The 208,361-nt window shown below is 38.3% G+C and overlaps 8 protein-coding genes and 1 long non-coding RNA gene across 14 annotated transcripts; 3 read left to right on the forward strand and 6 right to left on the reverse strand.

The window, feature by feature from the left end:
- Positions 1 to 9,247: 9,247 nt before the first annotated feature.
- nedd4l (NEDD4 like E3 ubiquitin protein ligase) lies at positions 9,248 to 57,375 on the forward strand. Of its 3 annotated transcripts, none has more exons than XM_053339374.1 (32): positions 9,248 to 9,559; positions 11,862 to 11,935; positions 17,362 to 17,443; positions 19,159 to 19,197; positions 19,643 to 19,696; positions 30,378 to 30,413; positions 31,113 to 31,163; positions 32,581 to 32,642; positions 33,018 to 33,120; positions 33,851 to 34,005; positions 34,370 to 34,505; positions 34,636 to 34,824; positions 35,036 to 35,116; positions 37,922 to 37,981; positions 38,931 to 39,068; positions 40,124 to 40,321; positions 43,218 to 43,415; positions 44,790 to 44,867; positions 46,657 to 46,711; positions 47,488 to 47,546; positions 47,971 to 48,036; positions 48,937 to 49,166; positions 51,478 to 51,599; positions 51,682 to 51,752; positions 51,888 to 51,983; positions 52,103 to 52,176; positions 52,355 to 52,415; positions 52,658 to 52,717; positions 53,324 to 53,431; positions 54,236 to 54,332; positions 55,229 to 55,301; positions 55,421 to 57,375. In XM_053339374.1, the coding sequence occupies exons 1-32, from the start codon at positions 9,515 to 9,517 to the stop codon at positions 55,521 to 55,523; spliced, it is 3,054 nt and encodes a 1,017-aa protein (XP_053195349.1). In that variant the 5' UTR covers positions 9,248 to 9,514; the 3' UTR covers positions 55,524 to 57,375. The 3 variants fall into 3 exon arrangements, with proteins under 3 accessions (XP_053195349.1, XP_053195351.1, XP_053195352.1); XM_053339376.1 differs by having other exon boundaries at positions 37,925 to 37,981; XM_053339377.1 differs by lacking the exons at positions 37,922 to 37,981; positions 38,931 to 39,068.
- A 3,025-nt stretch (positions 57,376 to 60,400) lies between these two features.
- LOC128380275 (uncharacterized) lies at positions 60,401 to 64,164 on the forward strand. The gene is made up of 3 exons (XR_008323480.1): positions 60,401 to 60,633; positions 61,248 to 63,848; positions 63,985 to 64,164. It is a non-coding gene; the product is annotated as an uncharacterized LOC128380275 (long non-coding RNA).
- Positions 64,165 to 78,362: 14,198 nt separating this feature from the next.
- On the reverse strand, positions 78,363 to 83,870 carry oacyl (O-acyltransferase like). Its single transcript, XM_053339487.1, has 15 exons — positions 83,792 to 83,870; positions 82,612 to 82,745; positions 82,432 to 82,510; positions 82,210 to 82,345; positions 81,862 to 82,062; positions 81,358 to 81,566; positions 81,157 to 81,259; positions 80,943 to 81,044; positions 80,676 to 80,841; positions 80,512 to 80,591; positions 80,240 to 80,350; positions 79,443 to 79,566; positions 79,145 to 79,331; positions 78,576 to 78,718; positions 78,363 to 78,467 (listed from the first exon to the last, which is right to left on the reverse strand). Exons 1-15 carry the CDS (start codon positions 83,856 to 83,858, stop codon positions 78,363 to 78,365), a joined length of 1,947 nt encoding a protein of 648 aa, XP_053195462.1. The 5' UTR covers positions 83,859 to 83,870.
- Positions 83,871 to 86,158: 2,288 nt separating this feature from the next.
- On the reverse strand, positions 86,159 to 93,053 carry znf532 (zinc finger protein 532). Of its 4 annotated transcripts, XM_053340117.1 has the most exons (8): positions 90,705 to 93,053; positions 90,125 to 90,306; positions 89,065 to 89,241; positions 88,182 to 88,344; positions 87,765 to 88,061; positions 87,521 to 87,633; positions 86,771 to 86,909; positions 86,159 to 86,662 (listed from the first exon to the last, which is right to left on the reverse strand). In XM_053340117.1, the coding sequence occupies exons 1-8, from the start codon at positions 93,051 to 93,053 to the stop codon at positions 86,159 to 86,161; spliced, it is 3,924 nt and encodes a 1,307-aa protein (XP_053196092.1). The 4 variants fall into 4 exon arrangements, with proteins under 4 accessions (XP_053196092.1, XP_053196093.1, XP_053196094.1 ...); XM_053340118.1 differs by lacking the exon at positions 89,065 to 89,241; XM_053340119.1 differs by lacking the exons at positions 88,182 to 88,344; positions 89,065 to 89,241; positions 90,125 to 90,306.
- A 10,742-nt stretch (positions 93,054 to 103,795) lies between these two features.
- Positions 103,796 to 105,231, forward strand: grp (gastrin-releasing peptide). Its single transcript, XM_053340499.1, has 3 exons — positions 103,796 to 103,943; positions 104,834 to 105,075; positions 105,178 to 105,231. Exons 1-3 carry the CDS (start codon positions 103,796 to 103,798, stop codon positions 105,229 to 105,231), a joined length of 444 nt encoding a protein of 147 aa, XP_053196474.1.
- Positions 105,232 to 109,976: 4,745 nt separating this feature from the next.
- Positions 109,977 to 112,487, reverse strand: rx3 (retinal homeobox gene 3). The gene is made up of 4 exons (XM_053340259.1): positions 112,229 to 112,487; positions 112,087 to 112,089; positions 111,384 to 111,619; positions 109,977 to 110,420 (listed from the first exon to the last, which is right to left on the reverse strand). Exons 1-4 carry the CDS (start codon positions 112,485 to 112,487, stop codon positions 109,977 to 109,979), a joined length of 942 nt encoding a protein of 313 aa, XP_053196234.1.
- A 4,372-nt stretch (positions 112,488 to 116,859) lies between these two features.
- cplx4a (complexin 4a) lies at positions 116,860 to 122,127 on the reverse strand. Its single transcript, XM_053340313.1, has 3 exons — positions 121,964 to 122,127; positions 119,481 to 119,568; positions 116,860 to 117,087 (listed from the first exon to the last, which is right to left on the reverse strand). The coding sequence occupies exons 1-3, from the start codon at positions 122,125 to 122,127 to the stop codon at positions 116,860 to 116,862; spliced, it is 480 nt and encodes a 159-aa protein (XP_053196288.1).
- A 2,576-nt stretch (positions 122,128 to 124,703) lies between these two features.
- On the reverse strand, positions 124,704 to 138,134 carry lman1 (lectin, mannose-binding, 1). Its single transcript, XM_053339968.1, has 13 exons — positions 137,890 to 138,134; positions 136,668 to 136,822; positions 134,600 to 134,707; positions 133,904 to 133,965; positions 133,432 to 133,531; positions 133,143 to 133,266; positions 132,681 to 132,739; positions 132,382 to 132,514; positions 131,909 to 132,096; positions 131,554 to 131,630; positions 126,631 to 126,793; positions 125,885 to 126,009; positions 124,704 to 125,242 (listed from the first exon to the last, which is right to left on the reverse strand). Exons 1-13 carry the CDS (start codon positions 138,107 to 138,109, stop codon positions 125,206 to 125,208), a joined length of 1,551 nt encoding a protein of 516 aa, XP_053195943.1. The 5' UTR covers positions 138,110 to 138,134; the 3' UTR covers positions 124,704 to 125,205.
- Positions 138,135 to 147,603: 9,469 nt separating this feature from the next.
- ccbe1 (collagen and calcium binding EGF domains 1) lies at positions 147,604 to 181,729 on the reverse strand. Its single transcript, XM_053339489.1, has 11 exons — positions 181,626 to 181,729; positions 181,436 to 181,516; positions 156,846 to 156,898; positions 156,396 to 156,530; positions 155,622 to 155,759; positions 154,137 to 154,246; positions 152,575 to 152,683; positions 152,339 to 152,478; positions 150,583 to 150,618; positions 148,252 to 148,287; positions 147,604 to 147,879 (listed from the first exon to the last, which is right to left on the reverse strand). Exons 1-11 carry the CDS (start codon positions 181,727 to 181,729, stop codon positions 147,604 to 147,606), a joined length of 1,218 nt encoding a protein of 405 aa, XP_053195464.1.
- Positions 181,730 to 208,361: the final 26,632 nt, after the last annotated feature.

Below are 208,361 nucleotides of genomic sequence, written 5' to 3' on the forward strand. Positions count from 1 at the left end.
CTGAAATCTTCTACAAAGAATGCTGCTCCACTAAGGATTAAAAAACATCCTCTCTCTTACTGTCTACCTCTACCAGCTGGCACATGCAGTATAATGATTGCATAACCTGAGCTCAGGCTGTCACTGCAACAACAGACACACACAGCGGGAAGCCGGTTAGCCTCACTGCCGGCCAGCAACTCCTGTTGGCATGACATGGAAATCTGCATTTCACTGGCCATGTGCAGATGTTTGAGTTGCTGTATTAATCAGTGTGACCCCCTCATGCCTGACCCCATGGGAAAGATGGGAGGGAGGGAGAATATGAAGTGGGGATATGATATGGAAGTCATATAGAGAGGAGAGTTGATGTTGCATCAGTAAAAACTGAAAGCTGGCAGAAAGCTCTTTGCCTCACATGCTCTCTAGTATGCTCTCTTCTGTTGTTGTGATTACGGATGTTAAATTGCTACTGTCAATTGAGGATTCAACATACTGAATAGAGACATCTTGTACTACTCTAGTCAGTGGAGGCTTTAGAAAAAGAAAAGAAATGTCTTTGGAGATGCTCCACAGTTTGCTTCTTAGTTGCATGTCACAAAACAGAACAATGCTGTGGTGCAAAAAATGTGTGAAGAGGCTCCTTGCCAGGTTTACTTTTTCATGCAGTGAGCTTGGGTGGAAACATGGGGGCACTATAATGATTGTATGTAGTATTTCCAAGAATGTCAACACAACACCTTGTATGAAATATCATAATATAATATATGCTAAGTTTCAATATGCAAAAACTACTCATGCACTTTCTAATTCCTTAAGTTTCTATTTGACTTTACTCTATATTCATTCCAGATTATGTAAACCTGCAAGCAAATTCTACTTTATTACCATGTGCTGTAATACAGGACAGTGGTGAGGCTACCTAAGCATGTGTTACAACATCACGTCTATTGCTATGCTAACATACATTTACCTGATGTATTAGTCATGGTAGCTACATGATGACTGCAATACAAAAGATTTCCTGCTTCTGCGTCACCTTAGCGTCAAGTTTGTCTTCAGGCTGTTACACATTCTTAATATTGTAAAGACTTTCGACAAGTGACTGTTATCAGCTCTTGTTTACGGTGCTTTCATTTCAATAACGTCACCATGATCTGATAATTGGCATTAAGGTCAAGGCACTGGATTAGCTTCCTGCTGCATATAGCCGTCTTACATAACCAGCATCCCAAACTGAATAAGCTGCTAAGCTGGGAAAGTGCTGGCCAACAGTGCGAAGCTCTCCCTCACAGATAATAATGGTTTGGATGTTAAATTTTTAACTACGTTATATGGATTTTCAGCATGCATAGCCTACATTTTCAATAACCCTACCTTTTATTTATTTATTTATTTATCTATTTACTTATTTAAAGTAGTTAATAAAGCACTTTGAATTACCTTGTTATTGAAATGTGATATACCAATAAATTTGCCTTGCCTTACCTTATTTTTTTTTATCTCAGAAAAACACAGTTGTTAATTATTCTCTTCATTGCTCTACATTTACAGTAGGATAACCATAGAAAACCAAGGTGCTTGCAGCTGCTTGCTCACTGATCACTGAAACCTCTGCAGTTGCACGTGGGGTCAACATGGTAACCTTATGTCCCGCACAGTCAAAATTAGACAAATACAGTTTAGGTAATTATATTGCACACAAGCAACCAACAATTCAGGAAGTTGTGTAAGAAAAATGTCTTTACACTGAGCAGAAGCTTTACTGCAGTTAAAGAATACCCAGAACTGCATGATCTATAAATAAGTAACTACATTTAATGTCAAACATTCAAGGCTCTGAAAAATATAGAGCAGCTGTGCTGCTTTGATGTGAAAAAACAACAATAAAAAAACCAGAGAGATATTAATAATAGAGTGTGTTAGCCTTGGCATTAATTCCAAGTGCAATGTAAAGAGAGTGGAAAACCAAAAAACCAGTCAGTTGGGCAATCATGAGGCAATCTTGAGTTCAGATGAGTGAATATGAATCATTTATGATTTGTCAGTGTCCTCTCAATTTCAAACGGTGAGAAGAGGATGTCAAATGACATGTTAAGGTAAAATGTGAACTGTGAAGCAAGATGATCCTCTCTGGCACAGTTGTACAGCCCACTATTGCAAAGGTGATAAATAAAGAATGTTTCTTTTTCCTGCTGGGTGACAGCATTGTCAAGAGCACTGACTGACACAAAAACCGGTTTGATTATCAGCACCTGAGTCTTTCCAGGAACTTTTTTTCTTTCTTATGAGGGTAGTCAAGGGCAGAGAGGAACAGAAAACAATACGAAGAACTTAAAGTTGTTCAGCAAACTTCATGGCCCAATGCCCTTTGTTCAAGTGTCAACCTCCTTTATATTATGGGGAGTCGTAACAACAGACTCTTAGATTGACAAAATCTAGTGCATGCAAGTATTCTACAGTATAAACTGTATAATAACAATATGAGAACATGAAGAGTTTAATACTAATTTATACATTCAGGTACAGTTCTCTGCATGAGTCATTCTCCATCTTTTGTTCCATAAAATACAATTCATCCTCATAGAAAATGTTGAATGTCCTCTACAGCAGGGTCCAAAATACACAGGCACTGACCTGAAAATCCAGAAGTGCAACACAAGTCCTGTACACGCATACAAATACATGCACATGCACTTCACAGAGGGTGCAAGCATAGTTGTGCTCAATTACCCAAAAACAGAAAAAGTCCACGTGCATGTTTCCATATGCATGAATAAACAGCACATTTATCATAAGAATAAAGTTGTCATCCCACCTTTCACTTGACAGCATTAAACAATTTACAGCTCTCACTCTTAAATACATACAGTATAAAAATCAACCATTCTTATGACCCATAAATCATGCATTTACTTCTTTGTTGCCTGTGAATGTGTTGCCTGAGAAATTGTACTTCCTCTACTGTATCAGCCAGCCTATATCCTGTGCTTTTTTTGTGTTTTCAAAGCACTCAATCCGTAGGGGGAAAAAAGGTTTCAAGAATGACAGGCAACACACACAGCAATCATGATCCTACTGATCTTCAGAGTAGAGAAGTTCTGAAATAGGTAAGTATGATAAAGGAAACAACTTGAATACCTATATCTGTTGAAGGCCACTACAGTATAATGGATGACAAATTTAGAGAGTGGCTCCCAGTGGTTTAAGGGACACATCAGCCTGGTAAAGCGGTAACTGCATGTTTTATAAATATGAAATAATTGAGCATCTGATTTTCCTCAACACTGCTGTGGTGTAAGGGATAGATTTGATTTATGTAGTTCTGCCAGGATTTAATTGTTGCTGCAGGCATGTACTTTTGTGACGGGGGTCATAACAACAAGCCAATTGACCTCCATCTGGTTTGTCCTTATCAAATGGAAACACTGAGTTAAACAGCTGAGCCATGTGTGTACATGAAGAAAAGTAAGTGAGGGGAAAGAATGATTACTTCTTTTGTTAGAAATTGAGAAGAGTAAACAGCAGCTGTCATACACTTTAAAGGTCATTTATTTTCATTAGTCACCACGTATTGTGGTGAAAATTACTATTGTATGATAGCAACAGTTGCCATAAAAGCATCACTATATTATTAATGTTAATATAATGTCAAAAAAGCTTGCAGGTTCTATCTGTCACATGCCATGAGTTTACTTTCTGTTATATCAAATGTTCTTTGTGGTTTCAGCAGGTACAACAAAGACCAAAGTCAGCGCTGCCTTTCTGATCTGGAGAACTGATCAGAGTTGTACTCTTTAAATATACTATCACTGACAAACTCAGCATCACCGATTATCACTGATTAAAATTCAGGCCCAAGCCATGCACTGCTTTCAAAGCTATCATGGACAACTTTCAGTTATGCTTCGATCAGACTGATAATTACAGCTTTAGCATGCAATACACACCACCAACTATATAAAGCCATGGCAAAGCGGAAAGAATCAGTAAGCTGCAGGCACCTAACATTTTAATCCAGTATTGAGTTGATCAGCTTGATGATATAATGGCCAGTGGCCTTTTTCACCTCTTCCTAAACTGAGTAAAGCTCAGTGGGTATGCAGAGGTGGAGCAGATCACGACCATGGAAATCTCATTATACCTCTGACACACCAGTATCATTACCTTCCTAAGCAAGAAGGGTAAAAAAGAACATGGTCACACTCACATGTTCTTTGTTGTAACACCAAATTTCTTTTTGCTATTCTTCCCTGTCACATTACAAATTGGGGTAAGTTGCTGTAATTTAAACTAAATTAATTTGTATGTCTTTTCAGAGGGACAAATGAGCAACTTTGACAAAGAATTAATTTGGCATTGACCAAAAGAAATCACTTGAGTGACATGACTTCTATTGCTCTCAAGATGTGCATACAATAACTTACAGTCCTGTTTCATCTGTAACTCACACTATGAAATGAATAATTTCACTTCATTACTAATTTCATCTTATTGTGTCATGGGAACAAGCTATAATTTATCCTTTTACCACACACACACACACACACACACACACACACACAAATAATAATGGTAAAACAGCAATCGTCACCGGATGTGCAAAGCGAGGCGGTCCTGTGATATGTAATATACTGTTGGATTATGGTTTGTACACACATGGAAGTTGTTAGGCAAACAGGCATCAAGAGATCCATCATCTGGAACTGGTCACAAAAGTCCACATCTGAGTACAGTACACACAACATTGTCCCTGCCACATCTGATTTCATTCACACCGGTCAAAATCTATAGAGAAGTGCATTTTAACTTACCAGCAGCTGACAGGAGTTTTTAGTCTCTTCCTTGGTGGCTTAGCCGTGGTTGGTGCCTGTTCCCAGGAAAGCGGACTTTCCGTCTTTTATAACGGGTTTATCGGGCTGAGAGGACACAAGTGCACATGCATTACAACCCGACCTGAAGCTCAGCTGTCCAGATAACGAAGAAGTCGCAACATCCACTTTCCTCCTGCTCCTCTATGATCCTGGTGTGGGAGGGGTCGGGTGGGGCGGAGCGAGGAGCCCTGCCTGCACACATGCCCTGCAAAAGCCCCATCCACTCACTGCTAGTGTTACCACAGACCACCTGTGTATCCTGAAGAGAAAGACCTACAGGAGGAGTTTGACTTCCAGCAAAAAAAGATCCTTAAAGGAAAACTAATTACAAAATAATAGAAGATTGGTAGCTCAAAAGTTGTTTAGTGTACAAGATTGATGTTTTGCTTCTGCTTACATAATACTCAATGTGTGTATGTGTGTGTGTGTCATAGTAGGGGATGAATTGGTGGTGGCAGAGGTAGACTTAGTGATGTGGATGTGGGCTCTCTTTATTTATTTTCAATCTTTCTCTAAGTGGGAGTGTTGTCAAAACATTTTTCTTAAGCACAACTATTGGTGCCACAAATAAAGTCCAGTCCATCTGTTCATGGTGGCTCCTTTAATATAATGCTGGATAGTTTCATCATTATCAATGTATTGTATTTTATTTGCTATGTGTTGTGAATTAAATCTGAATCTGCAACATAACCCATAACATTTATCTGAAGTGGAAGTACACAGTTGCATATTTTTTATGTTCTTTGGGGACCTTTTGTAAATAATCTTGGATTATAATGAGTTATTATAGTAGCATGATTCAATATTTTTCATATAAACATCATAATACATCTGTAGCTGTTTTATCCTATATCTATATCCTATATTACATTCATTAGATTTCTACATATATGCTAAAACAATAAAAGGCTCCTCTCCTCAGGACAACACATGGCGCTTCATTGTTGCTACCTTAGTGATTTTGGCTCACTCCGCATATGAACAAACATTGTAAAACAAGTTGTAACAATCAAAGTACTCAGAGCTCCTGCTAAACACTATGTATGTTCTCACTGGGAGCTGTAAGGTCTCCCAGTGTTTGACATTAACCTTTCTCCTTCTTACATGACCTGTTCCTGACTCACTTTCTCTTATTCATGTGTTTAATCGGTGAGTGTGTGCAAGTTTATCTGTTGTGTAGGAATTAATTCACAATAAGAGGTAAATTACGACATACATAGGCCAATGAGAAAGATAAAAAAAAACAGAATGTAACTCTGAACACGATGTCCCCACTGAAAAGACTCATATCTCTGTCTGAATGATAATAATACAGACTATAATGCCGTTTCCCTGCAATGGCACAATGAGCTCAAGAAATGTTGCCTTGAAATATGGATACACAAGCAGTGGGCTTTAAAACATCACAGATCTCAACGATGAATGACATGGCGAAGTGCAACAGCTGGAAGGATACAGAAGGAAACACAGACAGATTTCTTTAGGGATCTTTCTCTGTATCCGAATATTGTCTTTTGAACTGAACTTCCTCTTTGCTCATTGTGTTTATTCTCTGGGAAGCCACACCTGCAGAGATCTCACACACACAAACGCACACATGTCAAAGATTGGAGGTGAGAATGTGTAAATTCCTGGAAAGTGGTAATGTAAAGCGTTGTATTGGTCTCTGTAAACGTAATCAGGTTTTTCACATTTGCAACATTTTCAGTATGCACTGTAAAAAGCTTTAATATATTTTATCATATTTTTTTATTATTGCTTGATTGATAAGTCTTGATGCCTATTTTGTTTGTGTTAATATCTGTGATAATTGAATTTTAAGCATTGTGGAATTCCTTGTTGAAACAGGCATTTGTGTGGAGTGAATGACGACTTTGTATCATGGGTGGCTTGGGAAATCTCTGCCCCCCCCCCCCCCCCCACCCACCCTCCCTTTCAGCTCTACTTAGAAGCGATAATGTTACATAATATAGCCATCTGCTCTTCATGTTGATTTAAAAGACCCATTATGCGACATAGCCATGCTGAACATCTGAACATGGACTGGACTGATTGATGCCCTCAATAGACACGTGCGATAGGGCGCAGATGTATTGCCCCATTTCATTTTCTGTTACCGGTTAATGTTTTTCGTGTTAGGGGTGTAATGTGTGAGTGATTTTTTGGTATGTCAGCTTGCATGCCCGTGCTTGCTCTTTGACTGATACATTGTTGCAAAAAGGAGAGGACTGAAGCGCTGCCTGGGATCCTCCTCTTTCTCAGTGCAAGAGTTTACAGCGCGTTCACTTTGTGTGACACGCTCCTCATGAAATCACTGGACATCTGGAATCAACTCAAGGACAAACCGGGACAAATCATGAAGAGATTATGACCAAATAGTGGCATCTAGTGACGCTGGTGGGAAATGGTTTAACAAAGTAAATTGGAAAACAACAACCCTAAAACAGCTGGGATGAAGGAAATTGGACTCTTCCTTTTTTGAGAAGGGATATGAGTGGAGCTGCAGGTTCATTAATCAATTAGTATTAAATTAAATTAATCACACTATTTTAATAATCGGCTAATCGTTTTGAGCCACTTATAATTTTAAAACAACAAAAAATGTTTGACTTTTTCAGTCCTCTGCCACAGTAAACTCGGTATCTTTGGGTTGTGGACAATTGGTCCAGACAATACATTTGAGGACGTCATCTTCCTAATTGAATAATTGAAAGATTACTTGATAATCGTTAGTTATATCCCTAGATATGGGTTTCATAGGCTTACATGTTGAAATCGCAGTCAATTATCTGCATGCAGTGGTAGATTCTTATTAAATGATGTCTAATATACTGTGGAGCAGTGGTTCCCAACCTGTTTTGCTTGTGACACCAGTATCTCTGTGGGTGGGTTGCATGTCAACAGGTCGAGGTTTGATTTTCCCCTCCCTGGTTGTTTTATTTGAATGATTGATTTTAAAAGATCTGAACAGGTAATATCATAGGGTAGTTCACAAAAAAGAAGCAAAGATTAGAGAAAAATTAAAACAAAATAATACTAAAAAAAATGTCTTTCTTATTTCTAAGGCAATCATCTCATGGAAACCACTGCTGTAGGCTATATTCCAGTGCTTGTAAACAAAGAAAGGAATACAAAGACAAACAGAAATAAAAAATAAATAAAAAATAAAGATAAATAACCTCATGTCTACATAACCGTAGGCTATATATTATTTGAATGCGTTTTGCAGTCTGGGTATGATTTCATTAATGTAGTGTGCGTCTAGGCGGCAGTATAGGACCAGCGTTGCTCAGGAGAGTGATCGAAGAAACAGTCCTGTATTACACTCGTCTCTCCTGTTATCGACCTATGAATGAATGAATGAATGAATGAATGACAAAATAAATAAATAAATAAATAAATAAATAGTACTAGGCTACTACATTTACTGTGTTACATGAATGTTTCTGTATGATTTACTTTTGACCAAATTCATCCCTGTGCTACATGTGCTATTATTTCCTACACAGCTATAACTAGGCTATACATAGTGTAGGCCTGTTTTAGTCCATTATCATTTTCATCGTCAATCATCCATGCATTTCTAAGCAACTCCATTAATAATAATAATAATAATAATAATAATAATAATAATAATAATAATAATAATAATAATAATAATAATAATAGCCTAATGATGAATAGGCTATATGCAGAAAGACAGACACTGTCAATACATTTGGAAAGAAGTTAATCTCTGTCTGATGGTCCTAGTTGTTCAGTTTGAATTCCGTTTCCAGCTGTTTTTTGTTGTTGTTTTTTAAAATTGCTTTATTTATTTCCCACCTACTTTGAGTGGCCCTGTGTGTTATGATTTATGAGCGAGCGAATTGGCTGCTGTAAACACAGCAATTTCCCCATTGGAACTGATAAAGATGGTAAAAAGCCATCATCAATTAATATTTTGTAATAAAATACAAATATATTGAATTTCCCACGGTGAATATGCCATTGTTGAACGCATGCCATATTGAACCGACCTATGCGGATCAGTGTTTTCTGTGGATGCGGAGGGTTACCACCTTAACGAGACTAGTTAACTGGAAATAGTGACATCATCTGTGACATAGATAGCTACAAAAAATCATGACAATGTTAAAATTTTAGTTGTTTTGCGAGACACAACCCCACACACCCTGAAATAAAGCTTAAAAACACACACATATAGAAGAAGATGCATTCCTTGTCCACGCCCTCTGTCATTTCATTGGCCGGCGAGAAGCTTTGGGAAGTTCACGATGCATCTGATTGGTTGATTCTGTCAGCAATCACGCCTTTCTGGCACATGATTGGCTGATCTGTTAGGAGGAAGTCAAGTGTCACAACCAACATTTCGAGGCAGGGGGGATGTAAGCTCGGAGTTGACAAAAGCGATCTGTCTCAGTCGAAACATTTTGGACACAGTTATCTTTTTTTACATTTCAAAGTTGAGCCCTGGACGCTGGCGAGGATTACGTTGATTTATTCCGCTGTGAATCGAGCACCTGTGCCGTGCCGACGACTCGGTGTCACCGTGGATTTTAGCACCGCAGAGAGGAAAGTGGGACTTTATTGTTAAAGGCTAGCCAGCTAGTTTTGCCAGGCGGCTTGTTTTTGCGTGCATAGCGTGGACCACAGACTATATGGCTACGAATTACGAGCCAATATATGGACTTTCAGAAGATGAGGTAAGCTTTAATCCCAACAAAGCAAGCAGCAGACACGGATAAATGTCTCTCATTGGATGGGGGTTTGCTGGTAGACTTAGCTAATGTTAGCTGGTAGTCAAGCTAACAAGCCCTCACCCACATTCCGTAGTAATGTTCAGGCAGCTGTCAATTTCCAGCCATTAGTTTATCCACCTTTAGTTTCAGTAAGTACTGCATGAATCAAACCCTTTGTTGCAACAATCGTGATAATAAGCTGTTTAAATCCACCGAGCAAGTCTCTGTTGGGTGTATGAACGACTTGAAGTTCCCCTTTTTAAAAAAACTGCTGTTTTGAAGCCCCAGATGTGCAGTGGAGACATTGATCCGCTTATTGGGTGGAGGGCTTGCATGGCATCACAAGCAAACCACCTCTTGTCAGTAATCAAATCTGTTTGATGGTGAGGTGACCACTAAACCAGCTTGAGCGCATGCATGTTTTGCATGCATGTTTTTTTTTCACTGGCCAATGAGATCAATATCCACTTGTGTGGTGAACTCTTGTGTTGGGTTTGGACATCCAGAGATGCGTCAATAATAAAGTAGTGAAGTGATGGTGTAATGTAACTTAAACGTTGTTTTACCTGACAGCATGTAAGTCACGAGTCAAACATGAGAGCATCGACCGACTAACAAAACAAATTGGCAAACCGAGCAGCTGTCATATCAACCAGCTACATTACTAATACAGTCAGGAATAGTAAGGCTGGGTATTATTTTTGGTTGATCTGGTAGGATGACTTAAGAGATTTTCTTGGTTCGCAAGGGAAAACAAGGGGTGTGACTGATTGTTGAGGTTATCCTCTGCTTTCATCAGAAGACTGAACTCTCACTGCAGAGAGAGATTTGCATGTGGCAACTGACGATGTGCAAAGGTGATTTGCACTTTGTTATATTACCTGGAAGCCAGTTTAATGCATGCACAGTATTTCTCATTGGCAGGTGCATGTTACATTGAAATGAAATGGCTAGTATCTAGATACATACTCCAAATTTCTGACTGAAAAATGTTATGCCTGAGATTAGAACATTTAATGGACTTTAAGTAGGGCTGGGCAATAAATCCATATTATATCTATATTATGATATTTTATAGAGATTTTAATATCGTAATATCATGATGTGGAATAAGTGTTGTTCTTTTCCTGCTTTTAAAGGCTGCATTACAGTAAGAATGTAATTGATCTGAGCTCTATCTGCCTGTATCCATTTTGTTATTATATCCACAATTACTGGTGATTACTGGTCAAAAATCTTATTGCTTGAATATTTTGTGAAAGCACAGATCCCTGCAATATTGTCAATATATCAATATCAATATACAAGTATTTGGTCAAACATATTGTGATATTTGATTCTGCCCATATTGCCCAGCTCTAACAGCAAGTAATCTAACCCAGATAGTGTTTGTTTTGCTGTCTAGGTCACGTTTTTCTGCTTTCATAGGTTTTGTGCTGCCCTGTCTCCTCTGTCACTCATTATTAGAGGGGGGAGGCATGCCTAAAACAGCATTCCACACAACAACAGCAGGGCACCGGTTTTCACTTGGCATTCACCGTGTTCATTAGTCTCCCCAAGTCAAGGTTTTAAGACAATTGTGGGCCCACATTCCACGAGACAATGTATTTCCTGTGACCATGAAGTAAACACTCAGTAATGTTACGCCCTCAGATCCAGGCCATGGCCCAAGGCAACAGCTGGGTTGGCCTGGGTTCCTTACCCCAGTTATCTCCTTCACTCAGCTCAGCACATGTCATAAGTAAAACCGAAAGAATCCGTTATTAGCTTTTATGTACGTATGTTATATTGAACCAGTTGACCCAGATGTGTGCAAATGATGGAAATGCTCATCACAATTTCCTAAAGCCCGAATTGGTGTCGTCACTTTGCTCCTTTTTATCCGACCAACACCACAAAAACCCAAAGATAGGAAGTTTGCTAATCATGAAAGACAAATAACAAAGACTCATAATTTAGAAGGTTTAGCGATTTAATTGATGATCAAAATAGTTGCTGATTTTTAAAAAGAATCTGTCAGTCATTTAATTTAGTTATCGTTTTAGCACTTAAGTGTTTAAATTTAGCTTATGTTAGGTCATCTGAAAAGGCTGGAAGCTTTTTCTGATACAACTCACATATCAAATCTAGGTCAGGGTTATTGACTGGAAGACGGGAGGTTGATGCAACCAGCATCTTGAAATGTTTTGAAGAGGCTTGAATGTTTTCTCCATGTGTTTGATTAAATCTCTCTCTCTCTCTCATTCTCTCTTTCTCTCTCTTGCAGAATGAAACCAGAGTGTTGCGAGTTAAGGTCATTGCAGGAATTGATTTGGCGAAGAAAGACATCATAGGAGCCAGGTGAGCATCACAGCAGGTTGTTTTTTGGAAAGACAAACCAGAAGATGCTGTTGTCATCAGAGGTCCCAGCATTGTTACACTGTTTTACCACTTTGATGATGTCATGACTGTGAGAATGTGCGGGCCTAGTCAGTGCACCTGCTGGTTATACAATCAACATATTTTAATATTTTGGGCACTACAAAGCTCAATACTATATGTCTTGTCATTCAGTTTTGTTACATACTGTATTTAAGCTACATATGACAGAACCTGTCTTATGTACACTTATGATTTATCAGAGACATTTATATGACAAAATCCAAACATACAGCTAAAAAGTCGACTCTAAGACCAAGCTCAGACCCTGAAGCTATGGCACTGTGTACAAAATAATGCTCTTTGATTTCGAGTGTCTCCTTCAATCTGCCCTTTAAGCCTTGAACAGCACAGTTTTACCAACTTTCACTACATTCCTTCTACTTACAAAGACCTTGAACTCCCCAAATGTTAATGAATGATTACCTATCTGCTTCTCCTATCCTACTCATAACCTACCTCCCATTACACTTTTTCTAGATAAAAGCATTTGACTAATAATTATACACACACTCACATACTTTCCCACACAAATGAACTACTTAAACTTAAACTTTTGAGGCTCTTTGAAGTGTTTTGTTCATCGGGGGGCCTTTTTGCCTCATGCCGTCTGACGTCCTGTTGTCACGTACTGTCCTGTCATGAAGTGTAACTCACTCTTATCACAACTTTTATATGACATTGCGTAATATCCCTATGTGGAGTTGTGCGTGACGTTTGTGTCGGGTTTCTCTTTTTTTTGCACGGCTAAGCAGCGTGACTTCTGCCCTCCTCATTTTAATTACCTACATCTCTGTACGTGCAGTGCGAGAACAGCGTGATCAATTACTAATACACAAAGTAACCATCAAACTCTGCTAATCTGTTATTGTTTTGTTGTTGCTGCTAAATGCAAAAAAAATCTTATGAACTTGGTCCTTTTTAGTCCAGGCCAAAGTCTAACTTCAGGGTTAGCAAACAAATTAAAAAACAAAATAAGAAAAATAAAAAAAAAATAAAAAAAGGTGGATAATTATAAGAGTGGTAAGGAGTTAAGTACAGTAAATTATAATAAAATCAAGGGCGGGTTATAGTACATAGGCAGTAGCAGACAAGACAGTCTAGAGTACCGGTACATTCTTTTCATTAAATACATCATGTTGGTAAAAGTTATCTGATACCAGGTGTTGTTACAAGGCTGCAGTTCTTGACACAATTGCGGCACTGGTACGTTTTAAATATCAAGTGTACAGGAAGAGAGTATTACTAATGCTAGCTTGTTCAAAATTAAGATTGTATATATGGATACAAATGTCCTTTAGTGTCTGCAGTTATGTTGCTTTTTTACTCCCACAACACACTCCCTTGATAGCAGATTATTAGAAGGGGAATTGCCTGAATCAATGGCCCATAAAGGTAGAAAGTAAATAGATAGATCTGCATATGAAAATATAATAATATAATAAAAATGTACGAAGCAGTTTTGCAGTAAAGCTTAGAACGTGCTGCCTCACTGGAGATAGCTCTTCACCATGATTTAACTGCTTAAACAAACAAACACGAGAAGGCCAACAAATAGTCTGAGGCAACGCCCGTTTGGAACAAAGCACACCATCAGAATTAAATTATTTGATCCGATCTTCAGTTAAGGAACAAACAGCAGTATTTAAAGGCTGTCGGTATTTGCTGGAATCGTTGTGTGACGAGTGTGAGCGTCATCTAAATAAGAACACTGTTTCTACTGTTATTAATAGTGATGCATTGTATCTGAGCTATGAAAAAGATGACATTGTCAGAGGAAGAGTTTGGCATGTTTAGCACTGTGTGTGTGTGAGTGCTGCTCAAATGCCAGAGAGTGCATGTGTTAGAATCCTGATGCCCCGCTGGCAGGGACGGCTCGGCCCCGGCTCAGGAGAAAACCCAACTGTAATGAAGAAACACTGAATGAGGGCTCGATGTGTGGCGAGCTACCACAGGAGACAGTGCTGACTTGGCAGTCTGTCATCTCGTAAGATGCTCAAACAGTGCCGGCTTGTTCTTTTTTTTTTTTTTTGCTCCAAACCTGTTCCTGTTTCTGCTCTATTCTGTAATTCGGCTACGTTTGTTCTATTGTGCTCCTCTTTTTTGTAATTGAAGACTAAATGAAACAGCCTGCCGTTTTGTTTTCATTTTTCTTTTAAGGTGTTGATAGAAAATCGAGGAATTCGCATGCAATCAAACAACAAGTGGACCGAGCTAGTCATTTCTTTTTTGAGCCGTGTTAGTTTAGTTTAGCTTTCATCTGCCAGTGTTGACCTGAAGTTGCCTGTCTGTCTCCCTCAGCAGGATTTTTGGTTGATAAAGGGAAGGAGACAAGGAGGACTCTCAGTGCAGCCGAGATACAGTAGGCCCATTGTTTTTGTTTAGTCACAGCACATCACAGAACCAGAAAAACACACAATTAGAGACTGTGGGGTTCCTGGAGACGTTAATTAGCGACCAAGCAAGTTTTTCTTTAGGTCTGTTTGTAGCTTATTTTTAAAAAATAAATCTCCCATCTCTTCAGCCCACTCACTTTCAGCTTGTTTCTCTTGCTGCTCTCAGACCAGGCAGACCAAATGTTATTTTGGCTATATCTGTATTCAGATTATTTTTTGTTATATCGAGTCTGGATGGCGTGATATCCCACGGAAACTGATTACGGCAAATGAGATTTAAAACGCATTTGTTGATGGTTTGAAATACGATTCGAATAGATTTTCTAACTTTGCGTGTTAAATCTCTCCCACTGCAATCAAAATGCCATTTACTCAACAGGAAATGTAAAACACAGCAGTAATGTCTGGAGGGAAAAAAAGAAAGGATTTTAATGATGTAGCGTTGGTGTGAAGATGATGTGTCTTTATAGTTTTATGTAGCTGCAGCTCGCTATTTTACTTCCACACTGCAGAAAAAGTTAGATTACGTACGTATACATTGACAGAAGTTACTTAAGGACACATAGTAGAGGTGCACGAAATTGCACCATAAACATTGTGACAGTGAATTTTGATCTGTGCAATGGGTATGTGATATACAACGCCCTCACATCTCGTCTTACATTTAAATCTTCTTACAATACTACACCATCCAGAAACTATTTAACCATAGACGTCTCATGTGTATGCACTAATCTCAACAGAACTGGTTTCGGGTATGCACCGTCCTCTTTAAGTGGAATGAGCTGCAAACAGGCAGTTTTAAAGCTTCTTCTAAATATTTATTGATTGTGACCATCTGACTGTAGCTGTGTTGTTTCTATTTGCCGATTGTGTGCTTGTCTCTGGAAAAAGAGTTCTCGATTGTGATATTATATATATATATATATATAATATAGGCCAGCAACAAACGATTATTTTCATTATCGATTTAAACTGGTGATTATTTTCTTTTATTAATTAGTTGTCAAATAATGGAGCATAACATCTATCAACACAAACAAACCCAAGGTATTTAGTTTACAATCAAAAAGAAACCAGGAAATATGAGAAGTCAGAAAGTCCGAAAATGTTCCTCTTTAAAAATGAGTCAAAATTATTAATTGATTATTAGAATAGTTGGTAATTAATTTAACAGTTGGCAACTAATCCAAGAATCGACTAATCATAAATATTATTATAATACATATTAGAACCTGACCGATACTGAACTTTTGGGGCTGATACGGATATTAGGGTCAGATGTCAATATATCCACTGATAATCTTGTATGTACAGAATACATAAATGCACATTTTTTGAAATGTGGGTATCAAACACGTGCAGCGTATTTAACAGTTTAACTATAAACATTTTTGTGTAAAACGACATTAGTGCACTAAAACATCACTGGGAATTTCATTATTATAAATTCCAATAAACAATACAACACTTACAAAAACAAAACAAAAATATGTACGTATTTATTCAACTTGAATTAAGAAAAATGATATAATATACATTAAATGCTGCCTATACAACTATAAAATATCAGTGCACGTCTGTGATAGGCCAATAATATCAGCTGACTGACATATAGGTCTGGCCCTAGTATGATCTGATGAGACCATATCTATGAGACAGGGATCAGACTTGGACATGCAGGTCTTGTGCTCTGCATCATAATGTGTTTAGATCTCAGCAGGAGTCAGCCAGGTTAAACACCGTCACTCATCCTGGAGATTCACATCCACTTAGCTTCACTGAAGTACTTGAGCACAATCTGCTCTCAGCTGTGATCTCCCGTCTCTCATTCATACAGCGGCAGTCACTTAAGTGATTGTGTGTGTGGCGTTCTATAAAAGGGGCATAATAAAGACGAGTGCTATACAGAATCATGGGTAAAGACAGCACAGTGGTCATGTTTGTTTTTATTGACACAGTGACGCCTGTTTGACATTCTGCCTGCTTTTTGTAGCATCCACTTAAAATAACATTGGAAATAGTAAATCATTTGTAACACATTTAGTTGTCTAGGTTCGTTCGTCATGTAAAAACTAAAGACTTAATTAAAGTTTTTCTCTTTATCTCGTGTTGCCTGTTAGGACAGATCAGCAGAGTAATTGGCCTTTCCACTGAATAGTAGAGCTTTGCCTCTCTATCCAGACCTCGCTGGACATTTCTACACCGTCAGCACCTTCAAATAAACCATTTGGCGGTTCTTAAATAGCACAGTCACACACACTTCACTTACTATTTGTGCTACTCGCCTCAAAATGTTTCGCAGTTTTCTATTTTTAGCACTCTGCGTTGTCAATAAAAACATTATAGCCTAATCTCACAGTACCCAGATGTAAGCAGTTTTTATGTGTGTGTGGTTGTTGATGATAGACTCAGGTTTCAGGTATTAACGCAAGCAGTAGCCCAGCAATACAGGCCCTGTGACACCTGTGGTCAGGGATAATGTGTTGTTAGATTGGACCAACTTAAGTAAAGCACAGGTGTGGCTTATTGGAGCCAGTGTAGGAATAGCAGACTCTGCTGCTACCATTTAAAAACTACTGTAAGTACCAAATGTAAATACACTGGATTGCAGAAAAAATGCCAGCCATGAATAATATGGAAAAATGGGATTCATTTAAGGGTTATAAATTTAAAGTTTATACTTGCTTGGTTAGATTATTGTCGAGTTGAATTGTTCTTAAGTTAGATATTGCCTGATTCAAATATTAATTTTCAACTGGAAGAATATTATTTTGGTATGGGGAATTGGGATCTGAAAAAAATGGAATAACATCTTGATATATTATTGGGTTCATACTCATAATACTGCAGGAAGTTAATTTGCACCTGTGAATTTTGATGCGCTCAAGATCTTTTTTTTTTTTGCCACTGATGTCTTTTGATTCCTCTTTTTTTTGTCTGTTTCTCCAGCGACCCTTACGTCAAGCTTTCCCTTTATGTTGCGGATGAAAACAGAGAGCTCGCCTTAGTCCAAACAAAGACTATTAAAAAGGTAAGTCTTAACGTATAAAGTGGCTTTCAGCCTTCTGCCGCTACTTCATCTGTCCTTCATGGACCTTTGGCTTGTCGTGGCAGATCTCATGAACTCTAAATGTGTTTGCACCTTATCAGATTGGCCACTCCTGCTCCAGTAATCTCCTCCCCCACCTGCACCAAGTCATTTACTGTACAGCCACTTAAATTAGGCTCCCCTTTTCAATAGCAGATTTGAGATCATGACATCCTCCTGATTCCACACCCCCCCCCCCCCCCCCACCACCACTTTCTCAAATTATAGCAATCATATCATCCTGAGAGGGAGAGAGAGATTGAAAGAGAGGAAAACCACAAGAAGGCACCAGAAGGCAGCGTTTCTCTTTTCTGTTCAGGAGCGACTATTTGAGTCTAGAGGGAGACATTGGCCAAACTCTTTCCCCCCGGTGACCTGTTTTGGGGAGGACATTTATTCACAGCAGGGGGAGCTATTAGTGTAAACTTGATTCAGATGAAGTCTTGATATTAAAGTGGGTTGTGATGTTGAAACAAAATGCCCATACATTGAAGGCATGCTCTGGGGCATATGGTTTAAAGATCTCTGCACTACATGCCTTTCACTGCCTCAGGCTAGGATTTGTGGAAATGCATAATACGCAGGGATGAAGCTATTTGTTTCAATCACTGTCATGTAGCCTGCTCATGTCTACCTTGCCAAGCAGCCTTTAATTTCTTTGTCTCTTTCTCCTGGTAGGTAAGGTTCGCTTGCTGCCAGCCAACCCTCTGCTGGAGTCAGGCAGCTCAGGCCTCCATGCAGGCAGACATACTGTATGCTGCCAGTGGCCAAGCTTGCGTTATAGGCTATAAATAGCTGACAATGCACTGCTATGTGGAGCAGAAAAAGAAGCATCACTGCTCTGCTCTTCTATGCGCTTTATTTGTCTTTAAGTGGGACTCCCATGATGGTGTCTTTGTTATTGAAGCTAAGAGTTTGGCTTGTGGCAAGAAGGCATAAAACAATAACTGATAACAAAAACCCATAAAATCAGCTACTAGAAGCTGCCCTGATCTCATTTTGTAATGTCATATACTAAATGTTAATATTAACTTGTTGAGTGTTTTCATTATTTGATCAAGGAGTTTGACAGGCTTTAGTGTTATATTTTCTTTTTTTTCTTTTTTTTTTTTTTTTAAATCAAAGGGCAGCAGGTCCATTAGTAATTGATGACTCAGCAGTTGTTTTAGCTGAGATGATAGTTTATCGCCGCCGTAAAATGTTGTAAAGTGTTTATTAATCAGGGAGACTTGTGACGTCAGCGCTTCATTGACATTCTAGTGTTTAAGTCGTTTCAATCACCGTAGGAATTTTAATGAGAAGTGTCACATAGCTCTCAGACCAATAATATATCAAATGTGTGACGTCGACAGAGAGAGAGAGAGTGACATACTCGGCTGATCCATCCAGAAAGTGGATGAAGATCCTCACGGCTGTTAATCTAGAGACTAATGCCAATCAGTGGAATGTGTTGTCAGCTGTAAACTTCCTCTAACAACATAAAAGGATCACTGACGCACAAGATTGAGCCTTATTCCTCACCTAAACTCTCTACTCTCACTCTGGGGTTTGATAGATTTCATACATCTGGTCTGTTTTCTTTGTAAACTAATGATGGTGTTCACTCTGCTTCAATACATTATTTATTTGTCTAATCACATGTACGCTTTATGTTTCAGACCCTCAATCCAAAATGGAACGAGGAATTCTACTTCAGAGTGAGTTCAGATTTTTTTTTTTTTTAAACTATTTGTTTGCTTTATTAAGTTATTAAGATTCCTGTTCTCCCCAGTGTCACACTCCATGACGGTCTGTTACTGCCCTTGTTTACTCTAGAGTGGTAGTGTTAGAGTTGTTAATCTTTAGTTGCATTTCAATTGAGAAGTGAGCCCCACGTTTCACCACTGCAATCAAACAGACCATATTAGACTTTACCAGATTGGTCACATGCGTATAATAACTGCTGGTTATTTATAAAAACATTATACTTCAGTCCTATTTTGTAATGCTAAGAAGATTGACCACCATCTAGTCACAGGTAGTTACCGAGAAAGCATTTGTAAGCATGTACATCTGCATTAACTTATGCCACATAATGTAACCCAATAAACTGGGTGACTTGCTTTAACATCTACCCCCTCTGTCATTTTGTTGCCAACGCAGGTCTGTCCGCAGAATCACAGGCTACTCTTTGAGGTGTTTGATGAAAACAGATTGGTAAGATTCACACTTCATATAACCTCTTACCTATCTCTTTCGCTCGTATCACACATTAGTAATTCCAGTCTGTCATTTTTCGACAGATTTTATCAGCAACAAATGTATTTAGTTCTGCCTGCCAAGATCCTTATGCCTCTTTTAATTCATGTAATTTGTTTCTCCTTTTTAAACCATAAATTGGATCGCCTTGATAATATCTCATCTGATTTCCTCTTGTAATAATGGGGTTTCCAGTACTGCTTTCTTATATGTTTTTTGTCTCAATTACGCCGTTTAAACATGTGTCACCGAATGTAATGTGATGATTATGATTGATATCTCTGCATACCTTTATTGCATTGTAACTCAGTTCCCTGGAACCACTTTCATTTCACTTCACGCATCATACAGTAAGTAACTTGGAATTGTTTGTTTATCGTCACTTCTACCTGTGTCATCACATTCTTCTTTTGAAGTCTTTGACACATTGCCACATTTGAAACCTCAGGATTTCAGCTGGGCATGCGACGCTGCACATGAGGAGAAGTGAGCAGAGGCGTTGCTGCTAGCTCCATCACCCTGCTGCACAACTGTAGTACATGAACAACTCCTACATTCGTCTTACGTCAAGTTTCTCGGATCTACTCTACAGACACTAGTTTCCTTTACATGTGAAATTAAACCCGTTGTAGGCCTTCAGTTGCCATGACAACAAGATGTCTGCACAATGTCAAGTGTTGTAGTAATTAAAAACAGCACAAGTGGCTTTTTATAATTAATTCACTAATTCACACTCATGTTTAAAGGTTCCTTCACCTTCACAAACCATTGTCGCAGGAGTCAGTAGTGGGAAGTGGTTGTTGACATAAGAGAGATATGATTCTGTGGAAGAAGGGGGATGCTTCTCTGAAAGAGGTTTAGCTCTGCAGTGATATTTGTTTCTCAGTAACTCTGGAGCTTTAACTTGATGTTTGATAAAACAAACAATGGTTGCAGCCCAACACTGTATTTTATGTTCTTGGCTGCATAAGGCACACATTCTGTCTGGGTCTCGCAGGTTCAGGGATACTGCTTTTGTACGTGGAGGACCGACATGGGAAGTAGAAAGATTTGTGCTTGGGTCGTTGGGTTTGTGGTTTTTGTAACAAGATTATCAGCACATTCTGTAATTATCTGCAGATGATTTGCATTCATGCAATTACTTTTATGTTCATGTTTTATGCAATACACTGATTTAACCAATATATTGCACTGATTTAACCAGTGTGTATAGAAGGGTATAACTCAAGACAGCCTTAAGCCCAGTCCTCTCCTTATAAGTCTGAAGGGGTGCTCTTCTGTCTATCTCTAGATGCATGCCAAGTCACTTCATCCACCACTGGCCAATATTTTTTTGAAGGGGCTACTTGTTCTGTTGTGTCCATGAATTAATGGTTTATTTGTCAGAATGGATGAAAAGTTTTGCTTGCTTTTCTGCTATAGCCCCTGCAATAGATATGGTTTGATTATGTGTACTTATAGAAATACTAATCCACTTGATACACTGAATGTTGACTAATGTGCCTACAAATTATAAGATATCTATGTAGGAAGAGTGACAGGTTAAAATAGAGTATAAAGAAAGGGGCTTAATAGACCTACAGTACAGTGTAGTACTTTGTTTGAAGCAAGCATCATTTGGCTAGCTGGGCTCACTGCCATTGGACCACACATTGGCATTGTGTTTCTTTTATACAGAACAGTCTCCATAACATTTCACACACACACACATTTATTGACTGTGCCTAACACTGTAGGCAGTGTGTCATCCCTTAGTGTTACCAGTTGCCAAGCCACGATTTCTCTCTTGCACTACAGTCTTTTCCTTTTTGACTGCATCTCTGGTCTCTCCAGTCTATATCGCCCGTCTCCCTGATGCCCTGTCGTCCACAACACAGAAGAAGGAATTCTTTTGTTTGTGTCATCTTCCTTTTTTCCTTTCACCATCAGTGATGTGCTTTATGAGGCCGATAAGGTGACGAACTGTGGGCTAAACCATATGCCGAAGCAGTCATGCTCAAAACAAGGAGGCCACTTTTGGATGCTATACTGTTCTCTCTCTGAAAGGCCAAAATTATCATAAGGGCTTTGTCATTTCTGTGCATGAAGGCGGACAATCTCCCCACTAACTCTGGCCTCAGGGCAAAGTACACTAAACCCCCATTTTCACGCTGATACGCTGGTGAATCACTTTTCTCTGTAGCAGTGTGAAGCATTCTCTCATGAAGTGTTAAAGAATCATGATTTGTTTGCTGTATTTCAGCATCGTAGCCTAGCATCACAGCTGAGCTGTTTTTTGGATGCAAATAGAGTTGCCTATAAAAGCAGCAGACATTTAAGTGTTTGGCTGTATATCGGAGGCACCGAATGTCTATTCTGTTTGAAGAAGACTTGGATATCTTTTCCCCAGAGAGGACTGTGCTGTTTGCACTATCAAAGCTGCTATCTGTCAGATATTCTGCTCCCCTCTCTCTACCACTGCTTTTTTTTCTCGTCCATTTTTAGCAACAGCTTCCTTGTGCTTCTTCTTTTTGTGTTTCCAAGCCACAAGAAGTAGTAACATGGGTTCAATTCATCCTCCTGGTTTCTTGGTGAATTTAGCATTTTTTTAATGGGACCATTGAGTCCAAGTGGTATTAGTGGTTCATTAAGAAAAGACATCTTTATTTAATGTTGTGTGTATACAGTACCTCTTTATAGATGGCGTGGATGGTGAATTATGTGTTTGTATACAACAGATTATTGGTTCTGTTCCCATCATCCTCTCGTGGGGGCAATGGCATGATACTTGGGCAGATCAGAGGAAGGAGGGTCATATTTTGATGTTTTTAGAGAAGTAACTTATCTTACATGATGGAGACAGAAGTGAAACTTGGCTACACAAACTCAGGTATCAGCTTTAAGTCAGCGAATGAAGTGGTAGTTAATGACAAAATTAAAAGAACTCTGTGAAATAAGGACATTAATGTTAAGTGTGGAGGCAGCATTGAGTCGTTTGTGTTTGGGGGGCCAGTTGGCACTTGAGGGCAGCATTGGGTGGTAACAGGAGGTGATGCACCCATTTGTGGTCACATGACTGACAGGCAGCCCACCGTCACCTCGGAAACCAGGAGCGCCGGCCGCTCTTATCCAATCATGTCAGGAATGCTGGCCATCACTCGGCTCAGGCTATTTCTGATGTCTGTCGCTAGTGCTTAGTAGTGCTAAGAGTCTGGCAGGGATTCTTTTCTTTATTTTGTTTCTCCCCCTCCCCCTTTCTCTCTTTAGCCTTCACTCTTCCACTCCTTCCAGTGAGTAGTGTAAAGTTGTCAGCTCAATTGCAGTGACTGTTTGGTTTTTTGTGGTGTGACTTTTTTTTCCTCCGTGCAGTTTACTGTGGGAAGGAAAGTTGTGGAAGAGACTCAGAGAGGGGTGGTGGGGGTGGGGGTGAGAGGCGAGAGAGAGCAGAAGAAAAAAAAAGGGGGCTCAGTCATCCAGTCAGCCAAAGGAGAGAAGTGGGCGACACTAGGAGACTGAGACGAGAGCCAGAGGAGAGAACCAAAGCAGTCAGAGAGAGAGTGAGAGGAAACGGGAGCTGTGGGACGTGAGGTGAAAATGGCACAACGTCTGCGTTTGTACTTTGGCTCTGGCCGCAGTAACACAGCCCCGGATATACTGGAAGGAGACTCCGAGGAGCAGCAGGGAGACAATGATGTGGTCACAGCGTTCCGCATGCAGCCACCTCCGATATCAAGACCTACTCAGGGGCCAGCCGATCAACACATCCCACCTTTTGGTGCGCGCTTGGAGCCTTCTCTTAAACGCAGCTCCTCCATGTTCATACCTCAGCTCGCCGCCTACGCTGAACCACGGCCCACCAAGAGTTCCTCCATGCACATTTCCCTGCAGCGCTCCAATGGATCAAGTAATGGAGATTCCAGTGGCCACACTGATGATGTCCCGCCACCCTGTTATACTCCTCCAGGACCTGCGCCTGCCTATACTGAACCACAGATCCAAGCGGGCGTTCCGCTTCATCCACCTCCTCCATACTACAGCCCAGATTCTTTAAACTCTCAAACAGAGCTGAACCTGCCCAAGCGCAGGGTGTTTAGTATCGGTTCCAATGGCCATACAATGTATAGCAGAGGCCAACCTGGTATCAGTGTTGGGGGTATTTGTATCCAGAGGAACTCTCCTGATGGATCTGACATCCAGCATTTCAGAATCCTCCCTTATGGTGGTACTGGCTGGTCTGTCCAGCAGCAAAGCCACGACCAGAGCTCTGGTGCTAATGCAGGAACACAGAGAGTAGTGTTTCAGCTCCAGCAAAATCAGAACCAGGATCAAAACCATGGCAGGCAACAGGCTGCTGCACCCCAGGAAGAATGCACCAATGTTGGATTTGTTAGCTCAAGCGGTAGCTGTATGGTGCGTTACCCCAGAATTCGACTGGACAGAAGCTTGTCTCATCAGAGGCTTTTGCTGAACAATCAAGATAGCCAACCCATAGAAGAGAACCACACTGATGTGGAGACACAGAGAATGGAGGCAAGAAACAGATCTAATGGCTGCACTTTTAAAATCAGTGGGGATACCCCCAGAAGGCAGCCTCATTTCAAGATTTATTTTACTCCTGGTGGAGGTGGAGATCAGGATATGAGCCTTGGCAATGATTCGACGAGGAATAATCCCAAGGTAAAAATTATTGGAAAAAGTTAGTTGGACTGTGAACTTTTTTGTCAATTTTTTAAATGGAAAAATATTATGGTTTGAGGATTTAGTGTTTTCCAAGCATTGTGGAAATTTGAAAGATTATAAAGACACATGCACAATGTGTAGTCTTAATGATGAGTAAATAAGTCTTCTCACTCATATGACATTTATTTGACATAATAGCATGTGTACTGTAGCCAGAGGATGGGGAATTATTTAGTAGGAGTATGGACATTACAAATGAGAATCAGAGTGACATGTATACTCTGTATTACGTGTATTATGCAATGTGTTTAGTATTTCATACCTAGTGTGTGAAGTTGTTCGAATATCAGTCATTTCACTCACTGAATTTCGCCCAGATGAGGAGCGATCTGTATGGTGCAGGAAGAGGGTGGTGACATTCTGGGAAGTGAAAGCACAGACAGGGTTGTTGAGCTAAATCACACACACTGGCTTTCTTTCACTTCATGACCACAGGCATTTGAAATTTTACACACATTAGCCAATTCAGTCACGAAAGGAAAACAGGAACAGGCTTTTGGATGAATGGATAATTTCTCCCTGTGCACTTGTTGCTTTCTGTTTCACAGAAATGTGACACTAAAGTTTGATTATACCCATAACTGCAGCCAGTGCTCTTTGAGAGCTGGCTGTTTCTATCTTTAGTCTGTTTCGAGCGTGGTTGTTGATTTTGAGAGCGGGCAGGCGGCATGTCTTCTTTGGCTCTAGGCTGGTATGGATCTGTATCCTAGCAGCTGCTCCGCGAGTGATTAAGCACTAAGATGTCGTTACAGCCCAAATGATGATCAAGAAGTTGAACAAGCTGTCCGTATCAGTAGGTTCCTAAAAGGCTGAATACATCTGATGTTGCCGTTTGTTCTACTTTCATGTGAAGCTCAAACTATGAAAGCAGAACAGATCTAAAGGCTTCACTTTAATAAACAGTGCGTCACATTACCAAATTCATTGCTCCCAAACTTTCAGCAGTATGCTCTTAAGTCATTTTTTTCCTTTTCTCAATGTAAGATTTTGGTAATGAACTCAAACTTAAGTAGATGCTGAAAATAACAGCAATATAGAGTAGATATTTAAAATCTTTGACTATATAAGGATTATTCTCTCTCGTTTCTTATGAAGCATGTGCTGTCATGAGTCTGGATGGATTATAAACAGAAATGTCTGCTTGTCTAAATCTTTTTATTTATACAACCTGGACGTTTAAACTGCTATACCAGCAGTTCCCAGTGGTTGTGAACTTGTAACCCCTGAAAATGGAGCAATATGTGAGCTCCTGTCACAGGTTATGAGTATCTGTGTTGTGACCAATTAGTCAAAAAGTAATGTTTCCTTCCTCAGATTGATTTTGAAGGTTAAAAAATATTGCAAAATATATTTGTTCTGCTTTTGTATCCTGTTCATCATCTCTTGAGCACATTTGCTTGTGCTTGCGACACTTTAGGGGTGGAGGCGGGTATAATGTATCATACTTAATACAAAATTATGTGACACTATGGTGTAAGTATGCCTCAATAAGGAGATGTATTTTGTTGTTGTAGTGTGCATCTCTGACTCTGAAAGTCCAGGGTGTCATGAAGATAATGCTATGCCAGATTTTAATCACGTGAATAACATTTTAATACTCCACAAATGTATCCACACCAGACTAAGCACTGCTAACATTTAACCCACATGTGATAAATTAAATATAAACTATGGTAAAATATCTCTTTGGTTTGCTAATATTTCCAGTTCCCCACTAATGCATACGCAATCCTAATTTATTTTTAGTTAGGATTGTTTTTGACAGCTCTTAGGACACACTTGAATTTATTTTACACACCATCTCATTTCCCCTTTTTTAAATACATCTGGTGTTGTGTTACCCCAGGGCATCCCGTTTCTCATGCAACAAGGAAATCCTCATATAGACCATAATGACAGGTCTTCCCCAACTGGTAGTCTGGAGTTGGAGTGCCCTGCATGGGACACTACGCACGTGTGCTTTTGTGTGTGTGTGTGTGTGTGTGTGTGTGTGTATGTGTGTGTGTGTGCCAGCTAGACAAGCTGCAGACAGCTATGCCACTGTGCTGTGCCCTTGTTACAGCCCTGCCTAGACCCCCCTCCCTCTCAGTTGCCATTCACAAAGAGCTTTTGCAGGCCACTGGGCTTGCTATATTTACCTGAGAGGGGATTGTGGACGGATGTAGGGCGGGGGGTGGTGGGATGCTCTCTTTATTTTGGTCCAGTAGCATGTGAGAGGGATTCAGATTAGTATTGTTGTGAAGGGGTTTTCTCCGTCAGCTCTGACCTGCATGGCATTGTAATTCAGTTGTGTCAACACAGAGACTGTTGAGTAGGTGAGATAACCTTTTCACACGTCCGTACCAGCCTGGACATATTCCAGGTTGTCCTATATCATAAACTCCTCATCTGTTCACACTTCTTCATGTGGCTACAGTAGCATTGCCAATTCTAACCCAAATCTCAGTTACCTCTTATGGTATATAGCCCTTTTCTCTTTGGTTCACTTTTTAAGATATCTGGGATTTCCACCTTCACTTAAGTTCTATGAAGTTGAGTGAAATTTTGTTTATTGTACTCATAGCAATGAAAAATAACATTTCTCCCATAAATGATGTCCTGGTTTCTGTGGAAAACCCACAGAACATAGTTTTCATTAGGATGTCTAATGAAATAGTCTTTATGAGAGGCAGGAATGTTGTTTCTGGAAAGAGATGTTGCTGTGTAGGGTTTTTTTAATGCAGTATTCACCACAAATTAAATTGCACCCACCTCCTTTTGAAAGGGGGTTTCAACTGAAATCTCATGGGTACAGTGTTTTCTATGGGGGGCGATGTGAACTGGGAGGGTGGGAGGTGACTTGGTGACTCGTGGACTGGCGAGTCACCTAGGTGCTGGATTATGCCTTCCATATGCTATGACTGTGAAAATACTTTTTAAAGACTTTTTAAGTCTGACTCCCTCTCACATCTGAAGACGATCTGTCAAATGAGTCACTGAGTTTAGTCACAAGTTTTGCAAAGACGGGGGATCTTACAGGGTCACTATTTGCAAGACTCCATTTAGATTCATTTTGAGATTATATTTCCCATCATCCTTCTGCTGGTGGAAATTTACAAGAAGAAAAACTGTCGACCAATGGAGCAGAAACAGAAGCTGCTTTTGGCCAAAGCTGCCCTTGTGTGTGTGTGTGTGTGTGTGTGTGTGTGTGGTGGTTTGTTCTGAAAAACCAGCTGAAAGAAAATGTAAATTATTTATTTAATTCAGTTATAACTGGAAAACAAGAAGAAAAACAGGCACTACACACTGATTGCTCCTCTTTATAACTAGTTCTCTACTTTTTTTTTTTTTTAAACAATTTTTTTTAGGATCAACATTTCTTAGATCATATCAGCTAAGACGATCACATTTCAGAAGGTGCTTTCTTGCACTTGGAAAAAAAACCTTACAATTCCAGGTTTTCCAGGATTTGTGGGAAACAAGGTATTTTTACAACATAAAAACAGCTGCCCACAGAAACCGTTAATTATCTTGACACAGCACTTTCAACTGCTGGATGTTGGAGTATTTCTGTTTTCAAACCTTGCAAACTGCATGAAATCCAGTTAAAAACAGAAGCATCAGCCTGGATATAACAATGCAAAGGCAGGTTAAACTCCTTCAACTGGTCTGAACTTGTCTGAAAAACCAGTAAATACACTGCAGATACACACACGCAGAAAGAGGAGGTGATATTATACAGAGAAATATTAGCTTCTTCTGGGTGAATAAATGTTAATGTGGAAAACAAGGGGTAACTAAGGGCGACAAGAATGCTGAGCTTTCAAGTTTCATTGGGACCATCGAGCACATCAAGTTTAATTAGGAAAGTAGTTTAAAAAACAGACACACAAAGGGCAACCATTTACTGCAACTGCTGTTAGAAACTAAATACAGTTAGCTGATAATTAGCCTGATCAGCCATCATCAGTAATCAATACAAACACACATTATTAAACCATTAATCCAACCAATAATTAACAGTAGTGGTGACAAGATGTTAAAAAAATAAACATAATAGCAGTTTTAATTAAATTGAAGCCCCTTACACTCTCCAAGGAAAATGTTAACGTTATGCCAAACTCCCTTTAAAAAAATATGACATTAACAATTACATGTTCACTCACAGTTTTCTTGTCAATTCGGCATCATAATCCATAAAATACGCTATAAGCTGTGCTGTGGGAATTAAGATTTCTCACTAAAATGCATACTGGTTAGTGGATGCGGAATTAAACACAGACTCATAACACATTAATTCACTGTCTATTGTGTGTGTGTGTCTGTGTGTGTGTGTGACAGTATTTGAGGAAGTTTTAATGTCCGTTACCTAAGTAAATAAATACCTAGTTTGCTGCTTCCTGTTTGGTGCTGGAAGGAGCTATAAACTTTGGCAAAATGTTACAGAACAGAAACGCTGAGATGGATATTTAAAACCAAAACTATCTCCACAACTGAATGCTGTTGAAGTGTTTTTTTTTGGGGGGGTGGGGGGGGTGAACTGACCCTTTTATAAGTGTTTTTATTTCGTAACTCTTCTCTAGCTCTACATTACTTCATCTGCCTCAGGCCTCGTTCACCTTTCGTCCCTCCTCCCTCCTTCTCTTGGTGGTTTTTGCGACACCCTCCCTCTCTGAGTGTAACCTGGCCCTGGGAGGCAGCTGCAGGCTCAACTGTGACCCTTAGATGACTCTGCAATTATATCCCACGGCATACACATACCCGCAGCTTAAAATGCTTGTTACGGTTAAGGATAGAAAAAAAAAAAAAACAGCCTTGTCTGCCAAGAGCACATGTGTCACACAGGATACTGCCATTACTACTGGCTATTTCATAGGCTATAGGCTACAGGTCCAAGCCATTATTGTTTATATGTGGAAGCATAGCAGCAAATGAGGTTCAGATCGAATGTTCATAGTGATCAGTACTGAAAGTCTTGGCTGGTTGGTGAAATCTTTGCAACATTAATTGTAATTATACGATTTATTTTTAGAGCGCTTTTCAAAACAGAGTATTTCACAACTTCAGGTTGTAAGTTACAGATCATCAGGTTGCTTTTGTTGCTCTTTCCAAGTTCAGGTAAAGTTTATAATTCACTGTTTTGAATTAGTGAAGCAGTCAGTAAATTAATTGTCCGGTTGGTTTAGGAAATGAAAGCAGATACTGCGGTAAATTATAAAGTAGAGGCTCCAGAATTTCCGAGAAGAAATACTTTACTCTGTGTGTGTGTGTGTGTGTGTGTGTGTGTGTGTGTGTGTGTGTGTGTGTGTGTGTGTGTGTGTGTGTGTGTGTGTGTGTGTGTGTGTGTGTGTACTTGGATTCACAAGGCTCTGTTTACGTGTCTGTGCATTACTAACTCAGAGTTTTTATGTGACTCATTTGTAACCTTTCACCATTGAATTCCAGGTCTGTTAAATGTGGTGGGAGCCTGGTGCACTCGCTCCCTCCACTGTTTATTCTTTTTTCATCTGATAATCAAAATAAACAAGTGTGGTAGTTGTACACTTTAACCAAATATTGGTACTAAGCCAGTGGTTTTAACTTTTGTTTTTACACCCACTTCAACACATAAAAAAAACCAAACTTTGCTAATGTTTCATTTTATATTAAAACATGAGGAATACATTTACATCCTCCTATGTGGTAGATTACAGGGTCACTCTTCAATTTGGGAGAGTAATTAGATGGTTCCTATTACTCTGTTTATATTATTGACCCATTTGCAAACACATTAAGTCTCCTCCAACCTACAGGTGACTCACATGTCAGGCTGAGTAACACCAGACTTATAGACGTATCACTCAATCCCTCAGCCCAGCTTTACTTGTCAGCCCAGTGTCTACAAACGGACATTATTGTTAGTTAATGCCTGTTGTCTAAATGAGTTGTATCCCACACACAGGCTTCTACCAAGAATGGGCTTTTCCATCTCGGACAGGTAATCATCGCCCCCGCTGGGGGCTGCTGCTGTGCAGCTCAGTCATATCCCTCTTTTCCTCTCAGTCTGCATTAATTACGGCACAAGGATGGACAAATCTACGGGCCTCTTTAATTTGACACACAAACCTTCCCTTGTTCTTTCCTGTTGTCACTTTAATCCTCCTTTTCCTTTGTCTGGCTGATGTGGCTTTTTATCTGGTGGCAGTGGCTGTTATTTTTCCTTGCTGGGTTCACGGTTTTTCTCACCAAACACCCGTCCATAAACCCAGAGCCTTTTTCTTGGACACCTGTGGAGATATGTGCCGACTCACAGAGAATATAAAAGTACTCTTGTTGTCTCTTTAGCCATATCAAACTAGCAAATATTATATGGTCATTTTAGTTAAAAGTAGCAGAAATTGCTCAAATCTGATTTACTGTTTTGCAACCATCTGGGATTTTCAGTTCACCACAGGTGTTCATTAAAAAAAGGCTAGAGGTTATTTGTGGACGGGGCTGTCCACGAAATGAAAATCGGTCTCTTTTTCTCTGTCAACACAAATTGCTGGTGGGTCCTCTGGTGAACGAAATAATTGACCTCAACATTGTGGTTTCCCTTCTTTTCCCCTGCTGGAAATTTCTCCCCAGACACATTCAAACAATCTGTTATTACTCAAATTAAGCTGTTTAATGTGACCTTTTTATTTTTCTTCTCTAGACCAGAGATGATTTCCTGGGACAAGTTGATGTTCCTCTCAGTCATTTGCCGGTGAGTTATGTACATCTGTGTCCTCGTGTGTGTGTGTGTGTGTGTGTGGGTGTGGGTGTGTGTGTGTGTGTGTGGCCAGCCTGACTGTTTTAACTGGTTTTGAATACTCAGCTGTTTTTTATCTTCCATTGTGCTCTGACTGATTAACCTCTGTGAAGGTCAGACAAAAAGTGTGTTTTCCTGTGTTCGTCTTGAGTGTGAGAAAGTGCTAGCCACACAAGTAACTTCTTGTGATCAAATAGCTGAGCCCTCCGAAGGCTGTCTATAATATAAACAGAGGTGACTGTCCTGAGGGCGTCCACCCTCACCCACACCCTCACAACTAATGGAAAAAGCCACACTAGTCAAATGCACACACTCACTTGGAAACTGTTGACTTCTGTGAGATAACAACTTTAGAAAACAACAACATACAGAACCAGTGTGTGCAGATTGTGAATGTTTTCAGCATAGGTTTAACGTAAACCAACAGGACCAGTAACTCAAACTAACAGACCTGCAGCTCTTTCATTCAGTCGAGAAGTGTACAGTCAGGCTGGTTGTGGCTCTCTGAACTTCTGTCTCAGTTGTGAACCTTTTAAAAGCTTATCAGTAAAAGGTGGTAGGGTTAATTATTAATGTCCTATTTGGCTCCCATAGGTCCAGAGAATTCGTAGTAGATAAAAAGCTGCAGCTGATTCATGTTGAGAGGTGAAGTCGGTGGACAGGGAAGGGGATGTTGAATCCTGATGTAGCTAATGCTGAAAATCTTACTTTAGTCATAAAACAAACTGACAGAGCACTATATCTGCTGATATAGATGCTGTGATTTGTGTTTTGTGCATGACTCCAGTCTTATTCACAGTTACTGGACATCATTTTAGTCATCAGCTTTTTCTGCGTTTCTCGTAGGTACTTTACTTTTACTTTTAATGAATCAGGTCAGCAATTCTGACTCATCTCAAGCAATATAGCAGCCAAACACATTTTCATTAACAAAATAGAATGATTACAAGGTCACAAGTTACAAAGCTTAATAGTTTTTCTTAATATCTTAGATCGTAAGGACAGTTTGGCCCCAACAGCTTCATTGTGTCTCAATGTTTGTTGTTTTTTTTGTTTTTTTTTAAACAAAACCTACATTTGGGATCGCTCTTGTGACATGGAGACTGAAGCTTTATGTGGTGAGCAACCAGCGTGGACTGGTTTGGCCCAGCTGGAGAGCAGTGGGAGATTGCTGTGAATTACAAAAGATCTTTTCTGCTGTTCAATATGTAACAGGAGAAGCTCAGTATTGCATAATGATCCCTGGGATGGCTGTGCAGAGTGCTACTGCCGTGCTGTAACTCATGACTGATATTTTGATACTTTCTGACATGTGTATTTGCTTTTGTGTTCAATTGATTGCTGTTAACAAATGTCTCCTATTAATTTGCAGACAGAGGACCCTGCCATGGAGCGTCCTTACACATTTAAGGACTTCCTCTTACGGCCCAGAAGGTCAGTTTCTGTGTAAGGAGTAACACAGGATGTAAACAGTTAAAGTAGATGCAAGTAAAGTGACTTCTTGGGTTAGATTGTGTCTAATTAGCACCTATTAGCAAGATTAATAGACACTGACAGATGATGATGATGATGATGAACTAATATTATAACTCACAGTGACTTAATCATGGTTTTCAACATTATGTAGACTGGTGTCATTTGGGGTCAGTTGTACGCTGAAGGTGAAAAGCCATCTGCTGCTAAGAGGCAGTGTGGAAACTCCCTTCCATTTAAAAGCATGAGCCTGCTAAGGGCTCTGAAGACACAGGCCACCTGGTTTTAATATGCTATTTTTATGTGGGTCCTTTTCTGCTGATGTTATCCCTCCAGTCACAAATCCAGGGTGAAGGGTTACCTGCGTCTGAAGATGGCCTATCTTCCCAAACAAGGAGGACACGAGGAGGAAGCTGGAGAGATGAGAGAAGAGGCTGAGGTAAGGTCTTGGCCACTGTTGTTGTTAAGTTAGTTTTAACTGCTGACTTAGCATTACCTAAGGCATTGACTGTCTTGTTCATAATGACCTGAAGCCAAACCGCATTCTAATTTTATTCTTTCCTTCCACATTAAGCAAAACACAGTTCTAAGCCTTAAAGATGAAAGAGAGCGTCCCACTTAGGAACCAGTAGAAATGTGAGAGTCGTTTTTGCTAAGAGAAAGAGGAGAGAGGATCACTCTTCTTTTTATTCTATTTTCTAAGAATTCCGACAGCATCTTGCTGCCAGGATCTGGTGAAAGTCTTTTCCAGGTCAGGATCTGGAAAAACCATTTACTGTACAAAACTGCCCCTTATTTTGAGAAATAGGAGCTTCTCATCTTTTCTTTCTGTGTGTTCTCACATGTGTTTGTGTTGCAGAGTGCATTTCCAGCAGATTGCACAAGATTGCTTGTGTATGTATAAGTAATAGAGTGCTAGAGAGCGTGATAGATGCTCTACAGACAGTGAAAGGATTCACAGATAAGGTGCCATTTGCAGAATAAACACATAAATCACTCAATATTCTCACTATCCCTCATTCTCTCTCTCTCTGTCTTTTTATTTTTACTGCTGTGCACCGACAAGGAAACGTATTACAGTAGCTTTATTAATGGACCTAATGTCAGCATCATTATCTTAAAATAACTCAAACTACCTCATCTTGATACATCTGAACTTTATCTTTCAGGGATGGGATGAGAATGCAGACTCAGGGTCTCAGCGACCCCAGCAGCTGCTGCCACCATTGCCCCCAGGTTGGGAAGAGAAGGTGGACAACCTGGGACGCACCTACTTTGTCAACCACAACAACCGCTCTACACAATGGAAGCGGCCCTCCAACATGTACGCCTGATCTCCCTTCTTATGTGTTTAGGTTTAAAGTATAGTTTAACATTAAATTAACAAGAAAAGTAGTTGTGCAATAGCCCCAAACAATACATTTTAAAGTGTGTTAGTCAGGTTCTCAGCAGACATACACAATAATTTTAGTTTTACTCCAGAAAAGAGGGAAGGTAAGACACTGTGGTGGGTTGGATAACTACAACTGGAGATTTGGAGATGAATTGAAGACTGAATTGAAGTCAGAAATGCTATATATTCTTATTATTATTATTTTGAGATTGGGACTTCTTCCAAATTTTCAGGCAGTAATATTGTGACTTAATAACATTTGTATTTTTTTGAAATCGCCTCCTTTCTCTCTCAGGGATGTGATTTCAGAGACAGAGAGTGACAATCAACAGCGGCAGATCAATCAGGAAGCACATCGTGTTTTCCGTTCGAGACGCCACATCAGTGAAGATCTAGAGAACGAGCACCTGGAGCCCAGGGACATTGACAACGTGAGAGAGATGATTACACACATACGTATACTAACACACACTGAGTCACAGAGCCACAGCCTGTATCAAGTGACAAGGTAAAAAAGAAGTGTTATCGTATCATGGTTGGATCTTTTCGTTTTCTCTGTAGTCCTGGGAGCTCATCACAGAAGAGGATCCTAACGACAGCTTGGCCCAGTCACTGCCTGGCCCTTCCTCTGTCATGACGCCACAACACCCAAGCACACCCGTCACCCAGGAGTTCTCCGAAGATTTGAATCTGAGGCTGTCACTTACACCTGACACTAATGGCGAAGTGCCAGGGCCCAGCTCTGCTCTGGTGAGACCTGAACGCTGTAATTCACAGTCTATGCTGTGGTCACAATCTAAATCTAACTCCATATTTAAATCATTTTATTGTGTAAATGAAAGATACTCATCAATTTTCAAGGTCTTAAATGGGAATTTTGTTGATATTTTAGTGATAGGTAGTGCTGCTAGTAATAAAGTTTTTTCTTCTTTCCCTCTCTCTCTCTCTTTTATTTTGACAGGGCCAAATGTCAAACAGACTCCGTTCCTCCAGTATGACAGATGGCGTCAGTGATCAGACCCCGGCTCCTCCTCCTCTTACGGTACATATTTTTGAATCTCCCACATTTTCTTCCTGTCCTGTTCTCCTTCTTTAACTTCCACCCTTTCCTTATTACATTACTTCTAGCGTAGTGAACATCCTCTTCTTTGTTCTCTGAATGCCTTAAGCAGGCAGGTATTGTTGTTTTATTTACCTCCTGTATGTTGGCATGCCTCAGTGCTGTGGGTGTATCACACATCTAAAATCACCTTTTCTGCACCTCCTTGCTTTTTTTTTTCACTTGTCCATACTTAGCAGGTGCTGCTCCCCCCTCACTTTTCCTTCCTGATCTCTATACTTTGATTTTAGTGTTTATTCCTTTTGTCTTGCCTGTGTAAGATTACCACACCTCTTCCTCCCACTATTACTCTCCGCTCTTTGTGATTCACTCGCAGCCAAGTTTGACATATGAGAGAAGCGTTGGCTCCACAGCTGTGTGCCAGCAGAATGACCCTAGCAGTAGAAACTATTGGCAGGGAAGTACGATTAACAGAGACCTATTATGCTTTTTCTTATTTTCAGTCATATATGGACAATGTTACAATGTCGTATGTTCATATTAGATGTTGCCAAAGTGTCAAATAATGCAGTAAACGTATATAGAAGTAATCCCTGTGAGCAAAAAGGGACCATCTTCAGGCTGCTCTGAATGCTTGGTTTCCAAAAATTTTTTTCCTACCTTCAGCCCGAGCCGACATCAGCTCGTAATAGATTTATATGGTCATCTGCTCCACACACAGCATGTGCGTTCATTGCTCTGCTCTGCTAACATTATGACATTTTCTATTGTTTTTGGGGTACTCATTCTGAGCAATTTCTCAAGTTGACACACACAGCAGGGCAATGTATTAAGTTGTTTACCTGTTGAAGGTGTGCTGATTGTCTACAGCTCTTAGTCAAACATCATTACTGTGGCTGTTTCTGCATGTACTATTTCTTCCCTGCATTATATCTAACTGAAACGTTGAACAAAGCGCTCCAAATATCTCCATATCCTGTTGTGCTGACTACTTTTTTAATATCGCTAATGAAGCTCTGATGATTCTTCTCAATAACACTGTCCCATTGTTCAGTCATTTAGAAGCAATAAGCAGGAAATGTTGGGTTTGCATCGGCTGTAACTTAACACAGCTCTGATAGGACTGCCCCTCAGCAGGCTTCTGGAAAGCTGGTCAATCAAAACAGATTGGGCTTGTTGGGAGGGGGGGCTTAAAGAGATACAAGCTAAGACTGCCTATTAAGAGACAGAGGCTGAACTGAGGGGCTGCATAAAAGGCCAGTATAAGATGAAAAAGGAGTTTTTTGAAATGTGAATCATGCAAAACAACTCTAGTGGAGTCCCAGAATAAAATATATAGCTGGAAATTACCCTAATAGGCCCCCTTTAACGACAGTGCCACATCAGTTCAAACATTCCCCAGAGAGTCCTGAGTCATAGCATCAATAGACATTCAGCTCCACTCACTGGCAAAAGATCTGAATCAGATGTTTGTCCCACAGCTGAGTCACAGCATTGAGCTTGGCATTTGTCAAGCTGAGGAAAAATACAGGTGCTGATGCCAGCCTTTCCCTTGAATGACAAATCTCTGGAGACTGGACAACAGTAGGCTCATTAAAAAGTCTTCAATGGGGAAATTTCAACTGCATGTGTTGGCTGCCTATCCTGGATTTATTTCCTCTGGGTATAGTGAGAAGTTGTGTGTGAAGGGGTACTTTGTATTGTTATATTAGAGTTTGAAGTTGCTTTTCTTTAGGAGAGAGCAGTTTCACATCACAATAACTTGGGGAAGTAGTTGTTCCTTTTAAACAGTTCCTTCCTCCTTTGGCATATATATTGACCAATGCATGTGCAATTAGCTGCAGGTTTTTGCTTTCTTGTGTGGTAGGGCCAGTCTTTAATGTAGTTACAGAGCTGTTTACTTTTTATAGAGTTGGTAGTGATGCAACTGCTCAGTCTTTGGTAAAGGTGATGTATTGGCTCATTCTAAAGCGCTGCCTGCTGTACTGCGCTGATATTACGGCATGTCTTATGGGCTGCTTGGATGAAACATCAACCTCTCTTCTTATTTTTTCTGCATTTGATCATTTTTATTACAGTTCACGTCCGAGATTCAGACCTCCTCTTCTGAACTCTCAGCGAACTTCAGCACAATAATTCACTTTCACTGCTCTTAACATTTTTAGGACACAAAAGAACTGTTTTCTTTAACTGGCGCTACTGTAGCTTGAACATCATTTTCCACTTCGGTTGAGATTAAAGATGCTGCGTTGGCGAGGGATTAAATTTACAGTTCAGGGAAAGAATCTGTGTCTTCCATCCAACAGGGAATGCAAGCCTGATAAATGTTGCGGCTCAGTCTGTCTTGAGTTTTTTTTTTTGTTTTTTTTTTCCTTCTTTCTGTCTCAATATTAAAGTTGATTTATTTTACTCAAAAGTTACTGACAATACTGCTGAAACTTTTTCTCAAACTAAATCAAGTCAATGAATCAATTGTTCTCCTTCCTGCTACACGCCAACTTCACAGCTCGTACGCTTCAGTGGATGTCCTCTGTTTTGGGTTTTTTTTCTTATATTCACAGCCGCTACACTTTGCCACCACGGATCATAATCACAGGAATCTCCTCCCTCTCTGTCACTCCTCACCTCCTTCAGGAATAAATTACCCCCTTTGTCTGTTCAGTTTTTTTTCACACAACCTTCACTATTGCCCAAATGCTCTCCCTATTCCCTATTACTTCCACTCTGGGAATGAAACCATAACATACTGTGAACTAAAGACCATCTTCCCCTGTTGTCTACCACCAGCAGAGTTCCCAGACCAGAAGAACGAGAGCTCAAACAGTCTCAGGTGGTGAGGAGTCTATGGTAATATCTCAGTTCATATACAGTATAAACCCTATCGGTCGTACACCTCGTATTTACCAGACACCACATAGGATGGACCATTTTGTCCCTTGACTAGTTTTGTAAATCTCTTTCATGAGAACACCCACTTTAGTTGAAAACCAAACAAAGGCTTTCAGTCATTTAGGGAGTTATCCTTTGTTTATTTGTGGTAGTTTTTGTCAGATCCCTATCAAATGTGCTGAAGTGCTTATTTAGATCCACTGTGCTCCCACAGTTGCTGTGTATGTGGGTATACAGTGGGTATGTGTGTGTACTGTATGCACGTGTCTTTTGATCAAGGACTTTCAGCCTGTGAGTCAGTATTGAGTAATGCCCTTGATCAACTGCTCATAACAAGCTTTAAAGCAGCACTATAAAATGTATCTAATATCCAGGGGTTCTATCTTTGCTCATATTTAAAATATCACAACAGTACTTGGGGAGGATATCATGTTAATGTTGTGATCCTGTGGTTGACTATTTCAGTAACCTTTATGCTGAAAATGGTTAATAGCTAACTCAAAAAAGAAGTAATCATCCATTACCTTTTACCATGCAGTGTTTATTTTAGTAGTACTCTGTGTTTTGTGTGTCAAGGTTCACTCTTTACACTTTCACCCACTTTTCCATTAGAGTTAAAAAAGCTTATTATGTCATATCATATTCCTAAACTGTGGTGCTATGCTGTGCAGATGAAATGGGGGTAAAAGATTGTAAAGCTTTTGTGTTGTTGGTAGAGGAAATATGTGATATGTTGGACAACTTGACTTTTCACTTGCACAGGTGGTAATATGTGTCCCTTTTTTTCTCTTTTTGTGCCACTAACAGACATTTTAAAATATTAAAAGATTCCCTCCACATGTCCCTAAGCGTATCAGCCTGTACTGATTAGTTGTTTTTGCTTTGCTCTCTCTCTACACTTGGCCAGTCTCCCTCAGCGACTGCTTACGCCTTGACCACCCCTGGCCTGCCCCCTGGATGGGAAGAGAGGAAGGACGGCAAGGGAAGAACTTATTACGTCAACCATAACAACCGCACCACTACCTGGACTAGGCCAATTGTTCAGGTACAGCAGGTCTCAAGGCTGGACTCAGTGCATGGGACTGGACCTTACCTTGGCCCCTCTGCCATGGCCTTGGCTTATGTGTTGGACCTCCTCATCTATTCTCCCTGTGTTTCTCCTCTGTGTAGCCATAAAGATTGATGGAAAGAGACAGAGCTTTGCAAACTCTTTTTTTCTATAGTGTCCTATTCTGTCCAAATTTGTATTGTCTGTCTTCCTTCTCTTGTCTAGCGTTTTGTTTGATACTCTGGATTGAAGCGCAACGTTGTACAATTCACACCTTTCTAAACCCTGGCATGGAACTGCAACCACCACTTTTCCTTCCCTTTTCTCATTTCTACCCTGTTTTTTCCACTTGTCTTCCCATGTCTTTCTGTCTGCGAGTGAGGCAGCTCCACATAGCTTGAGCTGGGAGCAAGACTGCTACAGTACATGGGACTGGGTGTATGTTTAAATGCCTGTGTTTCTCTTTGAAATCCACCTTTTCCGTTTTTTGCTATTTTTCTGAACACCGCCGGTTATATTATATCTGTTTGTATGTTCTCTGTCATCACATAGTCTGCTCATTCTTTGATTCTCATCTGTTTCTATTATTATTCAGAAGGAGAGGACCCTGCCAAATGATTTTCATAACAGCTGAATTTTAAAAAATACCAAAAAACAAAAGCGAGCATGGCATTGCTTTATCTTTTGGTGCATAGTTTTAGCCCACTGTAAATGTGGGTTTTACCCATTGTGCCTGCCACTTGGGTTTGGGTTGGAAGTAACATTAACTTTCATTTTTCCACTACTTTATGACTTTTACCCCAAGTCTTTGTCCCTTCTTTTCTAGTCAGATGCATAATCATTAATAATTATATTTTATGTGGTATAAATGTTGGCTTGGGCTTGTATGATCCACGCTTTTGACATTTTAGGAACTGAGAGAAAAGCTTGCATCCAGAGCTTTCCGGTGCAGACAGCATGGCTTATGATGGGGACAAGTTTTTGCTTTCACAAACCAGCATTGCTTGCCTTATTCCAACCCCGAACCTCAAAAGTGCTATTTTCACTGACAGCTGACTGAAGATGGAGCCAGCACCTCAGCAGCAGCAGCAGCAACAGCAGCAGCAGCACCAGGAGGAGCCTCGGCCCTGCCATCCGCATCCACCCCCTCCTCCTCTTCCAATGCTTCCAGCAACCACCTCCATGAGCCCCAAGTCCGACGACCTCGTAGCCTCAGCTCCCCTACTGTCACCCTTTCCACCCCCTTGGAGGTGAGAACTAGCCACCCGTACCATCCTTCTCCCCTATACCCATATAGTTTCCTTTTTTCACTACCCAAACACTTCTTGTTTCTGTCTCCTTTTTTTCTCTCCAAAGTTTACCCTTCCACTTTCTTTTCACACAATCCTTCATTGTACCACCATTTCCTTCCAAAGATGACCAAATCATGATCCTCAGCTGGATTCTATTTATTCACCCTTGCACATCAGTCAATCCTCAATTTTCTTGTTTAATGCTGCACCTTTCTTCTGTTACCTCTCCTTCTTTTAGGTTAAGTCTGTCTTGAGGCTGATTTTTGATCTCCTTCCACCTTTGCCAAACCTATGGAAATGTCAAATTCGTCATTTAACCTGGTGTTTTCTCCTCATTTCTTATTTTCATCTCTCCATTGAGGATGCCTTTCTTTCTTCATACTGCACAGTGTTATACAACGACTGGTCACATGAAATGGTTCAAGCTTTATTCCATTTGCTGTTCATGATGATGACTTTGTAGTGAACACTCTGCACTCCTGGCGCTGTCAGCATTTTGTTCTGCAGCACAGTGTTTTAAAGCAATTAGAGTAACAGGATAAAGCTAGTGCGGCAAATCCAAGATGGTAGATTTAGTTACCGCGGCATGAATGAAACTAAACTCAATGAATTATTAAAAGTCATCACAGGTCCCAAATGATTGTTGTCATTTTCTAAAGCAAATCTTGGGACAGCCAAATCAATGATATTGATCTTAGAAAATTAAGTCTCATTCAATCCTAAGATCATTTTAGTAAAACAGAGGCAACCACTAAATATTTTATTGCTCCTGGTTAGCATTTGAAAATGAATTTGTAAGACATAGACCATAAATATAATATAATATAAATATCATAAATACCCTTTTAAAGGAACAAGTTATAAATCTACAGCTGTTAAATATGTATTGCTGATGTAAGACATTTATCATTCTTGTCTTCCTAATCATATAAGAGCTGCATGATGTATTTTTTAATCATTTGATAGTTCATGATGAAGCCAGTAGTAGCTGGAAAGCAGCCACTACTAATGAGAAAAAGAAGTGAGATCCTACTACTACTGTTAGTTTACGTAGCCTCTGGAGCCAACAGTCTGCTTGCCAAGGGGCAGCTTCCAGGAGCTAACCAATCAGAATAGAGTGGACTCATTGAGGTCTTATTCAGACAGAGGCTGGACTGATGATCTGCATAAAGGCCCAGTAAAAGATATATAAAGATTTTTAAAAAAAACCTGTAAATCATGCAGAGATATTTTAGTAGAGCCTGAGAATATAGATATAAAGCTGGAAATGTACATGGTACTGTTCCCTTCAATGAAAGTAAGCTACAGAGCAAGCAGGCATCAGTGGAGGACTTTAACTGTCACATAGCTACACATACCCAGCCCAGCCCTTTTTGGGGACAGCTGAAAATGTTCTGCTGCATCATTTGAAAAAATGTATATGCGTGTTTGAATGTATCATGTCCTAACTGTGTATTCACAACATGCTATTCATGAGGCCAGCCTTTTAGTCATTGGTCAGGGGCTTTACTAATAAAACAGGGCATGTAGTTAATGTAAACCATGCAACACTACAGGTATTACATTCAAATATCTGCTTTTTGCTTTGACTTGAACAGACAAACTTTTATTTGGCCATAACCGTTATTCAAATGTCTATCAGGGATAAAATAACTTAAAACAGAATATGTTTTCATCACAACTGTGTATGTTTGTTGGGAATGTTTATCTGAATCGGTATCTTTGTGTGTGCAGCTTGAAGCCTTTGCTAACGCAGCTTGAAGCCGTTGAGTGTCTGACATTTTAGAAAACTTTTTATTTAGTCGTTTATAAGTGTTTAAGCAGTGTAACTATACATATACCACACAAACCTGGCTAATTAAGAGCAACAGATTGTGTGTAAAAATTGATGGTCTCTTTTTGACCTGCTACTGCATTTAATGGCTTCACTCTGTGGAGAAGAGTCTATGCTACTACCAAGGGAGAAGACCTGAAGGAGGTTTAATTAAGGTGTGAGTGTATATGAGTGTGTGTGTGTGTGTGTGTGTGTGTGTATGCATGCGTCTGTGTGATAACATGACATCGTGGAAGTAAAATACTCACTGCAGAAGGTAATTATAACATCTAGAGGAGGTTGGAGAGGTCTGTGGATTAATTAATGCAGTCCTTCGTCTTGTTAAAAATCAGATCAGTCCATGATAATTACTGTAAAAAGAATAATGTGATGCAGGAACACTTATTAGCCCCTGGAACTTTAGTCTGGCTAATGTTGCTTTAGAAGCTTTAAAGATGCCAGAAATGGTAGATGTTCTTTAGATATGTGGTTTCTGGAGTAATATCAAGTGAAGGTCCATTTTTCCCTGTAGCCTTGACTGAGGTTCACATCTTTCTTGAATTACCAGAAATAGACTAATAAAGACTTCTGGTCTTCTGGCTATTTTAAGTTTTTCTTGGACTTTTACATTATCGAAGAACTCATGAAGGAGGGAAATTCTACAGAGAAGCCTCAGAGCATGCTCTTTTCTGTTGACACTTTGATTGACAGCTTGACATGTCTATGGAGTACACAGCATGGTTATTTATTCGCTCCCTCTCTTTACATAGGAATCTAAATTATTTGCCTTTGGATTTCTCAGATATTATATCAACTGCAAGATAGTGACGTACTCGCTTTGTTAACATTTAAAGACAACTCTTACTGTCTGTATTTGTTATTTTCCACTGTGGTTTAGGAGACCAGTGATGATTTGTTTCATGTAGTCAGTCATTCATATCCAGTTACTACTTTAATTTTTAATCTTTTTAGTCTCCTCATCCTCTCCATTTAGTCTAATGGGAGTGATAATATTACACTTCTTTTCCACTTTGGTTTCAGGGAGCCAACAACATCCAGGTGCGGAGGGCTGTGAAAGACACGTTCTCCAACCCGCAGTCTCCCCAACCTTCCCCCTACAGTTCTCCCAAGTCACAGCACAAGGCACAGCAGAGCTTCCTGCCTCCAGGCTGGGAGATGAGGATAGCCCCCAACGGACGGCCTTTCTTCATCGACCACAACAGCAGAAACACCACCTGGGTGAGTTAGCACGCTGTGGTAACAGTCTGGACGATATGGTGTTATTAAGACATGAAGATAATTTTTGAAATATAAATGAAGGGTAGCGACTTATTGTACAAGTATGTCATTTACGATAAGATACAAAATACTTTATTAATCCCCCAGGAGGGAAACTAAGTGCCACCATACATGAAGGACAGACAACTGGTAGGATGATAGTAAAAAGGAATACACATCTCAAGGCAGTACAAAACAAGGGGAGAGTACAACGCCATAATAAATAAATAAACATCAGTGTGACTGTACTGTTTATGTTGGTGGTTATATGACAGCAACATTACCACAATCCCCAGTACAACTACCATCCTACACATCAACATCAGATCATCATCAACAGTGAGAGTCAATGATAATGTCTCTGAAAGCACCTGGGCGTAATCGCTAAAAGAGCTCTTCAGCTCGTTAAAAGCACATTACTTTGGGTCATCCTCATTTTGACACTCTTGAGCTTCCTTTTCCATTCTTTGCTACATGATCACTTCCAGCGAGTCAGGGGTCAAGCCAATAATGGATCCTTGCTTCCTGATCTGTATATTGATCTTGGTCCTCTAAGCTTAAGCCACTATCCCAACAGAAAACCATGAAGTAGGGCACTAATATCCTTGTATGTTTGCTGGAAAGAGATGATATTTCTTATTAATTATAGACGTGTACTACTAATACTAATAGAGGGACATTTAAATGAATTGTTTGCATGAACTAGAGAGTCAGTGCAGTGCAGCACAAGGTCTGCCAACAAGCACACCGTCCTGTGTGTGTGTGAATATGAAGTTTCCAATAATAAATTAATAATGAATGAGCATTTAAATGGGTTTAAATTTCAAGGAACTTCCTCTGGAATATACGGAAACTCAACACAACTACTAAACTGAGATAACCTTTGTCTCTGTTCTCTTCATATTTAGTGTAAATTTACATATTTCCTTCCAGGAAACTTCTTGGAGAATGTAGACTTGTTAAATAAATTGTTAGTGAATTAAGCTGCAAAATTGATAAGTGGTTTCTGCATTTGATTAGAATCATCATTTGACAGTTTGAGTTATCAAAACATAAAAAATCAAGGATAGTGGTTAGCGTTGATCTCATGGGATCTTATAGTGACATCTGGTGGTATGAAAGTCAATGTAACATTTACATCAGCCCTTATTGAGATTCAGCTCTCCAGACTAAGTGAACTTTTGGGAGGCGAATTAAAGAACTGCTGTTTCTATCTTTTAAATCAGAGCAACTCTAAAATGTTATTTTCTACCATGTTTAGAAAAAAAAAACTTTTTTATCGTAATAATTCTCACATTGTCTTTTGCTTCCATCCTTCTCTGTTTTGACAATTAGGAGGATCCTAGGTTGAAATATCCAGTCCATATGAGGAATAAGAACTCAATGGAGCCTGGTGAACTTGGTCCTCTTCCTGTAAGTACAGTCACAACTACATAGTTAACCCTTGACACACAAAAAACATTATGAACAACAATTGAAACAAACAGTAGAGAGCAGCAGAAGTTTTTTTTTCTCCAAATCACCAAGATGTACTGATTACAGTTTGTGTTCAAACAGAAATCAGTCTATTTAGATTACCCTAACTGTGAAATCAATTTCTTAAGCTAAACTTTGGTTTGATTAAGATATTTATTCAGCTTGTTGTCCCATTGGTGACTTTTCATGTCTTGTTCTTAATTCAACGGACCATTTCAATTTAAATTTGAAGCGTGTGTATAAAGCGTCTTTTGCAGTAAAAGATGAGACGTCATCATGTGATCAGACAGTATTAGACATTTCCTTTTTAGTCCTGCTGTTAGAAAAGAGGTGGTCATGGGGAAAGGGCTGTGAAAGCCGAGTCTAGGGGCTGTAATAATCCCTAATTAGGAGGTGGAGACTGTCTGTCACCTCCACTATTATTAATTTTACATACACAAACTCCCAACAATTGGCCCAAACATTATTATAACTAGATGTTGAATAATCAAATCTTCGTGGGTTTATACATCTCACAGGCTTGTGTGGTGTGTGTGCATGTGTGTGTGTTCTCTCTTTCTCCCTATTTCTCTTTCTCTTTTTTTCTCTCCATTCTGGTGGATCTCAATGTATGCTTCTTCTTCTACACCTGGCCATTTCTGTTTGGCAGAACCTACCAGAGGAGGTTGGTTGGTGCCTCCCTCCCTCTGCCTGCCTTAACCTACGTGTCTGGTCCAGTCTGGTCTGGTCAAATGCCTGCAGACAGCCTTGCGCTTTTTTTTTCTTTTTTTTTTTTTACTTTCCTCTCCTGTCTCTCTCTCTTTTCTCTTTCTCTCTCATGACCGGCATGGATGGACTGTACCTCTCCCTTCCTTCTCATCAGTATTTTACCCCACTTCTTCTCTCTGTACGACCTCCCTGTACCACCACCACCCCTCCTTCTGTTAACATTTGGACTCTCTGAGGACCCCTCAGACTGCTCCATGTCTACATAACTGTTAGCAGTTGTCTGAGGCACAGATAGACAAGTTGGGGAAGTGGAACGAGGCGAGATGCACTGCCACAGAGAGAGTGAGAGAAAGAGAGAGAAGAAGAATGAAGGGTGAAAAAGCAGCAGAAGGAGAGTGAAAAAGGGAGGGAGAGATGGAGGTTTCTAGAGAAACAAAAGCAACTGTATGTTGGGAAGGAACTGGCTGTATGCTGCATGTGTTATTAGCTTTTTAATCTGATGTCCACTCATGCAGTTGGAGTATACTTTGAAGCACACATACTGTCGGTACACCCCGTTTGACAGATTGTCATACTCTGTCTATTTCCCCACCCCTTTACTCTTAATCAACTTATTTTAATTGCCTGATTGCTGGTGCTATATGAGTGTGTGTGGCCTGTGACACTGTACTGAGTGGTCACCTGTCAGTGGTGGTGTACTGGTTTGAACTAGTGTTGGTGATTTAACCTTTATGTTGTGGTCGTACCCCTGCCTTGCTGACGTGTCTCAGACCTGACTCAAATAGGAGAGAAAATCCTTTCAGTTCCTTTGTGCTGTTTGATTGAGCTTGCCTTCACTGCAGTGCTGTACTGTCAGTGTTTGGACCATTTAATGGTCAGTCAAGACTCAAGTTCAATCAAGCACAAATTAAAAAAGGAAAAACAAAGTGGATGGATTTAAATGACTATTTGAGCCTAACCTTTTTATTGGAGACTGTGTGCTTTTATTCACTCTTCCTCTCTTGTGCTCCTTTTTTAGCCTGGCTGGGAAGAAAGAGTTCACTCAGACGGACGCACCTTTTACATCGACCACAGTAAGCCCACTCCCTCTTACCCCTTTCCTCTGGCTCTTCCATGCTTGTATTTGGTCATGAGTGTCTTAACTGCCCTCCTCTTTGTATCGTCTAGGTTACTTTTTATAGTGTGTAGAGGTTTCAGTGCAGCCACAGATTTTTCAGTGTCAATGAAAGCAAAGTACCTCATCCATTACAGCACTGACTGAGCACAGAGACTCACTGTTCAGGTCACGCTGTTAAAAATTTGCTGTATGAAGGCCTCATGTAGGCCAACAGTGTCAGTTGAATGATGTATGGTCATGTAAATGAAAGAATCCTGATTTTAATGAACGCATACAAATGTAACCACTTCCCTTCAGTATGTCTGAATGGAGGCATGTTTAATATCATTTTAGTTGTAGGCAAAGTCAGATTAATCTATGAATGATTATTTTCTTTATTATTGATATCGATTCATCTTTTGATTAATTTATTAATTATAAAACAATACGTTTCATAATGATAACATTCTAGAAACAATGTTAGTAATGTACAAAATTCTTGTTTTGTCTAAGAGTCCAAAACTCAAGTGAATTAAATCAACAGTGATTTAAAACACAGAAAAACAACACATCTTTACATTTGAGAGAAGTTACCAAGTGTTTGCTTGAGAAGTCCCTTTGAACAATTATTTGATTATTGAAAGTATTGTTGACAACAAACTAACTCAATATTTCTGCATTAGATTTCAGTAAAGTCTCTGAGTTCTGTTATTGCCTAAAGAGTTTGTGTTGTTCTTGTGTGTTTTCATCCAGATACAAAGAACACACAGTGGGAAGACCCTCGTCTACAGAGTCCAGCTATCACAGGACCTGTGAGTAGTTTCCTCTTACTGCTCCACTTGTCAAGGGAGTCTCTGCCACATCAGTGTAGCTACATGGAAACAAGTTCTTCCTCTAACACTGTGGTTCAATCTGTCACACACTATCATCAGTGCCAGTGTGTCTTTGCACAACAAAGATTTATCGCTTTGTCACCGCGGCTGTCTCTTAACATGCCAACACCTTTGTGTTATTCTGTGTACCACTTCAGATATTGGTCTCCCTCCTTGCCAACTCTCTTCCTCAAAGTTACACTCTGTGTAGTTTTTTATGTTTTAATAAGGAATGGAAGCATATTCCGTTTTTCTGTTAAAATAATTACATTTTCACGCTGTTCATTGATAAGAACATTGGTATTACACAAGTATTACAGCATCAGTCTTTGATTCCTGTGTGTTTTGGTTTTTGTCTGTGCAGGCGGTTCCTTACTCTAGAGAGTTCAAGCAGAAATATGACTACTTCAGGAAGAAATTGAAGAAACCGGTAAGAAGTGATTTTAAAACACAGATCTGTCCTCAGTTTATAGGTTCTTGTTTGGGAAATTCTGTACAATGATGTCAGGGCAAAGCTAAATTTGTTCAAAAGCTCACAGCTTCTCCTTGCAAAAGGAGGTGTTTTAATTTCTCTTTTGATTACGCTTGATTGCATACTAAATCAACTTTCTTCACTTTGTAAGAAATAATGCTTCATTAATGCACTGTCTTGACACTGCATGACTGAGTTGGATATGTTCATAATTGTGTAAAATATTCATTGCAATCATTTCACATTTCTTCGTGATTAACACTTGGTAGGTGTTCTGCAGATTTGCACGCTACAGCCCTGTTTTTTTTTCCTGAATGCTGGAATTTAATCTTGGGTGAACAGTAACAATAACAGTCGATCTGACAGAAACTTTCCAAATGCTCACAAAGTTCAGTGTCATGCTAGATCATGTTAAAGGTCAGCTACTTGATTGTTATACTGAGTGTAATATCGTCACTGAGTTGATTTCAGAGAGGAAACAGATGTGTTTTATTTGTGTGATAAAATAATGTGATGAATGGCATCAGTAGGCCAACAAGAAGTGTTCACCCTCTGGACCTTTTCCTGCATTTTCTGCTGTTACAACCTGAATCCTGGAGTCTGCATTTTACAACAATCTTCATTCAAAAATTGACATTAAATAATAAATGACAATATTATTTTCAAACCCTTGAGTCATAGTTTGTAGCAATTACACTTCTGGGTTACATTTGATACGTCTAATTCAGTCTTTCTACTAAGGTCAAATACTTCCACTTATGATATTATATTAAAATCTTATCTTAATTTTCCTGTTTACCTGGTTTTATATTTGGATCAAACACAGTGTTGCCAACTTTTCTTTGTGAATTATTTCAGGCTGACATCCCCAACCGATTCGAGATGAAACTACACAGGAACAACATCTTCGAGGAATCTTATCGTCGAATCATGTCCTTGAAAAGGCCGGATGTTCTGAAGGCGCGGCTGTGGATCGAGTTTGAGTCAGAGAAAGGACTGGACTACGGTGGCGTGGCGAGGGAATGGTTCTTCCTCTTATCAAAGGAAATGTTCAATCCTTACTACGGCCTGTTTGAATACTCAGCCACGTAAGTCTTTGCATGTGTGTGTCACGTTTTTGGCTGCCTTTTTAACTGAAGAGAGAGGATTAACCCCTTGAGACACTGAACAGGATGTGACAAGCGGATGTAGTGTTTACACAAGCTGGCGTGATAAAAGTATCGTGATGTATATTTGGAGCGATGGAAAAATCCCTCACTATTCATGTTTGGTTGGCTTTTTCCACAATGTTGAGTAAGGGCAGAGCTGCTGTATTGTTTCCCTATGAGACCTGTTAAAGTGTTCTTTCACTTTGATTAACTTTTCCTCTCATTCAAAAAGCCATCCTGAAACAAAGGTTTCCCACATACAGCACATGTTAAGATAATGGAAGTATCATGTGTTTTGTTCTGAATTTGATGCTGTTCTTGGCACCATCATCAATACATGATGACTCCGTTTATTCTCTTGAAGTTTTGCCAAGTAGGGCAAAGGTAACAGTAAATAAATTAAAACCCATTAAGCTTATGCAAAGGCCAGACAATTAAACATTACTTTAATTAAAGTCTGCTAGATTACCAGTAATGAAAAAAAAACGAGAGCATGATTAAAATATTCAACCTTTAAATGAACCTTGACGTTTTCTGTCTCCACTAGTATTTTGCTTGTTGCATTAAAAAAACACACAAAAATATGTGCTCCAAAATATTGGCAGTGTCTGTATGAATCATGCAGGCTTTCGTTGTCATGGTAAAAGTGGGGAGAATTATGACATGCTATATCTAATCTGCTATAATAAGCCTTAAGATTTCCCCTCAGCTGCAGGGCAAGCTGCCTACCTTTGTGGCTTGATTGATAGAAATAAACATAACCCTAGGTTTCTGTTTAGTACTACCAACCGGCTTGGATATCCCTCTCTTACTGCCATTCACACCTAATCTTCTAATGACTGTGAAACGTTTTATCTTTTTTCGTTGGCAAGATTGATGGTCTGAGATCCAGTTTCCCCCTGACTGTTTTACCTCCCGTCCCTCTCAGCTGCCCTGAATATTTTCAAAATGTGTCCTTACTGTGTTAGATCCCAACCTGGTCTTTATTATCACTTACTATCTCATTTATATAAATATACATTTCAATTTGGCTTTCACCACAAGCTTAGTGTTGAGCCTGCATTACTAAGAGCTAATGATTCCTTAGCTGCCACCAAAGATTGGATTTCTCTTCATTTCTTCCACCTAAAGTTCTTTTACTTGAACCTGATAACCTTGCCACAGCAGTTGATCTTTTTATTGGTCCATTTCATTCAAATATCAGATCTATCACAAAGAATCTTGGCGTCATCTATCACCAGCGTTTTGACCATTGCAAAAATCAGATATATCTTTTCTTTTATGGATAACAAACTATTGTTTTACCCTTTAATTTTCTCCTGCTTAGATTATTTTAATTCCCTCTGAACATGCTTCAGTCAAGCAGCTCTAAATCGTCTACAGTTTGTTGAGATGGAGCTGCCAGGCTATTAACTAGAACTGGTCGTAGGTCCCATATTACCCCGGTTCTTGCATCCCTCCACTGCAAAATTTAAAATAAACTACAAGACACTATTGAATACATATTATAGTTATATTCTTCTTGACCACTTCGCTCCTCATGTATCAGCCTTTTATGCAACCCCGCTCCAACTGCAAGATAAAACAGGACTGCACCATCGCAGCTTTAGCCTTAGCTCTCTGAAATCATCTTCCTACCAACCTGTCAGATTTGCTGAATCTTTGGACTGTTTTAAGCCGCTTTTAAAAACCCATCTTCATAGGCAAGCCAATTTATAGGTCTCCATACGTTTTATTTTAGTTTGTTCTGTTTGTCATTGTGCTTTGTTCTGTATTGCAATTTGTCTTAGGTCATTTGTTTATTCATTTATATTTTTTGTGTGTTTTAAATAGTGAAGTAAAAATACAAATAAAGCTTCACTTACTTACAAACAATATAGGATCAACATTATTTGAGATGTTCTTTTTCTGTGTGCATCATTAAAAAGAAAATATCTGGAGCACCGCGCGTTAATCGATAAATATCTGGAGCACTTATGGAAAATCCTGAAATGTACCACGGCTGTACTTTTTCCTAATCGCGATTATATCTATGTTGTAATGAATGTTATATTAAATTATGTGGAAGCTGAGCTCATGATCGATCTTCCTGCACTTTCATCTAAACCATTTCCCGTAATTTTTTGGAATTTGTTCCCCTCATAGCTTGCAGCTGGAAAACAAACCCAGTAACATTACAGCAGCATTTAGAAAAGCAGTACTGTATGTAAATGACTTTTTTCTTGTGTGCTCTTGTCCCGTGTCTCTCCAGAGACAACTACACTCTCCAGATAAATCCCAACTCCGGCCTGTGCAATGAGGATCACCTCTCCTATTTCAAGTTCATCGGGCGTGTTGCAGGGATGGCCGTGTTTCATGGAAAACTACTGGATGGTAAGCTACTTATCTGCAAACATACTGTTACAGCACAGTGTTGTATTTACTTCCATCACTTACGTGGACTCTTCTGCTTTAGGTTTTTTCATCCGGCCCTTCTACAAAATGATGCTGGGGAAACAAATCTCTCTTAAAGACATGGAGTCTGTGGTAAGATCTCACCACTTCTAAAATTACTAATGGATTAATTATTTAAAAGTTTTGCAATTTTGGCCCACTTAGTGTAGAGTTAGAGGCTGACATTTTTAATTTGCTTAATTTAATCTCTATGTTGCATCCCTGCAGGATAGTGAATACTACAACTCTCTTAAATGGATTCTGGAGAATGATCCCACTGAGCTGGACCTGAGGTTTTGTATTGATGAGGACAACTTTGGACAGGTGCATAGGAATAGAATCAGTTCATATTTTAGTTCATTTTTTAAGGTGGTTGTATGTGATGTAGTTTTCCCTCTGGTTTACAGTGGCCTTTATTTTTACTGTGTTTTTTCTTTAATCAGACGTACCAGGTCGATCTTAAGCCCAGTGGCTCGGACATGGTGGTCACCAACGAGAATAAAAAGGAATATATAGAGTAAGAACATTATAAATGATTTCTTCCTGCTTCATCCTTTGTATTTTTATTTATGGTTATAGTCTTTTTAAGAACATTCTCATAAACCTACACCATCAAATGACTTAAAACCATGTCTGCAGTATGTCAGGTGTGTATTCATGCAAATGCCAATAATAAAAATCTCCTCTTTTAACAGTCTGGTCATCCAGTGGAGGTTTGTCAATCGGGTCCAGAAGCAGATGAATGCCTTCTTGGAGGTATGTATGTGCAGTAGTATGGTTGCCACTTGGGGGCAATGTGACCACATACTATGATTAGCATGTGTTAGGCCCTAAGTGCTATATAAGAGTTAATGTCATCCTGTGTCTAAACCTGTGAATATCTATAACTTTTGAAACATACTGTCAACTTTTATCTTTAGTGGATTATTCAGTTATTATGTTGCTTGAATTGTACTTTCATGAGAACAGTTTTTTTAAATTTTCATTTTTGCTTTCAGGGCTTCACTGAGCTTATTCTCATAGACTTGATCAAGATCTTTGATGAAAACGAACTGGAGGTATGGATTCTGTATTTAATCTGTTGTGTCATTCTTAGAGAAAAGCTTGTTTGTCAAACAAACATTGACAATTGTATTCTTGCTGCAATCACTCTTCCTGTTCATACTGGCCATTAAGAGATCCCTTCATACTCCACTTTCAATGTAAGTGATGGAGGACAAAATCCACAATCCTTCTTGCATGCAGAATGCATTAAATGAGGCTTCAGAATTTGGCACAAAGACAAACTTTGAAATATTTGACTAATTCAGATGGCTGAAGCCTCATATTATTTTCAGATGAACTTTGAAATATATCAGAACAAGGACTGTGGATATTGTCCCCCCTTACCTACTTTGAAAGCACATTAGGGAGACCTTTTAATGTTCAGTATGAACAGTTGGAATGCTGTTTCAATTATCATGTGGGCACCAGACTGTTGTCTTATAAAAAATGTGAACCTATCCTTTAAACCCTATCCTCCAACCAACAAATATTTGTACATAACAGTGTGTTTTAATGTAACAGTGAGGATTTAACTTGACACAGTGCCATCTGAGATGGGAAGTGACACTGACGGTTGTTTGCTGTCTCTCTCTTCTGCTTCCTTTTGTGTCTCCGTGTAGCTGCTGATGTGTGGTCTGGGTGATGTCGATGTCAACGACTGGAGACAACACACTGTTTACAAGAACGGCTACTGCCCCAACCATCCTGTTATTCAGTGGTTTTGGAAGGTATTGCTACATATCAGTTAGAAAACCTGGATACTAAAAACTGGTTCCAGTCATCTTTCCCTCCATCCAGCATGCCACAGGTTTGCTGGCCTCGCTTTTGAAGATCAAAGTCTGTTTGGAAGAACAGTCTTGTTTGCTCTGATGAAAGAGTCTGAAGTAGTACCTGCCCTTAACACACACATACACACACACACACACACACACACACACACACACACACAGCAAATACACTTAGACAGCAAACAATACACACAGGCTACAATTTGTGCATGTATACTCTTAAACACACACAGACAGCAGTGTCATGTCAACTGATTAAGTGAACTGGCGCTTCTGTTTCAATTTGTGCCGCCCGTTTTTTCTACACAAACACACACATAGGTCAGAGCATGGTCTGACATTACGTAGACTTACATGAATTTCCTGGAGATTTACCCTAATCCTAACCCAAAACACTGGCTCAAAAATCAGCTTTTGCCAAGCTTGGTACACAGTCTTTGTCCCCAGTTGGATAAGCTGTCCCCAATTATGTGGTCCTAAGTCTGAAATTTGTCCCTACAAGTAGCCTATAGATGACCAAACACACACACAGGCTAGATTGCTCAATAGTCAACAAAAGGTTTTCCTGATTTGAGTAATTTCATCATCTTTTCTGTGTTCTGTAGTTGTGTAAATGATAAAATCTCACAGATGTGGGTAGTCCATTTTAAATTCCTTTTTTTTAAAGGGTGGTGATTTATATTTGACAAATTAATTTTGTAAACCATTTGTCATTGAGAGATTTTATTGTTCCTCTTTCGTCAGGTTGTGCTGTTGATGGATGCTGAAAAGAGGATCCGACTCCTGCAGTTCGTCACAGGAACGTCACGAGTCCCCATGAACGGCTTCGCTGAGCTTTATGGTACATTTTTATTGCCTTTATTTCCAGCTTGTACAACAGCAGCAGCTCTTTTTAAATCCTATATTAGCAGTTTATGCAACTTTATATAACAGTGACACAAAAATAGTTTTCCAAGAAAAGATGAGTCAACAGTGTACACAACAGTGTAACTGTTCCAAGAATGGAGTGCTTTACAGTATACATACAGATACTGTAGATGAATGTGCAAAACAGGCTGACCAGAAAATGTAGATTCAAATGTGTTCTCTACATGGCATTAGTGTGAGAAAATAGAATATCATTTTAATATTTATTCTGTAGAAGTATGCCTGAGGCATAATAAGATATTTTCTTCTAGAAATTACATTACAGATTGTCTTTTGAATGGAGAGTCGGTGCAATATCAGCTCCTACAGAGAGAGTTGCATTATGGGTTTTTTTTTTTTTAGAGTCAATCACCCTGAAAAGTGTTTCATTACCTCAGATTGGGAAAAAAGTAGTTTTTCTTTACAGAGAAAATAAGTTCCTTTTGTCGAAAGTGTCTTCTGACGTCTTTACTGCAGGCACAGACAGGTTTGAACCAAGAATTACTGCTGTCACAGAGGAGAAGCTCAAAAAGATGAAACAGACCAACACAATGTTCATTTAAAATGCAAAGAATACCCAAAGACTCTCCTTCCTCCAAGATCACAAGCAATGATGAAATTGTGTTGAACTGACCCAGAAGTTAAATGTGTGTGAAACATCCACATTTTAGAATTTGTTGTTTCTTTGCAGCAACATCCATATCTGAGGCATCGTCTACTATCATGGCTTCAACTTTGTGTTCCATCATTATCAGCTTGGCATACAAGCACGTGTTGGTATTTCTAGTTCTAACAAAGCCATCATAATTATTGTTTGTTTTTTCATGCCAGGTTCTAATGGTCCTCAGCTGTTCACAATCGAGCAATGGGGAACACCTGATAAATTGCCAAGAGCTCACACATGGTATGTCACTACACGCACTCACATACCAGAAAAAGTATTTTTAAAGTCTCAGTGGCTATGGCCTAATTTTTGGATTGCCGTGTTTGTAATTTGTCAAAACATTTTTCCCCGTTTCCCAGTTTCAACCGCTTGGATCTGCCAACCTATGAATCCTTTGAGGACCTGAGAGAGAAACTCCTCATGGCCGTGGAGAACGCACAGGGCTTCGAGGGGGTTGACTAAAACAGCAACCCTCTGTCTGCATCCAACCAACCGACAATTTAAAAAAAAACACACAAAACAAAACAAAAAGCCACAGGGATGTCAAACCAGCTGCTGTAGCAGTTCTGTGCGAGCATGTTGTACTGTAATGCCTGACTGTGAGCCACCTTGACAGCACGGTGGTTTTAAGACTGTACAGCGACCTGTCGAGCCAATATGCCTCCGTCTTTATAACTTTTCAGTGTGCATAGGTCACTCCTTAAAGGTGCTGGGGGCTGGGGAAAGAAAGGGAGAGTCGCACTGTCTTTTTTATCCACAGGCATGAACGATGAATGAGAGCTGGCCCTGATACTGTACGTTTCTTTCCCCACTACCCTCGTCCTGTGAAAATCTACAGTGCTGGAAAAACACTAATGCATTTCAATAGCTCCTTTATGTACACTATAGCACAGTATTTGAGCACCTTTCAGTGGAAGGGTCTTAGCATGGCCTTAATCTGGCTCCTACATGCACTATTTCTCTAAGAAACTGCAATGGCACTATGATCACAACTCTCTCAAATCCTTAGACCAACACCAGATTACCTTAGGAATGTTAGCCAATCACATTTCAGGAAATCGGCCACACCCCTCCATAGAGCCTCGTCTATGTCGTGTGATCAGATATCGCCGCTGCAGCCTTTTGTAGAGTAGATTTTGGTTTCTTTTTTTTTAGGTAAGGATTCAAGAACGGGGGGGATGAAATAATCCCCCAGAGATGATTTTATAGTTTTTGCCAGTCATCATGGAACAGATTTTTTTTTTTTTTTTTTAATTCATTGGTATCATTCTTGCAGGAAAATACTCTCAACGTATTTGTACTGATGAACAATGTTGTTTACTATTTTGACACTTCTATATGAGATGGTGTGTGAAGTGTAATTCTGGCTAATCTGGGGAAAAAACGATTAATCCATATCATTTGTTACGGTGATAGCAAATGTGTTGAATAAAATGTTTTTTATTGTAGTGCTATGGAAGCAGCATGAAACTGTACCTTGTGTTTGCTTTTGACTACATAGTAATTTGGACGTGTAATCAGTCTCGAGGTCGGGAAGGGAAAACTCAGAATGGGGGATAGTTTCTCTGAGATGTGCATCATGATTATATTAATATTCTCATGCCTGTTGCTGTTCATAATGCTGTAAATTGTTCTTGGAAAACACATTTTTAAGTTCTTTCATGATATATAAATATATGTATGTATTACATTTAACAGAAGTATTACTGATCAACAACACTAAAATGAAGCTGTATGCGTGCGCGGGTGTTTGAGAGAAAAGCTGTGATTGCCACTGAATATAAAGCAGCACGTTTCTTACAAAGAAAAAAATGTTTTCTTTTTTATGTTTATTTCTCTCTCTCTCTCTCTCTCTCTCTCCTTTTTCTAACACCATTGAACCTAAAGGGCACTTTATAGATCACTCTGAGGTCATGTCGCTTATTGTATGTCTTTTGTCATTAACTTGAATGTGATTCTTCTTCTTTTTTTTTTTTCATTCAGAGCACTTACCTGGTGCAATATAAATAGTCTGTAAATCTGGGCTGCTGCTAAGGTAGAAAAAGTTGACAGAAGTGAAGCAGAGACTTCACACCCTTTAGTATTCTCGGTTTTATCTCTTCTCTACCTTCTCCTCATCCCTTGTGTTTCTTCCCTCCTGTGATCCCACCACTCAAACTGATTTAGTAAAGATTAGTCCCCCTTTTTTAAGAGGGTTTTGGGTTTTTTTTTAACAAATGACGGAAAATATCACTTTTGTTAAAGATTCCACCACTCCCTGCAACTCTTTGTGGTTCATTTAACTCCAGTCAAAATAAAAATGAAACTTCTCAGACTGTGTTGTTTGACTTCATTGAGACTGATAACTTCACTTTCTTCATACCAGAAGTAGAATTAAGCTGAAGGTAGATTTTTTTTAAAGTTATTAGGGTTATTATAGATACTTAATGAAATTTTAAATGATAACAACTACTCTATGAAATATTAATAAATATTAACCTGAACAGCCACTCAATTAGTGTTTTGCTGCAGGAAAGTACCGTACTTAAATACAATTGTATATGTTGAAAATATGTATTCCTTTACTTTAGACTTTTATTCCATCACTTTTCAGAAAAAAAACACTGCAATTGCAGATAAAAAATACATTTAAGAGAATTCTTGTGCAGTACATCAAATGGTAACTTAAGTTTAGCGATGTTCATAGTCCCTTACAAACACTAAAAAATACACATGTTTTAGTCTGCTATGGTTATTTTGCAGCTTTTAGTTACTTTGCAATTTAAAGTTTTCATCTACACAGGCATTATTCAATTTACAATCTTTTTTAATAGACAGTATGTAAAATATATAAAAGTGGTTCCATGTCAATCAAATAGTCATCAAATGTATGCTTACATTTTAATGTATCAGTAATGATAATTCAATCATGCAAAATTGTATTAAATTCCAAAAGCAAATATTCTGCATAATGAGTAGTTTTACCTTTAATACCTTTGGTTCATGTTTTTTCTTTAGACTTTCCCTTATAACAGATTATCTTAATTTGGTGAATCTGCACCTTTTACTTCTTTCACTGCTGATATTTTGACCAGATTAATTTGGCCCTATAGTCACAGAGACTTTACCTGACTGCAGTGTTGCCTTTGTGCATTTAATCAGTGCTGTTTCTACTTTTAATCATTTCTGACTTAAAATGTGCCAAAATATGACTAATTCTGATAAGTGTATCAGTTTTATAACTGAATTTGAACATGTTTTTATTTGTGTCAACATATTCCTTTCACAGTGCTTTATAAAAAAGTTGTAGTATTGTCTTAGTTGATCCACAACCAACTTCATTTGTCAGTAAAATCCCTTTTCAGAGCACCTGTCCTGAAAAATTAGTGAGACGTACACCTCCCCATCTCTTTCTCTTTTATGTGTGTGTGTGTGTGTGTGTGTGCACATGTTGTGGTGAAGGAACCCCCGTTCATTCACACAGGCAATCTAAGAGTTATCAGCTCCAAGGACAAGCAAATAAAAGCCACCCTGCCAGTACGGGGACATTTTATCAAGCCCTCTTACCCCCGATCTGATCACAAACAAACCAACATTCCACCTGTTTGAGGAAAAAATGTCACAAAGTGCAAAAGAGAGTAAATCTGATGATCCTTTGCATATTAATGGACTTAAATCTCAATATAAATGTTAATTAAATGTCTTTTAATTTGTTAATATGCAAAGATGATGAATCATAAGAAAGTTTAAACACATTTCTTTAGTTTCCTGTAAAAGATAAGACAGTTCTAGTAAAGATGAGGTCCAACCGTTTGTATTACAGTCTATCAGTGATTCAGAGGCCTTTGTTTCATATGAGTCACAGTACTGACCCTGATGAAAACCACATAGGAAGCTTAAGGCTGCTGAAGTTTGAAAACATTACATTTTCTAATAATTAATGTTTTCAATTCCAATGTGGTTCTTTCATGTGGGCAAACTTTTAAAACCATTAATTTTGATAGTTATACTTCAGTAATATCCCCATGTCATAAAAACAGGAAGATCTCTAATATTATTACAATATTTTAAGATAGTTTTGTTTAAATTTTCACCACAGGGTTTCAATGTGCCAAACTTAACAACATTGAGCAGGATTTTTTGTCCTTTTTCAGTAGAGTAATTTACTGTGGCTTAGTGTATTTTAGATGATTAAACTTACAGGCAATTGCAATATCTAAAGTTTTGGCATCTTAAATAGAAACAAACTTTGCTTTAAAGGAAGAATAGAAACAGTAAATAACAGTAAAGCAGTGTGGTGCAATCACGATAATCATTTTTGCCTTGTAGGATCCAGACTCAGTCTTTTCAAATTTCAGATATAGATATACAAAGTTGTGATGCTGTGAGAAGCTTACTGCGCAACAGCAGTTTTAAATATTTCTCATTGTGTTAGCTATATGAATACATTTAGGGGTAAAACATTTTTTGTTTTGCTAATTGCAACTCTATGGGGAAAATAGAGACATGGCCATTGTAAAATAATGTCCTAATCTAAATTCCTAATAACTGAACATAGAACATGGATGAAACTTGTGTCTTTTTTTCAGTTTTATCATAGGCAGATAGTGTGTATGTACAGTCTATAATGTAATGAACTGTGTGTAATGCCACAGAGGGTGAAAACTGAGCAGAGTGACACTATCTGACCTCTAGTTAAAGGGATGCTATTTCATAATCTGCCCTATAGATGACAGGATTTATTATGAAACTGCTCCTTAGGCACATGGCTTATAACTAGTTAGTCTCTCAATTAAATTTTTTACCTTTTAACTATTAACTTGTGAAAACTTGCACAATTACTATCAAATTAAAATATTTTAGTTGAAGAACTGTAGTGAGTCATTTGAGTTTGAGAATAGATAAAGTAGTTTTTCTTTAACAGTTTTTGCATAAAGATAAAGACAGTGAGGATTTGAACAAACATTTTTGAAAAATGCAAAAATTACAGAAATGCAATTGTGTTAAGTTTTATTTTTTTGTGATTTTTACTTCATAAATGCCTAATCTTACTTCTCATTGTGTCTGCTACCTGTGCACCTCCTTCACTTTCTGGTTCCACCAACTCCACCAAACTTAACATTATACTTTATATATTTTCTGTCTATAGCATCAAGTCTGTAAGATTCACCTCATGGTAAATTTCAGTGAAACCTTGGTTTTAAGGCCCCATTGCCACACCAGGGCAGTTTTTTGGTCTCCCCCTTCTCCACCCCTCACCCCCTACCTCTGGTCAGGGTCGATCAATACTTCCCCTGTAGCTTATCACTAATGTGGAACTGGCTGTTTGTCCAAAGCCTGCTCTGTCTACATAAAGACTTGGACACATGGGACAGCACCAAACTAAAATGCACCACGGATCACCTCATGAACCTGCAGCTCCGGGACCCACTACTGGACTTTTACTGTTTGGAAAGACTCATAGACAAAGACATGCTGGTGCAAGAAGGAATGAGCAGAGGAAAGAGAGTAGCTGGCGGAGGGGAGAGCTGGAGACTTCCAACTGGGTGTGAATGAATAAAGAAGGGAAAAGGATCCACTTAAGAAGCTTGAGGTGAGTTGATTATCATCCTGGTCTTAAGTCTATAAATATTGCTTTTATTAGGAAAACGGAAAAGTTTACCAAATATAACAATTAGAAAAATACTTTTTGTGGCATGATCAGTTCAGAAATTTTATGTCATATATTTGTATTCAATCCACTGTGACACATAGCCTGAATCAGATGTATTTTCCTACCAAAAAGGCAAAATGTCAGAAATGGAGAATTAATTGGTGTTACCTCATTTTCTAGCTTTCTATCATGCTCCTGATCACACACACACACACACACACACACACACAATCATGCACACAGCTGCGGTCATCCCCACAATCAGTTGAAAAAGACGTGACTGGACTTTGGGCAAACTGTTCAAACATTCAGTTGTTTTTCCACATTTTTTCTGCAGTGTTCTGTGCAGTTTCAGTGCTGTCTTATTTTTGTCTAGTGATGCGTGTACAGTATCATCATAAATAAATTTGTGTGATTTCAGCTTTTGTTCTTCACAGCTCTACCACAAAACACCCCACTCACCCACATATTTATCTTTTCCATACTGTATGTATTCCATGCTGTATTTTCTCTACTGTTCTTTCTATATGACCAAACTATTTTTCTCCTTACAGGTCGTGCATCCTCCAGATCACGTTAACAGCCATCCTTCACCAGTAAAACCCTCTGTCCTCCAGAGCTGTGGAGTGTGACAATGGTGTTTGTGTCCTGTGTATCAAACGCCATTATCACACTAAATAGCTACAGTGTGAAAAGGACCTCAGTGTACTCCACCGTTTCCTGGTATGCCTGTTTTCCTCTTATGCCATTTATTTGTTTGGTCACTCCTATATAGTCTTTAAATGTTTGCTTTTTTTGTAGATTCGTAACAGTTTCTTCTTACATATTGTAAAGTCTGAAAATGTTTCCCCACATGTGAGTCTTATCTATAGCCTGCAACATTTTACACCACATGGGTGGGGCAGGGATAAAAATAGACATATGCAAGGTGTTGATTCATCATACATGATGTTGAGCCTCTGAGTGTGACCCACTTACCTTTGCATTTGGGGCGCTAATTTGCTGCTGGACACCTTCTCCTGTAAGTAAGTACAGATAAGAATAGATGTCCCATTTGTTTTCATGTTGCTGCCATTTATTGTGTTGTCAATTCAAACTTTCTATAAAGTGATCATCTAATTAAAATGATTGGTGATGCTGTATTTTATGACTGCCTACATCTTTGCAAATGACATAAATAAACAGTGCTTGTTTTTTGTCTGCTGCTGTGGAGTGAACTTTTGCACTTAAGCCATTCTAGTCCTGAAATTCAAATAATGTACACATGATGTTCATATGCCATAAATCCCCCCCAGCAAATATATTTGCATGCACACACAGAGCACGATGCATTATACCATTCTTCAAACCCATAGGCCAGAGGTACCCTTGCAGGAAATGTTGAATTAATCCCATGAAAGAGAATCCAGGAAGCATTTTAAACTAGCAACATCTCTTTAAGATCTACTGTTAGCTCACACACTGGCCTCAACCTGAGAGCCATGTCAGCAATTCGGGTCAGTGAGAGTGGAACATATTATATAGAGACAGTTTGAGAGTACAGTGGAACAGCTGGCATACTATTGAGAACATTTAGACTGTGTGTGCTGTATAAAGATGCTCTGGATGTCAGAGTATGATTATTGGGATTAGTTTTACATGTCCTACATTGACTATTGACTGCATTGGTATGAGCTATATTGTACCAGTTTAGTGTAGATGCTTAAAATGCTGCCACACATTTGAACTTAATTCAACGAGCAGAAATAATGAAATGACAAGTCAATCAATCTCACGTCACACGTCACATGAGCTTAATGTGTACAAAATGTCTTTGTGCTCTTTCCAAAATATAAACATGAGCTCATTCTAAAATGTAACAGAATTCATCAAATATGTTTGCAGCTTCGTAGCCAAACACATAAAAATGTAACCATTCATTCAACTGATCTCAAAACATTATGTGTCTTCTACCACGTGTATTTTGTCATTCAACCTACCTCATAGACATTTCCTCTAATCAATTAATAAACAAGTTCATTAATTTAATGAACTTAATCATTTGAAAACATCACCGACGTAGAAAAATAAAGAAAAATACTGTAAAGAAAATGAATTGCTCCTCATCCATCGACAAAGCAATCTAAGACATCACAGTTCAATACTGTAGACAAACTGTATCATACATAATTTTCAAGTGTTCGTTAAAATTGTCACAGTTTTTCCAAAACTTGCAACAGAAAAGTTCCCATATTAAAAAAACAGCACATAAAATTTCATACAGAAACCATCCATGGTGAAATCTTCATTAAATAAAAGGTATTACCCTCTTATGAGAACAACAGCTGCTGGTTGTGTAACAAGCACTTCCTTCAGAGTCAATGTATCTCCTGCATCTGGCCTCAGTGACTCCAATGTTGTTATCACTTTTTGATACTGCAAATCGAGATCCAGATGTGAGTGAAGCACATCTCCAAATCAGCTTATTCTCACCATTTCAATTATTACACCCTTAGTCCAAGATTCCCCTCTTATTATGACTTGCTCTTCAACGTTGGCCCAAAAGTTTTCTTTTTGGGTACAGCAGAAGGTTGGGGTTTGGGTTTGGGAGCAGTTCCAGGCTTTTTGGGTTTGGGCTGTAGAGATTTGAGGCCCAGGATCTCACAGAATGTGTTGCACTGGTGCAAGGCTTTGAACTGGTCAATAAAGGAGGTGGCACAATTTCCTTTGAAGCCCTTATATCTAAAAAAATAAAAATACATTACACAATAATTAGCGTGAATCAGTTAATTGAATCCATCATTGGTCTTGTTCTCAAACAAAATAACTCACCCTTTCTTGCATGTGGCTATTCCCACATCAGTAAGCCTCATGCCCACTCCTGAAAACCACAAAAATCAGTTTGATATTTGCAGATTAAAACAAATTAAACTCATGTATTTGCATTTTATGAAATGTCTTCTGTTTCCCTGACCTTGCATGTCAGTGACCAGCAGGTTACCCTCAGTCTTATGGTACACCCAGTGCTGGAAAGCACAACATTTCTGACCAGCCTCCGAGTCACGTCTCTTCAGATTGATCTCTTTGCCATCCTTGACCGAATACTTGACAAAGTCACCGATCAGCTCCTCCTCCAACGTGGCATACGGGATGTCATTGGATGGACGGTAAACCAGGTATATGGGAATAATCCTGTAGTAGAAGAATGAAGTATTCTAAATTATTCTAAAATAACTATAAGCACAAATGTGTTACTGTATGTTCTGCAAACAGTTTATCAAACATGACACTCACTCTGGGACCTCTCCAAAGGTTTCAACAGACTGGGCCGCGACAGTGTACGCCTTGATGTACTCTCTTGCTGTGTTCTGCACTTGACACTCCTACACAGCAAGAAGTAAATTACAGTTGATATATTTTCTATTTTCTCTATTTTCTCTATGCATGATGATCATGACACTAAAGATAAAATAATAAAATATATCTTGTGAAAAGATTTATAAAGTATCTTTTGCTGTGTTATTGTTTAAGTGTGATATTTCAACTCATAAGTGGATGATTAACATGTTAAAACAAACTCAGAGAAACCAAATTGTTGTTTTTTTAAGTTTTGGGAGCCAAATGCTTAACTTATAATACTATAATAAAAATACAAATTCCCAAAAAGCAATTCTGTTTGCATTTGATGGAATTGTTGTTTTAAGTTCTTACCAAATGTTCAATACTTTAATGCCTTTTATGCACAAATTACAATTGTACCAAAAATAAAATTTCTTGAAACCTTTGGCCCTCTGAGCATTTTATGTGATACTTTTCCACAGAAGATGTGGTAATGGTATTGAAATGTGTTATAATGTTACAATTATATTTGCATTCATTCCATTTCCATCATTTTGAGGAAGAAAAAGTATGCGATGGAAAGTGACATTTCAAACAATATCAGGGAAGGTGTTGTGTCTGTACCTCTACAGCCAAGTTAAAGTTCTTCTGAATGAGCTCATCATTGTTTTTGGTCCCGTAGCTGATAGAATTGTGTACTTTGAGCACACAGGAGTGTCCTGGCAGTAAGAGCGGCACCTGGCCTCCCTGCAGCTTGGTCCTGAAGGCCCGCCGGTGCATCCCCTCTCCAAAGTGGGCCTTTTCAGTGATGATGCTGATAAGATGGTTCTCTCCAAAGTATTGGTCAGATAGGAAATCATCTCTGAATATAAGTTTAGAAAACTGAACATCCTCTTCTTCATTCCCCACGTCTACGGGTTCAGCTGGAAAAGACAAAGACAGAAATAATATGTCAGGTGTTATCCGTCAACCTTTTAAAAGTAAACTGTGAAACATAATAAACCATCAGCTTGTTCTGACATCACAACTCACATGGGGTGGTCTTTGGGGATGGAGGGATGACAATCTCACTGAGCACTAAATAGTTGGAGAGTCAGAAAAAAGTTTTTTATTTGTTTGTTAACTACCTTAACTAAGTTTCACACACATTTTTGTATACTGTAGGCCTAATTTGTTCTTGTGTCCTGTACTTATCATTATTGTAGGCAGTCATGTTTTATACCTTCATATGTGAGCAGATAGTCCAGGGTGACTGATCCATGTAAGCTGCTGAGCCGACAGTGGTACTTGCCCAGGTCTTTGTGAGAAGCGTAGGAAATGGTCAGTGACACTCTGCTCTCATCCCCTGCACTTCAGAGAGAGGTACACTGTCACAAAAAAGCCATACACTATGACCTCTGTCATTAGATCTGAACATAAACTGTAATTTTGATTTATTGTGACATGTAATAGATATAGATTATGGCCACCCAGAAACCTTCCTATGCCAAAAGTATTTATTGTGCGTGTTGATATTTAACTATTTTAGGTGCTCTTCTCTTGAGGAATACTCATGTTGACTGAAGTGTTATGCAAGGTAGCTATATATAGATGCATGAAGAAGGTACCAGTTACACACTGGCAGCAACTGACTGCTGTGCAAAGAAGATTGTAAGGGAGGGAAATAAATAAAATCACATTTATTTCTGCATTACTGCATAACAAAACTTTTTCTAAAACTAAATCTTACTGCATGCTAACATGCTTTATTTCTACTTCTTGTACCAGGGGTGCTTCTGCTGTTGCCAGAGAGAGTTTCTGGGAACTTATATTTGAAAAAGAAGTTATGATCAGTGTTGGGGAGTACGTAGTTACATGTAATGGGGTTCTGTAATTTAATTTCAAAATAAATGTTACTGTAATCCGTTACAGTCATTGAGAAAAAAATGTGTAATTAAATTAGTTACTTATGAAAATGTTGATGATTAAAAGGTGGTTAGACCTTTAAGATATTGCTCAAGAAGGTTTTAACATGTTACTGAATACATATTTTGCTGTTTTGAATTCTTTGAAAACAATATATATTTTAATATCTAGTAAATAAATGTACCTTATTTGGAAAACATTTGGACTTAAATGGTGTGACAGCCATGCCAGACTTTTGAATTTTTTCATAAAATACCTTTATTTCATTTTCCAAAAATCTACATTAACTAAAAGAATACATTTTCAAATGAGAGATAAATCTTGCTTCATAAGAATTGATCTTCCTTATGAATCATGTCAGTGTCCATGAAAAAAACCTGAATTTAGATTTTTTTGTGGGTTTAATGGGTACAACAGTTGAAAAGATTCATTAGAAAATGTAAAGTAATCAAAAAGTAATCAAACGTAATATGTTACATTACTTTGGTTAAATAAATTGAAACAGTTACATTATTTATTACATTTCAAATAAGGTAACTAGTAATCTGTAACCTTTTACATTTGCAAAATAACCTCCCTAACGCTGGTTATTATAATCTGATTTTTAAAAAATCCACATATTGAGGTAGCTGTAGCACCTGGCCAGCAGGGGGCGACTCAACTGGTTGCAAAAATAAGTCCTTGTATAGAAGCTTATGAGAAAAGTACCTTCCTTCTCACTTGATTTATTAACCTCAGTAAACTCTTCCTTAATGAGTCTATGGTCTCAATCGTTAGTTTAAAGTCTTCTTCAATACAGCATTATGTTAATTTAGTAAATTATGGCCCCAATTAGAGTTAAATCAACGATAAAGCAGGGTATGCTTTAGGTCGCGGCTAGCTTGTGATTGACAATGTGGATAATATAACCACATATTAGTCCTGTAGTGTGTTTTCAATTCATGAAAGCTTATTGTAACATATTTCATCGTCTTAAAATTCTTGTTCGGCGTTTAGTGGTATAAAATACCCCCTAAGAGGTCGGTTGTTCAGGTTTATCTGGTAAGTACAATTTGTTTTGATGGGTTTAGGCCTGTTTTTCGCCTAATACGTAGCCTAATAAATGAACGGTTGACATAGTTAGATAAAAGTACCTAATGTTAAAGGATGAACAGTCCAAGTATGTATTTCAATTTAGTCGATAGTTGAAGTAGTTAGCTAAAAGTAATGGGTAAACTGTTGAAGTACTTTGCTAAAGATAATGATACACTGTTTTTCATTAAACATAATGGATTGAAGTATTTTGTTAGACATATTGAACAAATGGCTTAAATAGTTCAATGTAATGGATGATAGTTGAAGTAGTTTGCTAAAAGTAATGGATACAGTTGAAATAGTTTGTCAAACGTAATGTATAAACATTTGAAATAGTTAGCACTTTAATGGGTGAAACCAACTGTCCAAATGTTGCAACTCTCAATTGATAGTAAATTAACCTGAACACTGACAGTTTTCTTATTTTAAAAAACTATTGCAACAATATACATTTTTATATAACAATGTTAAACAGCATCCAGTTTAAAATTCATTACTAATTATTAATTGAACACTTTTGCAACATGATGGATTAAGTTAAATTAATGAACAGTTACTTCTGTGAGGGATTGTGGAGGGGTTTGTCAGACAGAAAGAGGTTGAGAACTACTTTTAGACCATCATTTAGACTGAGTTGTATTAAAGTATTGTATAAAACTAAATGTAACATTTGAAAAAAATAGTTGACTAAATACCTTCTCTTGGTCTCAGACAGGACCGTGCTGTCTCTGCTCCAGGTGACTGTGTAGTTGGTGAAAACAGCTGCAAACTGACACCAAAGGCACAGACTTTGGGGGTCGCCGCTCACTGACATTGCCTGGATAGGCTGAACCACCTTGGGGTCTGTAAACATTTTCATTTGCTTTTATCATGAAGTGAAGAATGTGTGTTTACATGCTATTTATTGCTTCTTGTAAAATACGGCAGCTTGAAAATGTGTATAATAGAAAACATGTTTAATATTCCTTACCTTCTTTTGGTGGGACTAATTTCTGTTTGACCACTTCACTGTACGCCTTCCTACGAGGTGCTGCGACGTCTAATTTGGGTACTTGTCCCTTTGCCTGGATAGAAACATCTGGCTTTGGTAGTTTAGACTCCAAAACATTGACAATCTTCCCAAACTTATTCTCTGACAAGCGTCGTCTTTTAATGACATCATCAGCTAGAGGACTGGTGAAGTTTTTTGGCTGGTGGTTTTTGTGTTCTGTATGATGTGGTAGTTGTTCTGCCTGTGCGGGTTTAGCCTCTGGCTGCTTTTTCTCAGTGCCATCTGAGTGATCACTGTCCTTTTGAGGTTTCCCAGGTTTAGCACCCAGCTTGGACTCGAATATATCAATCCTTCCTTTTGCAGTCTTTGGTTTTGCTCCATTCTCTACTTCAACCAGCAGCTCCCCTACACTCTTTACTCCTGTTGCAGTCTGACCTTGTTTCTTTTTCTTCTTGCCATGTGGCTTGTTTGTAGCCTTCTCAGCTGCCACACTAGTCTCAATCACCAATTTGTCCTCCTTGTCCTTAGGCCCAGCTGCTGTGTCCTGACTGGTATGATTTTCTCCAGGAGTTTCTTTCTGTTTGCAGGTCTGCAGGGTTGGGACATGGTGAGGTAAATTCTCCTGCTTCTTGGAAGCCTGAGCACCATGATAAAGACTGGTGGGTTTGTCTTTTTTGGAGCGCGCTCTGCCCTCTGAGGTGGTCTTGTGAGTTTTGTGAGGCATCTTTTCAGCTGTATGACTCAGCTCAGCCCTGTGTGATTGTATAGCTGTGGCAGTTGATTTTGCAGTACTGGAGACAGATGTGTCATTTAAGTCTAAAGTGATGAATGCAACACGTTCCTTTTCTGAGATCATGCAATGATCTGCAGACACAACAGCCAAGTTTGATAGTTCTCCACTGATGTCATTAATATCTTCAATAATAGTTTTTCTCTCGATTTGGAAACACTCTGCAGTGTCACCAGTGTAGAAGACCAGTTGTCCCTCTGGTGAAGATTTCTCAGCAGAATCTGTTGTATTTTTCTTTTTATGAATCAACTCCTTATCACTTTCCAGAGATGGTGTGTCAGTAATCCCATCACAGGTTGTCCAGAGATGACAGGGTTGTACTTGATCACAGCTGAAGCCTCCGTTGTTGTTGAGAGACCCTTTGGCACAAGTTTGATCTCTGTCCAGACTTGTCTGACAGATAAGTGAAGAGCTGATAGTGAGAGGAGCTAAGGGCATAATAAACTTAGGGCTCCCCCACAGTGGCTCCACCTGACGTGCTCCGTCAAGGTTTGCTGAAGTGTCAGACGACACGTGTGTGGAAACATTAATATGCAGATCAGGTTGTGTAGACACACCTGGCACGTGTGAATTTGTCCAAGTATGTGTGGGGAGGAAATGAGGGTCTGTCGAATCTTTGGTTTCTTCCCCATCAACCTCGGTTGGCCCACAGCTCCTTGTAGCTTCCTTCTTGAGCGGCTGGGAGATACGGTTTTCCTTTTTCACTTCACACACTCCATCTCTGAAGGGCTAATATGTAAATGGATAAATAAATAATAAGTTAGGTAATTTTAAGAAATGTAATATTTTTGAGACTGAAATATTTATTCACAAGAATTTAAGAATTAAATCTTGAGTAAAAGACTCTCTTATTCTATATAGACGGTAATATTATATATGTATTATGTACTCAGAGTATAAGCAATAATATCACTGAAAGGGTAATATGTTAGAGGTAGACCCTGCATACATACCATTTCAGATCTCTTTAAAACATACCTTTCTATAGAGCCACAAAGCAGACGTTTATGAAACACCATGCTTCTATATCCAAGCCCGCAGTCCATAAGTCCTGCATGCAACTAAAACCTACAGTGCCAGTGTTATAGACTGGACCTCTAGCATTTACTTGAGTACCTAAGCCAATGAAAAGTGTCCTAGGCCTGTGGACCTGTAGGCGTCCTGATCCTGGGTTTTTAAAGGAGATGCTATGGGAATGGGTGTGTTAAAGGGTGCACATGAATAGAGAGAGCGAGAGCAAGGGAGGGTCATGTTTCAGTTCTCAGCTGTGCTCTCCTCTCACCCCTCCACCCTGACACGCCACGGATGCATGCTATTATCATTGAACTCTTAGCTATTATTAGATGCCATTTATGTCCATCTGAAGTTTTCTACTCAAGCACTCACTGTTTTCTCCAGCACACACGGCTGTCAGTCTTTGAGATCAGAGCCAAAGGACTTATCCACTAATACTGATTCAAACCTGGGTGACGGTTGGCGGGTGTAAACTGAATGGCTCCAATCCAAAGCAAGGTGACAATACTTGTGAGTCCTCATGTGTGGGATTGACATTCATGGATTAGGCTCTCTGAAGCGCTCCACGTACCGTGCCTCCTGACTGGCTATCAATACTGTAGGTATGACAACACTGACAAGGGCAGGAGTGGGAATGTCTGTTATAGCTATGGCCAAAGCACATGACTGATGTAACTGTTGGCCAGCACGACTGATGTGAAGGTGATTGCTGTTATTCTCTCTGTCATGAAAGGTGAATCTTTCCACTGCTAACTCTCTAACTTGAGTGAAAATGTTGCCTGTAATGTGAGATTGAGTGTATGTGTATGTGTGGGACCAGGAAAAAACACATCCCCAAATTCTGTTGTGAACTATGTACACCAAGCACAGTATGCACCTTTACCTGTCATACACATTTCTAAACTGTACAGGACAATAAGCCTAAATTGTGCAATACCAGAATTAATAATCAATAATACAAATCATCTTACCTGTTCAGTCATTAGCTTGCCTGGTGCAATTTGCTCCTCTAAGTCTGAATCCTCTGTTATTTTCAATACGATTGGAACTTCATCATTGCTGATGAAAATGTCTGACTCCAAAGAGTCAGTATATCCACAAAAGTGAGAATGATCCAAAACAGAAGAAGAAGTAGATGGTGGGATGAGTGCATCTGCATCTACACCATGTCCTGCAGGTGAGGCCAATGTAGCAACTGATGAAGCCATGGATGACTGTTTGTGTCCATGGCATGAAGAGTTCTCAGCCTGGCTCTTGTGGATTTTCGCTGGCTCCTTATTTTCTTGTGTGGAAAGTGTTGAACCACAGAAGGATCCAACACTGTGGGTGCTCTCTCTGTCTTGGAGCTCCAGTCCTGCAGCATTAACACACAGAGAGAGACAGCTCTGCCCACAGAGGACAAAGCTCTCTGGAGGCTGATCCTGGACACCCATTTGTGGCTGCGTCTGCAACTCCTGACTCTGCTCTTCTGTGGATGTCTCTGTATCTGTGTGAGTATTTACCTCTGATAATACCTGTGTCAAAGCATCTATCTCTGCCCCAATCTCTGTAAAGACTGCTGTGATGTCCTCTGGTGGAGCCATGCAGATCCCAGGCCAATCTGAGAGTGCACTTGCCCAGCTGTCCACTGACGACCACATCTCAGCTGGTTGCCCCCAGCCTTTGGTGTCATCACTGGACCAGCCAATCCTGTCACTACCATCAGGGTTGTAACCTGAGACTTGTGTCTCTCCTGAGGGAAAAGATAACTCACTGATAACTGAGAGCTCTTCTTGCATCACAGAATGATCTGTCTTGTCCAAAACATCTCTATCTCCCTTATCCTCACCTGCCAGATACTGGCAAGCATCCAGCCACAGCTCGATGGGGCTGTTGGTTTGCCTTGTTTGGGTGGTAAAACCACTGACCTCTGCTTTCCCTTGTCTAGCATCATTTACTGACATCAACCCTGCTGCTCTGGCATCCACAGCAGGTGGTCTTAACCCTGTCCGTTGCCTCATGTCTGACTCATGGTCCGCCATAGTCCATACATCAGTAGAGCCTTGATGGCATTGTGTCACTACCTCTGCTGAATGACACGTCATCACATGTGTATCGCAGTCACAATCTGCTTCTTTTCGCTCTGTTTGTAATAATGACGGGTATTCAGAACATTTAATCTCCTGGCTATCTACACTTGGGCTCAGGATGAAGTCCTTTGTCTCACTTTCAAAGATATAAAGCTCTGACATAGGTGCTATTCCTGTATCACTCTCTAAACTATCTGACTGATGTGATAACGATCTTAATAGATGCGTGACTTGACTGTATTCAGAGCTGGAGCTCGGGAAGGTCTCATTGACAGGCTGCTCCCTCAAACTCTCTGAAGATGACATGGCTCCAAAAAGTTGAGGTGTAGTATTTTCCTCTATCACAGGAAAGGAGAGGGTTGATTCATGTTCAGTGTAAATCTCAGGTGACGGTGGAATAAGGTCATGTGAGAAGTGAGGTAAAAGAGGTACTGGATCTGATGAGCTTAAATAGCCATGAACCCTGAAATCATCATCCTTTGGCACAGGCTCTGAGCAAAGTGAGAAACAGTCTGACATCTTATAGCTGGATGATAAAGGCTTCACACAGTCTGAGTTCGTGCTTTTCTCTTGAAAGAGGCATTTGGAAACATTTGATAAAGGATCAGTGGATTTGTCAGTGGGGTCTGAGAGATCTGACACAATCTCTATTCCTGTCTTGTATGCAGACTTAATATGCAGAGAAATATTGTCTAAATCCCTAGTTTGACTCTCTGTGACAGCCGGTGGGGACTGTGTTTGGTCATCTATGCGAAGGAGTGACAGATCCATTGGGACTCTGTGGTGTGCTGCTCGAGGAAATTGGCAGCAGAGAGACTCCGGCTGTCAAACAGCAACTTCAGGTCGAGGTTTGAGATGAATGGAGCAGGATTCTGTGCACAGTATCAGCTTGTTTAGGCTTGGTTCTGCTGTTTCCTCCCTCTGTAGCCTGGTGTTTTTTGATTCAGTATATCTGCAAAGTAAAGCATGACATGAAAAAAACAGAATGAAAAACAACATTTTACAACTAAAATGTCAAATTTCCAAGGTCAAACAATCGAATATGATCTGAGCTGGTGATTCTGATTCAGGCTCCTGTATATTAACAACCCAGATCTGAAGTACTTGAAATAAGGCCCACTGTCCCCCTCTAGCTGTCACTTTGTGTGGCATGTTTATCTTGGCTGCAGGAGATACCCCCTTTTTAAATAGCATGTTGCCTCTATTTTAGAAGCTTTTAAAGGACACTTGACATACCTTATCAACAGGAAACCTTCCTGTTGTTGTGACTTTGTAGGAGATAAAAACTGTGGTGTTACCAGCAGCACACCACACTCTCCATGCATTAGATAGTGTGCGATTCATGTAAACATGTTTTTGTCCTTTTTGTTCCTTTCCAGTAGAGTAAATGTTTACCAGATGAAAAACACAAGAATATTAAGTTCACATGCCTGTAGTTGTAAGTAGTCACCCATTACAGAGAAATACTAAATGTTAAATATATTCATAAGCTCAAGCGACTATGTGATATCATAAGATATGTGACTTAAATCAAGTTTCAGTTTAGTTGCTGTAAAACTATGAAAGGCTCTTCTTTCAGCTTTTATTGGCCATAAATAAAGAAACTTGTAATTCATTCATCAGTCTTCTGAGTTACATAAGGGATTTCTAAACAGATACTTTGACGCACACTTGAAAGCAAATTAAAGGCAACCTGATTCTAGAAATGTATGAAACTATGGGACAGAAATGTGGTCTGTGGAGGTTTCTGTGATATAAATGTTAAAACTGTATGTCCTTAATATTCATGATATTCTAAACTAACTAAACCTAGTTTGGTAAAAGCAGTCAGATTTTTACTTACTTACTAAGAATCATACTGTTAAACAGGGGCAGTTATTATTTTAAAATGGTTTGTTACCACAATGAAGATACACTTAATGAGTAATACTAGTTATGTTTCTTAATATTTAACTACAATTATCTAGGGACATAAAGTGTCTTTCAAACACAAAGGTAATGTGCTTTTAAGATAGCACATTGTCCATTTTGCCTGCTGCATGCAACTTGACATTCATGCAGATGCCTGATATGAAGTGTTGACGGCAGGCTTCAAAACATTCAGCCCGATATACATGATTGCAGGACGAGAGCTAGTGGCAAAGACACTGGAAAAATACCAGTGCATCTTTCCCCATGACCTGCATTTGTTGCATTCCTGCTGTAGTGAAGGACACCTAGCCGAGCCCATAAGCCTGACATGTTTACTATGAAACGCACATCACAGCTTCTGCAAGGCTATTGATAAACACCCTGAATAAGTACTTTTTTCACTTGATTTTACCTCATCAGTTTACCTCAGTAACTTTTTCATAAATCAGTATAATAATATATTGTACTAAACCACCTTAACACTGTCCAATTTTACTTTTCCATTAATGAATTAATTTCATATGTGAAGTACACTGACCCATTCTTAGATGATTAGGCCGTGCAATTTATATAAGAAAAAAGAAACCAAAATCAATCCTGCTGGTACAATTGATTAGTGCATTAGGTAGGACTTGATCTATATTGACATATAAATAAAATAAAGCTGTCAGCAGCTGTGTGACTGAGAGCAAGAAAATGTAACTCGATTTCATCTTGACCGTCTGTGCCAAAATAGATCCATCCTCAGCCACACGACCCTCAAAGAACCCACTGCACCTTTAAATGTTTTGCATATAAATGACTTGCTCAAAAGATGTGTAATAAAAAATAATAAATAAATAAATTATAATGCAAGTGGTTTCAAGATTCAAGTAATTTTTAAATCATTCATACGGCTATAACTGATGCAAACAGATACTTATTTATATTTATCAAGCTGGATGCACTTGTAAATCACTTTATGGGATAAACTTAGATATCTGAAGTGTATCATGTGTAACATGCAGAACTGGAGAAGGTGTGTTTGCGGTGTTGTAAAAGAGGACACAAGCACATTTGACAACATTTATCAATCTCAAAGAACACCTCAAACAAATGTCTAAATGTCTAACAACAACTAATGTGTCACAGATGAATGACACGTAATAAAAGAACCATCAACACTTAAGTCATGAAAACAGTTGTCTAACCCGCAAAGGGGATTTCCAGCCATGCATGTAGTACGTACCCTTTTCATTGCCGTGGGGATATAGACCTATGATGTAGGACTTCAGTATGAGTTCAGGCAGAGCCGGCAGTCTCGGGGTGTGAGTCTATTTTTAACTGTTGTCCCCCACAAGTACAAAGTCGGTTACCTGATCTTGTAGACATGTGCCGATCTTGAGCATTTACCACTCGATATCTATATTTACATGTTGTTTCAATGATGGCCTACTTTACAGATTGACTCTTACCTTCATCAGTGTTTAATTTGACTGACGGAAGTGACTTTTTTGACTGTTGCTAGTGAGAGAAAAAATAATCAGAAATTAGTTAAATGTTTATTTCACTCCTGGCTGGACAGCTTTTTTTGTTTTTGTTTTGTTCGTATAATTAAAATTTGTTGACGACATTAAGGGTCACATTTCCAGCAGCATTAACACACCTCTTGGCAATTTACTTTTGTCAGGGGCCTAATCAATCTAATGAGTCCAGATCTTTAATTTTATGGAAAAATTATTAATATTAAATAAGATGACCCTGGTGTGACAGTGATTAAATGTGACTTTGGTCCTCTCATTTAGACAAATCACTTATGTTATAAGCAGTGAACACTAATCCCTAATGACATAAATGGCAGGTCAGTTTCCAATAATTCAAATGGTCCATTGATTTCAGTTTAGCTGGAAAGTGATAATGATTGTCATGATGGCCTGTATTTCTTTTAGTTGCTGAGTGTCAGTGACATTAGATACTTCCAGCTTTACATACATTGAAGTCACAAGTCTTTGAGGAAACGCTTTCTAAATGTTGTTTTATAATCGTAGTGAAGGGCAGTTTCATAACCAAGAATAATTTATGTCTGTTACATCATTGTTTCTATAACAAGTAAGGGGGAGCTGATACTTTTACGGCTGTAAAATCATCACATTATAAATTGTGGTTTAACAATAGAGACACTTCAATAAAACAGCGATGCAACAAGTGTAATAAAACAACAACAACAACAATAGTAAAAACAGAAAATAGTTTTATGAGTGTTTTTAACATTAGAACACCGATACAGCTTCTACTAATGTGGCAAAGCAATGTGTGAAGTCACTATTGTTGTCAGAATTGGGTTTTATGAATGAATACCTCTGGCACACACACACACGCACACACTCTTTTCATGTCATTATGTAACACTTAATATCCCTGCATCTGTTCTTGTGGTGCTTTGTAAATCTACTAAGCAACAGAGGGAATATTATTGGATTGATGGTGAATGTGAGCGTGAGTTATGTGCTTATTTAGACTTTCTTTTTTAATGAATTTTTCTCCAAATGTAATTTAACTTATAATGTTTTACGTCATTGTGGCTGACCTTTACGTTCATCGAGTCACCCAAACAAGACTTATGTAAAGTAGAAGTTGTTATTATATAGCTGTTAAAGGATATACACTGTGTGTGTGTGTGTGTGTGTGTGTGTGTGTGTGTTTGTGTGTGTGTGTGTGTTTGTGCGTGTGTGTGCATGTGCGCATGTGTACTTGTGCACCCAGTGGTGTGTCTCAGTGGTTTCTTAGAAGCAACACTTTTACGATATCTGGAAGGAGCAGCTGATGGGTTGTAGATAGCGGTTGGGCTGTTGGACAACAATAAATCAGCACTGAGATTTTATTGCAAGCCAAAAATAATTAAAAAAAATTAAAAAATAGGGATGCAATAAGATATTTTATATATTTTGGATGTTGGTGTAATTATGGAATTACAAAATATAAAACATGTGTGACAGCGTGAGCAGCTGAAAGAGTTGTAAAACATTTAAAAACGCCCTAACAGTCACAGACATGTTACACTATCTTGAGCATGTTGTTGTGGGGTTTGAGATTGGACGTGGCCCCGTGGAATCATGTAGTCATGGAGAGAGAAGTGTCCTCTTACCAAAGCAAGATATATTTTTACACTGTGTTGTTGCACAGTGCGGCTCATCCTGGCGTCTGCCCTCCTTTCCCTTAAACTCCGTGGACAAGGGCAGGTGGAGAACGGTGGTGTTGTACATGTAAGAAGCGTGCGTCACAGCCACGTTTTGTTTGTGTGGGTGCATGAGAGACGTGGTTCAAGGAGGCTCAAGGCAGGGATGTCATAATAGCCAAATATAAAATACAAATCACATCTTTGTTAATTGAAAGAAATACCAAACCATTTCTGGCATTACTCTAACACCACTGAGAACATAGTAATCTAACCTATAACATGAGTCAAATGAGCAAAGTGAGTTCTGAAACTGGAAATTATGACTAAATATTATGGGTGAAATTTTATAATTTTGAAAAATCTCCGTCCTGTTTTCAAACATATGTAGAGGATTTTTTTATAAACCTATACATGTTATCAATGCAGTTTTCTTGATTGTGATGACCTTGATTAACTTTTCTAACCCAGAAAGAAATTGGTTTAAAATTCAATATACACATTAAAAATAAACACTGTAATAAAACAATCAACAGACAATCAGAAATATTGTCCACACATGACAGACATCCACAGTAAATAGTGCACAACACTTCAACTCAGAGCCCAAACACATTGGCCTGATGGATGGATCTGAAGCTCAATGAACAAAATGTGTTGTGGATGAAGTAATAACTATATAACTATAGGTATTAACTTACTAATTATCTATAAGTAATAAACAGCAGCAGGATTAAGGTATTTCTTTGAGGCCATTCACCAAACATTACTCAACTCTATAGAATGTGCAACGTACAACAGTGCACATGCCCCACATAAGTCGAGTGCTGAACAGGAAATGTAACTGAGAGTTTTTGCGTCATAAGAAACTGGAAACCTTTGTTATAATCTCTGTGGCTGAGTCACTGACACTTGTAAATTCTGATTCACTGTCATGGAAAGTGCAATTAAAACATGGCCTGAGTGATCGCTACACTCAGAAATGTTAAAAGGAAATGAAGGCTGGCAGGGGAATAAGATAAGCCTAGGGTCAGTCACAAGACAGCCAGTCTGTAATCCCCAAGAGACCAGTGCTTTACATGTTTTGCTGTAATCTCAGTGCTTTCCTTAGATCATAACCAGTCCTATAGGAAACAAGGCAGTCTGCCCAGTTTCTCCTTAATTATTTGGCCCTGCAATTAAACTGTAGGTACGAGACATTATATTGTTTTATCAGCAGGACTTGTTGGATATATTTGTGAAACCATTAACCCGAAAAACAATTCAGATTTGCCCTCTGCAAGCTGGTAATAATAGTGGTTACTTGATAAAAATAGTAACCGTTAGCAAACCACTTTAAGAATCAAATAGGTTTATTATTGGAACAAGGGAACTGGCAGAGCTTACAAGGCACAAACAGACAGACAGTATAGGATTTGGTATGACGATAGCTGAATGTTTCTTCTATGCACTGCTCCATTTTAGGAGGAGGTAAGGCTTCTCAACCAGCACAGTAAATACATAGCTCACCACAAATGTGAGCACCAGGTGGCCAAGGAACATGTACATCTAAAAAAAAGGGGATAGAGAAACACAGCCAAAATAATGGTAAAATCTTAATTATACCAACATTAGTCTTAATGAAATGGAATGAAATTGGCTGTGGAAAGAACTTACAAAGTTGATGTCTGTGTAGTGGATTGGGGTCTCTTGCAGGCCAATGTAGAGGATGATGAAGACAGGGTGTGTTAGGTAGCAGGCAAAACTAATGTTGGAAAGAGGAACCCAGAGACCGAATGACAAGAGGCTCTTAATGAAACCTGGAGAATGAGAGAGAGAATATGACAAATGCTGGAGAAAATGTAATGATATGTTTTGCTTTCATGTATAAAAGTCTAGTCTTAAAGAGATGCGCAGATGTGCTACCATTTATATTTGTATCTGTATTTATTGAACCAAGCCATTATATAGTTTTTTGTATACCGTAGAGAAGTAGGCGAGGCTTAATACTCTAAATTGTCTATTATTTTTTATCATATCGGCATTGCTATTGTTTAAGTATTAAATCATAAAATACCATGTTAATGTAAATTAGGGAAAGGGAGGTGGTACCCACTTGTAGCTGATATATCATTCAACAAGACTTTTTCAGAAGTCTAATGCATTCAGATATTTTTTTTTAAGTTTTTGTATTTTTAAATAACATTTTCTGAATATGTTATTTGGTCTTCCTGCTCTTGGTTTACCTCCGTAGCCCTCCTCGCAGGCCAGTATGATCCAGGTCACAGCCAGAGCCCAGAGTGGTCTGTGCAGTCCCTGGTAGAGGGCATGTGGTAGCGAGGGATAGGTCGGGGTCTCCCTGAGGATGTAGGCCAGTCCAACCAACACAGCCATGAGAGACAGACAGCCGACCCACCCAAGTGCTGCCTGCCACTGGAGCAACCGCAAGACATGATGAGAACATAAGTGTGGCTTGATAATATCACAAAAGAACATAACTGTATGTATGTTTTCAAATTTACTCAAAAATGTAGATGTTCTTACCTTTTGCTTTAATAGCCGATCTTTCCTTGTAGTCAGGTATATTCCAGTCAAGATTCCTATTAAAAACGGCCCATATCTGGTGTAGGGCTTCACATAGTAATACAAGACGTAATGCTCAGATGTCCTGCAATATAAATGAAAAATATTTAGCTGACATCTTTTATTCTGTTTCACAATATATTTGAAGTACAAAGTAAAACATTTAATTGACAGCTGAGCCACTTTACACTTCGACTTATCACATCTCTCCCGTTCTCAGATCTTTACACTGGCTTCCTGTATGCCAAAGGATTGATTTTAAAATACTGCTGTTGGTTTTTAAAGCACTTAGGGGAAAATACATTTCCAGACTTCTCAGAGCATCAGGGGCATGTCTGCTTACTGTCCTAAGAGTCAAAATGAAACTTGGAGAAGCAGCGTTCAATCTCTATACACCACACATCTTTAACAAACTCCCAGAAAAATTTAACCACTGCTTTTTGTTAAATTAAATACGGGACTATTCATTCATATCTCACACTGCACAGTAACTGCACTATAACATTTGTTCTCCTGTTTAATCTGTTACTTTACTTATTTATTTTACACCTTTTAAAACCATTTTACGTCTTTTTCATTGTCTTTTTATATTGCATTGTGTTTCTTTTCTCAATGCCTTTTATGTTTTTTTGTAAAGCACTTTGAGTTGCCTGTTTGTTGAAAGGTGCTTTACAAATCAACCTGCCTTGCCTTACTTTTCATATATGCAGTTCCTAAGCTGCTTGCATTAACACTAGATCACCATCACTGAGTCTTACAGTGTAGACGGCTGGAAGACTGGCAGCTGCAGAAGTGCGGTAATAACAGCACCAGCCGCAGTGGTCATCAACAGGAGACCTCCTGCCACAACTGAAAACACACCTCGGTTCCTAAAAATTAACATAAAATAGGATGGATAAGATTACAACACTTAGCACTGTAATGGTGTTTATAGTGGTGGCCCTGATTTAGACATGCATTTTGAATTAAGTAGAAATCTAAGGATTAAAATGTTGCAATATTAAAATCATATGGAAGCATATGAACATACAGTCTGTACAAATAGACCAGCAGAGGGGTGGTGGCATAACACTGGAAGTCAAGAGACAGGTACCATGTCCAAGGAACACACTGGGGAGAGATTGGGAAATACAGTGTTAAGAAAAATTGGTCAGTATGGAGCTACCATATGTCTAAATTACTGGTTAAACTTACTATCTCATGGACCGGGAGGAGATTGCTAATCAATAGTAAATTAGCCCACCAGTACGTCTTACAGTCCATCAATGTGTCGATAAATGGGAACCAATAGGGTCCCCATTGGACCACAGAGATTAGCCCAATAGTTAGACACATAATGAACAGATGCAGTGGTTGAACCCTGTAGCAAAGGAAAGACAAGAAACACTGGTTTAAGAATTTCAGACTTAAATTAGGTTTTATTCCCACAACAATGACACAGATTAGACCTTTTAAACATACCTTTTAATCCTCTTGAAGAGGTACTCGGCCACCAAACTGGGACTCAGTTTGTCCTCAGCTCTGTGGATGGAGCCCAGCAGAGACCTGGCACTAAGCAGACCCCTGAAACACAGAAGCTGCTAGAATTGGCGACTTAAAATTATTTATTTATTTAAAACAATTTTTTTTACAGAAGTCCACCACTGATTTAAACTTCATGTGGTTTCAGTCTCACCCCAGCAGTAGGAAGGTGTCCACAGCCAGAAAAACAGGTCCACTAATGGTTAAAACATACAGAGGGTTTCTTTCAACTGTTTTCCTCCAGTTTTTATAGTTATCTACAATAGAGAAAATGCGATGTAATATAGTATGCACATAAGTAATTAAATGAGCAGGTGTCAGTGAGTCTTTGTAGACAAGAATAGCTCTGTCATACCCAGATTGTTTATTACAGGGAACTGTGCAGAGTGTCCACATATAATCCAGAACAGGCTGAGAACACGGATGCCATTCAGGGAGGAGTAGCCTCCTCCTGGGATGGATGAGGAAGTGCTTAAGACACCCTGGCTGGTAATCTGTAGAGAGAATGCCTGAAGGCACCGGTGCACACAGCTCCGAGGAAAACACAGTGATCTGTCCCTGGTGCTGTCTACAAAAGAGGTTATTCAGTGAGGTAATGTCTGAATATAAACACCATCCGTTAAAAGAGGGGTTTGGCAGCTGCACTGGTACTTCACTGGAAAAATAATCTTGTAAATTTGCAGTACCTTGATATTTGTTTATTGAATATTTAGCTATAGGTCTATCATGCCTCCATATTTTAAGTTTATTTTACTACACTCTGTGGATGATCTTCCAATCAGAGCAGAGTATCAGGCTCATCTTCATTATCTAGCAAATATTTTCAATAAATGTGTGTAAATTCATCAATACATTATACTTACCATTTTCTTCTGATGTTCTACTATTTATTTCACCACTAGAGGAGCCATTGGTCTTCATGGTCCCATAAGGGTTGAGTCCAGAGTTTAAACAGGAAGACTCCACTGTTGGACTGACCTCTCTCTTCTGTTGCCACCTTATTATAGCTGTGAACAGGGTAGCAGCAAGAGGAATCGCTACCATTATGCAACACACAAACCTGCAGGTGTAAAGACCAAGATGAAACATTCATTTTTTAAAAGACAAAATCCAAGTAAGAGATGAGATGAAGCCCTGAGCACTTTAGAGTTACAAGTAGTGTGCAGATAAGACAGTAGAGAAGGTAAACTCCCAGTTAGACACCTACAGGCAGGTGACATCTGATGCATCGGGTGCAATATTGTTAGACAAGCAGTGAGTCATGATCATCTCCTGAGTAGACTGATTGACCAGGATGGGAGGTAAAGGAGGAATAAGGGACATCTGACCAAACTGAAATCTCCCTGTTAAAAGGAGAACAAGTCATAAGTGAGACAAAACACATGCTGTAATGACTGAATTATACTGTAATTAATCCTAAGTCACTGACCATGCAGCACCAGCAGTTGTACCTCCTCTTCCTTGCAGGAGTCAGGAACACAAATACCCACAAAGTATTGGATTGTTCCCTATGGGAGTAAAAGCACTGCTAAAGATTTCTCTGTTGTCACCTGTGATCTAATTATCAAGATGTTATTTCATCTCATACAATTGCAGTTTTTTTTGTTACCTGCCTAAGGAACACTTGGCAGTACTTTCCAGAGAAGGTGGGACTGTGGGCAGAGTGACACTGCTGCAGCAAGCCAGGCTGGTTGGTGTTCCCTCCTTCAACATTGCTACCCATCTTCCCAAATGCATCATACACTGACACGACACACATAAAAGCACCCCAAAGCAACACACACAAGAGCAAATGAGAAACAATGTAACTATAATTGCAAATTAAGTGTATTATCTGCTTCCATGATTAAAAATTTTGTTTTGTGTTCAAAATTACATTTAAACTTATCACAGATAAAACATTTCTCAAAATTTTGTCAGACCTGAAAGTGGGGCTTCAAATGTATTTTTCAATTTATGTCAGTTACTGAACTTTACAATACATGTAATGGATGAAACGTTAAACATAAAATAATACTCAAAAACTGAAATTGATTTCTTACTGAAAATAAATATCACAAATTTGAGAAAGAAATCCTATTTTTACTCATGCTTATGTTTTTTGGTAACCAAGGCAATTCAGGGCTTCCTCTCAATCCGAAACCACTTCAATGTCAAGAAAAGTACAAGAATATTCTTTATATCACATGTAAATCATCCACTTTTTAATGTCATGGTTGAAGCCATTTCAGCCATTTTCAATAAGTTGCCTCAAATGAGTACAACAGCGCCCCTCAGTTGCAACTGCTGGTCAGTGTCAGTGAGTCTGTGTGGTCAAAGGTGGTATTGCATCCTCACTGAAGAGAAGGCAGATAAAGTTACTTGATTAAAAGTACAAACAATCAAATGCGGTAAAGGTGATGCCATCCTTAACTGCAAATCTGGGAACAGCGATGTCTCTGGGAATCAACTAAGTAGTACTATCTAGTCAATTTTGAAGCCAGTCACAACAAACAATAGAAAGTAAATATAATTGACATAATGGAATGGTACAGCAAAGCCTTTAGATTTGTTAATGTTGTTGGTACCATGACTCAATTTCGTCCTATTTTATTATTTCTTTCTTTAGTTGGCCTGTCTGCCTTTGCTTCTGAACCACTCTATTGCTAAAATCAGAGCTTTTTCTTAAGCGTTAATTTAACTGGAGAACAGCTGGCTCCTGTAATTTAAATTGTCCAGAACCTTCACTGCTTTACTGCAAATGAACAAATGATTACAAAGTAACATGAAAAAGGCTTTTAAACACTTACTGAGAACAGCATATTCCTCTGGCCTGTCCTGGTTAATTTCCCAGAGGAAAGTGTTGGTATCCATCATACATCTTTCAGACACATTGAAAGCCTGGGTTTTTTCCTGCACTGCGCTACACCCTGCAAACAGAAGAAATGCCACCCAACCCAGAGCCATTATAGGACTGACTACATCTATTTGGTGGAGAAGGTGTTTTAAATAACATAAGAGGGGACACGTCATTAAGAATATATCTGCATGAAATTCATTTCACGGGCTGGATTGAAAACCTACTCTGACAACTGTGGATCGTCCCCACCTGTTTTTCTACATCATGTGCGAAAAGGATTTGGTTACATGAAGATGAGAGGCTAACAAAAAGACACAAGCTGTGATGTCGTAACAACATAATTAAAGTGGAAGGCTTGATGATGGCCACCTTTAAAGACAGTGACCACTTTGTTGACAGATGTTTTTCAATAATATATTTGATCTTGTCTGTTAGTACGGGGCACATTCAAATAGCCTTAAATAGCCAACACACTGGAAGATATCATCTATACATTTTCAGACATAAACCCCCCCCCCCCCCCCCCCCCCACACACACACACATTTTTTCTCAAGTTATAATAATGAGTCATCAGACAGTACAGTAGCTGAAATAAATGGGTTTGGCCACTAGAGGGGGGTCTTGTCCTGAAAACCAACATAAAGGACCATGACTTTTTTATGACCAACAACAGGAAGGGACAGACTTTATGATGCAGTTCCTTTTCAATTCTTTCAATTCAGGGGAGATAACTGCCATTGTTATACACGAGGTGGATGATAAGTGCACAAAGCATAGGACTTAAAGCTAATTTATTTTGAGGCGAGTTACAGGTGACCTGACAAATTTAAGTCTAATATTTACTCTCACCATCTACACCAACTCCTGAAGGAAATGCACAGCTTTTAAGCTGCTAAATGTTTCACCAGCGAGTTGTTAACTTTGTCTTACAGTGAATTTATCAAAGCGTTTTTTGCTAAAAACAAACAAAATAGAGAGATAAATGAGAGCGGTTATACTGAACCACAATCACAAAACAAAACCAAAAGCATAAAGAAAAACTACAACAGTGAGCTTAATGGTAACGGCAGAGTGGAGTGATAATTCTCTAATTGTCTTCCCTATCATTATATATCATCATTATATAGTGATTTAATCCATTGGCTTGTAAAGATATTGATTTGTGCAGCTTTAAATAACTATATGAGCATGAGCACAAATGATCACGAGAGGATTTCTGTATATTTCTCTGTATTTCCATAGGAAGAGCTGATGTCTCATGTGCAGTCGACATCAGATCTCGCCTTGGCAGGTTTGACCTTTTATTGACATAAAGAACAGCATTGTACACAAGCATCAGAAATGTCTAAAAATAACAGCAGCAGCAGCAGCAGCAGCAAGAAACATTCTAACCAACAATTCACAGACTGCTTCTCACATGCAGTTTTACAGCGCAAAACAATTAAAGTCATACTGTTGGAGTAGAAAAACTTGTTCTACACTGTTCTAAAGTGAATGATGGTTTTTAGAAATGCTCGGAAGAAGGAAAGCGTTCGAAAACGATCTTGAGCTGGCTTTCTTGTGCCAAAGTTGTTTACTGAACTGGGTTGTCTTAGTCTCATAGACAAGTTTACATTCTTTAGATTTTTTTCTTCAGTATAGATGTTTTTCCCAGTCAATAAACATTCATTATGAATTCACATTAAACCATAAACTGAAGGAATGTAAAAAGTAAAACAAACATTGTCCTGAAATGGCAGTCGTAATAGTTGTAATGTGATGTGAAGAGACTGCTGTTAAAAGAAAGGCAAGTGCTGTGTATCTTATATTTTAAATATTCAGGTAAACAAACACTTTTAAGCGAGTTGTAATCACTAAAAGTCTGCCACACATATATATATATATATATATATATATATATATATATATGTTTTTCTTTCAGACATTCGTTGGACATTAGCAGCATTGTAAATTCAGAACACTGCTGACTGTATGAGGATTAATCCCATTACAATTATATCCATACATTATCTAATCCTAGTGAGAAGATACCAATGGAAAATTGATAAAAAAGATCTATTCAAAGCCTATAGAAACATCTATGTGTATACAAAAAATCTATCTTGTTCAGTTCACTTAAAGACACATAAAATGATTTTGACATTCTGTATAATACATATTTTTGTGTTTATATTGTATACATATTTTAGTACGCTACATGTACATTATGTATATATACAGTATAGCCACAGCCAATGGAGATACTGTAGGTTGTTTACAAGTTTAACAAACTACAACATTTTGCGTTTGATGGAATGGTTGAAAAGTGTTTTCCTCTCACTTCTCAGCTGCACTTAGTCTCTTTGACTTTATGAACGCCATCCCATGTGTCCTCATGTGAGTATTCAGGTTTCCCTCAGTTTCAAAGAATTTCCCACACACTTTACATTTGGTGTTTGGTGTCCCGTCATCGTTCTCATCTGTAACATCTAGCTGGTTCTCTCTTTGACTCTCGTCATCGTCTTTGCCCCGCCCGTTGTATCGGGTGAGAGCTTGCGGCTCCTTCAGCCGATGGACGATGAAGAGGTGTCGGGCCAGTGAGCGGTGGGATGTGTAGCAGAATCCACACTCCTGACACTGGTAGGATGAGCCATCAGACTTGTGCTGGGGAATGTGCTTGTGAAAAGCGCCAATGTCCTCAGTGGTGAAGCCGCAGACGGCACACTTGTGAACTTTGAGGATATTCACTTTGAGCCTCTTGAGTGGCTGTGAGTCAGAGCCCCTAGAGTGTAAGCCTGGAGACCCCTCATCCTCTTGTGGCTTCCTCTTGGGGCTGAGGGTCTACAGAGTACATTAAAAGGATAGGTTAGAAATGACATCAGAGTCATGAAATTCACTTGAAAGGTAAAGTGATTAATTGAATGTCTGTAAAATGGTGTACCACAATACCGTTTCCTTGGCAGGTGAAACATCCATATTATCGGAGTTTGCAGTCTTTCCCTCAGGGTCTTTGACTCCATGCATCAGCTGAATGTGTTGATCCAGCAGCACTCTTTTAGTGAACGGCTGACTGAGAGCTGGACAGTGCCTATTAAAATGCAAAATTAGCAATTTATAACTGCTTGCAAGCTGATTTTTGTCTTATTTTATTTGCATGCATGATTTTCACTTTGAAGTGCACTGTATGTAAGCTAGGTGTAAGACCCGCCGTATGTTTTTTTCACTGGACTTTTGTTCTCTGAATCTCTGCAAATATGTAATTTGTAAATTGTGACTGCTGCACGGATTCATTGTGTACCTCTTAAATGTGAAATATTGTGGTCTGCTGCGACGCCAACTGCAATTATGGGCTTATTGATATGTAACCCCGAACCATTACTTCCTTTTCCACCTCCTTCAAAAACACACTGGTAACCAGATAACTAAGATTCTTTGAAAGTTGAGGACGACAAGGAAGCAAGAACTGATCAAATGTGCTGTATGGCAACATGAAGCTGCTGTAAAAGTTTCATCAGACACATCTTGGCAATGTTTTACTGCAAGAGCAGTTTGTGTGCTTGCTGATTTGTCCACCACTCGTGCATGTATGAGAACATGATTTTTGATTTGATTAATTGTTGCAGAAAGCAGAGGAGGTTGTGGCTCATAGTTTGGCATGGGGACTACGCAGACCCCCTGAGAATCAGTATGTGTACTCACGGGCAGGTGTAGACCTTGCGCAACCCCTTGTGTTTGAGACGGTTATGTCGGCAAAGACTGTGGGAAGAACTAAAAGACTTGTCACACTGTCGACATGGGTGCTTCTTCAGTATCTGAAATGCGACAGGGAGAATGCATTAGATACCTGAAACAAATGCAGTTATGGAACGTGTTGTGTGGTCCCTCAAGAAAGACCATGTGACATTATGGACACTTCGGTATGTGAATGGTTTCAGGCATTCACCTTGCCATGGTCTCGCCTCATGTGAGCCACATAGACCTCCCTGGAATTGAAGAGGGTATTGCAGTCCCCACATGTGTATCCCGACCCAGGAGTATTCTTGAGGTCAGTTGAGCTGTTAGTTTTCTTTAGCTTTGTTTTTTCTCCCTTGTCATGAACATTGACATTTCCTCCATCTTTGTTGTTATTAACGGGGCCGTTGCTGTTAGAGCTGTTTAAATTAGTAGGCTTGGTGCTCAGAGGGAGGTTGATACCCAAGTTTGGTGGACCCTCGATGGTCTTCAGGGTCCCATGGATAGCCTGGAAAGAATCCACACAAGTGGAATGATAGCGGAACAGATTCATTAATAAACTAAGCTAGGATATAAAAAGGTTTGATTAACAAGAGTGCCTAGAAATGATTTGGCTTTCCCTGCATACCTTGATATGGTCCAACATGAGCTGTTTCTGGGCGTAGTGCATGGAGCAGTCGGGGCATTTGAACACTGAAACTTTATGGTTGACGATGTGCTGGTCGAAGTGTGTGTAGAGCAAGGACTGCAGAGTGAACACAGTATCACACATGGAACATTTATGTATCACCCTGTAAGACAGAAAAACTGTTTAAAAAAGCATTCTGAATTTGCTTCAAGATACAAGAGACTGAATTTATTTTCTAAGAAAAGAAATGTGAAAACGGAAGTGTTGTAAAGAGATGTATGTATGTGTATGTGTCTTTGCACAAAACATGAAGTCATTAATAAACAGTTAAATTTATCTTTATCCAAATTTATTGGACAATCAGTGTATCACCTGATGCCTGTATGTCTAAACAAATTTAGTTTTAGGGGTATTGGAGTATTTAGAAATACATGGTTCAGTTCATTGTCATCAGACATGCATTCAGCTTTAAGCTTAGAGCAAGAACACCTGCACCTGAACATCTGAAGGTGAAAGGTTGCCATGTGGAAAAAACAAAACCAAGTAAATCCTCCATGTCTAAAACCCACAAATCCTGCTACTGATGAAGCAGCAAGGATGATGAAATGAATTGGACATGGGTGTTAGGTTACATTGGTGTTTGGTTTTGTGAAAGGAAAAGCATGTAGATTTGTGGTGACATGTGTGTGGGCAGTTGACAATTCTGTGAGTAAAATGTGTGTGCATAATGTATGTATGGCATTATGTTTTTATTTAAATACTTAAAATTAATGTAGTATTAGATGTGTATTTCTAAATGTGCAATACACTTGTCTGAATTCTGTCTTTATTTGGTTGGTGTTGCATTTGCTTTTGAGTGTACAAACAGTGTGTGAAAACGTACTTGGGCTCTCCTGTTTTCACCCCTGGATGCTGTGTGTATGCATGGGAGTGTGTTCCAGGCACAGATTTGAAGGCCATGGGGCAAAGAGGACATTTATAGAAGACCTCACAGTGATTACTCTGGATGTGGGACTTAAGGGTTGCAATATCAGCGAAGATCACACTACAGTGGATACAGCTGGAGGGAGAAAGGAAGGAAACAGAGGGCAGAAGGAAATATGTGAGAATTTGCAAAAGTCAAACTTAAATGAAATTTTAACTCTTAAGTCAATTTAACTCATTCCTCTGACAGAAGCACTTTGCTGTTTCTAATTTTCTTGTATAATCTTCTCGATTGGTGATTTATCTTTCATGTAATGATTTCAAACTAGAAAAATAAATATTGAATTTCTTTCACTTTTTGTACACCATGCCTAGTTTTGAATTTCATAGTTAAAGTCCATAACATTCTGCAAAATGAAATTACAGCTAAAACTGACGAAATGTCACACTTTTAATGTCAAATTGCCATGCTTGAGTCACTCTGAAAATATCACTAACAGATAAGAATGCAAATATATTGTACCATTGCAAATTTTAACTTTGAAACAAGATTTCTTAACATTTTGGTAGCCTCTATAATTGGAGCATAATTGGTCAAATACTGAATTTTCAGCTTTTAATGGCTTACATCTTGGGTGTCTCCTTATAGAAATTGTGACAGTCCATTTTTTCCCCAAAAAAAGTTTAATTGTGAATAATATCACTTTCAGTGATATGTTATTGTCAGAATGAAGCAAACCTAATGGAATAATAAGTGCAATTATAAAATGACATTGTAAGTGGCACTTACAAGCAAACGCAAGACACATTAAAGTCAGAATATGGCCACTTACACTTAAATTACAAAGAAGGAATACTCAGAGGTAAATATTCTTCACTGGTTTTATATCAGATTTGATTGGACACTGGATGAAATATTTTTGGAAATTAAAACGGAATAGATTTGTTTTCAAACATTATATTGAAATCTGAACACAAGAGCATATTAAAAAGCAAATAAATATTTTGTCATGACCAACCGGTAGCCGACTCTGCGGGTGTAATGCAAGCAGTTCTTGGTGACATGGGACTGGAAGTGGACAGAACGGCAGCTGGCACCACACTCGGGGCAGATGTAAGGAGACTTGTGCTGGTGGATCCGCTGGTGTGACAGAAAGCTGCACTGATTTGGGAGAAGCATTTGGCAGATAGTACAGGTTTTCTGTAGGCACAGAGAAAAGGTGATTTTCAAAAAGCATGTTAACATGGGTGATCATTAATCTAGAATGATTGTACCCAGAATATGAGAGGTTAAACTTTACATAAAGGATAGTGTTATCCTCATATCCGCCACATAAAGTTAAAGGGTCAGGTCAGCAAAATCACAAAAACATATTTTCTTACTTATTGTGGCGTCCACATAATCATTTTGGATGTATGTTAATTAAAAACATCATCACTAAAACTCTTTATCAACAATTTTTTTCTAGAAAGAAAAAACATCACATATATATATATATATATATATATAGAATAGACAAATGGATACATTCCCATTTGGAATCTTTAAAATTTAATTAAACCATAATAAGTAGCAGTTCATGCAATACATATACACACCTGCCCATTGGACTCTGGTGCTTGTTGATAGTGCATGGCTAACGAGTTGTCATCCTGGAACATTTCATTACACTCCAAACACTTTAGGCTGTGCCTGCAGAGCTTTGATGCATCATCCTCCAAGGGCATGGCTGCCACATGAGGAGCACTACATGGAGCCGAAATTACTGTAGTTTGAGACCCACCACCAGCAACTTTCCCTGGGATTTGACCAGCGGGTGCCTGTGCTTGAGAGGTGGAGGTAGTGGTGGTGGTGGTGGTGGTAATGCTGGGTGGTCCTGATGATGTGGTTATCATCTGATCTGCAGGGATGGGTTTTAAGATTAGGTGCGAGCACTGCATGACAACTCCTTTATCCTTGTGCCCCCTGGCATGAGACAAGAGGCTACATTTGTTGTAGAACACTAGACTTTTGGCACAGTGGTTGCAGGTGACCTCGATTCGCACGCTGCGACGTTCATAGTGTTGGGTCAGGCTCTTTTCAAGAGCAAAGGCATCTCCACACTCTAGGCACTTGTAGCCACGAGAGGGTAGTGAGATACATGCTGAAGTTGGTGGAGAGAGGTTTGGGACATAAACAGGGACGGGATTTATGCTACTCAGGACTTTATTGAAGGCATCCACTACAGAACTTTGAGAGCTGGTGAACACTTGAACCCTAGAGACTTTCTTTGAGGGCTGGCCAGCAAGAATTTTATGCTGTTGTGATTGTTGATGCTGGAATTGTTTAGAGGAGGACAAGGCCCGCTGGAGATCACAGGCAGCAGAGGACACAGTCTGAGGCAGAAGATTGAGGTTACTAAGATGGACTGTCTTTGACACTAGTTTGGCATTAGCCAGGCTGGAGGCAGGTACCATGACAGTCTGTTGCTGGATAGCATTAGCTGCTTTAAGAATGGCACTGCTGGCACTTTGCACTGAGGCAGCGGGGATGACTGTTGCTTTGACTGTGGTGTTGTTAGCTAGCTTCAAGTTGATGACTTTGGAACCGGCAGTCTTGACAGCAGAGACTGGCAGGAAGGCTGTTGCCACAGGTTTAATAGTCATCTGCTTGGTGATTTCAATTGAAGGGCCTCTACTGGTGGCTACTACTGTGGTTGGCAAAGAGGACCTAGTGGGAGAAGAGAAAATTGCACTGGTGGTAGCCAAGACAGATGTGCTATTGGAACTGTCTCCTCTTTTCAGACCCTCAAGATCAAACTCTGGGAGGACTCGTGTGACTGTACGCTTGATTTGTCCGGTTGAGGTCTTGATTGTTTTGATCCTGACCTTTGGGATGACTGGAGTGGTGTCTGTGCTTGAGGCAGGAGAACCTTTACTAGTGTCACCTTCACTGGTGACACTAGAGGGACTGTCTGGTTGTCTTGAAAGCAGTCTTTTTGCAAACTCCAGGGCTGACTCCTGCTCTTGTGGCTTCTCTGGAGCTTTAGGATTTTCATTTGCCTGGATGAATTCTTTCTGTGTTGTAGGAGAATCCAAGTCTGTAGCACTTGCCTTTTTGGCACTGAGGGCTGCTATGGCTGCTATACAAGAGGAAAGTTTTGCAGAGGACTTAGTTTTGATCTGGGAGATACTGCACACATTACCAACCCCTGATGGTTCGCCAGCTTCTTTGCACCCCTGACTTTGAGATTTGAGTACAATTTCCTTGGGTTCCTCCTCAGGCAAACTTGATTGAGCAGTGCTATTAAACTTGGAACCTCCCAAAGTGGCATTGTTGTTGTTTTGGTCTGGTTTTAGGTCTCCGTTTGCTGTGGGCTTGGAAATATTGTCCAAGGATACAGGAGATTTGGGATTCTGCTCCTCCTTCTTAGTAGTTGACCTAAAGTATGCCTGACTGCCCTGCTTCTCCACAGGGTCATCTACCTCAATCTTGTCATCATCATCAAACTCCTCAGCACTTGAGATAGGACTGAATTGATTTAAGGTAGATGCTGAGTTGGTAACTGGATGTCCATCCTCCCTGGGGGCTGTCCATCCATTTTTCTTATAATGAGTACCAGCTGGTAAGGTTGGCAAGAAGCTATTATGAGGTCCATTACCAATACTAACAGAATGGGGGTGGGGATGGGAGTGGAAATGAACATCCTTCTCTGATGTGGTAACACCATGCTCACTGGTGTCCATGTTTCGAATGTTCTTGACAATGACACTCACACCAACGTCATGTCCTGTTGAAGAATTGTGGGCGTCATCTTCATTGGTTGTCACCCCACCACTGGGTTGCTTGAGCTGACTATCATGGTCATCGTGGTGGCCAGATTCAATAGCAGCTTTAGGATCTACCATGTCGGGGATGTCGAAGGCCGCCAGCAGGTCATCGAAGTCTGGCGTCTTCATATCTCCCATGGTCCTGCCCCTGCTCTGATGAGATCACCTGGAAAACACAGATGAAATTGAAGAATAATTAGTCATGTACTGTAAGTCACATTTAAAAAAAACGATATGTAATAATATGATGTGTTCATCAACATACGATGCAAGATATTACATTTTTTAAATTAAACTCAAAAACACAAAAACTTACTTGTGTTAAGTTTGTACTTGATTGGAGTAAGAATGACATAGTGATGACAAACTGAATTTAAGGTAATCAGATTTATATTGTAATTGCTTACTTTTGGTCTTGTATAAGATAACGGTTGTACAATTGGTTTATTTTGCCTATAATCAACATAACAGATCTGACTTATTCATTAGTCTCTGACTAATATCACCATAATTTGTCCCACATGTAACTTTTTCTTTTGGTTTCGGGAAATAACTAGACAGTTCATGTTGAAAGCAGAACTTGCTTAGGTTTACGGCTATTTTACTATGATTCAGTTTATTAGGCTTTTAGCTGTTGAGTTTTGATGATGATAATCATTGAGAAAATTCTTAATTTTGGATGATAAAAAATATAAATAATCCTGTCTGGGCTATGAAATAAAAACAAAACATACAATCATTTTTCAAAGGTGAAATTTTAATTGAATTTCTGATGATTTGGTGAGGGAGGGTGAATGTGCATTCCAGTCATAATAAATTATTAATAGCACCACTCATATTAACCAGACTGCAGACTGTGGACTGTAGTAGAAAGTAGCTGCTCAACATATTTCTTAAAGTTGGGAAAATGCAATTTGTGAAGGAACAATTACATGAACTAGAAAATGTTGCGTTCTGTTGAAAGCATTATACAGTATGTTTCTACTACTTGTACAATGTCACCAGTATTACCAAGTTAGAGCAATATACTAAGGAAATTGTCAGTGTTATTGTATTATGAAAAAAATGATTCCTGACAATTTAAATTCATAAAGGTGGTCTCTAATATACGCTGCCTGGCCAAAAAGAAAAGTCGCCACCAAAGAAAAAGTTCACACACTTAGTTGGACCGCCTTTAGCTTTGATTACGGCACGCATTCGCTGCAGCATTGTTTCGATAAACTTCTGCACATAAATCTTATGACATTGTGACTTCTAGTTGTAGTATGTTATCGCAAATTAATAATTAAAATGATTATATTGTGACATTATACTGATTTCCAGCTTTGGTAGATGTTCACAATGTTGACTGAGATGATAGGCATAGGATTTAGGAGTACTTGCACATTTTCTAATTGTTGCTATTCGGAAAGAGGCTACATAATTCACTATCTATTGTCAAATTTGTATGTACCTGTTTTTTTTAAATTATGAAATACAGTATGTGGTGATTTTAGGATCAAGAACTCAAGCTTTAGTTTTGCAATTTCATGTGTTACCATATGGTGTGTCAGTGTCCACATACTGCTCATGCTATGAAATGCCAGTTTAACCATGACTGCTTTCTGATGCTTGATGTTTCTTTTATGCACGAGCCGGCAGAGCTGAGCTCTCTCTCCTCACTCTTCAAATCAAAATGAGCAACACACTGACGAAAAAGCTCCCTTGAAAGAAAAATCCAGCTGATGTAAAGTATGTACATACAAGTATGTACAGTTTGTCCCATTTCTGCCACATTACTTATTTTATCAGATAAAATCAGAGAGAGAGAAACACTGGGGAACCATACTTAAGTCTACATGGGGAGTAGATGTGACATTTTCATGACGTTAAATGTAGGTACTCAACAAAACAATTTTGCTCTTCAATCACAACATGATTCGCATTGCTATAATTAAAGACATTATATCGGGACCAAAAGAAACAATAGTACACCAGTGTGATAATTAAATCCATTTTTAATTTTCTTGAAAAGTGATTGATGGCAAGGATGGACATCATGTCCTAACTACATCAGAGTGTTCCTCCTTCAGAATATTATATTTTATGATCTATAATCAGGAGAAAGACAGGTCTGGTGTAAATAATTAACACAATAATATTAATTATTTATGAATGTAGTTGCAATTTTGAGTATTTTTCCTAGCTGGGGACACACACCAATATACAATACTTTAGCTAAATGCATTGTGTAATGTAAATTGGACATGATGGCAGGAGAAATGGCTTTTGATAATGCGATGTAAGGAATAAAAAGATCTAAAGATGGACTTTTTCAAGAATGTAGTCATCAAGTTCATTAGGAAGATTTAATGACCATAGTTTGGTCATGTCAGTTAATTATATGAGCAAAATGTTTTATATTATTTAACACAAGAAAAACAAACACTTTATAATTCCTCAAAAATAAAACAATCTTTTTTGATAGTGAGCACTGCAAATAAATGATGAAAGGAATGAAATGCACTGCGTCTGTATGTGTTTTGGGGACAAAAGGCACGGCCATTGCTCTGTTCTGCTTGTACGTGCAGCTAACCCAGTGCTGCTCTTTGATCCAAATGCATGGCGCCCACATCTGCATACACACATGAACACACACACACACACACACGCACACACACACACACACACACACACATACAGATCCATATCTTGTAGCCTCAGCTTTGGTTTCATTAGCAACAATCCTTAGTCCAGATGATGGGAAATCTATAATGATGAGACTGACAAACAAAATGACAGAGAGAGACAGAGGGAGAAAATGTTCTGGAGGGAAAAGGGGCAGGCAAGATATGCAGTGAGGAGAAAAAAATGGCTGCTGAGCTGTGTGTGGCTGCAGCAGACAGAGAAAGGCCTGGTGGAAAGAACAGCTAGTCACAGCCATGACAGCCAGAGCAGCCTGGCATAGAAAGTAATGAAGGTTAAATGCAGAAAAATATGAATAACACACAACACAGAACCTCTCAGCAACTCCAGTTTAATACACATGCATCATTACCACCTCAAATACACACGCTGAGTAAGATTTCTACAATCTCAGTAAAGTGAATGTAAAATCACAATAGTGGAAACATGCAAGAGAATCAGCCACTCCTCACCCTCTTGCCTCCGTCCCTCTCCAGCCACTAGCCAAACCTTCTTTCCTTCCTTTCTTCCATCCTGCAACACAGTCACAACACTACTAACCCACAAAAAGCCATCTACCCCACCCTGCCTGGGAAAAAAAGTCCTGCTTCTTCACAACAGGCAAAGGCCCAGAATACAGGGTCAGGTTACATCCAGGGATCTGGTAAATGGTGGTGGTCCTGGTAAGGATCCTCCTTAGTCATTCTCTGCACCACTAGCAGCACACAGACATATAAACAGACAGATAGATCATGCTCCTGTGTGTGTGGGGGTGTGGGGGTGTGTGTGTGTGTGTGTGCATGCGTGCGTGCGTGTGAGTGTGTGTGTGTGTGTAAGGCAGGCTCTCGGCTGCAGAATCACACACTCCCAGCCAGCCACGTCCCCCTGCACTCTTCCCTTCCCAAATCTCCCTGCTCCCCTCGCTGTGTGAGCCACACTACACAGCACGGCGACATCCAGCCAGCATCGAGCAGCAGCAGGGGCTGCGCCTGTGACATGGTAGCCAGTGACTGAGCTGTGAAGGGCCGCCATGGAGTAGCCTGGGCTATCTATATACCTCAGTGGAGCACAGAGACGGCATTGTTCCTGTCAGCCCTCTGTCTGCCTCAAACCGGTTTCAGCTGGTTCCGGTCACCCAACATAAAGCCTTGTGCTGCAATACGGCCTCAGAAACACACAAGCAGGAACAAGGAGTCCAACTCCCAGGAAACACTGCAACATTTCTCACTAAACTATGTGCATATTGCCATGTAGATGTTTCATATCAGGTTGAAACATAGTTAAAAGAGATTCCCTGTTCTGGTCCCTTGCACTTGCTGTAAAATTAGGCCACAAAAATAACAACAGTGCACAAAAAGAGGATGTTTGGATGAGCACAGATAACCTTGATACAAATAAAAAGCGGGATAACATTAAAGGAAATGACAACAGTCATACTATGGTACAAAAGGATGAAAGGTATGATTGAGAACATTGAAGGTAAAACTATGTGCAAAATGATGACTGATGAAAAGAAGAGGCTAGTTTAGGTAACCATGATGGCAGTAGAGTAGAAGCTCAATCCAGTACCTTGGCCTTTTTCTCAACCAGGTCCTTAGTGTTTCCTAGTCACCTCACCCTCGTAGGTAATCAGTCCAGTCATGACACCAAATCAAAACAACAACAACAAAAACTTGCCTTTCATGCAGCCTCCAGCAGCCTTACACTCAGTACTGCAAAATAAGGTCAAGGAATGTAAAAACCCAGCAGACAATCTGGCTTGGGCAAGCACAAGCCATCCATCCACGTCCCTCCTCAGATTTCCATCAAACACATGCCACCCCTGCCCACATATTCCCCCACAGAGACACACATACACATACACATGCACGTTCATGCATATATAGAGGTAAACGTGGCATACCCTTTGTTAGATTTTTTTCGTCTCTGAGAGATATTCAAGAAAAAGGTCTTCCTGTAGAGGCCTCAGCACCTGTCTTATTCTGCCCCAGCCATTCCTGCCCCCATCCTCCTCCTCCTCATCCTCCTCCCCTCCCCCCTCTTCCCACTCTCCTGGGTCAGTCCTAGATTTAGTCCCAGTCCAGGCCTCGTTTGCTCCTGAAGCCCCCACCACCACCACCACCACCACCACCACGGCCGTGCATGAAGGGACGGATGGAGAAAGGGGGCAGTGTTCAGCAGTCGAATCAGGCCTTTTGTCTCTTGTCTGTGCAGGGGGGTGAGGGGACTCTCCACTCTGGCTCTGGAGCAGCAGCAGCAGCTGGTGCAGAGAAAGAAGAGAGAGAGAGGGAGACGGAGACAGACAGAGGGAGGTGGGGGAGTCAGAGAGAAAGAAAAGGAAATGAGCAGGGGAGTATAATAAGGACCTCAATATGCATACTATGTTCATATTTTAGGCCTGTGCAACATGATACCAGTGAGATTGAGTGGAAAATGTTGGCGTAGCATTGTGTTGATGAAGTGGTGTTGAAGTGTTGTTTTAAGGTCAATAACATTATATATAAATATCATGATGTATAAATAGCCTAGGCCTGTTTAGGCCCAAGTGCCCATCTGCATGCTGCTTGTCCCAATGAATCTTGTGTTTGCTTTTCTGCTGTTGAAGATGGAAGTGTTGAACGCTCTGATGGCAGTCCAACTGCCCACATGCATGCATTTAACTGCAGAAAATCAAGCACATACACATGCAAATATTTGTAATTCATACAAACATAAGCAAAACATGAACAAAATTGTCCTGATTCTATTTTTATTCATGCACTTCAAAGATGAAAAACACATCAATAATCAAAAAAGATCATCACATTACAGTATGTGTAACGAATATGGTCTAAAGTATGATAAACCAACACGATTTAAGCATTGAAGCATTTTATAACCTACCTGGGAGACTGCAGAGAGGTGGCAGAGAGATGCCTTCAGCAGAATAAGGCTGCCTCTCTTTGGCCTGCTACCAGTCCTTGATACCCCTGGCAGACCTCTCAAAGGCAGCCATGAATGCTGCACCATAAACTAATTAACCCTCATTATGTAAAAGACCGTGACAGATTTATTCATCAGACAACACAAATGCAATTTACACACTGCAAGGCGGTTGGATTTGTGCATATATAAATAAAAGGCCCTCATGGCGCCTCCTGCCTTTCCACAGTGTTACAGATTGAGTGCAAGAGGAGGCTGTGTGGTTGTTGTGCTCCCCTCCCCTAGCACAGATAGTCATGTGACGTCACCTTGCCTCCATTCAAGTTGGCTATAAGCGGCAAACATTAAGGACGGTTAGGGATGTCCATTTCAAGGTTCCTCCTTCCATTTAGCTAAATGTACTGATTTGCATGTATTCAGCTTAAATAAAAGAGACAACTACCCACCTTTTCAAACAATGTAGCGCTGTAAAAACCTTTTGTAATATTTTAAGCCACATTGTTTTTCATAAAAATTAATGGCAATTAAGTGGTTTTCTGATTTTTTGTAGTCTACTGTTTGCTACCATGAAAATGTTTATAAATTTACTGAATTAGTGGGTAAATTTTTTTAATACTGTGAAATTCTTTATTCTGATCAAATATTCCTTAAAGCTAAAATAAAACTTGATTTCTTTTTGAATTGGTATTAGATCTCAGATACAGTCTATGTATTTATTGTAGTGTATGATATGTTTTATAATCCCAGCCCTATTTTTTTGCTACTTTTCTTTTCCTGTTTTTTAAAGTTACCTTTAGTATTTTGATTGTACAACTACAATACTTTTTCTTCAGCACTATCTTAATATGAATACAATTGATGTGATGATGTAATATATTCGAATGATCACGGCTTTTCTGTATTAAATTAGTTGTTGTTTTGTTTTATATTGTTGTTCTGAGTTCAATTTTTTTTAAAAGCTGGAGCTGCTATAAATTTACCATCTCATGTAAAGAATTAGCATTTCTTGCATTAGATGAGCTTGTTTGGTAGAAAAAAATGTTATTCAGCTTGTCCTGTTTTGTCATAGTATATTTACTTGATAATTAGATAATTAGTCCTACAAAGAAAAGAGATTTGAAGGAGAATCAAGAACTGCCTGAACACGACATACTGTGTTCAAGTGACAAAGCCCACTAGTGGCCCTGGTAATTATGACTTTTGTCCATTGGGAGAAAAGGAGGAAATCAGGAAATGTTTAAAGACCTACAAAGTCTGCAGAGGGAGGAGGTCAGGGTGGATGGAGGGGTCAACAAAAGGTGGGACTTGTTGAATCAGACAGTCCTGTGATTATGGAGTATTATGTGAATTATATGAAGGTGTGTAGAGATATTCATTTTTTAAATCATTTTAGAATATAGTATTTTAACTCTATAATATATGAATAGTGCAACATCCCAATATGGTCTCTGGTCCCAGTGTTACAAGTCTTAAACACAGGTGCTCAGTTACACCAGTTGGTTCTTAGTTGAAATGAAGCAATTCAATTTTGTCTTCTTAGGTTGTTATTTGAAGGATTTTTAATTAAAACTACTCAATGTGTCACAAGAAAAAAAAGCCCAAATTTGGTCAAAATGTGGTCAAAAATAATGAACCTATAGTTTTGTGTAACAACTAAACAACTAAAAAAACCTTGGATTGATCTTGATATTTCTTGGCCATGCCCAAATTAAGAGCCAGTGATTTAAATCTCTTCAACTCACTGGTGGGTCATTCAGTACAAACTCATGCCATACAGCCAAACATTGCTTAAATCCACAAAGCGACATGCCCAAAGTTTCTAAAGATACCAAAATGTCCAGTCTAATTTTGGGTAAAACTTAGGTAGTTTTAATGAAGAGAACAAGCTAGTACAGAATACATAAGTATGTGACATGAACAAATGACCCAATGTGTTTCTTTCAACCTCAGCCCCATCTCTGAGGTCTCTGATTGGTCAGCTGCCAGGAGATTTCAAACTGTGACTAACAGCAAAGATCTGATAATAGCAAACTGTCCATTTTAATTGACACTTCCTGCTAAACGGCTTCCCTTGAAAGGCATTTTAACTTTTCATAAACCCAATATTATTGCAGCCGGTACACCATCAGAGCACTTAATGTATCATATGACATTTGAAAAGAATGAATAGCGTGAATAAAGAATAGAAAGGGCATTATTTTCACAGCTCAGAAATTCCTGTGATTGTCAGCATGAGATCATTCAGTTTGTTCCCTTTGTTCTGCATGAAATGAATCAAATTAGCCGGAGCAAACTATATGGCAATATTAATTTATATTTAAATTTGTATATATTTGAAATACAGATGATAATAACAAGTGTGATGCTTTCAAGCTATTTTTTTGGTCATATTTAACATCATGCAATGATGTTAAATATATGCAATAATAATAAAGGGCAAATGTAGTTAATGCAGCTTTAATCACACCACCAGTCATAAAAACAACAATAACAAACATTGACTGAACATGACCTAAATTCACTCGACAGTGCCATCTGGTGTTTAACATTTGAAATTGTACTAATGGGTCCCTAACTCTTTTTAGAAATATATTTAATGGATCTTTTGTCATATATGTACATAAATCCCCCACAGCTCACTTCAATCACAGGTCATGATGAAAGCTTATAATTAGTAGCCTACATGTGAAAAATGCCACTTTATGATGTCAATCCGGCCTGTTTAAACTTTCATAATAATTAGATTAGTACTTAGTATTAGACTATATGTGTCCTGAAACTATTTAAGTCGTCTCTTGTGCTGGTGGTCAAGTGCTGGCAATCAGACATGTGTGGCTGTTAATGAATTCATGTATGATTAAATGCTCCTTGGCTTCTCAGTATGTGGTAACCCTTGAGGTCATACTTCATTGTGTTGTATGTTAGACATTTTTGAAGTGTTATTCATTTGGTTTTTATTTGATAATGTAATGTGCCACTTCTGCATTTCTTAAATCATTATATCAAGATATAAATGTAGATAAAACATAAGATCAATCTGTAGTAATATGCTTGAAAATGATTAAAGAAATTAACTAACAGAATCTTTTATGTAAGTGGTGCATCTACAAATTTCTGGTATTTGGTGACCTCTCTAGACATTTTATTGGTACACGATAACACACAGGTACTTGTTGTCTCACATATAACTTAACCAACAAATATTTCAGTTGGCATTGCTCTTTGTGTCCTATACTTGTTTCTGCTCTTTGACCAATAGGTGACGCATGTTTTGTTAAGGTCATTCTTGGACAAAGATTTGATATGTTACGAGCCAGATGGACTCTCTAATATCCTTCTGGGATGTTTGTGCATCTGTGTGTGTGTGTGTTATGTTTGTGTTTTTAGTGTGTCATGACCTAACAATACCCAGAGGTAAACCCTTAACCTTTTCAATACAAAATGTTACTTACCTGCAAACGCACAGGGACAAGCACATGGATTCCTTATCTGTCCTCACCTATTCTCTTCCTGCAGCATTCTGTATGTCAATATACTATCATGAAAGGGATCAGTCAAGTATGAGAATTTAACACAGCTACATGCGTGGGTGCCTTACTGTTTGAGGACTGCTTAATTCACATTGTTGACCTTTCCAAAGGGACAAGTACACTGTAATAAGGTGTACAGATAAATCATGTGGACTGTGCATAACAGTCTGGCATATGCTGCTTTGTCAAATTTCTTGTAATTGAGCACACAACAGGTGTCGCTCGCAGCAAAACTATTCATCCTTGTCGTTTGTGGCATCTTGTTTGACCCTGTGTTGTTTTTGCAGTTAATTTGTTCCAAATCAGCGTCATTTCCTCTTCTCTGTAAACAAATGATGTTCAGAAAACTGCAGGGGTTAGTTTTTTTGTTTTTTTATTCCAGCCAGTAGCAAATGTCAAAGTGTTTCATCATTACAGATTCAGCCCTATGTTGATATGAACTTTTTGATCTGATGGTGTAATGTAATTAAAATATTACAGTTTTCCTGTGTTAATTCAGGTCTTGTTTTGTATTGTTGTTTTGTGTTCGATAAAAAGGCGGAGCTGCTATAAATTTAACATGTTTTACACCATCTAAATAAGATAAGTAAAATGTGACTGAGACAACGTTATTAAAAAAGAACAAAAGAAGCTGGTGTACAGGTCAGGTTATCTTATCTTCAAGTCTCCCTCAGCCTTTGGGTAAAACACTCATTGGTTAAATTTAGGCTTGAGTAAGGGTTTTTTCAAATCCCATACTTAAGTATTTTTGAGCTACTTTATTTCACTTCATAGTTCTGCCCTACTGCATTTCAGTGGCAAATCTGATTTTTACTGTAACACAGGCAGGAGCAGGGAGCCCAACTAGTAGGTAATAATCTGAAAGAGATCTTTCTGCATTATGAATATTTTTAGTCATTCCAGCCTCCTCATTAAAGACTTATTTAGGTCTGAACCACGGTGCAATTACTTTTAACTGGTACAGAAGCAGAAGCACTCTAAATTCAGATGATAAAATAAGAACTACTTCTCTGTGGCTGTATACAAAACCTTTATGATCAGTTCATAAAATATAGTGTGATGTATTGTTATTGAACTAAACACTTCTTCAAGTAGTTAAAATTATCTCCTTTTAACCTGCTTAAGTATTAATATACTAACGACAAGATAATACATCAGCAGTAATAAGTTAATAATGTAATAGGCCTATATGCTGTATGTAATACAGCTTTCTGCATGAGTGTTTTTAGACTTAGATTCGACTAGATTTTGAATAAAGAACTTTTTACACTGGCCGATTTTGAACACGTTTTCCATCTCTGGCTGGCTGTAGCCTATAGTATCTTTTTCCATATGACGGAAGCAAGATAAAAGTCCTGTCCATCATCATGAAATGACGTTGGCACCTCCCGCAATCTCCCTTCAATCTCTGTACAAACAATAGCGAGCAATAATAAGTAAAGGCTCGCCATTGATGATCATTTGCCATCATCAGCTTTCTCATCCTGGCATAGTGGCACTTCAAAAAAAAAAACCCCGCTGACGCACAGCTGTATCAGGAGGGGCATTTAACTTTCAACATTAGTCATTTCTATCAAAGGCACCGGGAGTGTAACTTCAGCAAATCTGCAACTGGAGCTTTTTTCCCCCCTTCTCCTCCTCTGCTGCAAAATTGGTTCCCATTAATGAAATATGGTGGAGATGTGCTAGAGTTAGATCAATCCTGATTAACTGCAATTAAGGATTCCTATCCCTCGGTTGAGATCTGACATTTTCTCTGATAACATGGACGGAGTGTGTTTATGCTGGACTTGCAGACCAGTGTGGCCACTTTTTCTGATTCTGGCGTCGTTACCTCGCATGTTGCAGTGCTCAGAGAGTCCTGCAGCAATTGTTGGCAAAATGTATCCACGCGGAAATCATTGGGCAGTAGGTAAGAGACTTAACATGTTCAACAGGTGTAGTAAGTAGTAATGATTTTGTTGTATTTTCTTTGTTTAAATTGTAACATGCACAATCGTAGGTGATAGAGAAAATCAGTTCATGTTGCATCAGAAGTGGATCAAAAGTATTTTAAGAGTTCAAATCTTGCATGCTTTACAAGACAGATGGTCTTTTGAGCAAATATGTACTCTAATAACCATAAGTGCAGTAATAATGTAATGATCTTCATGCATTATGTGTAAGCTCTGGTGACCTCCATGCATGTAATAGAAAATATTTTTATTCTCTCTCTCATCTTCAGCTGGATGGGTCGACTGCAGAAAACTAAACCATTAAATTGAAATAAATTAACAAATGCACCTATTTTAGATGTGAAACTTGTCTAACTGGAGACATACACTCACGTCATTAGGAAGACGTGCAGTCTAATGCAATCCATTGCAACAACTCTGCCATGAATTCTACTTTTATGCAACTTACATATTTTAATTTTTATTGTCACTGTCAGAAAGGTGATAAATGGGTAGACAAAATATTAGGAAACCCTTTAAAATATAATGCACTCCAACATGCAACCATCCACTAGGACCTCACTAATAAATATAAGGTAGAATTATGACCTTGGATTGCATTAGGTTGCACAGGTTTTCTTAATAAAGTGCCTGATCAGTGTATACTGAACACAATGCAACCACCCCGCCTTGATATATGGTGGCAGCGTGGATTTAATAGTATAAATAATTACACTAATAATTGTAATTACAGATTTGGGCCTATCATGGTGTAGTTTAACCCAAATATCAGAGTATGACAGATGACAGACGCCAGGTATTTATACCAGAAAACAGTTAATGTATCCTGTCACATCCAACCCTTCAGGTCATTTGATGGGAAAGAAGAGCATCGAGGACCCACCTGAGCTGCAGGACTCAAACCAGGACAGTGACTACCTCACACCCTCAGAAACAGTGGGGGTCACACAGTTGGACCGATACGAGCGTCTGATGGAGGCTTTGCTGCAGCTGAAGAACCAAAAACAGATGATGCCACAAACTGCAGACAGGCTGCTTTGGCTGCACAGTGGCTGGAGAGAAGAAGACAAAGACAAATATCTTAGAGAGGTAATATTTTCAATCAGTGATTTTCACACACTGATATTTGAGCCAAGTTTTATTTTGAGAGTATTATGTCATGTATTTCTTAATTTCATCACTGCATTACAGATGTCAGACCTCCTTCTTCTGGCCTTGAAACTGCAATACAATGACTCCACCTGAATGCAAGAGGACCTCTGTTTCAAAAACAGTCATCATTATCTACAAACATGTGCCCTCTGTAATCACATATACCACACTACTGTATTTGTATATTGTATTTGTCCTGCTGTATGAATACACCTGGAAATTTATTTTATCAGTAATTTCAAATTTGTATATGCATCTCATACAAACTGATTTGACAAGGTAATGTTACATAAAATGAGAATATGCTGAATAAATTTAACGTTGCGATAACTGCATTGTGGATGCCTAATCATGCTTTGCATATCACAGGTGTCCTGTTTTTGTTTTTATCACACATTCACTGTTTATGGTTTAAATTCCAGGATGTGATGCACATGAGGTTCATGCCACTTGCATGTGCAGTAACAAGTTTATACCACCAGATGGTGCTCAAGGTCAATTTTAGGAGCATTTATTGTTTCACATTTTTTTTACATTTTGAGTAACATAGCAGTAATGTGGAGCACGATGAGCTCACAAAAACATAGTAGCACCCTAAAACAGACCTTTAAAAACAGTACTCTACTATTTCTAATCAGAAAGAAGACACACACCCTCTACCCAAACACACACAAAAGAAATAAAACAAACACTATTTGTTGTTTTTCCTTTGTGGTATATCTACTGTAGCTTTATTTGTGGGAGGTTTATGTTTATGTTTGGATGATGTTTAAGTTTTTGTTTGGATGGTATTTATGTACTGTGCTTCTAGGTTATAATGTATCTGAATTATTCCATGAGGGATGAGTCATGTAAATGACCAGACGCGATAACAAAAGTATTCATTCCTTCATCATGGTGTCTATTTAGACAGTAGGAAAGAAGATGATGACTGGCACTATTATTAGCCCTCAGGGATTGCAGATGATAGTAAATGCTAATTGAAACAATTTAGCTAAACACATCTTTTATCTTAAAGCCAAAAGGAAAGTTTTCTCTTCTCTCATTTGTAACGGATGATTGGTGAACAATAGAGGTACAAGCCACTTTCACCCCATCATTATGAGTCTAATCCCGCAAGCGAATGGGATGAAGTTTACAGGAGTTAATGAGGAGGAAATAAGTGGGTTGACAAACTCATTCACTGAAACAGAGAGAGGAAGTCTGTAAATTTAAGCTGCTTGAACAGACCCTCCATGTTTACATGCTACTTTAAATTAAATGGTATGAAACTTGAAAGAGATTCATGTTTATAGATGTTTATTCCCAACATTTGCATTTGTAGTACACTAAAAAGGCCAACTTCAAAATTGTTGTTCTAACATTTTATTCAAAGTTGAGGAAACAAATATTTTTTGGGCATCTGCTGAGGTGACTAAGGCACAGATAGATGTGTGTTAACAAGACTTGGTAGTAGTGATGTCATGTCACATTACCAAACAACATGTACATCATGACAGCATGGGCTGTGCAGCGCTCTGTCAAGATCAGTCAATCTTACCTAAAAGATAAATAATTGTTGAGGAATTAGATGAAAAAAAATCCTGTCTGTGTCAGAGAACAGTAGTTTAACACTTACCAACCAACGGTCATATGTATTTATCTAAGAGAAGTGCTACAAGTGGGGCGAAATCATGAACACACAAAACAAAACGTGCTTTCTAACCCAACACAACACTCACTACAGCTGAAAAAACAGCTGAGATAAACAAAATAAAAACTTTCCTGGATGTACTAATCTTACCTGTTGAAATAAAACTAGACAGTCAAATTACTGTGTTGAAACACTGAATTTATGAAAATAATAAAGTAAACCTACTACCCAGATCCTGAAAACTCTATGTTAGTACATCAGACAAATTAACATTATCTTACACACACTGACAGGGCGTGAACACAGTTGGGTCCGGGATTCCCCCCGGAGTAACATGTCATCAGGAGGGATTCCCACCCCATGAAGTTTTGACTGGCCCTAACTGCTCTACTGTTCTGCTATCTCTAATGTAGATGAGATGATATACACATTTCAGCAGATGCTCTGAACTGAACTGTGTGTGTACTTGCCACAGAGATGAAGGCATCCTGTCAGTAATTGAAGAACTGGCAGAAGATGTTTGACTGCAACAACTGGAAACAAGGTTGATTTGCAGATACTGGCCTTTATTGATTTGTATTATTTATTGATATTAACTGTACTTTTTGAATTGTCTCTCTTATTTTGCCCAAATTATCCTTGATTATCTGTGATTTAAATCAGTGCTCAAGAGCCAAAGCAACATATGGACTTGGCAAGACTGCACACAATATCTGATCTATGGCTGAGGGACGTGGAAAAGTGTTTGACTTTCGGGTAAGTAGTTATGCATTTGCTTTGTTATGTTTTATAATTATAATAATTATAAAGTAAAAAAGTATGTATTCACAATCACATGGTTCACTTTGGGCATATCAGATGGAGAAATAACAAGTATTTCCTATCATCAATCAGACAAAATATGTTTAAAGTTATTTATAATTTTCAATTTATACTACATGTTGATCAACTGCACAACTGGAACCATTTCACAACCACATCTTCATGTACAGTGAGGCCTGGATTATAACTATCATGTCCACAGGCCAGCAATGAAAAACAGGGATGGTATTTCACTGTAAAGCTAATTACCTTACTAAACCACTGACTAACATGTATTCATAATTACAATTACAAATAGAAGTACTACAAAAACTACTACAAATTAAAAATGTCATCATATACAGATTGTTTTTTTTTTCTTTAGTTAAGTCTGAAACAAAGAGTCCTGGAGATGGAGCTTATATGACGCTGCATATGATGACAATTACTAGCCAGAAGGCTGTTTGAAAATAAATATGATGATCGAGTTTTGACATTTCTGCTAACAAGGTATTACAACTCTGGTCTCACAAAAACAACCAAACCGCCCAGATATTGGAGGTCAGAGGAGGATCACTTCTTAACCGTTTTTCACTCAGAAACACATTTTCAGTCACTAACTGTTCAAGATAATTCATTAAACTCAAAGATTAAAAATCTACCCATGACTGAGCAAAGCTGTTATTTTGACTTGCCTGGCAGAGTTTATATATTGGTTTGGTTGATTTTGATAACTATCCTGAACCACTGTCTGTGTTTGCACCCTGTTATCATCATCGCCACATATTTTAACACCTTTAACATTTAAAAATAAATAAATAAATAAACAACAAAATGTCATTGTATTTCGATGAGGATGATTCATGTGATCGCCACGTTGCCTCTGGAATGAGTTATTATTGAGTACTTATTTGCCTGAAACAATGCTGTCAACAGAGCTTCTCTGTCTGCTATGTTTGTGTGCGGTGGTGTCTGCCATATAGCTTCTTCTAAACATCAGTTGAATTACTTGAGTAAACAATACAAATACTAACTGCCATAAATTGGTTGTTGCCAGTAGTTTCCAGTGCATCATGTCCACCTTGCTAAAAGTATTGTAGTCTAATACAACATGGTTATTTTGGAGGCTATTTGGAGCTGTGTTGTTCTCCTCACTGACATTGCACTTGGGTTCAAATTGGAAAGGCTGAACGGAAGGCATGTTTATCTCACTGTGAGGGAAATAGACTGGGACCAAAAACCGCTGCGACCATTTGACATCACTACCCAGAATACATTGCGACAATGGCGACCTACAAGTGCAAGGATTTTTTTTCAAATTTTATGAAAAATTAAGAAGACACCGCAAGTGTTGTCATGTCACATTTGTATAGTTGATCGTTAATCTAATAAAGCCTACAAGTCTCAATAGTTGAGGTTCCTCTTAACAGTTTTTAATATTTGCAGTCATGTGGTATTTCCAGTGTAGACAGTATTAGGGAGCAGCATCAAGGTGTCCCACATCACATGCAGTTTTAGATATAGGAAAATTAATTGGATTTAACATACTTTGTGGATCATTCAGTGTTAGTCATGATTGGAGCCCTTACTGCCTTGGTCAGTGTCCATCATCAGATGATTTAAGACCATATTATAATTAAGAATAATTATTTTTCTGCAAATTCTAATAATTCTTAAAAAATCACAGCTGAAAACTTGGTTAAATGTATTCTTAGGTTTTGATGTTTTTTCTGGAAAAACTTTTCTCCCAGTGTGATAGTGATGTTAGTGTAATCCACCACTAAGGGGTGCTGTACTCCCATTTTCCCACATTAATGTGTGCTGTGCTTCCATAAACTCTACTCCTATATCTGCAGTGAGATGAATGAACCAGCCATGAAACACATGTTTCATATGCCTGGGAAAACTTGAGTAATCATCAGTTTGTTTGTTGATTTTACATATAAAGTTTATTGTATAGAGAAAATATCCACATTCAATAAATCATTCATGATGAAGACCAAACACTTGGACAAAAAACAAGCAAGGCAAAATGATCAAGATGAGGAGTGCTCCACTTATAAGAGCAAAATAAATACTGATGGGTGTTAAAGGACTCCGTCATATTGGCAACATAACATTGGATAATAATGAGACTGGGCTGAATGAATGTGAAACTTAACAGTAAAAAGAGTTTGCAGAGAATATAAAAAACACCAGAAAACTACATAGTAACAGTGTTGTGTAGTTTCATATTTTACAGGAATTTCACAGTTAGTGTCACAGCTCTCCATATAGGTGATCAGGATGTCTTTAATCCTGGGTGTAAATTGTAGTTTTCCAATATTAAACAATCCCATCAGCATGAGAATGAAGTCAGTTCTTCAAAAGACGCCACAGATGTGCTCTGAACTTCCACTCAGCATCACCACGTCTTCCCAATAGACTGAATGTGTTCCTTGGCCTTCATCCTCAGTGAGGCAATACTGGAGTTCCTTGGATCAGCTGAGCACTGGTACGCTGGGGGTGGGGGGCACATGGAGCTGATGTGAGGCAGGTGAGGGCTGTGTCCCAGGGCTGAGGAGTTGAGGAAAGGCAGAGAAGAGGGCATGGAGGGGGGAGGTGACGGGGTGTATGTGCCTGGTAGGCCCTGCGAGCCTCCGATGAAGCCCGGGAGGGACTGCAGGGAGGTGGAGGTGGTGATCGGGGTGGTGAGCCAGGGGTCCAGCTGCAAGCCGGAGCCCAGGGAGTTGGTGGGAGAGCGGCTGAAGGAGAGCAGGGAGGAGGAGGAGGTGTCCTGCAGTTTAATGGAGCTCACTTCCAGCTTCTCCTGCCGACGCCACTTAGCTCGCCGGTTTTGAAACCACACCTAGAAACAAAGAGCAGGATTTCATTTTCAATCCAATAAAACTTGATCTGTCCCAATGAAGGCAAATGTTTGCTGCAGCTCCCTACCCAGGTCACCAAATACACACACAAAAGATAGAGAAAGAAAGTTTAAAAAAACAACAGCAACAGACTTTTAATCAAAGTCTGGACACTCAAAGAAATTGTAATGTATTATGTGAAATATGATATTGTGTACATCAAATATTTAGAAGAATGGTTTAAAATATAAAGGCCCAGTGAAGATGATATCAATTAAACTTGCTATAATCATTTTGCATTAAATTGTGATGCTACAATCAAAAATATGTGTTTGTTGCAATTACAACATTTTAGGAAACTGAATTTACAATTTATTTATTTTTATCTAATGTTAACTCTGTGGTAAATTGCATTTTCCTGTATATCTGAAGCAAACCAAACATTCTGTGAAAAATCTATTTTTCTCTCTGTTAAAATTCAGACAAATCAAATAGCAGTTATAGCTATAAAAATCATCTTTGCAGTTTAAAAGAGTTTAAAACAAACGTTAGTAGCCTAATGAAAAAGATTTTTTTTTCTGTTTCATATATATGTTTCCATGGTAAAGTGAATTATTTAAAAATGAAATGAATGTGAACTGATTAAATCATTAGACATCAATATTTGATGTCTAATGATTTCTCAATTTCCTCAAGTTTCTATTTTATTGGATGCAGTGATTTAAAACTTTGTAATAGTTTAAAAGTTAGTTTTTAATACATCGTACTTTGTGACGTTATTTGGGAAACATCATCTCTTGCATTTATAAAAAAAATATTGAAGATTTAATATATTTTGACCATATCCGTGAGACACTGGTGCCTGCAGGCCTGTGCAAAATGTATACGGCCTGCACAATAAGGAAGAGTTATCAAACAGGACAAAAACAGAAGGAACAGGTGTTTTTTCTTTTTTTGAGACAAACCTGCACTCGGACCTCCGGCAGGTTGACCTTCAGAGCCAGCTCCTCCCTGCTGTACACGTCCGGGTAGTGGGACTTCTCGAAAGCTCTCTCCAGTTCGTGTAGCTGGAAGGTGGTAAATGTGGTCCGGTTTCGACGGTGTTTCTTTTTGGGGTTTTCATCATCGGACAGTTTTCCGTCTCTGTCTGGTGAGTCCGGGCACGCCGAGGCTTCTCCGGTACTGCTGGCACTACACACACCTACGCACAGAGGACGTAGAGTTTAAGTTACAAAGAAAAAAAAACTAGGGGAAGGTTTAAATCTTATTTTATTTTAAATGAATACATAAATAAATAAAGTTCAGCTGCTTTCAGGTAAGTGAACTTTTCATCTTATTCAATTGTACAGGATTCTTTTTAAACAGCTAGTCCGTGTTGTCTGCGTAAAGATAAAACTGTTCACTCACTATCTAAAAAATGACAAATAGCCTAAATGAAGAAAGATATCATCTAAATCACTCTGAGGTACACGTCGGCCAGATATTCCAAAAAAAGTGAAGCTCTACAGATAGTTTGCCACTTTTTCTACTGTTTTTCCCCTTCTTTTTTTTTTTTCTTTTTTTTTTTAAAGTTGAGCACCCGGTTAGAAAACACACTTTTTCGCACTGTAGGAAATTATTGGACGATTATTCTGAGAAAGAAAATACAATATCTCACTCAGTTGACACCTGCTAGATTATCTAAAGATTTACTTACAGACTACAAGACTAGCTACTACAGATCCTGCTTGTTTCAAGTACATTTTTGCACTTTTTGTTGTTGTTTTTGACTTTTTTTTTTTTTTTTTTTACAAAAGATAAATCAACTTACTGTCAAAACTTTCTGAGTAGTGACTTTTCTTCATTAGGGTAACTGTTCCATCCCTGTTGCGCTCAGCATCTTTAATCAGGACTTTGTCTGTCATGCTGTAGGAGGCTGTTTTGTGGAAGATGGTGTCCTCTTTAAATCCTAATATCGCCTCTATGCTGTGGATTGTGGACGGGTTCCCCGGACTCTGGACTGAGCGTGTGGAGGGAGACAGGCGCTCATCCATCATCATCAGCTGAGAAGATGATCCGAGAAGCCACATTGGTCGGTGAGGTCCCCCAAAAATGGTCGAAATTACGCACGCCGTCCGTCTTCCACTCGGTTGTTAAAGCTGTTGAATTGAAAACTAGTGCTGTTGGAAAACTTGCGCACAAGTAAGACGGTCTTGCTCAGTGGGCATGAAGTATGTTCAGGGTGGGCTTTTAAAGTAGCGCCTGCTGTAAGACCCCCTGCTCATACGGCACCCCCGCTGCACGTCAGAGAGGGGACGTCCCGTTGGATTTGGCCCTGGATTTAAGGGTAACTGTGCGCCCACGCAGGCACCAGCCGCACATCACCCTCCCCTAAACTCCTCCCCATCTCAAGTGCATCTCCGTACAGCAGCCAGTGCTGGCTCTAAACCGACTTACATAAATCTTAAAACCATCTTTCCACTCCTCCAGATGTCATGTTCATGTCAGTCTGCGGGTGAAAAAGAGGAAGATTAGGCCCATAGATTAAGGTACAACAAAATCATAATTACAAGATTTCTGGTCAGGACAAGGATTGCAAGATGGCAGCTTAATATTTAATCAAAGTGTCAAGATATTGTTGCCAAAATGAATAGAGATTTCATTTAGTTGAAGAATGATGTTATTTGTTTTAGTGACCTACAGGGGGAAAAAAACATGCTTGGGCTTTTAATAGCTTTTGACACACTTTGAATAAAATGATCGATGTGTATTAGTGATGCATGAACTAACTCTGAGTTTCATTAAACCAGTTTCTTGTAAGTGTGGGGTCAAAGAAGGGAAGAAAGCCCAAACAATAACAGTTTTTCAGCTATGACCACTTAAGTGCAAACAAAGATTGACAGCAGTGTGGTAATCCTGCTTAAGGGGATTACATTATTTTACTCAAAAGAGTTAAAACCCCTAAAACTATTTAGCTTTTCCTAATTACAGAAGGTGACCTTATCCTTTGTTTGCCCAAGAGAGGAGGGAGGGCAGAGAGAGAGAGATGCTAATTAACATCAAAAAGTCACATGGAAAACTTCATTTATAAAGCATTAAAGTTGTTTTCTTTTGTGTTTGCATGTCCAGAGCTCTGAGGAATCTGTGGTTTTATGGTCACGTACATGTTGTTGAAATTGTTGCTTTGAGCTTGAATCGATTCAGCTTTATTGTTAAAAAGTTGATTATGTTTTGAACTGTGGAAGTAGCTGAATGTGCAGTTTCTTTAGCTTAATGTTCAGCTGTGAGTTTGGCCTTGACTGTCACATGAACGCAGGTTGCATCAGTATAATAACCCCCAGTGTTAGAAAACAGGTGTGCAGCTCTGTCACACATGCTGAGAATGAAAAATGGCTTCAGTCCAATAAATACCAATGAAAACAGAAACAAAGCCGGCACTGATCAACTGTTTTGATTATTCTGAGTCATAGATTGAAACTTTGAAGGGACTTTAAAGTTAAACGAATAGGCCAAAAGTATGTGAACACTCAAACATTATATGTGACTGTTGAACATCTCATTCATAAAACATGGCTCAATTGATCTAGGAAAACTTTCCCCAAGATTTTGGAACCTAGATGACTTCATTTCCTTCAAAAATTAACTCATTTTCAGTCAGTTCAGTCATTCTTAGTTGTTTTTAATCCATCTTTTATTGACAGTTGGATGTTGGACAAAGTAACAAAGTACATTTTCTCAAGTATTACAATTACAGTAAGTACAATCTGACAGCTAACTGGAAATCAGCCAGCCCGGCTGGCGGAGGTCTCCGGTGTGCTTCCCAGAACGGAAATGTCAAACCTGGCATGATATGAAAAACTCTAGTATACTATGAAATACAAAGAAATTTACCTGGAGGTGATAGGCTTAATCAGCATTGTGTGAAGTTGTTTGGCAAGGGCTGTGAATGTAATGGATGTTTATTTGTATGTAACAGTTCCACACTGCAGATTTAAGTCAAAATTTAAAAAGCAAAGACTTTTAATTGTAATAGAGTTAATGTTCACTGTTCTATTGATACCTATATTTAAGTGAGAGCTTTGTACCACTGTTGTAAGCTGTAGCATTAAGATAAGAAAGTATGTGGACAGGTGTGTCCATGTATCACTGTAGTTACCCTCTACTGGTAACTAGTAGAAATGACAACAACATTAAGAAATATATCTATATAATCAATACTATACAGAAAGCTGAACATTTTCATTAATTATAGCATTTAAACTAAAAAATGGACAAACTTGAAATCCCAGTGAATGGGGGATTTTTGTTGCTTGGATCGGAATATCAGTATGTTTTTGTCTTTACCTGAAGAAGAATGACAGCTACCTATAGTCACTAGCTTAACTTAACCATTCAGTGCATTCAAATGGAATTTGCACAACAGTTTCCAAGAGTCAGGTATCCTAATGAATACAGACATATGTTTTTCTTTCTGTAAATATTCCCCCTGTACCTGGCCATTAAAAGATCTATTTGTAATGGTCTTACTATGTAAGTGATAGGACACTAACTCCACAGTCCTCCTTCTGTGCAAAAATGTATTTAAACATTTATTTGAAGCTAATATGAAGCTTTAAAGCTGTCCAAATTAAAGTTGAAGGTTTTTTTTGTGCCAAATTCCCTATTTTTGTTTCTTTCCTTTTACTGCAGCTGAACATGAATACACTGTCTGTCGAGACACAAACATGGATTTTTTTTTTACTTACTAAAGACTGTGGCTGACTATATCCCCTTAATATTGGCTTACTCTGACAGCTGAGATAAACTTTTAAATATATTTTTGCACAAAATGAGGGCTGTGGATTTTGTCCCCCGTCACTTACTATGTATTGTCAAAGGATCTTCTAATGGTCACTTTGAACAGGAAGAAAAGCCTTCAGGTCATATGGACACTTGCTGTTGTTTTAAAACAGGCCTGAAAAACTGTGAACCTATACAATGTAAGACTTCAGTTTGTACTGTGATCGAGAGAGACAGAGAAAGAGAGAGAGAGAGAGAGAGAGAGAAAGAGAGGGGAAGAAAGAGAGAGAGGAAGAGGGCACAGGCTGACAACCTTGGCTACACTGATCCTATTAGATGGTAATCTCCAGACTTGCAAATCCACAGCCGTTTAAACTTGGGTTCCTGTGAAACTCTAAATGTTGACCATTCCTCCCCCCTCTTCTGCCTAACAATCATCCTTAACAAGTGTTTGGATAATGCCCAATTAAATTAAGACCTATTTCTTTATACACTGCATTAGTCCTGATTTAGATAGATGTGATTAACAGTAGTGTCTTAAGCTCTATATGTTTAATAGCTGTCTAACAGAAGTGTTTGGTGTGCCACTAAGGATTTGAAACGTGATCAGTGATGGTGTTAAGCTTTTAGTTGAACATAAAGCTCCATGCAGCAACATTACAGTTAATTGAGTGTCTTTTTCTGAAATCAGGATGGATCCTGGGTAGTTTTAAATAAAGATAATTGACTTATACATCAAGCTTAGTGTTTGATAAGAAGTCATGTCTGCAGGAAGATGTTCACAAAACAAGTTTTATTTTTATTCAATATACAACTTTATTTGAACAATACAGTTTTTTCCAGTTTGAAGGACCTTCATATATTTCATCAGTGTTTATGTACATTGTTTTTTTTATCATTATGGTATACATCATTCAATATTTTTAAATCTGCATTTTCTGCAAATATTTCAGGTTTTAACAGTTCTTATCATAATTAAAATGTGTATGTGGAGAAGTTCAAAGTAATCAACATGTCAAGCCATATGAAGATTTCCTGCTTTGTATTGACAGCAAAAGAAAAAAAATCAATCTAAATATAATTAATTCAAACACCACATACAAAAAATAAAATAAAATCTAGAATAACCAACAAACCAAAAGGAAAGCTGAAACACTCAGACGGGATTGGTGTGTTTAAAAAAAAATGCAAGTATTGGTAGATTGGTTATATTTGACTTCAAAACACACTTTCAGGAGGACCGAAGTCTCTCATTTTATGACAACCGAGAGTTTGTGAACATTAAATCACATGTCTGGGTCTCTTTGGGGGAGGGGAATCACTTTTCTACATCATTTCTCTAGAAGTAACGGTCATGGGGGGAGAGATGGGGCATTCTGGACATAACTCGCAGTGTATTGAGATGATGAGTTGTTAATTACTACCCATTCAGTAGCAGGGAGGAAAACCTTTACAGTATAACCTTCACTGGCAGCAGTAATAATGTTACGCACTGGTGGGGCTGTGTATTTTAACACAGAAAGATGAATTGTTGAATCCCAGACTTGTTTTTTTTAACACAGCTTGATCTGTAGATTCCCCCCCAAGAACAGTTGAAATTAATTTTCTTGTGTGATGCTGTTTCTTCTTCCTTCTTCTTCCTCATCGTTTTCATTAACCAAATGCCTGTATACTTTTAGCCATTCACATGACGGAGCACTTCTCCTCTGCTTTGCTCTTCAGCTCAGTGACGGTGGCTGAGGCCTTCTCCTTCAGCTGGTCCATGTCCATGTTCTGCAAGTTTTGAATCTGGCCCATGAGGGAGTCCTTACCCTCCTCCTCCGTGGCGTCCTCATCCACCATCTTGAGCAGCTCCTCTGGCACATCCACGTCGTCTCCGGCCATCTCGATCATGTTCTCATCCTGCTCGCTCTGCAAAACGACAACATTGGGCACAAATGAAGGTCTGAGCAAAGATACACAGACGTATGACAGTAGAGTGATTATTTATGTTGAGGACAAAGAAGTCTGTTTTTCTCCACCTATAAAGTAGTAGTTCTTCTTAGTTATGTACTTGTGGCCCCAAACAAAAAAACATAATCTAGTTTATAATAATCCTTGTTGTATTTTCAAAATATGTTTGTTCATTTCAAAATCTTTACTGATATGTCACTGCTTTAGTTTTCAGTCATATTTTGACAGTAATTTAAAAATATGTATATTGTTTGTATATATTAATGACCAAATGAACTGACCTCTTATTGTGCAGTAAATGGTTTTTAAAATAATGTAATATATGTGTATATATGTATGCAGACTGAAAATTCTTGGAATTGAATTATTATTTGCAGAGGTAAACAACTTAAAGTCTGACTTAAAGGCTTTTTACAGGATTACTGTGCTGTTTGCCTGCCCGATTTCCAAAACATACAGTACATCTTCCCATTGCTACACCGCACTCAGCCAAATATTACAATATTGAACGTATTGACCTCAGTTTGTATCACCAACTGCAGATAAAACAACATCAAAAAGCTAACGTGTTTACCGCCTTTTGATTAATTCAATTTTCCTCCTTTGATTTCACTTAAATTCTATTATTATAAATATTACATATTTAAAATGTAACAGTTAATTTGGTTTAAATTCATATTTTAAGCAAGCAATGAGACAAACAAGGAGAGACACAAACAGATGAACTCTACGATCCGTCTTAATCCAAACGGAAGTATTGCTCTCGAGGATTTTCTGCTGTTTTTGTGATGAGTCTCCTTCGGACTTTACCATCCGCACCTCCTGACTAATTACATCATAGAAATGCCAAATGTAAAGCCATTCCATCAAACTCAATGTAATCACTTAATATCTGGAATAGTCATGCAATAGGCACTGTACTGTACTGTGACTACTTTGAACTTCAATCTGTAGGATTATCTCAGACCTGCTTTAGCCTTTCCTCTCAGAATCCCAATGATCGTCTAAAGATATCTTCCATAGCGTTGCACGAGACCCTAATTCCATTAGACGAACAGCACCGACTTCCCTCTAGCTCTATTGAAAGCAATAATGGTTGTTTTTCAAAACTCACACTTGATAGCATTCCCTTATGTGCTCAACCACCTCTCAATTAAAAGAAAAGAATAAACAGAATAGGATTCCTTCAGGTGCCTTATTGTTGTGTTGAAAAATCCATTAAGAATTTCAGTTCTGCTAAGACACTTTTTCATTAGTTGTTTCCCTTTTTTCCAAGCTGGCATGAAATGTAAACATCATTTGAGGAAAAATAATTAGATTTATATGTTTAGTCTCATGCCATTATCCTCTGAGTACATGTGTGGTTTTAATTTAAAAGAAAAACAGTGAAAAGAAATGCAGCCATTGTTTAAAATAAAAGACAGAACAAAAGACTGTCTGTTGCATTAGACTATAAGAAATGCCAGCAGCAACCAAGGTCATCACAGTCATGTAACTATATAACCATTGTATTAGAAAACCTCTATTAGAAAGTGATTTTTGCTCTTTTGCCATTAAAAACTATTAATTACGAGCAACGTTTCACCACTAGAAGGATTTACTGGATTAAAAGGCTCAATGCTGATATTTATCTTTAAATAGCTTTAAATAAGATCCCAACATACCTTTTGTGCTCCTTCCATTGTAGCAAATCTGTCTTTAAATGTCCTTCTAAATGGTGGAAAGCGCTCAGTTTACATCCACTAAAGTAGATGTGGTCTCCTCCTAAGGCCAGCTCACACTGCCTGGCGCTTTCTAATAAGCCTGAGACACCTGCTCAGTCGCATTTGGCTTCGTAAGACTCAAGGTGCAATATGGGACACATAGGCTAAGGTCTCCAGTACACCAGTCCTTCTCTCTAATCTACTGGCATGGCTTCCACTTCCTGTTGTCCAAGCTGCAGGTGCCAGGTCCTGCTGTTATATTAAGACAACCACGACTAAACGTGAAGCAGCCATTTGTTGCTCTACCTGCACAGGCATGACACTTAGCTCAGTCATCAAATCCCACTTTTGGTGCCAGCTACTGGAGAAAGGTCTTTTAAGGACTGTCATTGATAATTACAATTCCTTATTAAAAGACCCAGAAGCGTATATAGTTTGATGGGGAAATACAGGACTGTTTGAAGGAAGTTTGAAAAATACTGCATCTTATTAAAATATATTGACTGTATGTTTTAAGTAAATATTTTAATATATTGGAAATATTTAAGTTAGAGTGAACCACAATGTTGCTGCGCTCCTATTTAGAAGACTATTCCTTTTTCAGTACATTCAGTTCATTGAAAATTATTTGACTCTTAAAATGTTTACCTTTGGCAGTCTGTATTTATCTCTGAGGCACACCCTGAGTGTTGCCCTCTCTGCCTTCTTGTGTAAGAAATCTGCATCTCTCTCCATCCTGAAAAAGACACACAGAAAATATTATTAGTATAGTAACTAGTCTCAAAAACTGACTAACCGTAGAATAAATTACACAGAAAAGCTACAAAAAAATTCCAGCAAGGTGGAATTTTTTGACCTTGTGTTTAGCCGTGAGCTCCTGTCTGACATTGTTGTATCGAGGGCTCAAGAACAACATAGTGATTTTTTTCAGTATTATGTTTTTTTTTTAAAGCAATGTTTCATTCTGATTTGCTTTCTTCATCCTGTTTGGTACATGAATAAACATTGACCCAATTAGATGAACAATGAGAGACAGTATAATGTCAGAGGCATCCTCTATAACAATCACAACAACAAAAAAAGAAAAAGAAAAAAGTTCAACTGAATAAAATTAAAGCAAGAAAAAAAATGTCTGGAAAAAAACAAACATATTTTAACAAAAGGTTCTCAATATGTTCAATCAGTTCTATTGGTGTATCTCCACTGGCTTTTAATTTAGGGTGACTTATTGACCACTAAAACTGGTGAAAACATCCAAAAATCTGTTTTGAACATCAATGTTGAAACTGAAGTCTACTACACATCCTGTGATACTTCAGTTCAAGAGATTTTGAAATACCTGAATAAATCATCATTCTTTATTCTTTTTTTAAAGCATCTGCTACACTACTTGCTTTCATCTAGATTTTTCACAGGGTTCATTTGCTTTAGCTTTGTGAAAATATTCCTCAAGCATGCAATGAGTAATGTACTATAGGCCCATGTCCCAAAATCTACAGGCCAAAGTATCTTTAATTTCAGGCAGGCCAGTATGAATGAACCTGTATTATATCCATAGAATATAAAATATACACAGAAGTTATATTCTGTGTCAAAAACACAGTTTCAACATGTTTCTTGATATTTTCAGTAGCAGAAAGTATGTTTTAATGTCTGAATTATGCCTCCACTTTATTAAGGTCTCTGTAATGTCATCACTGCTTAGCACTTTGTTAGATCTTTTGTATCCTGTGGGGTTTTTTTGATTTTTTTTTTTTTTTTTGTGAGATGAGACTCACGTACTTTCCCTCAGCCAATTAAAGATGGGTATTATTAGGCCAGACTGACTCAAGCAGATTTGAAATCAAGCCAAGACGCCACAACTTGAGCTGTAGTGAAACAACAACATGGTGTTCTGGTGTTTCTGCTCTTTTTAGCCACTTTTTAATATTCAAATGTTGGTGTGGATGAGTTATTTATGATATACTTCTCAAATCATTACTTGAAATTTTGTCATTCTAAAATGAAAAAATGAATTCTCCAAACATGAGAGTAGGGATGGTGGATGAATCTTGTTATGTAATTCAGGCTCACTGGATCTGCTGCAAAACCTGCTCTGTTACACAGCAGATTTGTCAACTTTTAATAAAAAATGAGTTTTTTTGTGTTATTTTTCACAATTTTTCTTTCAAAACGGAATTCAGGATGGATTCCTCAAAAAATGACTTTTGATAATGATTTTTGATTTGATTTTCTTTATTTATAAAATATAATCTTAAATCACATTGTTGGTATGGTTGCATTTTAGCACTTGAATGAAGGCTTCAGTGTAAAGAACCAAAACTTACTACAAGACAAACTGATGCATTGATGGACGGCAATATGGAGGTTGACATACTACCTGCTGCTCATATAATTGAAGTTTTAAAAGCCGATAAAATAGATTCATAGCTATTCCATTAAAGATCAACTAAGACTTATGTTGAAAAGCTTTTCCAAAACAGCTTTGCATGTAAAAAACTAACCATCCATGTATGTCGATCCTATAACAATAGCGATAGCAAATGGTGGTCTCATTTAAATAAATAAATAAATATAATGGTGCAGGTTTGTGATTGTTTTCCCTCTCTGTGCCACCACATATCATCCTTATCCATGGGATCTTTTTTACCATTTCAGTTCAAATGCTGCAGAGTTTACAACCCAAAAACCCACGTTTAGAGCTTTGACATTTTACAATTGATGATTGGGTTATGTTCAAAACTGGATGGCCCCTTAAAACATTACCTACAACTGCTGTTGCATCAAAAACAGATGACAGATTATGGAAGATTATTGATCCGACTGCAGCACTGCAAGGTCCAACAGGACTCAGTGGATTATTTTGTCATAAAGTCTATGGTGGTAGTTTTGCTGTGACCTTCAGCAACAGATGCATTTCTCAGAAAAACAACTTGCACATTGTATGGTTGTGAAAATAATAAATACATGGGGTTTACATTTAGTCAGATGTGAAAACATATAGTTAAGGGCAGTTGCAATAGTGAAAGGTTGTGTTTAAATAACAGCTTTTCAAGGTCAGATTGTCATACTATCGTCCATGGGCCAATGTCATCAATTCAAAATGGAGCACTCTCCGTGTTGCTACTTACTTCTCCTCCACCACCTGTTTTTGGTACTCTTCATACTCCTCTCGTGTCATCCCTGCTGCTTTGGCCGGATCTGTAGGGGTGGCCTCCTCTTCTTTGTCACCTCCACCACCAAGCCCGATTCCTGACAGGGGGTTCCCAATCATGCTCTTGATCAAGAAAGCCATCTTGAGTTATGTGCCTGCTTAATTTGCGAGGATGAGAATATTTTTCTGGATGAAAATAATGCTGCTCCCCTTATGGTGCCGTCCTGTTTGGCTTCCTATAGTTGTCAAATCCAGTGGTAGCTCTCTAGTTAACCTGCTGCCTGTCTATGGCGCCAAGGACACACTGACAACAAGCAACAGACACATACACACACAAACACACACACACACACAACGTTTTGCTTCGGCCATAATCTGGATTTAATCCTCCCTGCTCCACTATGCTAAGAGGCAGATGGCCTGTTTCCTATCTATTTTTAAATCATGCAGAGGATGTGGATGTTATTTTTCCTTTATTAATTTTGACACTCCGTGCATTCTTTGCCAAAACTAGGTGGGAAACTCATAATAAAAGTGTTTTTTGGAGCTGGGTTTCCTCTGTTTTTGACCACACATTGTGCTGCGTTCGCCTACTGGTTGCTTAATCATATTAGTAAAGTACGGGCCAGCCTGCGTTCAGCTTATGCTGCTGAGACCAAGCGGAGTGGGTGAGAGGACCGGGATTACAGTCTTGTTTATCCTCGCTGCAGTGGGGCCATCCTTCATGCCGTGCTATTGTTCAGAGGGAGGATGATTGACAGGAGGATGAGGGATATAGGGAGGAGGATATAGGCTCTCATTTCACTTCACCCTGTTACTCCAACCTATCTGTAAACTTAGAAAGACTTGTAGATTACCCCAATATTCCTGAGCACTCAAACATTTCAGAAATGCTCATCTGCAACCAAATAAGTCTTATATATTAAAAATAGGTCTTAAATATCTACTATGTTAAACAGTTTTTTTATATTTTGTATTATGCGTGTATATATTATCTCTGTTGTACTTTATATGCATGAGTTAGTGTTATGTGTTTTCACACACACACACACACACACACATATGAAGGCATGTGTGTGTATGTATATATGTATTCATGCTCTATATTTTTCTGCAGAGCATAAGCATTTTATTGCATATGTCAATAAACCTGAAACTTGTAAATGCATTTTTTCTTTGCACTTTACATTTCTCACTAACACTGCAAATCAAAATCTCTTTGGAAGCCGTTTGGAAGAGTACACAGAAGAATAAAATGTATGGTTGAGCATACATCATCATTGTTATTCTAAGATTATTCTTTGCCTTTAATTGGTAGTACAGTTAACTAGCAACAGAAAATATTTGGACAGGGAGAGAGAAATGATATGCAACAAAGGTCCCTGCATTCAAACCTGTTACACTGCAGGTACATGGCATGCATGGTAGACCACTACACCAGCTCTCATGCTACAACATATACAATCTGTTTCCTTCTGTCAGTCTTGACAGTGATATGAGTGATTAAAAACCCCTAATCCCAATTGTAAAGATAATACACAGGGAATATATTACACCCTGCTCACTGAATAAAATTGACCATACATTATCCAAATAGTGTTGGCTTGGTGTAAGGACTTTAAAAGACTTGGAACAGGTTGCTCTAACTCATCAAGACGTCGGTACTCCTGATGAATCCCTGCAACTTTAGTAGATTCTGTCTTGAAAAAGTTTGAACAGATTGTGTATTATTGAATCTCTTGTAATTTTCTGTAGAACAACAGTTCCATTAACTTAGGCTACATGGACATATTCATGTGTAAAACAATCTGTAATACATGCTATAGGAGGTAATATCTATTCAACTCATTTATCTGTGTCATTCACTAAAGGGAAGATGTGCAAATGTAATAGAGTATTTTTTCATATTGCCACAACTCAACAGCTGTAGCTCACATATTTGTTGCTTTTTTTTCATTGTCTTTTTACTGTATAGACACAATACATGTGGGAGGTACACACAATAGCGCAAATAGGAGTGTTAATATGACAAATACTGCAGACTAAACCACACCAAGGTTCATTAGGTGGCTGTAATCATTAAGAGTGGTAAACCTTTTTTTTTAAACATCCATATTTAAAATTCATGAGCAATATATTATCAATTAATAAATAGTTTAGAACACATTATAAACAGTTCAGTTAACATATTTCTAAACATTTAATCAGTTAATTGTTCATATTCATGTTAGTAATCAGACAGCTATGTCATAGTAGTGTAGTTATCAAGCCTTCACTCTTTTATACAAGTTATAGATAATAGATGAGTTGACAAAATACACAAACACTTATATCTATGTAAACACTCAGATTTTATGTTCATATAATTGCAAAATCTTGAGGTTAAATTCAGCATCCAGCAGCTTGTTATGAGTCTCTTCTTTATACTTCACTGTGTAGTAAACACAGAAATTCTACATTATGACTTTTATATCCACAATCTACCTGTCCAAGATGTCCTGTATTAACATTTCCTTTGGTTCTTCTTCAGTGGTGTAATTTGTCTTTTGTATGAATTTGAAAACATTAAAATGTACTATAACTATAAATCTATACACTGTAGCTGCATGGTATAAATTGTAATCATGAGAAATGAACAAGAGACACATATATAAAAGGTGCATGCATGATGTGTGGAGCGTATATGACATGATAAAGAAAAAAGCAAAACCACAAAGTAATTTGTGTTTTCTGTTTATGTAAATTGTTCAGAGGAGTTCAAGTTTCTCTCAATCAAAACAGACAAACAGAAGCAGACATCTGCTCTTGAGTTTTCATTACCAATAGTTCAGCAGTATTTTATACAAAATTGCACATTTCAAAACACAGGTTGTCTTTTTTTTATTTATAGTCAGGTTGATGGAATTGGACTGAGGCAGATTTCAGCTTTTGAAAACAAAATCCAAGGATCTGACCAACCAAAAATACTGTAAGGAACATGTTACATCATGTTGGGAATCCAGGACGATGTGTCTCACACAAGCATTCATACACAATTTTAACCGATCAAATTAAAAAATCTGCAATTAATTAAACTTTTTCAACAAAACCTAATTTTTTTCATGTACAATAACTTACAATCTGAAAATAATCAAACAAAACCAAAAAAAAAAAAAGAAAAAAAATTACCAAAATGGACATTCCCTCATTTACACACTTTATTTTCATAAATGCACTTCATCAAAAGAACTTCTTTGCTGCTGCTTCTTGCTGGCTTCTATACAACAGAAAAGGAGAAGAGACACACAAAATTAGAGTTATTTGAATTCACCAACATAAAGCAAAGTAGCGCTGGGCGATATGGGCTAAATCAAATATCACAATATTTCATAAATACCTTGCTATTGGTATTGCAACTTTATTGTAGGTTTGACTATTGGTACTTTCCCAAAATATTTATACAATGAGAGTTTTGATCAATAATCATAAATAATGTGGATATAATGAATAGAGCCCGACTGCTATATACTGACCTACCAAAGATATATCTGCGTATATGTTGGTCAGTATATGCCGGGATTAAAAAAAAGTTATATAGGCAGTATTTAATGTATATTTGATCCTTTTTCTTAATTCAACTTTAATATATACATAGATGTTTGTCAGCCCGGAAATCCAGTAACGTCGGGCCCTAATAATTAATAAGTGGGTAAAGGCAAATAATAGAATAACTAGAACAGTCTGGTAAAATTACATCATTTACTGTAGTGCAGCCTTTAAAACCAGGAAAAGACAACACTTATTCCATATCAAGATTTCATCAGTCCAATATCTAAGACAATATCCAGTCTCATATCACAATATCGATATACTAACTCCAACTGTAATGCAAAGCCAAATACAAACAATGATGTCTTACTTGTACATGATGTAGCAGAAGAACAGGACTGACTGGACGACAATGAAAACTGCAAAATGGACAGTGGATAAGCAGGAAGGCATGGGAGGCACCTCAGGGCATTTCATCACCTTCTCAGCAGGGTTCTGCATGTGAAAGCATACAGTACAGATGTCAGTATGATGAGGTCACATTTTTATTTCCAAATATAGATTTTTTTTTCCAAACACCTGATCTAATTTATAAACCATTCTGATGGTGAAGTCTGACTAAAATTTACTTCTCATTCACCTCTGCGTGGAACTGGGTGAGACACATTTGCTTCTGATCACAACCCCCCCCCCCCCCCCTCCTTAATCTGATTGAACTTTGACTCACACATTCGCAAGACTCTCCAATGACCAGTGGGTTTTTGAAAGAGGGGAGGGTTAATATCTCATTCTGGAAATATTGTGTATTTATATTCTTGTTTGTGTGGCAAAATAATACAAGAAGCAGAGAAGAAGAGATGCTGGTTGACTGTAGTGAGTAATAAGGACAGTGCGAGAGGATAATGACAGTAAAATATATAATAAAATACTGTATCATTTACAACTTTGTGGACAGTTTGCTACCATGCTAGCCATGCTAACGCCAACAATTTATTTAACAACCCTTCCCACACCACATTCCCCGCTCCACCAGAAGAAGCAGCAGGTAAATTTCAGTCTGACTTCACCCTTCAGTCAAAATCTGAACTTTAATCAGGGCCAAAGCACAAACCATACCTGAGCATTACGCTGAACCAGGTGCTCCACGTCCCTTTTGACCGTGTGCAGGTGTTCCTTGATGTCATTGAAATGCTGGATGGTCTCATAAGTTCCCATACCCCCTGTATTACCCTGGTGTTGGACTGAACCGATCTGTCTCAGTGACTCATGGAAGGAGTTCCTACAGAGACAAAGACACACTTAGTGACGGTTTACATGCAAAAGACTGTGCTGAAGTACTGTACCATAAACACTCATACTGAAACTGGCTTCCCGAGGGACTGAAATGAAAAATAATCTTTAGTGCAAAAGTCCTTTAATACCAAATAATATCTCAACAATGTGGTCCAAATGTTTACTTTCCACAATCTGATGCATGTGTTAAACAAACTCATGTTAGGAAATATTATGTGCAGTAAATTTGCTGTGTGGTATCATTTATTTACAATGATACAAATATTTGAAAATTAATCTCTTAATCCCTATTCACTAGGGACTCCATATTCTCAAAGTTTGAAAAACAGAAAATTACCATCTGATAAAAGAGGTCATGATTGCTAAATTAATCCTTTATAAAAACATGTTCTTACAACAGATTACAAATACAGTGGGTTACGAGACAGACAGCAGAGGGACGCTGCAGGATCTGGGAGATGCAATCCAAGATAGTTTAGTTATGATGAGAGGGAATAAAAATGTTGATTGAAAAATAAAAAAGCATATGAAAACTGGAAATGAATACAGTAGGTCGCTGTAAATATAGTATATACTGTTTCTTCGAGAGAGGGGAGTCAAGAGGCGTTTTGTATTTCTAAACTGAAAAAAGGGAAATTCTTTTTCATTTAAAAGTATTTCCAAAGAAGTTATGATGTTTCAGACTTAAGAAAAGGTCTGCTGCTTCTGGCTGTTGTGTTTATGGGTGAGAAATAAATTGGCTTGGTGTAAAAGTTCTCTCAGTGGTTTCTCACCAATACTGTTCAGTTCAGTTATTTAAGAACATTATTGTCCTCAATGGGAAAACAGTCCTTGGTTTTGTCCGTCCATCTATACAGGACAAAGACCTTGTAAACATTGTACTCTATGACTACATTTTCTGGGGGCTTGCAAAGTTCAGTGTGTGGACCATCTATAAATAAAAACTGTATCTACTCAAATACTTCAAAGATATTGACTGAAGTTTTCACACACTAACATCAACAGATCCATTTGATTGCATTTCATTTTCTTTTTAATAATTAATAAGAATAGGGAGCAGAGCAGCACAGGGCCAAGGACAGAAGGTGATGTGACATATGGGAATCACATTGTGTGGTCTCTTCTGGCTTTCTGTGATCAAAGAATAGCAGCTGCTATTATAGAACGTATGAAAATCCACTTAAATCTGGATTTTTGAGGGCTTATTTAAAAAATCAAAACAACAAAAATCCCCATAACATTTTATTTTGGGCTTTTTGCCATTATTGTGTTAATAGGTGGCAGAGAGGCTAACAGGAAACAGGGAGAGAGAGAAGGAGATGGCCTGCAGCATAGGTCTCCTGCCGGAATCAAACCTGGGATGCTGCCACTTGTAGCATGGGCTGTAACCACTCGGCTACCAAGGCGCTCCGGCAACTCACTAGTTACCACATTAAACCTTTAATGGGTAGTCGGAAGTACTAACATGTGAAAAAGTTGTACAAAGCATTTTGTGGCTCCAGAAGGAGCTGTGCAAAATCTGATTAATTGCCTCAAATCATTTTACTTGAGTCAGCATCGGTTGGCGTTGAAGTTTAAAAAAAAGAAAATGAAATCTGGAGTTTGTTGAGTTAGAAAGGTCATCAAACCTCTGTAGCCCATTCATCCTCTCTGCTTGAGGCTAGTGGCTCAAGGCTACATTGGCTACTACTAGCATAACTGACTGCTAGTGGTCACGTTGCATTGTGGGTAGTGTAGGCATCAGGATTTGACAGGAAAGAACCAAGCATGGCATAAAAAATACAATATCTCTGATACTGCTGCACTGCACTAATTCTGATCCATGTTTTAAATTGTACACTGACAATGTTATATGAGTGCCATGCTAAATTAGAGTACTGTTAAATAACTGCAAACAAGATATATGCGGAGTTGGACATATTGCAATTTAACTTGACAGTGCTTTCTAGTGGACACATTCTAACAATCTAACAGATTCTGACATTTCTGTTCTACAATTACTTGTTTCTATTGGCCAATAGATACATCTGCAAGAAGGTAATAATTTATAAGTAAATATTGGCCGATATCTGTCTAGCACTAATAAACAGTATATAATGTGTGTTTCTACGTTGCAATGAGATCTACTTATTTTTAGAATTTATTTTACTGCTCACACAAAAGTATCAACTGCAACTTCAACACGTGAAGTTGTTGAAGTATTTTTAAATTTAAATTTAGATGTTATATTTTAATTAATATAACATCTAATATAAACACTGTGTATTTTTGTCCAATTTCAGTGCATGTGCTGGTGATTTAATATAACTAAAGAGTAATCTTATGGGATTTATCTAAATTAATAAATCACTTAATGAGGCTTTTATACAACAACTTGTTCCCCTCAAATTTATGTATCTTTGAGATTGTGGAGAGGAGAATTTCTAGTGGAGAGGGGTAGAATTAATCTTCCAATAACTGCAATTGGAGTATAAAAATTCAGAAGAGTCAGAAGCAGAGCAAAAGTCTAATACTGACCCATTCATACTGGATCATCCTGAGTCACTGCATCCATCTAGAGAAGTTACTGATGCCGAAGACAAAAATGTTCAATACATCTTTCCCCTCAAGAAGACATAACTGTATTGTCATGAACTGTTACTGTCATGGCCCAGCAGTCATTGAGTGTGAAAGCTGTAAATGAAACCTCTGTCTTATTCTGAGTCTTCACTTTCAATTTCATGCGCAAATGCTCAGACGAGAATGAAGACATCTAAGACCGGATCATATTTCTCAAAAAAAATGCAATTTCTTAAAGTTGATTACTTATAGAGAGGAAGCAATAAGTTTCCCTTATCATCTTAAACACATCTAAGATGATTATATAGAAAAAAAAGACTTGACAAATGAAAGGAATTCCAACAGTGTAAGTCGGAAGGCCCTGAGGGGGGGATTGTGACAAGAAATCAATTGGAGGGAAACCATGTTTTGGTCTGTGTATGACAGATGTATTTAAGGACTACTAATCTGATAAGGACAAAATGGTGCTAAGATGTGGCCTTTTCTTGCTTGGCCACATGGCTGAGGTCTGAAAGGATGGTCAGGGATGACATATAAACAAAATCTAATTTGTTTCACGGAGAGAAAAAAAAATCTCCCTTGAGAAAGTAAGTGAGCATTTATTAAACCCTACATCTAATCTTCATCTACTACAAGTGACCCATTTATGAGCTCAAAGCCCTTCTTGGATATTTGGAGAGTCTAAGAAGAGATGAAGTCCTATCATAAACTCGGTGTTTAAAAGACGGGTCAGGATAAACTGAGGACTTAATCTACAAAGTAATACAGATCAGTCACTCACATTAGCACATTAGAGGAAGTGGCTACAGCCTTTTGCCAGGGTCTGAACTGATTTACTGTGCCAATCAGCTTTCTCCTGTGTACCACTTTATCTTAAACTTTCCCATCTATACAATATCATACACTTAAAGCAGGTGTTCTGTTGGCATATGAGACATTAATAAGTGACAGTCTAAAGTAGGTTCATGTGAGTTATGGGTCAATAAAGAAAATCATGTATGCAAAATCATTTGAGGATGAATATCCTGTTGGATTTAGGGCATATAAACAGCTTGCTTCTTTTATGATACATGAGACTAAGAGATTAATGTTACATAAAATACAATCTTTAATATCTTGTGATTCTGATTAATTCTTAATGCAGATGGTGTGTTAAAATTAAGACACACAATCAAACTGCAGTGACAGAAGAAACGTGCCACTATTGGATAAACATGCACATTTCTTTTGTTTATGAGTCAAAGACATTTTTTCTTCTTCTTGAGAATCACAGATGAGCCAAACACACAAGTGAGAAAGACTAGACATAAAAAGACTTGTAGAATAGTTCATAACTTAATTATTTGAGAAATTGAGAAAAATGGTGATTAAAATCCACTCACTAATCTACAAGAAGGATTTTGAAGACATCATTTTTTTCCCCCAAATCTGTTGCGTGCCCACAATGACTAAGCCCACAAAGCACCTTAAGCAAGCAATACAAAAGCACAAATATGTTATTGACAGCGGATGACACAAGACAAGCTCTAAACATCAAAAAATTACATTCTGTACACCTAATCAGGCTTACTTACTGTAAGTACCAAAATCAAACGGTCATTTGAGTCTTTGCCATGCAAGGCACACCATCATGAAATCTCTTAATCTGTATTATCTGAGAAATTGCTCAAGCCATCTGAATGTAAGGAAGCCTTTATCTTTTAGTGTGAGACATTTGAGTTAAAGAAGATTATAGCTGGGTATTATTATACTATACATAACATGCAGTGATAAAAAAACTCAAAGTACTGACCACTCACTTTCCTTTTAACTTTCTCTCATACATCAGTGCTGAATTATGCAACTCCTGAAATATAATCAATGTTTTTATATTTTATTGTGTCAATACCACAAGCAGACACTAGAAAACAACTAGTAAAGTGATTTACAGCTAAGTTTAAAGCAGTGTGATCATCATCCCCATTTACTGACTGATGTGTGGAGGAAGATCTTACTGCAGCTGGATTATCAGGCTGGCAGACACCTGTGATGTTGCAGCCACTGTGTCCTGAGATTAAATATGATTTGAGGGATTTAAGCATCAGGATTTCCCTTGTTTTTCTGGAGTGTCACATGCCTCCCTTTACATTTGTTGAAAAAAACAACAGCAAGGTTTTTAAGAATGACTGTATGTCAACAACAACTTACCTCAGCTCATTCAAGTTTTTGAGAACCTCCTGCTGGGTGCTTACGACGGAGTTCAACTGCTGACTTGCAGGATCCAGCTAGAAGACAAATACAACATAACGGTCTGAAGGTTAAACACTCCTGTGTTGACATTTGATAAAGCTGTCATAAAAGTTTTTATTAGTTTTGATAACCTGTCATGAAAAACAGTGTTGGCAGAAGCAAAACAACTCATAATTTGCATGGCTACGTTCCTGTTTGTGTGAAAAGCAAAATGAGCATTTCTAAATGTCTGCAACACACAGATTTAACATGATATAGTTATGATATTGTTTGCATCTTGTATGAACCAATTTCTTGGCACTAACTTGCCCACCTGTCCTGACTCAGCAGTTGTCCCCCTCTTGGCAACCTCATCTGTGATAACAGACACATATCTGCGCTGCTCGTCCAGGATCATAGCGAGCTGCCGGTTGAGCTGTTTGATCTCCAGATGGATGCGATTCTGTCCTTCAAACACCTGACGGATCTCCCGATCATTAACGCTCTCATACAAGTCCTCCACTGAAGAGGAGACACATGTTAGTACAAAGAAATCCTAGATTTAAACCAATCAAATTAAAAAATAATAATCATCATCAACCATTATTTAAATCTATGTACCTTACAAATGTAATCACAATGTTCTTATTATCAATTTTGCATTTTTCTAACAAGTAATTTGGTTTGTATAAATAATGTTAAATATATTATGAGGAGTAATAAAAAAACAACAACAATAGTATTACACTTTATGATTTTTTTTCCCACAATATATTTTCCATAATCAATTTGTTTCAGAACACTAACATGGCTCTCCTTGGACGTCTGGGTGCTCTTTCTGAAACTCCTCTTTCTTTTTGTCGAGCTCTTGCTGGAAGTTCTGAAATTCCTCCTGGTACTTGTCCTTCTCTTCTTTAGGAATCTCAGATTCAGGTGGGGGCTTCAATGGGAAAGACAAAAAAACCCTCTCTGAGTTCAATAGAGGCCGTGCTTAGGCTATATCGTGCGCATGCATGAACATGCACGCAGAGACACACGGCTACAGAAAAGTGAAAGGCACACACAGGATTGGGAAAGTTGTAAAGGTTCTAGGAAAATGTGGTTACCGGTTGCTGGCCTGGCTCACTGAGTCTGAACAACAAGAAGGACAAAACGTCATGGTCATCTGAGGGAGAGAAGTATTTCTTTGTTAGACAATAACAGACAACAAAAAAAAACACATTTACCATTATGGCCACATTTTACATAGCAGCATAGTAACAACAAGCCAGTAAGGAAGTAATCTTGAGGACAACAGATGATACTGAGGTAAATAGAGATACAAATAACCTGGTAATATCTTGTCGCAGTAATTACTAGAGATTAAAAATACTGAGATTCCTCTTCCCTGTATTTTCTGACTTTAAATTAACACTCCTTACTGGAAATTAGAGTCAGCAGTTTGAGTGGAATAACTACAAATCAGTGTAGTTATTCATGTAACCTGCAGTCATGCTAATGAAAAGGACTACAGAGAAAATACTGGATTTAAAAACTTGAAGGGTTTAACATAGGAAGTAGAACAATACCTGCTAAACCGCCAGTCGCGGCTGAAATACCAAAGAAGCCCTCGTTGGGAATGATCATGTTGTCCACCTTTGTGCAGAACTCATAGTCGTCTCTGTCTGGAGTGAAACCGTTGTTTATCATGACCTGAGGAAAAAAGGAGAAATGTGTTTAAGTTGAACAAAATATCGCTGACTGTGCTGATCATACAAAGATTTAATATGTGAAACCTTAACGAGGAATGATTGCAGTTTGGCTCTTCATATATACAGCTACATGAACATGTGAGTGTGTATTTATGTTGTCTCCTACCGTCAGTGTCTTCTTGTAGTATGTTATTTTGGCTCTGACAGGATATGGCTTGTTTCGGAAGTCTCGTAAACATGTGCCGAGGGCTTGTGTGGTGCCGTCACTGCGTCAAAACAACAATTCAGGACAAAATTGAACTATTACTTTCATCTATATTCAGCACTGTTGCTCCAAATATACACTGTATATGCATAGGGGGAAAACATGATCTGAGTTTATTAAATAAGTGAATAACATTAATACCCATGTCTGTTTTTGTAAATATGTGTTTAGTGGTGTCGTAAACAGTGTGAAGACAAACTGGAATGGCATTGAAAAAGTGATTTAAAGCTTTCACTGGCCCGAGGAAGATTAGGAAAGATAGAGGATTATTTACTTTCAAGCAAATATAATCATATTTCCTAATCTTCTTTAAGTTGTTAAAATTTGAGTTGGTGTTGACGTTGGAAGCAAAGCAAAAGAAATGTTTACTTACTTCTGGTGGTCATAAACAAGGTTGCCATTGTTTCCCACAACAAGTATGGCTGGGTTATTTTTCTGGAAATTTGGATAAGAAAACAAGAAAACACATTAATCCTTTTGTCATTATGTAAAGAGGTGGCTTTGCTTTCAGGTAATCTCATTCAAAAATACCAATTCCATACAGTACCTGAGTATAACTACCTGATACAGATAAATGTGACCAAAAAATGACATTTAAACAGTTGAGTATTAAATTCAATATAGATATGGAATAAATAAAAACTCTAGGTTTCTACAAGAGTGAATGATAAACTGATAACAGCCAGAACAAAGAGTTCAGATGCATATATGAAGGGAACGACATAATCTGCTATTTTAACACACTTCCTATATGACTACATCAGCAGATAACTAAAGAGAAGCAGACTTTGTGTCGATGTGGGCTATCTGTGTAATAGAGGATCTTTGAACTGACTGACAAAGCAGAAAGAAAGAAAAACAGAAACACAGAAAGAAGGAAGAATGACACACAAAAACGAAAGAAACAAACACACAAAAGAAAGGAGGGAGGAAGAAAGAAAGAAATGACTGAAAGAAGGAACAAAGAAATAAGAGAAAGAAAGAAAGAAAGAAAGAAAGAAAGAAAGAGTAACTTTGCTGGAAATCCATCCATTAAGACTCATCTTGGAAAGGCGGACTTGACACCAACCTTTCCGTCATTGTCGAATGAGTCAAAGAAAATTCCAACTCCGTTCCACTTGTCCGAGGCACCGTACACGGGACCATCAAGACCCTGATTTTCGGTGAACCAGACAGCCTGTCAGACAAAGAAAAAGTTAGCATCCTTGAAATATTCATGTAGTGTGGCTATAATTGGAAATGCAGTTGTCGCTACTTGAGGCAATGAAACTGAAATTAAACCAAATGATTAAGTTGAATTCATTATTTTTTCTGACCCTGCTACAAGCCAATAAACTGATGAACTTCACTGTATCAAAGCCATCTTTAAATCTTTGCTCACAGTGAAGTACGAGCCATTTAAACAAGCATTCAAGGGTAGATGACCCAGTGAAGTTTAATCTAATTCATTCACTTGATCAGCTGTACTGAACTGGTTTAAAACTGTTAACAATGCAATGCTGGGTATGGCTTCTTCACTTCTATCAGGTGGAGTAAATGCTTCTGTCAGGTGGAGTAAATGCTTGTAATTCAGCCCTGTGGGCATACCGCACCTTATAGAACAGGAACTGCAGCTTTCTTTAAATACACGTCTCTCTGTGTGCTATATGCTAAATCTGAGCTATAACCAAAGTTAAACAGTGTATCTGCTTTAGTGGTTGTAGCAGGAAGAGGCAGTCACAGACAACTCTCTCAGCTCTTTCTTTTTTCATATCAGCATGATAAAAGATTAAGCGAGGTGTGGAGTCTCTGTTAGTGATGAGGCTGCAAATTATTGGGTGGAAGGTTGTGGATTAAGTGTAATGATATGATGATAGCTGAGTTTCTATAACAACGCAAATCCAAGTGTTCTTTAAAATCCTTACTTTGTGGAATATAAACTTTATTTTTAACTTTTTTTATCAGACTAAATATGCTAATTAACACATTGAATAAGTGTTGAAATCACACCATAGTTTGCTCACACACAGGAATTTCTTTTTTTGGACTGATTAGAGCTTTTCTCAGGGCTGTGTGGGCAAAACAGACTGTTAATGTGTCCCAAATCCATGCTACATACTAGTTCTATGCGGTACATAGTGTACTATCTATTACTCATCACAGCATACTGTTTTTGCATTTACTGAATGGAGATGCAAATTTGGAAATGGGAGAAGCTGCTGTCCCTCCTTGTGCAGATTTTTCTCACTGTTTTCCTGGTCAGGGCAGATGGTTTTCAACTTTCTGGACTATTAAACTAAAGTTTATTAACAACTGTAAACAGAAGTCAGTGTTCCCACAGAATCAGATTCTATGGGTGATTTCTCACTTATTATAGTATTTAATTATTAAAAATGCTTCGGTAAAACAACATGGAAAACCATCACAGGGATACCTAGAGACTCGTACAGGTTTATGTTGGGATTTGCTGATAACTGCCGCTAACAGTTCGATGTGATTCTTTTGTGGAATTGAATTTTAAAGACTGAAAAATATGGTTTCGCTTTACTATGTGATTATTAAAAATATGTAGTGAAAGAACAATAAAGTAATGATAGATATATAAGATAAAATAAGAAAAGAAAAAGTTGAAACTTTCACATTTGAACAACTTTTGCGGCCATTTGAATATAGATTTCTGAGTTTACGAGGTGCACTTGAATGCACCTTGAAGTCTCATATTCCACTGTACAAAGTGAAGTGAATTTCAGGGTTAACGTGGTGCACCTGAATGCACCACAATGAACCTTGTTTTTACAGTCTGTGCTTGGCATCTTACAAAGTGACGTAGACGCACAACTGATTTTGAAGTGTTTAAGTTTTCAAGTGGAAGTAGAGAGACCGTCCTTCTCAAGCGTAGATGGTGTGACATAACTGCAGGTGTGTACATGTCAGTTTGGGAGTATATCAGAGAGAGAGAGAGAGAGAGTGTGGGAGAGCAGGGTGAACAGCTCAGAAAATAGAAAATCAATTCTTGGCGTGCTACCATAAATAAACTGAATGTATGGGAAACACTTGAAGTACATTAATAAATTGTATGCTGTAACACATTCCCTAAAAATTAAACTGGGCTCTCTCATTGCCTCATTAACCCACACCAAAGTTTGACCCCTCATTACCAAACCATCGGCTCCCATTCTTCCTCTTCCAGATACTCTGAAGGTCACCTCGGCCTCCCAATGTTCAAAGTTGACTCTGCCTTTTGTCCACACGTTGCCCCGCTGACTCCTGAGCGATGGCGTAATGCGCACCTGGTCTGCACTGGGAATAGCATCTGGGGTGAAAGGGACAGAGTGACATGTTCAACTCTAGCCAGATAAATTTGAAAAGCTTTGCAAACTAATTATGCTCTCTTTATTCATTTTGAAAACAACACACCACCAAGTTAGAAACTGCTGAATCTTTCTCTTGGGCTTGGTCACATTTATTCAGTGTTACATTAAAATCTTGTGTACATTAGACTTATACTCAGATGAAAAATTAATCAACAACAATTCTGATAAATCGATAAATGATTTAATGTGGGTCATTTTTCATGCAGTAATGCCAGTAAAGCCACTCAGTTGTGAGATTTTCTGATTTTATTTGTCTTTTGTGACAATAGAGTGAATATCATTGTATGCGTGTTTGTGGGACAAAACAAACAGCCTGAAGTCACCTTAGGTGAACTGGCGGCCTAGGATTTTAAAGCACTGACTGTGTATTTGTAACATTCCCAGTTTTAGTCAAGCTGTGGACATTTCTTATCTATGTCATCCCAAATCTTTCCTCCCTTGTATCCAATCACCTCTATCTTGTCCTCTGTTCAATAAAGGGGGGACATCTCATTACCTTTAATAAAGATGCTACTTTTGACTGTTTACATTTCTATGTGAATTATTAATTGAGAAAACAATCTGCAGATGAATGATTAATGAATATAATCTATGCCTGCAGCCCCAGATCAATGCTGACTAAGTGGAGAATACAGTGTAATCTCATGCAACAGCTGGACAGCCTGGGTGAGTGATGCAAGACTCCAAAGGCCCATTTTTGCAAGATGAAAGTTCAACACTTCAGTTTCGTGTATCTAGACAAAGCTCAGGGCTTTAAGCTAACTTTTAAAGCAGCCCATACGTCGTCTAGACATAACGGTGCTAAAAATGTACTGATTCAATGTTGCAGTTTTCAATGAGGAAAGCTAAACGCTGTCACTTCTGTACATCCTGCGCGAAACAGACACATAAGCCAACACGAACAACAGCCTCAACAGTCCCGCTGTCACCCTCAGAGGTCTGTGTTAGATTTCGCCGGAAGATAAGCAGTTATCTCTGCGATGTTGACAGCTGGACACAAACTTACTTCCAGTGTGGATCCAAAAGGGGATATTGCCGTCAGTCTGAGACAGATGCGGTCCTTTGAAGCTGTATTTGTATTCAAACCGGCGGTGAGGAAGCTCCTCTGGCGTCGTGGCACCTGCAGCATTGTCTGCAACACCATGTTGAAATATTAACGCTGAGAATAAAGTTAATATTAACATAGGAGCGGTCGCAGACCAGTGCTGTGCTGTGGACACCGCCATGTTTCGGTATCACTGCTGACGTAGCGCTGCGTCCACGAGCATGACGGGATGCCTGTAGGGCCAACAGGGCGCTCTCTCATTGGACGATTTTTGGGTGCTTTTTTTTCACCCCTTCCTCTTTTTTTTTTTTTTTGTGCGTGTGTGTCTTTTTACAGCTGTGGTTATTATACAGAATGACACAGAAGAGGGGCTTGCTGTGCATGTTGTCAGCAACAAATAATAGATACAAAAAGCGAAATATACATCCATGACTCATTGTATTAAAGGAGGGGTTCACATTTTTTTCAAGTCAGTCTTAAAAACAATAGCCAGGTGCCCAAATTAAATAAAATGTGCTCCTTCCTCTAATTCAAATTTAGTACACACACACACACACACACACACACACACACACACACACACACACGTGCTGTGCCTATATATATATATATATATATATATATATATGTACGTGTGTGTGTGTGTGTGTGTGTGTGTGTGTGTGTGTGTGTGTATATATATATATTTACACAACATGTGTAAAGGTCTATATCAAAACTGAAAGGTCTATTGAGGTAGGGTATAAAGTGGGTACTACTGTTAACTGTGGATTACTGTACGTCACCCATCACTTACACTGAAAGTGGCCAGTATGAACAATGTCAATATGCCAGTTTTCATTTGGGCACCTGACTGGTGAAAAATTATATTTATTCATATTTATTGGGATTTAACGTTGTTATCTACTGTAGATTTATGAACAATTTAAAATAGAAAGCTTCAGCTTTCATGAGGTGGTAAGATATTTTTGATGGAGAGCCAAATTTGGAGCCAGCTATTCGCTTACCAGTGGTATCTACTCTGCAAAGTGGAACATATAAGCAACATTTATTTTTTACAGTATGCTAGCAATGTCTAATCTTCTACATTTCCGATCTAATACTAATACTTTTTTTTAATCGAAACCTGCAATAAAAATATATTTGTCCAGGCACACAGATAGTCCTGTAAATTGAGGTCAATCGTCCATCCACCAATATAACAATATCCATAACGTTTTTAGTTTAGGGACAATTTTAACGCAGTTCAAGTCAATTAATTAATTGTTTGGGGCTCATGTTATGCCACATATTACACTTGATACATTTATAGCTACTTCACATCAAAGCCGTAATCTTGTGCACATTGTTTTTATGAATAAGAGCCTGAACAATAAACCATCCAGATGTATCATCCCAGTTGTATCATACATACTATATAGAGGAATGGTACTACAGAGTTGCGAAGTTGCGAAGTTTTGGAACTGTGTCACAGTTATACAGTTCGTCCACTAGGGAGCAGTAAGCAAGTTTATTTCTCAGCTGTGAAATGTTTACGCAATGCAAACAGCATATTGGTCGCAATGCTTTAAAAACCAAAAAACCTTATTAATAATGTTTACTTATGTTATATCTTTATGTTAAAATATCGACCATTATCAGAGTTTTGTTACTCAAATGTCAATATTGTCAATAAGGTTTGAGTACTGATCTGACTCTACTGTGAATGTTACTTTCATTCATGTTTGTAATGTATTTTGGGTGGTTTACATAATTTGGCAGATGCCTTTGTCCAAAGCAATGTACAATTTACAGCATGTATTTCTTAGTGGGAGAAATAAGAATAAAATTAGTTTTATATGTAAGAACTGTGATTGTGTATCATGTATGATACTACTGTGATCCTTTTCATGACTACATTCTGCATAGGTTACACTTCAACAGTTTATAGGAAATCTACCAAGAAGTTTCAAACTCTATTATTTACAAATTAGCTGTTCTAGATATCACAGTGTAACAAGCCACACACATATGAGCCATTCTAACTGCACACATCCTGTGTTATATTGTTTTCAGTCCTTTCGCCTGTTGTATTTCCTGCATTGTTCTGGATCAGCTCGTAAGCCTCCGTAAGGTCAGTGATAGGTTAGGTGACACAGTCGTGATGGCTGCACAAGCTTTCACTGCAGATTGAAAGCCTCAGTGGGAGATGGGAGATGACACAATTATGTGACACTCACTTTCCATTTACTTCCACCAGCCTCTTCCTATTGCCACTGGAGGCACAGCATCACTTTCTGTGGGGGCCTGTGATTACGGGTTCAGAAGGGAACCCCAGAACAAATAAGCTATTGTGGTGACACTAATCTGGGGATGTTGACTATTCTGGTAAATGATCAGCAAATGGCTTATTTCACAGGCAAAGCTAAGGTTTTTAAAACATTTTTTTTATTGGCCTATAGTCATAAATAAACACACATAACCACATAAATGCTGGTCTGCTGCTTTTTTAGGACCTTTTCTATTGGATCACCCTTCCTTTCAAAACCCTGCATATAACAATGGATGTGGTTTCCAAACAGAAGGGGTTTTTACCCATTTAGTGAGTGTCAGTCATATAACAACCAAAAACTGTGCTTTATCCCCAACACACTTCTCTGTCATGAACAGAAACTTTGTGTTTGTGTTTTTTAAAAAAAGATTTTTTTTTACACTAAAATGCTAATAAAAGGCATGAAAATGCACATCAACAAAATGTTTGCTGTTGTTGTAGCCAGAGGGTGGACAACATTCACCGGATGCAGGAGCAGAATTTTTGTTTTCTTTTTTAATGAAGTATAATTTGTTGATGCAGAACCAACATTTACATTTTCACATAGTAATGTGTAATGTAATGTGTGTGTACACTGTCTGTAACTGTCTATTTAGTGAATCAAGAGCTGCCTAACATCACTGATAATCACAAAAGAATCACAAAAACAGAAGTGTAAAAAAGTTTTGTTGTAATATTTGCACCAATAAGAAATCAGTCTGCAGGAGGTTGATGTCAAAGTTAATTTAGTGTATTTAATCATTTGTATCTAGGGACACAGTAAATGTACAGACACATCTCTAAAACAAAATATATGCAACTCTGAATAGTCATATTTTAGAAAAAGATTAATGTTAATGACCTTTTATGGGAAAATTAGGACGATACATCACCAAGTTGTGATAGTAGTGGTCCAGTAGTAATGTAGCAACAGAAAAGAATGACACAATGAAATAGGAAAAGGAAATACATCACTCACTGCTTTCACCAATCATTAACATCAGAAAAGACACTAGAAATTTGGAGTGGAGTACATTAAATTATAAATTAGCTGATCACTCTTGTCACATATAAAGCTCATGAAATCTGACAGGTTTTTCAGTGGATTTAGGGAGCAGAGAAAATAGAGGCCTCTGTCTTTTGTCTGAGGAAGTCCTCATTAGAGAGTTAAACCACACTCTTTGTTAGGAAATGTGGGATTTAAATAACAATGGCAATGCTAATGGGTCCATTTAGAGTGGACAATGGGAACCTGTAGGATGTTAATGGGTCACTGAGACTGTGAATAGCCTATCACATGAGTCAGCACAAATATTTGGCCAGTGAATAATACAATGCTTGGAAGTGACAGCGAGTTTATCTGAGTTTACTGTATTTACTGGAGCTTGCACTATTCATATTTAAAGATTTATGTAAGTAATAGTATATATGACGTAATACTGGGTTTGAATTTGATCAGTATATGCCTTTACTGAGTGTAGTTTGAACTGAATTGATCTTTAATTTCTTTATTTTCCATGTCTTAATATTTTCTACCTCCTCTCTACTTGCTCTGTGTACTGTTGGTCATCATTTGAGATATAGATATCATAAACTGGCCTAATAGGTTAAAACAAATAACATCTTATTCTGTTTCATGGGGCTACTTGTCCCTGGAGGATCTGGCCATTTAAAGATGTTTGTATTGCCCTTGTCACATTAGTGGGAAAGGGAGAGTGGCCGGTCACCTCCTGGTGTGACACTATAGCTTAGTTAAACTAAGCCTGTCGCTTCATGCTGTTTATTTATACCTGAAAAGCACAAAGCAAACCACATTACCACATGAACTAAATGTCTGCTGAAATGACAGCATGCTGAGGAAATGTCATGTGGTTGTACATGCTGTGCTCTATAGGGCCAGTGAACATGATTTTTATGTCTAAATTACCAATCCAGTGAGCTTCATTATCCTGCAGTATATCTATAATGTCACAAATGATGAAGTGCACCCAACAAGAGAGGCATAAGATGAATAAGACTCAGTTTTGAATTTGATTCATGATGATTTTAAACAATAATCTACAAAGCATTTAATGATTACTCCACACTGGACCTCTCAATAAATACAGACTATTGATGCTGTATTATTTGTTGGCTCAATTCTGCACACATAGGCTACATACTCACCCTTAACAATGCTGAAAGACTAAACCTTTATTTCAGATTGCTTCAACACAGTCCAGTGTGGTCCAGGGGAAGAGAGGGCACTTGTTGTCCCCTAAGGACTTTGCCACATTCATTTGAGGAGCAGCCCTTTCTCATTATTAACAGACACACTAAATGATGGGCCCCCAAACAATACAGAACAGATCCCTTTATGCGCACAAGTGCTCAACGTTTCAGCAACCACTGCGTGCTCTCCACCACTCCCTCTTCTTTTCAGATACCTGCACATAAGTGAAAGATGTGGAGGACACAAAGGATATCCTCAACTTTCCTTTTCTCCCATTCTGTGAAACAGGCCCATTTTAAAGCTTTTATTTGTGCAAAGCCTCTCATTAACTCCGCTCATGCTGCCTCCCTCAGCTTGCCATTGCTTAAGTACTGGGTGTTGTAAAAAAGCTACCAATTAGTCCCTCATCAGCTCCAATTAGAGGAGACAAAGCCTGAGTAAAGATAACTCAATGAGAGGGAGAGGTGGAAGGGTGATGGCTGTGTATGTCTGTGTGTGTGTGTCCGTAAGTAGGTGTGCGTCTGTGTGCGTCTGTGTACATGTGTGGAGACCGGGCCGGCATAGCATAGTTTGTAATCATTGAAGAACCTTGTGGCCATTCAGTTTGACCCACTGCAGCACAGGTCTATTCACCCTCCAGGCTCCTCAGCGGACCCTTTTCTCAGGGCCAAGTGTTGTTGTGCTGGGAAGACCGGCCCCCCAGGAGTCCCAGAAAGAGAGCCATTCAATCCTCTTTACCTGTTTGCAGCATATAAAGCAGTAAGAGCCAAGCCGATCTCTCATTATTGTTTCCTTCACTCTCAATACTTCCTTAAACTTAGGCCTCAACGAGAGCAGGCCCTTTTAGAGGGGGAAATAGGGGATGTATGTTAAGGGGGTGCCTTTCGCCTCATTAGAATTGAATTTGCACTGTCTTGTAATTACGTTGGAGGGCAACAATGTGTTTTTTTCATCATAATCTTCACTGAATGGAGGATTTTTGGGGCAGTTAATTTGCTGCCCACACTAATGCATTAATTAATGAATTGGGTAACACTAATTTTCTCTATGCAGCCTCTCTGTTTGTTTCCTCCATCTATTTCCAATAGTTTTGGGCAGTTGCTCCTAATAAAATTACCTCATTAAGGCCTTTATCACAGCACAGTGACTCACTCCTTCATTTGCTAGTAAACATTTACTTTGAAAAAGGGGGCTGGGTGTGTGATGGTTCCCATTCAGTGTTGCATCTTTTTTGTGGGTAGGTCTAAATAATGAGGGGGACAAGCAGGGAGATATAATTAGGAACAAGGGGGCACTTCAGCAAATATTTGAAACCTTTAAGGCTCTCCCTTGTATGATGGTGATTAATTACTTCCAGAAGGATTTTTTAAGAAATATGTTGCCAAGTTTTTTCTATCTTCTGCTGGAAGAGATGACCTAATCTTGTTAAAAGGATGTGCACAGGACTTTAATTTCGGCCCCTCTTTAATCACATGCAAATCATGACATGTACTGTTCTCTGAAAATGGGCTCATTATGAAACAAATACACAGCATCGAAACAATGATGTAGTGTAAAATTTGTGTGTGTTGTTGATAATTTGAATAGTGATCATATTGATAATTATGATGATGCTATTGTTTGTTTAATGTTAGTTGACAACAAAGGCCATGGATATTTACTGATCATAATGTGCATAAAATGTGTTAAAAAAAATGTTGATGAAAATGATTCATGTGCTTTTAGGAACAAAATGTAACTGTGATTTTAATGAAAAAATCACAAGAATTAAACTGGCAAAGAAGCCCAACTGTTACAATTTAGCAGTTTCACTTCATACGTGGAGGCTGCCAACCATGCAGTCAAACATCTTTGAGAAGAAGAAAATGAAACATCAAATTTCATTAAATCCAAAGACAAACATGGAAGATAAATGATCACACATGACTGTGTGGAGTGAACATCCCCACAAAGCTTTATTCATGATTGTGTTTTAATTGTCTTCATGTGCTTCTCTGTGAAATACAATGAAGAGTTTAATGAGTTCACTGAACACTGTGTGCAGAGCATCATTCAGAGCCATGTCACAACAAAGCACATAAACTATTCTGTATGACTGAGGACTGAGAAATGACTGCCACCATGTGGATTTAGAGGGGTACTGATAACCAGAGTACAGTGTAAAGTAAAATGATTTAACTGAAAGCAAAAGCATTTTTTTTACCTTTTTTAAATATAAAAATGAATTCAATACTTGAATGTGTATGTAAAAATTACACTGGAGGATCAAACCTCATTATAAATCAGTCAATCAAACTTTATATGATAATATATAATATTGTAACATATATTATAATTTGCGCAGAACCACATTCCTTTTACTTTTGCATGTATTAAGAAACAAAACTCCATTCTTAAACGTTGCTGCCGAGTTACAGCAAACCTATATAAAAAAGCATTGTTTATAATACTAATGAATGAGATTTTTAAAAAAGAAATGTTTTAATTAGCAGACTGAATGTGTAAAATATATCTGCTAATGCTCACTTGATAGCTGTGATAAATATCTTTATTCTGCTGTGGTTGATGAAGATTATATAACATGGCCTTAGAACAGTGTTGACCTATGAGACTGAAGGCTTTTTAAACAGGTACTTTGTTTTCATTTTATTGTATGGTCTTGTTATTAATTAAAAATCTACATCACTTTGTTTTGCCAGCCCCTTGAGGTATTATGCCAGCCACTTGAGGTAAATGCAAACCATGAACAAGAGAGACCAAGGTGAAGCAAAAAAAGGTTGAAACACATGGTCTGACTTCAGATAAAAGTTATCACAAGCTTATTACCAAAACCTCATTCACCTCATTCTCCCTTCAGAGGCCCAGCCACGTTTGCATCTTCCATGCATGAGATCATTCAGTAATTTGTCTAAAAGTGGGAGTCCTGAGTGAGATTATGTTAAATATTGGCAAGGAATAAAGGAATGTTATAGACCTTCAATATATTCATTGTGTTGTCAGATATTATACATAGAAGAAAATAATGTATTTTAGTGATGCTACTTTTCTCTGCCAGTGCTTGTGACACAGAGATGATTCAACCATATGTCACATAATACCTGAATAAAATAAGTTAATCTATACAGTGATTGGCATATGTCTTGCATATATGAGTAAATCTCCTAACTAACCTTAAGATGAATTCTTATAAATGCTCTGGGACTTCTGCCTTAAAAAAATGCACAACACATATTTTCTGTTTAGTTTCAGTGTGACTCATTTTGCTAAACAAGTCAACATGAATATATGGTGAGAATAAAAGTGGAAATCTCAAATTTTGCATAATAGTTAATTTAGTTCCAAATGTTATGTCATTGCTCAACCAAGAACCCCAAAATGTGAAGTCACCCAGGAAGTGTCAGTACTTTGGATGTTTTGCTTTGGGAATGTCTCCCTCTGGTGGAGGAACAGAGTCAAATCACTCAACTAACATCCACACACCAACCCAACGACTAACTGCATACAGTAATCAAATGACCTGATTTTTGTTCTCTGTAACTTTTTTAAACAAATGTTTTATGTATTACACTTACTTATTGTACATTGTCTTTTCCCATAACGTAAATTATCTTATGTCTTAGTTTAGAGTTGTATTGGATTTCACAATTAGTGGGAAGCATTAACACTGTCCTATTACATAAGCTTTGAAATTAACATTCCCTGAAGCAATTGAGTTAAACAATAAATGGATATACAGGATAAAAATCACAATTTTTCAAGTCTGTCTGCCCATATAGCCACTGAAAACAGGTTTTTACTAATAATTCCACCTGTTCATACTGACCATTAAAAGAGCTATCATGCTTCCTATGTAAGTAATGGGAAACAAAATCTACCCCAAAAATGGATGCAAAAATGTATTCAACAATTCCAACTGATACTGAAACTGATATGCAGCTTCAGCTATCCAAAAAGTTGCAGTCTTTTTAGTACCAAATTACGTCTTTTTATTACGATCTTTTCACTGCAGCTCAACAAGATGAAAGTGTGTGACCAAAACATTAAGAAGGAGTTTTATACTAACAAAACTTTAAATTTGGAAGACATCCGTATTATTTGACTAACCTGGACTGCTGAAACCTCATATTATCTTCAGAAAAACCTTAAAATACATTTCAGCACAAACTGAGGACTGTTGGTTTTGTACTTCATCACTTATGCACATTGTAGTACAGTGCATTAGTAAAGGATCTTTTAATGGCCATGAACAGGAGGAATGATTACAGCAAGCAACCTGTTAGGAACCTGACTATTATTTCATGATAGACATGAAAAACTTTAAACTTTTGCTTTAAATTAAGGGCAATAATACTGTTTTTCACAGTCACTCCCCTCCCCGCCCTCATAATCAAGAACATTATCAGGCTACTAAAGTTAAATGGACAAAAGATAGGGCCTCTGTTCAGAGAAATGAGTCAGGTTGTTATCCTTTGTGTCAGCATGTGTCTTCTATTTGGTATGAAGTATCTAAAATATGTAATGATTTACACATTGTTTTTATCAAAAAATATTTGATGTCCACACAAGATTTACAACTTGATACACTGCATGTCAACAAAGTCACATGGGTATGACTACATCAGTTATAACAGTTTTGAAACAAATCTCAAGTGGCTTTGCAAGCATTCATCTTCATCTACTTGTTATTACTTTGCTGCCATGGCAACTGAAAACTACAGTGAGGTGTCTTACAGATGCAGACTAAAGCCTTAGGAGTCACAGTACAGATATGTAACGCCCCAATCTAACATTCATGCTGCTTTAATCCCCCTAGTGAATTTACGCATGATTATGATTATCGATTCATCATTTAGGAATTGCTTGCTTTCTTTCACATTTTGAGTGAGGCAGAATATATTGGCGGAAATAATGGGGTAGAACCACTTTTATGGGAGTCTTCTTTAATGTGCTGTGGAGGAACCATATATTTCTGAAAGTATAAAATTAAAAAAACATGCATTTGCACACTACTCATTTTGTTAAAAAATAGTCACACATAATCTTGTATACTATACAAAAATAAACATCTGTGATCATAAGGCATACAGTACATTCTGTTAAAAAAAAAATTAAATAAAAAAAGCTAACCGCTTCAATATTTACACCTCACATAAAGTATTTAAATCCACCCTCCTCAGTTATTCCAGTCAAAGTCTGTTCTCTCTGGCGCTGGTTTCCTTTTCTTGTTCCTTTTGGAGCCTCCGCTTCTCCGAGGTGGTGGCTCCTTGTAGTCCTCACCTGAGCCTGTATCTAGACTGTCCTGGCTGTCCCTCCAGCTGTCAGGGACCACTGGAAAGTCATCCCCCGGAGACTGGATTGGTCGACCGTACACCTTGCTCTGCAGGTCAGCGATGTCGTTGCGGATGTCCGCCATCAGCAAGAGCAGGAAGTCAAATGAGCCTGGAGGGCCCTAGGAGTCAGGTACAACAAAGAGATATTAACTTTTCATCTTTCTAATTATTGTGGAACTTTAATTACAAGTACTGTAGTTTTTAAAGACGAATGCTAACATGCAACATTTAAAAGAAATATGACTCATGTTGTGCCATTTGCCAGTTTTTCTCATAATTTGTTAATGTTTGCACCATCAGTGCAGAGATAAATGCTTACTCTGTACCTGATACTATTTATGCTTGAGTTTGACAGTATCAACTGTGTCATTTAATGTCCAGAGTCCACAGTGGTCTGTTTTTTCAGCCATGCTTTACTTTAAAAATAATGTTCCGGATAATATTAACAAGTTACAATAGTGTGGTATCAGTATAGATAGCTCATGTCTTACTGGTGGTCCAGCAATCCCAGGAGCTCCTCTATCCCCCTGGGGAAAGAAAACAAATATTTAGCTTAGATGAATTACAGTGGTTAGGAGGAAGTATGAGAAAAATTCATAATATTCTTGTTAGGAAACTTTTTTTAAGAGCTAAGGAAGGGTGAAAAAATTGAGAAATTAAATGAAGTGAGTGAACATGATTGTCTGTGGATTAAAAAAAGGTGACTCCAGTAGACTCAAGTAGTATATTTTCATGTATTGCTTAGCCAGTTTAGTTCCTACGTGTATGTGTGCTGTTCACATAATATTAACCATGCATTGTACATATAACTTGACTGTGAAGTGTCACGGCAGCCTGTTGACCTACGGTAGCGTACACATGTAGACCTGACTACCATGGTTGTTCGCCAGGCTCAGGGTCACACTGGGGCTGTGAGTGTTTTGGCAGATGGTTTGGATTTGTTACTCAGAGAGACAGATTACCATCACCCTCCAATCTATCCACACAAACATCCCAGCTGTACCGAAAGAATACCAAGGTACTATGTTAAAAAGGCAGATGTACCTAAGTTGTTCCATACGTGATCCACAAGCTAAGCAAACAGTGATAGGGGTATAACAAGATCCAAGGGCCAACACATAATCATAACAGCTTCAGCTACCATACCTCATACCGCTTAGTCAGTATGCCATGGATGACAGGTAATTGAAAGAGTAACGCAATCTTTATTGATCAAAATTAAAAGTCACAGCTGTAATAAGTCAAGAAACAGGTTGCAAATATTATCTCTTAAGCAGGAGTTTTTAATGATTTTAGGTTTGATGTAGGTTTTGTGATACCATCAAAACCAGATTCCTGGCCAACCACAGTCCCTTCAAGGTATGATCATGTCTCCAAGTCTGCCATATATTACCTGCCCGAGCCACTTCAACTGGCTGCTCTCAGTCTAAATTGATTCTGACACTCTTCTGGATCAGAGACATTCAAACTCTCATTTAAAATCAGCTTTGGCACCAGCAGAGAAACCTCAATCTCACAACTGACCTGTCGTACTTGTCAAAGACTGACAGGAAGATGACTTTGTGGCTAATCTTTGTTCCACTATTGTTGTCATGGATATGAAGGAAACAGCTCCATTTGTTGCAAGTGTGTGCTCCCAATCTGAATGAGAGTGGACTAAGGTCAAACTCCAATCAGACATTCTTTTTCTGAGCTCAGCTGCTTTTTTAATTTTCAGTCTATGAATATAAAAATGAGAAAGAGGGCACACACAAATCTGGTTTAATGCAAAAAAAATGTGAAAAATGCGAACACAAATCTCACTGTAACCAGGATGGAATCTGCATTGTGCCTCCTTAATCTGAAGCTCAACCATCTGCTGGAGCCTCTTTTTTTCCAACACTTTGCCTTAGGCTTCCCAGGAAGGCAAAGCAGAGAAAAACATTCCAGCTAGCTTTTTGAACGATGGTTACTACAGCACATCAGACAATCCAAGAGAACTGTTCATGAAATCCATGTGATAATCCAGACAACTACAATACCCTCGAGGTATCTTGAGTCTTCACACTAGTGATCGGGAAGAAATTAGTGGGTTGTTACTTGAACAGACGAACTGTTGGCCCCAGCTCCTTGTGAACTGGGTCAACTCTGACTCAAGAAACAAGAGACATTGCAGATGAAATAAATTATGTTTACCAGAGATCATATCACTCCAAACAAATTGCGATCTGTTGATAGAATGTGTAATCCAAAATACTTGATTGTATTGTACCAAGTTTGAACTTATACATGACTGTTCAGATAACACATAACAATGCTCTGCTTGTCTTCATATTAAGGATGTGTTCCATGAAATCACACACCTTTGCTCTGTCTAATCATTGCCAACAAGAGCAATGAAATTGTGTAAATTGCTGTTGGGCACACAACTTTTCCTGTCTGCAACTTGTATTAACTTGCAGTTCTTATCATCTGCAGTGACAAACTCTGCCTGCGTAGCATCCAGCTGAGGATTTCTTAATATCCTGGCACCAACACCATATGGAGAAGTGGAGAAACAATTTAGCTACTGAGACATTTTTTGACAGACATGGTGTTGGCAATTGAGCCAAATGTATCTAGTTGGTACTTTTGAACCTTCTCCACAACTTCAGGTTCTTTCCTTTAAGAGAGGCCAAGTTTAATGAGCTAAGAGTCAAGTTCTACTGCCAACATGAATGAATCCTGAGCCTGAGGGTTAATGTGTAGGACCCTTGCTCTAAAAAGTGCATGAAGTTTTTTTGTCAAGGAAAAGGTACATTTTAAACAGATATAATATCAGACAAAATATCAGCTGACCTCACCTTTAGGCCATCTTTTCCGGGTGCTCCTGGAGGTCCCTATTAAATGAAAAAAACAAACAAATTGTGTCAGTTTCCTCCAAAACTCCAAAGACAAACAAGTCAGTAGGACTGGATACATTTACGCGCCTTAGAATATGAATATGTATGTGATTGCCTGTCAAGCTGTGTTAGCTTGATGACACACTGGCGACTTGTTGGTGGTATTTCACTGCCTTCCTTCCAAACAAAAATGTGTTAATGTTTGATGCACTATTCTCACAGAAAACTAATCTATTTTAAATCTTTTTTGATACAAGACTGACATCTTCATGGTGCAACACAGATTATCCAAGATTAACTTTGTGCCTGCCTCCAGGCCAGTTTTAGATGACTTCAGCACGATGGTAGAGAATGCTTTGATCTCTTTCCTGGGATAATCATCATTAAAGAAGTGTGAAGATATTGTATAGGGGCCAATATTCAGATCAGTACCAAGCCTGTGAGTCACAGACTATCCCACATTCATCATCTATGAAACCCAGACATGCTGTCAGACACACGTGACCTGGTGGCCAAACCTCATAGCTGTGCTCAGAATCTAATCAGGATTTGTACAGAGAGAGGGACAACTCCCTCTTAAGTCAGACCTCACAGCCTGTGCAGTGATAAAATGAATAAATTGTGAATATAAGTTGTAAATCAAAATCACAATCCAAATGTGACACATACAGAAACATGCAGAAACACAAAGCTCTTCCTGTCTGTTTGTGAAAGTGAAGTGTCCTTGAGCAAGACACTGCACAATGATGTGTGTGTGTGTGTGTGTGTGTGTGTGTGTGTGTGTGTGTGTGTGTGATGAATGGGTTAATGAAAGGCAAAAACTGTATTTGTCCGGCAAGGTAGAAAAGCACTATACAAGTGCAATCCATTTACTATAAAAACAGTGTTCCAGACCTCTTGTTTTGGCACCATGCGGCTTGTTGTATGTCTGATTGCAGGTGTTGATAGTTTGATTTATCAATACCAGGACTGCATAAATACTGGAAGTTTAAAACATAGAAATATATCACTAAGGCCACATCCTGCACATTCTTGATTCAGATCCCACACATCAACACGAGAGGTTCACACTTGCTGGCAAGATGAGGCGCTGTACTAAAACACAGCAAGCCAAAAAAAACAACCGAAAGCTGTAAATGGATTCAGCTTTTTTCTGTTGTTGTTGCTGCCATTACCATGTGTCATCCCTTTCCACCTTGCAAATGTGTTTCTTTAAGAGCTGGTAGACTGGTTTTTGATGTCTTCTTGAAGTGTGTCAGATGAAATACAAGAGACACTTCCCACTCGTGCTCCCTTAATAAAATTTAATCAATCACAGCTCTCACGGGGCTCGACTCACGATGCAGGCTTACTAAATTATCTGATTTGGTAAGTAAAACCCAGAACCTCATAAAAACTGGAACACAGACTAAAGTAAATAAGTTCAAGGTTTTACTGTATGCAGTGCTGCCATCCACATTCATTTAGGAGCTCCGCTTTGTGATACAAAGCAGAAGTATGGAGCTGAACCAACCAAAAATGATGACAAATTTGGACCTAAAAAACTGGTGTGCTGTTTTTGAGGCTTAATGCAGTGGAGGTCACAGGCAGAACACACACACACACATTCAGGCTATACTTGGACTATGCTGTGGTTTATGAGGAATTTAAGAAATGAAATTATAACAACTAAACACAATTACTAATAATAGTGAAGAAAAGGTACACATCAACTGACCACAGGTCCTCGGGGGCCCCGTTTAATGTGGGACAGGTCTGGTGTGGGTCCAATGGGTCCCATCAAGCCCCTGGGTCCAGGTGGGCCAGGTGGCCCCAACAATCCTGGAAGTCCTGGCGGGCCCTCTGGTCCTGAATCTCCTAGTGATCATAGCAAAAAAGATTACATAATTATTTTATACTGTCCTTACTCCAAATATGACACTGTTTCATTGCCTTTAGGTTTATGTGTCTTACCTGGAGGACCAGGGAGACCTGGAGGCCCTGTTAAAAATACAGGCGACGTCAGGATTTTCTCACTGGTCATTTGCTCAGGTACGTCAGCACTGTTTGACAGCATGGCCATCTTACATAAGGATGCAAAGAAAAAGACTTAACCAACTACCAAAAACAAATAAAGAACATAGCTAACATAAATTAGCTAGCTAACAAAGTATCTCATTCATTTGAGATTATTTTCTTTCATCGTAAGTGATACAGTAGCAAACTTATAAAGGCTTTATTGCACAGTTCCAGCATTTGGTTGTCATTCCTCAAATAGGTTTACATACAATGATTCATAAAGGTGATGTACTGTCAAATAAGACAGGCAAATTACACACTCAAAGGCCAACCTCAAGTAAAATTATGTTAAAATGGTATATCCTGCCAAAGATGAAAGCTGATCTTCCATCTGCACAATGCTACAAGCTGTAACCCAGCCAGATGGAGGGCCAGGCAACCCCTCTGCATTATTCAGCATGACCAGGAGAGTTCCTGCTCTGTATGCTAAGTGACATCCTTGGGAAAAAGTTGTCTTTGATCTCTGTATAACATCGTGTGGATCTGGCAATCCCAGAGGGAAACATGTGAAAGACCTTGCTATGCCAAAAGGGTCTACAAATCAGAATTCATGTGCACAGACGTAGAGGCATATGCTCACAAACACTTACACACACACACACACACACACACACACACACACACACACACACACACACACACACACACACACACACACACACACACACACACACACACACACACACACACACAGAGAGAGAGCAAGGTCGTGGTTCACCTGCTTATCAATAAGCATTATGCAAGACTGTAGGCTGTGACCTTGGGGACAGGTGTTTGAACCACAATGTGTTCCTAAAGTTATACTCTAACCTTCCTGTAATTGCAATAAATTAGAATATACTTTCTCTTAAACAAAAATAATACCACAGCAGTATTTTCTTTTTTTTCTTAATATACCATCATAAAGGGAAAAAAGGCACATACAGTTTAGCTGCAGGAGCTCATAGACCACACAGCTGGAAGCAATATATCATGTGTTACAGTCGAGGGTGCTGAGCGCCACTGTTGACAGACTCGTGCTCAGATAGGTTCAGATGCCTGTGATTACACAGGGGGAAATGTAACCCCCCTGTTGACTTTCACACAAATTGTTGAACCAATTCACACTTGCAAAGAAACCAACCTTCACTAAAGTAATGTTTTTTTCAGTCATTTTTTGTTTTATTAGGAAATAAAGAGCTATAACACACGTCGAGAGACTTGTAAAACTCTGCATGCTGTTGATTCTGAAATACTGTCAGATATGGACTCAGAGATAAAGTGAGATCTTTATGTGGAGATAAAGAAACAGAACCGCTCTGCAGATATTTACATTTAGCTGAACCATGCAAGAAAAAAGCTGCTGCAGGATTGTGATTAAAGATGAAAATAGTGGTGTTTGAGGTGAAGTGGACAGATTCAGTTCCGTATTTGTAAGGTAAAAATGTGTGGGTTTTGTTATTGTTTGTGACCTTTACCTTGTGTTTAAGCTGCAGGACAGACATTTTGATCTGGTGGAAGTCGTCACAGGTGGCTGAGCAAGTTCCAGCATTCATCATATTGTCAGATTTCTCAAAGAGATGCACCGCTGGAAGTTGGGAAAAATATGTCACAGAAATTACTTGACAATGTTTCTTTCAGAGAATGCCCCAAAAAATCTCCTCACTTACTAAATAAATCGACAAATTCAACGAAATGTAGGCAAATGTACCATTATGAAAATAATCTGTTACCATATTACTCTACACATGCTATTCAATACTGTGTTAAATCTGTCAGAATGAAATAATCTATTATGTGATTGGTGTCACAACACACATCATAGGATTTCTGTAACATTACACTGCAAAGAATTATTAAGAATGATTTCAAATAGCCGAAATTACCAGGACTAAAGGAGTCTAGTCATACTGTTTAGCGCTGCTTTGATGGCAGTTTGATGGATTGTTGCAAACCGTGAGAGTCCATTTAGAGGATTTAGAGGACTTGCACTTTACTCAGCAACACTGTCATTATCAAGACAAAATGTTGTGGCTCACTTAACATTCTTGATTTAGACAGGAAGGTGCTCTAGTAAATGCGTCAGAGCCCCGGGGAAGTGAAGTCTGACTACTGGCTCTGTTGGATGTAAAACAATGCGACATCTTAACACATTTTAACATTTTTGAAGAAAAGTTTGGGTAACTGAAAAAAGACAATTGATGATTAAATTAAATTCACATTACTGCTTTCCTGATTTTCCACCCTCAGTCACTGCACCACTCAACATTTAGCATTAAAGTTTAAGCATTTAATGTGAATGATCTTAAAAAGAAAACACAGAGCGGAGTAGATGTTTGTTTCTATGCTGGAGTAGAAAGGGCCCTCCTCTTTGAATGCATATATTTTATGGATGAGTGAAAGTGTCTGGACACTGTTTTTCTCCACTGTGTTATAGCTCAGCAGAATATACTGTAAAGCTAAAGACTATATGTGCTATAGTTTTTCACTCTCCAGCCTCTCCTGAAATGTTATAGTAGGTAATGGAAGATAATCTCATGGGAGGAAGTAGCAAATCTGCAGCCCCTGACCGCTTCATTGGCAACTGAATCTGGAGCAAACAAAAGTCTTTTTTATCGCCTGGATCATTTTTGATGTTTTCCTCAAATGCATCCAGCAAATCAGAGAGGAGCAGGAATGTTTGGGAGACATAACTTTTCTGACATGCACTAGGAGCTGGGATGTGTAATGACTACCAGGTGTCTTTGTTTGCAGTACCCCCTTCTCTCTTGCCTTAGTTCACACACCGACACACACACCGACATACCGACACACACACACACACACACACACACACACGCGCACACACACACACACACACACACCAAATACCAATGTGTGGTCATCTCAACATCACAGTCAACATCACAGCCTGTAATAACAAGAAAATATCAAAAATGTTTGAGTAAAATACTGTTACTCACCTCTCTCCCCGTTGGTGCATGTTTTCCCATCTTCTTCCAGGAAATAGCCTTTCTCACACTCACAGCTGTAGCTCCCCACAGAGTTGATGCAGATTTGAGAGCATGTAGTCAAGTTTTTGTCTGCACATTCGTCAATGTCTGTATGTTGCAGTAACAGTAACATAGAGAGACAGAATTAGGACATTGGCACACAAAGACAGAATGGTATTAAAATAACTTGTAACCAAATAACATACTGTAATGTATATAATAAAATATAATAAAAAAACATGAAAGCTATTTTAGTTTGAAATTTGCAAACAAAACTGTAAAATCTGTAGGTAAGTGGCTGTAATTAATAATGTGATATAGAAAATAACATTTTAATTTATTAATTCATGTATTAATGAATGAAACAACATGAATGAGTATGAGCATGACTTAAAGTAAGATTAAACCAAAAATATTTAGAATGATGAGAATTTACCCTGGGAGAGCAAAAGAAATCAGGTGATCCAGTTCATTATTCTGCTGCAGTTTAGTCAACCTGAGTGGAGCGCAATCTTTACAGGCTTTTTGCTAAGCTAAGTTATGAAACTGGGAATCACCAAACTAAGACATTTTAGAGACTGTGTAAACAAGTTTGATATCCTGTACTGCATAATTACTATAAGATAGGAAAAAGAAAAACTATATTTCCATGCTGTCTTGATGCTTTTGGTCGCCATTAACATCTCCTCTTTTCAACAGGGGATTTATCTTGATGTCTTGATGAGCTGCTGTACAAGGACTCACCCAGACAGTAGGGCTTCTCTCGGTTTCTGTGGCGCTCACGGTCATAGCGGTAGCCAGGGTAACAGGTGCACACCACTCGACCGAAATGGTCAGTACACTGTTGCTCACAGGGGGCGCCAGCACACACATCATAGTCTACAGAAACACATTAAATGGGGCATTTTATCAGTGTGCACACAAGAAAACACAAGGGAGAATCTCACATCCATCTGTTTCTCCGTTCATATTATTCAACAGTTTACATGCTTCTTCACTTGAAAAACTTCAGGCAACATGCCTATCATGGGTTATTGAAGATACAGTAAGGTTAAAACAAAAGAAAGTTAAATGAAGTGTATTCAAAGGCCTACATGTACGATCTTATGGGAAATGATGGGGGGGGGGGGGATTTCCAAAAATACATCATAAACACGAGACAGACATCCAAACAGTTTGGCAAGATTTCCCTACCTTCAGGAATGCACTGGCCCAACACAAACTTAAAGCCCTTGCAACATTTCTTTCTGAAAGACAGCAAATTAACACAATATACTGTGAGAAGACAAACCCAAAACACTTCAACATTAACATAGTAGATTCCTTCTGTCGATATAATATGCATGAAGTTTGACATGTAGCATTAATAACAATCTGCAGAATTTGTTGTGATTCAGCAGTTCAGTCTGTTTTTACAATTGTATCTGATATTGTGGGAAAGATCTCCACGAAGATAAATGTGACCAGACTACACACACACACAAACACACAAACACACACACACACACACACACACACACACACCACTGTCTGCAGGTTTCATTGCTCTATCTGGCCTGTCGTGGCATGTTTGTTCATGTGTGATGACACTCCTCTGAATCACAGTTAAAATCCTCCATTGGGTTGACTATCCAGAATGTGCTGGCTTTTCCAATTTCTCTCCAATATTTCTCTTTTGAATTCCTGTAAGTGACCGAATACTGAACCTCACATTCTTTTATTCTCTGCTTTTTCTGTCACAACAGTTTATCTATCTGACCTGTTCACTTGTAGACTTCTTTTCTTTCCAAAAATACATTTTCCATTGTAACCCATACATTTATGAAATGTAGGGCAACGATAGATGGATGATAAATGGTATTACTCTTTATCCAAATGGTTTACATTGTGTGTTTGTGTGTGCTGTCTGTCATATGCTACTTTTGGGGACACATTTCAGACTTAGGACCAGTTAATTGAGGACAGCTTGTCCAACTGGAGTCAAAAGCTATCTCTTCAATTGTGATAAAGCAGATTTTTGGGTCAGTGATTGAGGTTAGGTTTAGGTAAGGATGAGGGTTAGGTTTAGGCAGGTAGTGGTGATGGTTAGGGTTAGGATAAGCCTGCAGGAAAATAATGTGGGTCTATGTAATGTCCTCAAAAGTAACCATGGTCTAATATGTGTGTGTATAAACAATGAGCTTTGATTTTACATCTTCTCTGTTACATCATTTCCTCCAGCATCTGTGTTAAGTTAATGTTTTATTATTTTTATTTTATTAATACCATTCAATATTCTGCATTGTTGCAATATTTTATCAGCATGAGTCACACCATTGTGAAGTATTTATTCCTCGCTCACACTACGCAAAGTGCTACCAGGTGTTGCTTTCAAACAGGAGACGATAAAAAATCCAATTGCACCATGAAGTCATAGCAATACAGTAGAGTCACACTCACTTTGATAGTGGCACTGAAAAACGATTACTTTGTAATGCTTTGCAGCTTTAATTCAGATGCAGTTATGATGATCAGGGCATTCCTATGGACATATCTGGTATTTTCATATAAAGGAAGTTCTCCCTTCTGTGCTCACCAGCATTATGCCCAACTGATGCAATACATTCATTCATATATTAAGTTCTCATATCCCAACATGGTATCAAGTGTGTAAGCGAATCAGCAAAAACAATCTCAATGGAAAGGAAAGCCTGCATGCTTAATAGATGCTACCAAAGAGTAATATTTCTACTTGATAAATTGACTTTTTGGGAGCATGTATTCAGTGTGTAGGCACTTGTTCATTTAGGCAACAACATGCTGATGTTTAGCAGGTAGTTTTGACCATGTTCACTGTCTTAGTTTAATGTGTTAGTGTGCTAAAGTTTGCTAATTACAAACACACTGTGAGGCTGATATCAATGTTATTAGTTTTGCAGGTATTTGGTCATAAATGCAACAATTGGACAAATTTAAATTCTGACTGAAATAGATGAAAAGTTAAGGGATCACCAAAGTTACTAATTCATCCTGACAGGGACATGAATGTCTGTACTGATTTTCATGGCAATTCATTTGATAGTTTAGAAAAAAATCACTCAGATCCACAAATGTCATGGTGGTGAAAAAGACAAAGGATCACTGAAGTCAGTAGACTTGATCTGAGAACCATAAATGTCAACATTTCATGGCAATACATCCAATAGTACAACTCAAAGGCTTAAAGCCCTGCCACTAGCAAATATAAAAAGAACTCCTGCTCATAAACTCCACAAACATGAGAAATGGAAATAATTTGAATGAATGTATGCAGAAAAGTGAAAAAAGCAGAACGCGCTATCCAATGACAGCTATAGTGACACGCTGCAGATTGATTTCTGACATCTTTAACCTAAACTCCCTTTAGAGACTCTTAATAGAACTAGGGTGTATCATTGTGAGACATTTTGAAACCAATGACATCTCAATCCAGTATCAGTTTCTCCTTAAGACTTTCTGTTTTACTAACTCAAAGTTTATTTATGAACTAAATGACCCATAGGTAAAGGAAGTCAGTGAATTATTTCACTTTCTCTGCAATGCAATGGGTTTACCTTCTATAGCTGAATGCTTTTACAGTCATTTTATGCTTCACATTGTGTGATGAATACAGGATATACAGAGCAGCCAAGTGCTTATTCAATCACCTTTACCACCGTAAGAGGGGCCATGAGGACCTCCCTCACTGCACTTGAGGCTCCCGCTGAAGAATTGTTATGTAACTTGTAACAATCTCATTTAAGTATTTGCCGACACTCAATACTGCAGCTACTGCGGTTGGTTGATGCATAAGAGGAATAATTTACCACTCAGGGGTGCCCTCCATGACACAATGCAATTCAGTTTGTGTGTGCAATTATACTCTGTATACATGTAGTGTGGCTGTGTTCTCAAGTGTGATGGACTGACAGAGGGACAGATGCATGCATAGACTATACGACTCAAATTAAGTGTGAGTTGAAGTATTTTGTTCCCTGTCTTCAAGGACCTTGTATATGAAAAAAACTATTATCAGTAAGAAGGTGATTAGCTGACAACAGGTAAAACACTTCATCTGTGACATATTTCACAAATACGAATATAGTATTTTTTGCCATGCTAGCAGCATGGCTTTATGGATGACAGTATTGACTGAAATATTGCATTAGTATTGGATTGATTATAATGTATATATACCACACACTGTCATTATCCACAGAGGATCAATCCTACTGTCTTTGGTGATCCCCTGGTTGACTTATGTGGTGTGTTGAGTGATTTTTTCTTTAAGTTTCTTTTTTGTTTTGTTATTTAAGCTTTAAAACTATTTATTAAGGACAGCCTGACTGATATATTGGTTGGCCAACCAATATTGGCATCAGCAGCGGCCTGTATGTTGTCCGAAATGTGCCAATTTTGTACCATTTAGTTGTATAGGCATCATTTTATGTATCTCCCTAATGTCGGTATTGGCCCCAAAAATCCAGCATTGTTTTGTTTTGTTTTTTTCTTTTTTTAGGACAGGACACAGTAATTGTTCTTTAAATTACTTTACCAGTGGATATTTGTTTCTATGCATTTTTTTGTAGTATAGGGTTATTATATTTTGTTTTTGGGTGGGAGAGGCCACAACTTGGACACCCTGAGAGTTGATCTGAAGATGGTTTCCTGTGTGACCCAATATTTCATGTCACAATAACAACCCCATGAGGACAGACGGCACTTATAGCAAACAACCAGCTTAGGAAAATAACCGAGTTTGGTTGAACAATCATGATAAAACAAACATCTACGTCCGTCTCCAGAAGATCATGAAAGAGGCAACAACATCCCAGGGAAACTGGATACATATCTGTGTTGAGGTTCAGTTTTGCTCTGCTGTATCTTTAATTAAATTACCAATAAGGGAAATGCTGATTGATTCTGAATACTGTAATATTTTGCCTTATTGTCATTTCTCTCATTATATCATTAAATAAACACAACTCAAATCTAAGGGGTATTTGATTACTTTGTGGATTAAAGCACTTATTAAAACACATTTAGAGTATTATCTCCCATTTCCCATTTATACAAATTGAATTTAAAAGTTTTGATTTATTATGTTGTCCCTTTGTTAACCTTTTACATTTTGACATGTTGACTTGAAAACAGGCAGACAAAACAGTGAGAGGTTGACGTGCACAACTGAGATGGTAATGATAATGTCTTCAAGTTAAAACAACGTGCCTAGTAAAGACTCTGGGTGACGGATACTAAGCTGAAGGTCAATGCACTGAAGCAATATGATAACCTCAAACTAACAACATCATATAAAGTCTATGGGGTAGAAAATATGCCAGACCTTTGATATGAAGGATCTGATATGAAGATAAAATTCTCATATTACATAAAATGACACAACACCAGATGTACAGATAGCTATGTGTAACTACATGCTCTAGACAGAGTTTACATCATACCTAAATACTAACTTGACATTTAACTGCCATAGACTTATGTCAAATGGCATTTTGGTATGCAATTGCTCACAATTTCAAGTGCTTGGAGTCAAAACACACCTTTCCAGTATGGTAAGTGTTTAGCTTGGGGTAAAATAGTGGTATTTTCCCATGATAAGGGCAAGTTCTCTCTTTGATGTAACTTTTTTTGATTAATGCAGTCTGTATGAAGACTATGAATGAACTCTTCAACCTCTGCTAGACGGCACTGATGCTTAAATCGAAAAGGATATTAATTCTTTCCAAACAGCTTTGTCTAGATTTAAACAACTGTCTGAGTCAATATCTGGCATCGATCCCCCAGAAGCTACTTAACAGGCCACCTCAGCTCCCCTCACAATATTTGAACAGCAGAAACAGCTCAGACAGAAGCAACTCTCCACACTGACACACACCAGGGGACAGTCACAGACCATGACGTTAATCTTCCTTTGTTGTTTTTTACTGTCCAAAATAAGGAGCTTGGGTAATTAGAGATGGAGCTCTTTATAATATTCAGTGCACAAAACAAGTGCAGTGTCATAGCGCATCTCCTGTACCTTTCATCACAACAGCTAAGAATACAAGCTTGTTAGTTGCTCATGTACATGCAAATCAGCAAATAAATTCAAAGGACATGTGGATTTGATTAATATTCATGTGTGAGAGAACAAGGGGAAAGATACCCTAAATGCACTCGTGACACTTTTCTACAAGAATACCAGAGTTTACACACTCACATGCACCTATACACACACACAACAGCAGTATGTTGTGACTGCCTTTTGACTCCAGACGCACTACACTGTGAGCGCTAAAATTCTTCAGATTAATCAGGACATAACAAACAATCTGATTGTTTGGCCACCTGTGCCTTTTTTCACCTTTTTTCAAGGTTATTTCATTTAGCAAGAGATCCATATCATTTTACAGGGCCCCCCTGAAATCTAGACATAGATTAGTCTGACCTCAGTTACCCTGGGTTAACCACAAGCACTCTAATTACCTTATAAACAGAGGACCTCCCCTGAACCAACATGCTGAACCAGCCGGTCGAGGCTTTGTCTTGTGATGAAACACACTAATTCACACCAGCACATGTGAGTGAAAGTGGAAGCAACTATGGAATGAGTGAAAGTCAAAAAAGTGTAAATGCAGTACATGCACCTTCACACGGGGGGGCCCCTTAGTCGTCACATCCCAGCATGCTCTTCTTTCTAAGAGGAATAACAATTACAAAACTAATGCACACACACAGCTGTGAGCGTGCAGTCTGCTCAGTGCAAGCTTATTTGTCTAGCATTGCAGTCACTGATACACAATAACACGTCTGCATTCCACACAAGAGGAGATGTTTACCAAAGTGGAGGGGACACAACTTCTACGCTCACACTAATTAGCTGCTGAGTCTGTATGGAGACAATATGTATGACATAAAAGATACATAAATCAGTAAATAACAATAGCAGTCATTTTGATAAAATGATGGACCAAACAACAAGAAACTCATGAAAATAATCAGTAGTTGCATTACTAAAGCATACAAATGTATTAACTATCCCCACATAAGGGCAATGCACTGTAGCACTATGAGGGAAACAAAGGTTTCAAGCAGAATAAAAAAGAAGTGACAGTGAAGTTATTGTCGGTTAATACAAGGATTTAGGAATTGAGAAAACAAATTCAGCAATACCACCGAAAGTTTTTTGACTTTTAGAGTTTGCAAAATTCATTTGAGGTAATAAACATGTCTTTATCAAGACAGATAAAATAATTTGACAGGGTTAAAGGTTTGTTATACTTTATTGTTTCATATTTTATGTATTTCTTCCTTTGGTAAGAAAAAAAGTTAGAGAATGTGGAACAACAGAAACACATGTGTACTGTATGCTTATGATAATAACAATTGACTGAAAAAATTGCTGATAGAGTTTCTAAAATAATCACAAGATGCAGTCCAAAAGTTTTATGGAGCTGCTGATCGTCTCCTTACTGTGTTTACCATCTCCTCCAGAGATCCAGAGATCTGATCTGACTCTGAATAAAAAAATCAGAGCATCCAAGGACTCTTCATGGATTATTTGTACACTAGTCCATTCTCCAGAGACCTCCACAGTCCTTCTCTCCATAAATATCCCTGTATGACCTTGTTATCACATCACGCATCATTGTCCTTAACATCTGCCAGCTACCTCATACTCAAGATGGAGCTGCAGTTTTTTCCATGAAATTCCTTTCCAACATGTCATTACTGACAAGATCATGGTGCTCCAGTCTTACACTGCCAATAACTTTATATGAGTCTTAGTCAACTGATTCTTCTGTAAAACCTGCAGCAAACGCTCAATCCATTCAGTATGTTTGCACAAAAACATCTGTTAAATCAGACCTTTCCTCATCAACAGCAACTCTGCCCAAATTCCTTTTCAAACTCCTGTCTCTTGTCTGGATTGTGTTCCCCTCCAATCTTCAGTTCCTCCAGCTCATCCAAACGGAGTCTCCTCACTGCATTCTCTCGTGTCACCCTCTTTTCATAGCAGTTAATATGAAATCCAAAACCGTGACACTTCTACACAACAATTTAATCCAGAACACAACTTTCCATCTTTTCATGTACTGTAGGGATACAGTACACTGTTTATTTAGTATTCAGTACTTTCCAGTATCTCAACTCTGCATAGCATCATCTCTCTGCTGTTTCCTAAACTATCTTGACCTTTTCAATAGCTACATTATGTCGTTCAAAGCTGGTTAGATAATACTGCGCAGAAAAATGTGTCACAGATACGTCAAATTTTACAAGTGGTGCTGATATGGCATTCAAATGTGTCACTCTTATCTTGAAGAAGAACAGAGCTGAAAGAATAATTGCCTGATGTGTTGTGAAAAGAAAGATAACCGCAGTGAGTTAGATGGTGAGATTATAAGGGATAATAACACAAAGGACAATCACACATATTGTGAATAGAAATGTCAGGCATGTGAGATGTGTGATTTGGTGTTTGACTGGTCAGAGAAATACTTCATGTTTAGAAATGTAGAGTGTGAGTAAATAATGATGCTTCTGTGCTCAGCACTTCTCTGAGTGGATCAAAGTTCTAGTTGTTAATCATACCTTATGAAATATTTGTCCCTTAAAAAGAGGTGATTGGATAAAAGGAAAAACTGAATTTACTGGATTATGTCTGTGAATGTCTTTCATCGTCTTTCAGCCAGAGACCAGTCATCATGTAAAATCTATTGTTTGACCCTTACCTTTGAACCCTAACCCTAACCCTTACTTAATCTGCAATTTAATGACAGTCCTATAGATAAGCAGCCATTGGAGCTGTGTCCTTGAGGCCTTTGGAGGTATCACCACAGGGTTCTGGTCTTGCTGATATCTTATGGACCAAGTGAATAACTGAATGATTGAGGAAAAGATCAACCTAGTCTCCTAGAAATTACATTAATCTAATACATTTGTTTTACAGCAAATATGTTTTGCTACATTTTCTCTCAACATAATAGGAAAAGGTTGTTAATTAACATATTTGCAAAAAATGATATTTTTTTTTTCCTCACCAAAATATCAGATACAATATCTGCTAGTAGAAACTACAGCATCATTAAACTTTGTTTAGGCACTGGCAGCATTTGGTTAAGGTAAGGAAAAGATCACAGCTTTGGTTTAATAGAGAAAAAAATCTGCAATGACTTGAAGCATAACATCAACATTTAAACAAAACCACAAATTTCCACTAACCTTAACCAACATAACCACACACAGGACTCAAGATGTGATCCCCCGTCTCTGCTGCCAGAGTCCTGCATCTTATATGTAGTGCTTCATTCATTCAATAAAACATTGCCTCTGAACGTAGTCCAGACTCTGAATTGCATTTGCCAATGCAACATAACTGAACATTTAGTTTAGTTGTATATAAACATAATTAGTAGCAGACAGGGTTGAAATGATGGTGTGTTGCTGCTATACTTGGAAAAACATAATGTTAGGATATTTCTACATGTCTTTTTGTGCCTCAAAGGAATAAACGTGTTTCCAAAACTTTGCAACAAAAAAAACTTTCCCTTAACAAGTTTAACCAAATTCTATCAAAATATGGTCCTCTGACTGATGAATATTGTCACAGCAAAAATGAGTATGGGACCAAAATGTCCACTTTTGAGAACAGACAAAGAAACTTAAGATTAAGCAAAGTGATTTAACTTCCTACGGTCATCATGGGTTTCCCATTCCATAGCTTGTAATTGTGTGTTTTTGTAAACCATATGTAAGGCCACTTAAATGCTGTCATTTCTATATAAACCCTCTAAGTCATGCTTGAAAACACATGCAGACAAACAGGCATGCTAACACACACACACACACACACACACACACACACACACACACACACACACACACACAGAGACACAGAGACACAGACACACACACACACACACAGATAGAGAGACAAAAAATCCCTCTCTATGGCTTCAGGGTCACTATAGTGTAATATAAACAAATGAATAAAGGTGCACTGCAGTTTGTAAGGCCTCCTGCTTTGCACATTTATTCTGGGGATTCACAAATCCCAGCCTGTTAAAGTGTGTCCCATTTCTGTAAGCATACACTCGTTGTCAAGACAAATATAGATAAAGTTAAGCAACACATGAGCGATTACATGGCTGGACAAAAACTACAGTACATAAAGAGGGGCAGAGTAAATCTACCAGTGCTGTATCAAAAATAAAGAGTTTATAGGAACACATAAAAACACAGCCAAACAGAGAGTACATCCTCAGAATGCCTGGATACTTTTGAACTTTCCACACCTCCAGACTGAGGAAAAAAACACAGTCTTGGAAAGGTCATTCACTGTGCTAAAAATAACACACTCAGAAGAGGGAGAAATCGGACATCAGGGATTGTTGTACACCAGAATTTTCTCTATAGAGCCAGACTTTTAGACTAGCCATCCAAGTATTTCAGGTGTGTTACTGTTAATTCAGTGATGTTATATTCCATCCCTTTATTATCAGCAATCATGACCTAACTACAGATAACTGTGGAGATGCTGTATAAGGCAAATGATGTTGGAGAAATATTTTTTTCACAATCTGATATCAGTCTATTGGATGCAGGCCATTACAGACAACAGCAGTTGTAGCATTATAACCCCAAAGCACTTAACCGTATAACTCAGCATGAAGACTAAAGGGACATTTCATATACTGCGTGTTCCAACAACAACTCAGCTGTTCAAGAGCTTCATCGGAGCAATGAAATTTATCAGAGAAGGAACAGGCTAGTTTTTACTGGCATGGTCCACTACAAAAATCTGATGTGTTTAATGTTTTATGTTATATGTTCTATGTTGAAATTAGAGGGCATAGGCCTGTTTGAATAAAGACTAATCTGAGCAAAACTGATTGCTGAAGAGTAGCAGCTTATGCTTAAACATACATAAACCTCAAAAGTCAATGCATATTTCAATTTTCTCTACAAGTTGCCAGTATATTGAAGTTGCATCTATCATTTTTTGTCAACTAAGAGGCAGAAAAACTACAAAACAAGCTGCATATGACACATAGTGCACGCATATTATCCTTTGGCTAACATATTAGAAAACAACTGCCTACTGTATTTGTTCATTTAACAAGGACATTGGACATTCATTGACTGCCGCAGAGTTAGGTAGATAGCTACATTTCATCAGCAGTCCCTGTGCAGGCAAATCGACACTTCGTTTCACATTAAGTAGACACAAAGCAACATTACAACCACATTAGAATCCATAAAAGCAAAACAGCCAGCTTAATGAGGCTAAAAGGCTCAACAGCAACATAACTCTGGCAGTTCATCACTGCAAGCAACCCTTTTCGCATTGTACTGCATGTAGTCATCTGATTGAATTTCAATATGCAAAACACAGAAGGCTGTTTTGACCACACCGTGACCCAGTCATGAATCATGACATTACTGCTGACGTCTGAGCATCCAAAGTGGCAGTATGGAAAACTGTGCTGTATGGAAAACCTATATTAGACACAATTTAGTAAGCTTTTATATGACAAATATGCTCTTAAATCAAAATGAATTGTTCTCTGCAATGTTGTTTCTGTCTGTATCCAAGCTGAATGTGTATAGGTCTGCTTAGAGAAATAATGGTGCCCCATTTGATCACTAACATGGTACATTAACATAACCTATTGGTTAATGACCATTTGAACTCAGTCTTCATGGCCCGTGACAGTCACACAGATTTGGTACAATACCCCTTGGTAAGGCCCCTCATTTAAAACAAACAGACAGTCTGGATTGAAAATTGTGCAAAGGCATTGCTCAATTTAATGTCACTAATTCAAAACTCTGCCCTTTTGTTTTCATTTGTTCTCTTGACAAACTGGTAATGGGAAGGCCTGGTTAATGTAAAAAAAAAAAAAAAAAAAAAGTAGGAAAATATGCTGTCAGAGTTTGTAACAACAGGATACAGCAGTCACAAGTGAAAGGAAATCATTGCTGGTAATTACATCAAAGTCTTCTGCTGTGGTCAATCTAGTCTATTAAAACAAGTGTGCTGTATGATCACTCCAGTGCTTTCCCCTGCTCAGAAAGCATGTCTCACATTGACTGCACATATCCGCATGGTTTGAGCGTGAATTTCACACTGGTGACCCCACACAAGTAGTATACAGGCTGTGTTTAGCTGGCTGTTAGTGTGTGTTAATTCCCGATTAGTCTGCCAATGGAAAATAAGTCTTCCTGCCTGCCTGATCAAGGTGTAACAATATTAGGTAGAAAACAAACAATTGCTAGATTTGGTGTGGTACTGTACATATTACTACACAAGCCATGTACAGCACTTCAACTGTACTGGCAGTTGCAACATAACACAACAAAATTGTTGTTTTTTCAGTGTTTTTCTGCATAATTTTCTGCACCAAAGAGCTTTAGCTTAGCTCAGCTTTGGCGAACAGCTGGAGCAAAAATACTACGAGTTGGCTAAAACAGAGGCAGCCCAAGCCTCTTTGTTGCTTTTCTTCATGCCGCCTACAAATCAGACTTGACACTAACAACCTGTTATGAAATGTAAAGTAATCCATAAAGAAATCTGTCTGCTTTTATGTCACATTTTCAGTCGAGAAAACTGAATTTTCACTTATATAAACTTTCACTTAAGAAGCTGAGGACAAGTGCAGAGCTGTGTGTGCTGTGTGTGTGATGTCTCTGGTACTGACACCTCAGGAAATTATCCAAAGCACTGCTGTCTGTGGGCTGTTACAGTGAACAGTCATCAGCCCTTGCATGTGTTTCTAACTCAAACCATTCAACTGGACGCAGGCCAGATATTACCAATCCCCCTCAAATCACTGGAGTTACTGTCAATGCGTGCAAGTTTCACTTCAGGGAAATCCAGAAAGAATCTTGACGTGGTAATTAGTAATAAAATGCCTGCATCATGATTCACAGATCTGAACACACTTTAAGTTAACACAGTGTAAAAAAATAAGCTAAAAAGCAAACACACAAAAATTTGTATGTAAAAACAGATTTAAGAAAAAGGCTGCATGAAGAGCTGACCCCGAAAGATGAACTAAAGTCAGTTTATGACAATTTTTTTTGCCTTTACAAAAAGAATATATTTCACCTCAGAGTCGAAATGTAAGCTTTTGATGTAAAAAGCAGATGTTCATTCAGACTTTCCAGTAGTCGGAGTCAGTGTTCTATGTCAATAAGCTGCCTGAAGATTTAACAAGAAATGTATTAAATAGAATTGGAAAAAGAGCTCTCAAATGAATAAGACCTCTCAACCAATCTACAATCAATAAAAGCCACACAGGAATGGAACTCAATGCCGCTACATAAGACAGTAATCAATACAGTTCACTGAATGACGAACTGGAAAAAGGCAGCAATCATACTTGGGAACATTAAATTAGTGAATGTTAGAAAAGTGCAAGAGATGACCAAGAGGCGTTCAGGTAAAGAACACCATTGTAGATGCTTTGATTTTATTTGTGGCTTGAATGATCTGCTTTAGTCTTGTGTGTTCACCTGGCAAATTTCTGTTCTGGATTTCTGTTCCCATAATGGTAATGTGATCAGAGTGAGCAGATATGCACTAAATGATATATTAAATGATTTAAGCCCTGTCCTATTGTTGTAATATCATAGTGGTCAATGACTATTATGTCTAGATCTGTTTTGGTCTCATGGCATGCAGTGTGTTAGGTAACAGCAATGTATGGTATGTGATATATGTTGGTACACTTGTGGTTTGAATGTTATTTCAATACCCGCAGGTGGGGAAACTTAATATTCTATCCAGGGACCACACATGAAAATTAGCCTGGTTAACTTCAATTATAATTTAAAGTTATGTTTATTAAGGTGCACTTTTCCCTGACAAAAAAAACCTTCTTGAATGGAGTACATGAGAGAAGGGGGGCAAAGTGAGGAGGAAGATAAACATTTGACTAATTTAAACAGACTGACATGATGTACTAGCTGTACAGTATGATACTACAGTATAACATGGTCTTGACAGATAGACAAACACACTGATGATGGTGGTGGTGAAAATCATAAAACCAAACTACAAGTGACATAAAAATATTGAAATTCAGCAGCATACGAACAAAATTCTCAATGGACGAGGCAACATCTGTGCTGCCAACAATGCACCAAACATGTAGCGCCTTTTCCAAAACGTGTTATTAATGTTGAATGCAAGCAGCTGTTTACAATTTCAAATGACTGGTACACGGCTATGTGCTCACAAGTGCAGGCGAACATTTCCTTTGGTTAGCTGATGTCCTTCAGAACTAATAAATTAGTGGCTTATTCTTTTCAGTAATGGGAGAATACATTAAGGCTTCATGTAGCCCAATGGTGAATAACAATTAGCTATGAAAAAAATACACTCTGAGTTGAAATACACACCCAATAGCTTTAAACTAGCTGATTAACTTGTCAAGAAATTCCTGTTTCACAGAAATGGGTGTACAAATACTGATTGTCATGCAAAGTATAAAGCATTATTGTAATTATTGTCATTATTGTAAAAAAATAGTGTTATTTTAATGTATCTCCTTGCAAAAACATATTGAATACAACTAGATCACAGTCTTGGAGAGCAAAGCAAAGGCAGAGAGGCAGAAAATCACAACCTGTGGTTATACATTACCACATCTCTTAACCACAGCATGACCAAAGCGTGGCCACACTACAGTGTTCTGTGGAGAGACACAGATGGATGAATGAGGATGAGCCAAAAGAAACAACAGTGAGCTTTCAAGAGGCCAAAGTACCAGAAAATACTTGTTCAAACATGGTTCAGAGAAGGAAAAATGCCTGTGATCTGTGAATATGTAACCACACATGATCTAAAACATCACCAAACAAAAAATACATTTTATCATTGAATACATTCAGGGTGTACTATCATTTAGCAAGCATTCAAAACTATCATTTAAAGTCAGAGAATGTAGTTAGTATAAAAAATGTCATGTTTAATTGCAACCCAGTACTCATTCATCAGTTCACAAACATGCCAGTCTCTTACACCTGTTTCCAGAGGTGTACTGGGAATTGTGATTGGCCAGTGAGCCCAGTCCCAGGACATGCATACAACATGCTGCCTTGCACACCCTGAATGACACACAGAGAGTGCTGGTAAAGAGAGGATTGGTAAAAAGGGATTTTTTGACAGTGCACAGATGCGGCGACCCAATAAGATTTGTCTTGTTATGCCTGATAGCTAGTACACGACTGTCTCTTTTTACAATACATTAAAAAACATTAATTTATGCAATGACACTCCTTAAAATGACTGGCCAAATGGATATCTTATGGTAATTTTTTTTCCACTTTCAGACCTCCATTTAGATTTTCAGCCGATAACTTACAGCCCAACACTGTGTATGTGCCTTTGAAGATGTGGAGGCTTTGACAGAGAGAGAACATCCATCTCCATTTACAGTCTGTGCTCGATGTGCTTTAACCTACTATTTGATTACTACTGTGCAGTATTGAAGCATTTGTACTCTGGGCAACAGGTCAAAATCATCTAAACAACAGCCGTCAAACTGTTCTAATAAAACAACTCCAGGCATCAAGAGACTTTATAAACCATTTGAACTCTCAAAGTCATGGTCTTTCCAGTAACGGCATGTTTCATATTACAATCTTCTTTCAAATGGAAACAGATGGCAAGACGCATTTGTATGGAACTAAAGCAAATTATGATCTATCCAGTAAAACTGAAAAAGTTCTGATCAGGGTCTGAAAAGAAAGATAGACATGTTTTTAATTACTGAAAGAAGGGGAAAATGAAGCCTTACATTTATTGTTTGTGTGTGAGAAATATATGGATGTTGGACAATAGTTGTTGATTTGTTGTTCTGATGCTTTACATTCTGAGTGAAAAACAAGAAATTGTGAATTCAAGGAAGGTTATCAACACCTGTTACGACCGACATAGCACTCCAATTCATGAAGTGCCATGCACAAAAGAAAGAGAAGAGAAGAGAAGAGAAGAGAAGAGAAGAGGAGAGAGAGGATGTTTGCTTCTGCTTGTACTCTACATCAGTCACTAAGGAATGCTCCTTAACACTAACATGTCCTCCCCTGCTTTCACTATGATAGCTTACACTCCACTGCATCTTCCTCAATTCTTTTTAAGGAATGGGAAGTGCATGGGTTCTATCTTTTACCTAATAGGGAATGTAACTATTTGAGTTTAATTGCTGACAAGACTACAGGTTATAGAGCTGCTTCACACAATGCAAAAAAACAATACTAAACACAGTATAAAAGCATCCCCCCCTACAGAAACAAAGATCAATGCAAATCAAACTTGAAAAACTGCCTTTGCCTTCCACTCCCAAATGAGTGGGAGGTAAACAGCACACTAATATATAAATACCAGGACTCGCAGAGATTACTCATGGTCAAATTGGCTCAACTTCTATAACAATATTATTTAAAATTTGGTGCAAAGTGTGACACCATTAAAAGTGTCACAGAACAACATAGAACATGTGGACCTTGAGTTATTACATTAAGATAAATAATATTTCTTTGGAGCTAAAGATACTAATGACTGATGAGCCCTAGGACAGGCATTTGAAAAAATCAAAACAAGTGCTAGTCATAAATAAGTCAATGAACAATAACAATGCTTTGCTCATCTTCTCTGCAAAGATTTCTCTCTGCAAGTCTATTTTTACAACAGGAACATATATTACATCCAGCCCTGAAGTCACATATTTCTCAGCAAATTGGTGGGGAATACTTTGGCACATAAAATCTGTTGATATATTATGATGACAGTATAAAGCTTGAACTACACAAACATATCATTTACTTAATCGCATTTAAAGCATTCTGCCAATAATGTGGTGCGGCACAGCAACAAACATACAGGTTTGTCTTCTTAGCTGAGTTGAAAAGGAAACAAATAATAAGCAAGACCTTTTCTAAGTAATAATGTATTCACAACGAGGCCTGTAGGCCTAGAACTAATCCCATCTGTCCAGGCTATAGTGGGACATAGACATGAACACACAGGAATAAAATTAATCACAATTATTAATGTGCAAAAATAACCAAACAATCGCATTGCAGACAATAACCTGATTGTTTTCCTTGCAGGCAACAACTGGCACAAGTTAAGTGATGATATCACTGAAAATGTCACTATTAAACTATAAGGGCATAAACATCACTGGGGTGACTAATGAGGAGACACACTGAAGCTAAACATCTCACATTAAAAGCCTCTTATCAAGTCACCTAATGGAGGTTAAGTAAAACAAATGCAGCAAATATAACATACTGTAGCTTTAATATGTTAATATCTATTCACAAGAGGAGGTAAATGCATCATGCCCTTGTCTTCAATCAAATGCACGGAGGAAGGTTATTACAGTAAGAGGTTGCTTATATAAATGACACTCAAAACAGCCTGTTCACTTGCAAGTCAAAAAGCTCTGAATCTATTCAATGTTTATGGACGCAAAGTCATAGTAGGTGAGTGTGGTGTTGTATGGGCAGAGCGGGCTCCAACTATAGGGAAAGCATTTTCACAGATTCAGTTTTCAAAGAAGACCAGAACTGGGATCAAAAATGTTGAACTTCATCCATTCATTTACATTGTTTAACCTACTGACAAGATTACATGCTGGAAAACAGATGAGATCATTTCATCTCCACTGACTCTAAGCTCATAAATCACCAAATTGAAACATTTGGGAGAATTATTTCATCACAAATGCACAGTGCTAGGAGCAGAAAGACTTTGCACCTGGTCAACATGCAACATAAAGATGCTTACACGTGTTTTAATGTCAACTAGGGTTGCGATTATTTATTATTTTATTATTGATTAATCTGCTAATTAAATGTATCACCATTGGTCCCAGAGCAACGCAGTTTCTTCCCCCCGTGGACTTGTACGTGGATGGGTTGACAATAAAGTTCTTGAGTCTTATTGTCTCAAATAACCCCTTAGTCTAAAGAATGACAGGAATTAAAATGAACTCATAATGAATTCAAAATGCTTATTTTGTCAGTTGTTAGATATTCAGTTTACAATATAAATATATACATAGGAAAATAAGGAAATCTTCATATTTAGGAGGACTGAACAAGCACATTTTACAAATTTAACAACTGAAGACGATGAAATGATTATCAGATTTTTATTAATTAATCAATTTATTAAGTTTTGGCTCTAGGTTTAACACAAAGAAAAGAAAAATGACTACAATAAAATATAAAAACAAGTCAGCGTTGGCATTTCACTGCACATGTTCTGTACATTAAGTCAAACTAGGATCATTTACTCAATGCGTCAACTGACCTTTTTTATCCTTTTTAACTTTCAGCTGTGGGGGAGCTGCCATTTAAGAGCAACACCAAATGTTCATGTCAACTCCACAGAACAGTCTCTGTAATACAGTCTACTTCAGTTAACAGGCTTCATATCCTTTCTCTGAATATTGATAGAAAACAGATGTTGATGTCTTTACTTTGACAGGACATTATGTCTCATTTCAGGGCTCTGGTATACGATGAATTATGGGATAGATTTAACCACAGCCTTATGGTTGTGTCAGTTATTTAGAACATGTATTCAGTAGTTTGTAAAAACAAGGCTTAATTGCTTTTAATAATAGAATTAATTGTATAAATGTGATGGTGTATATTAGACCAGCGATGTTTCCTCTCTCCTCTTTTTGTAATCTGTTCTACAGGAACACTGAGGAACACTGCCAGGTACTGTAAATCATCGCAGGCATTTTTGATTGGCATGGTTTTTGTGCAGCGTTATCTCGTTCTACATCTACTGAGGGTTAATTCCAGTAAACTGTGTTTCACTCAAAGAGCTGTGGAGAAACAGCTTGGACTTATTCCATGCTCTTTCCTTACACAACTTATTTACTTTATCAGGAAGAGCTTTTTTAAGTTTTTCTACTGTTAAAGTGCAGTAATTGATAATGTTGTCAATTGTAAAAAAGAGAAAAAAGTGGTTCAAAGCAAATCTAAAAATATTTTGTTCGTAATTCCAGATGGCCTAAAATAATCATCATTTTGGAAACACTAAAAGTAACATTCACTACAACATTGTTTACAACAGATGAAACAACCACAGCAAATGTATGATTGGTTTGCTATTTTAGTTCAGTGCTTTAATCTTTAATCTTCTCCATGAAATGTACTCCTGTCTTCTTTTGTCTGCACACAATTAGACAAGACTTGACATGTATACTTGTCAAGTCTACTGACTGGTTCTTTGATGAATATTCAGTAGCAGACATGAAGCTTGGTAATTGGATTTGTAAGGAGTAAAGAAAAACATTTATACTGTAGAGAATGTCTGCAGCTGAGAGTGATCATTTTAAATTTTAAATATTTTCTATCTCCCTTATGTGCAATCAACAATTAAACATACTTATTAACATACAGTATGTATGATTTCACCTGCAAAACTAGCTAAAACATACATGCTTGACAACTATTCAGGACTCCGATGTAATAAATAACAGCAGGTTGTCCTAATAGTGGATGTCTGGTCATGGCTCAGTTGACATCAATTTAGTAACATCATGGCTCAAAGGCTTTCCTGAGTTTGAGTTTGTTTCCCATCAAATCATTCTCCTGAAAAGATGTGACTCGTATGCTATCCATAAATCCCAGTGTGGGACATTTATAGTATCAAAAATGTAGTAGCCAAAAGAACAAACTATAACCACCTGAGGCCTGCTGAACTCTTGTGCCACAATATATCCTTCATAGAGCTACGAGCACTGGAGGGATGACAATATGGCAACAAAGAACCCCCAAGTGTATTCCCCGCGTTGAAAGCTATTTGAATTTAGAGAGGGTACAAAAGCCCAACAGAGAGGATTATTCCAAGGTGCAGAACACATCTAAATGTGATGTGAAAAGCAGATTTGAAAATGAAGGGAGGAAATAAGAAAGACTTCTGGCCTTGAAGCCAAGTTGAATAATCAGACTAAAGTGATCGTTGGAACTGAGCAGTAACCCCCCACTATGTTACAATAAATCAATTAACTGGCTATGCAGTCCTTGGAACATTTCAAATCTTCTTGACAATTTTTTGGACCTTTTGAAGTGGTAAAGTACAATGTATAAGGAAATATCTCTGAAAAGAAGAATTGGAGTGAAGTAATGGGGACATGTAGAGGACACAAACAACGCAATTTGGATCTGCCAAGTGCATGTGAAAAATCAGAACTATCGTGTCTCACAGGCTAGGGCGTAGGTTTGATTGTAACTTTAATAGGGACATTTTTTGTTGAACGGCCAAAATAATTGCGTATGTGTACTTGTTCTCGATCATTCTTTTTGCTTCCATATGCGCATACACACAAATACAATAAATCACAATAAATAAAATGCAATAAATAGAAACCTGTAGGTAATGTGTTGCTCTTTAACTTGCTGCTGTAGGTTTCCAAACCTCAGATGAGATTCTGTCCTTTCAGTTTGTGGATAAACTAAACTATGGTTAAATCTTTCACTATGGAGAACTGTCTTGAGAGGCTGAAGCTTACCTGACAGTGTGTTTCTGTGACATTAGAGCTCACCTAACTGTGTGTCTCTGTGCTGCTCAGGCGGCTGCTGACAGGTTTTTCATAATGAAATGATCCAGTCACTTATTAAACTAATAAATCATGTCTTAATGGCATGTATGCAATAGTAACTCTGTTCTGGATCTACTAAAGAGGAGAGATGCCATTAAATTGCAAATAATTTATGTTTGGATTGATTACAGAGCATTTTTATTAGCTAAGCTCAAAATTACTGACACTTTAAAAAGGACCAGCTGTCTGGATTGGCATTTGGGAGGATTTCTCACCATCAGCATTAAAGTTGTTTAATGAAACAGCATGTCCGAGCAACAATCACAAATAGGCTAACAGCACCTAACGCTTGAAATGAAATATGAAATCAAATCCTCTTAGCTTGTCCAGTATAATTGTTTTCAATGAAAATGTTTGGAGCATTTAAACTATAAATACTAACTGCTTCAGATTCTTCGCCTCACTGACTCCACAACTGCTGCTGTCAACAATGTCTACAATGCCTTGAAGTTGAGGGTTGCCAGATCATCAGGTCAAGTATCCCCCATATCCTGCTCTTTCACTCTTTATCCTAATAGTGCACTTTTTTTTGGCAGAAAACACACAAACGTGGCAACTCAGCAGAGATCTCACATATATATCATTTAACATTACGTGGATTTAAAGCAGCTAGATTGTTTGAGATCAGTAAAAATACTGGCAGGGACAATGCAGCAACACCTTGATATTAGTAAGGACATGTCCCTACCAGCCATACCCAAATATGCCCAGGCACACAGCGTGTGGGGGGGCTGCAGAAATGTTATCCTCAGTTTCCTTATTGCGTAAACCAGTTTCCCCTGAATTCCAGAGTTGAAGAGGAGGGATCAGAGGAGAGGGGGGGCTAAGAACACAGCAAAATGCTTAGTACCACCAGAATTATTTGGAAAAATAACAAAGCAACAATTACACATGCCACAAACATCAATTATGTTTAACTGTTACAGATGTAGAGTGGAAAGTCTGCCTGAGTTCTGCTTCTTTTCCAGAGAAGCATTTCCTTTACATGGTAGGTAAGGCAAACATCATATACACAATTAATCAAGTCTATGTAATCACTGTTTCATATATACCCTCTTGTATCTATAAACAAAGATTATTAATGTGCCTTTATCCTGCGGTGGTTAACACGTTGGACCTGGCTTGCATCTTGCAGTAGCAGAAATGTCATATTATACTTCATCTCAGAAGCTGAAAGAAGTTCTACATTTTGAGTGAACTGCATAAAATTAAAGATGAAATAATCAATCTTTAGTACATAAACTTGGACATTTCGTAAATATACATTTTGATACTCTCATCTGTCAACTGATTCAACCTGAAAGTAGTTCATGAAGGCTCAAGGATTTGCTGTTTCTAGCAGCAGCTGTCAGGTATATTCCCCCATAGGTTCTGTCTCACAAAGCAGGATTATAAAGTTAGCTGGATAACTGCTGAGTAAAAGCTGGAAGCTCCTCAAATCTGCAAAACTTCTTAAATGCTATGGTCTTCGAAAGAAATTCCCACAAAGCGGTGTTATGACCTGCAATAACCACCATCATCAACTCAACATAGAAATAATTACCACCTGTAGAAAGAAAAAACAACACCCCCACCACCACCAAAAAAACCCTTGGAAATCTAACAAAGAAAAGCCTGGCAATACAGTAAAGTGATTCCTTGGATATGCAGTGAATAAACACCTCGGCAGTGACCGCTTAGCACGGAAGATTTTGCCAAATTGGAAGAAACAGTTCACACCTTATCATTTTAATCAGATGTTTTTGGCTTCAAATAAAAGCATTTATGTTGCAATCACAGGCCTTTGTGATTTAAATGCAAGGTCCGGAACAAAAACCCTACACAGCCCTTCATTTCTTATTGTAAGCCAAGCATATTTGACTCTACAGCCTGTGACAATGCAAATATAAAGCCTGAAAATACTGAATCCTGACATGAAAATAAAGCAGAACCCAAATATGACAATGTCCATATAAAACAACCCAGAAAGATGGTGAAAGATGAATGTGCCTGCACTGACAGTGAGACAGATATAGCTAGAGTTGGCTGTGGCCCTGGAACGTGCTTCTCTTGTACTGTGACATATGCTCCCCGGGTCTCTGGCGTCTCCTCTGGTGTTGTTTCACAATATGATAAATGCTCCGAGGATAAGTGTTAAACTGTGCACATAGTGGCATGCCATGGCCAAAGGGGGCCTGTTTCAAAATTCCATCATGAAGTCCTCTCTTCTCCCACTTGAATTTTAATGCATCTAAAATGTTTACAAGTAACCATTAAATCTTACTTATGGAATATCTTAAAGAGGACATGCTTTTTGTGATTTGAAGTCATTATGAATACAGTTATATAGTCAGATGTCTATGTTAAACACGGTCAAAGGTCCAAAACCTGAAGTAAGTGTACAGTGTGTAAAAATGCTCCCTGCAAGTCAAAATCCAGGGCTTCAGCCTGCTCTGAACTCTTCGTTTGCAATGATGATAATGATGTCATATTGTCAACGTGATGATGTCAGGTTGTTTGAATCAGGCTCTAACATGTATGGATGTATTCAAGAAGTTTTCCATTTCGAGCAAGGAACAAAAAAGGGTTACTGAAAATCCTACAAGATGTTTGTGCAGCCTCCGGAGTCACCAGAAGTCTGCCGAGATGCGGCTTCTTGAAGCTAACCAATCAGAACAGAGTGGACTCATCAGAATGCGGGCCTTAAGGAGATAGGACTGAGAACTAATTGTGTCAGATAGAGGCCGAACCAAGAGCTGCATAAAGGGCCATTATAGGAGTTTTGTGAATTGTAAATCATGCAAATCCATGCTAGTCTCAGACAGCAGCTGATTAGCATAATTTAACATAAAGACTGGAAGAAACTAGGTAATATATAAACATGGCAGTCTGGCTCTCTCCAAGAGTAACACAATCAACCTGCAAGCACTGTTAAAAACCAAAGTGTAAATATAATAGTTTGACATTTTACGCATTCCTGTGCTGGATTACTTCCTGGCAAGCCACAGTGATCCTTAAGTCTTTGCTGGTTACCTGGCAGACTAACTTAGCAGACAGAGAGTGGCATCAAACTTCTATCATAGCTCTAATCAGGAAAGTGTATAAGTATATTTACCCAAAGAAGGAATTATTCCTTTAAAAAGAAAGAAAAAAACCAAACAACCCCAACAACAAAACAAAAAAAAAACAATATACCTTTTATATCTTCAAATTCATGTATGTCATTATTTATTTGTGACATATTTACAATACAGAGTATATGTTTCTTTTGCTATCTGGTAGAAAATTGTGAGAACTGCCCATGACATCTGCATGTAAGCTGCAGCAGTATGCTAATGGTTGCCCACCAAACATCTGCTGCTCCTCAGATTGTTGTCCAAAAAATAAACCAAAAAAAGAAATATGTGGGAGCCCTGGCCTATTGGGAACAAATATTATATAATCAAACTGCTGTAACACACTTTGGTGTACAAGCAACAACTTTTACACAAAGAGTTCTGATGACAGTGTTTAAAAAAATGTTTATCATGGTAACAAGTTGTGTGGACATGCTGAGACTCTACAGAGCACCTAATGAATGCCATTATCCTATATTTTCCATTGGCAACTGAATCTTGCCAACTTAAATCACATTCTGCTCCCTTTGAACTTGATTTAAGTCATGCCAAGGCGTAGTGCTGGTATGTGTCTGCATTTTGAGCAAAAAAAGCACTATGCAAAATCCACGTTCATCTTATCAAGTTCAGATCATTACTCTTAATGCTTGGCACTATAATAAAACCTTTAAGGGGCTGAGGGGAAGTCCTCAGTTTACACTGTGCAGGTGAACTGAAATGCACCCAGGGAACATTATCATGGCTCTTCACTAAAACCGTTTTTCTTCTTTAAATAAACATTGTGGGAAACAACTGTGGCTGCAGCCAATAACCATAAACCAACATAATTATGATAAGAGTGTGTTTGAGATTGGAAGATCAAACAGGATGTCACTGCACGCTTGAACCGTGGCCAGCAGTTTGTCAAGTGATGCAGAGAAAACCCCACAAAGTCTCAGAAGAGATATTCAACAGTCTGGTATTTCTTTAGTTCTTCATACTGTTTATCCCCGGAAAAGGACAAAAAGTATTAAAATAGAATAACTGTAAATCAAGATTGCTGAGAAAATGTTTGAAATGAGTTCCCTAAACATGATTTTCTTTCCAAAGTTACAGCACAACCTGAATCATAGCGTGCCTAAAAGAGCATCACATTGCCCAAAAGTGGTGTTTGAGCATTGATCAGTTGTTAGATTTTAATAAAAACAGCAAACATTTGCTACTGTATGCAAAATATGTTCTATTTTTCTTAAATACTTTTCAACAAAGTCAGTGAGTAGTGCTCTGAGGATGAATACAGTGCATATTTGCGTGTTTTCTGACAAAAGTAGCTCTTTAAAGTCCACAGTAGTCTTCCCACTATGCCTATTAGGTGGCCTCTTGCAGTGATGACAGATTAGGTCCTAACAACTTAATCCGTAGCCTCCGACAAGAGTTTTGCTGAGAGGCACTGCTGTGCTGTGTCCACTGTGTCTGTGAAGTCTCATTATTAACACTTCTGTCAGAGCATAACAGGCCAATCTGGAGACATGTGGATGTTCATATTACTATTATCCCTTTAGTTTCCAAGGTTCCTTTAACTTCCAAACATTGGATATGATGTTATGTTATGATATAAACAGCTGGAAACTGTTGTGATGCTTTGTAATATGGGAAGGAGACAATGTATAAGCATCTAATTGATAGTAGATTGATTAAAAATAATAATGAAATCACTTGCATTTTGAAAAAACAGCAGATTATGTTTAATAGCACACTGATTTATGTTTTAAAGCAATTATCAGTGTCAGGCATCAGGGTTTTATGTCATTTTCACTTAAATTCATTTCCAGTCCATCATAAAGCAGATCCCACTGTCAAACTCTATTTCCAGTTCACTAAAATTACTACCAGGCACCTTTAGATAAGCCTTATCACTCTAAATGATCAACAAGTTAAATTTAACCTCATGTAGAGCTACATTTTATAATCATATCCATGGGCACTAAACACGTTGCTGGATAATGTCACACAGTTATTACCCTTTCAATCTGAGAACAGCATCCAACCACTTTAACCACATGAATCACTCTACCTGTAACACGTCGTAACTTCACCAGTCGACTTCACGCAGGGGTACCTTGTTGTAGAAATGTTATTCTCCGAGCACTCTTCACTGTGGGAATAAAAGAAACATGAAACAAAGTAAGAATTTTCCTCTCATCTAATTCAAGGAGTCCTCGCGTAATTTGGTGATAATATGTCCTAAAAAAAAAAAAAAATACCCGTCACTGGCATCCTCTTCTTGATAAGACCAAAGTAAGCCTCCTGAGAAGTACATGCAGGTGACGGTGAGCAGCAGAGGACTCCTGTTGTGTTGTAGTATCATCTCATCGAGTCCAGTCACCTGTGTCCTGTCAGTAATCCACACTGGTAATGATTATACTGTGGCTCCTCACTGCTGTGCAACCAACTTCAGTGTGTTAAGTGGTGCGGCACACTGACAGACCCTCCCACTCACCAAGCGCTTCCATCCTGCAGAAACTCTCCCTCCTCCATCTAATTGAGACTTTTGACAAGTTATTTGAATGAAAACGCTTGAACTCTTAACTTTTTCAGCCTCAAGACAGAAATATACCTTTAGGTGTATCATTTCACATCGGTGACACTTTAATGATTTGGAGGAGTTTACCCGATTCTATTTATTCTGTGTTTAGTTTCATGTGTGTGCTTCATCTCGTCTGTGAAGTACTTCGTGACATCCCAGCTTTTGAAAGGTGCTATATAAAGAAAGTTACTTGCTTACTTACCTGCCCCATTCCCACCACCACGCACGCGCGAGTGTACGAGCATGCACGAGAGTACAAAAGTCGTGGTTCACCATGCACGTGATGATGTCTGCATCTTTGCTACCACCGCGCGGCTGTTAACGATATAACTTTAACCGGAGTCTGACATTTACAGTAGATGCTACAACTATGGCTACAACACACTAAAAGTGTAGTTGGCATTATAAACACTAAAACATTTACACTAAATAATAATTTTATGAAAATTTAATAAACACAAAAACAGAAATATGCAAACCTTACAAAATATCCCACAATATCCATATATTTATGGATGAAAAATAGAGTAGTGGTTCAGACATTTGATATACAAGCTGATTAATGGGAGGGATACTGTCAGAATATGAACAGTATGTAGTCTAATGGTTAATGAGTTTATAATATATTAGACTATAATCAAATCTAATGCATATTTACTGAGCACCATATATTTTTAAACCTCACAAAATATCCCCAAATATTTTTGAGTGCATCTCACAAGACTAATGATGATGTTTTCAGCTTCAGATCATTATGACAATATGGATATTTTCATCTCAACTAAACAAACATTAAATGACTACTGTAGTGTTTTAGCATTGGACTTCAAAGAGACAGATGAGATTTTTTTAAAATTGTCAAAATTGAAACAGCAGAGGCTGAGATATCCTGACCTTTAATCCCTACTATAAACCAAACTCCAAACACTCATAATGCAACCCAGTAGCATTATTTTCATAATAATCCCCCCAAACCTCCAATTAAGCAGGCATTCTCGTCTCCATGCCCATGCTCAGATTATCTTGATGACATTACTATGACATCTTTATTTTCTCAGACTTGACCAATACCCCAGAGCCATTGAAGACATTATGCATTTCACACTGAATAATGTTTGTAAAATTTGTGGAGTGCCCCTTTAGCCATTTGACATCATGCAAACAAGGAGAGCTAATTAGTCAAATAAGACAGCAATTACTTACATTTACTTAACACAAGCCACTACTTTAAATCCTTGTCACGTTTGATGCAACTGTTTACTCTGTTATTGTGGCAACAGAGGGCAGCTTTTTAATTTAAGGTCCTCTGTAACAACGGCATAAGAAAAGCAGATTACTGTCTATATTTACTGCCTTAAAACACTGGGGATTTACGTTGCACAAGAAATCAGCCAAGTCACCACAAACAAAGCTGAGCAGCATGTTAAAAGACAATAGCAGAGTTTGTGAATGACAATTCAGCATCTAGGGGGAAGAAGAAGGATTGCAAAACAAACATGAAATACTTAGTCTTCAGCCTGATGACACAATATGTGTTGTATTATATGATGTCCAAACATAGCCAATTTATCAATTAAAACCATGCTCATTAACATTGCTGCCTGCAGTTCCCCATTTGATTCCATTCATCATTTCAACCAAGTTGTAACTTTCATACTCTCTTGACCCAAAATCACCTTACTATCTTGTGTATTCTTTGGGTCAAGTGATCTAACAGCCTTGATGAGTAATCCTACACTGATTTCCTGCTGACTTTTTTTCAGACTGACCTTGACCTTTGCGTGACCTCTACCAGCAGGCCTGATCTGAGCACAAACACTGTTCACGAGCACCTGCAAGACCCAAGACTTCTTCAGTTTCTCTGGAATGCAGTGTGGTGTTACAGGGAGTTGGACAGAGGAGCCACTGAGGAGCCTGTAAAGGATATCCCTGTGAAACAAGAGGACTGTCTGTGGTGTCACTTACAGCCACTATGGTTGCTTTTCAATCTGTGAGGTCAGTTATGTATGATTTGACTTCATTCAGAATTTGACATCAGATAGAATTGTTACTCAGTAGAAACTTAATACAGTATTTCCCATTACAGTGTTTTTTCTTTCTGGCCAGTTCCAGTATCTTTTAGCAGAAAATGACACCTTGAACCTACCTCAAAAGGCCTGCTCAAGCATGACCATTCCAATTCAAGTGAAAGCCATGTTTCACTGGTCTGCTCGCTTCATTACAGCAGAGACCTCTGTGGCTCAGCAACAGTCTGTAGGTGCAGTTCAACTTCCAGCCACTTGATGGCCCTTTCAACCAAGAGATCTCACCCCCAGCCCCCCCTTTTTTTGCTTCCATCGTCATCATTGCCCACAAAATGGATGACAGCTTTTAGAAATACCAGGGTGCGTCACGACTCTGAGGTGCACATGCTGTGCCATTTATGTTCCACCTGTTTTGATGCCTCAGCAGCTTTAGAAGCAGAGAATGATCATTTTTGCAACCAGCACTAGTACCCAATTAATATTGTAGACTGATACTATATCAAAGATACAGAGTGAATAACCTGTGATACATCCTCTGCCTTCGAGATATAAAATAATTGTCTGTGAATCTTTTGTCATGTCATAATTTCCCAGAAAACAACACAGAACAACAAAAGAAAATATTTTTATTCTTTACTCTGTTGATGTCCTTCATTGTTTCTTTGAAATAAATGTTCTTTATCTACTTGTTTTATCATGTGCTCTTGGTTTCCCGGTATAAGAGGTTAAAGCTTGTTGGGACTGTTGGCAAAACCAATTGAGTGGTCTCACCATTTACTTCCTCTTTTGACTGTTAACCCAAATGAGTATAAGTGTTGTTGATCTGAGCTGGGTGTTTCCTGACTGAGAAGGATTGGTTAGAGAAGAAGTGGACCATTTTCTTTGCTAAACAGTGCCACATCAAGTGAAACTCTTTTCCTATCTTTACTGCCTTGGTGGAAAAGTCAGTGCAGTGTAAGAAAACAAATGGACTTTATATTGAATCAGATGAAAGAAAATTGATCTGAGTAGAAAGGACACAGCTGGCAGAGGTTTGTAGGGGACAAAACAAAAGCCGAGGAAGGACTAAAAACGTCCATGATGATCTTTGTTGTTTCTCTTGATTAAGGAGCTGTCCTCAAGATTTCTGGCCTGAGTTGAAATGAAGCAAGATTCAACTTGACAGAGCTGCTGAGCAGAACTAAACTGGTAATCTAAGATGTGTTGGTTGTAGTGGTTGAATTGCACAACACAAACTTGTTTTGTTCACTGACATTAACCTTTAATAGATGGGCTTCATCCTTTTCAGCCGTTTATCCTCTAAATGCGCTCTCACATGGGATGGCAAAAAGAATATTGCAGGGAATGAGCTCCCCGCTGTCAAAACTCCTCTTCTCTGTCTTTCTCTCTCTTCACAGTGCAGCACTGCAGTGCTTCTCTGCACATGCCCAGACAGACTGGTAGAGCCACAGCAAGTTTGAGCTCACTAGAAATATTAACAGTCTGCATCACAGACAAATTCATGTATTTCTTCGAGCTTTGTTTGCTTTCAGAACAAAAGTCTCATTTAATGTAACTGAAAATGAATTCCTCAGTGACATTTTGAGAGGTTAAAATGCGACTGATGTGGTCGCATTTACTGACACAACAATCAAACCTATGACTTTCTCTGTACAGAGTATTCTTTTGTCTCAAGGTCACTCTGCCTCCCACAAGCTTTTAATGCAAACTGTTCAGTGCAGAATGAATACAGGTGGTGCAGCTTTAAAGGATATGACAGGCGATTTTCAAATTTTTTCTTATTGTCAACGAATCTTACATTCAGAGCCAAACCAACAATGAACTGATCCTACTTACGACTACAGTTACGGTAATTTGTTTAGCATCTGTTGTGCTGCATATCACAACCTCTTGAATTTGTACTACATTGTATATTTCTCAAAGAATTTCAGTACAAATGTCAGCTTTATAAACAGAGCAGTGTTCCTGCAGAGCACAGTGGTGTCTGCCTTACACAAAACTACTCTCCTCAGGGTGAAAATATGATTGCTGTTATTAGTCTTTGGAGCCATTTTTAAACAAACCACCAAGACCGTAATCATTGGGGTGAAGGAACGGGTCACCAATTGCAACGATGTGGCTCATTGATGTTTTTTTAATAGCTTTTGGAAAACAGCACAGAGGAATAAGATATATAGTATATATAAAAACATATGCTGTATATTGTGTTTGGTTGCTGTTATTATTTCTCCTTGTGCAATATTGTATTCTTAAGTTCAGTATATTCTGATATGAGGCTTCAGCTGTCTGAGATAGACAAATCAAGTGGGTATGGACAGGAGGAAAAATCCCAACTCACAACTGCTGTTTATTACAATCAGGTATGAAATGAAATACATGATGCTATTGAAAAAACACCTTTTAATGACTGAATTTTCACGTTTAATTTGTTTTTTTTTGTTTTCTCAATTACCTTATTGGATGGACGATATACAACAACTTAATTCCAAAGGCAAAGCGAAGTAGGTTGAGCACAACCATCATCATTTTGCTTACTACTTCTCCACAGCAGGTTAATATAATTTTCTTCCTGTCATTTCAGAGAGAATGATTCCTCCTGCCACATGTTACTCTGACTGTCTCTCTCTCTTCACTGTCACCAGATGTTCAAAGGTTCACCAGTGGGTCACATAGGGTGTATAGGGATGCGCTGTGCAAGGAAAACTTGTTTTTCAGCTGCTGCAAACACGCCCACAGAAGCTACATGGTTTTAAGGAGGATGATGAACACAATGCTTGCCCTTGGCCAACAGAGCATGATCCAAGTAACACACCCAAAGTACTGCTGCATAGCAATAACAACATTTTATTGATTTATATTTGTTAAAATCCTTCAGTCACAATCTTACAGATTGACTGTAAAAAAAAAAATCTAATCAAACAATCAAAATCTGGACTAAGCCGATTTAAAGCACTTCTTCTCCATCGATGAGTACACAAAAATAACTGTAAGACTGCTTGAAACTACTTCGAGTACATTGCATGTCTCGGCACGTGTCCCGCTGCTGCGATCAATAAATATAACGTCAGTGCAGTGTCCTTGGGATGGCCACATTTCACCGCCCCTCCCTGCTATCATGTCTCTCCCCCTCCTCTGGTCTGCTGCCTCATTTTTACAGCCCGACTGAATACACACACACACATGCACACACGTATGAGCAATCCACTGTGTCCCTCTTTGAATTTACCCTTCCTCTTTACCCTCCTATCAGATCCAGATACTCGTTGATAAAAGGAAAGTATTGGTCTGTTTCCACTGGCCTCTGTGACAAAGTAGTGTGTATGTGAAGTAAACTGGATGACACAAGAAGCATTGGGATATCATTAGACGATAAAAAAGCAAAAAAAAACAAACAATATGGTGTGATACAACAGAGCATGATTGAAAATAATAATAATAATCTGAAGAAGAAAATGCAGATAGCGAGAAGTTGTGAGAAAACTCGGCCTCTTAAGTGAAGTAGACATTACTTATCACTGCTGCTGACTTGCTTAACCTTCAGTAAAATGGCTTACAAGACTGTTGGCAGTTCCCATGTCAGATGGATGGTTTAATTTCTTTAGACATGGAGAATGTGCTGCATACTTCTTGATCTTGGATGCACTGAAATATAAAGCCAGTGAGCAGATGGCTGGACCGTGGCAACCCATGCAGGATAAATTTAAAAAGAAGGGATTCTATCTCTCCGGCAGGCGTTTTGTACTAACATGACATTTCATAGATCTTAAGTAAAGCAAAATGTGATCTATTTGAAAACAGTGCTATTATATAAGTGTCCATCCATTTTGTGCTGCTTATTTGGGACAGGTTGTGGGGACATCAGACTGACCCAGACACCCTTAACCCTAGTAACACCCTCCCAAGGCATTCACAGGCCAGAAGATATATAGTCCCTCCAGTATGTTCTGGGTCTTCCCCAGGGTCTCCCACCAGTTGGATGTGCCTGGAGCACCTCAACAGGAAAGGGTGTCTATGAGGCTTCCTGACCAGGTGCCTAAACAACCTCAGCTGGGACCTTTCAACATGAACGAGCAGCAGTTTTAATCCAAGCTCTCCCCGAGTCTCAGAGTTCTTTACCCTATCTCTAAGGCTGAGTCCAGACACCCTCCAGAGGAAACTAATTTTGGCTGCTTGTATCAGCAATTTCATTCTTCTATTCCCTACTCAAAGCTTGCTACCATAGGTGCAGGTTGGAATTTAGACAAACCTGTAAATTGAAAGTTTTGCTGTAGCTCAGCTCTTTCTTCACCACATCGGTACAGTACTGCTGATGCTGCACTTACCCAAGACTCCAAGACAAGAATATGAGAGACTTGAATTCCTTTACTTGGGGCGGCAACTCACTTCCAACCCATGGGGGAGCTTTTCACCTTTTTCCAGTAGACCACAATGGCCACACATTTGGAGGTACTGACTCGACTGCTTCGGATTCAACTGCAAATCATCTAAATGCCTGCTGGAGGTGTAGGTGTGTTGAAGCGAACAGAACCACATCATCTGCAAAAAGCAGAGAAGCCATCCTGAGGTCCCCAAACTGGTCGCTCTTCTTCCACCGCCTACGCCTCGAGATTCTGTCTATGTAAATCACAAACAGAATGGGTGACGAGGGACAACCCTGGTAGAGTCCAACACCCATTATTATGTAACAGTATTTTCTTATTATGTAAGAGTATTTTAGGCTAAGTTTCTGTTATAACTATGAAGCCATAACAAGTTGGTGTCAAATAGATTTCCTTTCTCCAATCCTATACATGTTTACTTTCTTCTACACTATACTCCACCTCTTGCCTTGCTCTCCTCAACTCCTGCTATCTTAGGATGATGGCTCCTTGAGGCTGTGGTGATCAGGACTTGCACAGGTCTGGTAATACAGCTCATCATCATTTAAATTAGTTCTGAAGCATTAGGCAGAATTGGCCCTGGGTAACAGTGAATTTATGACCCCAGTTGTGGCAACATGCACCAGTACACCAAGCTGTATTGTTTAGCGGGGAAGCTATTATCATACCCATTCGTTTCCTCCCGCTGTCATGGGATATTTGACTGTGTAGCAGTGACAGTCATCATTGATTTTCCACTCCGGCAGCTGTTACTTCTAGATTAAATTCAGGTAGTTTTGTGTGAGCTGTGCCAACACAGTGGATTGTTTCGATTTTGTTTTAAACAGGAGTGTAAGGTTGGTCTGAGGTTGACCCGGCCATGTACAGTTCAGCATCACACAATACAGATATGCACCATTCACTCCTACGGTGATCATTCTTGGCAAGCTGTAAACACAAAGGTGAGGATATCGCCTTTGGATGGGTTACTTCCATGCCTGTCTTTATCTCTCATATACTGCTTTCACTGATCCGGACACTGACTGTCAGAAAACATTGTATCTTCTGCTTATCGTAGAGCGCCAGTGGCATCTTTGTATTTTTATATTTCCTGTATGCATGAAATTACTGTTTGTGTCCACTGTATTATGTGCTGTAGTGTGTGCCATACCCTGTGTGCATTGGAGTGTTATGACTATGTGTTTATGTGCCTACATACTCAGTTATAGAGATTAGTCAGTATCTTTCAGTAAAAATAGCTTATTGTACATCATCGTTATATTATGACTTGAGTTTAATGGTTTTGAATTTTTTGCTGGCAAAAAATGGAATTACTAAGTACCAGTCAAAAGTTTGGACACACTTTCTTGAATGGGAAGGTGTGTCTAAACTTTTGACTATTACTGTATAATAGTAAACTGTTATTGAATTTGACTGGTGGAACAAATAGAATTTATGAATTAAGTGAATCAAGATAGCTTTTATTAAACATAAATTAGAAATTGGTATTAGCAGCCTTTTTTACGTTGTTGCTGGTTGTATCTCTGGCTTTTCCCTAATGTTGGAGTAGCCTGAAACTGTTTTTGTATGTTGGATCACTCTATTTTGGACACAGAATAACGGTTATATGTGTACTAGCCAACTTTGGTTGCCAGATCTCGAATAACCATAAGAGTCCTTAATATTAGTCTTCATTTTCTGAGTCCAACGCTCCATCTGCCTTAAAAATACAACATCAATATATTGTGCATTTATAGGAATATAGAGCTTTTTTGTGTTGTTATCTATATGCAGGCTTCATTGCAGAGGTGCCTTGTAAAAAACACAATTTGTTTACCTAGATAAATGTTTCCATCACAGTCTTTTCTTCCACTGTCATTAAATGTTTCTGGGAGAAACATGAATAAAAGCAGAAGCCAAAAACAGGACTGAACTGCTGGTGTAAAAAGCTTGAGATTTCAGCAGAATAACAACTTTCACCATTATCACGCAAATTACTTTGGACAATATAATTGCAGCCAAAACCCTATGACAGGTTTGCTCTTCACATCATTTAGTGAATCATTTTTTTCTTTATCAGGTATTCTCCTCCTTTTTCAAGTGGGCAGTCTCTCTCATATTCAGTCTAAGAAAACAATCCTCATGGGTAAAGCTCATGCAGAATGCTGCCAACCTGTCCAACTGACCTCTCTGAGGGGTCATTATCTGATTGTATCAGCTAATCATATTTCATGTGAGCCAGCCCAGGTGTCAATCATTGACTGCAGCTAGCCAAAGCTCTGGCAGTTTTCATCTTTTGATTGATTTACCCTTCAGAAATGCCAGTGATGGGTTAGTCATACATTTAAAATGTCAGTATGGTGGCAACAGTTGGGAGAGAAGTAGACACAAAGTCAAAGTGACTGTGTAGGTGGTAGCCACAGCTCAAATTACTGTGGGTCCCTGTCCAGCTGTGTCACAGTCTTGAAGAGCTCACAATCATTGCAAATGCTGCTTGGATTGAAGTAGGGATCATCTTAAAGAGCAAGCTGTCCTTCTCCACAATTATTTGTTGCAACATATAGTTTACATTAAAACATGATGTTGATTATTCCATACCTGCTCTCCTGATACTAACCCAACACACACACACACACACACACACACACACAAACCCCTCCGTGTGACCTGCTGATAAGGTTTCCCCATCAACCAGCTGCAGCTGCAGCACTCTCACTGCTGTGGGACGGAAACTTTCCATCCTTGAGGACACCTATGCTGTAACTAATCTCCAGTGTCTACATACAGCGCCATTGTACTGATATTTTAGCATCAGTTCACAGCAGTCTGACCTTGATCAGTTATGACATGGCCCAAATGTCTCATTATGAACTTTGTGTCCTCTGTAAATAACAGATCAGAAACAAGAAAAGTCTAAATTGCATCCACTCACACATATTTATCCCATTAAAGTTACTTCTTCCTCCCTGTATATTTATTTATTTTCTTAGTATGTCTTATCTCACATGAGCCTTGCACTTTTTTTCCAGCAATTAAAAGGTACTCTGTTTTGGCACCTAATCAATAGGTGTCAAAATTTCAATTTGGTAGGGAAATGTAAATCTATCAAAAGATTCCTTTAAATTTGACATTTGGCAGGATTTTGATTGACAGGCCTCCTGTTTTAACATATTATTGATTCTTCTACAAGAAAGTCAGGAGGCAAGCAAGATTGCTCTGAGGAGAAAAGCTTTGTGTCCTGAACAACAATGCACATGATTAAATCATCGCAGGCAAAGTGCCAGAACATCAAGGTTACTTTGCAGAATCTTCTATCACAATGTCAAAGAGGTTCCCTGTCTTAGAGCTTTATGGTATATTGCATTTAGATTTGTGTGAATCAATTTGTGTAAGTGTTGTGAAAATTATAGAACACTTTGGGTTCAGCTCCCCCCTGCCTTCATACTATATCCTGTTTGTCAGATAGCTTTAATGATGTATTGTTATATGGTGAAAAAACATCTCACACAAGCCTCAAGCCTAACACCAGTTGCATAAGTCTGACACTTGTGACCAGTAAAATCAAAGAGTGATTGTTTTCTTTTGGGGTTTTTTTTTAAGATTGGTAGACACCCAAATAAATGCAACGCCCAGTAATTCACAAAAAAAGCAAATATAAAAGATAACAAAGAACAAATCACAGAGCCACATATGCTCTGAGCTAAATTCTAACATTGACATGCTAACATGGTATCAATGACAATTCTAACATGCTAATGTTTAGCAGGCATTATGTTTACCATGTTTACCATTTAGGTTGAGTGTGTCAGCACGCTAACATTTGTTTAATACCATTCAACACACAGCTGAGGCCAACGGGAATACCATTTGTTTTAAAAGTATAGAAATAGTCAGTGGATCCCCAAAGTCATTCGGACTCTTTGTCTGAGCACCATTAATGCCTGCGCCAAAGTTAATGGAAATCCATTCAATAGATGTTGAGATTAGCATACTACATACTACAGTTGGGAAAACGCAATTCATGTAACAGGTGAATTTTAAACAATCATATACTTGGGGCACACTTCTGGTTCTCTGACAAACCATTCCAACACCTGGAGCATATTGACTTAAAGCAGTCTCATTAGACTTTGATTTCATTCTTGAAAAAGTGACTGTACTGTTATTGCCATTACAAAGTCCCCCCAGATTACGTGCAAATTTCTCTCAATCCTTATTTCACAGTCTTCTACAAACTCTTTGCCAAACACTGCTACTCACGCAAATGCTTTACACTTCAACTGCTGATGTACAAAGATTGTACTGTACAGGCCACAGACGTAATCATTACTGTAACTCTATTGTGTAGTGATGCGTAGCGCTCCAGGGGAGACATGAGCACCGTTAGCAGAGAGGCACACAGCATGACACATGGTTAACTAACTTGATGCACGCAAACAACCAAACAACATTCTGAACTTCACACACGGTTCATTATTGAACCATTCATAGTCACATTATGCAGCACTGAGCAGTACATGCTGTTTCATTAAGTGTTTCACACTCCCGGCACCCCGCCTCTCTACTGAATGAGCACCTCACCTCTAAAAGTAGCAGTACAACTAGTGAATATGCCTTAGAGTGGACATACTCAAGGCTGTAGCCAGGATTTTTCAAATAAAGAGGTCAAAAAGAAGACCACAATTAATAATTATTTTTTATCACTTCCAATTTTGCAACTTAAACCAACTCCTATTTCAGTATTCTACAAATTCCATGGTTGTATATTTATAAATTATAACTGCAATATATTATTTTCTTTGTTTGTTCTTAAAATGTGGAATGGAGCACGGCCTAATGGGAAAGGGAGAAAAGGGCTCATCCAATGAATAAACAGTTTGCAAAATTGGGTTAACTCCAATTCACAAATGTAGACAACATATTTCTGGTCAGTGAGCACTATATAACTGCGACTTAAAAATCTCCAGTAATATGCTGTGTATATTTGTGAATTTGTGACGAATCTGCTGACGGAAGCGCAACACATCTGTTCGGTAAGGAAATCAGTTGGGACCATAGACTGTATAAAAGAAAGGTTGGGACATAACTCCGGGGCCGGGGCCAGTGGAAAAATTCCCGGTGGATTTCCGCCGCTGGCTATAGCTGACTACTTCCGTTTGACATGGCAGCGGTATCAAGTAAGTACGTGTCACGTGACGTTCCGTTGATTCAAGGATAATTGTCTCATTGGCTATTTTCACTTCACAATGAAGCGAAACTTCAAGGAAAAAATACAGAGGACATGACCTCGGTGTCCACAATGGTAGCTACGGCCATGGACATACTATGCACATTTACAGGTCTATATTTTTAATCTGGGGCTCTACTGGAATATATTTGCATGATGTACCTTTTTTTTAGATCCTTATTAATCTCATGCTAGCCCTTTATGCAGCCCCTCAGTTCAGCTTCTATCTGAAACAGGCAATTTTAGCTCCTGTCTCTTTAAGGCCCCCTTCAAGAGGAACCCAATCTGCTCCTCAGAAGATTTCTGCCACCTCGGCTCGATACATTAGCAAACTATGCAACACACCAAAGTAGTAGGATTTCACTACTTTCAGTACTCAAAAAAAACTACACATGATCAAGCTGAAATCTTGAACGTGGACAATGCAAACAACAAGCAAAGCTTTAGTGCAGACAACCTTTAAGGTGAAGCTAGAACAAAATGTTGCATATTAAGCTTTCAAAGCAGGTTGAAGCCCTAGCTTTTGACTTGCAGGGGAACAGTTTTACAAATGGCCAAATTAAGTTTTGAACCTTTGACCATGTTTAGCACACATATCAGATATCATAACAGCATATAAATAACAGAATAACACCAAAGGCATAGTATGACCCCTTTAATAATTATCCATTGAAGCATAAAATATCAAAGTGTTCTAATACTGTATATATTGTCTAGAGAACACTTGAAGTCTTCAAGCACATGTGGGGAGGCGGTGGTGGTAAATACAGCATCAATATGGATAAGTCTCATTCAGCTTCGTCACTAGAGTCTTGGCCGCTTAACTCCCTCTAACTCACCTCAGCCACATGGCCATCTGACTCTCTTTTTCTTTTCTAACACACAGAAACACACTCACACATACACACAGACTACTGGTAGGCTGTGATTGCATAACACTGATGCTCACAGCTGCTGGTTTATCATTTATTAATGCTTCTTTCAGTGGCATAATTTGCTGTGCTCTGTATAGGACAGTAATATTTCTGGTGATATGCTGAAAATTTTGAGATGGACCAGGAAATGGACCTTAACTGAAAGTGTTTTTTTTTATTTTACTACATATAAAAATGGGTAATTTATTACAACAACCAGAAAACATCAAGAATCAAGCATCAAGTGAAATAAGCTTCTCAAATCAAATAAGAGAAAATTGATTTAACAGGAAAAAACAAAAATGCAGTATCCAGTATACAGTAAGAGTACACCCTGTATGCTGATGTTATGAAACACCTTATGAATAAATCATTATCTGACAATATTGTCTTATCCACAATGTGCTGTTTATTTATACTGACAGTCAGGAAATAGGACTGAGGCCCCTTTTAATTCCACCACATGCAACTACCATCACCGGGTATTCATCGGGTTCCTTGTATATTCTGGCCCAGTATCAACAACACTGTGGAGACCCTCCTCATCTCAAAGGAGAGACCTTGGCTGTGTTACAAAGCTGATTACAGTGCCAGTCAACTTGAGGGCTGTTAACTTTGGAAATATATGAATTGGTTGAAGTACCTGCACATTTCATCCTGCTAATTTAATTACCAAGGAGCGAGACTCAAGGACAGAACATGGATGTGACAAACGCAGGATTCAGAACATGACAGTGAGAGACAGAGAGGAGAAGGACAGGAGAAGTGCACTCAACAAGATGATGGAATGAGAGACATTTGTTTCTCTCAGCCCTTCAAATTCTGTTAAAGCATTTTCTTTACATGCAAAAGTACGGTGGCCGAGACCCGCCATAGCTGCAAATAAAAGTAATGCTGCAAAAAAACAAACGCTGCTGCTAATAAAGAGACACACTGCTGCATATAAAAGAAACGCTGCAAATAAAAAGACACACCGCAGCAAACAAAAAAAAAACGCTGCAAATAAAAGAAACACCGCAGCAAACAAAAAAAAACACCGCAGCATATAATAAAAAAAACGATGCAAATAAAAAAAGACACATCGGAAGTGGATTACCGGGGACTGTTTTTGCCGAAACACCGGAAGAAGAAACAACAACAACAGGAGTACGAATTGGAAAACGAACTAGAAAGTAAGTGAAAATGGTAGTGCTTGAGGGTGACTTGTCTGTTTCAGCCAACATGGGGATGAGGATCGGAACTGCAGACACTTAAAACACGCTGTTCCGCCTACGGGACGGGTCGGAGGTTGGGAGGTAGCCACAAGTCCTTCTGAATGTTTTAAACACCAACCCTTAAACATATTTATTCATGCCATACATTGTTAGAAAGCATAGGTTGCCCTGATTCATTCAAGACCACTCACGAATTATATTGGTTGCTCACAGCCGTAATAGTATTCAGCCACTCAGCTAAAGTAAAAACAGCTATAATCTCTACATACCTTCAAAGTCTTCCCTTTATCCACAACGTTCATCTTATGACTCAGGACTTTCTGTACAGCTCACCAAGTATCCATTCTTGTGAAATATGAAATCCGTTTCCATAACATCGAAATACTTTCCTCAATATGTCCATGTATTTAGTCCAACACGTAACGTAATAACACAAATAACAAACCATATACGGTCCCTTTTACGTCTTTTCCTGACCTACACGTACAAGCAACAACAACGACAGTAATAAGCTGCCGGAACTATGTAGCCGTCAGTTGTTTCCACTCTCGTTAGTGGTCTCCCCGTGTTAGCCGAAGCTAACAATACACCGGCATTCTCCAGTTCAACTTCAAACCTGGGGCTACATCGCCTGACCAAATAACACATTAAAAAGTACATGTATCGACATTAAACACTACCATTTTCACTTACTTTCTAGTTCGTTTTCCAATTCGTAGTCCTGTTGTTGTTGTTTCTTCTTCCGGTGTTTCGGCAAAAACAGTCCCCGGTAATCCAATCCACTTCCGTTGTGTCTTTTTTTATTTGCATCGTTTTTTTTATTATATGCTGCGGTGTTGTTTTTTTGGTTTGCTGCGGTGTTTCTTTTATTTGCAGCGGCGTTTGTTTTTATTTGCAGCGTTTTTTGTGTTTGCTGCGGTATGTCTTTTTATTTGCAGCGTTTCTTTTATATGCAGCAGCGTTTGTTTTTGTTTGCAGCGTTACTTTTATTTGCAGCTATGGCGGGTCAAAAGGCATCAATAACATATTACAAAAAGGATAAATATATGTGCACAAGTGCAAAAAAATTATAACAGTAGATCAGATTATTTGCTTCCATATTGTGTCCTTAATTTTCCCTTAAATACTTTCTGCCACATTTTGCACAAACTGCAAGCATGAGTTCCCAAATGTTATTTAAGCAATGGTGGAGAGAGTTGCATTAAATCAACCATAAAAAGATGAAGGCATGAATGATTTTCTCCAAGTCAGCAAAAAAAAATCCCAACTCTCTTCATCTGTTCATCAAAATTAAATTTGGCATCAAAAGTTGACTTATGGTGCGGGTGAAGTAGGAGCACATGCTTTCCTCATGGTACTATGGATGATGGATGCATGAACCAGAGGGGTTTATGGTCCAAAGCATTCAGCCTTCTTACTATGATATTGCTTCCATTATGATATAGGAGATAAATCTTCAGCATATATATGAGGTTATCTTGGTTCATAAAATGCAAAAAAAATGATAAGAAATACAAAAAAAATTGAGAAATCCACAGACCTTTGACCTCTAACAGTAAAAGGCAGAATTGCATTAGCCTTTAAGACTTTAATCAATAGCTACAATTGATTCATATGATTGTTTTACTCGTATTAGTTCAACATACAGTGGAGCAAGTCAGTGTGAATGCTTAAACACCAGAGTGTTTCCATTGAATTGAAGTGGGTTGAAGCTAGAATCTGTGCAATATATAGATGGCCAAATATTTCAATGTGTATCATTAGAATACAATGTGAAGAGTGAACAATGGACATGAAAAACAAACAACTCAGGACAGATTGTAGAAAATTAGCAGCTGCTTCTTTTTTTTACAAAACATAATTAACTGAATTCTCGTGGAGTACATACAGTACAGCAGGTGTAAGGTTGGCCTTGTATGGCAGCTCTGTCTGAATTACAGTTTTCATGTACAGAAGGAAAAAAGAAGTTGGATGCCTTTAAAATTACAGTGTTACCATAGCATTGTACATGACTGAAAGGTGCTCAGGAACATGAAAATAGAACATGGACTTGTTGAAATGAAAAGCATCAACTTAAGTGGTGCTGGGTTCTGACCTGCAGATGTCTTGGGTCTATTAAAGCTGTCAAAAAGGACTGCTTAGTCTTTGCTGCTGCTTCCTGTGCAATCACACTTAACTAGTGTGCCAGCATCTACCTGTGAATTTACCTATTCAGTTAAAGCTATTTTTTTCTTTCATGATTGGCAGGGAGAAATAGAGTGACCAAATCAGAGATGGACAAATCTATTCTGTCACAATAATAATACTTTTAATAGTTAAAATATGGTTAAAAATTAAATTAGGGGCAGAAATAAAATGGTTAGTATATTTGACTATTGGGTGTTTAAACTTATAAACCCAAAACTGAGGCATCAAAGACCTGTGTTTTCAGTTTCTTAAAAATAAGAAATTGGTAGTGATGCATCAGTTTCCTAATGATTACCCCCCCAACCCCCACCCGCACGCCTCATGGTCATCATGCTCAAGTCATCTGAGGTTTGGCTAATCGTTTATGTCAAGTAGCCCAACTGTTTCCCTCTTGTCAATAAACCTCTAGGATGCCACATCAGAGTCAAAAGCAAATGCTGATCCAAAAATAGTTTTCTTCCTCCAATGTGAAGATGACAAAGGGAAACTTTCCGGAGCAACATCTGAACACAGAATAAATATAGAATAAACATCAACATGTAGACTCAAAAAGCAAGAGAGAGACGTACTGTAGCTCACCTGGTCCCTTTGTTATGTAAATTGATGAATCAGTATGACAAATGTACTGCAAAGGGGGAAAAAAAAGATACAATGGTTTTTTCATCCCCACTAGCATTCATTCTCAACTGTTGGTCTTATCACCACTTCCAGCCACGAGCAAATACCTGATTAATGGCCGCCACGTGTCAGCTACGTAAATCATCAGGGCACGCTTGGTTGCATATGAATGGACAGGGTGTGAGTTAGATGGTAACACAGAGAACTGAGAGCTCAGGGTTTCCACCTCTGAATGATCTCAAACTCCAAAGCACCATCCTCAGCCTTTTTCTACTTAACAGTTTTTACTAAGAACATTTGAAGGAGAGGATTCATAAAATAAATAGACTGAACTATTGCCTTGATAAATAAAAATCAAAATATATTTATATATTTTCGAACATTCATACTCAGTTTGGGTTCAAAATTGCATAACAGCCACATGGTCACTCAGTGTGCCTATTATACTTCAGGCTGATCATCAGTGTCTGGTTGGCCACGTTCATATCACATCTGCACATGTCCGTTCAGTCTGTGATGTAATACTTCCTCCTGCTGACACAGGAAACCATTTGATTATCACAGAGTTTCTGTCAGAGCAGTGAGGGCAAGTCCTGTAACATGAGGAGGAAAGTCAGATGTCACAGATGGCACCCCCCCCCCCCTCCCCCCTTCCCGCCCCTTTTTGACATGCCTATGTTTTGTCCCTAAAGGTTTTCCCCTCCAACCATATTGACTGAATTCTTTTTGATAGACTATCAATGTAGTCAATTTCATACATACAGACAGAAATCCAATAAATACATAAAATGCTCCTTAGTGGCCAGCATACAGATCATAGCTTTCACTGAGGCATCTTTTGGTTAAAGGATTATTTCAAATATGTGTAATTAATATAAATGTGTTTAAGATAGTCTCACAAAACCTTATGAAACACATCCTCAAAAAATAGTGTTGTTTTTATCCCTCAACATCTCAGCGTACTGACATCACTATAACAACACTTCCCAGAACCCAAGGCTTGCATGCAAATGTCTACTACTTAAGACAACTATGACGGCACTAATTTATGAGGGGGGAGAAAAAAAAGGAATTTACTAAGTCTCTATTGGTCCAACCTTAATGCCAGATTATATCAGGATTGCATCAGACATCTGTCATGCAAGGAGCTGAATAAACTGCACCATATGACTTGTGAGTTTCACAGATGAGAAAATGAATCTTTTGACCTAATAAGTGTATAAAGACGGTTCAAGATGCAACGGAAATAAAAAGGATCTGTGTGTGTTATGTTGTGGGTGGTTATGCTTCACCTTCTATGCTTTCTAAAAACGTGGTAGGTATATTATAACTGAAATATAAACCAATATCCAGGCATTTGTGATTGAAAAGTTATATTGAATGATTTCTAATTGCATGTTGAAAATCAGTAGCGAATCAACTTTGCAATGAACAATAGCCCACAGTTCCACTTCCACCCATGTATGACACTGAACTCTGCAGAACATGTATAAAGGACAGAATATACCCGCAAAGCATGAAGCACCTCTTCCTCTCTGCAGCAGTGCTAACCTCCCTGAGGACAAGGGGAGGAAAAAAGTATGACAATATTACATTGCATTATCACACATGTCTCATTCTAAGCATATCCTACTCATCAGCATCTTTTGAGTATCATTCATCTGGCATCGGTGTGCTCAGTTTTCTTAAGGTCACAGTCAGTTTATTACCACACATATGCCAAAAAATTCAAATAAAGTCATGGTAAAATGGTAGTCGTATTAGTTTTCATGACACTAAAAGTAGTAGAATTAAGAGTAATAGTGCTAGCAGAGGAATAACTGGCAGTAGTCAAATCCATAATAGAATTACATCAGATCCCTTTCATATTTTATCAGGGGTAAAAAAAAACAAAATAAAAGCTTACTGCATGTTGTCTAACACACAGTTCAGGATTCAATAGCTTAGATTTAACAGGCAGCAGAGGTCATTCACTTCTCAATCCATTAAATTACAAATACATGTTTTGTACCTCTGAATGTGCTTTGTTAGTCAGTCTGATATCCATTTACTGTATTTTTTTTCATATACTGTAGTGCAATGCCTGACGCTGCTCTGTGTGCACTGGCCACGTCAGTTCTGCAATCTGTTCACATCCTTGTCCTGATGATACCCAGAAGAGAAAAGGAAGGGAGAATTATAATATTATCATTAATATAGTTATGGAAACTACAACAAAAAGTCAATTCATAAGGGATTTGCTTTAATCTGGCTGGGTTTAACGATGGCAGGATTATTTACTGTTACGCAGGAGGCTTTAGGTGTCACATGTCCATGGAGTCTAGGATAGAGATAGGGCTCTACATCAGAGGGAAACCTCTGACATCCATTTGCCCTCCAACTGACCAGATTATAGTTTACTTTGGTGATGACTAACTGATACTGAATGACCAGGATTTGAGTGTGCCTATGCCCATGGTGTAACAAAAGGCAAAAAAACCATGGTCCTGCAAACCCATTCATTCACACACAGCAGGGTATGTATATATGAGCAGGTACAAAATGCTCACTAATATAACATCTCGTTTCTAAAATGATAATACTAATAGCATGCTCTTGCAGTCTATAGATTATATTTGTAAGAAATATCTCTGTTGAGTGTTAAAATTATGTTTACACAGCACCACAAGGCAGCTGCCATAAAATACATCTAAGCCAATATTTCCAAAGCTCAAATTCACACATTGATATACTATATATATATATATCACACCAAGAAATTGGGCTTCGATGACCAAACAAGTGGCGATTTCTCTTTGGGGTATAGCATTCAAATTGGATGTCCTCACATGAGACAGCCTGACAGACCAGATTCAGTTCATTCGTGGTCAAACAAAGTCATTTTCCCCAGATTAAATATAATCCAACAATATTGTGTACTGTAGTCATTAATTGTTATAAGCACATCTCTGAGAGAAAAAATTCCACCACAAAAGCCCTCAACTAGTGACTGCTCTCATTCTTTGTAAACAGATGATATAACCCCCACACAATGTCACGATCTGTCGTGCAGTCATGCATCATGTCAATTCCTTCCACAATATTAGAATTCAATACTCTCTTCAAGTACTGGTACAACAGTAAACATCAGATGTAAAGGTATCGTACATTTTTCAGTCACATTTTGATCATGATGTTATAAGGATGCATGTGTAACTATTTGTGGAAAATAAGTATATTTACTCATGCAGCTGAATAAAATATAAAAGCTGCAGCTGACCCACACTTAGAAGATTCCACATGATAGCTCGTAATTATGTGCAGTGCAGAGTTTTGGACATTTTATTGAGACCTTTTTGCCTGTCCTTGTCATGCTGAACTTGATATATGCTTTATGGGACCAGAACCTGGAGGGCAGGTATCAACTTTATACTCATATTTGCATTATAAATCTATTCTGTGAGTTTGCTGAATGAGCTACTGTCAGTTTCATCACACTTAAAGGACAGATTCACAATTTTCCAAGTGTGTCTTAAAACAATAATCAGGTGCACATATGAACACTGAAACAGGTTTCCCTTGCTGTAATCATTCCGTTCAAATCCATGGGGATGATGGGGGATAAATCCACTGCCCTTGTTTTGAGCAAAAATGTATTTAAAAGTTTATCTGAAGATAATATAAAGCTTCAGCCATCTGTCAGATATCTTCCACAGTTACAGTAATTTTAGTTAAACATTCCCCCTTCAGTTGCAATGGAAGTACAGTAACACAAAGAACTAAAATGACTGTAATTTGCGATGCTTTCGTGATTTGACTAATTTGGATGGCTGAAACCTCATATCAGCTTCAAATAACAAAAAAAGTTTAAAATAAGTAACTGTAGATTTTGTCCCCTATCTACGGTGGCCAGGAAGTGCATAACAAAATTACATGAGCAAAACACTTTTACATTTTAGAAAACAAATGTACAAATCACTTTTGCCAGTCCTGAAGCAATGACACAATCTCAAAAGGAAAGGAACTGTAGCAAATACCAGAAGTGATGCAGAAGTGGTAAAATGTGCAGTCCATCAGTATGTTTCCTCAGCTGTGAAATAAACCATAGACATACATATGTCTATCAAATAAACTAGCTGCTAGTCTCATGTTATGTACAACACTGAACAGAGGTCTCTTCTTCTCTCAACGCTTTCGTAACTCGTCTCCATCTCATACTGACTCTACATCATCACCTGATGGCAGAATTTATGCATTACTGCAATGTAAATTAAACCATTAAATTAACTAAACTACAACTGTAACCATCACATGCACAGTAAGACAACAAGAATACAGTCTGCTGTTCATCATCATACAATTATTATTTTTAGGATTTCAGCTGCTGGTCAAGAGAAATAATTGTTACGTCATTTCATGAACTTCGAAAATTGTAACTGGCATCTTTCACCACTTTGTGTCATTTAATAGACCACTGATTCATCTGATATAACACCCATAACTGACAACCTCACATATGACCTTACGGTTAAATTATAACCAATAGCTAATCACGTACTAATGCAAAAATCAATCTGTAACCAATCAGACAAATGCAGTAAAGCTCCCAGCCATGGCTGTCGCAATGCAGCTAATGCAGGAAAGTGGTATTTTGTCACCTCAGACCAGTCAGTATCATCAGCAGCTGGGGCCTTTAATGTTGCACACTAACATGCTTGGTCACATTACACCACACTCAGAGGCCACTCAATGCACAGAACCACTTGAGCAGTTCAAGGGAATAAAAAAGGAAATATATTCGATGGATTGCAATGATTTTTGTCCTATCAGCACTGACCCCTTTACAATAATAGCCTAGCAACACTGCCTCACGTGCATCCAGTGAAGGTTATCTTCTGCATGAAAGATGTTCAGCTAGTGTAAATTTGCTGCTCACATGGCTTGTATTTATTACAGTAATTACAGTAGGATGTATACAATCAATCACTAATTGATGCGATATCTGGAAATTAGGTGCACATTTTGTAATTGACACTTCATTAAATTTGAAAGCAGGGGTAGCAAAATAAATGAGAGGATGTGATGTGATTCATGGATCAGCTCTTAAGCTTTATTGTCACAGTGACACTAGAACTGTGTTAAACCGGATGGACATGACTCTCTACAGCTCTTATATGAATATATGTATTAACCTGGCATCAAGAAGAAGCTTACGCACAACATGAAATATGTCAAATCTCCTGAAATAAGAAGGTAATAGAAGCTACAGTAGTAAGCTAATGGAGCACAGGGTTAAGGGGATTGGTGTTCCCCACTAGCTTGCTTACTGACAGTCCTTTTAATTAACTTTTTTTCTGAGCTGAAACACATATTTAACGCAAATAAATATAAACATTAACATACAATTAATGCAATTAATATCAATAATATCAATTGCAATAGTAATTAAGTGCACAGAGAAGTCAGTGTACATAAGGGTCAACAGTTTTTTCATTTACACTTCAGCAAATTCTACAAAAATAGCACAGTGAGGTCGTAGAAAGTATTGAATTTCTACTATATCCGCTCTTTGTGAATGGGAATTAGAGGGAATTTGTGCTGCACCAAATATATGTATATGATATTTGGATTTGGAAAAATCTCTGCAGAACACATTTATAGCTTATAAACACTAATACCAACACAGACTACATAAATCATGGCATGTACTGTACAGTTCTGAATCTACTCAGCCTTAAGCATACTTTTCATCAGTGGAAAAACAGACACATTGAAATTGCTACAGTTTAAAAATGGAAACCTAGTAAAGCAGCTTTTCTGTTATAAAGACTTCCTACATATTATTATTATATGAAATATTATGCAATGCAGCTGTCTACACACATTGAATATGCAAGGAGGTGAGGACAGCGTGTGTGTGTGTGTGTGTGCATGCGCACATGTACGTGATCTTATTTACTTATTATTTAGTCAAAGCAGGCCTGAAAGTTCTCTAATATAAAACAGTCCACTCAGTATAAATTGATTACCACTTTGGCAATCTAATCAGAATGACCATTCATCTTTTTAAATTGTCAGTAACCTTCTATGCATGTGGTGCTCCATCATTCTAATGGGGAGTCCAGAAATTAATTATTACACATATCCTCTCTACAGTTAAGTGGAACCTCATTACATGGCAAAATTACTCAGGACATCAAGAATCCTAATGGGGAGAGTGGTGAGTTTTGTGTGTCACGCCGGAGTACATCACAACAATGTCAAGGGCATTGTAGTTAATTACACCACATGTTGCACTTGGTCTGATAGATATGACAGTGTCAGACTGGCATGTGTGGGATTTTTTACATTTTTTTAAATTTTTCTTTGGAATACTTTCTATGGAGAATTTAATTGGGAATAGTTTTGGTTGTTAACAAGAAAATATTCAGTAACAAATAAGGTAAAAGAGGTTTCTTTTAAAATAATGCAGGTCTAGGCAGAATTATTTTATCAGTAACTGAATTGATCAAGATGTGATGAAACTTTAGATGAAACATTTTAAGGCTGCACTTGCAATAAAATATTTTGGTGTGGCCTGAAGTAGAAAAACTTATGACTTTAAAGATGAGTCTATGCTTTTTGGGGTAAAGACACAGATACACAGTGATAGTTTAAACATTGTTAACCTGTTTTTGATATTTGAGAGATGTTATATATGAGCCTAACTCCCCAAACAAAATCTTTTAAACTTTCTTTAATACAAACATTATAGGACACAATCTAAAAATGTTCAGTGACCTTGTTCAAAATGCTTAAACTTTACATCCACTTGTTTAAATGTACAAAATCTCAATAAAAATGTGAGTATAAAAAAATACAAAATTTACATCCATACCTTCTCCCTCATTCAAAATTCAGTATCTATCAATATGCAAATATGTTTCATATCAGAAGTTTAACTTCTGGACACAAGATGTCTCCTACTTCCCTGAAAAGTCTCTTCTGTTTGTGCATTGGAGGCTTCAAGATTCCACATCACACTTGTGTAAGTTGTTTACTGGTCCATGATTGGCCTAAAACTAATTGTGATGTCACAAATCATGATCATCGGTACACGCCTTAAACTCAGATTAGATGAGTGCATAAAAATTTTGAATTTTCAGCAGATGTCAGAATAGCCTTTCAGTATGGAACTTTACACAATCATCCTTCTGCACAGTGAAGCTGAAACATCAACTGAGGGAAAAACAATAAGGGAGGGGGGATTTAATTTCAACTCTTGTTACATCATTAGCTTTTTACTTTAATATTAAGTTGTTTTGGTTTAATAATAATAAGAAAAAAATGCATGTGTGCTTTCAGATAAGAGCATAGACATAGTGATACATCTATTCACCTCTGTGCTTTTGTTACCATTAAAGATGAAACAGTGTTTTAAAACATAAAAAATGTGACATCCCAGGGACAATAAACCCCTTAGCTTGCAGTCTATTAGGGAGAGATTTTGATTTTACAGGATTTTACCATCATTATAAAATTCACAATAACAAACAAAAAGAAAATTGTATATATAGTCTGGATTATATTATCCCCCCCAACCTGGGAATGGCCTGTTTTGTTTGCTATAATATCCTGCACTGTCCAATGTTTGACAGATTCAAGGCACATGTGTCAACAATATCTGTTGTACATGGGGCCTTGACTTTAGGTGGATCAGTAGGATGTCATGTTTCCCTTTGCCCCTTCATTTGTTCATATTGTAGGCTGGCATTTCTGGGAAAGCATTAATCCTGGCCCATTCAGACAGATTAATGTTGGAGAGCAGAAAAGTGGGTCTGGTAAAGCGATATTGTATGTCGTCCTTGATGCAGTTATAAGATAATCTGCCAATCGAGCCCCCTTAAGAGGACCCCCGCTGCATGTGTGGGATCAAAGCCACAAGTCATTCAGTAGGAGGGATTCATACAGTGTGAGATGCTGAAGATATGGAGCTTCTCATGGGATGATGTATTCACAGTAGAGTGTGTCGTACATTTGGAAATTATATCATCATAGATATAGGACAATACAAGATTACTTGGATAAAAATGATAAACTTATATGTTTTCCCACAGCGACAAATTAATCTTTGTTAAAACCTGAATGTCAAGATTGTGTTTATGCATGCAGCTGAAGATAAAGTATTATTGGAAAAGGCCACAAAATAAACTTCTTCAAAAAAAATGTAATAACACTCCCACCCTCACTTATCTGATATCCTTCTGCCTGCAGTTAGTCAGCAGTTTATACAGATGTCGTCATTATCTCCAGATTTTCAAGCTGAATTGGATTGAGACAAACCTGTGGTGCTCTGTGCCATTTTAATCATTTTTGTCCTCTCATGGAAAGACTTTACATTGTGCAGATGTTGCTGGAGTGTATGTTAAAAAATAAAAAGTTGGTCCCATTGAGACTTATGTAATCTTTGTTCTATCATTTTCACAAAAACTTATTTGGGATTTGGTCTCTCTTTGGAGACTGGAATCACAAAGCTGCTGTACTTCGTTATGGACTGTCAGGCCTAGCCATCAATAAACTCAATGGCATTTCTAAAAGCTTCTCGAGTCCCCAAACACTCTGACTATTAATTCTGTTTTACTGTGTTGACAGCAGATTTGGAGGCTGTAGAGAAGACAAGAGAGGAAAATAAAGATGCAGGAAAGGCTTTTATAGCAAAAATCCTCCAGGTGTAATTGATGGAAAGATGTGCTCTATGAAGGAGATGATGAACACCGTCTGCTGACAGTTCATCAATAGGTGTTTGAGTGGTAGAGGTGAGGCAGCGTCAGCAATGTGATGGGCTGATAGATAAAGAGTCAAGGTGGATAATATAATAATATTCACGTTGTATTTTACCTCCTGTCACTCTAATGCCCAATTTATCTTTGATTTTCTTCTTGTTTGTCCCTCTTTCCTGGGCACGCTGCCCTGTCAAGATGATTTAACTGATAATAGGATTCAGCTTTTGCTAATACAGGAGATAGGAAAGCTTTTGCTGAGGATGAAACAGAATGTGTGTGTGTGTGTGTGTGTGTGTGTGTGTGTGTGTGTGTGTGTGTGTGTGTGTGTGTGTGTGTGTGTGTGTGTGTGTGTGTGTGTGTGAAAGAGACCATGTGTGTGAGTTACAAGATAACAAGAAGCCCCTAACCTCTGCAGTAAGGTCAGTGGAGATGTCCAGCAGTCATATCTGAGGTTAAACGCTATGTGAAGGCAAGGTGCTTACGAAAGGTTAAAGTGACTCACAGCACATCTGGGTACCACACGCAAGTAACAAAACAAAAAAGGAAAAGAAAAAAATCCTGCGTGGGGGAAATGTCTCTTTTCTTCAGTGTGATCCCTCTAAGCACAGAGAAGACGTCTCCTCATTGCTGCAGAGTCCATGTAAGGATACTGAAATGATTATTATTCGATTGACTGAAATTAATCACTGACAGGTTTAATAATCAACTAATTGTTGAAGTAATTGCATCAAGTGAAAATACCATTTACTGTTTATATTTATAGATAAATTGAAAATGAAAGTAATGACTGGTCCCAGCACTAACATTCACACTGACCTATATACTGTATCTGATCTAGTATTTATACATAAAGCATATTAAGAATAAACTGCACAAAAAAGTGAAATATAAATAAATGAAAGAATGAAAGGATTTTAATATGACAAGATGACAATGAATACATCTTGAAAGAGCTACTGTGATATCAGCCTTGCCTATTACGGGAAGTAGATGTGTCAGGGGACAAGGGCGAGGCTGACCCCACCCACTGTCAAAAGGCTTTGTGGGATTTATGACTCTGGACTACAATAATCTAAACAGACCAAGGCTACAGAGACAGAGGCTGTGGTAAACCAACAGCTATTTGAGTT

Source organism: Scomber japonicus, chromosome 19 (assembly GCF_027409825.1).
Source record: "Scomber japonicus isolate fScoJap1 chromosome 19, fScoJap1.pri, whole genome shotgun sequence".
NCBI classification, from domain to species: Eukaryota; Metazoa; Chordata; class Actinopteri; order Scombriformes; family Scombridae; genus Scomber; species Scomber japonicus.

Bases quoted from the DNA above. Each gene is read 5' to 3' on its own strand.
- znf532 (XM_053340117.1), bottom strand. From the start codon at position 93,053: ATGGGAGATATGAAGACGCCAGACTTCGATGACCTGCTGGCGGCCTTC. The intron at 90,307-90,704 runs GTGTGTATATGT...CTGTGCCTACAG, and splicing joins CACCAGAGTCCAATGGGCAG to AAAACCTGTACTATCTGCCA. The intron at 87,634-87,764 runs GTGAATGCCTGA...GTCGCATTTCAG, and splicing joins TGAGGCGAGACCATGGCAAG to ATACTGAAGAAGCACCCATG.
- rx3 (XM_053340259.1), bottom strand. From the start codon at position 112,487: ATGTGGCTTCTCGGATCATCTTCTCAGCTGATGATGATGGATGAGCGC. The intron at 110,421-111,383 runs GTTTGTCTCAAA...CTTTGTTTCTAG, and splicing joins TGCCGGAGGTCCGAGTGCAG to GTGTGGTTTCAAAACCGGCG.
- cplx4a (XM_053340313.1), bottom strand. From the start codon at position 122,127: ATGGCTTTCTTGATCAAGAGCATGATTGGGAACCCCCTGTCAGGAATC. The intron at 119,569-121,963 runs GTAAGTAGCAAC...TGTCTTTTTCAG, and splicing joins AAACAGGTGGTGGAGGAGAA to GATGGAGAGAGATGCAGATT. The intron at 117,088-119,480 runs GTAAACATTTTA...GTCGTTTTGCAG, and splicing joins ATAAATACAGACTGCCAAAG to AGCGAGCAGGATGAGAACAT.
- nedd4l (XM_053339374.1), top strand. From the start codon at position 9,515: ATGGCTACGAATTACGAGCCAATATATGGACTTTCAGAAGATGAG. The intron at 35,117-37,921 runs GTACATATTTTT...GTCTACCACCAG, and splicing joins CGGCTCCTCCTCCTCTTACG to CAGAGTTCCCAGACCAGAAG. The intron at 53,432-54,235 runs GTATTGCTACAT...CTCTTTCGTCAG, and splicing joins TTATTCAGTGGTTTTGGAAG to GTTGTGCTGTTGATGGATGC.
- lman1 (XM_053339968.1), bottom strand. From the start codon at position 138,109: ATGGCGGTGTCCACAGCACAGCACTGGTCTGCGACCGCTCCTATGTTA. The intron at 133,532-133,903 runs GTAAGTAAACAT...GTTTTGACGCAG, and splicing joins CTTGTTTATGACCACCAGAA to TGACGGCACCACACAAGCCC. The intron at 133,267-133,431 runs GTAGGAGACAAC...TTTTTTCCTCAG, and splicing joins ACTACAAGAAGACACTGACG to GTCATGATAAACAACGGTTT.
- oacyl (XM_053339487.1), bottom strand. From the start codon at position 83,858: ATGATGGATACCAACACTTTCCTCTGGGAAATTAACCAGGACAGGCCA. The intron at 82,511-82,611 runs GTAACAAAAAAA...TTACTCCCATAG, and splicing joins GCCAAGTGTTCCTTAGGCAG to GGAACAATCCAATACTTTGT. The intron at 81,045-81,156 runs GTGAGACTGAAA...TCTGTGTTTCAG, and splicing joins GACACCTTCCTACTGCTGGG to GGGTCTGCTTAGTGCCAGGT.
- grp (XM_053340499.1), top strand. From the start codon at position 103,796: ATGGACGGAGTGTGTTTATGCTGGACTTGCAGACCAGTGTGGCCACTT. The intron at 103,944-104,833 runs GTAAGAGACTTA...CCAACCCTTCAG, and splicing joins CGGAAATCATTGGGCAGTAG to GTCATTTGATGGGAAAGAAG. The intron at 105,076-105,177 runs GTAATATTTTCA...ACTGCATTACAG, and splicing joins AAGACAAATATCTTAGAGAG to ATGTCAGACCTCCTTCTTCT.
- ccbe1 (XM_053339489.1), bottom strand. From the start codon at position 181,729: ATGATACTACAACACAACAGGAGTCCTCTGCTGCTCACCGTCACCTGC. The intron at 152,684-154,136 runs GTAAAGGTCACA...TCCTTATGTAAG, and splicing joins TCCTGCAGCTTAAACACAAG to ATGGCCATGCTGTCAAACAG. The intron at 147,880-148,251 runs GTAAGACATGAG...CCTGACTCCTAG, and splicing joins CTGGGATTGCTGGACCACCA to GGCCCTCCAGGCTCATTTGA.